Genomic DNA, 274,054 nt, shown 5'->3' on the forward strand with positions numbered 1-274,054 from the left:
GGGTAAGTCCAGCAGGTTGGAGCAGGCAAGGTTCAGGCTAGGAGCGTTTTACAAGCAGACAGATAAGGCACAGGTACTCTCTCTCGGCCACAGCTGAGAAACACGTTGCACTGGCAAAGGAAGGAAGGCTCTGGACCTTCCTAAATACTCAGTGCCGCGCTGTGACTGGCTGGAATGAGCACATGACCTACCAGGATTGGACAGCCGGAATCACATGGCCGCAGGCAAGATGGCGGCGCCCATGCCAATGGAACGGAAACACCACCAGACCTCACCAGGCCTAGAGACAATGTGCCCGCACAGAACCACTCGCAGCCATTGCCCCTCGCCAAACACCAGCACCGCTGCCAGAGACCCCCCGCCATAACGACCTCACAGGTAATACCCGGTGACTACCATGCCGAGAAACCCTGGCCGTGACACCCTCATTCAGAGTCGGTCGCAAGAAGCGATCGCTCTCTCTGAATGATGGCAGCCGCTTCTTTTTTTTTGTGCGGCCTCCTGGTCGCTAGCTAAGCTAGCAACCGACCACGGTGATGGTCGCGATGGTCAAGACCATTGCGACCATCGGGGCTTGCGACAAGACTCTAAGGTTGGGTCTCGGCAACCGCAAGTCCCAGGGACCTGATGTCAGTGCGGCTGCCCACAAAACGGCAAGCGTTCCGTTAGGAACGCCTCCGTTTGTGTAGCCACCCCCCCGCCCCGCCTACAAAACGGGCCAAGCTGTCAATCAACATCAACAGCCAGCCCTTTTGTAGTGAGCTCCGGAGCGAGTTTCTCTCTCGCTCCAGGGCTTGTGCACGCGCTGTGTGGCCGCTGCGCGTGCGCAGGACCAAACCACCGACCCGGTTGCGAGCGCGCTGCGCTTGTGAACGGGTCTGAATGAGGTCCAGAATCTGTTCCAAAGTGTGTCTCCTGAGCAAAAACTATAGGCCTGATTTACTACCGACGCCAACTGTGAATGCAATAGCGATGACGCACGCAGTTCAACTGTGATAGTATGCTAATCCATTGCGATCGCTATGCCACCGCAGCACAACATAAGGATGCCCACTTTACCTTACACACATCCGTAATGTTTAGCAAGACTGAGAAACCATCGGCACAAATCGAGTACCATCACAACCTCAGCGCGCACTATGAATCCTCAATCTGCCTAAGGCATCGCAGTGGATAATTTATGCACACCACTGCAACGGCATTCAAATGCACTGGCACACCTGCGTTTCGCCGACCACCCCCCGTCACCACCCACAAACGGCACTTCCTGTCAATCACTCTGCAATGGATCTGTGTAGTCACTGCAATCGCAGTCCCGATCGCAGTGGCTGGTTCGTGCATGTGCACTACAATGCATACGCATGCACAGTACGCAACAATCAGGCGATTTCATGCATATTAGCAGTTGCAATCCAAGCTGAATCAGGCTCTATAGCCGCTGGTTCAGAGCGAAAAACTCTCAGGAGAGTTCAACCCTTTCGCATTGATCGTAACAATTTGTATGATCTCACGCAGCTTAAATATGGGGCATAAAAAAGGGCATCAATAGGAGCAACCACAGCAAGGAGAGGATAGCCATAATACAGTAGTGAACCCCTATAGAGGAGGTCGACACCTAGGCACCACAGGAAATGATGGAAGAGAAAGGTGGGGTAACAAACTAAAGAAAATAAAAAAATAACATACAGTAAAACAGAATACAATCTAAAACTAGTGATGAAACTGATGAGCAGTTGCATAAACCATAAGCTTAAACCAAGTAGAACAAAACCCAAAGATAACTTTGGTGGCTTTATAAGCCCGCCGGAAGGTTGGCCCATTCACTGCACCACACCACCCATATTCCAATTAACTCATAACCAACTCAAAAACAGGCAAAAAAAAATACAAATATCATAACATAGTAATAACAAGAGTATCATCATCATCAAGTGTTATACATGTAAAGTATCACTAAAAACTGTAACATATGCATAACAGATATAAATATACCACAGAGCAAACAAGACTAAAAGACAAACAATGATGCTGAAAAAAAAGTCACGCAGTGTCATCTGCGCCCGAGCGAACAAATTGGGCCCGGGAATGTCTCCATGGTACACAAAAAAAGAAACAAGAAGGGATTCTTGTTAGGGCATTCTTAAGTCAAAATTAATAAAATATAAACTTTAATGGAAATTATTAAAATTCTACAGATCTCCTTGCTAAACCAGAATATATGGATATGGCGAAATAGTAAAAATTGTTTCGGGTAATAGGTCCCCTGCACACTTATAATGAGATTCTGAATGTCTTATTCATAACATATAGCAATCATGCAGGAGGATGATACCTATAGTGACCCTGAGATTGGCACAATATCAAGTGTTACCATATGAACAATCTGCTTTGTTATCACTCTGTCCCAATGCACCTCTTATACTACATTGAGGCAAAATGGAAATCCCTTCTGTGCTTAATATCCTTTTGCTAGAGTTCAGATAAGAGGGGTTTGAGAAAACGTCTCTGTTAGAGTGTGCCATGATTTTGAATATTTAAATCTTGCTGCCTTCAAATTCAATAGAATCTAACTGATGGATCTTTCGGAAAATATAATCTTTCACCATATAATAAAACAGTCAGCAGCTGATGTCTCTAGGGGCCTCAGAGGGTAAACCAGGGGTCTTCAACCTTGGCCCTCCAGGTGCTGTGGAACTACACATCCCAGCATGCACTGCTATAGTTTTAGCATGCTGTTATATCAAAAAGGTGGCAGTGCATGCTGGGATGTGTAGTTCCTCAGCAGCTGGAGGGCCAAGGTTGAAGACCCCTGGGGTAAACCATAGCGAAAGAACTGATGGATCTTAGAGGTAGTAGTTAGATCCCTTGGCTAAATCTTTCTTGGGAGATATCATAGACTGTAATTATGTCAAACTGCATAACAAATAACAATAGTAACAAGATATATGTGGGGATGCTCCATGTAACGCAGAATACTGGCCAGGACAGGATCAGGATATCCAGAGCACACACACTAGAAGCCCCCGTTACAGGCCCTAGAGGGAGGGCATATTAGAACAACAGAAGCATGCCAGTCAACATTACAGTAGCGCAGTGAAGGGGCACATACAAATTTTAAGTACAGTCAGTACCTAACTGAGACCTAAGTAAAAATAGAAAAACTCCCAGTGCTGTATGTACCCAAACCTAACTGAGACCTCCAGGAGGATAGAACAGAGCAGGATGACTCCTGTGTAGGATGAGCAATATGGTCGTAAAGGTCTGTAGACTGTAGAACCCCCGAACCAGGCTGCCTGTGATCTTCTCCCAGGAGAGGACGTGGACAAACCCAGGCTTCTGGCGGTTCTCCATGCTTTCCAAGACACTCCAGATCCTCAGGCACGGCGGCAAAAGGTGGTGTGCTGGCAGAAGAGAGAGAAGCATTGTCCACAGAGAGGGGCAGCCCGGAGACAGATGACAAGGCTCAATGGGATGCTACAACTCTCATCAGACCTGCAGGCAGGCAAAGGGACTCCCGTGTCAGTGTAGGCAGGCTGTGTGATAGGTGCTGATGCTCCAGCAACAACACAGAGCAGAGCTCCATCCCCTGGTGGGGTTGGGCTGTAGCCAAGTGGTGGAGCTCAACAGGGTGATACCATGCTCAGTGGCCCGCCAAATGGCAGCAGGTCTGGGTCTCCTGCAGGCTGGAACAGGGAACAGCAAGATGGTGCTGGCGGGCACATGTGGTGCACCAATCCTGTGGTTGGAACATAGTGGAGCCCAATGGAAGGGCTCAACGGGCAACAGCAACACTCTGAAAGCCATGGTTGACAGTCTGCAAACTCCTCGGATCCCCAGTGACACAGCATCGGCCCCGTAAGGTTAGTACCATGCGAGCTCTGGGAAAGAGCATCTGCCATCTTAGACATTTAGCAACTTCCCCTTTTGGTCTTCATTCTTACATGAGGAGGATGATATTACCAGACACATTAAGTTGACTTATGTGTTGCCACCTAATGTGTGTTAATATTGTCTTAACTGGTTTATAGATTGTGGGCCCTATTCAGAGATGTACACTATGCCAATATTTATGGATTGAGTGATTATCGGTAAACTGCGCATGCATCTAAGTCGCACTGCACAGGGGAGGTAACAGGAAGTGGTGGCATATATCGCAGCCATGTCGGGGCCATGTTCCAGCCTGCATCTGCGATCCTATATGCAAAAATAAAGGCTTGGTTGTCTCAGTGAGTTTATGGAGCTACAATTTCCTGTTCATGGGATAAAATCAAAAGTATACCTAACATGAAATATTTACCACCCTCCTACTGTTATGACAATCCAGTCTCTAGGCAGCTATTTTAGATATACCGAAGTACATTTTTATACATATAGAATATAAATAGGTATATTTTATTACATCAAACCAGAACAGCGAGGATTGGTGGAGAGAGAGTTACAGGAGAGTCTGTCAATTGGACAAAAGAAGCTTGGCATAATCAGACCCCTCACCAAAAGATAAAAAGGTAGAGGTGGAGTAGGGTAAACCTACTTTTATCTGCCATGAGATTATGACCCAGAACATGTCCACTCTACTTTGGAAAGTCAGGGGGGCACAAGTGTAATAGGGCCACAAAAGGAGATAGCAACAATTTAGGTTTTAAGACCTTAAAGTTCTGTTGCAAAAGATCTTTCCAAAGGCCTGCAATACCCAGGCAAACAGAATACATGAAATAGGTCCCAGAAAACAAGAGCAGTTTCAGCACATCTTGGTTTGGGTAGGCCACATTTGATGTAGCATGGCTGGCTTGAGATATAAGTGACTAATTAGTTTACCATAAATGGTTGTAGCGTGGGGATATATGGTGCATACAGTTGGAAGAAAAACAATTCCCATTGTTGGGCAGAAAGAGTAGTTGCAATATCAGATTTCCACTGCAATTAGGAGGCTGATTCTTCCTGAGAGGGTTATCTTAGCAAGTATGTACAGCAAAAGCCAATGCCACCTCTGCCACATCCCAAACCTTATGTACAGTGCCTTGAAAAAGTATTCACACCCTTTGAATTTTTCATGTTTAGTTGCCTCACAACCTGGAATTAAAATGGATTGTTTGAAGGTGTGCATCATTTTATTCACAGAACACGCCTACAACTGTGAAGTTGTGTTTTTTTATATTGTGAATCAAACAACATTTAGGACAACATAACAGAAAACTTCAGCATGCATAACTATTCACCCCCCTAAAGTCAGTACTTTGTCGAGCCACCTTTTGCGGCAATTATAGCTGCAAGTCACTTTGGATAAGTCTCTATGAGCTTGCTACATCTTGCCCCTGGGATTTTTGCCCATTCCTCAAGGCAACACTGCTCCAACTCCTTCATGTTGGATGGTTTCTGCTTGTGAACAGCAATCTTCAAGTCTGACCACGGATTCTCAATTGGATTGAGATCTGGGCTTTCACAAGGCCATTCCAACACCTTTAAATGTTTCCCCTTAAACCATTCGAGTGTTGCTTTAGCAGTATGCTTGAGGTCATTGTCCTGCTGGAAGGTGAACCTCCGTCCCAGTTTCAAATCACAGGCAGACTGAAACAGGTTTTGCTGAAGAATATCCCTGTATTTAGCACCATCCATCTTTCCCTCCTCTTGAATCAGTTTCCCAGTCCCTGCTGCTGAAAAACATCCCCACAGCATGATGCTGCCACCACCATGTTTCACTGTGGGGATGGTGTTCTTGGGGTGATGAGATGTGTTGGGTTTGCGCCAGACATAGCGTTTTCCTTGGTGGCCGAAAAGTTCAATTTTAGTATCATCTGACCAGAGCACCTTCCTCCATACATTTGGGGAGTCACCCACATGCCTTTTGGCAAACTCAAATCGTGTCTTCTTATTTTTATCACTATGTAATGGCTTTTTTCTGGCCACTCTTCCATAAAGCCCAGCTCTATGGAGTATACGGCTTATTGTGGTCACATGCACAGATACACCAGTCTCTGCTGTGGAACTCTGCAGCTCCTTCAGGGTTACCTTTGGTCTCTATGCTGCCTCTCTGGTTAATGCCTTCCTTGCCCGGTCTGTGAGTTTTGGTGGGTGGCCCTCTCTTCGCAGGTTTATTGTGGTACCATGTTCTTTCCATTTGATGATGATGGATTTGATGGAGCACCGGTGGATCATCAAAGATTTGGATATTTTTTTATAACCCAACCCAGAATTGTACTTCTCAACTCACAACTTTGTCCCTGACTTGTTTGGAGTGCTCCTTGGTCTTCATGGTGTGATGCCTCTTGCTTACTGGTGTTGCAGCCTCTGGGGCCTTTCAGACAAGGTGTGTTTATACTAACAGATCATGTGACATTTAGATTTCACACAGGTGGATTTCATTTCACTAATTATGTGACTTCTGAAGGTAATTGGTTGCACCAAAACTTTTGAGGATCTTCATAGCAAAGGGGGTGATTTGCACATGCCAATTTTCAGAATTTTATTTATAAACATTCTTTTTTATATTTATTTTTCTGATTTCACTTCACCAAATTAGACTATTTTGTGCAGATCAATCACATAAAATTCAGATAAAAAAAAATATATAAAGTACAGATTGTAATGTAACAAAAAGGTAAAAAACCAAGGGGGGTGAATACTTTTGCAACACACTGTATATCCCAAATGGGTCTAGGTGCAGTTGGAGATGGTGGGTGCAAATGTTTAGGTGTCCATATGAGGTGTACAAAGGGGGTACACCAGAAAGAGGTCTCCAGATCTACCCACGGATTAGTATGGGGAGGTAGTGACTAGACTCTAACCTGAGAAAGCATACAAGCTTCTTGATATAAAGGAAAAATTGGGAACACCTTCAAATTTGAAGACTAATCATGCATCTGTAAACCAAACAAGGTGGTTTGCATCTCCATCTTTATGCACCTGTTCCAAGCATTGTTTGGGAATGAGGAATGGAAATGTGTGGAAAAGATACATCCGTTTTGGTAGGATCATTATTTAGAAGGCCACTATTCGGCCCAACCAGGAAATGTCAAAGCCAAACCACACCTTTAGTAGATTGGCTAAATGTTAAAGCAAGGGATTCAAATTGATTTCAAATGACATCAGTCAGGCAGCTAGGACTAGGCATACCAAGGTACAAAAGGCTGTTTGACTGTGAAATTAATCTGTAAAATCTTTTTGAAAGTATAAGCAGGTCAGCAGCGGGTATACTACGAAAATGCACTTTAGTTTTAATTGCGTTTCACTGATACAGGAAGCTTTTGCTACAGTCATCCAATATTTCATGCACGGCAAGTAAGGAGGTTTTCAGGCTGGTTAAAAACAATAAATTGACAGCAAATAAGAAGAGATTGCGAACAGAGTATACACCAGGTAAACATAAAAAGATTTCCTAACATTTTTGCCAATATTTACATTGGGGCGGGGCAACCCTATCTCATGCCGTGGGAAATAATGAAAGTGTCCAACAAAAACCCATTGCAAAAAAGTTTCTTTGCCTGGTGGCAGTTTAGCAGGTTAAATGCCAATAAAATACCTGTTTTATTCCCCAGAGTATAACATTTCTGTTACAATTTGGTCAAGGCCCCATTCATACAGATTTGTAATTGCTTACTAATGCTGGGCATACACGGCCAGATAAAATGCCTGTCAGACCGACAGACATTTTATCTGGCAGCCTGCCAGCCGCAGATGTCGCCGGCATACACTGTGAGATTTCTCTCACAGTGTATTCGGCAGACATCCGCGCTCCGCCGCCAGGGGAGGAGACATTTCCCTGTGTTCCGTTCTGTGTTCCCTGTGTTCCGTAGGAAGGAACACAGGAAATGTCTGTCTGTCGGCCGCGGGTGAGCATACACTGCCCGATGCGGCCGACAGTTTACCGGGAAATATCTCATCGGACGGGCATGCTGGACAATCCGGCATGCCCGACCGAGCAATATTTAACCCTCGGTTGCCCCCCCACATGCTACAATTATCGGGGCGATCCGCCAATATCAGGCAGATCGCCCCAATAATTGTAGCGTGTATGGCCAGCATAAGGTAGACAAGTTCTTTTATTAAGGCTAGGGAAGGAGAGAGATTGATTTAAGCCTTCAGACCGCTTGAGTCATATTTCTAGACTAGCCTTTGTTTTTGTGTTTTTTATATATGTGACCCAGTTTGAATGATACACGCATTAAAACCGCATTAAGAGTGCGTATGTAGAGATCGAAGTGTATGCCGGAGTATTAGTAGCCTGGTAAAAAGTAGAAGTCATAGATTAAATCACAGATGCCTTGGGGAGGTCAGCAAATAACCGGGAAGTTTCCTAGGCCTGGGGTGTGTAGAATATTTGTGGCTGTACTAAATCTAAGTTACAGGAGCATGGTCAGACCACACAATAAGGAACAAGTGAGTCTGGCGAATATGCTGCAACGTCCATTTGCATAGCAATAATAAGTAGATGCAGGATTATTAATTGTGTGCACATAGGAGTAGAAAGCATACTCCCTTTCAGTATACAAGTCTGTCAGCACTTTTAAAAAATTCCCCAATGCAGCTCACAGGGTTTAGTTTAAGTGAAAAATTACTTCTAGCTGTATTTGCTTCTAACACTAACTACAGCCCAGAGTGTTTTTAAGTGCAATCAAACTGCATATCTTCCAACTGTCCTGATTTAAGGGCCCTCTCCTGAAATTACACCAAATGCACCTTTGCCCAATAGGTCTGTACCTGTTCACTGCTGCTCTGCATATGGCTATCTAGTAGCCCTGCTAAAGAACTATGGAACTAAGGGCCTGATTCAGCAAGGATAGCAGTTGCTAATACGCACGCAATCGGACGATTGTTGCGTTCTATCAGGCGTGTTCATGCAGTGCGCGAACGAGCTTATGGGATCGGGCTACGTAGACCCCTCGCAGAGTGATTGACAGGAAGCACCATTTGTGGGTGGTGATGGAGGGGGTGGTCCAGGAAACGCAGGCGTGCCAGTGCGTTCGCATGCCATTGCAGGGGCGTGCATAAATTAGCCACTGCGATGCCATACACAGTGTGAGGTCTCATACCGTGCATGGTTGTTATCAATTTCTGAGTAAGGTCAGGAATTATGCAAGTGTGCATGAGGCTGCGATGATACTCGATTGTACCGATGGTTTCGCTATTCTGCTGAACATTACGAATGTGTGGAAGGTAAAATTGGCGTCCTTATGTTGTGTGGAGTTTGCATTGCTATCACAATGGATTAGCTTGCTATGGCAGTTGAACTGCGTGCGTACACAATATTGCGGTACGTAGTGAAGCAGGCCATAAATTGACTATGACTCCACTTAGCCACTCAAACAATCACAGGTGCTTTCCCACACTATAATGATTGAGGACCCCCTACTTTGATTACTCATCAACAGATTAATTTAATATGTTTATGCGGGTAAAACAAATGAGTCCCATTCATGAAAATTTACCCATACTTTCTACATATAACTCATAATTCCATTGAAATGAATGGTCCATTTACATGAATGAGGAAAACATTGGTATTTTCTGCTTTTTTTCTAAAGACTAAAGGTCTGCATTTGTACTAAAGTTACCAAATTAACTAGTGCATAAAAACATGAGGGGAAATTTCAGCGGCATTTGGGGCAGGTCTTGGGAGCATGCGGCTGACATGTGAGGCGGTCTGGATGAAATGTAGTAAAATTCAATGGGCATCTGAGTTGTATGTAGGAGGTGTGTGTGGGATATGGAGAATATGGGGGTTAGCCTGAGTGGTATGCAGAGGGTAGGTGTTGAGGTTTAAATGTCATGTGAGGAAGTATGAGTGACACATTGGTGACATGTGCAGAGGTCTGAGGGGTACATGGGAGGTCTTTGTGGCCAAGGGGTATATAAGAGGTCTGTGTGGCAATCAAAGATGCATGTGGAGTATGTGGGAGGTCTATTTGGCATGTGGGGGGCATAGGAAAAATATGTGGCATGTGAGGGGTATATGGAAGGTCTGGGTGGCATGTGGGAGGTGTGATTGGCATGGGAGAAGCATGTATGGAAGTGTGAGTGGCATGTGCATAAGTCTGAGGGCCATGTGAGGGATGTGTAGGAGGTCTGTGTGGCCAGGGGATATATGGGCGGTTTGTGTGGCATGTGGTGAGCATGTGTGGGGGATTATCTGATGTCGGTGTGGCTTGTAGGCAGGTATAAAAGGAATGTAGGGAGCATTTGGGAATATGTGAGTGGCATGTGTTTGTACTCCTTCCTTTGTGGTCTCTGGACTATTATTAAAGTTTATTAAATTCATGTAGTGAGTGGTAAAGTGGAGAAATTTGAGTGGCATTTGCAACAGGTCTTGGGGTCATGTGTGGAGGTCTTAGTGGAAGTCAGAAAGTCTGAGCGGCATGTGATGGAGTATGTGCTAAGGTCTGAATGACGTGCAAAGCATGTAAGGAGGTATGAGTGGCATGTGCATAGGTCGGAGTGCCACGTGGGCAGTATGTGAGGGGTCTATACGGAATGTTTGTTAGAAGTCTGTATGGCATGTGGGGGAATGTGAGGAAGCGAGAGTGCATGTGGGTGGACTGCGCAGAGGTTTCAAATGTAATCTGAGAACAATGTGGCAGAGTATTTTTGTAATCTTTGAAATTAAGCGCAATGTGCACCCTTTCGAAGATTGGAGGGCCACACATTTGGCATTTGAGGTACAGATGTGACCTTATACACTGCGGCTTAAGTCATGCCAAACAACCCTTTTGGTGCATCAGGAGCTAGGCGACTCAGCCTCCCAGTGTCTTTTTCGTTCAAAATGTGCGTCTTATTTGCATAAATCAAACAACTGTGACAAAACTACTTTGCTAGATTGCACTGATCAATTTGCTGTGCAGCATTTGTATATCTGTGTGCAAATGAGTCTAAATCTGTATATGAAGTGCTATGATGCAGCGGCTGTGGCTTTTCTCACACCGTTCCGTTAATCTGCGACTATGTACGTACTAAAAACTCATTCCTGTGCGGTGAAAGTGACAGCCCAGCGTCTGTAGTACACTTTGAGCTGTGTTTTGCTGTGACTGCAAAGTAAATAGGATACAAAATTTAAAGAAAAAGATGCTACACTTCTCAGTCACAACGTACGTCTCGTGGCTAGGTGTATGAGGACACGTCCGTATTTCAGGTTGCCTATCACTGAAGTGGAAAAACTTAATGATTGGCTTTTGAAAGCCAGACTCCAGAGTCACTGTGACAATACCGCACAGATCTTATGGTCATTTGCACAGTGAGGGAGGGTGAGTGGAAGGGAAGGGCAGGGAAGGAACCTGTTGCAACTCCTAGTGATTTTGAAAGCAATAGAAAAACAACCTTTAACTGGTAAAAATATAGGAAAGGTCTTTTCATATATAAGTAACCTATGCCCTATACCTAAAATTACTTTTCAAGGATGGGCCATTTCTCATGGGCTAGTACTGTGCGCTTTCCTCCCCAATCTAAAATTTGCCATCCAGACCCTGGATGAGAGTTCATTTTCATCAAGTTAAAATGCAACTCACAAAAGTGATGATATGTAGGGCATTTGAGGGACATGTAAGGAGGTCTTAGGGGCATGTGGACATGTCTGGTGAGAGTATGGGGAGGTATGATGGTCATGTAATGGGTATGTGCCATGTGGTGAGGTCTGACGACATGTGGAGAGGTCTGATGGGCATGTAATGGATATTTGGGAAGGTCTGGTGACATATGGGAAGCCTAATGGGCATATAAGGTACACAAGGGATGTTTGATGGGCAAATAAAAGGCATGTAGGGAAGTATGTGGGGAGAGCTGATGGTCATGTAGTGAGGTCTGACAGGTATGTAACCGGCATGTGGATGATCTGGGGACATGTGGAGGTCTGATGTTATCTGGTGAGTTCTGATTGGCATGTATGAGGCAAGGGTGGTCTGAGGGCATAAGGTAGGTGTAAGTGGAATTTCAGGGGTATGTGAAAAGGGTCGAGGGGCATATGGGGACACCGTGGGATGTGGGAGAGTTTTGAAGTACATCTTGGACCTGAGTGCTGTGGGAGTCTTAGGATTACTTCACAAAAGTACGGTAATAATATATAATATAATCAAATATTTAATAAAATATAATATAATTTAATTCGATGCGGTTAAAATGCCTATCAGCAGGATTGCAAACATGTGAGTTCTAGCATATCAGAGAAGAAACTAACTCAAATGAAGGCAATTTATTGCTGTGACAGAAGGAAACCTATGATACTGTTTATCCCGTTTGATGCTGTGTTATAGCGCTGGGAACTCTAGCTTTCCTATGGGAAAAAAAGTTCATACTTTCTTTAGTGTAAAAGTTGAAATAGGGAGTTACTGTATCAGAACATCAAAACAATGACATTAATAATTCTGACAATATACAGTGTATCTATCCAAAATATAGCAAAAAAATTATATAATGATATCAGCTCTATATATTTTTACTATTTTGACTTCTGTGTAAAACTAAAAATACACCAACATTAAAACTGCTCAGAAAGAGGGAAAGCCATCATAGAGCCATTTAAGTGAAAAATGTAACAAAATGCTATTTTTGCCATTAGCCATCTCTCAGTTAATATGCTGTAAAAGGAAGAAAAGAAGAAAAAAAAAGAGTGCCGCTTTATTTGACCTTCAACTTTCTAAAGCCTCCCAGGTGCTATGAGCATTCTCCTATGCTCCACAGAGAAGATTATTACAAGTCTCTGGCTGTGGGAGTATCAGATGTGAGCCACGCATGGCAGTGTCAGTGACTTGTGTTCAGCGGATTCTGTAATAGCTCTCTTCAGTGACCAGAGATTGTTTCTATGGAAGATGCACCAGTCGCATTTCAAACTTTAGCCTCTGGCAAATCTGTCACATCAGGAGCATTCCCCCATTTCTTTGACAGATTGGCCTACGGCTGGAAGTTAATCTTATATGTCAGAAAAGAAGAGAGAAAGAAAGAACACAATTACTGCACCAGGGCAACGTTATTAAAACAATGTTCCAGTGAAAAGAAACACAAATGAGTTCCAACATATCTTATGGTGTCATGATACTGCAGCAGGGAATAATTACAGTTAGATAGCAGTTCTATGACCAAGGCGCAGAACTATTAGCTTCTTGGAAATTATTATGTTGGGGATATGCAAGCTTAGCAGACATCTGACATTTCAGCAGGTCTCTCTAACAAATAAAAGTAACTTCTCTAAACCCATAAGCTGTACACATTAGAGGTCATAAGGGCTCATAACATATATATAGAAAAGATGCACATAAAAATTATATTTCTGTGTATATTATTTATATATATATAGCATTTGATGCATCCTGCTCACAAAACAATTGCATTTACACCAGGCGTATGTCAGGCGTACAAATGTGTATACTTACTCCACAATATAATAATCCAATGAAGTGTCATACACACATGAGAGAATGGTATTTGGGGCCTGGACAGAGTTATTAATAAATATAAAAGATGCATTTTCAATATACTAATGAAAGTTAAAAATCCATTTTCCCTTCTAAAAATATAACTCTTCTTACCTTCAGCATGCCAAATTGACATACAGTATAATATAGCTGTTTAGGATTAGATACCAACAGCTGGAGGAGTCAATGTGCGATCAGCCAATCAAAAATGACTAGCTAGTACTGTTGCTACTCCTCATCATCCTGTATCACTGCACTAACTCCAAAGGGGATGTAGCTAAGACGCTGGAATCCCGACAAGATAGGTGTCAAAATACTGACACCTATCTTAATCCCGGCGCTGGAATCAAGGAGGATGCGTGCCCGAACGAAGGTAAGCCGGGGCCCCATAGTGTTAGCCGCGGGGGATGAGGAGGGTTAGGTTTAGGCCAGTCAATGGGGTTAGCGTTAGTTTTTTTTTTTGGGGGGGGGGGAGGAGGTTAGGGATAGGCACCCCTAGGGGGCAGGGTTAGCGTCAGACACCACTGGGGGGTGGGGTTAGGTTTAGGCACTAAGGAGGGAGGGTTTGGGTTAGGCACGAAGGGGGGAGGGTTAGGTTTAGGTAGTAACGGGGAGGGTTAGGGTGCGGGGTGGGGAGGATTAGGCTACAAGAAGGCAGGATTAGGGTTAGGGTGAGAAGGGTTGGAGGGTAAGTACATTTACCCGACCCCTATCGGGATACCAACCATCAGGATGCCGCTGTCGGTTTTGTGATAGGAGGCATCCCGACAGCCGGCATTACATACCCATTCCCTCCAAAGAGCCCGCAAGAGGTACGGCTTTTAATTGGCATATCTGCATCAATGTCCATTTGTGACAAAGTTGCCTGAACACTCCTGCCATTTACTTGTCTGCCTCTCTAGAGTTAATGATATGTAAAAAACTATAGACTATGCATACACATCTTTGTCATGCGCAATAGGGAAATCCATATTGTACAAAACATACACATGTCCCTTGCTTCAAGAGCTCCTAGATATTTTCTATACCTTCTCACTAAAACAGACCATCCCTTCACCTCTGAATAAGGAAAGACAATATAGCTTTATATGGACTAGATGTCCTGTGCTTGGGAGATGTACAGAATAAATGAAAAATATAAAATACATATACTCTTCTCCATCCATAAAGCATTCACTCCATCAACTGAAATAAACAGATGCTAAATTAAAATGTAACCACATATATTCTTTAAAAAAAAAAATGCTATTTAGAGTGTTTTTTGGTGGAAGTCATTCTGAAGCAATAGAAAGGTGGTGTTTCGTTTGCTTTCATCTGTGGCTTTGACTAATAGGGGCCCGACGGATCAATTCAATTGTTACTCCATTCAGGGGGCGAGCAGAAATGTACGATAAGTCTGTGGTTTGGGGAGCTCACCAGGACTTTAGATAGGTTTAGCCATTTTATGCGGCTAAACCCGGTCTATTTGGGAGCAGCATAAGCAATAATTCATGGGTGCCCAAAAACAATTGAATATCGCACCCTGATCTCTAGTCACTTTAGGCGGAAGATCAGGCCCGATAAAACAATTGAATCGCTCCCATAGAATGATATCACTATAATGGCCTACACATTCTGCTATAACATACAATTCCTTAAATAATCTCATACTGGGAGAGGTACACTGACAAATAGCAAAAATTAAAAGATGAACAATTCTAGAATTACAAAAGCGAAAATCTTGATTGTAGATTTAATACAAGAAATGTGTTTTCAAAAAATATATGTATTTTTTTTTCCCCATTCATAGTCATACACAGTCAGCTCAATTTCAGCTCTTGATTCAAGGTGTAGAATATGAAATAAAAACTGCCATTTGAAAGTATATCACTGGGCCATTATTACACATATTGATATTGTTTGTCTTCTTCGTTGACATTTCAAGATTTCGTTCTGCCAGAATTCACATTCACCTTTAAAGTGACTTCATTAATCGTTCTGCTAGCTCTACTCATTTAACAAAATGTACAGATCTAATCTAGAAAATATGACAGTGTTTTGTTTTCAAACGAGAGATGAACTCTCCGTGTATGTGGCTGCCACCTACAGTAATACTAATGGAACCTCGCTCGCTGCAAACCAAACGGAAAGTCGTCACAAGTTGATTGCACTGCCAGTGCAGAAATAGGTCTGTATGAAAATTACCTCCATATTAACCAGTTTCATTAAGTGGACCTGCCATCCTGAGTTTACCTTTTCTTATTCAGTTTTACGGTAAAACATGTCTATATTATACTATGGGGGAAACGCAATGCGCTGTAATTTGCAAAGCCAGGGGGGGTGCAATCAGTGTGATCGTGCACAGCGTGTGCTGGGCTGCTGTCAGGTAAGAGGGAGAGGGGGGGTGGCACCGGACCCAGGCCCCTCCAGCAAGCCCGAACCCGGGTAATTTGTACCCGCTCCTCCTCCTCTCGGCGCCCCTGGTTTTCTACACAGGTGTTACGGAACTGTCATGGCTAATATCGCTCTTGCTATACTTAAACCTGAATTTAATGTTGAAGAGCCACATTCAGAGGAAGATGCCGATTTCAACTTCAGAGGCAATACACAGTTATTCTTTAACCAGAAAATAGAAATAAGAGGTTGATTTATGAAGCCACAGTTTTTGTTGTAGGTTTCAAGTGCTGTGTGGTATGTTCTTGGTATCTCCTGGGGCTATGCTATACTTAATAATTCTTGGATTATGATTGCTCTTCGGTTCTTACACTTTCTGAACAGTTTTTCAAATTCGCAGCTATGTCACCCAGATACGGTCTCATTTATCAACTGCAGATGTGACCTGTCCATTAGATGCGGCTTTACGGCACAATTAATAGTTCCTCACACTACTTCTTTCATTTATATGCACACCAGATGCAGATTAGATATAAATAAGTTAGTTACTAAAATGGCTAAATGGAAGGATACCTTTCCTGAGGTAGACATACAGACCATTATTGGATCATGTGTAAGGTTAAATTGCCAATTGGTCTCCTTGTCCTATGCAGAGATGAATTTTAAATTATTACACAGATCTTATTAGACCCCAAAACTCAGATGTTTGATAGGGGCCTCATCACAGCCTGATGCGGATTTATTACATTGCATGTGCTCATGCCCCAGGGTACAGGAGTTCAGGGCAGCGGTACAGAGTTACATTGCTAGAGAGTTGGGCATTTCTTTTAATATTACTATGGCCTAGGCACTGTGGAAGCTCCGTTCATCATTAACCCCACGCCGCTGCTAAATTGGCACCACCTCTCTTTTAGCGTGCATTGCTGCAGCCTCTAAAAAGTAAGAATGTGCGCCGGACCATTTTTGCCGGATTTGGATTTGGTTCTAATTCGTCGTCCGGCTTTGGATTTGGATTTGCCAAACTGCGGTGACTGGCTTTGGATTTGGATTTTTTTTACAAAAATTGACAAAAAAAGCTAAAATCACATAAATTGGTCTTTTTTTTCTTCCTAGAGTATTATTAACCTCAATAACATTAATTTCCAGTCAATTTAGAACACCTCACAGCTTATAATATTGTTTTCAACATTATTTGCCAAAGGTTGCAGTGAGCTGACTGGTTACTAAGCAACAGAGCAGCAGCACAACGACACAGTGGGCCTGATTCAGACCCGCTCGCGAGCGAAGAGCGCTCGCAAGTGGGTCGATGGTGCCCAAGTGCGCATGCGCACAACGGAGGCGGCTCTGTCGTGCGCATGCGTGAGACCCAAATAACGATGGCCAAGCCATTGTTATGGGTCTCGCACCAAAGGGGACGTGCTGTCGATGTTGATTAACAGCACGCCCCCTTTGGTGGGTGTGCCTGGGGCGTGGCTGCCCAGACGGAGGCGTTTCCATGGGAACGCCTACCGTCTGGGTCCGGCCCCACTGACATCACTAGTGATGTCAGTGGGAGTGCTTTTGGCTCTGATAGAGCCAAAAGCACTCCTGGGCTTGCGGCAGCGAGACCCTACCACAAGGGTCTCATCGCAAGCCCGATGGTCACGATGTGGTCACCCACAGCTATACGAGCGGCCAGGAGGCCGCTCCAAAAAGGAGTAGGGACGGCCCTGATTCAGAGCGAGAGCTCTGTCAGAGCATCCAGCTCTGAATCAGGGCCAGACACCACAGTATAAAGCACATCTATGAAACATTGCCACACAGCAGTGGCAGAAATGAAAAGTAGTGCACCCACCAAGTGGGGTACGGCCAGCAGAATCAGAGTACTTGTTTACAAAGTAGGCTACTGCTCAAGGAGTCACAGCGCACAATCTTATTCACATTACACCACACATAGTGCGCCTGATTCACATTACACCATACAGTAGTGTCTCTTATTTACGTTATGACACACAGTAGTGCCCCTTTTACACAATGCCCACAGTAGTGCCCCTTTTACACAATGCCCACAGTAGTATGCCCCCCCAGTAGTATGCCACCCCAGTAGCAGGCCCCCCCAATAGTATGCCCCCCCAGTAGTATGGCCACCAGGAGTATGGCCCCCAGTAGTAGGCCCCCAAGTAGAGGCCCCCCAGGAGCAGGTCCCCCCAGTAGCAGGCCCCCAGTATTATGCCCCCCAGTAGTATGCCCCCCCAAGTAGCAGACCCACCCAGTAGCAGCCCCCCCCAGTAGTATGGCCCCCGCAGTAGTTTGCCCCCCCCAGTAGTATGGCCCCCCCAGTAGTCTGGCCCCCAGTATTATGCCCCCCAGTAGCAGGCCCCCCAGTAGTATGGCCCCCCAGTAGTATGCCCCCCCAGTAGCAGGCCCCCCAATAGAATGGCCCCCCCAGTAGTATGGACCCCAGGAGTATGGCCCCCAGTAGCAGGCCCCCCAGTAGAGGCCCCCCCAGTAGTATGCCCCCCCAAGTAGCAGGCCCCCCCAGTAGCCAGACTCCCAGTAGCAGCCCCCCCAGTAGTATGGCCCCCAGTAGTATGGCCCCCCAGTAGCAGGCCCCCCCAGTAGTATGGACCCCCAAGTAGCAGCCCCCCCAGTAGTATGGCCCCCCAGTAGTATGGTCTCCCCAGTAGTATGGCCCCCCAGTAGCAGGCCCCCCCAGTAGTATGGCCTCCAGTATTATGCCCCCCAGTAGCAGGCCCCCCCAGTAGTATGGCCCCCCCAGTAGCAGGCCCTCCAGTAGAATGGCCCCCCAGTAGTATGCCCCCCCATGTAGCAGACCCCCCAGTAGTTGTGCCCCCCAGTAGCTGTGCCCCCCAGTAGCGCCCCCGGCCCTTACACACATAAAAAAAATAAAAAACTTACCTGAATCCCCACTCCCGCGCCGTCCACTCTGCATCCACGCACTGAGGAGGGAGGCGGACGACGTAGCTCATGAGTGAGCTCCAGCCGGCTCCCTCCGTGCAGCAGCCAATGAGAGTCTGTGTGACTCTCATTGGCTGCTGTAACAAACACACGGCGGCTGTGTGTTTGTTCGGTGTAGGGCAGACCGCTATCACAGCGGTCTGCCCTACACAATAGGAGCCCTGATGTCGGATTCTCTAGCGAGAATCCGACATCAGGCAGCCGCCGTTCGGCCCCGAACGGGGATCCGAGTCGGGCGGGGAACACCCGAACAGCATTCGGGTGGACTCGGATCCCCTATGTTCGGAGCGATTCGGATTCCACAGAATCCGAACCGCTCATCTCTACTAAAAAGACAATATTGTCTCAATGGATCACTAGGGAACCGGTTCCCATTTCCTTATTGTTCCCACGGTTGGCACATTTTTACCAAATGGACTGGATTGAATGCTTATTAGATGCAGAAACTAGGGTTGAGAAGTTCGTCAGTATCTGGCTACCCTATTTTGTCACTTTACCATCCCATGTTTACTAGGCAAGCGGTTAAACTTATATCCTGGTATAAAACTTAGAAACTTTGGCTAAAGGGCCCCTCCTTTTTAGCTTTTAGTTTCAGCTCTGAGTTGTTTAGATGGAACGATTATCTCTATCGTTATGTATTTATGTTCTGGTGAGGTCGATATTATCAGTATTTGCCTATTTGGTTACTCTATTATTTGCAGTTCAGATTTATATGTGACCCTGTTTTTATTACAGCATCTCTCTTAATACCTGATATATAGTTAAAATAAAGACTGGAATGCTCTCGCATTTTATAACTGTTCTGTTTTTGAATTTATTGTAATACTATTTTGTGTGAACCTTTCAACATATTAAAAAAACGTCAGTGCTACTTGTAAATGTATGCTGTATGTGGATTGAGGAGGAAATACCTCTGCAGCATGACTACAGCTAGTAAGGACACACTCAGAGTCTGCTGGTGATTTTAACACAGACACTTTACATGGTGTCAGAAGTCTGGCTGTGATGGTACAAGGTCTCACATACGCATAGATCTGCTGGATTTTGACAACGCAGACGCATGGCTCAAGTTCAATAAGGAACTGTGCCGTGCTCTCAGACAAATCAAAAAAGGTACAGGATATACCCTTCTCGCCCTAGCTGGTGCTGAAGCTGCTGACAAAGCAGAGACATTTCTCTATCTAGAGGGGGAGGATCAGGAAGATCCAAACACACTAATAATAATAAAAATGTGTTTTATATATATATATATATATATATATATATATTAGGGGTGAGCGGGTTCGGATTTCTGAAATCCGAACCCCCCCGAGCCCCCCCGATCCGAGGCAGATCCGAGTCAGGCTCGACTTTTCCCGCCTGACTCGGATCTGAAATCGAGGCAAAACGTCATCATCCCGCCTTCCGAGTCTCGCGGGTTTTGGAACCTATATAAGGTACCCGTGTCTGCGCCATTTTCTCACTTGGCTGTGGACAGTGAAGAGGGAGGGTGGGAGTTAGGGCTGGCTGGGCTGTGTAGTGTAGTGTAGTGCAGAGTAGTGTTGTGCTGTGCTGTGCTGCGCTGTGCTGCTGTAGTCCACTACTTCAAAGTCCATAGGGGCTGGCTGTGTTGTGCTGTGCTGCTGTTGTCCATACTAGCTGTGTCCACTCCTCCAAAGTCCATAGGGGCTGGCTGGACTGTGTTGTGCAGTCAGTTGTCCATAGGGGCTGTGTCCACTCCAAAGTCCTGTGCAGAGTCCCAGTCCTAAAGGGGTGCTGTAGTGTTGTCCAGGGGATGCTCTGTCCATCAGGGGTGCTCCCCCCAAGTGCTAAAAAAATAATATTTTTTGTGTGTTTGTGAATTGTGTGCGCAGTAGCCGCACGTGCATCAACAAAGTAGTGCCAAGCGTGCGCCTGTGTCATAAGTAAAGGGCCGGCTGGCTTGACCGTTAAAGGGTGCTGTAACCCCCAAAGTACACTCCAGTCCAAACCAAAAAAAAAATTATTTTCTGTGTTTGTGAATTGTGTGCGCAGTAGCCGCACGTGCATCAACAAAGTAGTGCCAAGCGTGCGCCTGTGTCATAAGTAAAGGGCCGGCTGGCTTGACCGTTAAAGGGTGCTGTAACCCCCAAAGTACACTCCAGTCCAAACCAAAAAAAAAATTATTTTCTGTGTTTGTGAATTGTGTGCGCAGTAGCCGCACGTGCATCAACAAAGTAGTGCCAAGCGTGCACCTGTGTCATAAGTAAAGGGCCGGCTGGCTTGACCGTTAAAGGGTTCTGTAACCCCCAAAGTACACTCCAGTCCAAACCAAAAAAAAAATTATTTTCTGTGTTTGTGAATTGTGTGCACAGTAGCCGCCCGTGCATCAACAAAGTAGTGCCAAGCGTGCGCCTGTGTCATAAGTAAAGGGCCGGCTGGCTTGACCGTTAAAGGGTGCTGTAACCCCCAAAGTACACTCCAGTCCAAACCAAAAAAAAAATTATTTTCTGTGTTTGTGAATTGTGTGCGCAGTAGCTGCACGTGCATCAACAAAGTAGTGCCAAGCGTACGCCTGTGTCAAAAGTAAAGGGCCGGCTGGCTTGACTGTTAAAGGGTGCTGTAACCCCCAAAGTACACTCCAGTCCAAACCAAAAAAAAAAATATTTTCTGTGTTTGTGAATTGTGTGCGCAGTAGCCGCACGTGCATCAACAAAGTAGTGCCAAGCGTGCGCCTGTGTCATAAGTAAAGGGCCGGCTGGCTTGACCGTTAAAGGGTTCTGTAACCCCCAAAGTACACTCCAAACCAAAAAAATATATATTTTCTGTGTTTGTGACTTGTGTGCACTGTGGCTGCACGTGCATCAACAAAGGAGCAGCGCCAAGCGTGCGCCTGTGTCCCATAAGTAAAGAGCCAGCTGGCTCATTTCTTAAAGGGTGGTGTAACCCACAAAGTGCACTACTCTCCAGCAAAAATAAAAAAATATTTTCTGTGTTTGTGTGCGCTTTAGCCACACGTATATATCAATATAACATAAATGGAGGACCAAACTTTCTCCGATAAAAATAAAATAGGGAAAGATCAAGAACCACTTCCGCCTAGTGCTATTGCTGCTGCTGCTGGGAGTTGTTCATCATCCCAGAGAGGAAGTAGGAACATCACTACTTTTACTTAACAATTGACCCTCCAACAGTCCCTAGCGATGAGGATGAAGTACGACAGCAGTCATCCTGAAGCAAAACGTATAACTGAGGCCTTGACTGCTATGTTGGTGTTAGACGTGCGTCCGGTATCCGCCATTAGTGCAATGGGATTTAGACAATTGATGGAGGTAGTGTGTCCCCGGTTCCAAATCCCGTCTAGATTCCACCTGCATCCTCAAAGCAGCAGCGACAAGCGTGCGTCTGTCTGTTAAAGGGTGGTGACACCCTCAAAGTGTGCTACACAAACAATAAAAATATTGTTCTTTTTTTTTTGGTCTTTGTGAAATGTGTGGGCTGTAGCCGCACCTGCATCCTTAAAGCAGCAGCGACAAGCATGCGTCTGTCTGTTAAAGGGTGGTGACACCCTCAAAGTGTGCTACACAAACAATTAAAATATTGTTCTTTTTTTTCTGTCTTTGTGAAATGTATGGGCTGTAGCCGCACCTGCATCCTTAAAGCAGCAGCGACAAGCGTGCGTCTGTCTGTTAAAGGGTGGTGACATCCTCAAAGTGTGCTACACAAACAATTAAAATATTGTTCTTTTTTTTTCTGTCTTTGTGAAATGTGTGGGCTGTAGCCGCACTTGCATCCTCAAAGCAGCAGCGACAAGCGTGCGTCTGTCTGTTAAAGGGTGGTGTAACCCTCAAAGTGCTCCAAAAAATAAAAAAACATTTTTTTAATGTGTTTGTGACTTGTGTGCGATGTAGCTGCACTTGCATCCTCAAAGCAGCAGCGACAAGCGTGCGTCTGTCTGTTAAAGGGTGGTGACACCCTCAAAGTGTGCTACACAAACAATAAAAATATTCTTCTTCTTTTTTCTGTCTTTGTGAATTGTGTGGGCTGTAGCCGCACCTGCATCCTTAAAGCAGCAGCGACAAGCGTGCGTCTGTCTGTTAAAGGGTGGTGACACCCTCAAAGTGTGCTACACAAACAATAAAAATATTCTTCTTCTTTTTTCTGTCTTTGTGAATTGTGTGGGCTGTAGCCGCACCTGCATCCTTAAAGCAGCAGCGACAAGCGTGCGTCTGTCTGTTAAAGGGTGGTGACACCCTCAAAGTGTGCTACACAAACAATTAAAATATTGTTCTTTTTTTTTCTGTCTTTGTGAAATGTGTGGGCTGTAGCCGCACCTGCATCCTTAAAGCAGCAGCGACAAGCGTGCGTCTGTCTGTTAAAGGGTGGTGACATCCTCAAAGTGTGCTACACAAACAATTAAAATATTGTTCTTTTTTTTTCTGTCTTTGTGAAATGTGTGGGCTGTAGCCGCACCTGCATCCTTAAAGCAGCAGCGACAAGCGTGCGTCTGTCTGTTAAAGGGTGGTGACACCCTCAAAGTGTGCTACACAAACAATAAAAATATTCTTCTTCTTTTTTCTGTCTTTATGAATTGTGTGGGCTGTAGCCGCACCTGCATCCTTAAAGCAGCAGCGGCAAGCGTGCGTCTGTCTGTTAAAGGGTGGTGACACCCTCAAAGTGTGCTACACAAACAATTAAAATATTGTTCTTTTTTTTTCTGTCTTTGTGAAATGTGTGGGCTGTAGCTGCACCTGCATCCTTAAAGCAGCAGCGACAAGCGTGCGTCTGTCTGTTAAAGGGTGGTGACATCCTCAAAGTGTGCTACACAAACAATTAAAATATTGTTCTTTTTTTTTCTGTCTTTGTGAAATGTGTGGGCTGTAGCCGCACCTGCATCCTTAAAGCAGCAGCGACAAGCGTGCGTCTGTCTGTTAAAGGGTGGTGACACCCTCAAAGTGTGCTACACAAACAATAAAAATATTGTTCTTTTTTTTTCTGTCTTTGTGAATTGTGTGGGCTGTAGCCGCACTTGCGTCCTCAAAGCAGCAGCGACAAGCATGCGTCTGTCTGTTAAAGGGTGGTGTAACCCTCAAAGTGCTCCAAAAAATAAAAAACAATTTTTTTAATGTGTTTGTGACTTGTGTGCGATGTAGCCGCACTTGCATCCTCAAAGCAGCAGCGACAAGCGTGCGTCTGTCTGTTAAAGGGTGGTGACACCCTCAAAGTGTGCTACACAAACAATAAAAATATTCTTCTTCTTTTTTCTGTCTTTGTGAATTGTGTGGGCTGTAGCCGCACCTGCATCCTTAAAGCAGCAGCGACAAGCGTGCGTCTGTCTGTTAAAGGGTGGTGATACCCTCAAAGTGTGTTACACAAACAATTAAAATATTGTTCTTTTTTTTTCGGTCTTTGTGAAATGTGTGGGCTGTAGCCGCACCTGCATCCTTAAAGCAGCAGCGACAAGCGTGCGTCTGTCTGTTAAAGGGTGGTGACACCCTCAAAGTGTGCTACACAAACAATAAAAATATTCTTCTTCTTTTTTCTGTCTTTGTGAATTGTGTGGGCTGTAGCCGCACTTGCATCCTCAAAGCAGCAGCGACAAGCGTGCGTCTGTCTGTTAAAGGATTACATCGGTGACAGCATCCAAGTAGGCATGTCTGACAGTCCGTACCTGTACTGGCAGGAAAAAGAAGCAATTTGGAGGTCCCTGTACAAACTGGCTCTATTTTACCTGAGTTGCCCCCCCTCCAGTGTGTACTCCGAAAGAGTGTTTAGTGCAGCCGGGAACCTTGTCAGCGAAAGGCGTAGGAGGTTGTTTCCACAAAATGTGGAGAAGATGATGTTCATAAAATGAATTATCAACTCTTCCAGGGAGACCAGCCTCCAGAACGTACAGAGGGACCTGTGGTTCCAGCGGGGACGAATTAATACTCTGTGAGGATGAGGATGTACACACTGAAGAGGGTGAGGAATCGGTGGATGAGGAGGATGAGGATGACATCTTGCCTCTGTAGAGCCAGTTTGTGCAGGGCCAGATTAATTGCCAGCTTGTTTTGTGGGGGCCCAAACGAACCAATCATTTCAGCCACAGTTGTGTGGCAGACCCTGGCGCTGAAATGATTGGTTTGTTAAAGTGTGCATGTCCTGTTTATACAACATAAGGGTGGGTGGGAGGGCCCAAGGACAATTCCATCTTGCACCTCTTTTTTTTCTTTGCATTATGTACAGTTCGGGGCCTAGTTTTTCAAACTGCCATCCTGTCTGCCACTGCAGTTTCACGCCTAGATGGGTCACGTGTTTGTGCCGCCCACTCGTGTTGCTTAGCATAGTCATCCAGCTACCTCGGTGCAACCTTTTGGACATAAAAACACTATTGTGAGGTGAGAGGTGTTCAGAATAGACTGGAAATGAGTGGAAATTAAGGTTATTGAGGTTAATAATAGCATAGGAGCAGAAAAACCTACAAATTCTGTGATTTTAGCTGTTTTTATGCTTTTTTTAAAAAAAATACAGATCCAAAACACAAAACCCAGAACCCAAAACACGGAAGGGTGGTTTTGGCAAAACCAATCCAGATCCAAAACACGAAGAAAGATCCAGATCCAAAACCAAAACACAAAACACGAAAAGTAGCCGGTGCACACCCCTAATATATATAATTATGTGTGTGTATGTATGTATGTATATATATATATATATATATACACACATACATACGCACACACACACACATATATATGTATATATATATATATATATATATATATAGTATATAGTTTAGTTTTTATATAGTTTAGTTTTTAGTTTTTCTCATCGAATTCTTTTGATGTGATGGTTAGTTACCATCACTTCGAAAGTTTCAATGGTAGAAGCCCAGTCATCGTTTGATGGTGAGCTTCTGATGTCCATCCCTAGTAGAGTGCTTAAGAGGTGTGGCCAGTTTCCAGGGAGCGTGGTCAACCTTCAGAGGTGGGGGGGCTTGGCTAACGATTAGTCAGCCTGCAAAACACAGGGCCCCTTTATAAAGAAGGTAACAAGGGTGTGTCAGGGCTGCCCACTTTGATTGGCAGGAGGGCTCATTTTTATGTAGTTTCCATAAAAAAAGAACCAAGCACCAAATTTCTTACCCCTAGTAGAGTAACAATTTATAATGTATTCTAGAACCTGACCCAAAGAGGAAGAAGAGAGGGGCAGCCCTCAGGCGGTGGAGCCCACCAGGGATCTCCCCTGAATCCCAGAGGGCCAGTGCGACCCTGAATGCGATTATTGTGCATTAGGGACAGGATTGTGTGTGGGACTTTTAATGATGTAACTCGTGCACCTTTATTATGTGAGAAGGAATTAAGAAGACACTGCTATACACATATGCATGCTGTATGAGCAGTCCAATAAAAGTGCAATGGACTTCAAGAGAGTCTGATATATATATAAGCTGTTTTAGCGGGGCGCTGTGCCCTGCCCGATTTCAAAAGGGCAGAATGTGATCTGCCCCTTTTCACGGCGCCCTGCTAAAATAGCTTACGGGAGCTGTCCCCACCCACAGGCTGCATGTCCCGCGGGTGGGGAAAAACTGCAATGTAGCGATCACTGCCTGTGATAAGATGTCTATTCACAGAGAAATCTATTGATAGAAAAGGGAAGGCTGGGGGCAACCTGGCATTTTTTTAAGTGTCTGGCATACCCCTAAGAGTAATGAAAAGGGGGCGCACCTTAAAGACACGCCCCATTTTCTCATGGTCATGCCGCCGGACCTGGAGTGAACACTAAATATGCGACCTCAGGCAACACGTGCAGCAACAAATATACTATGTGAATTTTGGCTGTCACCATTCTCATGAATGCCACAATGTCCTGCTTTCAAATTCAATAAAAAAATGATATTGCACATTGATGCAGGTCTAAGCCTAAAGCTGATGACAGACAACCTTACACTGCACGTTCCAGCAGACCACCGTACCAAGGGTCTGATTCAGACCCGGACGGTATCTGCAGTCCGTTCGCAATTTCCGATGGTTGCTAATCTGCGCATGCATTACAGTGCACATACGCGAACTACACTGTGCGATCACAGATCCCTCGCTCGCCCAGCAAAACCAGCCCAGCAGAGTGAGTGACAGGAGAGGCCGTTTTTGGGTGGTGACAGGGGCAGTCCAGTAAAAACGAGGGGTTGGAGATGCGAACGCAGGCGTGTCCGAGTGTTTCAACGCCGTTTTAGAGGCATGCATAATTAACAGGCAGCGTCATAGTACATGTCACCAGCCATTTTATTCCTCTGTTTTCCTTGCAATGCTTGCGGTAGGGTAAAGCTACCACAAGCACTGCGTTCACATCCGATAGTGGTCGATGTACCAATGTTTTCATAAACTTCCAGGAGATGACGTGGGGTAGTAGGCGTCTCTGCATACGCTAAGGGGAGTGTGCATACTCAAAGTGAACGCTTGTACAGGTACGATGGGCGTGCTTATACCTTGGTGAGCGATCGCTCCCCACCGCATCACTTTCAAATATTTGCATACGCATCATGCGAGCGTACGCTTATAGCGACCGGGCCTGAATCAGGTCCCAAGTTTACACTGAAGACATTCCGCGAGAAAACAACTCATACGTTTGCCTAAACTGCAAGAGAATTGGCCTCAGGGCTGGCAATGGTGATTTTTTATCACCTTAATAGACAAGAAGACAAATAATGCCATCAAACTAAAAATTGATACTGCCACCAAGTGTACAGTCATGTATCGTTAACTCCTCCAGCACACAAATTCCGAAAAACGTATTGACTGTTCTAGCACTGCGAATCTAATAGCTTACAGTGGCCTGGGATCAAGACCATGGTCATGGCCACACTGCTAATTTCCCACTGTAGCTTCATATAATGGACATATAGTGTCAAACCACTCTAAGGGCCTGATTCAGACCCGTTCGCAAGCGCTTGAGCGCTCGCGAACGGGTCGATGGTGTGCTCTGCACACGCGCAGCAGCCGCACTGATTTGAAGCCACCCTCCCGCCACGCCTACAAAAGGGGCGGCTATCAATGTTGATCAACAGCTCGCCCCGTTTTGTAGGCATGGCGGGGGGGTGGTTTCACAAACAGAGGTGTTCCCAAGTGAACGCCTGCCATTTTTGGGCGGCCCCACTGACATCACCAGTGATGTCAGTGGGAGAGCTTCCGGCTCTATTAGAGCCAGAAGTTCTCTGGGACTTGCGGCCACGAGACCCTACCACAAGGGTCTCGTTGCAAGCCCGATGGTCACAATGGTCTTGACCATCGCGACCATCATCCTGGCCGCTCGCAATAGCTGTGGGTCGTCACCCACAGCTATGCGAGCGGCCAGGAGGCCGCACAAAAAAAATGCCCAAATTCAGAGGGAGCGCTCTTTCAGAGCGTCCGTCTCTGAATCAGGACCTAAGTTTGCAGGACATCATGAAAACTAAGTGATGATGTGCATGTAATTCAACAGGGTGTTCCAGAGTTGAAAGACTTTGCTGATCTGTTCAATTGTAATACCATTGGGAAACTCCCAGTCACCTATCACGTGTTTAGATGAGACACAGTATGTGCCCGCAAACGTGTGCCTCTGGGTTTAAAGGACAAAGTGGTAATGGAAGAAAATCGCATGACAGCATTGAGCAGCTCGAGTGGCAGAAGTCACCACTTAGGTGTCGGCTATGGTTGCTGCAGTAAAAAAAAGATGGCTCTGTATGCATCTGCATTAACCCTGTTCATGCTTATATGCCAAATGTGAAGATATTTACCACTCTAGATGCCAAATGTGGATTTTGACAGATCAATTTGTACAAGAAGTCATCCATCATCACCACGTTTAAGACACCTGTGAGCAGGTACGCCTTTCATCTCTTCAAAGGATACCCTTGTGAGATCACGGTGGATGACATCCTATTTTGAGGTCCCACCATGGAAGAACACAACATGCGCCCCCTGCAATGTAATTAAAAGAATCCGTAAAATCAACATGCAGTTAAACCCTGACAAGTGTTGTTTCAGAGTCACTGATGTCCCGTATGTTGGCGATCTCCTAACTTAAGAGGGGGTTAAGCTGGATCCTGCCAAGACACAGGCTATGCAACACATGCCTACCCACACAGATAAGTTGAGTCTGCAGCGCTTTTTGGGTATGACCATCTACCTTTCAAAAGTTCTGCCACACTACAGTGAGGTCAAAGCCCTGCTCTGCCAACTTTTGCACAATGATGTTGAATGGTATTGGTTGGACTGCCATGCTGGTGCCATTTCTGGCCTCAAAGGTATGCTCACTTCCAGCCCAGTGCTCCAATTTTTTGATGTACATGTTCTGGTTGCGATCTCTGCCTTATGCCTCCCAGCATGGTCTTGGTACTGTCTGTCTGCAAGTGTAACAAACCCGTCAGTCTTGCTTCTAGAGCCCTAATTAAAAATGCGTATCCATTAGGCGATTAAACAGGTCGACTGAACGATAACGACATCGTTATCATTTAATCACCTGTTAATCGCCCGCAAATGTTTTGCAAATCGGCCAGGTAAATGTCAAAATCGACCAGCGATGCGCGTGCCCGCTGGTCGTTTTTTGACATCTATCATCGCCAGTACATGCTGGTCAACCTGACGATCACGTCAGGTTCAGCATTTACGGGGATGATGGATGTGCCTGCAACTGAACGACTGAACGTTCAGTGTAGGCACATCACAGACATAGAAACGACAGCACGATTACAATGTCGTAATTGTGCTCTCGTTTCTATGTCTATTAGTGGATACGCACCTTTAGACTGAGTCACATTATGCTCAGATTAAAAAGGAACTGTTGGCTCTAGTCTTTGCTTACCAACCGTTTCAGGTGTTCACTATGGGCATCCAGGGGATCGGGCTTCTCATGACAGGAGAAGCCTGACAAGAGGAGATCCTGACGCTGGCTGGTAAGTACCCTAACCCTCCTCTCCCCCCCCCCTAACCCTCCCTTAGGGGTGCCTAACCCTAAAACTCCTGGGATGGTGTCTAACCCTAAGTCCCCTTTCCCGCACCCTAAACCTAACCCTACAGGGGGGGTGCCTATCCCTAACCTACCCCCAGGGGTGCCACACCCTCCCCCCTAGGGGTGCCTAACCCTCCACCCTAGGGGTGCCTAACCCTAACCTCTCCCCCCAAAACCTAACCCTAACCCCGCTACACTCCCTAAACCTAAGTCTCCCCCCTGCGGCTAGCGCTAAGAATACCCCGGACTTACCTCGTTCGGGCTGTCGTCCTTTGGCGTTCCAGCATCGGGATTAAGATAGGCGCCTATCTTAAGTCCCCCATCGGGCTTCTCCTGTCGGGATATAGACCGGCAGCATTTAGTCCACCAGTCTATAAACTGCACCCTGTCTCCAATGCTGGTTTAGACCACCAAGCCCTGATTACAATTCTCTGCTAATCCCTGTATACTGCCTCAGCACTATTTTAATATTTTATGCTCGAGATCCAAATGTTACCATCTGGAAGTGGTGTACAAATGTAGAAAGGACCTCCATGTCACTGACACCTTATGACATGCTTACCTCCAGGCACATGTAATGCCACACTCAGGAATGACCTCTGCCAACGGTTGTCTTGTGTTGTCTCTGCCTATGCCCCCTGCAATGATTTACGGGCTAATCATGCCAAGAAATTACTCAATCTCCATGCGGTTCCTTGCCTATCATTGCCGCAAATCTCTTTGAATGGAGGGGAAAAGAGCAACTTGTGTTAGTGGATTCATATTCCGTTGGATTCAAGATATATTATCTTCCTAAATTGGCAAGTGCCACAATCATCAACAACATGAAAAGACTCTTTCTGCACATGGCATACCATGCATGCTACTTACTGACAATACCATGCAGTTCCAGACTTTTACCAATGAATGGGACATCTCACCATCAGCCCTCGTTATCCACACGATCATTCCCACCACCAAGTTCGAGAGAACAATGTGCAAAATGCGCTGCAGAATTCCAGGTTGCAGCTCAAAGCCACTCATGATTAAATATTCCATAGCTTAGGACCGTTGACCCCTGGGATTTGGGACTGTGCTGGGATCTTCCAACAGGTCCAACAACTATGCAGTGCAATCTGCCAACACCTCCAGCTCACCTGACACTGACTGTCAGAACACCCATCATCATGGACAATTTGTGCTCAGGACAGTCCCATGCCCTTCCCCAATAGTGAGCCTATTCAAACATCTCTTTGTCACCACAGGTCTGGAAGAATTTCCAGGCCTAATCCAAAATCCTAGGACTATGTTACTTCTCCTCCTGTTTTTTTCAGTTTACATTTGTTCTTTGTTGCACAGTCTCCACATTCAACACCTGTCACACGGTCTTACACCGACACACCTACTTCTTGTTGTTCTTGGGGATGTAGTTATATGTTTGTTATACAGGAAGTGCCTCTGCAGCCATCGTTCAGCATGATTGCAGCTAGTAAAGACACATTTCGTGCATCTCTCCAGAATCCCTGTGTCAATTTGTACACAGACCGCTTCACACTATTCAGCAACAGGCCCAGTACTTGTATAGTGGTTTTAAAGGGGACAATTCAATTATTCATCACTCCCATAACTCCTGTTTAAAGCAGGGATGTGCAGGCTCGGATTAGTTCGGATTTTCCCGCCAAATTCAGATTTTTCCCACCAAAAATCGGGTCTCAGAAAGAGGCAAAACATCATCTTTCATGGACAAACATCATCTTTCATGGACTTTTGTCCAGGAATGATGATGTTTGTCCATGAAAGATGATGTTTTGCCTCTTTCTGAGACCCGATTTGTGGCGGGAAAAATCTGAATTTGGTGGGAAAATCCGAACTAATCCGAGCCTGCACATCCCTAGTTTAAAGTGACCTGGACCTATTTAATGGTTTGCGCAGCCAGCCCTGTTCTGGTCACGACAACCGCATTCTTATGCCCAGACTAGCCACATTAAGCGGCATCTGCTATGCTAAGTGCCAGGTGCGCTGCAGTTGAGGCGCTCCTGGCACGTGCAACCAACCCCAAAGCCCTGCTTTACGTAGATTTCTGCTCACATCCTCCTGATATGCAATAAATGCAGCCTCAGGGCTGGTCGCCCAAAATAATTGAATAGCTCCCGGTCACATTAGAAGGGATAGATTTACAATTGAATTGTCCCCCAAAAGTCCATGCGCAATGATAATTAGCACAGTGCTCCTTCTGGTACTCCTGGCTGATGCCATGGTAATTAAGCATACGTATCATCATTGGTAATAAATTAAATATTACTGCCCCAGTACAGGTTGAGTCTCCCATATCCAAAATGCTTCGGACCATGGGTATTTTGGATAACGGAATATTCCGTATTTTGGAATATTTCCATACCATAATGAAATATCTTGGGAATAAGACCCAAATCTAAACACAGAAAGCATTTATGTTTTATATACACCTTATACACACAGCCTGCAGGTAATTTTATACAATACTTTAATACATTTGGGCCTTAAACAAAGTTTGTGTACATTGAGCCATAAAAAAAATCAAAGGTTTCATTATCTCAGTCATGCTAAAAAAAATCTGTATTTCGGAATATTCCGTATTTTGGAATATTTGGATATGGGAGACTTAACCTGTATGTATAAAAGAGTCCTTCTGTGGAAAAAAATAAGTAGTGCCTAGTTATAAATCAAATAACTAGTGCCCCCATTATAAATAAAATTCTATGTAGTGACCCTTTTAGAAATAAAACTATAGGTAGTTTTTTAGCGTTTCTGTATTCTAATATGTAGATATAAGTAATGAATTTGTGAATTTAGGTTTACATATAGTTCTATATAACTAAATACTCGACCAACATTCGTTCTGAATTTGATATTTAACATAAAAGAGCAACCTGTTCTATATGGATCCAACTTTTGATTAATGTCCCAATCTCTAGATAAGAAGCTTAAGTATGGTCAGATTAATTAAACAGTAAAGTCCATCGATATGTAGCATTGTCATAGAGGGTAAGGATAGTAAGGCTAAGTATATATATATTAGGGGTGTGCACCAGACACTTTCGTGTTTTGTGTTTTGGTTTTGGATCTGGATTGGTTTTGCCAAAACCACCCTTCCGTGTTTTGGATCTGTATTTTTTTTTTTAAAAAAAAGCATAAAAACAACTAAAATCACAGATTTTTTTTGTTTGTTTGTTTCTACGCTATTTTTAACCTCAATAACATTAATTTCCACTCATTTCCAGTCTATTATGAAAACCTCACACCTCACAATATTGTTTTTAGGCCAAAGGGTTGCACCGAGGTAGCTGGATGACTATGCTAAGTGACACAAGTGGGCAGCACAAACACGTGGCCCATCTAGGAGTGGTAGTTTGAAAAACTAGGCCCCAAAAAGTACATAATGCAAAGAAAAAAAAGAGGTGCAAGATGAAATTGTCCTTGGGCCCTCCCACACACCCTTATGTTGTATAAACAGGACATGCACACTATAACAAACCACTCATTTCAGCGCCAGGGTCTGCCACATGACTGAAATGATTGGTTCGTTTGGGCCCCCACAAAACAAGCTGGCAATTAATCTGTCCCCGCACAAACTGGCTCTAGAGAGGCAAGATGTCGTCCTCATCCTCCTCATTCACCGATTCCTCACCCTCGTCAGTGTTGTGTACAGCCTCATCCTCACAGAGTATTAATTCGTCCCCACTGGAATCCACCACCACAGCTCCCTCTGTACTCTCTGGAGGCTGGTCTTCCCGGAAGAATTGATAATTCATTTTGAGCAACATCATATTCTCCACATTTTGTGGAAGCAATCTCCTACGCCTTCCGCTGACAATGTTCCCAGCTGCACTAAAAACTCTTTCGGAGTACACACTGGAGGGGGACAACTTAGATAAAATAGAGTCAGTTTGTACAGGGGCCTCCAAATTGCCTCTTTTTCCTCCCAGCACAGGTACGGACTGTCTGACATGCCTACTTGAATGCTGTCACCGATGTAATCCTCCACTATTCTTTCAATGGTGACAGTATAATATGCAGTGACAGTAGACATGTCAGAAATTGTTGGCAGGTCCTTCAATCCAGACCAGATGTCCAAACTTGGTCCTGCCTGCCCTGCATCACCGCCAGCGGGTTGGTTAGGATATCTAAGTTGTTTTCTGGCAGCCCCAGTTGCAGGAGAAAATGAAGGAGCTGTTGCCATGCCATGTTCTGCTTCAGCTGACAGTGTTTCCCCAGCAGGTCTTTGCACCTCTGCAGTCTTGTGTGCCCCAGAAAGAGAGACACCACCCTCGAATACTGGGTAAGCGAATGAAGGGCTTCATCCACAAGTCCCACATACTGAGCGGAATCGCTTCATCTTAACTCCTCCTTCGCTTTCTCCAGCTGCTTCTGCAAAAAACCTGATGAGGGGAGTGACCTGACTCAAGCTGGCAGTGTCTGAACTGACTTCACGTGTGGCAAGTTTGAAGGGCTGCAGAACCTTGCACAACCACAGAAATCATTCTCCACTGCGCTTGAGTCAGGTGCATACCCCCTCCTTTGTCTATGTCATAGGTGGATGTATAGGCTTGAATGGCCTTTTGCTGCTCCTCCATCCTGTGAAACATATAGAGGGTTGATTTCCACCGCGTTACAACCTCTTGCTTCAGGTGATGGCAGGGCGGGTTCAAGAGTGTTTGCTGGTGCTCCAGTCTTTGGCATGCTGTCGCTGCATGGCGAAAGTGGCCAGAAATTTATCGGACCACCCAAAGTGTCTCCTGCACGCCCCTGTCATTTTTCAGAAAATTCTGCACCACCAAATTTATTGTGTGAGCAAAACATGGGATGTGCTGGAATTTACCCAGATGTAATGCCTGCACAATATTGGTGACATTGTCAGATATCACAAATCCCCAGGAGAGTCTAAGTGGGGTAAGCCATTGGGTGATGATTTCCCTCAGTTTCTCTAAGAGGTTGTCGGCGGTGTGCCTCTTACTCAAACCGGTGATACACAGCGTAGCCTGCCTTGGAATGAGCTGGCATTTCTGAGATGCTGCTACTGGTGACGCTGCTGTTGTTGCTGCGTACGGCGATACATCTATCCAGTGGGCTGTCACAGTCATATAGTCCTTAGTCTGCCTGTTCCACTTGTCCGTGGTTAAGTGAACATTGGGTACAACCGCATTTTTTAGGATACTGAGGACACTTTTTCTGAGGTCTCTGTACATTCTCGGTATTGCCTGCCTAGTGAAATGGAATCTAGGTGGGATTTGGTACCGGGGACAGACTACCTCTATCAGTTGTCTAAATCCCACTGCACTAATGGCGGATACTGGACTCACGTCTAACACCAACATAGCTGTCAAGGCCTCAGTTATCCGCTTTGCAACAGGATGACTGATGTCGTACTTCATCCTCCTCGCTAAGGACTGTTGGAGGGTCAATTGCTTAGTAAAAGAAGTAGTTGTGTTCCAACTTCCTCTCTGGGATGATGAACGACTCCCAGCAGCAACAGCAGCAGCAGTAGGCATAGCAATGCAGGATCCTCCAGATGAATCCCGGATAGGAGAGGAGTCAGTCATGCCAGTGAAATGGCCTGCAGGACTCCTTCCGATCCTGACTGAGGAGGAAAGTGATGAGGAGGGAGTTGACTGTGTGGTTTGCAGACGCTTGGGTACAACAGGACAAAGGGAATTACGTGTCCTTGAACTGCTTATGGTCTTAGCCACAGTTTATGAACTTGGAAGTAACTTTTTATGAACGTGCTGCAGGCGACGTATAAGGGAGGATGTTCCTAAGTGGTTAACGTCCTTACCCCTACTTATTACACCTTTACATCCGCAACATTTGGCAAGACAGTTGTCCGGATGGATAGAAATATTTCTAGACCAAAGAGGTCTTCTGCCCAGGCATGACCGTGATGGGCTTTTTCATCCCACGGACAACAACTCTTTCCCCTGGTGCCTGATTTAAACAAGCCACATCACCATCAGAATCCTCCTTGTCAACTTCCTCCTCAGCGCCAGCTACACCTATATCCTCATCCTGTTGTACTTCAACAGTGACATCTTCAATTTGAATATCAGTAACTGGACTGTGGGTGCTCCATCCAGCACTTGCAGAGGGGGTGCAAATGGTGGAAGGAGCCACCTTTTCCCATCCAGTATTGGGAAGGTCAGGCATCGCAACCGCCGCCACACTTGGACTCTCCTTGGGGATTTGTGATATCTTCTTAGAACGCACACTTCTTTCCTGTGCTTTTGCCAGCTTAACTCGTTTCATTTTTCTAGCGGGAGGAGGAGGGCTTCCATCGTCATGTGAAGGTAAACCACTAGTCATGAACATAGGGAAGGACCTTAGCCGTTCCTTTCCACTTCGTGTCATAAATGGCATATTGGCAAGTTTACGTTTCTCCTCAGATGATTTAAATTTATTTTTTAAGGTCATTTTACTGAACTTTGGCTTTTTGGACTTTACATGCCCTCTACTATGACATTGGGCATCGGCCTTGGCAGACGACGTTGATGTCATTTTATCGTCTATGTCATGACTAATAACAGCAGCTTCAGCACTAGGCAGAAAATATTTTTTTTTCGGGGCAGCAGCCCTTGACAGACAGCAGCACAGCAGTGACAGCACCCTTGAGCAGCTACACCGATGACAGTGACAGGTGTTTTTTTTTTCTGCGCAGTTACGCCGATGACAGTGACAGCTACGCTGATGACAGTGACAGCTACACCGATGACAGTGACAGGTGTTTTTTTTTTCTGCACAGCTATGCCGATGACAGTGACAGCTACGCCGATGACAGTGACAGGTGTCTTTTTTTTCTGCGCAGCTACGCCGAAGACAGTGTCAGCTAGGCCGATGACAGTGACAGTCAGTGACAGCAATGTCGATGATAGTGACATGTGTTTTTTATATATATTTGACTCCGTGACAGACAGCAGCATAGGACCCCTGCGAAGCGACGCTGATGACAGTGACAGGTGTTTTTTTGTTTTTTTTTCGGGGCAGCAGCCCTTGACAGACAGCAGAACAGCACTGGACAACAGTAGCCAGCCCCTATGGTGAGCATCAGCAGCAACCAACAAATCCCAGCTCCCTCCCTGTGCACACAATACAGCAGCCCTTGACAGACAGCAGCACAGCACTGGACAACAGTAGCCAGCCAGCCCCTATGGTCAGCGTCAACAGCAACCAACAAATCCCAGAACACTCCCTGTGCACACTCCACAGCCAGAATGAAAGATTGCGGCGATCGCGGGACCTTTTATAGAATCCAAAACGCATGAGAATCCCACATCGGCATGATAACGTTTTGCCTCGATTTGAGATCCGAGCCAGGCGGGAAACCCCAAGCCGGCTCGGATCTGTACTCGGATCGGGGGGGGGCTCGGGGGGTTCGGATTTCGGAAATCTAAACCAGCTCATCCCTAATATATATTATATACACACCTTCATTTTAAACCTTCTTTTTAACTTTTACATCTTTAGGATTTACATTTTATCTATTTTGTTGGGTTAAGCAGCTCTACAACAGCTGACTGAAGTTAAGACGATCGATATTGCTGAACTGGATATAAACCTTTAATGCAGAATTATTATGAATGAACATTGATAAACAAGTCAGAATTCTCATTGATCAGGTTTTGCTTACATAAACCAATCGTCTGAGCCATTGAGCCATGCCTCTACTTTAACCAACTGATTACTTTTTAACATTTGTCTGCTGTGTTATATTCTACTGAGTGTTTTTCACATTTCTCTTTGTTATATAAATTATAAATATGGCTATTAGGGATGAGCGGTTCGGATTCTGTGGAATCCGAACCCGGGGATCCGGATGTTCTTGCCTGACTCGGAACCCACTGCGAAGCCGAACTTCATCCTCCTGACATCGGATTCTCGCGAGAGTTCGCCTCTACATAAGGCGCCGAGACCAGGACGACATTTAACTTCCACACTCCGCACTGCTCTGCTGAAAGTGGCTGTGTCCAGAGAGTCACAAGTGGCTGTGCTGGCAAAGTGACTGTGTAAGGGGCACACTGCACGCTAATGTATGCTGCGCTTTACTCTGCTGATTAAGTGGCTGTGTCCAGAGAGTCACAAATGGCTGTGCTGGCAAAGTGACTGTGTAAGGGGACACACTGCATGCTGATGTATGCTGCGCTATACTCTGTTGATTAAAGTGGCTGTGTCCAGACTCACAAGCGGCTGTGTGTGCAAAAAAAAAAAGTTTAAATAGTAAAAAAAAATGTAAACAACTTATTTTTTTTTCGGTGCTGTACCCCACTGTGTATACAGCTACTGTGACTCCTTGAGCTGTACCCCACTGCATATACAATACTGTGACTCTGTTGGCCGTAGCCCACTGTGTATATACTGTAAGCACCATAACTCCTTGGGCCTTAGACCTCTGGCCCTGATTCAGACCCGCTCGTGAGCGCTGAGCGCTCGAAATCGGGTTGATGTTGCCCAAGTGCACATGCGCATGACGGAAACGGCTCCGTCGTGCGCATGCGCGAGACCCGAATAACGACATTATGGGTCTCGTACCAAAGGGGGCGTGCTGTCGATGGTGATTGACACCAAGCCCCCTTTGGTGGGCGTGACGGGGCGTGGCTGCCCAGACGGAGGCGTTCCCATGTGAACGCCTACCGTCTGGGGCAGACCCCACTGACATCACTAGTGATGTCATTGGGAGTGCTTTTGGCTCTGATAGAGCCAAAAGCACTCCAGGGCTTGCGGCAGACGAGACCCTACCACAAGGATCTCGTCGCAAGCCCGATGGTCGCGATGGTCTTGACCATCGCGACCATCATTTTGGCCGCTCGCTATAGCTGTGGGTGGTCACCCACAGCTATGCGAGCAGCCAGGAGGCCGCTCCAAAAAGTAAGAGGGACGGCCCTGATTCAGAGCGGGCGCTCTGTCAGAGCGTCCGGCTCTGAATCACGGCCTCTGTATACAAGCACCGTGTCTCCTTGGGCCGTAGCCCTCTGTGTAACTGTATACAAGCACTGTGACTCATTCGGCCGTAGCCCTCTGTGTAACTGTATACAAGCACTGTGACTCCATTGGGCCTTAGCCCTCTGTGTGTCCATAACACACAAGTACTGTGACTCAGTAGTGAGTGGCAGTGAGTGGCAATGTTTCATAGATGTGCTTTAAAGTGCGGTGTCTGTGCCGCTGCTTTGTCGCTTAGTAACCAGCCAGCTCACTGCAGCCTTTGGTGAAAACAATATTGTGAGCTATGAGGTGGTCTAAAATAACTGTACATGACTGGAAATTAATGTTATTGAGGTTAATAAAACTCTAGGGAAAAATAAAGCCCAAATTATGTGATTTTAGCTTTATAGTAAATTTTTGTATAAAATCCAAATCCAAAACCAGTCACAGCGGTCTGGTAAATCCAAATCCGGACAATGAATCAGAGCCAAATCTAAATCCAGCAAACATGGTCTGGCGCACATCCTTAATGGCTATGTGTAAGTACCTATAACTTTATTATTACATTTAGTCGAAAAAGTACCGTAATAAAATAATAAATGGATATGCTATAGAGTACATGCAAAAAGTTAGATAATACATGCAACTAGGGGTGTGCACCGGCCACTTTTCGTGTTTTGTGTTTTGGTTTTGGATCTGGATCTTTCTTCGTGTTTTGGATCTGGATTGGTTTTGCCAAAACCACCCTTCGGTGTTTTGGGTTCTGGGTTTTGTGTTTTGGATCTGTAATTTTTTTTTAAAAAGCATAAAAACAGCTAAAATCACGGAATGTGTTGATTTTTCTGCTCCTATGCTATTATTAACCTCAAAAAACTTAATTTCCACTCATTTGCAGTCTATTCTGAACACCTCACACCTCACAATAGTGTTTTTATGTCCAAAAGGTTGCACCGAGGTAGATGGATGACTATGCTAAGCGACACGAGTGGGCGGCACAAACACGTGGCCCATCTAGGAGTGACACTGCAGTGGCAGACAGGATGGCAGTTTGAAAAACTAGGCCCCAAACAGTACATAATGCAAAGAAAAAAAAGAGGTGCAAGATGGAATTGTCTTTGGGCCCTCTCACCCACCCTTATGTTGTATAAACTGGACATGCACACTTTAACAAACCAATCATTTCAGCGCCAGGGTCTGCCACACGACTGTGGCTGAAATGATTGGTTCGTTTGGGCCCCCACAAAACAAGCTGGCAATTAATCTGGCCCTGCACAAACTGGCTCTACGGAGGCAAGATGTCGTCCTCATCCTCCTCATTCACCGATTCCTCACCCTCTTCAGTGTTGTGTACATCCTCATCCTCACAGAGTATTAATTCGTCCCCACTGGAATCCACCACCACAGGTCCCTCTGTATGTTCTGGAGGCTGGTCTCCCTGGAAGAGTTGATAATTCATTATTATGAACATCATCTTCTCCACATTTTGTGGAAGCAATCTCCTACGCCTTTTGCTGACAAGGTTCCCGGCTGCACTAAACACTCTTTTAGAGTACACACTGGAGGGGGGGCAACTCAGGTAAAATAGAGCCAGTTTGTACAGGGGCCTCCAAATTGCCTCTTTTTCCTGCCAGTACATGTACGGACTGTCTGACATGCCTACTTGGATGCTGTCACCGATGTAATCCTTTAACAGACAGACGCACGCTTGTCGCTGCTGCTTTGAGGATGCAGGTGTGGCTACAGCCCACACAATTCACAAAGACAGGAAAAAAAAGAATTTTTTATTTTTTGTGGAGCGCACTTTGAGGGTTACAACACCCTTTAACAGACAGACGCACGCTTGTCGCTACTGCTTTGAGGATGCAGGAGCGGCTACAGCCCACACAATTCACAAAGACAGAAAAAAAAAGAATAATTTTTTTATTGTTTGTGGAGCGCACTTTGAGGGTTACACCACCCTTTAACAGACAGACGCATGCTTGTCGCTGCTGCTTTGAGGATGCAGGTGCGGCTACAGCCCACACAATTCACAAAGACAGAAAAAAAAAGAAGAATTTTTTTATTGTTTGTGGAGCGCACTTTGAGGGTGTCACCGCCCTTTAACAGACAGACACAGTGGCAAACGCAGGATTTTTAAGGGGGGGTTTCCACACACACACACATATATATATATACACACACACCTTCTAAGCATACTCACGTACAGCATACACACACAAACATAAGCATGCTTACATACACACAAATATACTTACACACAAGATATATACATACTTACACACAGCATACAGCATATACACACACACTTATACTTATACATAGCATACGTACATACAGCATATATACACACACATAAGCTTACTTATACACAGCATACATACATCCATCCATACATACATAAGTACACTTACCGAGGGCTGATGAGGGAGAAGGAGGAGGGTCACCGCTGGAGCCCAAGTCAGCGGAGCTGCTGCTGCTCGGCATGCAAAGCAGCTCCCTCCCAGCTGAGGACTTGGAGCTGAGCCAGATCCGCCGGAGCACCTGCACCAGGACGACCGTGATGGCCCTTCACTGCCCGGGAGCATCCACACAGCATGACGGTAAACAGCGGGAGCCGGGAGCTGTGATGACTGGGAGACACGCGGCTGGTACACCCCCTACTGCCACCGAACTGAGACGCCCCCTCTGAGCCAACCATAGCGCAGCAGGGATTGTGACCCACAGCAGCGCCACCGGCCTTCTGCGGCTGCACATGCATCCTTTGTAGAGAACTCTGCCAATTAAAGCTCGTGGGTGGAACCGCGGCAGCTCCGTCACGCCAGCAGAGCAGTCCAGAGATGGAGACAGTGCTGTGTCCATCTCTCAAAAACAAATTTGGTCCATCAGGGGGGGTTTCTGGGTACTCAGAAACCCCCCCTGCGTGCGCTACTGAGAGGCACGCTTGTCGCTGCTGCTTTAAGGATGCAGGTGCGGCTACAGCCCACACATTTCACAAAGACAGAAAAAAAAAAAGAAGAATTTTTTTATTGTTTGTGGGGCGCACTTTGAGGGTTACACCACCCTTTAACAGACAGATGCACGCTTGTCGTTGCTGCTTTAAGGATGCAGGTGCGGCTACAGCCCACACATTTCACAAAGACAGAAAAAAAAGGATTTTTTTTATTGTTTGTGGAGCGCACTTTGAGGGTTACACCACCCTTTAACAGACAGACGCACGCTTGTCGCTGCTGCTTTAAGGATGCAGGTGCGGCTACAGCCCACACATTTCACAAAGACAGAAAAAAAAGGATTTTTTTTAGTTTGTGGAGCGCACTTTGAGGGTTACACCACCCTTTAACAGACAGACGCATGCTTGTCGCTGCTGATTTAAGGATGCAGGTGCGGCTACAGCCCACACATTTCACAAAGACAGAAAAAAAAGGATTTTTTTTATTGTTTGTGGAGCGCACTTTGAGGGTTACACCACCCTTTAACAGACAGACGCACGCTTGTCGCTGCTGCTTTAAGGATGCAGGTGCGGCTACAGCCCACACATTTCACAAAGACAGAAAAAAAAGGATTTTTTTTACTGTTTGTGGAGCGCACTTTGAGGGTTACACCACCCTTTAACAGACAGACGCACGCTTGTCGCTGCTGCTTTAAGGATGCAGGTGCGGCTACAGCCCACACATTTCACAAAGACAGAAAAAAAAGGATTTTTTTTATTGTTTGTGGAGCGCACTTTGAGGGTTACACCACCCTTTAACAGACAGGCACATGCTTGTCGCTGCTGATTTAAGGATGCAGGTGCGGCTACAGCCCACACATTTCACAAAGACAGAAAAAAAAGGATTTTTTTTATTGTTTGTGGAGCGCACTTTGAGGGTTACACCACCCTTTAACAGACAGACGCACGCTTGTCGCTGCTGCTTTAAGGATGCAGGTGCGGCTACAGCCCACACATTTCACAAAGACAGAAAAAAAAAGGATTTTTTTTATTGTTTGTGGAGCGCACTTTAAGAGTTACACCACCCTTTAACAGACAGACGCACGCTTGTCGCTGCTGCTTTGAGGACAGTATCATATGCAGTGACAGTAGACTTGTCAGAAATTGTTGGCACGTCCTTCAGTCCGGACCAGATGTCCAAACCGGCCCTTGACTTATGACACAGGCGCACGCTTGGCGCTGCTACTGTGTTGATGCACGTGCGGCTACATCGCACACAAGTCACAAACACATAAAAAAAATAGTTTTTTATTTTTTGGAGCACTTTGACGGTTACACCACCCTTTAACAGACAAACGCACGCTTGTTGCTGCTGCTTTGAGGATGCAGGTGCGGCTACAGCCCACACATTTCAAAAAGACAGAAAAGAAAGAAGAATTTTTTTTGTTTGTGGAACGCACTTTGAGGGTTACACCACCCTTTAACAGACAGACGCACGCTTGTCGCTGCTGCTTTAAGGATGCAGGTGGAATCTAGACGGGATTTGGAACTGGGGACACACTACCTCCATCAATTGTCTAAATCCCACTGCACTAATGGCGGATACCAGACACACGTCTAACACCAACATAGCAGTCAAGGCCTCAGTTATACGTTTTGCTTCAGGATGACTGCTGTCGTACTTCATCCTCCTCGCTAGGGACTGTTGGAGGGTCAATTGTTTAGTAAAAGTAGTGGTGTTCCTACTTCCTCTCTGGGATGATGAACAACTCCCAGCAGCAGCAACAGCACTAGGAGGAAGTGGTTCTTGATCTTTCCCTATTTTATTTTTATCGGAGAAAGTTTGGTCCTCCATTTATGTTATATTGATATATACGTGTGGCTAAGGCGCACACAAACACAGAAAATATTTTTTTATTTTTGCTGGATAGTGCACTTTGTGGGTTACACCACCCTTTAAGAAATGAGCCAGCCGGCCCTTTACTTATGGGACACAGGCGCACGCTTGGCGCTGCTCCTTTGTTGATGCACGTGCAGCCACAGTGCACACAATTCACAAACACAGAAAATATTTTTTTATTTTGTTTGTAGTGTACTTTGGGAGTTACAGCACCCTTTAATGGACAAGCCAGCCGGCCCTTTACTTATGGGACACAGGTGCACGCTTGGCGCTGCTCCTTTGTTGATGCACGTGCAGCCACAGTGCACACAATTCACAAACACAGAAAATATTTTTTTAATTTGTTTGTAGTGTACTTTGGGGGTTACAGCACCCTTTAATGGACAAGCCAGCCGGCCCTTTACTAATGGGACACAGGCGCATGCTTGGCGCTGCTCCTTTGTTGATGCACGTGCAGCCACAGTGCACAAAATTCACAAACACAGAAAATATTTTTTTATTTTGTTTGGAGTGTACTTTGGGGGTTACAGCACCCTTTAACGGACAAGCCAGCCGGACCTTTACTTATAGGACACAGGCGCACGCTTGGCGCTGCTCCTTTGTTGACGCACGTGCAGCCACAGAGCACACAATTCACAAACACAGAAAATATTTTTTTATTTTGTTTGGAGTGTACTTTGGGGGTTACAGCACCCTTTAACAGACAAGCCAGCCGGCCCTTTACTTATGGGACACAGGCGCACGCTTGGCGCTGCTCCTTTGTTGATGCACGTGCAGCCACAGTGCACACAATTCACAAACACAGAAAATATTTTTTTAATTTGTTTGTAGTGTACTTTGGGGGTTACAGCACCCTTTAACGGACAAGCCAGCCGGCCCTTTACTAATGGGACACAGGCGCACGCTTGGCGCTGCTCCTTTGTTGATGCACGTGCAGCCACAGTGCACACAATTCACAAACAGAAAATATTTTTTATTTTGTTTGGAGTGCACTTTGGGGGTTACAGCACCCTTTAACGGTCAAGCCAGCCGGCCCTTTACTTATGACACAGGCGCACGCTTGCCACTACTTTGTTGATGCACGTGCGGCTAATGTGCACACAATTCACAAACACAGAAAAACTATATATTTTTTTTGCACTTGGGGGGAGCACCCCTGATGGACAGAGCACCCCCTGGACAACACTACAGCACCCCTTTAGGACTGGGACACTGCACAGGACTTTGGAGTGGACACAGCCCCTATGGACAACTGACTGCACAACACAGTCCAGCCAGCCCCTATGGACTTTGGAGGAGTGGACACAGCCCCTATGGACAACAGCAGCACAGCGCAGCACAACACTACACTGCACTACACTACACTACACAGCTCAGCCAGCCCTAACTCACGCCCTCTTCACTGTCCACAGCCGAGTGAGAAAATGGCGCCAACGCGGGTACCTTATATAGAATCCAAAACCCGCGAGACCCGGAAGGCGGGATGATGAAGTTTTGCCTCGATTTCAGATCCGAGTCAGGCGGGAAAAGTCGAGCCTGACTCGGATCGGCCTCGGATCGGGGGGGGGTTCGGATTTCAGAAATCCGAACCCGCTCACCCCTACACGCAACATATTTAGTTATAAAAGCAGGATTTTTGTTTAATTCCCTGCAGAATTATACATATATATTTATATATATCGTTCACTGCAACTTTTCCCACCCGTGGGACACTGCGGTCCATGGGTGGGGAAGGCTCAGGGCAGGCTGTTTTAGCGAGGCGTCGCAAAAAGGGCAGGGTGCAGTGCCCCGCTAAAACAGCCTAGCGGGAACACACACACACACTCTCTCTCTCTATATATATATATATATATATATACACAGTATATACACACGCATATACATACATATCTAATATCAGTTAACTTCATACTTGCCTACCCTCCCAGAACAGCTGAGAGGCTCCCGAAAATCGGGTGGTGCTCCTGGCCACCTGGGAAGTTAGGCAAGTATCCCGGGTTTGAGGCACCTGGCCACAGCCGTCCACTTCCCCAGTGAAGTGGGCAGCACAGGGGGCCGATGATGAGATTTGCATTGAATCATGTCACCATGGCTCTGCCCCAGGCTCCACAATGCCTGTATTTTCAGCATCGCATAGTAGGGGGCGGGGCTATATTGATGCGATCTATCACAACCCCCCCAGACAGGCCTATCTCTGCACCTAGATCCGCTCACCTCATATAGCCCTCCCCACCTCAGGAAGCAGCTAAAAGGTCGGCAAGACTGGTTAACTTTCTTCCTTAGTCAACATATCAGTCCCTGCACCAGTTGAGCTTTACCTATCAGTATGTTTTTGGTCTGTAGGAGGAAACCAAGGTACCTGGGGAAAAGCAAGCCACACAAACATGATGAGCAGGGCCGTAACTAGGGTAGTGCGACCAGTGCCATGGCACAGGGCACCGCAGGGCAGGGGGCACTGTTTGGGCCTGTCAATTTTCCTGTTTATTATCATTCTCACTTGTAGCTTCCTCTTCTTTTATCCCCAGCATCTCCTGACCTACCCTATCTCTTCCCTGGCCCTTCCCCATGAGGCCATGGCCATTTTTCAGGTGCATTATGTCCCCATTTAAAAAATAGCAGAGGGGGGGCGCCAATGCTCTCTCTGGCACAGGGCACCAAAAAGTCTAGCTACGGCTCTAATGATGAGAGCATACAAATTCAACACAGAGAGGGCCATGATGAGAACTGCAATGCAAATCTTATGAATATATCAGAAAAAGATGCAGTTCTTCTGGTCTCTATTTTCTGTTTATTTGTAGAGAATCCAGGAATTCCCTTAGCAGCAGCTTTTCTTGTGCACCTGATATTTCTTAGCAGTAACTATACTTGATATTAGCGCGTACTTACCGACTTTTATTATCTGCTCCCCGGGAGATGCCAGGAGCGCAGACACAGTTGGCCACTTTGGGGGGCGGGGCCGTGTTACTATGTCATTAGGACCCACCCTCATCACAGAGTGAGGGGCGGGGCTAAATTACACGTTTCTGCATCATTTAGCCCCACCCCCTGCATACGAAGCCTCGATTCACGGAAAATATGTCGCAATTCCTAGCAATTATCTCCCCTTCTTGGCCACTTCACAAGGAAGTGGGCGGGATGCAGGAGATTCGGATACTCTTCCACGGGTGCGAGGGGCTCCCTGAAAATTCGGGAGCCTCCCGCAAGTTACGGGAGAGTAGGTAAGTTTGTATTAGAGTTACTGTCAAAAAACATTTACGGTTTATGCACCTGATTTTTCTTAATGTTTAAGTTTAGGTAAAGGCCTTTCAAATATTTTTATAAAGTCTGAGACATAAAAACATGTTTTATTTAATTTGCAAAATCAAGACAACAAAAGCTCTACCATGAACTGCCCAAACATGTCCACTTATGTCAAAGGTCCGCCTGCTTCAGTGCAAGCTTCATCCATTTCAAGATCTGCAAATTGTGCCAATTTTCTTTTTTTACTCTATCACACTTAAGCTGGGCATACACTATACAATTGTCTGTCAGATATCTGTCCAATCTGGCTGGTTGGAATGAAAATCTGGTAATGTATGGGAGCAAATGACAGTCGATCGTATGGCTTTAGTTTAAACACTAAAAAAAGGACAAAAAAATGTTCAAATTGGTGAAATTTGTGTGTTTTAACTAGGGGTGTGCACCGGCCACTTTTCGTGTTTTGTGTTTTGGTTTTGGATCTGGATCTTTCTTCGTGTTTTGGATCTGGATTGGTTTTGCCAAAACCACCCTTCCGTGTTTTGGGTTCTGGGTTTTGTGTTTTGGATCTGTATTTTTTTGAAAAAAAGCATAAAAACAGCTAAAATCACAGAATTTGTAGGTTTTTCTGCTCCTATGCTATTATTAACCTCAATAACCTTAATTTCCACTCATTTCCAGTCTATTCTGAATACCTCACACCTCACAATAGTGTTTTTATGTCCAAAAGGTTGCACCGAGGTAGCTGGATGACTATGCTAAGCGACACGAGTGGGCGGCACAAACACGTGACCCATCTAGGCGTGAAACTGCAGTGGCAGACAGGATGGCATTGAAAAACTAGGCCCCAAACTGTACATAATGCAAAGAAAAAAAAGAGGTGCAAGATGGAATTGTCCTTGGGCCCTCCCACCCACCCTTATGTTGTATAAACAGGACATGCACACTTTAACAAACCAATCATTTCAGCGCCAGGGTCTGCCACACAACTGTGGCTGAAATGATTGGTTCGTTTGGGCCCCCACAAAACAAGCTGGCAATTAATCTGTCCCTGCACAAACTGGCTCTACGGAGGCAAGAAGTCGTCCTCATCCTCCTCATCCACAGATTCCTCACCCTCTTCAGTGTTATGTACATCCTCATCCTCACAGAGTATTAATTCGTCCCTGCTGGAACCACAGGTCCCTCTGTACGTTCTGGAGGCTGGTCTCCCTGGAAGAGTTGATCATTCATTTTATGAACATCATCTTCTCCACATTTTGTGGAAGCAACCTCCTACGCCTTTCGCTAACAAGGTTCCCGGCTGCACTAAACACTCTTTCGGAGTACACACTGGAGGGGGGGCAACTCAGGTAAAATAGAGCCAGTTTGTACAGGGACCTCCAAATTGCTTCTTTTTCCTGCCAGTACAGGTACGGACTGTCTGACATGCCTACTTGGATGCTGTCACCGATGTAATCCTTTATAAGACAGACGCACGCTTGTCGCTGCTGCTTTGAGGATTCAAGTGCGGCTACAGCCCACACAATTCACAAAGACAGAAAAAAAAAAAAATAATATTTTTATTGTTTGTGGAGCACACTTTGAGGGTTACACCACCCTCTAACAGACAGACGCACGCTTGTCGCTGCTGCTTTGAGGATGCAAGTGCGGCTACAGCCCACACAATTCACAAAGACAGAAAAAAGAAGAAGAATATTTTTATTCTTTGTGTAGCACACTTTGAGGGTGTCACCACCCTTTAACAGACAGACGCACGCTTGTCGCTGCTGCTTTAAGGATGCAGGTGCGGCTACAGCCCACACATTTCACAAAGACCGAAAAAAGAAGAATATTTTTATTGTTTGTGTAGCACACTTTGAGGGTGTCACCACCCTTTAACAGACAGACGCAGCTTGTCGCTGCTGCTTTGAGGATGCAAGTGCGGCTACATCGCACACAAGTCACAAACACATAAAAAAAATAGTTTTTTATTTTTTGGAGCACTTTGAGAGTTACACCACCCTTTAACAGACAGACGCACGCTTGTCGCTGCTGCTTTAAGGATGCAGGTGCAGCTACAGCCCACACATTTCACAAAGACCGAAAAAAAAGAACAATATTTTAATTGTTTGTGTAGAACACTTTGAGGGTGTCACCACCCTTTAACAGACAGACGCACGCTTGTCGCTGCTGCTTTAAGGATGCAGGTGCGGCTACAGCCCACACATTTCACAAAGACCGAAAAAAAAGAACAATATTTTAATTGTTTGTGTAGAACACTTTGAGGGTGTCACCACCCTTTAACAGACAGACGCACGCTTGTCGCTGCTGCTTTAAGGATGCAGGTGCGGCTACAGCCCACACAATTCACATAGACAGATAAAAGAAGAAGAATATTTTTATTGTTTGTGTAGCACACTTTGAGGGTGTCACCACCCTTTAACAGACAGACGCACGCTTGTCGCTGCTGCTTTAAGGATGCAGGTGCGGCTACAGCCCACACATTTCACAAAGACCGAAAAAAAAAGAACAATATTTTAATTGTTTGTGTAGCACACTTTGAGGGTGTCACCACCCTTTAACAGACAGACGCACGCTTGTAGCAGCTGCTTTAAGGATGCAGGTGTGGCTACAGCCCACACAATTCACAAAGACAGAAAAAAGAACAATATTTTAATTGTTTGTGTAGCACACTTTGAGGGTGTCACCACCCTTTAACAGACAGACGCACGCTTGTCGCTGCTGCTTTAAGGATGCAGGTGCGGCTACAGCCCACACAATTCACAAAGACAGAAAAAAGAAGAATATTTTTATTGTTTGTGTAGCACACTTTGAGGGTGTCACCACCCTTTAACAGACAGACGCACGCTTGTCGCTGCTGCTTTGAGGATGCAAGTGCGGCTACATCGCACACAAGTCACAAACACATTAAAAAAATAGTTTTTTATTTTTTGGAGCACTTCGTGAGTTACACCACCCTTTAACAGACAGACGCACGCTTGTCGCTGCTGCTTTAAGGATGCAGGTGCGGCTACAGCCCACACAATTCACAAAGACAGAAAAAAGAAGAAGAATATTTTTATTGTTTGTGGAGCACACTTTGAGGGTGTCACCACCCTTTAACAGACAGACACACGCTTGTCGCTGCTGCTTTGAGGATGCAAGTGTGGCTACATCGCACACAAGTCACAAACACATTAAAAAAATAGTTTTTTATTTTGTGGAGCACTTTGAGAGTTACACCACCCTTTAACAGACAGACGCATGCTTGTTGCTGCTGCGTTAAGGATGCAGGTGCGGCTACAGCCCACACATTTCACAAAGACCGAAAAAAAAAGAACAATATTTTAATTGTTTGTGTAGCACACTGTGAGGGTGTCACCACCCTTTAACAGACAGACGCACGCTTGTCGCTGCTGCTTTAAGGATGCAGGTGCGGCTACAGCCCACACAATTCACAAAGACAGAAAAAAGAAGAATATTTTTATTGTTTGTGTAGCACACTTTGAGGGTGTCACCACCCTTTAACAGACAGACGCACGCTTGTCGCTGCTGCTTTGAGGATGCAAGTGTGGCTACATCGCACACAAGTCACAAACACATTAAAAAAATTTTTTTGAGTTTTTGGAGCACTTTGAGAGTTACAACACCCTTTAACAGACAGACGCACGCTTGTCGCTGCTGCTTTGAGGATGCAAGTGCGGCTACAGCCCACACAATTCACAAAGACGGAAAAAAAAAGAACAATATTTTAATTGTTTGTGTAGCACACTTTGAGGGTGTCACCACCCTTTAACAGACAGACGCACGCTTGTCGCTGCTGCTTTAAGGATGCAGGTGCGGCTACAGCCCACACATTTCACAAAGACAGAAAAAAAAAGAACAATATTTTAATTGTTTGTGTAGCACACTTTGAGGGTGTCACCACCCTTTAACAGACAGATGCACGCTTGTCGCTGCTGCTTTGAGGATGCAGGTGGAATCTAGATGGGATTTGGAACCGAGGACACACTACCTCCATCAATTGTCTAAATCCCACTGCACTAATGTCGGATACCGGACGCACGTCTAACACCAACATAGCAGTCAAGGCCTCAGTTATACGTTTTGCTTCAGGATGACTGCTGTCGTACTTCATCCTCATCGCTAGGGACTGTTGGAGGGTCAATTGTTTAGTAAAAGTAGTGATGTTCCTACTTCCTCTCTGGGATGATGAACAACTCCCAGCAGCAGCAACAGCACTAGTAGGAAGTGGTTCTTGATCTTTCCCTATTTTATTTTTATCAGAGAAAGTTTGGTCCTCCATTTATGTTATATTGATATATATACGTGCGGCTAAAGCGCACACAAACACAGAAAATATTTTTTTATTTTTGCTGGAGAGTAGTGCACTTTGTGGGTTACACCACCCTTTAAGAAATGAGCCAGCCGGCTCTTTACTTATGGGACACAGGCGCACGCTTGGCGCTGCTCCTTTGTTGATGCACGTGCAGCCACAGTGCACACAAGTCACAAACACAGAAAATATATATTTTTTTGGTTTGGAGTGTACTTTGGGGGTTACAGAACCCTTTAACGGTCAAGCCAGCCGGCCCTTTACTTATGACACAGGCGCACGCTTGGCACTACTTTGTTGATGCACGTGCGGCTACTGCGCACACAATTCACAAACACAGAAAATAATATTTTTTTTGGTTTGGACTGGAGTGTACTTTCGGGGGTTACAGCACCCTTTAACGGTCAAGCCAGCTGGCCCTTTACTTATGACACAGGCGCACACTTGGCACTACTTTGTTGATGCACGTGCGGCTACTGCGCACACAATTCACAAACACAGAAAATAATTTTTTTTCGGTTTGGACTGGAGTGTACTTTGGGGGTTACAGCACCCTTTAACGGTCAAGCCAGCCGGCCCTTTACTTATGACACAGGCGCACGCTTGGCACTACTTTGTTGATGAACGTGCGGCTACTGCGCACACAATTCACAAACACAGAAAATAATTTTTTTTTTGGTTTGGACTGGAGTGTACTTTCGGGGGATACAGCACCCTTTAACGGTCTAGCCAGCCGGCCCTTTACTTATGACACAGGCGCACGCTTGGCACTACTTTGTTGATGCACGTGCGGCTACTGCGCACACAATTCACAAACACAGAAAATAATTTTTTTTTTGGTTTGGACTGGAGTGGACTTTCGGGGGTTACAGCACCCTTAACGGTCAAGCCAGCCGGCCCTTTACTTATGACACAGGCGCACGCTTGGCACTACTTTGTTGATGCACGTGCGGCTACTGCGCACACAATTCACAAACACAGAAAATTTTTTTTTTTTTGGTTTGGACTGGAGTGTACTTTCGGGGGATACAGCACCCTTTAACGGTCTAGCCAGCCGGCCCTTTACTTATGACACAGGCGCACGCTTGGCACTACTTTGTTGATGCACGTGCGGCTACTGCGCACACAATTCACAAACACAGAAAATAATTTTTTTTTTGGTTTGGACTGGAGTGTACTTTGGGGGTTACAGCACCCTTTAATGGTCAAGCCAGCCGGCCCTTTACTTATGACACAGGCGCACGCTTGGCACTACTTTGTTGATGCATATGCGGCTACTGCGCACACAATTCACAAACACAGAAAATAATTTTTTTTTTGGTTTGGACTGGAGTGTACTTTCGGGGGTTACAGCACCCTTAACGGTCAAGCCAGCCGGCCCTTTACTTATGACACAGGCGCACGCTTGGCACTACTTTGTTGATGCACGTGCGGCTACTGCGCACACAATTCACAAACACAGAAAATAATTTTTTTTTTGGTTTGGACTGGAGTGTACTTTCGGGGGTTACAGCACCCTTAACGGTCAAGCCAGCCAGCCCTTTACTTATGACACAGGCGCACGCTTGGCACTACTTTGTTGATGCACATGCGGCTACTGCGCACACAATTCACAAACACAGAAAATAATTTTTTTTTTGGTTTGGACTGGAGTGTACTTTCGGGGGTTACAGCACCCTTAACGGTCAAGCCAGCCGGCCCTTTACTTATGACACAGGCGCACGCTTGGCACTACTTTGTTGATGAACGTGCGGCTACTGCGCACACAATTCACAAACACAGAAAATAATTTTTTTTTTTGTTTGGACTGGAGTGTACTTTGGGGGTTACAGCACCCTTTAATGGTCAAGCCAGCCGGCCCTTTACTTATGACACAGGCGCACGCTTGGCACTACTTTGTTGATGCATATGCGGCTACTGCGCACACAATTCACAAACACAGAAAATAATTTTTTTTTTGGTTTGGACTGGAGTGTACTTTCGGGGGTTACAGCACCCTTAACGGTCAAGCCAGCCGGCCCTTTACTTATGACACAGGCGCACGCTTGGCACTACTTTGTTGATGCACGTGCGGCTACTGCGCACACAATTCACAAACACAGAAAATAATTTTTTTTTTGGTTTGGACTGGAGTGTACTTTCGGGGGTTACAGCACCCTTAATGGTCAAGCCAGCCGGCCCTTTACTTATGACACAGGCGCACGCTTGGCACTACTTTGTTGATGCACGTGCGGCTACTGCGCACACAATTCACAAACACAGAAAATAATTTTTTTTTTGGTTTGGACTGGAGTGTACTTTCGGGGGTTACAGCACCCTTAACGGTCAAGCCAGCCGGCCCTTTACTTATGACACAGGCGCACGCTTGGCACTACTTTGTTGATGCACGTGCGGCTACTGCGCACACAATTCACAAACACAGAAAATAATTTTTTTTTTGGTTTGGACTGGAGTGTACTTTCGGGGGTTACAGCACCCTTAACGGTCAAGCCAGCCGGCCCTTTACTTATGACACAGGCGCACGCTTGGCACTACTTTGTTGATGCACGTGCGGCTACTGCGCACACAATTCACAAACACAGAAAATATATTATTTTTTTAGCACTTGGGGGGAGCACCCCTGATGGACAGAGCACCCCCTGGACAACACTTCAGCACCCCTTTAGGACTGGGACACTGCACAGGACTTTGGAGTGGACACAGCCCCTATGGAGAACTGACTGCACAACACAGTCCAGCCAGCCCCTATGGACTTTGAAGTAGTGGACACAGCCCCTATTAACAACAGCAGCACAGCACAACACAGCCAGCCCCTATGGACTTTGAAGTAGTGGACAACAGCAGCACTACACTACACTACACTACACAGCCCTAACTCCCACCCTCCCTCTTCACTGTCCACAGCCGAGTGAGAAAATGGCGCCGACGTGTGTACCTTATATAGGATCCAAAACCCGCGAGACTCGGAAGGCGGGAAGATGACGTTTTGCCTCGATTTCAGATCCGAGTCAGGCGGGAAAAGTCGAGCCTGACTCGGATCGGACTCGGATCGGGGGGGCTCGGGGGGGTTCGGATTTCAGAAATCCGAACCCGCTCACCCCTAGTTTTAACCAATTTGTTTGAACAACCATTTTTGGATATTTTCTAGTGTTTATGAGCAAATGGACGATTGTCATTTGCTCCAATACACTACCAGGCTTTCATTCCAACCAGCCAGATTGGACAGATATCTGACAGAAAACTGTATAGTGGATGGCCAGCTTTACTGATATTTAGAAACATAACATCATAATATACCTTCCAGGCAACCAGGAAATTGTCACAGCATCGCCCTTTCATTAATATACACCACCTATATCCTCAATGTTACTGACAGGAGGACACCTAGTGGTTAGTTTTGAGTACAGCAGCTTCATACAGAAGCTGAAGTCAGTATCATCCAATACTATTATTATTATTATTATTATTATTATTATTATTCATTATTTTTATTTTATATATGGTGCCACAAAGGGTCAGCAGCACCTTACATAGTACAGAAACAGTGAAAACTAGGGAAGCCAATCCCTGGATCCTGATCTTCAGGATCTCGGGATTTAACCTAAAAAAGTCTGGGATTTTAATTGAAGCTTCAATCCCCGGATTTTGCGATTACTTACCGCGGGTGCGGTGTCCTTCACAGTGGTGCAGTAACGGCAGTGCTACCTCATTGTCCTGGCCTGGGCAGCCTTAAGCTCCTCTGACAACTCATACGCAGCCCGGGCTGTGACATTTGAACAACAATGAGGTGCCGTGATGTCATAGGTCACGCAGCCACACGCCATCATTCCAATCAACACAGAGTTTCTGCACTCATCTGTACAGAAAGACTCTGCTTGTACTGCAGACTAGGGATGGCCACCGACATTTACGATTGATGGCAGAGATCCAATGATTCCATGCCATCGAAGGGACAGAGCCCCTCAATGTTTTTACCTGGCGCTGACATGGAAAATCGATTCGCCCCCTGGCGCTACCCATTAAGCCCCACCCTCAAATCTGATTGGCCTGCTGCCCAATAGACCAGGGCTGACTGTAAGAGTAGGGCTGACCACTGGAGCGCAAAATTATTCTTACAATTATTAGACACGGGCCTGATTCAGATGAATCAGCCCCATGGAGCGCAGAATTCCTGTCTAAGCATGGCCACCAGTGTCAAAAGACACAGTCACTGATTTAGACACGCCAGTGACACGCATGTGTCTGGTTGATACAATGTAATATAAATATTTGTTTGAAAACAAGACTTTACATTTTCAACTTCTCTTTAGCACAAAGGGGTAACTGTTCTGCAGAGAGTTCTTTAACTCTGAATGTATCAAACCTTCCACTGAGTGAAGAAGTTGTCCATAGCAACCAATCAGCTTCTATCTATTGTTTTATAGAATGTACTTGATAAATACTAGCTAGAAACGTATTGGTTGCTATGGGGAACATCCCCTCTCTGTAGGTTTGATACATGTCCCCATCAGTCCTGTGCATCCAGGCAGTGCTGCTGGCTGTGTCTATGAGGGGGTAGGGCCACACTGTATGTCAGTCTAGCAGTCACTGAGATCTCTGAGATGGGGGCGGGACCTCAGTGTATGTCAGTCTAGCAGTCACTGAGAGCTCTGGGGTGGGGGCGGAGCCTCACTGTATATCAGTTTAGCAGTCACTGAGGGCTCTGAGGTGGGGGCGGGCCTCACTGTATGTCAGTCTAACAGTCACTGAGAGCTCTCAGGTGGGGACAGGGCCTCACTGTATGTCAGTCTAACAGTCTCTGAGAGCTCTCAGGTGGGGGCGGGGCCATTATACTGTCTAATATATATATATATATATATATATATATATATATATATATACACACCACAGTAGCCCCATAAATTTCTATTAGATGGAGTTGGTTTGCTACTGAAGCCTACGGACTTCTATGAGCTTTCTTCAAAAAGGACAATATTCTCTCTCAAACGTTTCTATTATTTTTGGTAATTATGCTTAAATAAACACTAGTGTAAGTTTAAATCTGCTTATGGAATGCTGTAATACCTGGAGGGAGAGATGGATGGATGGATGGATGAATGGATGGGTATTAGTAACATCCCAAGCATCATGCATCCGGCCATTGTGACCCGCACAAGCATCATAAACCCAGCCATTGTGACACGTGCGCTGTGGCTTATATGCAAAGCACCTGCCAGTTACTGAGCCATCAGTTCTAGGCAAAGGAGGAAGATGGAGGCCGATGATGGACTGAATGCGCAGGATTACACTGAGGAGATTGATGGAGGTTATAGTGAGTCTATATCGATAGTGGATGAGGCTTGGGAGTCGATAGATCCCAACCCCAACATCCAGGAACTCTTTACCGAGTTCAATGACGCTTTCTTCGGAGGGAAGTTGGCTGATGTACCCGTGGCGTGGAGCTCTAGGCTGAAGCTGTGAGTGTGGATACTGTCAGATCAGTTTATTATAAGTTATTCCTATTTATTAACAGTTAGCAGTTATTTATATAGTCCCCTATAAATAATGGTTAATAATATATATATATATATATATATATATATATATATATATATATATATATGTAAGTGGCTGCCTGGTACACATTACACATATAGGGCAGTGATGGACATCTTTATACATGTATGTGCAGCCCTCCCACCTACATAATAACTGATCAGTGGGGGTTTCATGTAAGATAAATGTCACACACAATATACTCATGTTTTATGTGACTTCTGAGTGAGCAGATTTTTCTCCAGCCTGTGACAGTGAGGATGAGGCATGAAGAGGCACAGCGCAATTCTGCAGAGGTTTCCGGCTGTCAGTGTGTTGCGTTTATGTTATTAATGGGTCTAGGGGCCCCGGGCCCCATGACAACATGTTTCATATGGCAAAAACAAATTTTGCATTTTTAATTTTCAGGAGAACCAAAACAAGTGCTTCTGCTTTTCCCACCTTTGGGCTGCAGTCAGTCACATCCAGTGGCGGATTTTACCACAACTCCCCCAGTAAAATCCATTACCTCAGTGAGGCAGTTGCAGTGACTGCACTGGCTACATTGTGACTGGTAGTGGCTTCCAATTGGAAGAGCTATCTGCCAATCAAACACAGGACAGGCAGTCCCAGGGGGAGGTGTTTTTACCCCCCTGGGACTGCCAGTGGAGGCTGTGATTAGCAGAGCGTGTGCTTCCAGTGTGTGCCTTTCGGTCAGCCCAACACGGCTTCTAGGAGCTGCAGCCGATACAGTCCCTAGAAGCCATCATTTTGCACATGTGCCACTCCTGGCGCCTACCAGCTCCATTGTGCAGGCGTCGGGACCCAACTGGGCAGAACTACTGCCTTCTCCTCTCCTCCTGCAGTACAGTTAATGGGAGCACAGGAAGCAACAGTCCCCCTCATCCAAGAGGGTAGGAGTCACTGCTGGTCCCATCTATGTGGGGTGTGTATAACTATCATATTTATATAGCCACTAATGTTAGCATCTTCTCTCAATTGTCACCTCTCACCTCCTCATATGTAATTGCATCAGACCATGGATGTTATTCATGTGCGATTTGTGTTTTCTCCCCAGAATGGCCGGATACTGCCGCCAGGGAAAGGAGTTTGGAGGCATCTGCTTCATTAGGTTGAGCAAACCGATCCTGGAGCAGTTGCCCAGGAGGAAACTAGTAGAGGTACTATAGGTTGTGTTTTCAGAGGGCATAAATATTTAGGAATCCTATAATTTCATAGAAATTAGGATGTGATTACCCTGTGACCTCCCCATATGTCCCCCCATATCCCATCCACACCTCCCTCCATGCCTCCCACCCCCCTTACCATGCACAGGGGGTCAAAATAATTTACAACACTGAGACTAATAAAGTATTGGAATGAGATAATGGGGAGAAGAGGGGACATTTTTCAGAATATACAAAATTGTATGTTACAAATGAAAGTTTTCACCAATTATTTCTAGAAGATATTACAGTGTTTGTCTCTTTCGATCTGGTGTAACTCACATCTGGAAACATAAACCTCCATCGTTTTTTAACAAACAAAGAGTGTGTAATGTCTGTGTCATTCTTACTATAACAGGCCCATTATTTGGTGTATTGCAGAGCTTATTGCATGAGATGATCCATGCCTTCCTGTATGTGTCCCAAATAAGGGACACGTCTCATCATGGGGAGCAGTTTCTGAGAGAGATGGAGCGTATAAACAGCCTGACTGGTGCTAATATTACTGTAAGTACGTAGTCGGCCATTAAGGGTCAATTTTTTGGGAGGAGAGGGGAAGCTGTATACCAGCCATCTGTATGTGGGTAGGAGGGTGGCTAGCCATAGTAGGGACCGGCCCAGCGGGAACCAGCCTGGCATCAAGGCGGCCCAATCCGCCCCTGCCAGCAAGCTATATGTGGTGAGACATTGGCAGGATTCCTGTTGACTAGTGGGCATATATAGTCACATACGTTGCAGTCCCTTAGGCCTGGTACACACATTACCATAAGGTTACATACCAGCAAGCAGGGGCGGATTGGGAAGGAAAACCAGCCCGGGAAATTTCTGGAAGCAGCCCTAAAGGGGGCGGGTGTGTTGAGAAGGCGGATCTGTTGAAAGGGCAGAGTCTGTGGAGGAGGGCAGGATACTCCCTTGTCTTAGGGCCTGGAGCTGCTTTTGCAAGCCACTGAGGAGAGCAGGGCCGGCAACAGAAATCTGGGTGAATGATACCCTTTTATTTGGGGCCCCCCATCTCTCTGCACTAGGTACAGGCCAGTCAGTTTGAAAGTCTTTTCTTACCTATATGGTGGTTTCTCTGCAACAGGGAACCTCTGCAGAATTTCAGCCTCACTATGAAGCGTCTTCAGCCGGTATTCACTAAACATGTAGAAGATCACATTGTCTGGAAGATGCCTGTTTATGTAGAAATATAACTAATGTCATCATCATAACCTACAGTAGCAGAAGTTTTTATGCAGGGCAAAATTAATTTCCCTGATCAAACAATTTCTGTGTCTCCAGATGCCCGTACGTCTCTCCATCCCCAGGCTCCCCTGTGGTTCTCCAGGCTCCCTCTGTCTCTCCATTTCCAGGAGCCATTGTCTCTCTCCAGAATCCCCTATGCCTCTCCAGGACCCCATGTGTTTCTCCATCCCCAGGACCCCCATGTCTCTCCATCCCCAGGCCCACCTGTGGCTTTCATCCTCATTCCCCCAGCCCCAGTGTGTCTCAGCCTCATTCCCCCTGCACCAGTGTGTCTCTCAGGGTCTGATTCAGAGTCGGACACTATTTGCGGACGGTCGTTCTGAAAAAGGGGCCGGATATTTAAATTAAGCGCTCGCTCTTTGCGGTCTGTTGGCACCTCTTTGCCTGAACGAGCGAACAAAACATGCGCTCGCTATTTTGAAAAAATCGCCCCCTGGCCGCTCGCATCCTACATCATCTCCGCTATTTATTAGATTAATCGAGTACATCGAAAGGCATCTGAACTGCTTGCAGTGCTTGTGGTAGGATTTTCCTACAGCAATCATGTGAGCACTTCAGGCTAAAAGACAACAAAGTGACGTGGCCGATGACGCTGCTTTGTTAATTATGCACACCCTTAAAATGCCCGTTTTGACCTTTTGGCGTCCGGATCTCCACTCCCCGTTTTCAAGCACCTTCCCCTGTTACCACCCACAAACGCTTCATCCTGTCACTCAAATTAGCAGGCACTCGCTATTTTGCGAGCACGCGATTTCTGACCGCACTGACTGGTTCGCGCATGCGCATTACAACCCATATGCATGCGCAGATGTGCGAACATCGCTCGGAGCGAACGAGCGGCCGCTTACGAGCGGCTCTGAATCAGGCCCTCAGTCCTTTTCCCCCAGCCCCATTGTGTGAGAAAGGACCTCTGTGACGTTGCAGTCACATGACTGCTGCAGGGGGGCCAGAATGCTCCTGTGTTACCATCCACATGGGCATAGAGGGGGAATACATTTTTGTGGCGAGCGCAGCAAGCCACCGTGCCCGAAACATGGAGAGCGCAGTGAGGGGACACTTTTGGCCCCCCTTTATCATTCTGGCCCCTCCCCCTTTGATGACGGGTGACATCACAGGTCCCTTGGAAAACTGTATTATAGATCTAACCATTTCCCCAGTCCCAGTGTATCTCTCAGCCCCATTCCCCAGTGTGTATCTCTTTGCCCCATTCACTCAGCCCTAGTGTGTGTCAGCCTCATTCCCTTAGCCTCAGTGTCTCTCTCAGCCTTATTCTCCAGCACCAGTTTGTCTCTCAGCCTCATTTCCCCCCCCCCAGCCCTTGTGTATCTCATCCTCATTCCCAGAGCCCCTGTGTGTCTCAGCATTATTCCCCAGCCCCAGTGTCAGCACCAACCCCTCCAGCCCTACATCTTTAGCTCCCCCTCCCCCAGCCCTGCATCTTTAGCTCACCCCCCCTCAGCCCTGCATCTTTAGCTCAACCCCCCCGACCCCCCGCGATGTCAGCTGTGACTGACAAGCTCCGCAAAGGCTTATGGGAGGAGCTGCTGCCGGACATGCGCAGCAGCTCCTCCATCGGCCATTTTTTTTTTCAATTAGTAAGCTTCTGCGCATGCGCAGAAGCTAGACTACTGTAAAGCTGCCCGATCGGAGCTGAGCTCCGATCGTGGCAGCGGGTGGGTAGGAGGGTGGCCAGCCATAGTAGGGACCGGCCCAGCGGGAACCAGCCTGGCATCCCGGCGGCCCAATCCGCCCCTGCGAGCAAGCTATATGTGGTGAGACATTGGCAGGATTCCTGGTGACTAGTGAGCTTATATAGTCACATACGTTGCAGTCCCTTAGGCCTGGCACACGTTACCATAAAGTTACATACTCCAATCAGAGTTAATTTGCGCGTTCTTATGTTACACTGCATAATGTTATTCTGTATTATTCTGCGTATCCCTATCATATATGTAATTCTGTACAGAACAAGAGACTTTAGAGAGTTTTCATGCAATCAGTGAAATGCTGTCACCATTTGTATCTATAATTTTGTTTTATTTCTACTATGTGATTAGATCTACCATGACTTCTATGCAGAAGAAGAAGCACTGAAGAAACACTGGTGGCAGTGCATGCGATGTCGCCTATACTTAAAGCGGATGAATAACCGGCCGGCATCTACTAGGGCAAAATGGTGGTCAGTGCACGAACAGCTGTGCGGGGGAGAAATCCGCAAAGTGAGGGAGCCCCATCGCCAAGGTAAGAAACATAATAACTCTTCTGGGGCTCAGACCACTGAGTTCTCTCTCTGTACTCACCTAAGTGTGACTATATGCCGCCATGTCCTGATACATTGCCTGGGGGAAGGAAATCCAAATAATGCACATAGGCCCCAATCAGGACAGGAGCCACATTGCACAGATCATACCACTGAATTTGGGTGAGTGACAATTTGAGGGCAGGCGGCATACGCCCATCTCTCACAGCATAACGTCACATTATAACTTTACATATAGAAAATGCTTGGTGTGTGCAACCCTCACAGTCAGACACCAGTGGCCTGAATACATGATTATATGCTGAGCTGTGATAAAGTCCTGTGATGTACCCGATAACTGTCAGTAAACATAGGAAGATCACCTTGCACAATAAACTTGCTATGTCTCTAATTGATACTTGTGTATTATAGGAACAAGGAGGCCGAGAACACCTGGTGATGCACCTCGTGACGAGGCCTCTCACACACCAGCAAAGAGAGCAAGGAAGGGAGATGCCATATAAAACACTGGTGGCCGCCCTCATTGTGCCTGTCACGCGTCATGATCTTAACCCCCATTAGCGGGTCCAGGGGAAGCATATCATCACCATCCGTGTTCCTTCTGGTCGTGCTTTGTGTTCCTAAGATCCTGGCTGGTACATCTCCATGTGAGCCTAACAAAACCCATCTGGTAGTACCGGCGACAGCGGAGCATGTTCGCCGCCATCTTGGATTAATGTGACTACATCAGCCTACCAGATTCCAGCAGTCACGCTCACTTGACCTGTCTAACCAATAGGCTCTGGGAGCACCCTATTTAAACCTCCACTACTGGCATGTTCATTACCAGAACAACAAGCCTCCCTGAGATCAGTATCCTGGCTCCTGGCTGCAGCGGCTCCCAGCTCCTGTCACCTGCAATTACCAGTGTATTCTTTACCCATTATCTGCAGTTTTCAAGTGCTCTCGGCTAGTGCTTCTGCCTACACATCTCTGCATTCGGGTGCACTCTGCAGCTGGCTACCATCAGCATTCAGCATCTACATGTGAGCATCCTGTACTCACAGTGTATGCGTCCTGCATGGTACCAATCTCCAGCTGCTTTGTCAGTATTATCTGCATCTGCTACAGTCCACATTCTACCAACAGGGCTGCCCTGCATTTGCACCTATAGCTGGCATCCTACCTGCACCTGTGTCAACTATATGTTCCCGAGAACACGCAGCATTCTATGTGACTACGCCACCTACAGGCTGCCAACAGTACTACAGCCACCCTAAGGTCAGCCTTAATCAAAGACTGTATTCACACTGCTTCCGACACTTTATTCAGGCCACCTATAGACAGTGTGCCAGTCAGGGGCTTGCATTCATGATCAAACTGTGCCCACATCGTGTACAGAGGTGGGCTGCCAATCACCTTACACCTGTGGCACCTTTTCTAAAAAGGCGCCGGAATGACCTGTTTTCTACAGCATCAGCAGCTGCACCCGGATCCCTGCAATGTTGTGCACAAGATGTGTGCTGAGGAGACACTGGCTGTTCGAGACAGGGGCGGACTGGGAACTGTAAGTGGCCCAGGAAAAAAACACCATTAGCCTTAGCCCAGGAGTGGGCTATTAATTCAGCTGAAGGACCACATGTATCAGCTACAGTACCTGCCTATTATGCAAAATAAAGTCATAATGTGCTGTCTCTACACAAGTAATTTGTGATTGCATGAGTGTCATATCTCTGATACATCTTTACTACAAATACTCCTGACTCAGGGGCCATAGAATTATAGTGTGTGAGATTCCAGGGAGTAGTAGTGGGTGATGGGAATTACAGAGGGTGAGGTGCAGTGCCAGGGAGTGGTAGTGGGTGATGGGAATTATAGCGGGTGAGGTGCAGTGCCAGGAAGTGGTAGTGGGTGATGGGAATTATAGCGGGTGAGGTGCAGTGCCAGGGAGTGGTAGTGGGTGATGGGAATTATAGCGGGTGAGGTGTAGTACCAGGGAGTGGTAGTGGGTAATGGGAATTATAGCGGGTTAGGTGCAGTGCCAAGGAGTGGTAGTGGGTGATGGGAAATAGTGGGTGAGGTGCTGTGCCAGGGAGTGGCAGTGGGTGATGGGAATTATAGTGGGAGAGATGCAATGCCAGGGATGCAGCTGATACCGTGGAGACATACATGATACAGGGGATATACTATATACATGATACTATGGCAAGTACATCTGTCCTTTCACTTTCCAACTACTGGCGATAGACAGAGTGGAGGGAATTGTCCTGTTAGCAGCCGACCATCATCTCCTTTCATAAGGACAATGTAAATTTAGTCATTGGATGTCATCAAATAAAAACATTTATGATGAGCAGCAATATAAACTCCATTTACATCACTAGTATAAAAAGCCATTAAACTGAGAATATAACTGTATAAACTGAATGGTACAAAAGATGCCACATGAAAGCATCCCTGGGAAATCTGGGAACCGCACAGGATTTGTCATCATTGGATTGTTAATGTCGTCATTCTATTCAGCAATCAGATTATTGTGGCTTGTTATTTCCAGGTGTGATATGAATGATGTTAGTCCGGCGGTCAAAATCCCAACGCTGGAAGCCCGATGAGTGAAGATTCTGACAGTGCAGGTAAGTATACTATCCCCCCCCCTTCCCCCCCCCTTAGGGGTGCCTAAACCTAACCTCCCCCACTAGTGCCTAACCCTAACCTCCCCCCAGGGCTGCCTAATCCTAAACCTCCCGGGAGGTTGTCTAACCCTAACCTATGCTGGGGATGGACAGTCGGGAAGCCGGTGGTCGGTATTTCGACCATCGGTTTCCTGACTACATCCCGTTATTTCCATGTAATATAGTTGCAGAAAGGCTTTACGGGGAGGTGTGCCTACTTATAGATAGACCTTGTGTTTCCCTTTAAAGCCAAAACATAAAAGGAGCAAAACAAATTAGATGAAAAGACTCTTGGAATGTGCTGACAAAACGAGACTGAATATTGTCCAGCTTATTGGGTGTGAATATCACGGTCAGGGTGTTGTTCCAGCTTCACCCCTCTGCGCGCCTGGCTGGGCCGTGAGACCCAATTAGGTGATTTTGGTCCTATGATGCACAGCACTTTTCTCCTTTTTAGGCTTAATTTTAATAGATCTTACAGGCCTGTACAAATATAGCGCACACAGTAATTAAGTTTCTAAGGGATTGACCCAAGGTCTCTATATTCTATATAACTTGTACTGCGTTTCCAAACGTCAGCAGCCACCTGCTGTTGTGTACTTTGGTGATAAACGATCGGGGAGATGTACTAACGGGGAAAATGCGGTAAAACTGCATTTTCGGGGGTTATCCGCTTCTCCATATGTACTAAGCAGCAGAATGCGATGCATTCTGTTGCTTCGTGTTGCTAGGTAACACCACATTCAGGTGGCGTTACCCAATAGAGGGCTATGGGCTTCTTAACGTGACGCTCCTGGCTGGGAGGGATCCCTCCCACGAGCCCCCGCGGCCCGCGGCCTTCTGTGCATGCGCAGAGGGACTTCTGGGTGTTCAACCCAGAAGTCCCTCTGCCCGGCAGCATTGCAAAGGACAGCTCTTATCGGGAGAGCTATCCTTTGTGAAATCCTTAGTACATACCGCGGTAAAGAACCGCGGTATGTACGCGAAGTTAGGGGGGATGTACCGCATTGCAGAAACGATGCTTAGTACATCTCCCCCTAAATAAGCTAAACCAGTAATCAGACAAGTCTGTGGGTACACAGGTAACAATACATCAATTCCTTTAGCATCTGTAGATTTTGCTTATACCCCTTTTCCACCGACCTAAATTATCCCAGGTTGATGTGGATTGTGCTGCATGCCGTCCGATTGGCTGGCTTCAGTGGCGCTTGAAGATAACATCATCTCCAAGTGTCCACTGCAATGCTGGAGGAGCCGGGTCACTGCAGACCCGGCTCTGGTGTGAGCAGCGCCGACTCGGAAATATCCGGGTCGGGGCCGCAGTACGAAAGGGTCTAGTTCTGGGTCTGATCGGGATTGGAACCCTGTCCTGACCTCTGAGTTAGACCCGGAACTTATTCCAAAGACATCTCCCTCTGACAGTCTACCCACCATGCAACAGGTTTGTGGCGTGGTCGATGGGCATGAGATCAATTGGTTGATCCAATTAGGTGTGATCACCTCCCCAAGTTTGCTCCTAAATTGCATATTAATCCACAGACCCATAGGGGTGCGTATTATAATATGCAATTTAGGGGCTACTGTAAAGTATGGATGAGCACTGCATCGCGCATTATTAAATCAACCCCATAAGGTTGTTCATAGAATATGCAGAACAACAGCACAGAACCATGTCTGGTATACAGAGTAAAATAATTAAGTATTAAAGACAATTTGTGAGGTTAGATTTAAAATTATCCAATAGCCCTGGCATCTTAAATTATTTGGCCGGACGGGAGATTGGGCGCGATAAACAAATTGAATCGACATGTTTAACCAATGAATGTATCATTTGGTCCAACAGAGCCTGTTCTCCCCCTCTACAAATTTATACACCTCTGACTAAATTCTATTCCCATAGTTCTGTTGCCTGCTTACTGGAAAAACAAATTGCGCACCTCTCTAGTGAAGGTAATTAAGTCAATAAAATTTTCAGTGGTGTGCCGCCACACACATTACCACTTATATCAGTAAGCAATCTTCCCAGGTGTTCATTGCACACCTCTAATTACTGGGAGGAAAAATGAGCAAAGATATATATCACTGCAGTGTACCTCTACCAATGTTCCGGGGGCACATCATGGGGTCGGGAAGACGGGACAGAATTGCCCCTTAAAACTTAGCTGCATCTGCGTAATTAAAATAATTAATGTGAAGAAAAGATCCATGAGGCTTTAAATAGAAAAAAACATCTACGCCTTGTTTATTAACAAAAAAGCAAAACTTCTATTGTGTTCACGTAACCAGTCTGCTGCAGACAAACAGGACGTCTCCAGCTATGAAATTCTCCAGTCATGAATCAGTTCTCCACTGTGGCCACTAATCAGCTATGGAAAAGACTAACTGGACATCAGGTCTGACGGGCAAGAGGTTGTCGCCCAAACATCTTCCTGGTGGCACCAAGCTAACAAATAGTAATATGTGCCCCAAATGTCCGGCATGCCAGGCACTTTCTCTGGTTCAGTTCTCCACCTCCTCCTACTCTTCCACCGCTTCATCCTCATCCATCTTTTCTTATTCTTCCTCTACCTCTTCTTCCCGGCTCCTGTCCTGGTCGTCACCATCTGTTTTCTTGTCCTTGTCTTTCTTCCTCATCTCAGTGGCTTCTTTCTTTCCCTTCTGGTCCCATCTGTAATCTGAGGGACAGGAAATAAAAAGTCAAAATTCGTCTCTGCATGTCGCTAAACTAAAGCAACCAGATGGAGAGGTTACCACTTGGGAAAGGCACCCCACACCAGCCTTACTAACATATGGCGCTCTGTGACCATCTACCCAACATCAGCTACAATGAGCCACACAAGTAATGTTGGTAGGCCCCACGCGTTTCGTACTGAAAAACTGCAGGTCATATTTAAAGCTGTATTGAGGTAAGTTTGCTCAATGTTGCAGAACAGGAGTCATGAGCAACCACTAAGGTATCATGTTCAGCACCCCTATACCTCTGATGTTCTGAAAAGTTATCTTCAGATTTTCACAGAGACCTTCTAAAAAGGGATGTAAAATCATATATGCAGGAAAGTTAGAGTCTTCCAGACAAACTTTCCCTATACCACGCCCCACCTATTCTGCGTCCGGTTTGGTGGTTTCACTGACCGCAGTCCATCGCGTAACAGCGAGGAATGGTAAAACTATGGCGACAGCTGTCAAACACTGTATCTTGGGTTCGGGAGCGCTCACCCTCCAGGGACTCTTTCAGTGGAGTCAGGAACCGCTGAAACTCCATCTCCTCCACGGTCGCCAACACATCAGTCTCATTCAGCGTCTTCCTCTTCCCCTTCATTGCAAAGTTATTAGCACTAAAGAAATAATAGTATTGAAAAGCACAGAAATTATATGTTCCCATATAATGAATGGCAGACAGCAGCAAGTCAATGACTTAATACAGAGTCTGGGAAGGGTTTTATCATCAATACATAGAAATAAAATTATAACTTTACATATTTAATAGCATAGCCTTTACGACTCTATTTGGTATATGTCAGGGAACAAGACAGGCTACATACTCTATAATCGCAACCATACTCAAAGGTGATAATTAGTAAACAAAAAACGAATTGTGCACATAGAGGCACCAGAGCAGAGAGCAACACCTCAGGCAGGAGAGAGGAACTGCACGGATTGTGCAAGGTGCAGGGTGCTAGAATGATCACTAAAATGGCAAGTGGGGGTGGGGAGGGGGATACGATTATTTTTTTTGTAGCCTGCTAGAATAAAATTACTCTCAATATTGAGCACAACAGAGTGTCGGTCTCATAACATAGTACAGCATGAAAGCAAAACAAAACAAAAAAAAGGCTCTGATGCTATAAAGACATTGAAAAGCAGAGAACACATCCCAAAATACAATGGGCACAATTCAATTCAACGTGAATTGAATAGCAGCAGGAAGGAGCTCCGTTTAATTCTGTGCGTTGTTAGGCTGGGGAATGCCCGTTCTCCTGCCCCTCACGTCTTAAACACGATGTTTAGTCGCGAGAAATGGGCATTCTCCGACTAAACTTCCCTCCGTGATGCTGTTATATATATATATATATTTATATATTTGTATATATAAAAATGGTGATGCAGTCACACAAAAAAAGAATCTATACAGAAAAACCCCAAAACATACACCAGGAGGTAGCGTACAACACGAAGACACTGGCTGTCCGCGAGATTACACTGCGCGCTTCCTTTGAAATGTTAACGCCCTCTGCTGGTGAAAGAGAAACCGTAAGGATCAGATTGTTGTTTTTTTTAACCACTTCTTTCTTTATTGAAGCATCAAAAGACACAAATAGATTCAATTATAGTATATAATTGCAAACAAAACAGTTTAGAGTCAATTATAACATCACGTTTGTTTACAGTACAAAAAAACCCAAAAACAATATGGATGAAATCCGGAACCGGACCAAACGACCCCAGTATTTTAAAACTATATTGGTGGGTCCTGAAGGAGAATACGAGTCTCGTACCACAAAGTGTACCGGAAACAGTGATAGATAGTCTCTTTAGTGGAGGCAGGAGAACCTCAATATAACTCTCCCATGTTGCAAAAAATTGTTTAATATGTGTTTCTTTCTGGAGGGAAGTTTCCAACCAATCCATATAGAAAATAAAGAAAACCTTTTCTTTAAACATTGGTGGAGAACTCTGTATCCATAAAAGCAAAACGAGCAGCAGAAGTTGCCAATAACAACTTTTTAACATCTCTAGGAACACGAGTATCAACAGGTATAAAGCCAAATATAGCCCATACGGATGTTAGCGGGACAAGGATCAGATTGTTTATTAAAGTGCATTTACCGGCTACTTACAATGTATCATCCTTCGTGTAAGGCCCAGTGTCACGCTACAAGGGTTCCATATTCATTTTAAACACCCCCCAGATATGATGCTCCGCGTGTGGTACCTTTTACTATCTATAATTATATTTATCTAGATGATACATAGAGCAGTTTTCTCTATGAAGTTTCATTATGATGATGGTGATTTAGAGGTGCACAGCGCGACTGCGACTATCGGACGTATTCAATTATATTCAAAAAATGCCATTTGGCGAAAAGTTTCAGCGATTTGGATTTTTCGCCTGTTTTCAAAGTATCGCCGTATTCAATTCCAGGTCGTTTTTGCATACGCGGAAAGTCAATGCAATGTAATGCAATAATAAGGATGTTAAAAAACTTCAATACCCTAAATAGTTTTATTAGGGCTAGTGGAACACATCTACATTGATCCCCAATATTAGTGCATCTTTTGGGGGGCTTCAGGCTGATTTACCCGATTCTGACAGTATTTTCCGCCTGTTCTGCATTCGCCGCTTGCCGTTTCGCTTGGTTAGTAACTGAATAGGGCAAAAAGTGGGGACGTACACGATAAGTTTTTGCGTCCAAAACACGCGATGTAGGCAAGAAAGTTGGATAGGCTGAACTTTTTCACAGAGGCGAAACTAATTGAATAGGGTACTATATGCTAATGCAGCAGCCACTAAGACGCCCACTGGTTGCGCTAGTGCGCTAAGCCGTTTGTTGTGCGAAAAAAGATGCACCATTGGACATTGCACCAGCCCTGTGGAAGTGACAATTAGGAGTCAGAAAATGGCCGCCAGTGCCAGTGCGAATAGACAGTTGCTGGCGGCGCCATACCAGAATCTGGCCAGCCACCCCTGTTAGCTCCATGTAGCACCCCTGAAATTGTCTCTCACTGCATATGAATTTGTTCTGCGACTCCCAATGGCACCATTGGAATTTATGCACTGTGCGGCACGGACATGTATGCAGACTAAAAGCATCGGACGTTTGCGTCTGTCATCCAGATGGTATTACCCCATAGAAGCCTATGGGCTCCTATTCTCCTGGAGAGGGGTGCCCCGGATCCCTCTCTGTTGGTCCTTGAGAGCTGCTCATGCACAGTGTGTGCCGAGGACCCGAACCAGAAAGCAGTGTGATAGCGTTACACTATCACACAGCTTCCAGCTTTATTCCAGGGCAGGCTCTTATCAGAGCCCATCTCCTGGCAAGAAGATTTTAGTAAATTTGCATGAAAATATTAATTAACACATTGTGAATTTGGGTATAAAATATTTATCACAACTACATTAAAAATGTGGATTGTGATAAATGAGTCTCAGTAACAGACTTGCCATCCTTAGGTTCAGTTTTGTGGCGCTGAATGCGAAGAGTGGATGTGTATGGGGCAGGAGGGTAGATGTGTATGGGAGAGGAGGTGGATTTGTAGTGGGGAGAAGGGTAAAAGTGTAGTGGGGAGAAGGGAGCATGTGTGTGGTGGAGGAAGGGGATTTGTAGGGGGAGGTAGAAAATGTGTAAAGGAGGAGGGCGGTATGTAGTGGGGGGGAAAGATGTGGCAGGGAAGAGATATGATTGAAGGGAGAGGAGGAGGTAAGAAGGGGATAATAGAGGAGCAAGGAAAAGGAGGGACATTGACAGAAGGTGGGAGAGGAGAGTGGGGAAGACAATGGGTCAGATGGGACAAGAGTAGCGGATAGATCCTCCTCCGTAGATGTACCCCGAAGTCATCAGTTGCTGTCCAACGTCATTCCCCACTATCCACGTGGACATAGAGGGGGAATTTAATTCTGTGGTGAGCGAAGTGAGCCCACAAGGGGATAAGTATATATACACAATATATATATATATATATATAATATACACACACACAGTATGTATATATATATTTTTAGATATATATATATATATATATAAAGATGTATACATATATATATATATATATAATATATGCATGTGTGTATATATATATATATATATATATATGTCGATTGTGTATAAACAGGTAAAGGCAGTGGTGAATAAATAGGTCCCTAGGTGCAGTGAGCAGGGGGGTTAGGTGTGAGGCAGTCATGTGGGAGGTGAGCAGCAGTGTTGGGCAGCAATTACTCCTCCTCCCCCCTCCCAAAGAGAGCCACAGTTATTTACCGGCACTGAGGTCACTTCTCCGGATGGGGCGATATAGCAGCCACCAGTCCAACTACCGCCAGCACCCCCCGGCTGCCACTGCAGCTGTCCCCGGTGGCTCCTTCTGGCACCCGGAAGTGCCCGCTATTCGGAGCATACCACAGAAGTCCTGTCAGCTGATGTGAGCCGGCCAGACAGGCAGGCTGGCAGAGGACCAGCCGGCCCTAATGCTGCACAGTTGTACCGGCCTGGGAAGCAGGTGGCACCCTGCCCCCCGGCCCAGCCCGCCTCTGGTGTCTACATAAATATACCCCCAAGGTGGTTATGGTAATCGCTCGAGCAAATACTAGACATATAGGGGAGTTTTATCCATGCATCAGACCAATAGTAGGGACAATGTGTAAGAAAATAAAGACAAAGGGGGTTTACAGGCAGCAGGGGTGGGGATTCTATAGCTACAGTTAGCAAACAGCAGATTTTGGGGGAACAACAGGGCTCTGCCAGTCAGGGCATGCTGGGACTTGTAGTTCCACAGCAATAAAGCGCCACTCCATGTGCAGGCACTGGGGGCGGAGGGACGTAAGTCATCATACCCGCCAGGTGTCTCTGCTCTCCGATGCACCCACTAAGTTCCATCCGTCACGCTTTTCAGACACTGTCCTGACGTCCCACCCGTGGGCTGAATTTGGAAGGGGGGGGGCATTGGGAGATCCTCTCTCTCCTTCTGAATAGACGCTGTGTATATGTCCGTGGCACCCATTCAGTGAGGAGAAGGACTGTGTTCATAACAAGCAGCTCCCGGAGTGCTGGAGAAAAAAAAACACCAACCATGAACCAATAAATAGAAAGGGGGAAGGGAGTAACAAAGGCTACAGAGAATAGAATTAAGTAGAGAGATCAATTTGCAATTTGAAAGGGAGATAAATTTTCGATTTGGTAGGGGTGTGGGTGAGGAGAGACTGGATTGTGGAACGAAACACAAAAAGAATATAAGAAACATGGAGAGGGGCAAGTTCCTGTGACTTTTTTTTTCTCTGAGTGCAAGGATCTAAAACCTATCTTCAATGCACATGCAAATTCATTCTTAAATGAAGGCTGGACAAAACCTATAAATCAAGTTTAGATTGTAAGCTCTCAGGAGCAGGGCCCTATCTATCATGTGTTTTTCTTCCGTCACTTATACAATCATCTCCTCTTCACTGCCTACAACGTCATCAGACCCTTGGGTTCTGACACCCTGCTAATAATTTGGGTAGTATGTTGCAGCAACACTTATAAACCTTGTCCATGACCTGCAATGTTCTGTACTGTAAGCAGGCTTGCCTACCCTCCCGATTTGGTCGGGAGCCTCCCGAATATCGGGTGCCGCTCCCGACCCCCCGGAAAGGCAGGCAAGCCTCCCGGCTGCCGCCTACCCCCCCAGACTAATAGTAAAAACCCCCGCTGGCGGGGGGCCCGATGACGCGATTCGCACTGAATCGCGTCATCGTGGCTCCGCCCCCTGCTTCACAATGCCTTTTTTCCGGCATTGTGAAGAGGGGGCGGGGCCACGATGAAGCGATCGTGTGGCCCCGCCCCCAAAACGGCATCATAGCCCGGCCACACCCCCCACACAATGCAGGCATTCAGCTCCCTCCCGGAAGGAGGGAGCTGAATGTCGGCAAGTATGACTGTAAGTCACTTTGTTCATACTATTTCTGTAAGGTGCTGCGGACCCCTTGTGACACCATTTAAATAAAGGATAATAATAATTATAACTGTTTCCAAGATATCTTGAATTTTATTACTTACCTCAAAAACTTCTTCCTGTGATTGAAAAGAGTGCAATCAATTACCATCAACTGCCTGGATCAGTGATTCCCAGTACTTATGGCCCACCAACCAGGGCCGTAACTAGGGCCACACATTGCACAGTTCTCTGTCGGCGGCACTGTCTCCACCCCACGGCCCCTGCTTCTGGCTGCAGGGTGCCATCGCTGCGACAGTGCTGCCTGTAGCATCCATTGGATGCCATAATTACAGCTGCCCGGAGCGCCTTGAAATATGCTCTGGGCACTGCTGCAGCTTCAGGTAGCGGCGGCCCGTCCGATTATGCGCTACATCATACACAAAGGGGGCGTAGCCAGCACAGGGCGCTCAGAGCCCTAGTTATGGCTCTGCCACCAACAGTGCATGTTTTAAAAGATTTCCCAATTATCACATGTGAAATAATTAACACTACCTTTGAATCTTTTAACATGTATGTCAGTAATGAATACACCTGTACACATTCTAGATCTGCAAAACATGTACTGTTAGTGGGCCATGTGAACTCCCTCTACTACGGTTGCTAAGGAACCGCAGCTCAGAACAGGGCCTGAAAGGAGAGGACGTGGCCAAGCATCATCCAGGGAACAGGGCTACCAGGTCCTATCATAAAAAGAGACACTGGCACATCTGTAGAGTCAGAGTGGCGATTATGTAACATAAATTGCCAGCAGAGTGTAATGGAGCATACGATAACGATTTAAAATATCGTTCAATCGTTCGTATCTGAAAGAAAATCTGACATATCTGACATGCCTGAACGATGGACGATGAACGATGCGCGTTCCCGATGGTCAGATAACGATATCTGACATCTGATGTGTTTGCAGTCAGACTTCGACGACTCCATTAATTTTAATGCAGTCAGAAATCGTTCAATCGTTCAAATCTTTGGTAAAATCGTTCAATCGTTCATCTGACAGATCTGACAAATCTGACCGTGTGTATTTTCCATAACCACCAGTAAGGGGCATTGAATAACAGTTCATGAGTGAACTGGGGTTATGGCTGAGGTCACTCAAGAAAGTTGGCAGGGCTAGCACTGGGCAAAGGAAGCTATAAGGATAAAGAAGGAGATATATCAAGCCATGGAGAGAGATAAAGTACCAACCTAACAGCTCCTATCACTTGTGTTTAAAAAATTACAGGAGCTGATTAGTTGGATTTTAGTTCTCTCCACTTTATCACTCTCCAAGGCTTGATACATCTCCCTCAAAGTCATTAAAAAAACTGTGCTATATATGAAGAAATAATAAAAAGATAATAAAGATATGCTGTACATGAAAAGTATCGATTCCTACCTATCAATACACTCTAAAATTGTCGCTATTTAGCGTTATGAGTCGCACAAGAAATAATTGCTTTCAGACTTTGATTGTGGTTCCAAAGCACAAAAAGTTTTTATTCAACATAAAAGCAGATAGTTACACGCTGTGATCTAAATTACAATTAGCGCAAACAAATTATACAGTCACAAGATACAGTCATTACATACGCATGCGCTCTGGATCCAGATCCCGGCATTGAAGATGAAACCTCCGTCAACAGCAAAGCAAGATGACTGGCATCTAGTTTCAGAGAGCCTACATATATACTCCTACAGAGATAGGCAATACAATAGAACAGGTTGGCATGATTCCATTGGTTCTTCTTCCTGGTTCTTCTGTTACAGTACAGTTCATAGGTCAATTCGTATGGTCACAGTCCAGCCTCCAACAGCTCTTTGTGTCCATTTTCCCACTGCATAACAAATCTAAACTGGCTGGATTACAGGATACATTTTAATGTCTAACTCTCTATGATCCATAATTTGCAGACACATGTTGCGATCTCCTCACCGATGAAACCGGAAATCTGCAAAGACACAGTGGTTTAGAATGACACCAAACACAGTCTGCTTATCATATACTAAACCTTAGATATCAACTAACATGTGTTTCACAACATTACTGATAATGAATAAAACCTTAAATATTAACCTTAATGCCAGGGAACCTTTTTATGTAAGTGTGCAGTGTGTAAGTATTGGAGTATTGAGAAAAGACGCTAGTTAGCGTTGTGCGACTACGTGTTTTGTGGAGTACACCGTGGTATGTGTTTTGCAGGGTTGATCATATTATATGTTTTAGTGACTGTCTGTATTTATATAATGAGGACTTTTAACATCTTTCTATTGCGTGGGAATTGCACAACGCTAAATAATAGCATCGCCGTATGTACTTATGTGTGATATTCACAAAAATGGCGCTGGGCAGCCAGTCGCAAAATGGCGTCTTGTTGCCATTCGCAAAATGGCGTCGTGCAGATTTAATTTAAAACAGATTCTGTCTCAGCGAATTATCCGGCTTCGACAAAAGATAAGGGACAGAATAGGGTGAAAAAGAGAATAAAGAAAGAGCAAGGCAAGTCAAAAGACAGAAAACATGCCATGTCAGTAAAAAAAAATCAATTCATAATCATATCAATAACTATAATAGATTATGTATCTCAAACTATAGTGTTCATTTAGTCCATTTGGGCTGATGGTACCAAGTCTATTGATCCATTTTGCTTCTAAACAGGGTAAAAGGTTGGTACGATCACCTCCCTATGGAGGGATGGGTACATGGGGCCCGATTCAGAGCCGCTCGCAAGCGCTGTGCGCTCGAAAGTGGCTCGATGTTAATGCCCTGCGCATGCGCGAGCCCCACTGAGCGACTGAAGTTCAGTCACCACGGGGCTTGCAACAAGACAGGGTGGCTGTCGATGTTGATTGACAGCTCGCCCCGTTTTGTGGGCGGGTAGGGGGGATGGCCGGACAAACGCAGGCGTTCCCTTAGGAACGCCTGGCATTTGTTGGGAGGGGTTACTGACATCACTAGTGATGTCAGTAGTGGACTTCCTGCTCTATTAGAGCAGAAAGTCCACTCGGGCTTGCAGCAGCTAGACCCTACCCCAGGGTCTCGTCGCAAGCCTGAAGGTCGCGAAAGTCTCCTGGCCACTCACACAAGCTTTGCGAGCGGTTGGAAAAAAAAAAAAACGCCTACATTCAGAGCGAGCGCCAGCCAGCAGCGAGCCTAAGAATGAGATAATGTAGCCTAAGAATGAGACAATGTGCTTCAATAAATCTGGATGATGATGCATATCTCACGTTTCACTGCAAAATCACTGTTTTCAATATATACAAAACTGCATATGGAGTACTTAAGCTAAGGAATCTCAGCAACCCACAGCTGAAATTCAGATGTTTTCTAACAAATACAGATGCCACATTCAGGTTAATCCATTATATATTCATGAAAGTACTGCTGAGTCCATTCTTAGCGCTTTGACATGATTTTACCACAATAAATATCAGCAGAGATCTTACAGCTTTCAGCTGCTCATTCTTTATAAATTAAGGAGCGCCACATGTGATGCTAATGACTGAGGGGCATATGTATCAAGCACTTTCTGCATAATGTTATGTATTGTTGCTAGTACAGCCATGGCCAAAAGTTTTGAGAATGACACAAGTATTGGTTTTCACAAAGTTTGCTGTTTCGGTGTTTTTAGACCTTTTTGTCAGATGTTACTATGGTATACTGAAGTAGCATTACAAGCATGTCATAAGTGTCAAAGGCTTTCATTGACAATTACATTAAGTTTATACAAAGAGTCAATATTTGCAGTGTTGACCCTTCTTTTTCAAGACCTTTGCAATTCGCCCTGGCATGCTGTCAATCAACTTCAGGGCCACATACTGACTGATGGCCGCCCATTCTTGCCTAATCAATGCTTGGAGTTTGTCAGAATTTGTGGGTTTTTGTTTGTCCACCCGCCTCTTCAGGATTGACCACAAGTTCTCAATGGGATTAAGGTCTAGGGAGTTTCCTGGCTATGGACCCAAAATTTTCTTGTCCATTTTGATGTAGGCCAGATTTTTATGGTCCGTGAGACCCGTCACCATATGATTAGCCCCCTCTAACCAGTGCCTCCTGTCCTCAAATGCCCATTTAATGGCAAGAAGCTCCCGGTTGCCAACATCATAGTTCCTCTCAGCGGAGTCTAATTTCCGGGAAAAATATGCATACGGATAAAACTTGCCATCCTTCTGAGAGAGGATAGGCCCACTCCAATCTCAGACGCGTCCACCTCAATGACAAATGGCAATTCTGGGTAGGGATGCCAAAGAACATTAGCGGACACAAAGCTATTTTAAGTGCTTTGAAGGCTTGAATGGCAGTAGTCGACCAATTAGCAATATCAACTCCTTTTTTAGTTAATTCTATGATGGGCGAGACAACAGAGGAGAAGGCTTTAATGAATCTGCTATAGTAATTTGCGAAATCCAAAAAACGCTGGATGGCCTTCAACGTAATGGGTTGCTCCCAATCCAAGATGGCCTTAACTTTGCCAGGGTCCATGGAGAAACCTTGCAAAGAAATAATGTAGCCTAAGAATGAGACCTCCACGTCAAACTTTCATTGCTCCAGCTTGGCAAACAAGTTGTTATCCAATAATCTTTGCAAGACCTGCCTCACATGCCTACGATGTTCCTCCACGGACTTGTAATAGATGACGATATCATCTAAATAAACCACTGCAAAGACTCCCAGAAAATCCCATAACACCTCATTACTGCTGGGGAGTTGGAGAGGCCAAACGGCATAACTAGATACTCAAAATGTCCAGAATGGGTGTTAAATACCATCTTCCACTCATCTCCTTCTCTGATGCGAATGAGGTTATAGGCGCCTCTAAGATCAATCTTTGAAAAAATGGAAGCCTCACGCAGTTGGTCAAAGAGAACAGTGATGAGCAGCAAGGGATACGCATTCTTGACTGTGATCTTATTCAGTCCACGGAAGTCAATGCATGATCGGAGTGATCCATACTTCTTCTGGACAAAGAAAAAACCTGCTCCTACTGGTGATTTAGAAGGACAAATTAATCCCTTGTCCAGAGCCTCCTGAATATATTCCTGCATGGCTTTATCCTCCGGGATGGACAACGCATACAATCTGCCCTTTGGAAACCTGGGACCTGGTAACAGATCAATGGCACAATCAAATGATCGGTGAGGTGGAAATACATCTGCTTTTTTCTTCAAAAACACTTCGGCTAGGTCACGATAAGGAGCAGGAATGGATGAAAGTTCTGACGAGAAGGCAGCAGCAAGAATAATGGGGCGAGTAGGGCACTGAGAGAAACAAGCAGATCCCCACTTGCCATTGGATCACTGGGTTATGCTTTTTCAGCCAAGGTAATCCCAACACAACTGGAGCCAGTGGACATTAGAGTAGGAGGAAAGACAACTCTTCCAGATGCAGAGCCCCATTTGGTTAATTGTAATGGAGAAGTCCGAAAAGGCAACCGGAACTTTAGAAAGACTTTCGCCATCCAGACCAATAACTGACACATGACTGGATAAGGACTCAGCATTCAGGCCCAACGTTCTGAAAAAAGAAAGGTCCATAAAATTATCTGCAGCACTGCTATCCACGAATTTTAGGGACGGAAATTTGAGAATTGGCCAAATGAATCACTGTGGTGATAAGGACAGAATTTTCAGGGGAGATGGATGCAAGGCCTCGATGTACCTCTCCTAGTTCATCTAGAGCTTGCCTTTTCCCGACTTTACCGGGCAAAGTTGGACCAAATGTCCTTTACCACCACAGTAGAGGCAAAGACCTAATGAACGTCTTCTACATTTCTCTTCGGCCGGAAGATGAAAATCTCCCAGTTGCATTGGTTCTTCAGGCTCAGATGAAGCCATCCATACCGGAGATTGCGGAGGCAGAGAAGGCAGATACTTTTATACTCTGCGCTCCCGGAATCACTGTTCAATACGAATGGCCAAACTCATGAGGTCATCTAAGAAATCCGAAGAAGGATGTTGGACTAGGATATCTTTTATTTGATTGGACAGTCCCAAACGAAAATAGCTTTGTAAGGCCGGGTCATTCCAACCCACATCAACGGCCCATTTCCGGAATTCCGTAAAATAGTCCTCGGCTGCTCTGTTCTCCTGTTTCAAGGACTTGAGACTAGCCTCCGCCATAGCCACTTTATCAGGGTCATCATTAAGTAGACCCAATGCGGTGAAAAAAGAGTCCACAATATGTAATTGTGAAGGTCTGGGTTTGTTGTGGACCTGGGGTGGTGACAGGAGCAGACACAGAAGCAGATTTAAATAAAAAGGTGGAGTTTTTAATAGGTGATTTAGCAGACATGGGAATGGCAAAAGAAAAAGTCCAGGTTTAGCACTAAAGTGCACTTGATAACTGTTGTGAAGCAAATGGGAGAATCACCAGATAGTGACAGGCAGGAAATGTCCAGTATGCAGGTTTGGTGAGCTGTAACAAAGTGCAGGCAGAGGTAATGAAGTCCAGCTGGGAGTTAGAGTGTGAGGTAAGGTGCAGGGAAACAGCAGGTTCAGGTACTCAGGCAGGGGAAAGGTAAATTGAGGGTGCAGGGTGAGTCCAGCAGGTTTGGAGCAGGTAAGGTAACAGGCTTCCAGGCAGACAGTTAAGGTACAGGTACTCTCTCTCAGCCGCAGCTGAGAAACGTTGCACTGGCAATGAATGAAGGCTCTGGACCTTCCTAAATACCAGGTGCCGCGCTGTGACTGGCTGGAAAGAGCAGATGACCCACCAGGATTGGACAGCTTGAATCACATGACCTGAGGCAAGATGGCGGCACCCATGCCAAACGGAATGGAAACACCACCAGGCCTCAGTGACAATGTCCCCGCACAGAACCACACGCAGCCAATGCCCCTCGCCAAACACCAGCACCGCTGCCAGAGACCCCTCGCCACAATGACCTCACGGGTAATACCCGGTGACCACCATGCCGAGAAATCCTGGCGGTGACAGTAATGCCGTACTAGTGGAGGGAAGACCAAAGGCCCAAGTCTGAGGGTCTCCCTGTAATAGGGAAATTATGATTCCAACTTGATGGACCTGCGAGCCCAAGGACCTGGGCCGTAGCTTAAAATAGAGTTTGCAAATCTCCTTGAAATTCAAGAAATCCTTCCGATTCCCTGAAAACCGGTCAGGCAGATTAAGCTTAGGTTCAAGCACTGCAGGGGCTGAAGCACCTCGAGTCTCCTCAACATGATGAGAAAGCTCCTGCACTTTCTGAGTTAGTGCCTGAATCTGTGCGGCCAGAATTTGAGCAGGATTTTGTGAGGGATCCATGCTTTATGAATTAAAGAAGAATACCCTAATATGACAAAAAGTCTCGGTTTAGTGGCCGGTGATAATGTTTGGGTACGGGTATTATTTTTTGTTTACCTGCAACATCTTTGAGGGCTGGAACTCTTGGCTAGCTGCGGCCGTGGAGCAGCCTTGAGGGCTGGTAAGTCTTTGACTAGTCGGGGCCCGTGGGTAGTGAGGTAAGATGGCGGCCTTTAGGCCATAGAACAAGATGCCACCTTTGTGCTGTGTAACAGCCTTGGCAGGCGGTGACCTGTGAGCCGTATGAACAAGATGCGGCCTTTGGGCCGTGTAGCAGCCTTGGCAGGCTGTGGTGGCCTGAAGAAGGACCTGTGCCGCTGGGCTGACACAGTCGGAGGTACACTGGATTGCGTACTTTGGATGCTGGATTGCGGCCTATGCCGCCGGGTTGACACCATCACTTGGACATTGGAGTGCGGCCTGTGCCGACGGCGTGACACAAGCAGCTGGACGCATGAAGTGCGGTTGACACAAGCAGCTGGACACAGAACTGCGCACTCTGGACACTGAGGAAACTCCCTAGACCTTAATCCCATTGAGAACTTGTGGTCAATCATCAAGAGGCGGGTGGACAAATAAAAACCCACAAATTCTGACAAACTACAAGCATTGATTAGGCAGGAGTGGGCGGCCATCAGTCAGTATGTGGCCCTGAAGTTGATTGACAGCATGCCAGGGCGAATTGCAGACGTCTTGAATAAGAAGGGGTCAACACTGCAAATATTGACTCTTTGCATTAACTTAATGTAATTGTCAATAAAAGCCTTTGACACTTATGAAATGCTTGTAATTTTACTTCAGTATACCATAGCAATATCCAAAAAAAGGTCTAAAACACTGAAGCAGCAAACATCGTGCCAAATTCAATTCAGTGCAATGTTGAATAGCCATAGGAGGGAGCTCCTGCAAATATTCAATACATCGCAATGTTTGGGCGGCTAAAGGATTTCTTCTCGCACCCCACTGGGGATGCGAGGAGAAATCCGATAAAAGTGCCGGGCACGCAGCTGTTTGCCGACTAAGCGCAGCACCAACAGCCGCACTCTTTGGTCATGGCCGTACTAATAGCACAATGCAGGAGATTATTGATTGCCTCAGCACAGTTTTGAAAATTTATACTCAGTAAATTACCACTACTGCTATACTAAGAGCAATTTCTATAAAGGAAGTTAGGAATGTATTGTGAATCTGTGTTGGCCTCCCCCCTTCTCACAAATTGTTTATATTAGACTTTATTGCATCCCAATTTAGTATGTGTTTGAGCTTTCGGGGTGTTGTCCCAATCAGTGAGCACAGAGACACATGTTTGTAACTTTAGATACTAGAGCTCACTCAAGCTGCATAGCCGGTGGCTGCAATAGTCCGTGTTAAGATTCAAAGTGTTCAGATTATAAGTGTAATTACAATTTGATAACTAAGTCGGAGTTGCGCTGGAGTTAAACTGGAGGAAAACTAAGGGAAAAGAAACTCAAAACCAGAACACTTTCTGAACGACAACAAGCAACTTACTTATGTGAATTAACAAAATCAACATCTTCTGCTGTATGCATATCCAGGCAACTACTTACTGCACTCACTGCTTGGACACTGCAAATACTTCCATATCTGCGTACTGCTCTTGTTGATTGATCTTTGTTGATCATAACACTTCGGACTGGATCAGCTCAGGTATATTATAATTTTGTCCTCGTACTACATAAATTCAATTTTTATTGCCTTTTCCAATTGTGTCCCATCTATCCACTTTAATCATTTGTTTAATAACTAATTCCTGCACCCACTACTCACACACCTCTCTTTATATATCACTTTTGGAGCTGCACTCATACATTAGCAGCACTGTTCTTTTACATGTATTTTTGAACATTTAACAACTTTAATCCACACTGTCTCTATATCTCACAGCCTCCACTCCAGTTTTCATCTCACTTATTACCTTGTCCACAGCATGAACACCCTTACTTCAAACATCCCCCATATTCTATGTCCACATAATCCTCTACTTTATCCACCCCCATCCTCCCCCTCTTGTCTCCTCCACTTGTTGTTCCCCCTTTTTTCTCTCATCAGTTTGCTTTCCAACCCTCTGCTTCTTTCCCTCACCTTTCCTGGCCCTCCACTCTCAACCACCTCCCTCCCTCCATGGCCTTGTTACCCCACCACTATGTCCTCCTGGTTCTGCCTGTCACCTCCAGGGCTGCCAAGAGAAATTCTGGGCCCGAGTACTGCAACATCCTGTGGGACCACATCATGTATGGCTGCACCCAATTCTGAGTGGGTCTAGCATGTGAGATGTACCCACTAACAGGAGCATGGCATAGCACATAGCAGCTGGGACTAAAGTAGTCACTACTGTATTAGGATTGCGGGACAGTCCCATAATAGCTGCATTTTTATCAGGCTGTATATAGATGCTAAAATGTAACACACAATCATTAAAGTGCTACAACTTTATTTTGTACATCTCTCATGTAAATAACACATAAACAATCTATTTTCTGTCATAGAGATACAGTCAGGTGTATCTCTAAGCAACCAAAGAGTTTTTTAAGGCTACAAAGTGGAATGCTGTACAATGGCCAAGTCAATCCCCTGAACTGAATCCGATTGAGCATGCATTTCACTTGATGAAGACAAAACTGAAGGGAAAATGCCCCAAGAACAAGCAGGAATTGAAGACATTTGCAGTAGAGGCCTGGCAGAGCATCACCAGGGATGAAACCCAGCGTCTGGTGATGTCTATTTGTTCCAGACTTCAGGCTGTAATTGCCTGCAAAGGATTTGCAACAAAGTATTAAAAAGTGAAAGTCAGATTTAGGATTGTTTAGTTTGTCCCATTACTTTTGGCTCCTTAAAAAGTGGGAGGCACATATAGAAACCGTTGTCATTCCTACACCGTTCACCTGATTTGGATGTAATTACCCTCAAATTAAATCTGAAAGTCTGCAGTTAAAGCACATCTTGTTTGTTTCATTTCAAAGCCATTGTGGTGGTGAATAGATGCCAAAATATGAAAATTCTGTCAATGTCCTAATATTTATGCACCTGACTGTAGATGAAGGACTTAATTTTGACATAACATCAGGTCATCTTAAACACACACATTCCGCAGCACATATCCTAACCCACTGCTCCATGCTCCTTCCTCACTATCTACCCCATCTGTGTCGCCCCTGTCTGTCTGCCCTTCCCCTTTAGGATGTAAGCTCTCACGAGCAGGGCCCTCTTCCCTCACGTGCTTCTCCTCCCCCCTAAGTATAGTATCATTTACTCCTAACTCCCACAACAGCACCTAACACTTGGTTGCTCATGTCCTGCTGCTTATGTTATGCAGCTATGTTTATAACCATGCCCTTGTCCTGCATTGTTTTGTATTACTATTAATTGTTTTTCTTGTGTGCTCATTTATGTACTGTGTAAGGCGCTGTGAAACCTTTGTGGCACCATATAAATAAAGGATAATAATAATATTAATAATAATAAAGTATGAGGCTGAAGTTAGCCTCTTATTCGGCCAGCTTCTTATTCCCTTTTTATTCATCTTCCAGCTTCTTATTCAGAACATGTTATGTGAAAACAATTAAATAAAGTTAGAGCAGTAAGTCAACATTGTGTAAACAAAACATTGTGTCCCTTACACAAATTTCAATAGTATTTTACCTGGCACAAAATAGGTTTTGGGCATGAAATAGGGCAATAAAACGGGCACAGGCACCAGATGTAATTTTGAATAAGAAGCTGCAGTTGTGCAAGGGTTAAGTACCCTCGGTCAACAAATTTCACACTTGGAACCAACAGAGGGTGGTCACTTACATATGGCTCACTTGCAATTTGCCTTGACCAACAAGGTTTTGGGTATAAATAGGGTGGTAAAGCGGGCACAGGCACCAGATTTTGTCATTTTGAATAAGTAGCTGTAGTTGTGCAAGGATTAAATAGCATTGGTCAACAAAAGCCCCACACCTCTGAGCTCCGTAAGCTGACAATGTACACATGCGCAGCGTCAGCTTCCTCCAGAGAAGTCTTTCACTTCGCTGGGGATATAACTCTCAGGGACAGCGGTTACCACAACCGCTGTCCCACTGAGTCCCCCTTGGTACATAGCGGGAATATAATAGAGATGGATACATAATAATAGTGGAATTAGACCCCTAATTCATTACCTTATTATCACTTTTTATATATGGCCATCACAATGTTAAGCATTGCTAAACTAACCATAAAAAGAAAAAAACCCACACACCAAATTAAAATGATAAAAACTGCAATTTGCAAAAAATCTGTGCTGGAAACAAAGCAATGAAACCACAGAATCGGTATGTTACTTTATAATCATAATACAACATAGGAATTATTCAAAGATGAATTCAACACAAGTCAGCAACTAAAAATTTACAGAATAATTCCTCTGCAAGCTCAAACTTTTCACAGCAGAGCTAATAAACAATAGTACTGTAACCGTTCTGTTAAGACAGAGAATTATATAACTGACTTACCATTACCAGGGACTCAGGCACTGGTAGCTGTAAAACTGGTGAAGTGAATTGAGGCTCACATCATATGAGGCTGGCTGGGCAAGCCTAGACATTAACAGTGGAATGAGTGGATTAATCCTCACTGACCATAAGGAGGTTGATTACATTGCACAGTTGACTCCATTATCTATAGCAGTGGTTCTCAATAGGGATGGCCATCGGAAGCCCACCATCAAAAGATGTCTGGGCTTCCACCATCAAAACTTTTGATGCGATGGTAAGTAACCATCGCATCAAAAGTATTAGATTAAAAAAAACTATTAATTTGATGTTCGCATGCGCAAAAGATCCTTCTTGCACATGCGCAACAGCCTTATTTCAGGGCTGGCAGGGAACGAAACTGGGGGCAGGATGGCACTGGTGGCTGGGCAAGAGGCTCGATGCTGAGAGCTACAGGCAGGTACTGTGCAGCTCTCAGCATAAAAAAAAACAAACCCATCACAACAACATCGAACCATTACCATTCGATGGCGGCAAACATTGGAAATGCCTCCATCGAATGGTAAAAATACTGCCATCACAAGAAAAATAATGATGATCGGCAAACATTGACCGTCGATGTCCATCCCTAGTACTCAACCCCAGTCCTGAAGTACACCCAACATGTCATATTTTCAGGTTTTCTATAAGTGGAAACAGGTGGGATAATTACTGACCCAGCCAAATAGCTTCAGATTAAATCCAGAAGACATGCCCTGCTCGGGGTACTTGAGGACTGGAGTTGAGAACCACTGATCTATAATAATAATTAATAATAATTTTATTTATATATCGCTATTCTTCCATAGGACTCAAAGTTGCTTTACAGACATCAGAAAACATGGTACATTGTACAAGGATTTGGTATTGCAGAAAATAGAAAACCACACAGAGATAATTAAAAACAACTAAGGTCCGTAATTCAATTAGAGGCGAAAAGTCGGAAAGGTTTCGCCTGTCAGACTTTTCGCCTGTTTCGGAGGCAAAAACTTTCCGTGTGCGTTCCCACTTTTCGCCCTATTCAATTCGAAACCACACAAAAACGGCAAGCGCGAATAAGGAACAGGCGGAAAGTTCTGTTAGCAGTGGGGAAGTCAGTCTGTACCCCCAAAAAAAGATCACTAACATAGAGAATCAATGTAGATGTGTACGAATAGCCCTAATAAAAGTGTTTGGGGTACTTAAGCAGTTTAAATTGCTTCTTATTAGCGTCTATGCAAAAGTGGTGAAGAATGGCATAAAGCTGTATTTTTTATAGAAGATAAGTAGTCCTGTCAAATTTGGGATACTTGAAAATGGGTGCTAGAATATTTAAATGTTTCTATAGTGAACTATTAAAAAATGTCAAAAACGCACCTGCTACATACACCTGCAATCCCAGAAAACCTGACCCATCCTTGCAGACCCCCAAGAAGTCTATTTCGCTAGTTTTTATCCTTGTACCCCCACTTTTTAGGGGTTTTTTTCAAGATTCTTTGGGGGACTGTGCCAAGGGTTCTGGGTCGTTTCCCCACATTTGTACCCCAAAATAAAGAATTTGCGCTTCTTTTCGCCTGCTATTCATAGGCGAATCTTTTTCGCTTATTACATTGCATTGAGTTTCCGCGTAGGCGAATTTCGTCTGGAATTATATTTGGAGATAAGTTCCGACTAGGAGAAAAGCGGCAATAAGCAAAACTTTTTCGCCGATTACGGCTTTTCTCCTCTAATTGAATACGGCCCTAAATTGCAAGACCCAGCAGAGCCATGTTGTTTCTGTAATCTTTACAAATTATGTCCATCTTTACTTATGTGCCACATATTAGTTATAACTAGAAGCTATAAGGCAGGGGTGCTCAACATGGGGCCCTCCAGTTGTTGTGGAACTACATATCCCAGCATGCATGCCAAGCCACGGTTTTGCTATTAGGTAATGCTAAAACCATTACTCGATGTTACTGATTGTTTTGCTATGTTGGCAAAGTATACGGATATGAGTAAGGGGAAGTGGGCGTCCTCATGTTAGGCTGAGATCCCTTTGCAAATGCAAACATTTACATATCACCGCTAATATTAGCAACTGCATGGCATGCATATAAGCAGAATTGCAATCCTTGCTGAGTCAGGCCCTATGTCCGAGCAACAAACAAGTACCAAGTGCAAGTGATCATCGTCATCATTTGTTATTTGTTTTAGAACATCCCCAATTCTCCAGTTTTTACTGAAATGTAAGTAATTAGTGAATATTAACCTAAACTAATACAAAGGTAAGTGGTAAACTGTTAAGAGCACCCCCAATTCTCCAGTTTTTACTGAAATGTAAGCAATTAGTGAATATTAACCTAAACTAATACAAAGGTAAGTGGTAAACTGTTAAAAAAAAAAAGTTAGCTTAGCAAAAATTGGTAATTAATGTTTATTTCAGAGAATTATAAAAAAAAGTATTTTTCAGGGAACAATTAATGTGTTAAGAATTTACAGCTGCTCTGCAGCAATGAAAGAGAGACTTGCCTTGGCACGGCCAGAGCACTACTCATTACTGGAAGAAGATCTTATGGACCAATGAATCAATATTTTAAATCTTTGGATCCTCAAGCAGGGTTTTTGTATGCTGCTATGTAGGCAAAATGATGGTTCCTTAGTGTGTAGGGTTTAAGCCAATGCATCCCAGCATGTGTAAGTCCAAAATTTAAATAGCAAATTCCCTCATATTTTGTTATGAAAAACATTGCCAATTTAAAATTCAGGTTTAACCATGCCAGGAAGTAACTTGACCACTGTGCCACAAGGGGGTCAATTCTACTAAGTGTGTGTGTGGGGGGGGAGGGAGGTGGTGGAGTTGCTGTTGCAACGGCGTAGAAACACCATTAACTGCACTGCAACTAGCAGCCTGATCTCACCTAGGACATTGTGGATCTTTGTATGCAGCCCTATAGGTTAAGCATTGAATGTTGGAAGATGTGCGCTCCTGCACTGCCTTCCTCCAGCTTCTGACAGGTAGGGCTGAGCCGGCAGTCACTAGGACCTGCCAGAGCTCAGTCACACAGGCTTTACCTCTGACATTCACTACTGCGCATGTGCAGCGTCTGCATGCTTCTGCAACCCCTTCCATAAGGACTAACTGACTCAGGAGTCCCCACAGTATAGAGACGCCCAGAGCCACAAAGTTGGAGTGCAAATATACCATACCACCACCGTTATAGTACAGGGCATCACCACCAGTGCCTGTGACATCCCTGTGTCATTCGACACTTATTGTTTTACCTGATCGAATAAATCTATGAACTGGTTAAGCTGTATCAAATGTTGACCAAAGCTGGATATATTGGATGATGAGGCGAATCAAAATGACAAATCATCCACTTACATATATAGTGTGTATGCACTGTTGCGTGCTTCCATGTGTCGTATCTTCTTATCTGCTAGGCATGTACGGCAGATCAGAAGATCCAGCGGCCAACACCATGCTTCTGGATGCGGCGGAGGAATGATATACCGGGTGGTCGTATACACTAGATCATGCAATGTGTACTGACCACCCGACATATTGTGCCGTCACATCTGCCATCACTCGGTACACACATCGCCTAGTATGTAACCAGCTTAACCTCCACCAGCACCAACAACTGAGTCACATACCTAACACCATATGCATCACATTAAACCCTGGTTTAACCTAACTATTGTCTGGAGGACTACTGCTTCCAGCACAATCTGCTCACTCATAGTGACAGTCTACTCTACTATCAGGTCATACCCAGCCTGCTGTCACCCTGATACTCTACCTACCAACATTGGATGTGGTAATTTCGGACTGAGGACATGGCCATATCTCAGAGGCCATTGGAAGGATGTGACCACACCTCCAGCGACGTGCCTATTGATGAAAAGCACCATGCCTGCTGCAGTACACTTCTTGTAGCCCTTTAACTGCCAGGTGCATCAATGGCAGGAGCGCATGGCACAAATTCACATCTGTTTTGCTATGTAGAGCAGCAGTGGATGGACATACCGCCCCCTCTACTTATTACTCTTCCTCAGAATAATACTAAATGACATGCTATAGTAGGTTTGTCATGCAAGGTTATACGATAAGGTAAACAAAACCTTTTATTAATATGCATAAGTTTCTACTTTTTAATTTGCCTTTTCTGGAGAAGCCTATAGAGGAGATGCAAATGACCACATTGGGGCGTGCTCTTTACATTGCGGCAAAATACTGTGCATCCTGGCTCTTTGCAGAGTAGCTGGGGGCTAAAATATCACAATTTATGTAATTAAGCACCACCCCTCCCTACAGAGGCCTGATTCCCAGTATTATTTCCCCATCCTCCCCACTTCATTAGGAAGTGGTCTGTGTGTGGGAGATCTGCCCACTCTACAGGGGTGCGTGGGACTACCCAAAAAATCAGGAGTATCCCACACCTACCGAGAGAGTAGGTAAGTTATTATGGTCTTTTACAGTTTATTCTGTTACAGTAGTGTGAAAGCTTGGGATGTGAGAGAATTCCTGGAAAATGGAGCGGTATTGAAGCGATAATTAGAGGAGAAATTGTCCCATATTCCCACAAATCCTACTCGAGCAGCATGCAAAATATTACACATTACACATTGCACACTGAGCTACTCCAAGCATTCATCCGTCTAAGGGACTGATTCAGCATTGCACGTATGTTCAATGTTGAACGCAGATTCCTGATTATCGGGAATCTGCGTGTACGCATGTGCAGAATGGGTCCTGCGTGATTGCAGGCAGCCCCTAATATGTATTTACAGGGCGGGAGTGGGGACGGCCGGCATTCCTGGAAATGGGAGCGTGTTGTCCCTGTTTTCTGGGAGTGGCAAGGCCAGGATCTGCGTCCACGGATGCAGTTTCTTGGCCTCGCAAGTCGACCAGCCTGCATAAGCTGAGGCTTACTCAGCTGGCCAGCGCTGTCCACCATCGTGACTGATGGTCTCAAGGGTTATCAAAGCCTGCGACCATGGTCGCAGTGCTGGGATCGCACATTCAGCAGGGGACACATGCTGAATTTGCATGTTAGCAAGGACAGAATTGCGAAGCTGTTTGTGTGCGGTTTTGCAATTCCGTCCTATACAGAATCACCCCCTAAGGGCCTGATTTGAACAGCAATGCAATATATTACACATTGCAAGCTAAGCTACTCCAAGTATTCTACCGACTACAGGCCTGATGCCAATATTTTCACAGTTGAGTGATTATCTGTAAATCGTGCATGCGTCTGAGTCTCACTGAGGAAGCATCAAAGTCCATATCGTAGTCGCAGTCAGTTTTTATTCACAGAGTGATTAAGAGTAATTCTCATTTTGGGGAAAGTAAAGGCATGTTCTGGCAAAAACACAGTGGTGTTGCGACCTTTTTCAGGACATGTCGCTATCTGCGTCTGTGATTCCATATGTTCAAAACATGGCCCCAGCATCTCAGTTCAGGTGGCTATTCTTTGTTTTTAAACAATATTTTTTATTCAGACAAAGATAAAGGTACAAATGCGAAAGATACACAAAATACATGGTTTGACAGCAAATAAAGAGTGAACATATCAGTGCAAAGATTAAAGCCACGGACAATACAGAGTAACACTTAAATAAAATTGGTAAATTAAGCTTGAATGTCCCTTTAGTAATTGTTTCATAGTAATGTTCTGGAAGATAAAAGTCCATGTTCATTTTGAGCTCCCCTTGGTATAACTGACAGGAAGAATCAACCTCATATAATTGCGATATTATTTTTTTTTTATTTTAAAGACACTGCATACCAGTAGAAGATCCCACAACGAGACATAGCAATAACATGTAGTATATTTTTAAATTCTTGCAAAACTACTGAAAATCCAAATATATAACAACAATAAACAATTGTTAGTGAATTAGTTAAAAGAAAGGAAATAGTGGGAAGAGGAAGAAGAAAAGAAAGAGAGAAGTGCTGAGACACAACAAAAGTATCACAGAGGGGCTCCTGGCAGAGAAGAGGTGTGGAAAGTAAACCAAGGGTTCCATACTTGGTGGTATGTACTTGCAGGCACAGAGTTGTTTAAAAAGGAGGTAATATATTCCATAGAGGAAACTTACCATAGTCTGTTAACTAAAGCAGTTTTGGTGGGAGAGATTTCCAGTGTTTGGCTATTAAGAGTTTGGAGGCGTTACATATATTTATTCTCAAACTTTGACGCCAAACGCAAGGGCTCGTGAAGCAAAATTACAAGTGGATCCATGGGTACAACACGGGAGGTAATTGCTGACATTAAATTTACTGCCATAGGCCAAAACTGTTGGATCACAGGGCAGTCCCACCAAATGTGGAAAAAAGATCCTCCCATACCACAGTTGCGCCAACATTGATTAGATGAGTGTGGGTACATATGATGTAGCCTATCAGGAGTCAGGTACCATCAGGTGTATACTTTGAAAAAGGTTTCTCTGATGCTGACACTAAGGGAAGCTTTAGAAATCCGCTGTCGAATGCGGGACCATCCCTCGTCATCCAATTGTAAACCGAGGTCATGTTCCCAAGCTACTTCAAAAGTTTCTTTAGGAGGTTGTTCGGGAGCTATAAAAGAATGTTATAACATAGAGATAGCACCTTTACGTCCCACAGAATACAGGCATTGACATTCGAATGAAGTAGGCCGGCGGAAATTACTGGAATGGCATTGGGTCATGGGTAATCTGTAAATAGGGATAATGAATATGCAGGGGGAGGTTATATTGTTCCTGAAAGTCTGTAAATGTGGGGGGAGCAAACTCTCCCCCAAAAAATGCAAAAAACGTGTAATCCCAGATGAAAGCCAAGGCACAGCCCATCTAGTAGAGAAGCTCGGAGGGAATAAAGGGTATTTCCAAATAGGAGTTAGGGGAGATGGGTAGGATGCGAGTGAAAAACGTCCATTAATCTCATCCCATGTCGACAGTGTAAATTGGATATAAGGGTGAGTGTAGGCCAAGGCTGGTCTGTGAATACACGAGAGCCAGGGGAGGAAGGCTACTCCAAAATCTAGGAAAGAAGCATTTTCGATATCAACCCATTTCTTCGTACCAGGCGGAGAGTGCCAGGAAATTATATGACTCAACTGGGTGGCATAGTAATAATTCTGCAGCAAAGGAAGGCCTAAACCGCCAGTACCCATAGACTTGGACAAAGTCAAACGGCTCAATCGTGGTCTTTTGCCCCCCCAGGTGAACCTCCCAAACAAAGTTTGCAGTGATTGTAGTACATGCATAGGAACTTGTACAGGAAGTGTTTGGAATAGATATAACAGTCTAGGGAGGGCGTTCATTTTCACTGCATTTAGCCTACCTATCCAAAATATGTACAATACGTTCCAGGTCGATATGTCCTGCTGTAGACTCCGAATAAGGGGGGGATAGTTTGCGTGATATATAAACGGGTATATTGTTTGGTGATGTAGATTCCGAAATGTCGAATCTTTGCAGGACGCCATTGAAATTTATATGTGGATGCCAAGCCAACCCTAATATGATGTGGAACATGCAGAGAGAGCGCTTCAGACTTTTCTTCGTTAACCTTGTAACCTGAAAAGCACCAAATTGGTGTAGTTCCTGAAACAAAGATTGGAGCGAGACAGTCGGGTTGGACAGTGTAAGAAACACATTGTATTGGGATAGCAAAATGGCTACTGACAGCCATTTCTATTCATGGTTCTTATGTGTGTATCAGACATGAAGTGGTATCAGGCATGAAATGGTATAGGAATGTGGAAGCAGACAGGCCATAAATCCTTTAGGCGTTGTCTACTGCGATGTATGCTTGCGTTAAGTTTTAGAAGTCCTTATCAGTAGTTAACCAATAAAGTAGTTTGAAGTAGGTTATGCCCATATTAGTAAGAGTTAGATGGGTATGCAAGTAGGATACTATATACTTTAAATGAAGAACAAAGGAGATTCCAGTGGCCTGCCCTATGCCTGGACCAGAGACTGCAGCTGGTGGCAAGGATATTGTTCGTTCCAGCTCTATTCTGAGAGGAGGCTCCTGGATCGTGTAACCATCTTATATTCCGAAGCTAAGTAACTATTATTCTTCCATATCTTGTTATCTGTTGTAATAAATTAATGATATTAGGATTAGCTCTAATATGTGCAGCTAAAGGTTTGATACATAATGCAAAAAGCAGGGGCGAGAGAAGGCAGCCCTGTCTAGTCCCATTTCCCAACCTGAACACTTTTGAGCATATACCGTTAGATGTAACCATGGAAAATGGATTTTGATAGAGAGACTGGACAGCATGTAGAAAACGATCACAGAAGCTAAATGCTTCTAGAGTATAGAACAAGAACGGCCAGGAAACCCGGTCGAATGCTTTCTCTGCATCAATCGTCAGAATCACAGAGGGTAACTGGGAGAGATTGATACAGTGGATAAGATCGATAGTTCTACGAGTATTTTCCAGTCCCTGTCTGTGAGGTATAAAATCCACTTGATCCAAATCAATTGATACAGGTAAAATCTCATTGAGTCTATTTGCCAAAATCTTGGCAAACAATTTGACATCCGTGTTCAAGAGGGAAATGGGTCTAAAGTTAGAGCACAAGGTACGGTCCTTCTCAGGCTTAGGGATGACAATAATTTTGGATTCGAGTGAAAATAGGACCCCTCTAAAATAGTATTAAATAATTTTGTTAGATGAGGGATTAATGTGGTCCCAAAGAATTTGTAATAAATCATCGGGAAGCCATCTGGGCCTGGGGCCTTTAAGGCTTTTGGGTTTTAAGAGCCTTAGTGACTTTTTCTATTGAAATATCCTGACAAAGACTAAGGCCCTCATTCAGAGCCGCACGTTAACAACAGTACGGTCGTTGCGTTCCGATGTTGACCAACCGCGCATGCGTCGGTGTTACACTGCGCATGTGCGTACGGCAGATTGCAAGCTTTTTTTCTCTCGTTCCTAAAATAGCGTACAGGAAGTGACATGTCAAATGTGATTGACAGAACAGGGCATTTTTGGGTGTTCACGGGGGTGGAGATGGAAAAACGCAGGCGTGGTGAGGCGTTTTTGGGGCGTACATACATTAGCAGATGCGAACGTCAAATGTGTTCGGACTGTCTCATACGTCACTGGAACATCCTCTTTCCCTTCAAAATGCTCGCACAGCTTAGGGTCTGGATTACTCGACCACATTGGCGATGGCCTTCTCCTCCGTCCCGGGACTCCACGATGTTGCAGCGATTAATCGCGGGTGGTCACAAAAGCAATTAGTGTTGTATTGAAAACCGGCTTGGTATGTGTTTGGAAAGCAGTTTATTGGGATAGCACAAAAGCGTACGCAGGTGGAAATCATACCTGCTCATGTCAGGATTACACAATCAATTTGCGTACATTTTTTGGGTTTTATTTTGGCCTCAATTTGTTGTTTATGGCCTATTGTGACAATAATGTCATCATGTTTTAATTAGCTCCCCTTTTTTTTTTTACTGTGGAATTTGCATCGTTAGGTGAATTTTTAAACGTTCCTTCAAGAGGCCTTTTTTTAAAATAAATGAAATTGTTTTCTTGGTCAGTTTTTGCCTTTAGGGCCAGGATTAAATGTAACCCATTTGTACAATAATGTCACAATACAATGTCAGATTTGTATCATAAATTTATTGTTTAAACACAAACCAATTGGCATAATATTTTGTTGCCTTTTTTTCTGGCAAAGATACTTTTTCACAAAAATAAATAATCAATAACTGCTAACATAAACGTACAAAAATAAATTAAAAACATTTCACAAGAAAGGAGAGGGAAGTTTTGACCAGAAAGGAAAGCACAGAAGGAGTGTGGGAAAAGTCGCCATTGCTGTCACCGTTTTTTCGCCCGTTTGGATGGGGGAGGGTGGGCGCCAGACCGGGTCCGGGATGCCATCGGGCTGGCCTCTCCAGAGGCAGATGTTGTGGCCTCTGGACTAGGCACAGGGCTAGGCACATTTGGAGGATTGGCTGATGTTGTGCCAGAGGTGGAGGATCCTGATGTTCCGGCAGGAAGGGAGGTCGGCTCCACCATGTGCTGGCGAACGAGCTGCTCCAGGGCATCGGCGATGCGGATGTTGGCCCTGGTATTTTCCGCCAGGGCCTGACCAATGGTCACGTTGGCCGCAGCATTTTGCTCCAGGGCCTCAGCCACCCGTATCAGACTGGCGTCCATCCTCTGCAGAATCTCCGTATGGAAATCCGATTTTAAATTGAGTTCTGTGAGGAGGCCCACTGCCTGCGAGGGGGCACGCCCTGGACTGGCTTCTGCAGGGTCCTCAGCCGGATGTACTGGTTCCTCCCCTGCAGAGCCAGCAGAAATTCTGCGGCCAAGGCTCCCCTCTGGAGCAGACTCATCCGCCTGTGTCTCTGTTGGAAAAATGAGAAAAGAGTCACATTAGAATCTACATATTGGCACAATAGCATTTCAGAGTTGGTGACATCACAAGACTTACCTGGGCCAACATGAGGAGCCGCAAAGTCTGGCATGTCCGTATCCATGTTGGACACGCCAAACACCTCCACAGGCTGCACACACCCCTGTGCCAGCTCTTCTAAGTCTGTCAACTCCAATGACACAGGGGTGGGACCCCCACCTGTCCCCCTTGCATGCCTAGCCCTGTCGGCAAGTTTTTGCTTGAGACGATATTTGAAGTCGCCCCATCTGTGGAATGAAATTGGAACCATTATCCTTTTGTTTAAAATGGGGCTTGTTTATAGGGTGGGAAAGTGTTTACTTACCGCCTTTTTACATCCCGGGCTAGACGGACATAATCACCCACCCTAATGACAGCAACGGCGACCTCCTCCCACATTCTCCACTTCTGGCTTTGGCTCATATTCCTGTCTGCCTGGGGCAGGATGTCCACACACTTCTGGATCAAAACCTCCATCTCATTTCTTGTGAATTGTGGCTGCCTTTTTTTTTTGGCAGCTTTGGCGGGTTGACTGGGGCCAGCAGTCTCTTCCATGTCATCGTCCTCACCTATTTGGGTAAATATGCTGATTTAGCCACTTCACAACTTGCACAATATTATGTTTGAAAATAATCATTGAGACAAAATGCATGAAGGCCTTACCGCCGGAATTTTGCCCATTGTTTCCCTGGTTTGAAGCCATGTCTCTGCTTCCAGCATGAAATCATCCAGAAATTCTATGTGATTTCGTGACGTATTTATACATGCGTCCTTAGTTTGCGGCCGCATCATTGATTGTGCGTCCCTATGATTCATCCTTAATTTGTGCGGGAAAATAAACACTATTTCTGGCTTGGTGTGTGTGGATTCGAGGTTGCGTTGTTGGATTATTGGCGGTTAAGTTGGTTGGAGTTTGTGGTTTACGGTTGGAGGATTTGGCGGATTTTGGCATTTTTTGGGTTTGCTACAGTTTATTTTTTTATCCGTTCGCATTTTTGTTGTTTTTTTTGGGCCTCGTTTCCTGATTTGGTAAGTTTGGTGAAGTCTAACTTGTGGCCAATTGGTGTCTACTTCTTGTTTTTAATTTAATATTTTCAGCTTAACACTAATTTCATCTCTTTTAGATTTTTTTGGCTTGCGGACCCAAAGACCTTTTTGAGGGAAATCTTTTATATTAGCTCTTGGTAAGTCCATTATTTTTCTTGCATTTGCGAACTAATTAGCGCATTTTTCACTGTTGGTCTAGTGACTTGCATTTGCAAACTAATTTGCGCATTTTGGGATGCTTATTCATCATGTAAACCAGTTTTTGTTTTCCCTTTTCCATTTTTGGCTTACATTTGACCCCTATTTGACGTACGGTGTGCAATGTCGTTTTGATCGATGCCCAAATGTGTGTTTCGCCTATTTTATGTTTTGGCTTGCACCAATTTGACAAACATAAATTCACCCTGTAAATTTTTGATGTATAATTTTTGGCTTGTTTACAGTTTTGACGTATCATGACAATACCCCGGCATGTAAGCAGCTATGGATGGTATCATAAAGCTAAGTTGTTTTATGTTACTTTTGGGGTGGCTCAAAAGCCTTACATTGTAAACTTTGAATTTCAGGTAGATCTGGGTCGAATTGTTCTGGCCCTGCTCCCGGAAGCCGACCAACCTCAATCTCGTCCCAGGCGTAGGCATCGTAGGCATGCAAGGCCCCAGATATTTCGAACACGTGTCACCCTTTTTAGAATGCCCGATGAGGTTTTAAGACGCTACAGTCTACCTCCCAAAATCATCATAGACACTCTCTCATTAATAGAAAGTGATCTTGAGCGGCAAATTGACAGTCCAACAGCAATACCACCACTGACGCAATTTATGGCGGTGTTACATTTCTGTGCCTCAGGATCATTTCAAACAACGGTGGGAATAGTGGCGGGCATCTCCCAATCCTCCTTTTCCCGGATCCTGAGGGCAGTGATGGAGGCACTTTTCAAGCACCTCCATCATTTTATTAAAATGCCTTTGGATATGGGTGCCCTTAGTGTGGCCAAGGCCAATTTTTACCAAATAGCTGGCTTCCCACACATCATAGGGGTTGTGGATGGTACTCACATACCACTTCAGCCTCCAGCACGGCTGGAGGCAATATTTAGAAACAGGAAACACTATCACTCCCTGAATGTAATGGTGGTATGTGATGCCTCCCTCCAGATCCTGTCCCTGAATGCTAAATTACCAGGAAGTGCACATGACTCCTTCGTCATCCGGCAATCAGGGATATGGCAGAAATTAACCAACCTACAAGCTGGTGATGCGTGGCTTCTGGGTAAGTGGAGACCTTTAGTACATAACAATGTTAAGCTTGATACACAGTGTTCCTGATGTTGTCTCTTATTTTTCACAGGAGACAGTGGATACCCTTGCATGTCCTGGCTGCTCACTCTTTATTTGGCTCCCACACCAGGCCCACAAAGTGAGTATAATTCCGCACTTACAGCCACCAGGCAAGTGGTGGAGCACTGTATCGGCCTTTTAAAAGGCCGATTCAGATGCCTCCACCGCTCTGGTGGCGAGCTCATGTATTTGCCGGATATGGTGTCGAAAATTGTGGTCCTGTGTGGGATATTTCATAACATCGCCATAAGGAGTGGTGTCCCAATGCAGCCAGAGGATGCCTTACCTGAGGATGGCCCCCCGAGGTTGGTCGGAGGTCAGTATGTGGGGGGGCCATACGCGATGATGTGGTGGCCAGATTTTTTAGGTAAGTTTTACCAAAACTACAGTGTTTATACCTAATGTGTTTGTGTTTGTTTGCGAACATCTAATTTATTTTTATTTTTTTCACCATCTTCTGTTTGTTCACATAATCTTTGGCACTCCAACGCTCACTACTTCCTGCTACCCTTACCAAACCTGGATCTGGTGATTTTGGGCATATATTCTGGAACCCATATCGCAACGCCATGTTTGTGGAATCATGTTGGCATGGTCCTTCGTCAACCAGTTCTTGATTGTTTTTTTTATTTAAATATTTTATTTGTATGTGTTGTATTTGAGATTATCACTGTTTTTTTTTTTTGGGAGTGACCACTTTGATTTCTCATTTAGGTTGTGAATAAATGTTTGGAGAGTGAAATGGTCTTCCTTTTTTTGGACGTTAACAGCAAGTGTAACCAGGTTAACACACCTTACATTTGACTAAGGGGTAATCCAGTACTGACACCAGTTGATGTAAACTGAAATATGTTTTCAGGTTCCCAACCCACACCAAAAGGAAGCCTGTCCAAACCTTTGGATTTGGAAGATTGGCCTAAGCAGCTTGCACACCAACTAGGAACCTGTAAAATGTAGAAATATCTAATTGACACTACACCCAAAAAGGGAAATGACATTGTTACTGTTATGTGTTTCTTGTGGCTGTTTAACATACAAATACAAAACACAATCTTACTTTTAAAAAAGGGAAATCCTTGCAGGAACAGTCTACTTATGTCAGGGAAAACTCTTTTTGTTTTGGAAAAAAAGAATGAGCCAGAACGTATATTAGAACTAAAAAATTTATTTAGAAAACGAAAATAAACAAAAAAAACTACTGGCGAAGGATGCCAGACAGCCGGTCAAGGCCCACAAGAACGCCAATGACATGTTGGCGCATCTGGGCAACACATTCGTCCACCTCTTGCCGACGCCTATGTTCCTCTGTGGGTGCGAAAAGTGTGTGGATTAATAAAACAATAGGGAATCCACATTAAAAAAACAAAAACACAACGAAATCACTCCTAAACCTAAAAAAAAGAAACCAAAACAAAAAGGGGGTGCTGCCAAAAATACAAGGCCTATGTACAAATTCCCACAGGTGTGATATGTGTATGTTGAAATCAGCAGGAAGAGGTAAAGGCAAACTGCTAAATCACCAAAAGTAAACCAAAAAAGCACGAATAAAGGCACGACACATGATTACATACAAACAGTTTGTGCTTAAAAAAAATGAGAAAGAAAAACATACCGGGAGCCAAAACGGGAGCTCCGGAAGTCCCTCCATGTTCTTCCTCGGAGGAGCCTTCATTCCCCAAAGAACGGGGAGGGGTAATGACGGACTCCGGGGAGGGGGTAATTGGAAGAGGGGTGGGTAGAGAAGTGGGACGGAGGGGAAGGAGGCCCGACAGTTCCGGGAGAGGGTCTTGGAAGGCTGGGGAGGAGTGGGGTATAGGGGAAATATTTGGGGTGGAGTGTTGGCTGGGGGTTGGGGATAGTGGGCGGGAACGCCGTCTGGCCGGACGGTGACGGCGTAGTCTTGGCTGTCCACCTAAAATATGTCAAACAAATTGAGGTTAGTTTCTGGCCAAATCCGGGGCCCAAAAAAAAAAAAAAAAACCCACCAACAAAAAACATGCAAATAGGAGTAGAATGAAAAATACAGAAATAGAGGGAAAACATGGCCATGCAGATATGAGGACAAATAATAAATAGGACAGACAGGAAAACATGCACACGCAGATATGTGGACAAATAATAAATAGGACAGACAGGAAAACATGCACACGCAGATATGAGGACAAATAATAAATAGGACAGACAGGAAAACATGCACACGCAGATATGAGGACAAATAATAAATAGGACAAACAGGAAAACATGCACACGCAGATATGAGGACAAATAATAAATAGGACAGACAGGAAAACATGCACACGCAGTTTGCCCCACTAACACAAACATGAAAACCACAATACATAACACTTACTTTCCTGTATCTGCATGCGAAAGCATGCCAGCAAGCGGGGCGTTCGCCGTTGCAGGTCTGACCACCTGCGCTCCAGCTGCCCGATGTTGCGGCGTGAACCGAAGGACCGCAGGCGGGACCGTGCCTCCGCATACGCGGAGCGCTTCTGCCGGTTGGTGATGGGTGGAGGCTGGCTGGTGATACGGCGATCCATCACCTCCGTAAGCACCAGCAGCTCGCGCCTGGTGAATGCGGAGGCTCTCATGATGGCAATGGTGTTTTTCATACAAATCATTTTTGATAAAGTGTGCAAAAAATTTCTGATTGGCTAATGTATTTTGGAAATTAACAGGAGCAATTTTATTGGTTAGTGTATGAGTCATGTGTTCAACAGGGCTAGAAATCTCTGGAGAGTTATGATAGGCTTGATGCAGTGACATGCGTAAGCAAATTTAAATAAAGAAATGAACCCCGGGAAATATGCGGGGATCCACAGCAATAGAACAATTGTTTAATTGTGGTTCACATGTTTTTGGAACAATAAAAGCGAATGTTCCATCCGTACGTATTCTGCGGGTAAACACAAACACGGACAAGAGTAAAGTTTCTTGCATTGTGTTGAAAAAAAAACAACAATTAAGCTAATTGATACATTGATTGGCATGATACGATTGATGGAGGTAGGCAGAATAAAGGAGCAGGTAATCGACATCTGACAAGGCCACTTCCGGTTTATACTTGTGCGTGCGTTCCCTTCAAGCCATTTCGGGGATGTACGCTCGCTATTTCGCACGCTCGTTAGTTAGAGGAGGGGTCGTCTGAGTTTAGGGAGGAATTTTAGATGCGAACGAAAATACGAGCGAGCCATTGAATTTAAATAATTTTGTACGTATGCCTAACGTACGTGCGCCCGCTTGCGAGTGGGTCTGAATGAGGGCCTAAGTGCTATGTGGGAGCTAATGGAGGGGAGATTACATGAGGCAAGATACTCCTTACAATGCCATGCGGATGTAGATGGATCAGAGGGAGTGGGCAGATTATATAATGCTTCATAGTAGTCTTTGAATGTCTGATTAATAAGTCAAATCTCCCAGAGTTATCTTTCAGAGAGACTATTGCTTGAGTAGCATGTTTAGCGCTCAGTTTTTTAGCTAATAGGGTGTCTACTTTATTGCCTTTTTCGTAGAATTTTTGCCCGAGCCAGCGAAGATTTTTTAGTTTTTTCAGCTAGAATATTATGCAACTCACCCCTGGCTCTATCAAGTTGTCTCAGCATCGAAGCAAAATGAGTGCGTTTATGTGCTGCCTCCAACTGTCGAATTTGCCCAGACAGGATCGACATTGCGGCAAGTTGAGTTTTCTTACGGTGAGAGGCATATCTAATAATTTCCCCTCTAATAACTGCTTTATGTGCCTCCCACACCATCCCCGCAGAAACATCAGGGGAAGTACTGGGCTCAAAGTATTCCTTCAGTTTCATAGTTAATAATGTCTGAAAATCTGGGAGCTTCAGAAGTAACTCATTAAGTCTGCAGAAGAGCTCTCTCAAACATGGTGACGTCAAGTCTAGTCGAACCATCAAAGCAGAGTGGTCAGACCAAGGATTGCTATAAATGATCGAATCCACAAGTGAGTTAGTCAAAGAGATACAACAAAGGAGCATATCGATCCTAGAGTAGGAGTTATGGGGTTGGGAATAAAAGGTATAGTGGGGTAAAGAGCTCTCCAGGAATCAAACAGACCAGCCTCTGCCATTTGCTGTCCCAAAGTCTTGGAGCTAGTGGTGCAGGAAGTGTAAGGGGAGCTTCAAGTGGTTATTCTGCACAACCATAGGGTTACTTAGGAGACAGGATCTGCATATACAGCTGCTTATTAGTACGGCGTTGCTTGGATTTGCATGGCGCCTGTGGGCGTCTCAATACAAATGCTGCTGTGTGCGACATAACCATATTTTCTCATATCCTCTGCGTAAAAATTTGCAGCAGTGACAGCAATCGTGTATTTCTCTGAATCAGGCCCTAAATTACACCCCAAACAGCTGATCTAGGCAAAGTACTGTAACAAAATATATAAATCATCAAATTAGTGCTTTATTAAACCTCTCCAATATTCTTACTCTCATAGATAATACAGGTAAATCTAATCAATAAAATGGTGCTTTATTAAACCTCTCCAATATTCTTACTCTCATAGATAATACAGGTAAATCTAATCAATAAAATCTGAGATATAACGTGAAAAAATGAGTGTGTTACCAGGCGCCTATGTGTATATATTATGCTGCACTCCTATCCGCAAAAAAAGTTATACCCTATTATAACTCAAACAACTGGAACAAAAACTAAAAAAAATTTTGCAGACTAGAATGCGCTGATATAAACAAAAAAGTGAGTATCATATGTCATCAAAATACTTCCCTTAATAATATGGTCTGGATCATTCACGTCTCTGAATCCTTCTTCCTCCCTTATAAGTCCAGTGCCATAAAAAACATAATCAAAGGGATAGGGACCATAGTGTAGTATGTTTTAAACACGAGCCTGCATGCAAGGGGAAACCCGGTAATTACCCACCTTATAAACCTGCACTTTTATGATATAGATGAACTGGAGTTCATATATTTTTTAAAGAATATTTTTTCAGTTTGATGTTTAGATTCTGTTACGAACCATTGTTGTATGTTCTTATTAAAATTGTCGTGTTTAAAACACATATTACTTTCCAGCAAGCTGAGTTTATGGGGCCTCTTCATCAACACTAAAATAACGGTTTTAAAGGACATTTTCCTTAATTACCATTTTTTAGTATTCATTCACACCCTTAACACAGGAGACATAACTGATATCTCCTGCTTAAGTCAATCTGCGTTAATTTCCACACTCCCCATACTTTAGTATGGGGATGTAGATATTAGGCTATTCATCAAATTCCGAAAATGATGTATTTTCGGAATTTGATGATGTTACTATACGCCACTCTCAGGTGGCGTATGGAGGGTTATACTTACATGCTTTCAGCTGGGCAGGTCCTCCTCGGCTCCCTCGGTCACTCCCTGGCCCCTCCTCTGGCTCCGGCTGCTGCCACGGCAGAACACAGTAAAGTAAAAAGGAAACAATAAAGTTTAAAAAAAGAAACCTTCAGCCGGAGGTCGGGGTCCGCGGCTGCAGGCTGTGACAGGTGGCAAGGTAGGTGGGAGAGGGGAGCGGAGAGGGGAGAGGGGAGTGGGTTGGGGGACACACAGAATTACCGCAGATGTAATCAGTGCTGCGCATGCACCACTTTTGGGAATATAATGGCCCATGTGCAGCACTGATTACAGCTGCGGTATGTTAGAGCAGGCAGGGAAAATGATCTAATTTCTGAAAAGCTGTGATCGCAAAAATGACAGCTTTTCGGAATAGATACTTATGGAGAGGAGGAATGATGAATTCCTCCGGTAATTAGGTAGAACTCCATGCGAGTTCTAAACCTAATTACCCCCATCGATATTTAAGTAATGATGAATAGGCCCCTATGTCTGCAAATATTACCACACAAACGGTTCTAAATGTTATCAAATGACTTAAGCTTGTGATATCCCCTGGGTAAGATGCATGTCCAGGGGTGTTTAGAATTAGGTTTGGCTGTACAATCATGGGGCATGGCCTCATGGGCACGAGGTTGCATTCACCATTGTTTAACTTTTAATATAACTAAAGTGCCGACAGCAGGGTGCGAGCAAAAATTAGGGATAGAAAGCCCTAAACCAGGCGCAATGCTTATTTTGGGACTATATAATTGAATTTGTGTTGGCACATTAATATCGGTAAGATGATGTGCCAGGCATCTATCACTTAATTTAATCTTGCCCTGCCTTCAGAGGAAGTGTCAGTGTCGTAACAGAACCGTAACAGGGCTTTAATGTGTCGGCCTCACCCCCTTTGCGCATAACCTTGCGCATAGGGGTAGGGCTGGCATGTGGAAGCACAGCAGTGGACAGAGCGTCTAGAAGATGCTCCGTGCAGCTGTATACACAGCAGGGTGCCGGCCTGTAGCGTCCAAAGGAACCATTATTGGCTGCAGGGTGCTGTTCCAGGAAGCGCAGCATTATTGGCTGCAGAGTGACGTTCCAGGCACCCTGCTAGCCAACAGCAAGCACCATGGAGCAGCCATGGTGCTGATCATAGAGCCCTGCACTCTGTGTGGCAACACCGGCCGCAAACCCGTAGTTATGGTCCTGGGCTGTGTTGGCATAGTACTGTGTCTGGAAGAAAGCAAATGGAAAGGGAGCTACAACAGTATACTGCTCACATGCAGAGGTTTCTTATTAGCAAACTGAAAAATTTTCCTACACGACCTGCCTAATCACATAAAGTGAAGGAATAGGCCGACTCGCCATCTCGGAAAAGGGGGATGTCCCAAAGCAGTTGTTCAAGGGCGCGAATGCTCCTGAGCTGACAGGAGAACCCTACGCCCAAAAGAAGCATCCTGAGAGGCAAATGTATCAGAGGCATAAAACCTAAGAAAAGGTGCGGCCAGAAGATCAGCTGTTCAGCTGAGGCACCACAGCGGGCTGCCCACGAGGGACCCACAGAGCGAGTAGAATGAGCAGATACTGAAGCTGGCACAGGAAGGCCAGTCTGTAAAACCTGTGAGATCATGCAATTCCATCTGACCAGAGTCTGTTTGTTAGCTGGCCATCCCTTCTTGTGGAATCCATATAGGACAAAGAGGGAGTCCGATTTCCTGATGGAAGTAGTGCGGTTCACATAGATCTACAGAGCTCGGACCACCTCCAACGAGGCCTCACCTGCCAAGAGGTCTGGTGAATTAAATGCTGGAGTTACAATTTCCTCATTCAGGTGGAAGCAACAAACACCTTGAGAAGGAAACCTGGACATGTACGAAGAACAGCGTTGTCCTAATGAAATATTAAAAATGGGCAGCGATATGAAAGTGCCCCTAAATCCAAAACCCTACAGGCAGATGCTATAGCCAGAAGAAATAGAGTCTTTGCGTGAACCACTTGACATACACTGATTCCATGGGTTCAAATGGAGGCTCCTGAAGTGCTTGGAGCACAACTGATAAATCCCATGGAGCACCACTGATAAATCCCATGGAGCCACAGGAGGGACAAAGGGAGGTTGTATACGTAGAACACCTTGAATGAAGGTGTGAACATCCGGTATAGTAGCAATTCTGTGCTGAAACCAGATAGACAAAGCAGAGACCTGCACTTTCAGAGATGCTAGGCGGAGGCCTACATCCAGTCCAGTCTGATGAAAAGCAAGAATTTGCTAAACCTCAAAGACTTGCAGGTCATAGTTTCTTGGAGTACACCACTGGAAATATGTATGCCATATTCTGTGGTAAATATTGTCTGAGGCCGGTTTACGTGCTCTGAGCATGGTCATGGAGAAACCGTTACCAGTTAGGAGGGATGTCTCAAGAGCCAAGCCGTTAAAGACAGGCGGACTAGGCACGGATGTAGACATGGAGCCTGAGACAACAGGTCTACTCGTAGGGAAAGTTGCAGAGGAACATCTATGGAGCCTTTGAAGATCGGAGTACCAATAACGTCTGGGCCAAGCTAGAGCTATGAACAGGACTGTGCCACCCTCCTGTTTGAACTTTTGAAGCACTCGAGGAAGTAGGGATATTGGAGGGAAGTGATATGCCAAATGGAAGTTCCATTTCACCGACAATGTGTCTATGAAGGCCACGTCGGGGTCCTGTGTTCTGGCTTCATAAATTGGAAGTTTGTTGTTGTGTCTTGAGGCCATGCGATCCACTTCTGGAAGACCCCATTTGAGCACTAGAAGCTGAAAGACTTCTGGTTGTAGAGACCATTCTCCTGCATGCACGCCGTGACAGCTGAAAAAATCCATTTCCCAATTGAGAATCCCCGGAATGAACACTGTGGAGATGGCTGGGAGATTGCGTTCGGCCCATGTGAGAATGCGGGACACTTCTGTTATTGCTGACTGACTTTGAGTGCCCCCTTGGTGATTGAGGTAGGCCACAGCCTTGGCATCGTCGGACTGTACTTGTACTGGCCTGTTTTTCAGAATATTCTGAGCCAGAGTGAGAGCTCTGTAGATGGCTCGAAGTTCCGGGATGTTGATTTGTAACACTGCCTCAACTTTGGATCATCAACCCTGGAAGGAGTGCTGGCCGGTTAATGCGGTTCACCCTCGGAGGCTTGCGTCCATGGTGAGGAGAGCCCAGTCCGGGATCCAAAGGGACGACCTTTGTATAAACAGGAAGTTTGAAGCCACCAGGGGGGTGACTCATCATCTGGGATTTGAGCAGATGGAGTAGCCCATTCCACCTGGACAGTATCAGGTGTTGTAGGGGTCTGGAATGAAACTGGGCAAAATCCACCATGTTGAAGGTGAACACCATTGATCCCAAGGCCTGATTTGAATTGACACTGCGATTGTGGAGCAGTCTGCATAGTCTGTGCTGGATTGCTGAAATCGTGTCCGCCGTTAGGAAGAATCTCTGAACTCGAGAGTTCAGGAGGGCTCCCAAATGTACCATCCATTGAGAGGGTGTTAGGGAAGATTTTTTCCAGTTGATCAGCAATGGTTATCTGTAGATGGCGGTGAAGAGTCTCTGAGGAGCTGGCCAACAGCAAGAGATCATCCAAGTATGGGAGCAAATTGATCCATTGATGACAAAGAGAGGCCGACATGATCTTGGTAAAGACCCGGGGGGCCGTTGTAAGGTTGAACGGCAAAGCCTGAAATTGGTAATGTTGCTGTAGTATAGCAAACCGGAGATATTGTTGATGAGAAGGCGCTATAGGTACATGTAGGTAAGTGTCCTGAATGTCTAGAGATACCATCAAATCTCCAGGCTCCATAGCTAGGATATGGAACGTAGGTTTCCATAAAAAACCTGGGCACCCTGATAAACTTGTTCACAGATTTGAGGTTGAGGATAGGCCAATGAGAATATTGGGCTTCTGAACTAAGAAAAGGGTAGAATAATAGCCCTTGACCCATTGTGAGGAGGGGACCCAAATTATTACTCCTGAATTCAGTAAAGACTGAATCTTTTTTTGGAGCAGCAGGGCCTTGGTTAGGTCCGATGGAGGTCCTGTGCAAAAGAACTGTTGGGGGTGTAGTCTCAGGAATGAGAGGATGTATCTGTGGGAAACCACTTCCTTCACCCAGGCATCTGATGTGGTTTGATGCCAAACCTGGGCGAATGTAAGAAGTCGGCCTCCCACCCAGGGAGCCCCCAAGGAGAGGCATGCCCCGTCAGGCTGTAGGGTTGTCCTCAGACTTGGCAGGTGGACGTCTAGAAGCCCAGGCCTGTTTGGCCCTAGGCTTGGAGGCCTTGGTTGATGTCTGCTGTCATGGAAAGGACTGTGTTAGTCACAATTTTGCCTAATTCTTCACAAAATAGGATGTCTCCAGAAGAAGGCAGAGACTCCAGAGCCCGTTTTGAGTCTGAACCTGCTTTCCAGGAATGTAGCCAAACAATATGGCGTGCCACTACCTAAGTGACAGATATCCTGGAGACCAGGAAAGCCGTATCCATAGCTGCTTCACCTAAGTAGGAGGCTGCATCTCTAATGTCAGAGATATAGGACAGCTGCTTCCTCGAAGCATCAGGGGGAAATGTCTTTTCTAGGGCCTCTGCCCAACTCTCAATGGCTTTTGCCACCCAGGCTGTAGCTCTAGAGTAATAGCTCCTGTAAGAGAGTATATGGATTTATGACAAGCTTCTATATGTCTATCTGTAGTCTCCTTCAAGGAGGTTGCAGTATGAATGGGTAAGGTGGCATTTTTAACCAGACGTGTTACATGAGAATCCACTGCTGGGGGAACTTCCCATTTAGTACAATCAGTAGCTGGAAGAGGGTAAAAGGAACTGAACCGTTTTGGAATTTGAAACCTTTTACTGAGCATTTTCCAAACTTCACTCATGTGATCAGATAGCTGGTCAGAGTGAGGAAACTCTGGTAAAACTACAGATGTGCCCACATACATCTATCCTCCGTGCGCTACAAGTCGCGCCACACATAAAGCGGGAGCTTAGTATAACTTGGTAGCTGCTTGTGCGTTCTATTCGCATAGCTGTGCAAATAAGATGCATTTAAATGTAAAACGATGCCCGAAAAAATGATTGGCATTACAGAGTCATGCCACGGCATTGCGCGACTAGAAGGGCTTTTTAACGCGCCAGGAGGCTAGATGTATGTGGATCCATCTGTACCTTTTGTCATTTAAAAAGTGCATGTTTTTTGTTAGGAGCGGGTTCATCCTCTTCTATTTGTTCTCACAAGAGCAGGTATATTTAGTTTAGATAGTGGCTCCTTTTCTCCTGAGACGGAGTCAGTGAGAGAGGTCTGCGTCTTCTGCCTCCCCAGATGATATATGAGAATCAGATAACTGTGTGGACTGGGAAGATAACACAGCACGTTTAGTAGGCAAAGGCCTTTCTTTTTGCAGCATTTGCTGATGTATTAGCCAAACTCTGTATTGAGGTAGACAGTACGTCTACCCATGGGGGAGGCAAAGCATTTGCAGGGAGTACCTGCTGTGGCCATCCCACAGGGGAAGCTACCACGGGGACCGCTACGTGGTCTGCAAGTTTTGCCAGCATCTGTGAAAAGGGCACCCAGGGTGGGTCCTGAGGGAGAGACATCAGGGCTGAGGGGCCTGGGGCTGTGTAACAATTAGTACAAAGACCCTCCTGATTGAGGTCCTCTGTGGCTAAGCCCGCTGAGCAGGACTTACAAGATACCAGAGTAGGAGCAGCAGTATCATCAGTTTGCTTGTTATTCTTTCCTCTGCCAAACATAGCCACAAGAATAATAATACACAGCATGATACAGTGCAGTGAACACCCTGCAGTATGTATAATATGGCAATGGGGGAGGGGCTGCAGGGAGAGCACCTTCTCCTCTTGCTGACATTAACCACTGGGCCCCCTGGCCTCTACATATGCCCTGCGCCAGTGTATTATATACCTCGGTGGTCTAGTGGAGTTGTGGGCACACCAGTGTCCACATCAGCGCCTCTGGTCTGTCTCACGAGACCGGAGGTACGACTGCGCAAAAATGCAGGTCCCCGCGAACGGGGTTCCGCCTTACCTGTCCCCTGAATTCCGGGCTGCAGTCTGGGGTCCGGGGAGCCTGCTAGCTAGTCCCCCTCGGAGCCCCACTAGGAGTACCTAGCACAGGCTTGGTGTCACGGCGCCGCAGAGGTGTGTCACGGCAGCAGCACAGACGTCTGGAGGACAGTCTGGTGCTGCTCACCCGTTATAGTAAAAATGGAAAATACATTAAATCATAAAATAAAAGTTTGGGAATGGTGGTCCAGCTCCTGCCGGACCAACGAAACAGTGCCCTCAGACTGTGGGCGGGGTATTTGGGGAAGAACCAGAGCATCCTGGGATTGAAAAGCTTTGCTGTTCTTCACCGGTCCTCCAGGTCCCACCTACACCCCAGGGTTGCCCTATGGTCCCTGAAGAAGAAAACTAAATTACCCACCAAGGGAAGATGAATGGAATAATTAGGATTGCATTTTGCTTGTGTCTCAATATGTGCCATACCCTCCACACAGAAGTCAGCCCACAATCGTTGAAATGAAGAAATGCAATTAACTGTATATCTTGCAAAAAGGCCTGTTCCAAAGATATATTTACATATAATTCAGTATTTTTTAACCTCTTGGAGATATCAAAATGTGCCGCCTGCTTTTATAAAGTTATATTTTTTAAATTAACATCACTATGGGATTTAAACTGCTGTAATTTAATTAGACCCAGCCTAGGTTTTATATGGCCCTACAGAAATGTATGGAATATTGTATCTACAGAGGAGAGCAGTGTATGAAGGGAATAAATTAGTATTTTAAATATAATTTTTGGCTTTATACAAGTACATCAAGAACAGACAACCCCAATCTGAAACTTCCCAATCAATGTATGGAATGGAATGAGAGCCCTGTGAAATGGAAGTCATCCCAGGCTAATCAGGATGAGCAGAGTCTGGCTACAGCCAGAGTGCAATTAACCTGAAATCCAGACAGTGCACCAATAGAATCAATTAAAGACATAAGGGGGTCAGAGAGGTTTCAGGAATAGATATGTACACAAAAATATCCTCTGCATAAACCGTTAACAGCACCTCTTTGGTCCCAACATTAATGCCCTGAAGCACCGGCCAAGTGTGGAGAAAACGGAGCAAAAGGTCAGGAATCAAATTAAAACCAGTGGGCACAGCAAGCACCCCTGATGAGTGCCACATGACAGAACACATTCAGCAGCAAGGCCACTGACCAACAAAAAAGCACCAGGATTAGTTTATAATGGTAGGCCCTACCTGCACGATGGGGCAAGGCTGTCGGTCACAATCCCGGCAGCTGAATGCCGGTTAGGGATCTATGATAGGCGTTGAGATACCGACACCTATCATAATCCCGACGATGGAACGCCGAGGACGACATCCCGAATGAAGGCAAGTCCGGGGCGCCCTTAGGATTAGCCGCAGGGAGGGAGGGTTAGGATTAGGGAGTCTAGCTGGGTTAGGGTTAGTTTTTTTTGGGGGGGAGATTACGGTTCGGCACCCCTAGGGGGGAGGGTTAGGCACCCCCCCCTGGTAGGGTTAGGTTTAGGGAGCGGTAAGGGAGGGTTAGGCACCCCTGGGGGGTAGGTTAGGCACTAGGGGGGGAGGTTAGGGTTAGGCACCACTAAGGGATGTTTAGGGTTAATGGGGGGAGGGGGGGGGCAATTACCTGCCTCTAGCAAGTGGGCAGTATCTGGGTCATTTTAAGAGAATTTTCTATTCTAAAACTAATTAAAACCTGTTTAAGGAATCGCATTAAAAAGCAGAGCACACTAAATAATCTGATGCTGACTTCACTAGAAGGACCAGTTCCTACACACTTTCATTATGAAAAAGCTGCAGCCAACTGGACCTCTAAGAAGAAGAGAAGAATAAATATATAAAATGTTAATCTTGAGTATATATCAATATAGAGTAAGGTCAGGATTTCAACATTTCATTATTGCGAAGGCCCCCACCCAGCTACTACTTGATGCCACCTGGCTGGCAAAATTTTCTACAAAGAACACTGCTATTTTTATGCCCTCACAATACCAAAAAAATTATTAACCCCTCTCTCTTGCCAATCTGTCCTTAAAAGTCTTTGGCACATATATAACATATATGGGAAGCTTATGCCACACACTTTCACATAATATTCAATGTAACATTAGCTGTTCTTTGCCCAACCAATGGCTACTTTTTCAGGTGTCCTCCTGGTTGTTGAATTTGCATTAAATGTTTTTTGCATATAATGGTTGATGGTTAACAGGTCATGCATGGAACTCCCAATATGTCTGGTCTCATTAATTTATTTATTGTGCGTAACCTTTTGGCTTAAATTGCATCCACCTTACTGGATGGATGGCATGTTAGTAGGCTTGGGTGCAGGAGTGCTCTTTGGTGGGTTTCTTGACTGATCCACTGTGCTGGCAATATCTGGCTATAGGAACTGGCACTGACCGTATTCTGCGCATTAAGGCTGACACTGCAGAGGTTCAGTGTCAGTGGGAACATGTTCTGGTATTTTCATCAGATATCAATCCATGTAGTACTCTATAGGAGAGTGGTGCACAGTGAAGACCGAGGCCATGGTGGCAACATTTGTGGTTCCGTGTAGTCGAGGTGCTATGCATCATCCCCTGATATGTTTCAAGGATGTCCCTCTGTAAAGGTTGGATAGTGTGCACCTTAGTAAGGCAGAATTGGGCTCTTTTTAAAGCAGATGTTTTTCCTTTTGTGATTGGTGGTTGAAGATCAGTTTGGTGGCGGGCTACGGTTCTATATATGTAGTTAATAAACTACAGTACCCGGCGCTCCAAAGAAGATATCAAAAATAATAATATTAATCGTCCTCCTGCTAGCTAATAGCAATCTTTGGGCCTGATTCAGACCCACTCGCAAGCGGCTGTCCGCTCGCAAGTGGGTCGATGGTCTGCACTGAGCATGCGCACGACGGAGGGAGCTCCGTCGTGCGCATGCGCCAGACGCGACGAGCGAAGGAAAGTCCTTCGCTCGTTGTGTCTGATCAAAGGGGGCGTGCTGTCGATGTTGATTGACAGCACGCCCCCTTTGGTGGGCGTGCCTCCCTGACGGGGGCGTTCCCACGGGAACGCCTACCATCAGAAGCCGGCCCACTAACATCACTAGTGATGTCAGTGGGAGTGATTTTGGCTCTGATAGAGCCAAAATCACTCCGGGGCTTGCGGTTGTAAACCTCAACCGCAGGCTCCGGCTCGCAGTTTCGATGGTCGCGATGGTCACGACCATCGCGGCCATCAAACTGCACGCTCGTATAGGCTGTGGGTGGTGACCCACAGCTATACGAGCGTCCAGGAGGACGCTCCATTTTTATGGAGGGTGGCCCTCATTCAGAGCGTGCGCTCTGCTCAGAGCGTACGGCTCTGAATGAGGGCCTTTGATCTAGTTGGGACCAAAAAAATTGTATAAACCTGAAAGTAACAAAACTGTGTAGCTACTGCGCAAGGTGGTTAATGATACTTTATGTCTATACAAAAAATGAAATGAATCGCATTTGTGCTCTCTGTAGAAATGGATGGGAGACTGGATGAATAAAATCTCTATTTAATATCCACTGAATACACATATATAAACAAACAAGATCACAAGCCAATATGTAATAATTCCTCTAAATGACACTGTATAATGAAATGCCAATAACTGTTCAAGTGGCAGGTCTGATAATAATGGTGTCAACTAAATAGAAATCACAATTATGAACACATGAATTACATAAAATAATGCTGATAAAAAGGTGCTGGCATCCCAGCTACAATGTATAAAATATATTAAGAAATATAATATGAATTTAGCTTAATCTCTATGTAACCAACAGTAATTACTTGAAGCGTGGCCACGCTAAAGATGTACAAACAGTCCCATGGAGATAATCATAGTCATATCAAGAAATCAAATGGGTATGGGGTGAAACTCACGGGATGCGGTGATATCCGCTGATGATATAAATCAAGTGCACTGGTAAAAATGCTCTTCTAATCCTCCAGATAATAATGCAGACACAAATGGCAAATACCGCTATGTGTGGAAATGGGAGGGCTTGCTGGGCGATATGTCCTCCAGTGACTCATGACCCGACTGTAGATGATAGTGCAGCGGCTCCAGCCACTGAATGAATAGCATGTGAGGTGTGCGCTGTAAATCAGCTCTTACTGAAACTGGCTGTTGGGAAGAAAACACTGCTCTTCATTGGCCACTGGTTGTGTAAGAGGTGCTTTTGGAGTACTTACCCTTGAAGGGGCGGGTTGTCGCTGTCTGTGAGGGGGACCTGGGCACTGGGCACATTCAATGTGGTAGTGACAGTAGTAACATACCAGTTATGGTTGCATTGGGGGTGTACAGCCACCCAGAGTTGGTTACGTAGTGTGTTGACAGGAGCTAATTGTCTGCAATGCTTTCTTGGATACCCATATTATATTATTATAATTCATAATTATTATAATTATAATACCTTACAGTACAGCCAATCATGTGTCTATGTTTTAGTTAGATTAAGTTGCTTGGGGGAGGGGTTCATATAGTGTTATTATTATGCCTAATTCAACCCATTAAGTGTTAGATGGTGTACGACCTAAAGTACCAATACATAGTGCTTAATATGACAAGATTTGTGCTTGTATACTACAGGTAGTAGCCCAAGTTTCAGCGGAATAGTACGAATAGCCAATGTGTGCTTACAGTCTATACTATTAGCAAGGAACTGGTATTAGCAGAAATACATGTACTGCAATGCATTAAATACCAGTCAGGAGTTATTTTACACTATTCCATGGGGCATATTCAGTTAGGTGTGAGTTTACCCAGAAAATATCACACCTGCAAAGTTTTTCCAGAAGGTGCGAGATTATGGGTATTCAATTGGGTGCAAGGTTTTCTTTTTTTTTTTTTTTGAGTGCTCAAGTTTTTTTTTAGTGCCTCCAGAGCAGGTTTAATTTTTCCTTAAATCCTTATTTTAAGGAAAATGTCGGCACTTGCTGCTGGACCCCTGCGGCACCTCTCCACAATGACTAATTAAACTATATGAATTTTCCAATTAGCTTAATTACTCACCTTGGAGCGCTGACCTCCTCCGGTTCTCTTCTCCAGCTTTCAGTATTGCAGATAGCTTATAATGGACCGGCTGGGCAGAGGGCAGGTACTACCCCTAACCCTGCACCAGCTCCCCACACACACTACCTAGTACACTACATTACACTACCGTCGCTAACCCTGCACCCGCTCACTGTACACACTACCTAAACTACACTACGGCCACTAATCCTGAACCTGCTTCCCCCACACACTACCTACACTACTGCCACTAACCTTGCACCCGTTACATACACTACAGTACACTACTGCCATTAACCCTGCACCCCCTCACCACACACACTACACTACTCTGCACCCACTCACCACACACACTACCTACACTACTGCCACTAATCCTGCACTCGCTCACCGCACACACTACCTACACTAAATACATTACTGCCGATAACCCTGCACCCGCTACACTACACTAAACTGCACCTGCTCCCTGCACACAGCCTCAGCAGCCATCTGCAGGCAGAGAAGAAAAAAAAATTCCCCTCCTGCCCACAAAAAACCTTCAACCAATTTTTTTAATTGGATACTGTAGGTATCGGGAGCTCGCATACCCGCAGTAATCCAAATTTAGTAGAAGGGTCAGTCTAAATTTTTTTTGCGGGCAAAACCTCACGGAAAATTGGATATGCCTCCATGGATCATAAGGTGTAGCTATTATTGGCTTTTATGATAGGCAATTTATAAAAAGGTTGCTGTGTTTAGATTTATCCTGTGTACATTGAATACAACTGAGTTCTAGTTTGCCAGGTGTGTTCACCTGTACAGTGGGCCTGATTCAGAGCCGGACGCTCTGACAGAGCGCTCGATCTGAATCAGGGCCGTCCTTCCCGTTTTTCAGAGCGGCCTCCTGGCCGCTCGCATAGCTGTGGGTGACCACCCACAGCTATAGCGAGCGGCCAGGAAGATGGTCGCGATGGTCAAGACCATCGCGACCATCGGGCTTGCGACAAGACCCTTGTGGTAGGGTCTCGTTGCCACAAGTCCTAGAGTGCTTTCGCCTCTACCAGAGCTGAAAGCACTCCCACTGACATCACTTGTGATGTCAGTGGGGCCGGCCCCAGATGTTAGGCGTTCCCATGGGAACGCCTCCGTCTGGGCAGCCATGCCCCCGGCACGCCCACCAAAGGGGGCGTGCTGTCACTCAACATCGACAGCACGCCCCCTTTGGTACGAGACCCGGAGCGACGGTTTGCCCGTCGCTATCTGGGTCTTGCGCATGCGCACGACGGAGCTGGCTCAGTCGTGCGCATGCGCACTGGGCCACCATCGAACTGCTTGCGAACGCATAGCGCTCGCAAGCGGGTCTGAATCAGGCCCAGTATGTTGAAAGTATTGCAGATACTGCATTAAAGTTCAAATGTAATGAGTAAGCCATACCTGCTACAGAAATTATGCAGCATGAGACACCAAAAGCATCAACAAAAGCATTTATATGCTCTGTAGACTTTTCAAAGCTGTTGAGAGATGCAATAAATGAACTGCTGAACACAAACATGACTTATGATTTAGCAAGCAGCCAGTTTCATCAATAACGGTGCATAAGAACTCATTATAGTTGGGCTGCAGTTCATAAAAGCCTGGCACGCTTATGGCAAGAAGTATGTTAATGGGGATAAACTTTCCAAACAAATTCTGGGGAGACACTAAACACCATGATTTGCCTAAAACACATCGAAACTAAAGGAGCATAACACAGCAATAGGAAAACATGGTGTCACAGGTAAGCTTACAATGTCACACAAACATTTTCATTCCTGTAGTAATCAGTTGTGTGTAATGTCGAAGCCGGATGGTTGGCTGACACCTAAATTGTAAAATAAAAATCTGCACAACGCCATTTTATGTTGCCCCTGACGACGTCATCTTGCGTCGTCAGCCTGAAACCATTGTGTGCGATGCTAATATGCTATTATTAGCATTGCGCGATTACATTGCTACCGCATATTATTAAAAGTCCTACCATACCCAATGCGCACATTAAATCATACATATAATATACAAGACGCACAGCTGCGTTGTTTATTAAAGCACACTGCACATAAAACGCACCACGCATAGTAGCGACTGTACGATACCCCGTGTACAGCGCTGTTATGATTATTAGCGTCGTGCGTCTGTCACTGCCCCAGGTTAAAAGTCCTCATTATACAAATACGTACATTTATTACTACATATAATATGAACAACCCCACAAAGCACGTACCATGGTCTACTCCACAAACACGTAGACGCACAACGCATACTAGCGTCTTTTCTTAATATCCCCACACCGACACACTGCATACTTACACATATCCCTAGCATTAAGATTAATATTAGAGGTTTTACTTATTAACAAGTCTATTGTGAAATACATATATTTGTTATTTAGGGTTTAGTACATGATAAGCAGACCATGTTTGGTGCCATTCTAAACCACTGTTTATTTACAGATCTCCGGTTCCATCGGCAAGGAGATCGCAACATGCATCTGCGAATTATGGATCATAGAGATAGGAATTGAAATGTACTCTGTAATGTAATGTTTATTAGCCAGTTTAGACTTGTTCTTCGGTGGGAAAACGGACACAAAGAGCTGTTGGAGGCTGAACTATTACAATACAAACTGACCAATGAACTGCATCGTAACAGAAGAACCAGGAGGAAGAACCAATGGGATTATGCCAACTTGTTCTATTGTATTGCCTATCTCTGCAAGGGTTTATATGCAAGCACCCTGGATCTGGTAGTTAGTCATCTTTCTTTCTATTGGCGGAGGTTTCATAGTTGATGCCGGGAAATCTGTCTCCAGAGCGCATGCGTATGTATCGACTGTACCTTGTACTTTGTATAACCCTTGCGCTAATTGTATTATAGATGAAGGCGTGTAACTATATGCTTTTTATGTGAATAATAACTTTTGTGCTTTGGAACCACACTCAAAGTCTGGAAAGCGATTATTTCATATGCGTATGCAACGCTAAACAGCAACTTTAGAGTATAGAGGTCAAAATAGGAATTCATAGTAACTATTAACACTTTAGGTGCTGTGTAATATCTGGGCCTGTTGTAACTCTAGCAGTACTTCTGTGCAAGGAATTGTGGAGTTGATTCAGACCCGCGCGCTAGCAGGCCGATATTTGGAATCTTCGCATGCATCGCAATGCGGGTGCGCGAACCATTGCGAATGATCGGGAAGCGCTCGATCGCCCAGCATAGACAGCCCAGTTGAATGAGTGACAGGAGAGGCCGTTTGTGGGTGGTAACAGGGGCAGGCCACTAGAAACGGGGGAGTGGAGGTACGAACACAGGCATTCCTGAGTGTTTCAACACCATTTCAGAAGCGTGCATAATTAACAGGCAGTGTCATAGTACACGTCACCTGGATGTATTTCACACTGAAGTGATCGCAGTGCTTGCGGCAAGGTATAGTCAACCTCAAGCGCTGCGATCGCATCCGGTGGTGCTCGATGTACCAATGTTTTCATGCACTTCCAGGACAAGTGGGCGTCTTATGAATGTCTGGTGGGTGTCTGCATACACAAAGTGATCGCACGCCAATACATAGTGGGCGTGCTAATGCCTTGCGATCGCCTGCCTTGCTGGGCGTGCGCTGGATTTGCATATGCTGTGAGTGAGCGAACGCATCTAGAGAGTGGGTCTGAATGAGTTCCTGTGTCTGCAATATCGCTTGTGAAACCAAAAAGTAACGCTTGTGCCCAGGGGAAGAATCTAAATCTGTAGTCAATGAGATGGAGGGTCTCCCTACTTGACCCAAGTACAAAAAGATTGCAAAGAAAATGGTTCTCCGGCGCTAACAGAGATACTATTGTAATAAACCTTTGAAATTAGGGTTTAAAACTATAGTGTAAACTTGAGTGACAGGCCAAATTCTTACTCACTCAGGGGTATATTTACTAAAGTGCAGGTTTTTAGAAGTGGAGATGTTGCGAATAGCAACCAAACAGATTCTAACTATTATCATTTTGTATAAGGTTGCTATTAATAAAGATTGATGATAGGTATAAACAAATATAAAACACTATACAATATGTTCCAAATTATTGGCAGGTAGAAGTCTCATATGTATGTTGAATTAATGCCCGAGACACTTTTTCATAGGAATCTTTTCTCTCTTTTGCTCATCAGCAAGCAGACAATGAGGAAACAAACACAAAAAGAATAACTAATGTGTAGTATGTTCCATTCATAAAAAGATAGCAAGTGTTGTAATGACTCACTTTAGTCATGCGAGAGTACATGTATCAAAGTTTCTTTATGATAATACATAGAATCCTTCTATTCAGAAACAAATAAGTAAGCGTACCCCACTCACTCTTTAGCATAGACATTTCAAACACATAAGGTATCTTTTGGCAGTAGGGAAGACAAGCGTACCCCAAACTCACAGCATGCATATGGATGAAATACACATAAAGATTTCTTTAACCGGTTGACTGGGGATAGATGCGTACCAGTCACTCACAGGGTTAGGATGAATGTGTCTCCTATCAAGGTTACTTTGTGTATGTTCCAGGCTGTCTTTGCTTTCCAACAAAGGCCCATGTTTAAACCATAAATTCAAGTATGCATTATAAATTTATAATTTAATAAGACTCTGCCCAATGTTTTAAAGTAGCAATCCTTTAAAAGGCAAAACCATGTTGATTTTGCCTTTTAAATAACTGCTACTTTAAAACATCAGGAAGACTTGCTGGAAACCCACCAACTGCCTGCAGTGGGCAGGCTATTACATTTACCCCCAAAATTTCCTATAGTGTCAGTCTAGTACAGGCTCAGTAAAGAGCTCCAAAGAGGACCCGTCCTCTCCCTCCCTTCACTTGCTGCTTGACTCCCTGCTTTCCAAGCTGTTCTTTTGGCAGTAACCAGAACTGGTGCCAACAAACCTGGTGCCCTAGGTAAAGCTTCTCCCTACCACCTCTCGTACCCCCAATACACAATTCCCAGCCCTTCACACACGTTTGTAAAATAAAAACAACTCTTAGCTCCTTGTAGCATGTTGGCAAGACTGCAGTCACAAATACTACTGTCTGATGCAGAACGATGCTGGTGCGGTTCATGGGAAATTAATTACACTAAAGACCAAAGCAAAAAAAATTGTCACAATAATCCAGGAACAGACACTTTTACAATGATTTGTTTGGGACTGTAGCAGATTTTCAAAATCTTCAGTTTGCTGTGTTTTCATCAGCGATTACAAGGGAGTGGTTTAATAAACCACTGGTTTGTAATTCATAGGAAAAGAATTGCAGCGAAGATGGTGATTTTGAAAATTCGCTACTTAACAAATCTGGCCCTTTGTCTATGTATTATGCCTGTATACCTGCTCTTTACATAAAGTTTCTATTTTAAACATGTCCTCTGACCACCAGCTTTTCCCTCATATGCCTCTCTTCCCACCAGCTATTCTCTCACATGCCCTCCTGCCTACCAGCTTTCCTCTCACATGCCCCCATCTGCCCACTAGATTTTCTCCCAGATGCCCTCTACTGCCCAGCAGTTTTTATCACACATTGCACATGCCCCTCTGTCCCAAAATTTTTCATCAGATGCTCCTTGCCCACCAGCCAATTTCTCACATCAGGTGCGATCCCAGCAGGGGCAGAATAATGGGAGACAATGAAGGACCCTGCCGTCGAGTGCCAGAACTAACGGGGCACCTCCTCCATTGCCCACAATATATTCACCCCATATAGGGCTGTAAATATGTACCTGGAGTGTACCGCTACGGCCGCCCAATACATGGCACCTCTTCCCGACAGCTGAGAAGCTACCATAACCATATACTAGTGTAGGGCGGGCTCCATATCAGACCATCAGTCTAGTTATAGCCTGTCCCCGCTTATTGATGTCGCTGCTTCTCATGCCAGTGTGACGCCCCCCCCTCACAGACAACTCCCCATCCCACTCCTTCCTGGTGGCAGCTCTAGCCGCGGACCTGTGCTGTGGGCCCAAGCATAAGTGTGGCTGCAGATCTTCCAGGAGCTGGATGTCAACAAGGATGCACCATATGGAGCTGCGGGTAAAAGCGCATGGGAGGCGGGGGCTTGCGCTTTGATGGAGCAACTTCCTGGCAAGTGAAGCAGTCGGCAGTAGTCTGGGCATTTTGTGATTTGTAGTTCCACCACAATAGTAGTCTTACAGTATCTTGAGTCAAACTCAGGGCCTGATTCAGAGTTGGATGCTCTGACAAGAGCGCTCGCTCTGAATCAGGGCCCTCCTACCTAAAATTGGAGCGGCCTCCTGGCCGCACGCATAGCTGTGGGTGATCGATTATGCAAGCGGCCAAAAAGATGGTCGCGATGGTCAAGACCATCGGGCTTGCGACGAGACCCTGCAGTAGGGTCTCGCTGCCGCAAGCCCAGGAGTGCTTTTGGCTCTATCAGAGCCAAAAGCACCCCCACTGACATCACTAGTGATGTCAGTGGGGCCGGACCCAGATGGTAGGCGTTCCCATGGGAACGCCTCCGCCTGGGCAGCAACGCCCCCGGCACGCCCACCAAAGGGGGCGTGCTGTCACTCACCATCGACAGCACGCCCCCTTTGGTGCGAGACCCATAGCGACGGCTGGCCGTCGCTGTGCAGGCCTCGCGCATGCGCACGACGGAGCTCCCTCCGTCGTGCGCATGCGCACTAGGGCACCATCGACCCGCTTGCGAGCGCAAGGGTCTGAATCAGGCCCTCAGTCCTCAAACCCATCACATCAGTTTGTTTTCCCCTCTGAGGTATCAGGAGGTCTCCCCACCCCACATCAGGTGGCTTTCGACTCCATCAAGAGGACTCTGAGCCTCATGCTAATTGCACTGTACAGGTCATTATCTTATCTGTGACTAGCATAGCTGTATATACCCGAAGAGGGTGTTTTGGGGGAGATATCCTGCAAATTGACTTTAGTAATTAGGTCTAATAGAAACAAATTCACATACTCTATATTAGTATTTTTGTGCGTATGGATAGATAAATAGATAGATATGCACCATATTTATTTTCCCCCTTTTTTTTTTATAGGGGGGGGGGTGGGACACCAAATTATAACTTGCCTCCGGGCATCTGGGATGAATTTACGCCACTGAATCCCAGGTCTGTGTGTGAGAACTTTTGGAGTGCTCCCCAATCCACCATGTACATAATATATACTATGAACTGAAGAAAATATGCCCCCCACAGTAAACAAATTTTGCATAGGCCCCTGTAGCGGGTAAGTTCAGATGACCAATGGGAGACTGAGATGATGCAAACAGGTAAGCTTTTTATTCCAGGGTTGAAAAGGCAGAGCCAGTGTAAGGACTTCTTACATAAGGCAAACACAGTTCAAGAACAATAATACAGCTTACATGAGACAGTGGTTCAACTTCAAACAAGCAGAGTATTCCCAGCACAGTCATGGTTCAGATTGTCCAGCATAGGGAAAGCTGCTAAAAGATCAGGCTCAGTCAGACTCTGACTCTGACTGAGCCGCTGCCAACGTCATAAGAGCCTCTTTTATCAAGGTTTTCCTGATCTTTTGGAGAACCATACCTACCCCACCATATGGAATCCCAGTAAAAGAATCACAGATAAGCCTTAAAGATTTATTATCTGGTACGCACATTATATTTTGAACACATACATTATTGTTTTAAGTACTACACTATTAGGTGCATGCCTTTTCCCAATTCCACTTCCAGATCCTATTTATCCTGATTGCAGTTCAGGAACCTGGGAAGACTGCTGCCACCTCCACCAGAGGGATCAAAGTGTCACACGTGCTAGCACTATATGGATTCCACTTTCTATTGAAACACATATATTGTACTAACAGTGCAATACGTTTCTAAGGACTTTAACCAGTGCGCCGGTCTATACACCCTCTACAAACATTGACATGAACATTAGCATTTACAGGCACATTGCAAGCAGTAGCATTATGGGTAAAGACCTTTTGTCCCAACAAAACATCATGAGCAAGCCAGTCTGTGATCTCTTCTCCTATGTTTCTTAGATTTAGGAGCCTTTACCCGAGACAGAAACAAATCAAGGGAGAAGGGAAATGTCTCTCCATGGGCTACTGCAGGCACCAGTTCCTCTGGCAGAACAAGAGCCCAGAAGTGAGGCCAGTCATGACCTATTAACACAGGGGCTGGTAACCGAGGACACACACCCACTTGAAGTTTGACAGTCTTTCCCCTGATTATCAAAGGGACCATGGCAACAGGAAAGGCACGATCATCTCCATGCACACAACAGATGCGGACTAGTTCGTGGGGCAACAACAACTCAGGGGACAACAAATCCCTTTGTATCAGGGCAGTAGCAGATTCAGAGTCCACCAAGCCCTCGACCAGTCTATTACCAACTTCCACACGTACCTGTATTCTAGGCGAAAGACGGCAGGTCTCTATAGCTGTAAAGACCCCGGAAAAAGAGCAATCCATCTGTGGACATGCCATCTTGATGCCCACCTTGGCCACATGAGGAACACACTTGAGCTGGAGTTATTGGGGAAGTCCTCAACTCTGGACCTCCATCTTCTGGAAAACGGGTGGCTATCATCTTCCCCATACAATGACTTCTGGGCCGAAAAACCTCTTTACGTGAAGAGAAGGGCGAAGCTGTGGGCCTCAATTTCCCTGGACCCATCGTCTGTGAGGGATACTGATGCCTATCTGAATCTATACGTGGTGGCACCTTATCCAAAGACAACGCCCACTGTTTAGACTCTGGCGTAATTAAAGAAGAAACGTTCTCCATATCATCCTGTGCCAGCAAGGCATTTTCCACTAGCCGGACAGCGGATTCCAAATTCTCAACTCAATGCAGCTGCACCCAGCAGGCAACTTTGGCAGGGAGAAGTGCAACAAACTGTTCGATAGTGACCAACTCTACCAGCCGGGCGGAATTATGTAGGTCCGGCTGCAGTCATTTAACTGCAAGGTCAGCCAGTTCCTGGGCCAGGACACATGGTACTCCATCAGGATCATAGGACACAGACCTAATTTTCCAATGGTAAGCTTCTGGATAGAGGCCAAACTGATCCACTATGGCAGCCTTCTCTCGGTCATATATTTTTGCATCTTCCAGGGAGAAGGCGGTGTATGCAGCTTGGGCCTCCCCTGTTAGCAGAGGGGCAATCCATATGGCCCAGGAATCTTTGGGCCATGCTTGCAAGGTAGCAAACCTTTCAAAAGTAGTAAGAAAGGCATCCACATCATCTGAGGCCTGTATTTTGGGAAGTACTGGAGCAGTTACCACTCTGCTGTTTAAAGAAGTCCAACAGTTGTTGCAAAACAGCTTCCATGGTGGTCTCTTTAGGATCCTTGGCACAGGACCCACTTTATCCCACTTCTGACACCACAATGTAGCAGGTAAGTTCAGACGACCAATGGGAGACTAAGATGATGCAAACAGGTAAGCTTTTTATTCCAGGCTTGAAAAGGCAGAGCCAGTGTAATGACATCTTACATAAGGCAAACACAGTTCAGGAACAATAATACAGCTTACACGAGGCAGCAGTTCAAACAAGCAGAGTATTCCCAGCACAGCCATGATTCAGATTGTCCAGCATAGGGAGAGCTGCTAAAGGTGCAATGTCTCCCTCAAATTTTCACTGACTAAACTTACCATATTTTTATACCTTAGCTGGTCTTAATTGAGGTAATGGTGTGGCTCCTCCCTAGCTACAGGGAGGTTAACCCTTTCCTCAGGAGTGACCCACTTTGTCACAGCCCCCTCACAGAAAAAAAACACACACACAATGGTCCCCATAGGAAAAAGAATCACGAATATACTGGCCCCCTCAAGACAATTAAAATACACACATTTACCCTACCCCCCACCCCCACACACACACAGGAAATACAAACACACATTGACCCCCACAGTACACTTATATACCTACTTCATATGAGTTGAAGATACAGGCAGCACCAGAGACATGGCTGCTTCCCACAGAGCTGCCTCAGACTTACTGATCTAATATAGCGGCAGGGGGCCATCTGATTATGAAGACTGCAGCTGCTTAAAACGTTCTCTTGGTGAGGGGTACATAGGGGAGGAACAGAAGTTTATTCAGAGAAGCAGACGTCAGCAACTGGCTGCATGGATTGTGAGTGCTGCTCACAGTACCCAGTGGGCCCCAAGTGGTTCATGGCAAGGCGGCCTCCCTGAAATTCATCCCTAAAGAGAAGCTGCTGCGCTGTATATTGAGCTGCTGCTGGCACCAGCCAGGGAGAGGACGCACACACAGGTAGTCTGGTAGCAGCAACCAGAACCAAGTCTGGTAGCAGCAAGGAGAGGAGGGGGTGTAGTTGCAGGCAGGGTACGAGAGAGCGCCGGTGCGTCATTTGTTACTACTGTCACTTACTTGGACCCTACCTTCTCCCTGCACTTTCAGGAGGCTTGGTACTGCTCCGTAATACGACGTGACATCATCACATCACATCGCAATTACACTGACTGGGGGGCAGAGGAAGAGCCACTCAAGGAACATAGGCGCCGGCACAGGGCGGGGGGGGGGAGCAAGGGGGTGACTTGCCCGCCCCGAAACATTAAAGAGGCGCCAGACTCACGGACAATCAGGGGCTGTGCATTATAGTAATAGGCTTTGTGGCCCCTGCACTGCACGAAGGAGGTTAATGTGTGGTCTTTTAACTTAAAATACCACACATCACACCTCCTCCGTGCATTGCAGGGTCAGTGCAGCCTATTCAAATAATTCACAGCACCTGCCTCCTGCTCCACTGTAGTGCTGCCTGCTCCTCCCTGCTGGTCTCGCCCTCATCTTCTGTGGTACCACATCTGCCTCCCCGGCGGTCCCGTCCTCCTCCATGGCGCCCAGTACCATACTCAGCTGACTAAATAATAAAGCTGAATAGTGGCCCTAGCTGTAACTATTTTACAGCAGAGAAGATATATAAATTAAGGCTGCGTGGTAATGTTATCCTGTCCAGGATCCTGGCTATGATCACCCGAAGCTCCCCACTAACCGCACATATTTATTATGGATACAGATTTTTCTATATTTATTATTGATCTGGGTTTTACCCTCTTTCACACCTCTGGCATTTGAGATGTGCATTTAAATCCCACATATAAAGTTTTTTTCGTCTGCATACTTTACATTTTAGAAGCTGTTTTGAAAACATAAATATTTAACAAATCTGTTATAGGAACCATCTCTTCTCTGTATAGTCAATTACCTAAAGGATCAGGAATTGCATTTCCCTGTTTTTGAAAAAGTAAAAAAAGAAAATACTGAAGGAAATATTAAAGTCCTGCATTGGAAAGCAAAGCCCCAAATCTATTTAGCTTTATGCTTAAATAAATACACTTTACCAGATGGTAACAACCCCGGTAGTTAAGTTACTTAACTGATATTTCATGTAATGGCTGAAGTCAGTGCATGTCAGGCTTGGGAAGCAATATTACATATTACAGACGTACTTGCAGGACAGATGTGTCTTGTCTCTGGCTTCATTATAAGCCCCTGGTAAAATAGTTGCTGTCAGTTTAGAAAGAGTTCCGCACCCCTCGTGATTGGGCATCATCTGAGTTTAACTGTTGATTGCTTTGTTCTCATGGTCTCCCTAAGGGACTCATTTATGTATAACTTTGAGCTGAGTTTAGCTGGAAGTTTCCCCCAGGGAGGGTTAATTAGTACATGTGGACAGGACACCCTGGCCCTGCCTCACATGATGGGGATTATAACGTGGCCTCTCCCATAGTACATGGTACTGAGCGCTGGGAGAGTGCAGGAGGTATTGGGGTCACACCATGGAGACAGCAGCTGCAGCACTCAGAGGAGGACGCAGCATGGAGGGGAGAGGACGCCGGCCCCGCACCACCGCGCTGGCCACATTCATCTTCCTCCTGCTGCTGTGGGGAGCGGTGCAGCTGGTGCACCGGGCAGCGTCCTCCTATGGTAAACCTGCTGCGAGGCACCGGCTCCGGAGAGACGCGGGTGAGTGACAGCTGGGAGGGAGCTGTACCTTGGGGAAATTACTCTCACTACTCTGTGTGTACCAAGCTGCAGTCCTGCATAAAGAGGGGCCTGGAGCAACTTTATTTGAATATTTATTTTTTTAAAACTTATATAATTTGCTGTAATTGTTTTGCTTCAAGGGTACTGTTGGAAGATGTACTAGCCTGCACTTAATCCTGCAGTGATGAAATTAAGGAGTCAATTCATTTAGGTGCAAGTTGGGTCATGAGAGCCGTTCTCACAGCGAACTTGCACTGTGAGTCCTATTTGCAGTTCAATTCCAAACCTTGCAGTTTTCTGGTGTGCACCCCCCTGAGCAGGGGAAAAGGGAGGGGAAAATATTTTTTTTAAATTTTTAAGTAAAAATGTTTGCACACAGTGCAGAACCTCTGGTACACCCCTCCCAATAAATAATCATGCACTTGAAGGGGTTTAAATACCATAATTTGGCCAATAAAGATCTCAGTTATCTGGTGATTTTTCTCTAAAAAAAGCTTATCAATGGGTTAAATGAGATGGGACAGCTACGTGGAGGTGTATTGATTTATAGGAGAGGGGTCTTGGAATTTGCAGATGAAAGGTGTTTATTTCAACTTTTTGCAAACTTGTATAAAAACACAAAAAACGGAAGAGGGTAAAAGTCGGAAACATAGTAAATGTTAAGAAGTTTTCTATAAAGGGACCCCACAAAAATGGGCAGGGTCACGCAATAGTACCCCCAATTCAAATGATGCCAAACAGTAGCACAATCTTATTCACATAGTGCCCCGATTCACATTACACCAAATAGTGTCCCTTATTCATGTTATGACGCACAGTGGTGCCACTTATACAGATAATACCCACAGCAGTAGTGCCCCTTACATATTATGCACACAGTAATGGTGCCCCTTATACGCAATACTGACAGTAGCAGTGCCTCTTATGCAGTGCCTACAGTAGTGCCCCTTTATACAATGTTGACAGTAGTAGTGCCTCTTATACAATGCCCACAAGTGTAGATGAGAGAGTAGATCAGGGTTCTGGCAGCTCCCTGTGACAGGAATGGGTGTATTTTGCCAATAAACTTGAATATAAAGTGTAGCATTAATAAATACTACCAATATAAGACTTTATGGCAACAAGAGGATTTCTTAGACAAGAAATTAAATGCAACTCACATGGCTCATGTTATATTCAGTCTTTGGCAGCACTCTGGTCCTGATTCAGAGCCGGACGCTCTGACAGAGCGCTCGCTCCGGATCAGGGCCGTCCTTCTTGATTTTTAGAGCGGCCCCCTGGCTGCTCGTACAGCTGTGGGTGACCACCCACAGCTATAGCGAGCGGCCAGGAAGATGGTCGCGATGGTCAAGACGATACCCTTGTGGTAGGGTCTCGTTGCCGCAAGCCCTAGAGGCTCAAACAGAGCCGAAAGCACTCCCACTGACATCACTTGTGATGGGAACGCCTCCGTCTGGGCAGTCACGCCCCCGGCACGCCCACCAAAGGGGGCATGCTGTCACTCAATATTGACAGCACGCCCCCTTTGGTACGAGACCCGGAGCAACGGTTTGCCCATCGCTATCCTGGTCTCGTGCACGCACACTGGGCCACCATCGACCCACTTGCGAGCGGGTCTGAATGAGGCCCTCTGTGCGAGCACACTTTACTGCAGCAGTTTTTTTTTACTATCCACCAATCAGTGGGGTTCCGGACTATAGACACTGTAATTAGTTAGACCGTTTCTAGATAGACACCAGATGTTGGACAGTTAATAGTTAGACAAGGATAAAAGTTTGACTCAGACACACTAAGTTAGACATGTACAAAAGTTCGACGTGAAAAACATCGACACAAAAATGGTCGACACATTTTTATTTTTTTGTTTAGGGTTAGGCTCTTACTGGAGAGTTAGGGTTAGGCACTTACCCTGACGGTTAGGTTTAGGCACCAAGGGGAGGGTTAGGGTGAAGATTAGGGCTAAAAAACAATTGTCGAACTTTTGACCCTGTTGACCTTTTGTACCTGTCGAACTTTTTACATGTCTAACTTTAGTGTGTCTGTCTTTTGTTTGTGTCTAACTTTTTCCCCTGTCTAACTATTGACTGTCTAACATCTGGTGTCTATCTTGACATTGTCTAACTAATTACTGTCTGTCTCTTATAACACACCCCAATCAGTGTTAGATACTCTGACAACTGTGATTGGTGGATGACCAGCACCATCCACCAATCAACACTTCTAGCACCCAGCAGAGACCATCAGTGAAGGGGTCGGACATAGCGAGCGGCGGCTGCCTCCTGGCTTGTGCGGCAGCGGCAGCCCTAAATCCCTAATGGTATACCAGCCTGGGAGGCAGATGGCTCCCTGCCCCCTGGCTCAGCCCGCCTCTGACATCCAGTTAGGCGCTGCGTGGTGGGGCTGGAGGAAGGGGAGGACCCGGGACCCAGCCAGAAGGGGGGAATGGCAAAGGGTGGGACTGTGTTCAGAGCTGCTCGGGCTCTGCAGCGCTTCTCCATTTTAGGCTGCTGCTGCCTGTCATACAGTGTGACAGGCGCAACTGGCACTAGCAACATCAACTCGGCAGAATCTGCAGGGAAAGCGCCTCTCCAGCCTGGCGCCTCCCTGCAGTGCAGGATCTGCTGAGTGGGTTGCGCTGGCCCTGCTGTTAAATACTATACAGACCCTTTATATACTATATACGTTAAATACTATGGAAACACTTTAATTTTTTTTTCCAAGCATTAAAAAACTGCACAAATCAGCCATTTGATATTTTTAAGAATCTTTAGTATCTTCCTTATGGCCACTAAGAGGAGAAGGGATGGGCTGCTCTGATGCACGGCTTCATTGGATCTAGCCACGGTTTCGTGGAAATAGCAGAATTTTTGATGTTAGACCATAGGGGACGGGAAAGGGGGGGAGGGATTGGCTTTGGTGTATAGGGAGTGACTTGCTACTCTCAAAGAGAGGCACCAGTAAATGTAGGAATGGAGAATGCGATGGCCCAGTGGTACCTGTTTCCGGATACAGAGTGCAGGAGCTCCTGTTAGTGCCGGAAGCGGAGTGCCAGTGACTTAATTTAAGGGAGTTGCTGCCTGCACCTACAGCAATATGTCTGTCATCAAAAGATTAGAGCTTGTCACAACAGAGGTAAGCCTAATTAGGCTCTGTGTGGCATTAAAATGAGACTCTGTGGCATAAACATGTGGCTCAGTGTGGCATAAAAAATGGAGCACTGTGGGGATCAATGTGTGACTGGGGGGCATTCCAAAAATTCTCACAGGGTGGTAGTAGACCTGGGACTGGCCCTGATTATTAAGCTGCTTTTCATTGATTTGTCCAGTTTGATAAAGTTAGAAAAGCATCCGGCTTTGCATTGCATGATGGTCTCTGTAGTCCTAGAACGAGGCTCAGTCCACTGTAGCAAAAAGCTCCTACGCCAAACTACAACTCCCGTCAGCACATGGGTAATCGTCGTCGTCCTCTTCCGGTGCCGGTTGGATAGCTAGTCTGTATAGGGACGCGCTATTGCCTGCATTCGTTTTTGGATCTGTGTGGTAGCACTGTATCAGTGTTGTGTCTTAAATGCACACATACATAGGAAAAAAGGAGGGATGGGCTGCACATCCTAATTACAACATAAGAGGTGCTACCATGCTGAGACCTGTAGATCTACTGCAGAAAAAGGGGGGAAGCTGATCCACACTCTAAGTACTAAGTTTATTATAATCTATATCAATTAACATGGTTTTCTATAGAGGTTCTTAGTACATGTTTGGCCAAAGATGTTTGCCCACCTGCGACGTCATGGTAACCTCATCAGGTGGGTCCCTAATACCAGGGGTGGATCTAGACTGTTCTTTTAGGGGGGGGGGCGATTAATGACTAATTATGATTCCTCCTCTTCCTGTATTGGCACCTCCCCTTTCTGTTCCCAATTCCTCCCCTTTACAGGTGTTTTTTTTTGTGGCCACATTTATTATTACAATGTATATATTTATGTATTCACTGTGTGAATACACAGTTTGAGAACCAGCAGCCATCTCTCTGCTCCCCCCCCCTCCCCACACCAATTCCCTGCTCCCCCCTTCCCCAGCCATCTCTCTGCGCCCCTCTTCCCCATGCCCCTGTAGTAGTGCCCATATAGTAATGTCCCCATAGTAATGCACCTATGCCCATATGGTAACGCCCCTGTAGTAGTCCCCATATGGAAATAACCCCATAGTAATGCCCCTGCAGTGCCCATATGGTAATGCCTCATTAGTAATGTTCCCGTAGTGCTCATATGGTAATACCCTTATAGTAATGCCCCCTGTAGTGCCCTTATAGTAATGCCCCCTGTAGTACCCTTATAGTAATGCCCCCTACAGTGCCCTTATAGTAATGCCCCCTGTAGTGCATTATATATATATATATATATATATATATATATATCTATAAGGGCACTACAGGGGGCATTTATTAGTACTGCCTCCTGTAGTCCCTTATAGCCGCTGACACGCACACACAAAAGAAAAACTTGCCTTAATCCCGCTCCTGTGTCCTCCGCCCTCTGGTTCGGAAGTCGGAACTATGGGAGAGTGCCCGCGGGGAGAGCCGGAAGCTGGAGTTCAGGGGAGAACTCCAGCCTCCGGCTACCGCACACTCCGCATCGTGCACTGAGCTGAGCAGTCTGTGTTCAGTCAGTGCTGTGATCGGAGCCTATGTAATGCGCTCTCCGCGCATTACACAGGCTCCTATCACAGCACAGGCTGAACACAGGCTGCTCAGCTCACATGATGCTCCAATCGCCCCCCTCCAGATCCGCCACTACCTAATACTGACGCAACGTATACATTTATCTAGGACTTACTTAGATATGTGTGTGTATTTAAGGTACATTTTCTCCTGGGCTAGCACTCCTCCTACCTGCCCCATGTGATTTTAATTAGTATTGGTCCTGTGCATTGCAGTACACACATGTAATGGGAACTATTACTGGTAAGTCCTAGATAAATGTATACATTGTGTCAGTATTAGGGATGTTAGGGACCAGGTCACTGTGACGTGGTAGGCGGGCAAACCTACATGTCCCGCATGATACATCCAGCCGTTATGATCGCATTCTGCAATGCGATCATGGGCGGTACTGACCTGCCCTGATCGCATTGCTAATGCAATCATTACTAAATGAGACACCACAGCCACTCTGAGGAGAACTGGAACTACATTTACAGATTGGACAGATGTGATTTTCAGGAAGTATTTGGGTTCCATTTTCCCTTGATCGTTAATGTGCATTGCTGTTCATAAAGACAGCCGTAGTTATTCACTTTTTTTTTTTGTTTGTTTGGAAAAAAAAAAACAATTTAAAATCCCATGTAAATTTGTTACCTGCAAATTATACATGAATCTTGATTTCATAATATTATTCAAATCTATCATACTGGTATAGTTCCTATTACCCAGTGTTTTATTTTTTTATTAAATTATAGTTGTGATTTCCTCTCAGTTTATGTTCATAACAAAATAACTGCATTCATTTTTTATAAAACCAACCCGTCCACACGCCGAGATAACACACACTGCAGAATCACTGCTTGATGAAAGATATCACCACAACATCTTTATAGAAAATGTTACTTATGCACAATTACCTTTTACATTTATCTATCTAAAGATTGTTAAGAATAACGGTACTGGATATTGCACTTCATTCTGGAAGGAAAGACCCTGTTATGTAGATCGTTTTACAAATGTCTCTATTACAATCTTATTAAGCATGGTCATAAAAATACAGAGGCTAGTATTAAAAATAGAATTGGAAATGTAAAGTGCATGCTTGCACTGCATGGTAAGGGAGGTACAATCTGACATTTCCAGGTATGGCATATCGGGATAGTTTAAAAAAGGGTAGATGGTAGATTACAGCTGCTGCTTGGTGATGGACACAAACATCACCAAGTGCATCCTCCTATAGTCGCTGCAATTTACAAATGATGCTCATAATGATAGGCATTAAGCATGTTGGATAATATATCAAATACCTGCATATGCAAAAAATATTGGGCTTGTATGAATAAACTTGTCTCATATAAGGGTTTTATTATAAGAGAAGTCATCTTCCTTAGCACACAACCACATTGCAGTTATTTGGGGTAAACACTTGAAAGAGAGAGCGTTAGATTGACCGACCAATCTAACTATCTTCTGCATACACACTTACCAAGTAAAGCAGTCTGGATACTGACCAGCGCTATCCCGACCGCCGATATCCCGACACTGCAAGCCTGACATAAGACTAAAGATAGGCGGCGAAATCCCGAAGCCTGTCATTAGCCCCTCTACAAAATCCCGACACCCGGAATACCGAACAAAAGTAAGCCGGATATCTTAGCTTCTAGCCGCGTGGGGGGAAGAGTTAGGTTTAGGGACCCCCGGGGGGACTTGGGGAACCCTCCCCCGGGAGGGTTAGGTTTAGGGTGCAGGGAGGGGGGGGTTAGGCACTAATGGGGGGAAGGTTAGGATTAGGCACCACTAAGGGAGGGTGGTGTTAGGGTACTTGCCACCCTGTCAGGATTTCCCTCCTTTGGTGTTCTGGTGTCTGTATATGATCCGGCAGCTATTCAGCCGCCATCATTACATACCGATTTCCTTACCAATGTCTGGCCAGAAGAACCAGTTATGATGTCATTATCGCTGGTTCCTGTGACCAGCATGTGTGTCGGTCGTGTGTACACCCAAGCAGATGCGAAATATATCTTTCAGATATATTGCATCTGATATATATAATCTCGTCCCCTGACGAAGTCCTTGGTTGTGATGAAACATGTTGGGCCTGGCCTATCGGATGGTGGACGTGTTTGTTATAGGTCCACTCCAGGAAGTAACAAATCAGTGAATCAGCCCTAATCTACATGCTGCTGAGAGCCAGGAACATTTGTCTGCCAGCTGCAATCTGGAAACAAGTGGATATCCTGAGTTATTTGATACTGTTTACTGCTTTCGAATTTATGTGACTATTGATATAAGTAAATGTTATTTTGATTCTAAGACTCACTTGCGTGCCCTCCATTTGTGTGTGTATATGTTTATATATATATATATATATATATATATATATATATATACATACACACACACTACTGTGCAAATGTTTTAGGCAGGTGTGGAAAAAATGCTGCAAAGTGAGAATTCTTTAAAAAATAAAAGTATTAATGGTTTGCATTTTTTAATTGATAAAAATAAAGTTAATTAATAGAAATCTAAATCCAATCAATATATGGTGTGCCCACCCTTTGCCTTCAAAACAGCATTAATTCTTCTAGGAACAGTACACTTGCACAAAGTCAGGGATTTTGTAGGATTATAGTCAGATGTATGATTAACATACACCTGATTTTCATATGTAGATTGAAACATCGTCATAAACAGAAACCGCTGTGTAGGAGGCTTAAAACTGGGTGAGGTCGTGGAAAACCGTTTAATGTCGCAGACACAAGGTCTCCCAGGCAAAGATTTCAAACTGCAGACTGGGGTTTCAAGATGTGCTGTTCAAGTTCTTTTGAAGAAGCACAAAGAAAAGCACAGTCGCCACCAAAGGGGCATGGAGCATTCTGCCCTTTTGAAATCGGACAGGGCGCGGCGCCCTGCTAAAACAGCCTAGTGGGAATGCTAACAAAGTTGGAAAAATTATTACTTGGCATTTTTTATGTCTGTGGGATTTCCCCACATAGAAAGTACACGAGTAGGCATACCAAGATTGTATTCTAACATTTTCAGTGATCGCAAAATACGCGCTATAGCAGTGCTGCCAGTGTGTGGTGGGATCCTTTGGTGAAATGCCAGTAAAAGCTCCTTACCCCTCAGTGCTTCCAGCTATCTACCCTTGCCTCCTCCCTATCCCCAGCACTGCCTGTCCCTAGCCCCCTCCTTGCACACAAGCACCGTCGCAATTGCTGTCTGCAATTACCCCTTTACTACCCTGAGCACTGCCTGCCCTTACCCTCTATTCCCAGCTCTACCCCAACTGCTACTTGCCCTTAACCCCCTCTAACCCAATTGCTACCTGCACCAGCACTGTCCCAACTGCTGCCTGTCCTCACCCCTCATAATATGTGATTGGAGAGATTATGCGGGGACCAGTGCTGGGAAGGGAACCTGTAGGTGGTTGGCAGGGAGGGAGTTTGCGGGGACCAGTGCTGGGAAGGGAACCTGTAGGTGGTTGGCAGGGAGGGAGTTTGCGGGGACCAGTGCTGGGAAGGGAACCTGTAGGTGGTTGGCAGGGAGGGAGTTTAATATGAGGGAGGGGGGGGGGGGGTGGCATGGAGAGAAGGTTTGGAGGAGGGATTATCAGTGGGGTAGCAGGACATAGGAGGGGTAGAAGAGAATGAAAGTGTAGTAGTGGGAGAGGAGAGGGAGGACGGCAGACAGAGGAGGGGAGATAAAGGAAGAAGGAAGTGGAGGAGACAAGGGGGAAATGATATAGGTGGAAAAGGTGGTAGAGCAGAGGATTAGGTAGACAATGAGTGGAGGGGGAGGTACACATGATAATGGAGTGGATGAGCTGAGTAGGGGGAGGAAAACTAGATGTAGGAATAAAGTATGTGTGCAGAGAAGCAAGTAATAGTACAATGGAGGAAAATGTGCCTGCAAAATTTCCAAACTATTATTGAGCAGAGGAGAAATTGAATATTAAAGTAACTGAATTAGAAGACAGATGACAGGCTAGGGAAAGAAAAGAGGTGGGAAGACATTATTTCAAAGACATGAACTGAAAATGGCACTGAATACAGTAAGCTATGAAATGTTTGTGAAACGAGCGAGTCAGTACAAATATTAGCAAGTGTAAGTTCTTATAGTGAGCAAACAGAGGCCAGTGAAGATTGTCCAGGTTGTGCAGAGAGCAGTTGCTTGTAGTGTAGATATTGTGAACTTGCATTTCTTGATTATACTTTGTCCATATGTTCTTGTTAAAGAATAGTTTAAGGTTAGAGTGGTCTCCTTCAGTTTAACTTCGGTTTAATGCCGAATTTGGTAGGAAATGCACTTTTACAAATTATGCACTTCTAATAATTATGCCCTACTCAGCCCAGGGACCTTCAACCTTCCTATGAACTTAAATAGTCAGTGCTTGCATGTGTATGCAATGAATCCAGTCATCTCCCAATACCCTCCCACTAATATGGCTAGCAGTAAATGTCCTAACATAAACAAACAGGGAATGCCACAAAGCTTAGAAGAACTAGGTCTAGTGATCTATACACTTTGCAAATAATAAAAAATTAGATGATCTGCAGCAATGATGATGCGTATCAGTGTAAAAGCGGCATCATCGATTCTGTATAAACCAAATCTAATAATATGAGATCTGTTTGTGACCTTATGTTAAGCTGTCAGGAACTAAAGTAAGCTATTCCCAGCAATAGTTCTGGACTTTAGATTAACTGAGGTAGATGTCTGAGAGATATATATAATATGCACTACAGGGGGCATTACTATAAGGGCACTACAGGGGGCATATATTAGTACTGCCTCCTGTAGTCCCTTATAGCCGCTGACACACACACACAAGAAAAACTTACCTTAAACCCGCTCCTGTGTCCTCCACCCTCTGGTCCGCCAGGCTGCTCATTGGAAGTCGGAACTATGGGAGAGTGTCCGCGCGGAATATATATATATATATTTATATTTTCTATATTTTTTTTTTTATTCTCATTACATGCTCTGTAGAATGTTTTGTTTCTAGAAAAGAACCCAATTTCTATGCATGTTTACGTATTTATCTTTTAACATGTATAGTAACCATGAGCAATCGAACTCAAAATTTGATTCCAGCCAAGTACTGATGTACTAAACGATCCTTCAAATAGGACTACGGTTTGTTTTATACAGACGGATAAGTATGGGTTCTATAATCAACATAAGTGCTGTTTAAGCTCACCATGCTTCAATAGCACTTCAGTACAATATTATACCGCATATACTATAGACATTGCTCAAAGTGAATGCTGGATATGTAGTCCTTTATACATATCAATGATCCCTGTTGAGAGCGATCTTAAAGTTGCAGTTGGCATGTCATTAATGCCACTACCTGCAAAAGAAAACTCAAGAATGAATAAAGATACGTTAAAACGAAGAACAACATTTTCTTATATTATGCATCGGTTTGATGTCACATGACTACCTTTCCAATTAAAGAATTAGTTGCATCCAAAATGGCCGACTTCAAGATGGCCACCATACTGGTGAGCTATCCTAGAAAGTTTCCCCTCACTCCCATATCATGTGTAGACACTGGATTAATATTTCCTTACTAATTTCCTTTTTATAAGGGTGTTTCCACACTTATGGACCACTCTGAATTTGGTTTGCCTTCCAATTTTCTTCGTTACATAGAAGTTGATGGATGGACATGCATGTTGTTATATTCAGATGGAAATGTTAGGATTACAGGGTAATTATTTCACATCTGATTTTTATCTTTACTTTCTCATTACATCTGTTCCTTGGTAATTTTAGTATGTTTAATGTGGAACAAAGCACCCATGTAAGTGACATTATTCACAGATGTTAAATGGATAAATTGACATGTTATAAAGCTCTAATATTGAATAGAAAACCATTTAGCCATGTAGAAGGTATAATTTATAGGAAATCGCAGCAGTAAGACAATGTATATACCTTAATTACCCCCCAGGACTTTTTCATTAAACCACATGACAAAATGTCACTGAATACATCTCATGGACCACATCTAACATTACATATTAAATGTCTAATATCCCAAAATCCATGCTATCCACAAATCTTCATGTATATTTCTTCTAGTGCTACACTACTCTGTAGACGAAAATTTAAAATTTCCTTTATCCTGTGCTGATAACAATACTGTAAAGTGTAGTCATTACCAGAGTGGCACTTAGCGTGAATTTGTAAGAAAACTAAGAAAAAGAAACCATTATACACAGTGTATATTGTTCACGAATATATTGTGAGGAAAATAGTTTAAAATCGTAATTGGTCAGTGTCACATTTTTTTTACCCTTATTCTGGCTAATCTCAGAGATAGAGGATTCCTCCTAGATGCCTTATAATTTGTGGCTATGTTACTTCTGTTCATGTGAGTTCTGACATCACTGGGTGGATTTTTCTCCGGGATGCGCTAAACGGAAAATGCGGTAAAATCCCTGTTTGCCGCATTTTCCGTATGCATCATTCTCCTGGCCGCCGGGCTTCGATGCGGAGGGTAACACCAGCTTTTGCTGGCGTTACCCTATAGAAGCCCATAGGCTTCTACCGCATTGCGCTGCTCTGAGGGATCTGATCGGATTCCTCCCAGCATGCCCCGCGGCCGTCGCGTCACACTGCACATGTGCAGGTGGACTCCTGGGTCATAAACCCGGAAGTCTACGACGCAGGGCAGATCGCAAAAGGACAGCTGTTATCGGAAGAGCTGTCCTTTGTGCTACTGATCGCATATGCGATCAGCAGGGAGGCGGTGTCCAGCGGTAAGTTCTGCGAGATGTTGTTGTTAGATATTCTGGTATTTTAAACTCCTCTCTGTGCAGTGAAAGTATAGGTCTCTTACCTCCTAGCTTCTTTCATGATGTTTCCTGCTCATGAAAACTTCCTGGTGATTATTTGGCTAAGTTCCTTACGATTTGTTATCACTCTTCTATATATCGAACCTTAGCTATCTACCTGATTTATGATAGTGTTTACCAGTGTCGGACTGGGGCATAAAGGGCCCACCGGGGGAATGCAGTGATAGGGGCCCATACTTATGGGTGTGGCCAGCTTCCAGAGTGGGTCTGGGCCCCTTTTTAAGTATATGCATACTAATATATATATATTTATAAAATACCGCTAGTGAATGTATGATAATGTACCAGATTAATAACAGTAGTGCATTGAAAATACACAATAGTCCTGTGCAGTATAATTCAAGTGCACAGTCTGGAACCTGATTCCTAGAGGAAGGGGTGGGTCCCACCGGGGGTTTCCCCTGTGGGCCAGTCCGACCCTGGTGTTTACTGATTCTGCTACCTCCATTGACCTCCGGGTTTTGACAATGTCCATATTGACACTTTTCAGTTCTCCTATCATTACGCCAAGGGCTGACACTTTTAGTCACTACTTGGTCGTCACACGCAGCAAAGACCATCCCTCCTTGCAGGGGGGTTCTGGTGAATACTGGTGGTGACTTAGGTTCTGCCCAACTGGTCAGTTGTGCCAGCCTTGGTTGGTGGCGAATTTGCTACCTCTCTGCAAAGCCTGATAATCGGCATAGCTTTTGGTGTACATTTGCAGTATGTTCAGTGTGACTAGAATGGAGTTGGTGGGTAGTATGATATAGTGTGACACTGTGACAGCAAGTAAGGCTATCACCTGTACTCTAGGTGACTAACAACCAACATTTGTAACCAAGTAAATATCACTCCAACATTGGTCTATGTCACAGGTTCTCAAACTCTGTCCTCAGGACCCCAAACAGTGCATGTTTTGCAGGTGTCCTCACAGAATCACAAGTGAAATAATTAGCTCCACCTGTGGATCTTTTAAAATGTGTCAGTGAGTAATGAGTACACCTGTGCACCTGCTGGGTGACCTGGAAAATGTGACTTGTGTGGGGTCCTGAGGACCGAGTTTGAGAACCTCTGGTCTATGTGAAGACTTTCTACTTCAGGGCTCTACAAATTTTTGTAAAATCTAGGAGCCATCTTCAAAGTTTAGGAGCCAGACCATGGTCCATTACCAAAATATGAAAGCTTGTATAGACCACCACACATGCCCTTTCAGTGCCCCTCAACCTCCCCACATCCAAGCAAATCGCCACACATGCCTCTTTAATGGTCATCCGATTCTGCAACATGCCCATACCAGCCCCTGTAGTGTGCCCCTTGTAATAGTGCCTCCAGTAGTAAGCCTATTGTAATAGTGCCTCCAGTAGTAAGCTCCCTGTAATAATGCCCCCAGTAGTAAGCGCCTTGTAATAGAGAAACGCGAACACACAAAAAAACACTTACCTAAGCCCCGATCCTGCGTCTGCTGCCGTCCGCCGCTCTTCGGAACTATGGGAGAGACGTCATGACGTCTCTCCTATAGTGCCCTTGGGAGGAGCCAGACGCTGGAGCTCAGAAGTGAGTTCCGGCTGCTGCTGTGGGGAGTCGGGCGCCCGCTGGTAAAATTTCAGGGGGTGCCCGGTAAATGGAGTCTCCCTGCGGCGGGGGGAGAGGCTTGGAAAACTCTGTCACCAGGACTAAAATCTTAGTCGCCCTGGCAACCGGGATTTGTCGAGCCCTGTTCTACTTGAAACTTGTCTAAAAATGGATATGCCCACAGGGTGTGAGTTACTGTATGCTCAGAAATGTTGAGGAGAATTGGCCCCACTTTAGCTCGTTTGAATAGATTACAGAGGTTAACTTGGGTGTCCTCCAAATTTCCCCCTCTCACCCCACTACTTAATAATCTTGATGTTTTCCCGGTTGTTGTTTGCTCTGCCTTTTCCTCATGGATGCAAAAAGGGGTGTGGTGTGCTGGCCAGCTGTTGGACGACAGGGGTGTGTCTTCCTTCCCTATTTTACAGACTAAGGGCCGCATTCAATTTGAGGCGTTAAGTCCGGGTTCGCGGAAATTTACCGCCTATGACGTCATCACCTATTTTCGTTTTACCCGTATTCAGTTTGAAAGACTTTCCGCCTCAATGCAATGAATGGCAGGCGGTAAAAAGTGCAGAATTGGGGTTTTGGGGTGCAACGTTTCGGGAACCCCCGTGCAGCCTTCAGACAGTCCCCCAAAGGTAATCTGTGTCAAAAAAAATTTAAAATAAATATTAAGGACACCCCAAAAATTTAGTTTGAAAAAGGGGGTGAAAAAAAAAAGTTGGGGTACAAACTTAAACAGCGAACTTGACTCTGGGGGCCTCCCCAAGTATGCCCCAAGTGTGTGTTTTTTGTTTTTCTTTATTGCAGGTGTTTGCGGCAGGTGGGTTTTTCACGATTTTTTTTAAGTGACTTTAGCAACTTTAAAATATGCTTAACTCCATTTTCAAGTACCCCAAATTTGATGGGCATAGTTATTTTTGCACTAAAAAAAACTTCTAAATGCTCTTCTGCATCACCTTATTCCAAGCCGCATTTATGCACCTGCTGCGGCTATTAGAAACCCCTGACTTCCTTCAGGAGTTAAAAATGGGGGTACCCTTTGTACTCCCCTATTTAGGGGGGTCCCTAGAATATTTCCCAAAAATTCCTGTTTTGTTTAACCTGTAAAAAAATGGGGTAAAAATTTACAAAAAAAATGACATAAGGTCCCCCCCAAAAGCCAAACCAGGCTTGCCAGCCAGTGGTGGTTTCTAAAAATATGGGGAACAAAAAGAGTAGGGTTCCACCGTATTTTAGAAACCAACCCAAGGCTGCAGGGACTAGTTTGGGTTTTAAATATAGGGGTAAAAAAAAAGTGGTGATCCCCCTATATTTAAGACCAGCACCAGACCCAACCGACCGGGGTGTAATGCCACAGACTGGAGACCCAATCACCGGGGCTCCAGGTCCAAAGCATTAGGACCCCAAATCGGTCAGCGCAAATGGGGGGGGGCCTTATGGTGTGTGTGTGTGTTGTGTGTTTTTTTTTTTTTTTTTTTTTTTTAACAGGTACAACACAATGGGAATTTTCTGGAAATCTTCTAGGGACCCCCCCCTAAAGATGTGTAGACATGGGGGATCACTATGGGTACCCCCAGTTTTAACTCCTGAAGGAAGTCGGGGTTTCTAATAGCCGTGCCAGGTGCATTTTTGCAGAAATTTAAGAAAATACGTTTTGGGACTTAAAAATATGCTAGTACCCATTTTCATGTACCCCAAATTTGATTGGACCAATATTAAAAACGAAAAAAATAAGCTAAATGCTCTTCTGCAAAGTCGGGGAAAAAAAAAACACCTGCCACAGCTATTTTAAAAACGCGGCTTTCTTTTGCAGCCAAAAATGGGGGTACCCCATGTCTGGCCATCTTTGTGGGGTGTCCTATGATTATTTCCTGAAAATTCCCGTTTTTTTTAACGGCGATCCAGGTATCGCTGGGTCTTGTTTTCGCCTACTTTCAAATTGAATACGGGGATATGCGGGCATGCGCGTGATGCTTTAATGCCTACAAAACAGGCGAAGGAGGCGATAAGTTCGGGCCGCTTTAAATTATCACGGCTTGGCTCAAATTGAATGCGGGCCTAAGTGGGAGCTACCTCCTGAGATTTGGTGCTACTTACAACTGAAGCACTTTGTACAAGGAGGAGAGTTTCACACAGCCTGTACCAGACCCTTGACTCCCTTTGTGAACATGTGTTTGGCCCCTTCATGCCCAGCAATTCTCTCTCAATTTAAGGTTTTGTAATGTTGGTATAGATGCCCCCTTATCCTTGCTAAGATGTTTCCTGGTGTCCCGGACAGATGTTGGCATTGTTCCCTGACAGTAGGCTCCCTGTTATGTATTTTGTGGGAATGCAGTCTTGTTTCACCCTTCTGCGATTAGGTGATATCTCCAAGTCAGTAGTGGGTGGAGAGATCTTCATAGTTCTGTGAAAGCTGTGATCCCTCTTTGTTGGCGGACACACACACACACACAAGCGCGCGCGTTCGCGAGGACCTCCGGACAGGGCCCAGAGGGGAATTGGGAGTTTTCCTTCATCTGGTATCCATGGTTGAAATTATAAACCCTCAAGGTCTTACTCTACAATCTTTTGTTGAGCCCCGGCCCCTCAGGAATCTCGGGAGCCAAGTTCATGTGTTCTCCTTGCCTCTGCTGTATTCAGCAGGTCACCCGGCACAGAGACAGTCGGAGGGAGACCGGCAGCCCAGAACAAAGTTTTTTGTTTTTTGTTTTTTTTTTTAGGTGCCAGCACAGCAAGCATGACATCATGATGTCACGCCGCTGGGTCAGAGGATCCCAGCCTGAGCCCCCAGAGAAGTGGAGCAGCAGGTAAGTGGTGGTTGCGGTGGGGAGACACAGTCCGGCAAGTGTTGAAGTGTATGGAGATGAAGACACAGGGCTGGGGAGATTCTAGGGCTGTGAGACATGGGCTGGGCCTGTGAAACGCAGGGGTTGGGGTTGTGGGATACAGGGTTTGAAGATGTGACATGGGATTGGCAATGATGCTGAGAGAGACACAGGAGAAGAGTGAATGGCTGGAGATGGAGATAGGGTAAAGAGGCTGGAGAGACGAGGGTTGAGACTGGAGCAACACAGGCAAGGATGAGGCTGGAGAGACACGGGAGGGATAAGATTGAGAGACACATTTGGAGATGAGGCTGGAGACACAGTTGGGGATGAGCCAATGGCCAACCTGCATATACCTACTGGGAGGGGATAGGGGGCCCCAAAAGCATGAGTGTTCTGGGCCCCAATATTTCTGTTGCTGGCCCTGGGTACAGATGGTGAAGAGCCTGTGCTGTCAGGACTTAACTATTTTTTTCCAACAGCTGCTATACCCTACAGTCTCCAGTGCCCCCCATGGAATCAGAGAAAATGATTTAACCGGTAAGTAGAAAAATCCTGTTTGTATAGCTGAGTGATACCCAGTTCTGAATATGCTGGTATTGTTATTCTTTTTATCTCTGTAAGGTTGACTCTGGAATATTTTTAATTGAAATCACTGTCCTATTTGCTTTTTTAATGGAGAAGTTGTTGGCTTTATTTATAGAGTGTTTTGAAAGTGATTAACCAGCTTCTATGGGATTTTTTTTTTTATTGTTTGTTTTTTTTTATTTTTAACCTGTAGTCCCATGTATGGCGGTATCCTAATAGCCGCAACCGATGAAGCTATCAAATGCCGGCATTAGGACTAATTGAATGGGGGTTTTGTTTTGCCTGCCTCAGGCATGTGAAACAGAATCCCCGATAACTAAGGGGTTCTTTTTGGCGATCGCTGCCGCGAAAGTACATAGGTCATAGCTTTTCACTGATTCTGTGTGTTTTCGGGAGAGAAACTGTAATTTTCTGCACAAAAAAAAGGGCTATAAATGAATAGCCCAATAATGACAGTCGTGGTTTTATCGCGATATAGGCTAGTTTTTAATTTTTTCCATGCGGAAAACACTGGTAACAGTTGAGATTGTTGAATGAAATAGAAATGAAATTGTATACATATAGATATATTTATATAGCTTTCTGTTTTGAAAGCATTATGTATCCTACTCTTCAAAATGCCTATTTGGAACTACATTTCCCAGGATGCCGGGCAGTGAGGGACGGCTATTAAAAACCTATAGATTTATGTTATGTGAGCAAAACTCTATATAGCTTTTGGCTCTGAATGCAAAATAGCAATACATCGTTTCTATTTTATAAATAACGAAAAATCTAGATAAACTCATACACGTGCTTGTGATAATTCCTCCCACTTTCTATATCCAGATTGAACTACATTTCCCAGGATGCTAGATTCTATGAGAACTGCGATCGTGGTGGTCGCCCGGTCACACGATCATAAAATTGATCACGTGGCCGGATGAGAACCACGTGATACATATCGAGTGTCACGCTGGGAGGCGGGTTTTCGAAAGCCGAGGTCTGAGGCTGTGGGAGGAGGCGAAGGCGAGGGGCCTGGACGTATGATCTCCGCATCCACAAGTCTAGTCAATGGTGCGGAGTCTAACTCACAAGGAGGTGTTCGCTAGTGACCCCTCCAAGCGGGATATGGGCTTGTGCGGCTCCCTGTAAGCAGGTCGCGGTCCTTTGACTTGGTGACCAAGGCCTGCAGGGAAAAGAGAATCAAAACACCCGTGGCCCAAGGGTAATGCCTGGAATAGGCACGTGGGGAGTGGGATAGAACTCCTGGCTGGAGAAAGGCACTTGAGGTGCTGGCTAGAGAGGTGTGGAGATTTATTGGTAGGCTGAGTTAACAGCTGGATATCCCACGAAGTATATACCGGATTGCCGGCCGGAGCTCATGCACTAGGGTGCAATGAGACGAAGGGTTAACCTGCACACAGGCTGTGATGGTAAAAGCACTGTGATGAGATGAAGGGTTAACTTGCACACAGGCTGTGATGGTAAAGCACTGTGGTGAGATGGAGGGTTTACTTGCACACAGGCTGTTGATTAGTAAAGGCACTGTGGAGAGATGGAGGTTAAACTTGCACACAGGCTGTTGATTAGTAAAGGCACTGTGGAGAGATGGAGGCTAGCTGCCACACAGTCGATTGATAGTAAAGGCACTGTGGTGAGATAGCTCAGAAGCTCTGGAAGAAACACACTGGAAGCATGGGAACAATGATTGTTCAGGCAACTACTTGGAGCACAGGAGCTGGATATATACCCCTGGAAGCCTGCTGATAGGCCCACAGCGTCAGCTGACCAGCCGGGCCACTCAGGGAAGGAAGTACTGACATAGGGAAAGTGTCATGGCAGCGCCCATGACTGAAACTGCGATCCCCACTCACCGGGTCGCCTGACACCACAGCTACAGGGTGAATGCTCAGCTCCTCCCACGTCGCCGCGCCAGCCGCCCAACTGCCCGGGAAGTCAGAGGAAGCCGGCGGGACGGTAAGGGACGGCCGATCCCTGGCTGAACTCTGACAGTACCCCCCCTTTCAGGGTGGACACCGGACAAATGGGGAGCAGATGGCAGACCTACTAATGGTGGATCATTTCTCAAAAATGGCGCATTTTATACCACTACCCATATGGTGTTATGTCCTTTGGAGCGTGGAGGCTCAGAGATAAATTCCATGGATATATGGGTCCAAGGAATAGTAGGAACGGGTAACGGGCGTAGAAGACCTGCACTTTTTTGCGAGAAACTTTATGCTGTGAGCATTTTACACATGAAAAAATAAATTCTTGAACATCTTTTCTCATCGAGGGCCACCAAAAAGAACGCTGAAGAAACTTGTATGTTTTGAAAATACCAGAATGCCCAGCAAATAGAGAACTATGAGCCCAGGTTAACAACTTTTTCCGTAATTCGGGAGTCACAAAAATTTTCCCCGGAGGCGGAGTCAATATTTGAGTTGAAGCGAAGACCATAGGATCCAGGATTGGGCGAGATCTCAGATCTTCCTGTGTGTCGAGTAGAAAAGACCGGGAGAGAGGATCCGCTTTTTTTGTTCAAATTACCGGGGCAAAATTGAAGCTTAATGTTAAACCTTGAGAAACACAACGACCAGCGGGCCTGCCTGGCGTTTAAGCGATGAGCCGTCTGAAGGTAAATTAAGTTTTTATGGTCTGTAATAATGGTAACTGGAAATTTGGCCCCCTCCAAAAGATGACGCCAGACGCATAGCTAGGAGTTCTTGATCTCCTATCGCATCGTTTTTCTCTGCAGAGGAAAATTTACGAGAGAAGTATCCACATGGATGATTCTTCCCGTCACTGGAAATTTGGGATAATACAGCCCCTACACCCACCGAAGAGGCATCCACTTCCACAAAAAATAGTTTATCCAGTTGGGGTTGGCAAAGGATAGGGGCAGTAGAGAATGCCTCTTTCAATCTCTGGAAGGCCTGTATGGCTGAGTCCGGCCACTGGGCTGGGTTAGCGCCCTTCCGTGTGAGACTAGTAATGTAACAATATTAGAAATGAACCTCTATATACCCCTGCCTATACCTTCTGAAAACCTTCCTATAAACCTCTAAACACAACGCTAATTGCGTACGCAGTATTACCGCAAATAAAGACAGGAGTGGAATCTGTGGTTCCAACGCACAAGTATTCAGGTAAAAGTACAGTCAGTTACACGCTATGATCTGTTTACAATAAGCGCAAATAAATACAATGAGAGAGACAGAGAGAGAGACAGAGAGACACAGAGAGAGAGAGAGACAAAGAGAGAGACACACTTTAGGCGCAAAAGGAAATTATACAGACCCCAAGTAACAGTATACATACGCTGCGCCTCTGGACCCAGAGATAGACCTCAGACTAGAGACCCTCATACAACCTTCAGCATGGACTCCTAAACCAGTATATGGGCACATGTATTTATTCCCCCCAGACTAAAGCAGGACAAAGGGAAATTTCCTGCTGATATCATTGGTTCCCAGAAGAGAAGCATATGTTACGGCACATTTAACAGGTTGTTTCAAATAGACTTTCCCTGCCTCTAACAGCCGGAGTCTTTCTGGTAACGCCTCCTGTAACATTTCATCAGCTAAACATTTTGGTGCTTGTAAGTTCTGCGATCCGTAACTTGAGTTTGCATGATGCGATCTCTCCACCGATAACACCGGGATGCTGTAAAAAGCGTATGCATCAGAACGAGACCAAACACATCTTGCTTATCATGTATAATACCTTAGTTATCAAAAACCTTTATTTCTTAGCATTTAAACTAACTTAACCAACTTGAATTATACATTTTGATGCTTATGGAACCTTATGTGTGAATATGAAATGTGTGAGTATTCGGGGTTTGATATAAAGACATATTTAATGTGTGTGTGAGGATAAGTGCCTTGTCTCTAACGTTTTAGTATGCTGGGCCAGATAGTTCTACATCTCCTGTCAGCAGGCCCTCCCACCTTTCCTGTGTCATTGCAGGAAGCTTGCTTATTTATTCTAGCCACACCACCCGTAGTGAACAAACACTATGCAGGAAACTTATCTACCCAAGCCAGTTGTCACCTGGCCACTTGCTTCATATGATAATGGTCACAGATGCCTTTGCATGATGCTAATGGTATTATCACCACATGTACTAAAATGTGAGTTTATCTAAAATGGCGCTTAGGCGGCCATTCGCAAAATGGCGTCTTGCGATCGCATTTCTAAAATGGAGTCTTGCGGCCGGTCGCAAGATGGCGTCGCTGTGATTGAATTTTAAACTGAACTTGTCTTACTCAATTATTCAGCTTCGACAAATGGGAGACACCAGAGTGGAAAAATTCGGTATGAACCGCCTATAATAGTTTGAAAATCCCAAAAAATGTTGGGTAGCTTTTAAAGATTTTGGTAATGGCCATTCAGAGATCGCTTTCAGTTTCTCTGGATCCATCTGAATGGTTTCCCCAGAAATTATATGTCCTAGGAAAGGAACTGTGGTTTGTTCAATGAGACACTTGGATAACTTTCCATAAAGGTGGTGTTTTCGAAGGCGGACTAGAACTTCTCGAACATGTTGGCGATGAGTTTGGAGATCCTTAGAAAAGATTAGAATATCATCTAAATAGACGATGACAAAGCTGTAGAGAATGTCCCGAAATATTTCATTTACATAGCCGGCGCATTGCAGAGTCCAAAAGGCATTACCAGATATTCAAAATGACTATCTCTGGTATTGAAGGCGGTCTTCCACTCATCCCCAGCTTTGATTCGTATCAAATTGTATGCCCCACGAAGGTCTAGTTTAGAGAACAATTTAGCTCCACGAACCTTGTCGAAAAGCTCAGGAATTAAAGGTAATGGATGTGTATGTGTATATATATATATATATATATATATATATATATATAATTTTTTTTTTTACAGTAATTTGGTTGAGGCCACGGTAGTCTATACAGGGCTGGAGGCCTCCATCCTTCTTGCTCACAAAAAAGAAGGGGAGGAGGAAGGCCGTATGAACCCTTTGACTAGATTTTCCTAGTTGCCATGGCGGCTGTTTCTGGAACTGATAAAGGATAGGTCCGGCCCCGAGGGGGAATCTTCCTCGGGAGAAGTTCTATTCCACAATCCCACGACCGATGAGGAGGGAGTTGATCAGCAGCCTGCTCGCAGAAGACATCGGCAAAATCTTGATATGCTTGTGGTAGACTGGAGACAGAGGGATCTTTTGGCTTGTCGGTCGGGGGGAACTTTGCACCTGTACTGGGGTGCACAGAGTGGATACGTACAGGCAGTACTTGGGTTAGGCACCGATGGAAACAGTTTGCATATTGGACCAATCAAAAGTAGGACTATGCTTCCTTAACCACGGTAAACCCAGAACCAGCTTGTAAGCAGAGTTAGGAAAGATGAGGAATTCAATGGTCTCTTGGTGCAGGCAACCAACCCTAAGGGTCACGGGCTGGGATTTCAAGGATATGGATTCACCTAACACGGTTTTACCATCTACACCGGAGAGCAGTAATTTGTCAGGTAAAGGTACCACCGAAATACCAAGGGACTGGATTAAAGATTTGGAAATAAAATTTCCCGCAGCACCGGAATCTATAAGGGCTTTAACATCCCTTGTCCTGAACTGGTGGGAAAGAGATACAGGCAATAAACTGTCAGTTAATTGGGAGTGCTTAAAAATGACCCCTAATTGAATGCTCCCGACATCAACTAGGGTCTCGCATTTCCCGCCAGCAGGGGACAATTCTTTAAAATGTGCTATGGGGCAGCGCAATAAAGACACAATTTAGTTTGAAAGCGCCGATTGCATTCGGCCGTGGTTAGCCTGGTTCTGTTGATCTGCATAGGATCCTCACCCCTGGAGGTGGGGGAATAGGATTGACTTCATGAGGCCGGACGATCTCGAGGGCGATCCCCATGACCTCTATTACCCAACCGCTCCCTATGGCATAAATCAATCCTTATGCAGAGGGAAATAGTATCAGAAAAAGACGTAGGTAAATCCCTGGATGCTAATTCGTCTTTCATCCTTTCGGACAACCCATGGAGGAAGGCTGCTTTGAGTGCTTCTTCGTTCCATCGAAGTTCCGATGCAAGGGTCTGAAACTGCACCACGTACTGTCCCACCAAGCGAGTACCTTGGCGGACACGGAGTAAGTCGGAGGAAGCAGAAACCGATCTGCCGGACTCATCAAAAATCCATTTGAAGGCTGTCACAAAGTCTTCGTATCTAGAAGACTTTGTGACAGCCTTCAGCCCGTTCCCAAAGAGGGGAAACCCAGTCCAATGCAGCCCCAGTCAGTAATGAAATTACATAGGCGACCTTAGACCGGGAGGTAGGGAAATTCTGGGGGAGGCACTCAAACTGGATTTCACATTGGTTTATGAAACCACGACAACGTTGGGGAGTACCGTCAAACCTTTCAGGGGTGGCCAAGTGGAGACGAGACTTCTGTGGCGTAGCCCCTTGAGGTAACCCTGGAGAACCAGCAGGAACGACAGGTGGCGAGGCCGTGGACATAGATGCCAGTGTATTTTGTATGGTCATTAACTGTCCAGACAATTCTTGCAGGTACTGAGCCACATGTCGCTGTGCCGCCTCTTGGTTATCCATACGGCTTGTTAACTCTTGAAGAGTCCCAGTACCTTGGGCACCTGCGGTTTCCATTTGGCCTGAACAAACTGTCACGCTGGGAGGCGGGTTTTCGAAAGCCGAGGTCTGAGGCTGTGGGAGGAGGCGAAGGCGAGGGGCCTGGACGTATGATCTCCGCATCCACAAGTCTAGTCAATGGTGCGGAGTCTAACTCACAAGGAGGTGTTCGCTAGTGACCCCTCCAAGCGGGATATGGGCTTGTGCGGCTCCCTGTAAGCAGGTCGCGGTCCTTTGACTTGGTGACCAAGGCCTGCAGGGAAAAGAGAATCAAAACACCCGTGGCCCAAGGGTAATGCCTGGAATAGGCACGTGGGGAGTGGGATAGAACTCCTGGCTGGAGAAAGGCACTTGAGGTGCTGGCTAGAGAGGTGTGGAGATTTATTGGTAGGCTGAGTTAACAGCTGGATATCCCACGAAGTATATACCGGATTGCCGGCCGGAGCTCATGCACTAGGGTGCAATGAGACGAAGGGTTAACCTGCACACAGGCTGTGATGGTGAAAGCACTGCGATGAGATGAAGGGTTAACTTGCACACAGGCTGTGATGGTAAAAGCACTGTGATGAGATGAAGGGTTAACTTGCACACAGGCTGTTGATTAGTAAAGGCACTGTGGAGAGATAGCTCAGAAGCTCTGGAAGAAACACACTGGAAGCACGGGAACCTGGAACGAGACTCCTCTAGTTACACTAGCGGCGACAATGATTGTTCAGGCAACTACCTGGAGCACAGGAGCTGGATATATACCCCTGGAAGCCTGCTGATAGGCCCACAGCATCAGCTGACCAGCCGGGCCACTCAGGGAAGGAAGGACTGACATAGGGAAAGTGTCATGGCGGCGCCCATGACGGAAACTGCGATCCCCACTCACCGGGTCGCCTGACACCACAGCTACAGGGTGAATGCTCAGCTCCTCCCATGTTGCCGCGCCAGCCGCCCGGGATGCCAGAGGAAGTCGGCGGGATGGTAAGGGACGGCCGATCCCCAACTGAACTCTGACATCGAGAATACGGAGCCCAACAGCTAGGGACTAAGGTACGTCATTATGACATGGACAAAGAAACATCTAAACATGTGATTTTAGTCAGATCACATGACCGGGACATACCCCGAATACAGAACTCTCCCTATAGTCACGTGATGATGGTATTTGGATCACGTGACCGGGATTGAGATACAGGAAGTAATAAAATCATGTACTACATCTCAAATATAAGACTATCTATATATTATAAATTTATTTTTTATATATATATGTGGATAACATGTTTTAAATAGGTCTGCCTCCATTATATATGTTTAATGTTTGTGTTATTGAATTAATAAATAAACGAGCTGTTAATTGTAATCAGGTGCTAATTAGCACTAGGATCAGGTAAGGGGTATAAAAAGGCCCCACTGACCACATGAGTTTATACCTTTTGAAAAAGATGTTAGCTGATACAGCGAAACGCGTTGGGAGACCACCAAGGAGACTACTGGAGTATCTCCTTATTTGCCAAGTGTCCACACACACAGAGATTGGATATTAACCAACTTGGATCCATCTTCCTGGACTATATCGTTTGCTTGGGGACATTTCTTGCATCCTTGTTCATCTTCAAAGATCTGGATCACCTATGTTATAACTTAATTAAACCTTGTACAATCCTGCCTATACCTTCTAAACCTTTATACACTCCTGCCTATACCTTCTAAGTTGATGCTATTTGCGTACGTAGTCTTACAGTAAAATAAAAGCCTTCAGACATGGAAATGTGTTTCCAATGCACACAGTATATTATTCAACATAAAAACAGTAGGTTACACGCTGTGATCTAAAGACAATTTAGCGCAAAGAAATTATACAGACCCAAGATACAGTTACACATACGCACGTGTACTGGAACCAGTTACCGGCATCAGCAAGAAACCTCCATCAACAGCATCAGCAAGAAGACTACAGATTGGAGTCGGTACGCACATTTATACTCTTACAGGGATAAGCAACACAATAGAAGAGTGTGGCATGGTTCCATTGGTTCCCAGTACGCGTGCATCTGTTACAGGACATTTAACAGGTTGATTCAAATGGACACAGATCAACCTCTGACAGCCTTTTGTCTCCTTTTTCCCACCGCATGCAAATCTAAGCTGTTAATATTACAAAGTACATTTTAGTGTTTTAACTCTCTACAGTCCATAAGTTGAGAATGCATGTTGCGATCTTCTCACCGATGTTACCGGAAATAATGTTGAGAAAGAGTAGATCAGTACAACACCAAACACTGTTTGCTTATCATGTACTAAACCTTAGTTGCAGAAAACAGTCATTTCTTTACTTGCTGGCATTGTGATTGAATTGAATAATAACCCTTTTGCGCTATGGAACTATTGCTTTAAGTGTATGTATGCAAGGGAGAACGACACTAAATAGCGTTGTGCGTCTGGGGGTCTGTGGGGTACTTACCTTCCCAGCTTAGTGCTGCTCGCTATCTCTGAGTGTATGGGACTAAGTCGGTATTGGTTGTGTAGGGATCGTTAAGCTGAACGTGCTAATAATTAGCTATTTTGCATTGTGCACTGTTTAACATCGCGTGTATGTGTTAATGTGAATGCAGGGAAAACACCACTAATTTGCTACTTTTTAGTGCTGTTCATATTTAAGTCAGTGGTGATTTTAATGTGTTGGAAAGTAATTTTTATGTATGTCAGACACCGTCAGGATGTGTTTGGGGAAGATTGTTAAAAAGCTGGTCGTGCTACTTATTAGCAATTTTGTGTTTTGTGTACTATGTGGTTTTGACAAAATGGCGCTGTGTGACCTATTTCTAAGATGGAGTCTTGTCACCATTCGCAAGATGGCGTTGCTCCGATCTAATTTTAAAACTAATTCTCTCAGCGCCAATTATCCAGCTTCGACACCTATAAAGACCCATACCGTATAATTTGGAGGACTGCAAGTGCAGCATACCCATTGTATGTCAATAGGCGCATCCCCCTATCTGTACAAGGATCTGGTAATTATATTCTGGACATTTGAATCACACACTAAAGTTAGTGTGTCACAATCTCATCCAGTGTCCTTGCTTTTGGAGTTTATACTTCTCCAACCACCTAAGTGATATTATTGTGCATCTTCTCTCCCCAATATTCGGCATCTTTATAATAACAGGAAGTGTGTTGATGTTGTCTGTACCTAATGTATACATTGGCTTTCTTAACCATATGGTTTTATTTGATCTCAGTGCTAAATATTTTTTATTAAAGTGACCCATGTGGTCTATACAATTTTATCAACATTATTTCTGAACAGTGTTTGTGAATAATTCATCAAAAGCGACACTTTATTTTTGTATACTGTTAGTTTATTATATTGGGCCTGACAGCTAGAAAAAAACACTCATTACAGCGCCTGTATCCAGTTTCTTAATATTTCTTTTTGCAGGAAAACACGGGTAACCCTTCCCCTTGGTGGTGCCTGAGCCTAACACTAACCCTCTACACCCCCCCCATTCCCCCGCTGCTAATACTTTCCTTACCTCGGACTCCTGACGATCTAGCTGCCAGGATTTCGACATCAGCATCCCCAGTCATGTCAGGATACCGGCATCGGTGATTTCTCGGAGATCGGGATTCCGGCGCCGGGATTTCAGAAATTGGCATCCCGATCATAGGGATATTGACTACATCTCTCTGTATGTATATGTTCTTGCCCTTTGTCTAACAGGTGGACTGGCCTGATCTCTCTCTATGGAGAGAATGGGCCCCTCAGACTGCCCCACATCTCCAACCTCTTGCCTATTTGTGATTTATTCTGGCTGCAAACCAGTGTCTCTTAGGGCGGAATTCAATTGATACCTGCCCTGATCGCGCCCGACGGAGCTATTCTATTCTTGCTCCTGTCAGGCACGATCAGCTGCCAGCGCTACATTTCAGCTCGCAGCCCCTGGGGGTTGAGAGCTGAAATGTGCGAAAAGTGACATGTTTGGGCGCCCAAACATCACTTTTCGCGAACGCGCCCAGCACTTTGGTCGGATTTAGCTGCTTTACGCGGCTAAACCCGACCACTTTGGGCGCGATCAGCACGAACAATTACATAGCGGCCCGCGATCTCCTGTCACTTTAGACGGGCGATGCGGGCTGCGAAAACAATTGAATTCCGCCCTTAGAAATCTAAGGATTCATTAATAGCGGTAGAGCCTAAGTGTAGAAGGGAAGATGTGATAGTTCTAAATATGCCACAGGAAGTCCTGCTATTCATGTACTTTCACACAGCCTGTTAGGCTGATGGCAGGACCTAGTCCGCAGTATGGCTAATTTCACAACTAGCTCTTTTTCAAGTGGTAAGCAGCATCTCTGCATTGCTCTATACAGTACTTTTTTGTTTTAACACTTTAGAGCAGAGGTTCCCAAATGTGGTCCTCAAGGCACCCTAACAATCCAGGTTTTAAAGATAACCAGGTCTGGGCACAGGTGACTTAATTAGTACCTCAGTTCGCAGCCATGGATAGCCTTAAAACTTGGACTATTAGGGTGCCTTGACCCCTGAGTTTGGGCATCTCTGCTTTACAGCATTGAAGGGTTAAGGGAGAACCCCAATACTAAGGGATATTAAAATCTCTGACCCAAAAATTAGACTCCTGTTTCACAGCGCAAAGCCATGACCCTAAATGTGTTGGTTTTATATGGAGTAAGAACAGATACTGAGGATCCCCATACTATAGCTGCTGAATATTCCCGCATTTAGAAATGAAGTACAGATCTTTCTTTTTCTCTTTTTTGCATTAATAACTAATTCTTGCAGCAACATTTGGAATAATTTTGTGAGTATGAGATGGGAAGCAGGGGGACAAGATGAATATTATACAATAGTCAATAAGGTGCTTGTATTTGTGATAGTAATAAAGGTAGTGTATCTACAGTACAGGTACAACTTGTTGATCATCTATAATAATATACAGTGTATGTATGTGTGTGTGTACAGTCAGGTCCATAAATATTGGGACATTGACAGAATTTTCAGATTTTGGCCTCTATTCACCACCACAATGGCTTTGAAATGAAACAAACAAGATGTGATTTAACTGCAGACTTTCAGATTTAATTTGAGGTTAACTACATCCAAATCAGGTGAACGGTGTAGGAATTACAACGGTTTCTATATGTGCCTACCACTTTTTAAGGGGTCAAAAGTAATGGGACAAACTAAACAATCATAAATCTAACTTTCACTTTTTAATACTTTGTTGCAAATCCTTTGCAGGCAATGACAGCCTTAAGTCTGGAACGCATAGACATCACCAGACGCTGGGTTTCATCCCTGGTGATGCTCTGCCAGGCCTCTACTGCAAATGTCTTCAGTTCCTGCTTGTTCTTGGGGCATTTTCCCTTCAGTTTTGTCTTCATCAAGTGAAATGCATGCTCAATCGGATTCAGGTCAGGGGATTGACTTGGCCATTGCATAACATTCCACTTTTTAGCCTTAAAAAACTCTTTGGTTGCTTTTGCAGTATGTTTCGGGTCATTGTCCATCTGCACTGTGAAGCGCTATCCAATGAGTTCTTAAGCATTTGACTGAATATGAGCATATAATATTGCCAGAAACACTTCATAATTCATTCTGCTGCTTTTGTCAGCAGTCACATCATCAATAAATACAAGGGAACCAGTTCCATTGGCAGCCATACATGCCCACGCCATGACACTACCACCACCATGTTTCACTGATGAGGTGGTATGTTTTGGATCATGAGCAGTTCCTTTCTCTTCTCTTCCCATCACTCTGGTACAAGTTGATCTTTGTTTCATCTGTCAATAGGATGTTGTTCCAGAACTGTAATGGCTTTTTTAGATGTTGTTTGGCAAACTCTAATCTGGTCTTCCTGTGTTTGTGGCTCACCAATGGTTTTTTTATTTTGTGGTGAACCCTCTATATTCACTCTTGTGAAGTCTTCTCTTGATTGTTGACTTTGACACATATACATCTACCTCCTGGAGAGTGTTCTTGATTTGGCCAACTGTTGTGAAGGGGTTTTTCTTCACCAGGGAAATAATTATTTTGTCATCCACCACAGTTTGTTTTCTGTGGTCTTCCAGGTCTTTTGGTGTTGCTGAGCTCTCCGGTGCGTTCTTTCTTTTTAAGAATGTTCCAAACAGTTGATTTGGCCACACCTAATGTTTTTGCTATCTCTCTGATGGGTTTATTTTGATTTTTCAGCCTAATGATGGCTTGCTTCTCTGATAGTGACCGCTCTTTGGATCTCATATTGAGAGTTGACAGCAACTGATTCCAAATGCAAATGTCACACCTAGAATCAACTCCAGACCTTTTACCTGCTTAATTGATAATGAAATAACGAGGGAATAGCCCACACCTGTCCATGAAATAGCTTTTGAGTTGATAGTCCCATTACTTTTGGCCCCTTAAAAAGTGGGAGGCACATATTGAAACTGTTGTAATTCCTACACCGTTCACCCGATTTTGGATGTAATTACCCTCAAATTAAATCTGAGTCTGAAGTTAAATCACATCTTGTTTGTTTCATTTCAAAACCATTGTGGTGGTGAATAGAGGCCAAAATATGAAAATTCTGTCAATGTCCCAATATTTATGCACCTGACTGTATATGTGTGTGTGTGTGTGTATATATTCTACGTTGCAATCAATCTGGAAATCCTAATTGTAAACCGTGCCATTGTGCTTCCTGTAGAAGTGATAGCTGAAGTAGGCATTTAAGTGCTTTTGATCACCAAATGTTTTATCTGTCGGGGGGGACGAGACCATACAACAAAAACAAGTGTAGCTGGATCCTGGGTCTTGGTTATATCTGCAATTAGTAGCAACCACAAAAGTGGAAAGAAATTTGCCTTATGGGCACTTTGGTACTAAGTGTGCTTATTAGAGGGTACAGATATTTTGTATGCAGTCCGGTCCTTGCAATGCTGTCAGTTGCAATGAGAGGGGTGGCAAAGTATGCACAGTAGGTTGCATATAACAATTCATGACTAGTAATCCATGAAAAACGCTAGAGGTTTTATAAACTTGCTTGAAACCTCCATTTTTATTCTAAGAATATACAAAAAGGCTCTCTGAAAGTGTTTATACTGCATTAAAACTGGCATATATCTGCCATAAAGCCATGCTGCTGTTTATAAATGCTGACTAAGTCCTGCTTGTCTCTTCCAGACAATGAAACCCTATGCATCTTTTCACCATCATCCGAGTTTCCCAAAGGATTTTTCACAGATCAGGAGAGAAGAGAAGGAGGGATCATCATTCATTTCATAGTCATTCTGTACATGTTTCTAGCTGTGTCCATTATCTGTGATGACTATTTCATCCCTTCCCTGGAAGTCATTAGTGAACGTAAGTGCGGAGACTGCATAAAGACATTGTGATATAGAGGCAACAAACCTGAGGAAATACGTTTCAATTGCAGCTTTTCATTACTGTACGAAATGTATTCATTAGGAGTAACTGCTGTATACTGACAGAAATAAGGCATTTTCTCCAAGAAAATACAAATCCTCGTGTAAATGGTGTTTGGTATATATCGCTGTACTTGGGATGACAGAAAAATGTTTACTAGTACCCCCTTAGTCATATTTTACAACTACCCCGATTTGAGGGGATTGTGGAGCACCTCGCCAATTTGTCACCACAGTGAAAGGATAATTCACACTACTTGGCACTTCGGAACGTGCACACCATGCCCCTGGGGAAAATGTTAGGAGGTATTTCTTGGTAACAAGAAGAGGTTATTTTGAAACCTTTGCTGCATCTGAATGTACCTTTTCAAGACTGCGGAGGCCAAGTCCCACTTGTTATCTGCAGAGATGGTGGAAGCACAAAATATAATTTCACATTATTCCTGTGATGGTTGGAGACTCTGTGCAGGTTATTCCGCATGTGACACCGGTGGGTGCATGCACGTCAATGCCAGTTTTGTACATAACAAAAAATATGGTAGGATGAGGGACTTCAAGTCCCTTTTATTTCCACTAGACATTCACTTAGATCTTTAGGGAAAGCTCTTTATTGAAAAGGCTGCGGCTTGTTATATTTGAAGCGCCAATAGTTTCTCCTACCTTTCCCCTTGTTTTAGACCTTTATTTCCTCCGCCGTACAACACAAACAGAAGGAGTTCCCTCTTTCAAACTACATGCCCCAGGATAATTTACTGTCTGGTGGTCAATGTGACCAGGGGCTAAGAGAGGTAATTGAAGATCCTCCTGCACTAGAATGCATATACCCTCTATCTAGGAATCCCATTTGTCCCAGTTTTTTCATAAAATGAAAAATGCCAGTGATGCCACGTGAGATTGGGTGGTAACCAGCGATGGACTGTGGCCAAGAATTTGCCCGGGCATTGTTAATGTGCCCAGAAAAGGGATGTGACCATGCCTCATGGGGTGTTCCATGAACCACTGGGCGTAGCCTCACGACACACCCCGTCTCTCTGCATGCTGCTCGGATGGGCTTTCAGGCGGCCAGAAGTGCCAGATTACCAATCCAGCCCTGGTGCTAACCAATGTAACCAGCACTTAAATTATGGCTGGGGAATGTACTTTATTTGCCCAAATTGATTCCTTATCAACAAAGGTAAGTATATAGAGTAGACTGTGTATGAAAAAAACTCCACCATATCGAAATGCTGCAAACGACAAGCACAAGTGGGAATGGGTTCATACTTTTTCTATGTTTGTCGCCATTGAGAATGAGGCCCGTCTCTCTCATTGCTTTCTGCTCCTTCAGACTCCTGATGTGCCTTATGTAACTTAGTAACTGGGGATATTTCCTATAACAGTTTCCCTCATTAGGTGTCCCTGTCCCACATAGAGAAAGAAGGCAGTGCTTCTGTAGTTTCTTATCAGACAGTGCTTATTTCTAGTTCCTGCAGCACTTTTACTTCCCTAGTTAGTCTACTTATTTAATAAGCATAAAACAGCAATTGTACTTACACACTACAGTGTGCTTTTTTTTTTTATGCTTAAATTGGGGCGTGGGGCTCGGTTTCACAAAATGAAGGTGTCCCGTAGGATGTGCTTGTCAGACACCAAGGCACTGTGTACGTTGGCGCAACAATAGAGAAGACAACTCAGTTATAGAGCCTCACGCCAATGGGCAAAGCCCAAAACTAGCCAAAGAAGCAATACCTGAGCGACTGTGAGTAACGCTTTGGGTCCTGTCTGGTTGAGTTCCGGACTGCAAAGGTAGCAATGGGTTTAAAATCAGAGCTGTTCTAGTAACACTGAGACTCGTTAGTTTAGAATCTCTTTAAATGATTGACCTAACAGCATTTAAAGTAAGATTTTATGCTTGTGTCACAGTACCTTTTTTGCTGAAGCAATCTGCTTTGCGCACTGTCCTTTTACGAACTTATTTATAGAGACCACTGTCATGTTTTAACTCCCACTTGACAAATATCAAATCCATTTCCAGGGAAACACTGCTGCTGGGAAGATGCACCTTGGTACAGTACAATTCCAATCATGACATCTGTACAGAATTTAACTTTTTAGCATTTCAAATACTACTAATCACTCTGTGATTCTCTGGGCTTGATAAGTGAATGTAAAGGAAATTATTATTATTAATATATTTTGCACATTATCCATTTAAAAACTTGTAATGCAATACACAGCTTTATTGTGGCCTGAGTGTCATTAGTGCAATTGTCCTGCATGGAATTCCTTAAGACACAGACACACACAGACACACACAGACACACACAGACACACACAGACACACACACACACGATTTTGTTACCATCGATTTTCTGAATGATTGATTATCTGTCAGATTTTTTTACAGCGTAATGAATGATTTTTTTGAACTACCAAATGATTTTTGCATTAACTTAATGAAAATCGTTGAGTTGGACAGTCTGACTGAACTACAAACGTGAACGCGCATGAACGATAATCGTTCGTTGTTTTCACTCAGAAAGTAAATGATTTTTTACAACAATTGAATGATATCGTTAACGATAATCGTTCAAAAAATCGTTGTGTGTGTATGCACCATTACATACAACTGCTGCATCAACTTGGTGCATGGCTGATCAGGCTGATTACACACTCCTGCCACGCTTGTAGGCTGCACATGGCAAGCACCTAGTGTGTATCTGCTCTTGCTTTGTTCACACTGGTCAACTATTCTATAAATCATCATAACATATATAGATGTGGTATGTTCATACAGTACATAAACACAAGCCCTTTTTCATTTTATTACTTTATTCTATTTCTCAACATTTTCTAAAAACAATATATTTTGTGGGGAGGTTTATGCGTGTGTCAATAAGCTATATTTGCAAAAATATTGCCAGAAAAATAACTCTTGCACAGAAGCTAACAAAGACGCTGGCGCTGTGCTAGTCCTTACGATCTTCTGTGCATGTGCTGGTGTCATATTTGTGGTTGGAGGAGGCCCACAGAAATTTGCACACTTCCCCCCTTTTATCTTAATTGCCCCTGACTATCTCCTTAGTCAAATAACCACCTGTGGTTTCTTTTGTGCAGACTTTACGCAAATGCAACAAAGGGTAGGATATGAATACAAATGTCTATTACTGCTCATTGAACATTTTTCTTATGTCTGTTTCACATTTCAAGGTCTCGGTCTTTCCCAGGATATTGCTGGAGCTACTTTCATGGCAGTAGGGAGTTCAGCACCAGAACTTGTCACCACATTTTTAGGTAAAGTAAAAAAAAAAATCTATATTACATTTAGCAGTGTCTGGACATGTTTAGCTTTTAATAAACCTAAATATAAGGGGAGAAATATGTTATTTGATCTGGTTTGATAGAATAACCTTGCTGGTCGTTGTAGACATTTTTTAAACAATCTGCAAATGATTTTCAAACTATTTAACGATTATCGTTATCAATCAATTGCTCAATTTTTAATAGTCTAGTGGATGTGTGCCTTTAGAAGCTGATTGGTTGGTAGGGGCAACTTCTCCAATCTATCTTTCCCGAAGGTTTGATACATCTCCCCATAAAGCCGCAAACACCCTACTCGATATGTGTATGTGGCAATAACGTCATCGGCGAGGGTGCCAGCACACTTCCTGATGTCGACCAGTGACCGGTGGGGGGGAGGGGGGGAGAGCGGAGCCATGCTGTATTCAGCAGCATGGCAACACTCACGGTATCCCCAGATTGGGCTACTTGTACAGCTGACTGGGGATATCGTAAACGACCAGCGGGAGCGTGCATCGCTGGTTGTTTTTCGCATACACACTGGCCGATAGTGTTAACTATATCGTTCACGTTCAATCGTTCCAAATATCGGCAAGTGTGTATGTGGCTTAACTGTCCTCAAATTGTTCCCATTTCCTAATATTATCAGTGTGCTAACTGACCATCAGAGGCGTAACTAGGGTTGATGGCGCCCAGGGTAAAGAAATATGACACCCCTTCAAAAATATTGTGAGAATTATTTTTTTTTTACTTTTGCGGCCCCTTTAAAATAATTTGCTTATACATCTAAAATATATACAACTTACTATTATGGCAGACCTTGCAGCAGAGTTAAAACTCCTTATGCATACAGCAGTGTTTGAACTGCCACAAAGCAGCGATGCGCTAGGAAGGAGAGACTGGCACAGGCAAGGGAAGGAGAGAGGCTGGCATAGAGAGGACAACGGCAGAGTGGCTGGCGCAGAAAGGAGAATAACCGAAGCCAGAGCAGACGGCAAAATGGGAGAAAGACTGGCACTGTGTCCCCCCTTCCCTTCCAGGAATCTAGTTGATAATGTAATGAGGTAGTGACCCTGAAGTATTCCTTCCAGGTATAAAAGGTTCAAATCTGCATTCAACTGTCTGTGCTGTAGGGGGCTAAGTGTATGTACAAATGTCTAGATAGGATGTGTCATGTTGTATAATGTTACAAATGGGTGTATGATATGGTTTTAGAGATATATATGTAATTCCCACTATAGTCCTCCCCTGGCCATGGTGATATGTACCGTATTTCCCCGATCATAAGACCTACCCCGAAAATAAGCCCTACCCTTACTTTTGAAAGACGGTCCAAAATAAGCCCTAATAAAATCACCATTTTGCCCGGTCCCTTCGCTACACTAAAATGACCCCAGCTCCGCCCTCCGCATGAAATGGATGCCGCTGTTAAAGATTTAAGTGGCATCCAATCACAGCTGAAGCGTCTTACTCTCTCACAGTGAGCGCGCGGCAGCTGGCGTGCGTGGCAGCGTCATTTACAGCAGCGCTGCGATGGAGAGTTGAGACCATTTTTTGAATAAAGGTAGATTTTATTTTTTTTTGTTCACACTTACCTGTTTATTGAAATTGCTGTCAAAGTTATTTAAAATAAGCCCTACCACGAAAATAGGCCCTATGGAGATTTTTTGACCAAAAAAACCCCAAAAAAACTGTCTTATTATCGGGGAAACACTGTATATTGTCACAAATTTATATATGAGCTTAAAGTATCGATGAAAGAGTTAAAAAACAATGCAACAATATTAAATGTCAGTATCTCCATATAAATCCAAATGTCGTACCGCTGCACCGAGAAAGTTATATTCAATGTACTAATGAAATTTTAGGTAATTGGGATCGCTAGAACATGGATTATGACAAATACCCATTAGAATGGTTTCCCAATATACTAAAGGAAACCTTTCACAGTCATTTTTCAGGTCCATTGTTTTAGAAAAATCTCTATGTGCAAATGACATTCCTTAGATAATCTCCAAGAGTATGGAAAGGCAAGAATGTATAGAATACTGATGTCCTGAGTGGGTAAATTTAGGTGGCAGATAACAGGACCTATGTGATAACAGTAGGGATTAGGCTTTGTTTGCCTTCATAATACAATACAGAATATACACAGGGTACAAGTCAGAAAACACGGGATGCACACAAATGGTGAGGTAGAGTAGGAAATTTCCAATACGCAGTTAATGAAAAGTCTCTCCTGATGATAATCCAATATAAATGTACAGTTCAGGTACGTACAAAAAATATGACTAAGCTTGTAGATGACGATAAATCCTTAAATGTTCACTGGGGCACCCTTGTGGTTCTAGCCACGGGAACCATTGCTTTCAGTTGTGTGCACAGAAGATGCAAGTTGGCTAGATGAGAATCAGTAGAACTAAATGACGTGCAACTTGTTAGGGAGTCAGGCCTCTATTTAGTACAGTGGTGTGTAAAATACTGGCACATCTCAACAATTTGTGCACCACTCTTTGCATTTCATTTAGTGACAAAACATCAGTCAGAGGTCCTGTGTAACCCAACCTCTCCAGCAAGTAAGTTTTCACAGCCCGACATCACAATAATGCTGATGCGAAGGGGATTTCGGGGTCTATGTACTAATAGTTGCGGAACTGCTGCGATTATTAAGGTTCCATACTTCAGAGGATATTTTCATTTTAATGAAAATATCCCTGCTATGTACAAAGGGGAACCCGCAAGGACAGCGGTTGCTGTCCCTGCGAGTTTATATCCCTGGCAAATTGTAGAAGTCTTTAATGTTTGTGAAAGACTTCTCCTGTGGAAACTGACACACTGTGCTTCCTGAGGAGATCGAGAGAGAGAGAGAGAGAGAGAGATCGAGAATATATATATATATATATATATATATATATATATATATATAGTTGAGTCTCCCATATCCAAAATGCTTGGGACCAGAGGCATTTTGGATAACGGAATATTCCATATTTTGGAGTAATTGCATCTCATAATGAAATATCTTGAGAATGGGACCCCAATATACACACAGAATGCATTTATGTTTTATATACACCTTATACACACAGCCTGCAGGTAATTTTATACAATATTTTCAATAATTTTGTAGCTCAAGCAAAGTTTGTGTACAGAAATGAAATAAAAATATTGTATAAAATTACCTTCAGGCTGTGTGTATAGGGTGTATATGAAACAAAAATTTAATAACTTGTGCCTTAGACAAAGTTTGTGTACATTGAACTATCAAAAATCAAAGGTTTTCACTTTCTCAGTCATGCCAAAATTATTCCATATTTCGGAATATTCCGTATTTCGGAATATTTGGATATGGGAGACTCAACCTGTATATATGAAATTTTTTATATATATATATAGATATATATATATATATATATAATTTATTTATATTACAGGTTGAGTCTCCCATATCCAAATATTCAGAAATACGGAATAATTTTGGCATGACTGAGATAATGAAACCTATGATTTTTGATGGTTCAATGTACACAAACTTTGTCTAAGCCACAAATTATTAAAAATACAGGTTGAGTATCCCATATCCATATATTCCGAAATACGGAATATTTTTAGCATGACTGAGATAGTGAAAACTTTGATTTTTGATGGTTTTATGAACACAAACTTTGTTTAAGGCACAAAATTATTAAAAATAAAGTATAAATCGTATAAATTGACCTATAGGCTGTGTGTATAAGGTCTATATGACACACAAATAAATTTCATGTATGTACACAAACTTTGTTAGAGCCACAAAATTATTAAAAATATTGTATAAAATTACCTTCAGGCTGTGTGTATAAGGTGTATATAACACATAAATGCATTCAGTGTTTAGATTTGGGCCCTATACCTAAGACATTTTAATATGGTATGCAATTATTCCAAAATACGGAATATTCCGATATCCAAAATACCCCTGGTCCCAAGCATTTTGGATACGGGAGACTCAACCTGTATTGTATAACATTTCCTTCAGGCTGTGTGTATAAGGCGTATATGAAACATAAATGAATTTCATGTATGTACACAAACTTTGCTTGAGCCACAAAATTATTGAAAATATTGTATAAAATTACCTGCAGGCTGTGTGTATAAGGTGTATATAACACATAAATGCATTGTGTGTGTATATTGGGGCCCTATTCCCAAGATATTTCATTATGATATGCAATTATTCCAAAATATGGAATATTCCGTTATCCAAAATACCCCTGGACCCGAGCATTTTGGATATGGGAGACTCAACCTGTATATATATATATTTATTATATTCATTCATTCTCATGCACCGGGAACCTCCTTAGACTTAAAGCAGTTTACACCATCTTAAGATGGTGTAAACAACCTGGCCCAAACTCCGAAAAGCTTTGCTTTTTGTCAGATTGTAGTCCCCATTGATGATAATGGGGACTGCAATCTGCAGTGCTAATTAGCACTTTGCCGGAGATTTCTGTGAAACCTCCTGCATTGTGCCATTAGTACATAGTTACAATTTCTATATAATTTTATGTAAAAAGAAATGGCTTTATACAATAGGCCCCTTCATCCTGCTACTGCACATAGAGCATGCATGAGCCGGTAAGGACACGCATGTGTACAAGACAGTATAGGCGGACAGCGCATGCATGGTCTTTCCTGCTCATACATGCACAAAAGCCAATTCCGTTCATTCCTGACTGCGCATGTGTAAGCCATAAGGCTGCGCATACTCAGTAACTGACCTCATTAGTGCAAAGTGCAGGGAGAAGCTGGTAAGGCACAGATAACTTCATCCAGAGATGGCATTACGTTTTGAACAAAATATGAGCAAAACTTGCTTCACTCATCTTTATAAACCTAGATCCTGCACCCATTGCTACCTATGTGGGCTACAGCACTTTTCAGGTTACTAGATAGCAAGATTTTTTATTTCTCCCCATCTCCAGTTAAATTGCTGGATAAAAGCCGTTTTATAATTTACTAAATAGAGCTCTGTCACCAAACCACAGATGCAGCAGGGGTACTGCTGCTCTTGAACAAGGCACACAGGTCACTGACTTGTATAGTCTGAGATCTCCCACAGAAGTGCTGGCAGGCCTCCCTGGATGTATCTGGTGACACTACAGCAGCAGCGGGACTCGGGAGCCCCTCTGTCTGTGTAACTCGCAGCTGATGGAGAGTCATTCTCCACTGCAACAGCGGCAGATGCACCGCCACTCACTGAAGAAGTTGGTCCAAATGCCTTCTCATTTTTAGGCAGCCGGACGCCTGGAGAAGGTGACATGTATCTGGTCTATATCAGACGGCCATGGCACCGCTCCTGAGTCTCTGCAAGCGCCGCTGTGCATATTGCGGAACAGTGTTGCGATCACACGTGGATTGCATTTGCGAAAATATGCTAATGACTCCCCCTGCCGTCCAGTGCATAGAGACACCTACTGAAAGCATCTTGTATCCGCCGCTCACGCACTTAATCGGAAACCTTGAACGCAGATCAGACAAGGCTACTGCTGAGTAGGTCTAACCTGTCACAGACACAGCGGGTCTCCAGATACGCAGAGAGCTCTCCTGCCGCGAGCAATTACACAGTGGGTAATTTATACACACCCTCAAGACAGTGTGGAAAGGGTCCTGACCACCTGCATTTCACTAAATACCCCCCGCCCCCCGTTACCTCCCCCAAACGCTGGCTACTTGTCACTCACTTTGCAAATTAATCCTCTGTGCGAACGTAATCGCAATACAATTGCTGTGTGTGCGGCTTATACCCATGTGCAATGGCTAATAGTTCAGTCTTCGTAAACATTGGCATTTGTGTACAAACATAAATCAGGCCCACTGTGCGAGGTAAAAAGGATTTGTGTTTAGTAAACTGGATTTAAGCAAGTTCGTCTGAGTTGTGTCCATCATCTAAAGCTGTTTCCATGTTATACATTCCTGAGTTAAAGCGCTGAAGCATATTGCGACTTGGTTTAATATCCTTGCAACAAATACCCAAGCTTCTTAAAACATACCTGACATAAAGAATGCCACCAATTCTTTTGACTCATGCGGCTCCTCCACTTCCTCAAAAATAAGCCCCAAAACAAGCAACCTGCAACTATAATAAGCCCAAAAACAAGCAACTTGGGGAAAAAAAGGCCTTTCAAAGGCTGGGCATGGTGCTCTGGTAGATGGCATTTCGTGCCCAAGCCTAACAGGAGCACTAATACATTTACCAGCGTCACGCCCTGACACCACACACACACACACACACACACACACACACCCTCTGTCTAGGCACCCAGGGCATGTGCCCCACTCGGCCCACCCTTGTTACTCCACTGCTAATCATTGATCCCTAAGTGTTAAATTTTCCAGCTATGTTGATTCAAAACCTTATTCGATTTGCCCCCTCCACCTCCCACCCTCCCTTTTGCTGGCGATATGTATTTTGAGCTATTTGTCATTGTCTTGCAGGTGTGTTTGTCACCAAGGGGGACATTGGTCTGAGCACTATTGTTGGATCTGCTGTATACAATCTCCTTGGAATATGTGCTGCTTGTTGCCTATTATCATCTGTGGTAAAGAACCATATACAACTTTCTACATATTTTTAATTATAGAGATCATTTAAAGTATTCCTTAAACACAAGTGCAATGTTTGCATAGTTATAAGCAAAGTACTAACTATAACAAATTTAAAAATAAATAACTGCTTGCTGTTCACAGTGCAGTCTAGTTGGAGTTTGCAACTTTTTCCTTAGTTTGTCATTCTTTTAGTAATGCAAATTGACATTTTGTTTTTATTTTGTTGAACCATGTCATAGATTGTATAATAACATTGGTCTCTGTTCCAGCATTTTGAATTGCTCCTTGTGTATGGAAATTAAAGCTGCCCACACACATAGCGATATTTTACCAGTTTTGGATGATTTTGCCGAATCATGACGACAAATTGTGTAAAATATAGCCAAATCGTAAGTGTCCACTCACGATCACTATGCTGATGCACGTCCCCGCTTGTCGTGCATCGCATCTTCAGATCTGTCGTGCTGTACGGTAGATTTGCAAATCTGGGACACGGTGCACGATAGATCTTAAATCAGACTGGACATTTTTTACTCCAAATCGTGAGTAGGACTGCCGGGGAGCTGCCTGCGGAGAGTTCAGGGGAAATCGCACACATCGTGGGATCGTGTGCAGATCACTATGTGTGTGGGCACCTTTAGAGTATGTATGAAAGGAAAAATTGGAATACACTTTTCAAAGTGATGAGTTTGTTTCTGTTAGTGACACTAGTTTACCATTTCCTTAGTAATGCTGTATACATTGGAAACTAATTACCGTATATATTCGAGTATAAGTCGACCCGAATATAAGCCGAGGTACCTAATTTTACCACAAAAAACTGGGAAAACTTATTGACTCGAGTATAAGCCTAGGGTGGGAAATGCAGCAGCTGGTAGTGCCCCCCAGAAGTAATCCCCCCTGGTAGTGAAACTTGTTATTACGGTCTACTGCTATCACCGCAATAACTCAGTGTTTACCGCTTTACTAATAAACTATCATACTGGTTAAGGACATCTGTGTGGACAAACATCCATTTCACGTTCCGCTGACACCTACAGCAACCAGATAGGTTACCAATCGGTTATGGGCCCAGCACCACGAGTGTCAAGAACACAGAAAAGTCCTTTTATTTGGATCAAGGTACAAAAATGTAAAGTCCAGGGGCCAGCATGAGCATTATAACACTGAGCGGCTCAGAAAATTTTGCCCCATGGAAATTAACAAAGGAAATGCAACTAAAGTGGGAAAAGTTGTGGAAGATCACAAATGATCCAGAGGTCCATTCAAATCCTGATGAAGTAGATAGAACAATGAGAACCATTGGCCTAGCTGAGGTACAGCATGTGTATTTCGTGATTCACAGGAATACGACATGTAGATTGCCTTGCGGTCAGCGTATGAAGATAAAGGTGTGATCAAAAGGATAAACCTGAGGTGTACACTGTATGGTACCAAACTGAGTGCATGCCGAGATGTGAACAAGTACATTCACAAGATGTTGACCTTAGCTCCGTAATTGATATCTGTAGGGGTCCGGGTGGATGATGAGGAGGTTGCAGTAGTGATGCTGCTAATTCTGACGCCTGAGTTTGGTTTCTTAGTGGTGACTTTGGAGTCCTCTGCTGTCCAAAGGAGGTTGTAAGGACCAAGCTGCTGTAGTTTTAAGAACGCATTCCGGTTGAGACAAATGCTGAGAGCTCTGCTTTGCTCACAAAGGATACTAAGCTGGAAAAGCCTAAGTACAAGTGTTTCATATCTCACAAAATGGACATTAAGGGGTAAATTTACTAAAGTGAGCATTTTTAGAAGTGAAAGATGTTGCCCATAGCAACCATAGGGCCTGCACATCACCTGTTAGGCTTGAGGATTTTACAAAACTTGAATGCAGAAACTCACAATCGATCAACAAAGCTATATCGAAGCAATAACAGATGCAAAACTAGTTAGTACTTCCATTGGCAAAGGCACAAAAATCACAAAAGCCATGTCACCAATAAGAGAGGCAGTTTATGATATGCCTAATTTCAAAGCCTATCGTTCTTTCATAAGTCCTATACTATTTACTATATGTGAATAAATGTAAGTTGCAATAAAACAATATAGTGTTATCTTTCATAACTATATCAATAAACTTTTATAAATACAAAAACACTAGTACGGTCAACTTTTTTATTATTTTAATACAAACAAGATTCATAACAGTGCATGTTTTCCAGATTTCCTCCTCTATCACAATTGAAGAAAAAATCACCTGGACACAGAGCCGGCCCTAACCAATTAGGTGCCTTAGGCAAGATTTTGGCTGGTGCCCCCAGCAGATAATCCCAGGCTCTCCCCTCACAGCACACTGCTATAACCAAAGAAAAAGGGACAGGTGTTAGGGGAAATTTCCTTATACCCCCACCTCAGAAGGCATTCTATAGGGCACATTCTCCCCTCACTGCACAGCACCCCTCTCCTCACAGCACAGATTACAGCAAGCACCCATCACAACACCTGTCACCCAGCACAGTACCCCTCACAATAGATTACAGCACCCCTCACCCATCACCCAGCATAGTACCCCTCACAGTATATATCACAGCACCCCTCATACAACACCTCTCTCTCAGCACAGCTCCACTCACAGCAGAGATTACAGCACAGCACCCCTCACCCAGTATAGCACCACTCTCCCAGCACAGCACAGATCACAACACCCATCACCCCTCAGCCAATACCCCTCTCTCAGCAGAGCAACCCTCTCCCAGTACAACACGCCTCACCCAGCACAGTACAGATCACAGCACATCATCCATCAACCCTCACCCAACACCGTACCCATCACAGTACAGATTACAGAATAGCACCCATCACCCCTCAGCCAGCACAGCACCCTCCACACAGCACAGTCAGCACCCATCATTCATTATACAGGCTGACCCCCACACCACATCGCTGCATATCATTTTGCAGGGAACCCATGTAGGCTGTTGGCTACCATTTTACATATGTGTTACGATGATTGCAGCTTGTTGTTACCCCCTACCTCTTTCTATCTTGGTGACCATCACCATACACACTGGGTTCCTTCTTAGCAATGTGGATGATGGGTGTCCACCCATGCCCCCTGGGCCCTAACTTCCAAAATGTCTCCCCCCTCCCCCCATAGAAGTGTCATAAATACGCTGAGCCCCCACTCGCCATATGTCTTTGCCTGCTACCCTTCCCCAATAGCAGGGTCATCAGCCCTGAGCTCCCACACTGCCTTGTCTCTGCCTCCCCTCCCCCCACATAAGTGTTATCAGTTCCCTGAGCCCCCACTCCCATATATATCTGCCGCCCCCCCATAGCAGTATCATTAGCTCCCTAAGCCCCCACTCCCCATGTCTTTCTCCCCCCCTCCCACAGCAGTGTCATCAGCCCCCACTGCCCATATGTATCTACCTCCCCTCATCCAGCTCTTACCTTTAGGGTCCTGCAGCTCCACGCGTGTTGTATGGCTTCCTCTGCAGGTGCTCAGCCTCGGCTCAGGCAGAAAGTGAAAGTAAACACACTTCCTGCCTGTCTGAGACTGATACCCGGCTCTGTATTCAGCTGCGGCAGCGGCAGCCTCCTGACCTCTCCTTCTGGCTGACTTGGATCGCTGCGAAAGCAATCAGCACCCAAGCCAGCTCAAAGAAGAGGAATTCTACCGCTGTACAGTGGCAGAAGTCAAAGGTTAGATGCCGAAGGTATTAAAAGCACATTGGGGAAGTGGGCCCTGCTCGTGAGAGCTTACATTATATAGGGTAGGGGTAGACAGACAGGGGTGACACAGATGTGGTAGATAGTGAGCATGGGACAGTTTGAGGTCAATCCAATTGCAACGGCACCACATCTCGCACCGCTCACTGCCGTCTCCCAGGGCCGGCTCTAGGAGTGTTCGACCAGTGCGGTCGCACAGGGGCGCCACCTGTAGAGGGCACACTCCTCCCCAACATCCCGATTTCAGCGGGACAGTAATGTCCCGCTGTTCCACCCGTGGGCCGAAGTGGCCCGCGGGTGGTCAGATTGGGAGGTTGGGGAGCCCCACCGCTGCAACTGCGCCAGACCCCCGGATTGTGAATGGATGTTGTGCGCATGCGCGCGGCATCCATTCACTTACGGGAAAGAGCTGGGGGAAGCCCAGCCAGTGACTGAGGTCTGGGCTTTACCCCCAGCCTGAAATTATTTGGAGGCATGCCTCCAAATAATGTCATGTGGGGGCTTGGCTTATGGGAATTGGGCCACGCCCCCAATTTTGGTCGCGCGCGATGTAAGGGCGCCTACTTAAGCACAAGGTGCTCCAACCCCTGGAGCCGGCCCTGCCGTCTCCGAGCCCGAATTGGCATAATTTTTGCTCAGAGCCGTATGGATTAACCCCATACAATGACATGGAATGTTTTGATGAAGAAGTAGGTCCTGAGAACCAGTTTCAAGTTTAGCAGAGAGGTGGAGAGTCAGACAGGGAGAGGTCGAGAATTTCAGAGGTAGAGAGCAGCACGTGCAAAATCTTGGAAGCGGTCGTGGGAAGAAGTATTTGCTAGTATCGTATGCATTGCTTCAGGGCCGGATTTCCCGCTAGGCATCCCTTTGCCCTTAGAAATTAAAGGATCACAGCGCTCCCAGAGGAGCACTGCATGACGTCATGACGTCACGCAGCGTCACGTGGTCCTGCCTCCTCTCCCGCGCTGCAGGCTCTCTGTTTATATGAGAGACTGTACGCGGCGCGGCCGCCTGCCTGGCCTGCACATGAAGAAAGAAGAAGCCTAGAGACAAAGACTGACCGGGTCTGGGCCCCGCCCCCTGCCCTGTCCGCAGCCAGCCTCAGCAGCCTCTCTGCCAGCCTTCCAGGCCCGCCGCCCACCAACAGCTCCTAGCAAGGCTAGGCAGGTAGGGCCCCTGATTATATGTGTGTGTGTGTGTGTGTGTGTGTATATATATATGTGTATATATGTGTGTATATATATATATATATATATATATATATATATATATATATATGTGTATATATATATATATATATATATATATATATATATATATAAAATTTATATTTTTATCTTATTTTCTGTTCCCTCATCTTCTCCTGCCTCCCTCTGTTCTTCCCCCTTTCCTCCCGTTTTCCTCCCGTCTCCCTCCGTTCTCCCCCCCCCCCCCCCCTTTCCTCCAGTTCCCTCTGTTCTTCCTCCTGTCTTCCTCTTTTCATTTGACCCCCCCTTTCATCCTGCCTTGCCTATCACACTATGTATGTATGTATGTATGTATGTATGTATGTATGTATACACATACAAGCACACTCCTTTCATGTATATATTTGTTACAGGATGATAGGTAGATAGATATATCTCTATATACACAGTGTGTAAAATATATATACAGTGTATGTGTGTGTGTGTGTGTGTGTGTGTGTGTGTGTGTATATATATATATATATAATATATATATATATATATATATATATATATACTGTGTGTATGTATATATATATATATATAATCTAGGAAGACTAGTAACTGTGCATATAGTACAGTAGGTATCACTGGAGCAAGATAAGGAAAACCTGGCCCTCCCCGTGTGGGAAACAATAGGTGGCATTCTTTTGTCTCCAAAAAAACGTGTATTGATCACCGATGGATTAAATACATAGGCAATGTTTCAAGGTCCTAAGACATTTTCATCAGGATTTAAGAGTGCCGCCTATTCCTTTCCACAGATCGGACAGAAATAAAAGAAATAAAACTATGTATACAGTGTGTGTGTGTGTGTGTATGTATATATATATATATATTATATGTGTGTGTGTGTGTGTGTATATATATATATTTATATATAATAATGTGTGTGTGTGTGTGTATATATATATATATATATATATTAATGTGTGTGTATACGTGTGTGTGTATATATATATATATATATATATATATATATATATATATATATATATATATATATATATATATATTATAATATGTGCATGTGTGTGTGTGTGTGTGTCTTGCTCCAGTGACACCTACTGTAATATATGCACAGGATTGTTTGAGGGAGGGGGCCCCTAACCAATATCTGCCTAGGGCCCCGTGAGGTCTAAATCCGGCTCTGCATTGCTTTAAATGTTAGAAGGTTGCAGTAACATGAACTACATGATCACTTTATATGATAAAGATAAAATGACAACAAACTGACCATAACATTTAAAATTTAGTCCAAGGCCTATACTGTACGTCTGGGAGTTTATTTTTTTGGTTGCGATTAAATACAAACATTTAGTGACTTTCATTATTATCAGAAGCTAGCAGTGCCAAACCGTTGTTGCCGAGTGATTAATTTTATTCAATGATGCATTTTTTTCTTTGTAATTTTTATAGTTCACTCGTCTGTCTATCTTCTGGAGTAAAAAATAATTTTCATTTCCTGTGGTGTATGTGTGTGGCCAATTTAACATGATGTCGAGATTATTGAGTAAGAAGAGTAGCAGGAGTAAGCAGAAGCGGATCTTCTGGGTCATTAGAAACTAAAGTCAAAGGTCTGGCATTGACAATAGCTGAGAATTCAGCCATGAAAGTTGTTAAACTCTCGAGAGTAAGTCTTGCAGTACCTACTTGTAGGAATATGGAATCAAGGATTCTGCGTATTATGCCAATCATCCTTTCCCATGTACCTCCCATATGAGAAGCATGAGGCGGGTTGAAAGTCCATGTACAACTTTACTCACGGAGGTATCTCTCTACACCTTTAGTGTTGATGTTTGAGTGAATTTGTAGTTCTTTGGTTGCGTAAATATTTTAACAGTGATGCCGACCTTTACATTCAGTCACTCTTAGAAATGTGGCACGTTTAAATGACTGGGCTATATGACTTAGGCAGGTAATTGGTCTGAGAAGTGATTTCCAAGTAGAGAATCTTTGGAATCTGTGTGGCTCAAGTTGACAATGTGAGATCATGGTATGGATCGTTGTCACAGCTAGCACTGCAGCACAAAGTTCTAGCCTGGGTATGATATGCTCTGGAAGTGGTGCTAACTTCGCTTTGCCCATGACAAACCCAATATGACACTGGCCTCTAATATCCACAGTTTTAAGATATGCAACAGCGGCAATTGCTTGGATTGAAGCATCAGAAAATACACACAGTCTCTGGTTTTGTACTTCTGTAGAAGGCACAGGGGCATATGAACGTGTAATATAAAGGTTGGTTAAGGTGGACAGAGAACTTTTCCACTCCTCCCACAAATCTCTTTTCTGAGGAGACAGTGGCGCGTCCCAATCAGATGATTTGCAGGTTAGGTCTCTGAGCAAGGCTTTACCTTTGGATAGTGACAAGAGCAACAAATCCTAAAGGGTCATACAAGCTGTTTATAACAGAGAAGACACCTCTGTGGTCTAGGGTCTTTCCTCACTGTTCACTTGGAAGGTAAAGGAGTCAGATTTTAAGTCCCATAAGAGTCCAAGGCTACGTTGAGCTGGTGGAGAATCAGTTCCTAAATCTAAATCCCTTAAGTCACTGGTATGATCTGGAGAAGGGAAGGCTTCCATCACTCTTTTTTGCTGTTGGAAGCTATTTTGTGAGGCCTGAGATTAGAGCAGGCAAGCATTTCCTGAGCTCTCTTGAGGAGGCTGATTGTTTAAAATCTATGCCAATGGATGAGACAGCAGTCATCTACATAGACAACTTGTGGAAAAAGATTTCTAACATCAGAACCATACTCTAGCTCGTCCTCTTCAGCTGAACATCTGAGTCCGTAGATGGCAACTGCAGGGGAAAGGCTGTTACCAAAGATGTGTACCCTCATGTGGTACTCTGCAATATCTTTAGAGGGGTCGTTGTCTCTGAACCAAAGGAATCTTAGGAATTTCCTGTCACTTTCCCTCACGAGGAAGCAATGAAACATTTGTTGAATGTCAGCTGTGAAGGCGATAGTCCTTGCAGAAACGTATGAGTACTCCAAGGAGTTTGTTGTTAAGGTCTGTCCTGTCAGGAGAACATCATTTAAGAAGATGCCTTCGAACTTTGCACTGGAATCATGCACGACTCTGATCTAACCTGGTTTCTTTGGGTGGTATACTCCAAACATTGGTAAGAACCAGCATTCATCTGGGAGCTATCTCAGCATGACCATTCTCAAATATTTTGTCCATGAAAGAGAAGTGATCTTTCATTTCTGGCTTCCTGTGGAAGTTGCGTTTTAGTGAAGAGAAGCGTTTAAGTACTTGTTCTCTGTTGTTAGGTAGGCGCCGTCTATGTTTTTTAAAGGGTAGAGGTGCAACCCAACTGTTGGCATCATCTTTTGACTAGTCCCTTTTTCATTATTTCCAGGAATAGATTGTCCTCTATGGACATTGCGACTTGATCATCCCTTTTTGTTCATTGGAAGACTGTGCACCCCAAATGTTCTTGGTAGCTGTCACAGATGTGGTTGTCACTAGGAGAGTCTATGACAGTGCAGTGTAGTAGTTCCTTTATGAGGAAGTGATTGTGACATGGTTGAAATAGAGAAGGGCGTCCGTTTTCTAAAGTACAGGTAAGCATGCTGTTGACGGTAGCTGGTTTATGCACATTTCCAAGACATACTTCTCCTATTATGACCCATCCTAGGTCTAATCTTTGAGCATTAGGAGCATTGTGTGGACCGTTAATCTGACTTCTGACTTTGTGGACTCGTAAGATATCTCTTCCAATGAGTAGGATTATCTGGGCTAGTGGGTCCAATTCTGGTTTCAGATGTGCTATACGTTTCAAATGTGCATGATGGATAGCTACGTCTGGTGTAGGGATTTCAGACCTATTATCGGGGATCTCATTGCATTCAGCGATAGTGGGTAAGGGAAGGCATGTCTTTCCGTCTAAGGACTCTACTTGATAGCCGATTGCTCTTCTCCCCATTGTCTTAAAACTCCCTGCACAAGTCCTTAAGGAGTATGGAGTGCTGGGTCCTTTGATATTAAAGGTCTCAAAGAATGTTGATCTAGCTAGAGACTTATTACTTTGATCATCTAGGATTGCATAAAGTTTGACGGCTTTCTCTGGTTGGCCGTAAGGGTAGACTCTGACTAAACAGATTTTGGAGCAAGATCTGCCACAAATAGTGTCTTTGCAGACTTCAGTACATTGTGAAGTTATCTCTGGTATGACTGCAGTAGTGTCTCTTTGCTCCACACTGAGCTCCCCGCCATGCTCTGTGTCACCATAACTGTGTTGTAAAGTTAATGGGGAAGGTCCAGGGTGTAGAGCTGTTGTGTTCTGTGCTGTGACATTCTATGCATTTAACACTAACCTTACAATCCTTGGCAAGTGGGTTGTAGAAGAGCAGCACTTGTAGCAGATGCCGTTTTCTCTTAGGAATGCTTTGCGGTTCTCCAGGGACTTTTCTCTGAAGGCTCTGCATTTCAGGAGAGGATGCGGTTTGTTATGCATGGGACACTGCTTGGCAGGATCTTTATCATTGTTCTCTTGATGAGTAGAATAGGTAGACCTGTGGGAAGAATCTGTATAATGCAAATTAGTCTTGTGAACTGCAACTGACATTTTGCGGGGGTTAGGTAGAATAGGGGTTGAGCTAGTCAGTGTAAAGGCAAAACTAGGATCATTCCTGGTCTTAGCTTGTTCGTGCACGAAGTCCACAAAAACAGAGAATGGTGGAATTATGTTTTGCCGTTGCTTATATTTGGAACCATGGATGAGCCACTGCTCCTGCAGATTGTAAGGTAGCTTTTGCACTATAGGGTTAATGTCTCTGGCTGTGTCGAGGAAGGCAAGTCCTGGTAAGTCTGCCTCACACTTGGCTACTTGAAGCTCCATTAGTAAGTCACTTAATTCTCTCAGTCTCTGATGGCTTTTGTTAGGTAACCTAGGGAAATCATCAATTCTTTTGAATAGTGCACTTTCTATTATCTCTTGTGAGCCGTAGCACTCATTTAATCTATCCCAGATCTTTTTAAGGCCATTCTCAGGGTGGTTTATATTGAAAAGCCTAACCCTCTGATTACATTTTGGAAAGAGGATTGCCAGGCTCTGAAGCTCTCAGGGCGATCATTGAACTTTGAGAGTCGGTTTGTGACCAGCTCACGGCGAGCAAGAAACTTTGCAAAGTCTAATGTGTCTTGATTGGCTCTAGGAGATGCTGTTTGTGCATTAGCATGGTGAGTAAATGGTGCGTGGTCATACCTGTTAGGATTGTATAGTTCCTGTTGGCTTGTATCATACAACTTTTGTGTGCTGGTAGTTGTGCCTTTGTTGTAGTTTGCAGATTCAGACACCTGGTGTGGGGGAAGGTTGTCCCTCATGGGTTCCCTGTGTCTAGAATTCTCTTGTTTGCAAGTTTGCAGTTCACTGTTGACTAGTGGGGGCACTGCATTGTGTGTTTGGCTTGTTTCAATGGTGAAATCTGAATGCATGCTTTGTATTGATTGAGGTTTAGTGTCCATTTTGGATGCTTGATTTACATATTCTGATGTGCGTTGCAATGAATTCTGCGAACCAAGCTCTGCGTCAAACACATTCATCCTCCATATATTAAGACGTTCTACATATTGATTATCGACATATAGTCCATCTCAACATTTTTGTTGTCTACATAATGTACCTATCGACATTATGGTGCAGCAGCGTCACTTACTTTGGTGACACCCGGTTCGGCTGGAGTGAATCTTCTAGTGTGTCAGTGGGCGTGGCCTAGTTCTGTGAAGCCATGCCCCCTTACGAGTGGCAATCTTGAGGACGTGGCCGCATGTCACGCCCCCTGATCTTGGCACATTCAGTGGGCTTGCCTTACCCAGCGCTTCGGCAGCTACCTGCAGTGTGGCTTTTTGTGACACCATCCAACGGGTAGACACCAAAATAGCAAAGCAGCTTGCCATTTTGGTGTCACCTGGTGCGGCCTGCACCCCTCTAGTGACACTAGTGTTATGGTGTCCTATATTTTGATTGTCTAAATTTTGCCTGTGAATAATGTACTCGCACCCACCAATATCTTACTGATGGCAAGGCAAGTGACAGCCAAATGTAACAAAAAGGGTTGGTGAGGGTCAATCTCTGGTGTGCATATGGCACCTGGCAAATTTTTGGTGGTGAATCTGCCTGTCTTGAACTACACAGGAAACAGTGTAGCATATGGTATACCAATTATATAGTGCAATATCCGTGCACATCATTCACATACCAACATTTCCCATTACTATACATTTCTATTCCGGCAAAACTATTCATGATGGTGAAATAACTATTCCATTTGCTGACTGGCTGTGGTGTCAGTTACTCTGCCAGCCTCTTCAGATACTTATAATAAATTTCTGTATCTGGCCATACAACCCTTTGTTGACACAATCATGGCACTGCATAAAAATTTCAAACAGTGTTGTTCCTGATACAGTCTGTTGTGTCTAGCACTTGCTGCTAATCATTTACTAGAACCACAGGTCTTGTATATTCTCTTGAAATTTGGTAGCAGTTACTGGATCTACACATAAGGGTGTGCAATAAGTTTCCAGATGCAAAAAAATATTATATTTACAAACAGAGTGAACATTACATTTTTTCAAAGTGTGCACTGGAGGAGGCTATGCAAAGTTGCAATCACTCAAACCACTTGGTGAAGCAGCTAGACCAGTGCGAAACAGGTATGTCTTCTACATGCTGGATGAAGGTCTCAAGTGCAGCGTCTGGTGATTCAAAACAAATCCCACACACATTGTGCACGAAGAAGTGGCGGGGGGGGGTCAGGTCTGGACTGAGTGGCGGATGACCAACTCCTGGATTCGTCTACTGTCCTGGACTTGTTGGCAGGTGCATTGTCGTGATAAAGGACACCATGAGTGCAGGTTGTTGGAGGGTGTCTGGAAATGGGTTCCAGTACTTGCGGAAGACATTGGTTGGCGTATCAGTTCCAGTGACTGTGAGCGAGTGGTACAGTAGCTACATGACTAGTCAGTGCTACAAAAACTGCCACCATCTGCTTGGCCACACTGCTCGCTTCAGAACTTCTGTGGTTTCCTACCTCCATCTGGGGTCCACTGGGCTGACTGTTGTTTGGTTTTGGGGTTGAAACTGTAAATTCAGGATTCATCGGCACTGGTGATCTCCTGGACAGAGTTTGAGAAGCCCGCCATCAAACTTGGCTAGCGTGTGGCTGAACCAAGTCACCCGAGCCTCCTTCTGCTCGCGAGTCAGCTGATGGGGCACTCGGCGTTCATAAACGTTGTTCAGGACATGCTTTTCGTGGAGAATCGAGCAGATGGATCATGATGAGATGCTTATTTCCATCTCTTACTGGGCCACAGACACCCTGGTGTCCACCTCACTGCAACATAATCCACGGTGATGGAGGACACAGATCGGCCGCACTGAAATTCTGCAAACCAAACAGTGATTCGAGATGGTACTTCCTCCCCAAAGCAGCTCGCAGTCGGTCAAAACTCTCCAGTGGCCTCTGTTGAGCCTCATAACAAGTTTGTGGAGGAAGTGAATAAGCTGAGCTCTTCGGTGTGCAGTGCTGCTTGTATACGGATCTATGCCCTGAAATTTCGCAAGAACTTTAGTCAGAGATTGCAGTTCACAACGAGACAGATTGTGTCTATTCTACTTATGCACATACGGAAACTTATTGCACACTCCACTCCTGTCATAGTTCCAGAAATTAATTACCTGGGAGATGAAGTCTGGCTCTCAGTTTTATGAGGTGCTGCATCTTTGTCTATACAAACTATGGATTATTTTTTTTTCCTTGATTTTTGTCTTTGTTTTATTTTGTCTCTCTTTTTTTTTTTTTTCTGTATAGGTATCGAGGCTGTCTTGTTGGCCTTTGTTTCGTGATTGTGTTGCTTATACAGTCAGTGTAGCAGCAGTAATTGCCATAACATTTGACAATAAAATTTACTGGTGAGTAACTTTTTTTTTTCTTTCTGTTCTTTACTAGAATATAATTATTTATGTCTTGTTCAGCAACCTTCCTGTGAAATTTTGAGACCCTGGTATATATTAAAAGGACCAATACATACTGAAATACCACTTCATGTACAAAGGTGTTTCTGTTTAGAGGAATATCTTTGTATGATTCAAAAACTAGTGAAGAGTTCCTAAAGCAACAGCAAAGTCTACTTAAACCCATTTTAAGGCTACTGGTGGTACAGTGTGGTCTTTTAGACTGAATGAACATATATATGTGGCTGATTTGGCCATGTATGGTGCCCAAAGTGTTCATATTTGCTTATTTGGTGGTTGGACTGAACGGTCATCTCCAGGATTGCCATCAGAAATTGTGGGGCCTAATACAAATGGAAAAGGCAGCCCTCCCCAAAGGTCTGGCGGACTCAGGTGTGTGGCATTGAGCCTTGGTATGCAGAGCAGGTGCATGCTTTGAAGATCACTCCCTTCAGACCTCTCCATATATCCCCAAGATCTCCTCTCTTCCCCTCAGACCTCCCACATTTTAAATTAAATAAACCGCTGGAAGAGTAGATGGAAAAATTGTTTAAAAAAAGTATATATTATAACCTGTTAAAGGTTAAAATAAAACTATAACATTTAAAAAGGAATAAAGTGTTTTTAAAAGTGAGAAAAGGCTCTAATGGTTTTGTAACGAAAAATTGTGCAGAGGCTCATGAAACACTTAACCCGCAAACACACTATAAGATATATCATATGATATATCGTTCCGACGGGGATTGGAACAATGTATATTACAGATCTAAAAATGTGTGCACGTCCAATTGTGCATGCCAGGCGTTCATCGCATCGTTCCATCTGCTCTGCTGCACAGCAGATTGGACGATGCAATTAACGACACCATGCTACTACATGCAGCACGTAATTATATATATCGCACCATCGTACACCGGATTGTGTAGTGTCTATGGCGCGTGCGATATATTGTTACATTGCATCGTTCTGTCGCTGGGTACACATACTGTATAGTGCATTTTTGTTTGGGTGACCTGCCTGAGAGAGGGGTCCCCAGGGTGGGTACCTACATCAAAATCTGTACCCTGCTGCAGGCACCAGTGAACTACTTCTTATCCACAAAATTCAAAGCAGTGTTTTGATTGGGATCACTGAAGCCATTGGGCCCCTCCTGTCTGCCCGCACCCGATACAGGTTTACCACCAGTACCCTTCTGATGGCAACTCTGGTCATATCCCCACTGGGAAATATTCTAGCTGTCTGACGGCACCATAGAACCTGTATTCATTAATGCCCAGATTCCTCCTAGACTGAAATGTTACTGTATGTTATTTACAGTATACAAATTTTATTTTATTTTTTCCTCTGCTGCAGGTATGAATCTGCTTCCTTGATTTTGATATATGGGCTCTACATTGCAATGTTGTGCTTTGACATAAAAATTAACCAGTACATGGTGAGGAAACTAAGCCCTTGCTGTACGTGTCTTGCCGATGTGTTGGAAGAAAACACGGAACAGCAGCTTTTGCTTGGATGGAAGGAAGAGAGCATGCGAGCTGTTCGCCAACACTCCCGATCAGATAGTGGCATATTTCAGGAAGACTCTGACTATTCTCAGCTATCAATGAGCTTGCATGGGCTAAATGAAATTTGTGAAGGTCTGTAATGGCTCTTAAAGAATAAGTATTTTATCTGCTTAAAGATTGCAGTGATAGGGTCCAAACAATTGTAACATTTAACAGTTAGACATTTCCAATACAAGCATTTTCACGTTGTACAGCCACCTCTCTAGTTGTAGCACTCACTAGAGTAGTGTTCCCAGTGATCAGACTTTCCTGAACCTTGTCATTCCATGATCATTTATGTGGTGTGTAGGTGAAGGCTGATGTATTTATGGGCCCAATTACAGGAAAAAAAAAAAAAAAAAGCAAGGACACAATAAAAAAAACACAACGGACTCTTAAAAAATTAATAATTGTTTAAATTGTGCTAGAGCGAAGTCCTGGGATTCATTAATTTTGCAATAGTAAAGAACTATTATATATAATTATGACCAGGGTTTTCCGGCATACGGGACGATTGGTATTACCTGTCAGGGTGCTGTGGCGTGGTCCTTCCAGCAGAGGGGCTGGTGTCTGGCGGCAGTTGTTGGCTGTGCGAAGTGTTCCGCGGGCACTGTGTCATTCTGGCTGGGGTAAGTCTCTGGTGGTAGTTTCATTCTGCTCTGGTATGGGCGCCGCCATCTTGCTTCTAGTCATGTGACTTAGTTGCTCCCATCCTGGCGTCTCACATGCTCTCTCTGACCTTTCAAGATCTTGCACTGAGTACTTAAGGGAGTTCAGAGCTTCCCATAGTTGCCAGTGCAATGTGTTTCACAGCGCATGCTGTGAGAGAGTTCCTGTGCTCCTGAGACCTGCTTGTTCCAGTGCTCACCTGTGCTCTTGCTGGATCCCAGCTTCCTAGCTGCCTTCACCACTCTGCTTGCTCCCAGCCTCCTGCTGGAACCATTCTGCACCTTCTATCAACCCTTTCCCTGCCAAAAGACCTGAGTGTGCAGTTAACCCTGTACCTACACTGCCTCCGCTTACCTAGTTCTCTGTTGGCTCATATTGCAGCTAATACAGTTTCTACATTAACCCATCTCAGTACAACTCTCCAGTTAACCCAGCATCTACTGCTATTCAAATTACTCCATAACCTCTCTGGATTTCATCTCACCTGTATCAATTTGTAACCTGATTTCCTGTCTGCAGCCTTGCAGTGACCATTTGGATTACAAAGACTTATTAGTTCTGCCACTACCTGGACATTACCCATTTATACTTCACTACAGTTTCTAGTCATCACTTCCCTATATATATTCTGGACTTTATATTATCTGTGTACATGTCTACAAGTTCACCATTAAAGAAAACACTTTTCAGTTTAAATTTGTTCAGGTGTCTGCTCCTGTTACCACTCCGGGTCCCCAACAAACCCAGCTCCTAAATAAATAAAAATATATATATATATAGATAGATATACTCTCATTTCAGAACCTTAATAAAATGGTCAGTTATTTGATGTTAGTATTCTGGACCTGATTTCAAGTGAGAAGCAAAAGCGGACACAGGGCCTGATTCAGCAGTGCACGCTAGTGCAGATTCCCGATGTTTGGGAATTTGCGCAGTGGTTGACAGTCTGCTGCCGTTTGTGGGCGGGGAGGGGGCGGCGATGCCCTCCATTTCCTGAAATGGTGACGTGTCGCCACCGTTGCGCGAGAGGGAAGAAGCCAGGATCTCCATTGGCTGACTGAGATTTCCTGACCTCTTCCTCTAAACTGCGGGGGACGACTGTGGGACCCCATGGGTCACCGCAGCCGGCCGATGGTACTCAGATTATCTGATGCTGCGTTAGACAACGCAGCTCAGATAAGTAATGCACAGGAGGCGTGATGGCTCTTGCTGCATTACCATATCTGCAAGGATCGCAATTGCAAAGCTGCCTGCGTGCACTACACACTACAGTATGTGCCTCCGTGCAGCCTTGCAATTACGGTCCATGCAGAATCAGGCCCACTTCTCACAATTTTCCACAGACTGTGCATGTGTTGAAAATGGCAAACATCTATGCGTGACATGGAGCGCCTCACCATTAAGAACGCTTCATAAGAGTCAGATCTTGGATTTGGCCTTCCATGAAATGGGAGGCAATTGGGTGGCTACTGTGCGGACGCATGGAACAGATGCATCTCATTCACTGTCATGGGTGTGTAGCCTGACTTCCTTGATGTTTTTAGGCATGCAGACTGAGATGGGACACCGGTTTCAGGCAGACCTTTGCAGTGCCGATACCAATGATGACTTCTGTGGCCAAAAAAACAGTGGGCGGTGCAATGCATACGCCTGAAGTCGCACAGATACTTGCATAGAATGCTGGATACCTGCTTTAACATAATAGTCAATCTGTCTGCTGCTGACTTGTGACCGCTTTGTGTCTGACTCCATATAGGGCCCTCTGTCATTTTATTATATCGGCACTGCCCATTTTTTTCCAGGTGATCTGCATATTCCTATACTACTTGTGAATATTGTCCTCATCTTGTATGTTCCTTTACTCTGCATTACACAGAACTTATTCAACATATTTGTCGTACAGCAGGTAGGGAATGTTTTCTGGAGACTAATGCACAGCTGCGTGTTACCCTGTTGGTAGCCTCTTTCTGCTGAGCTGCAGTGAGGATGCCATTGTAGTATACAACAGTGAAGAGTCACAGGCTGATAATGATCCAATTCCAGCAGAGCAGCGTTTTCCAAAATCCACAGAACTCCTAAATTCCTTATTTTGTACAATGCTGCCAGCAACCTTGGCATCCTGACTTTTTGATTTGAAATCAGAATTGCTAATGGACTAACCTATTACAAGTGGTTTCAGAGTTCTAAAGTCTGTAACATTAACCTGAATGTCGGACAGTTTTAATTTTATCCAAACTGAATAGAAATAGTTTTTTAAAGTGTTATTGTCTGATAATTTAAATAAGAGAGAACTGAAATTTCCAGTCAGAACCATGACTGCATTCTGCATGTTTTCAGCATAATGTCCTATTAAATGGAGCTGTCCGGAAATGGATGGATATATTTATTTGAATCAGCAGGCAAAACTGTAAAACATGTACTGAATAGTAACACTAACCATGTACTCTGACCAAAGTAAGCTGTTATATTTGTATATAAAATGCTAGAATACACAGCTATAATATACCTTCTCTGGGACGTTCTATGCTCAGCGCTGTCCTCTGTACACCAGGGCCAGTCTCTGTAATCATCTGAGTGTTGGTGAATCAGTTGCGTGTTCTTTCTGCACCTAAGATGCTTGTATGCTGTGTTTCTTCTTCAGGGTCCCAGGATGCACTGGGTCCTCCTTCATGTATACACCACCCCTAGCCACAGGCCTTCAGTTGTTCGTTTGGTGCAGCAGGATCAAGATGCACCTTTTTGTAACGGGACTGCTCATGCAATCCTTAGCTTTTATTTTGTTTTATTTTATTTCTTATGGTCGAGTCGGCAGTACTCGGCGTCTGTATTAAGACGCAGATAATGCGACTCCATCTACCTCCGCTGGGCAAAATATCCGTAATTGTGCTGGTGATTTCGGCGGGTCTCTGATTAGCTTGCTAGCAGCGACGCTGGGACCTGGACTGCAACTGGACACACGGAGATGACTGGTAAGGCGATTCCTTGCTTACGGGGAATCTCGTGTGGCAGTCCTTGCTTCTGGTGTCAGACGCACCAGAAGCTGCTGCAGTCAGGACCCGGGATTGTCAGCGTCCTCACTAGACCATCAAGGCCTTATTGTCCGACGCCGGGATTGGCCGCACACTCATCTGCTGTCATGAGGCCAGCGTACCCGGCTGGTTGATGCAGCTTAGGGGAGGTAGGCGCTCCTCACCAGGAGGACGCAGTCCTTCAATAAGATTTTGTGCATCTGGGTTGCTCCGCCTACCCTCCACGTGTATATGAGATGCTCACAGCCCGCTATCAGTGTGCTACTGTTTGTCTCAGGAGGGTTTGAGTCGGTCTCCATGTATACCTCTCACGTGTTTTAAGGTATACAGTGCTCTATATCCTACTATGCCTCATTTTTGAGTAGATGATTTAGAGTATATTGCGATTATTTACATGTACATTGTATGTGACTATTTGCTAGCTGCTGTATTGATACTGTCCTTTTATTGCTGACTATCAATTATAGCTATCACTGTGTTTTCTCTCCATCCTTCTGGGGTGGCGACAAACTAGGAGGTAGGGGCTGACTAAACGTTGAAAATTTCTAAACAGGGCGACAAACCTTTGGCCTGACAGGGCGGGCCTCCTCCTGGGGGATCCCAGGGTGGGAGACGAACTTCTTCAATTTGGCGTCAAACAACAGATGCCTGGGTCCGAGAAGTGGTCTCTCGTGTGTGCCCTCACTTTCAGGAGGCATCCTCCCCAGAAGGGTTTTTGCACAGATTCCCCCATCATATGCGGTCAAGGCCTTGGCCCTTAAGGAGGCTATTCAATCTCTACTGCAAGCAATCCTGGTTCCTGTGTCACAACAGGGAAGGGGTTATTATTCCAATCTGTTTTTGGATTAGAAACCAAATGGGGCTTTTCACCCTATCCTGAACCTCAAAACCCTCAACAGGTTTATCCATATTCCCAAGTTTCATATAGAAACTCTCTGGTCAATTATTTTGGCAATCGAACCTGGGGATTTTATGGCTTCCTTGGACATTCAGGATGCGTATCTACATGTTCCCATTACGTCATCACACCAAAGATTTCTACGGTTTGCTGTCCTGCAATTTCAGGCACTGCCTTTTGGTCTGTCGACGGCCCCTTGCCAAAATTATGTCATGATGGCTTACCTAAGGTGTCAGGGTATCGGAATACTTCCATATCTGGACAACCTTCTTATATTGGCACAGACTCCAGTTGTTTTGCAACACCATCTTCAATTGACAATAGTCTGTCTACAAAGGCACTCCTGGATCATCAATTGGAAAAAAATAATCTCCTCTTCCAACACAGCAGATGGTACATCTGGGAGCATTTGTGGATTCTCAGGCACAAAGAGTTTCTGCCAGAGGACAGGGTCATTGCGGATACGCAAGCTATTACGCAAGCAAAGGGTATGCATTCTATCAGCAATGCAGGTCCTGGGATCAGTGGTATCCACCTTCGACAATGTGGGGGTATGCTCTGTTCCATTCCAGGCCTCTGCAAAGATTAATGCTCTCAAGGTGGAACGGACAGTATCCTCTAATAAGGTCTCAGAGGATCCATCTCACTCCGGAGGTTCGCCTCTCTTTCTTGTGGTGGCTGAAAAAGGACCATCTGAAAAAGGGCGTCCATTCTGGATTCCAAATTGGGTGTTTCTCACCATGTACGCCAGCCTTCGCGAATGGGGGACAGTGACAGATCATCACGCCTTTCAGGGAAGATGGACAAATCAGATAAGTCATCTGCCAATAAACATTCTGGAACTGCAAGCAGTATACAGAGCACTGATTATGGCACAGGGCCTGCTCCAGGGCCGGCCGATCCAGATCCAGTCTGGCAACGTGGCTACAGTAGCCTATCTCAATCATCAAGGAGGCACGTGAAATCTTGCAGCAATGAAGGAAGTGACAAGAATTCTGATTTGGGCAGAACGTCATCTTCTTGCCATCTCAACAATATTCATACCAGGAGTTCTCAATTGGGAAGCAGACTTCCTAAGTCGTCAGGATATACATGGCGGAGAGTGGTTTCTCCATCTGGGAGTGTTTCAGCTCCTGGCAAACAAGAACGGTCTACCAGAAGTAGAGCTCATGGCGTCACAACCACAAGGTATGGGTCTAGAGACCCATCGGCAGCATTCGTGGATGCACTGGCAGTAAGATGGGACTTAAGCTGGCTTATCTCTTTCCCCCAATTTCCCTCAACCCAAGAGTTCTCAGGAAATTCAAGCAGGAAGGCGGTACAGTAATACTGGTGGCTCCGGCTTGGCCCAGACATCATTGGTTCACCGACATACAGAATCTGTCCATAGACAGTCCGTATCTTCTACCTTTGCAGCAGGATCTGCTAATGCAGGGTCCCTGCCGACATGTGAACTTACCTCGTCTGGTGTTGACAGCGTGGCTCTTGAATCTTCCATCTAAAGAGCCAAGGGTTTTTCCAGCTCTGTGATTCATACAATGCTTAGGGCATGAAAGCCTTCCTCTGCTCGCATCTATTACAGAGTTTGGAATTCCTTTTGATTAGTGGTGTTCCTGTAGGAAGTATGACCCTAAAGTGTAGGGTTTCCTGGGTTCTGGCTTTTCTCCAGGTTGGATTAGACCTTTGTCTCCACCTGGTTACTGTACATTGAGAGTACAGGTTTCTGCACTCTCAGTCTGGTTCCAAAGAAAGATTGCTTCTTTGCCAGATATCAGAATTTTTTTTTTTCAGAGTTCTGCGAATTCAGCTTCTTTTTGTCCCAATGGTTGCACCGTGGGATCGGTCTCTTTGGTTCTTAAGGGGCTACAGGTTTCCCCATTTGAACCTCTGGATTCTGTAGACTTGAAATGGTAGACAGCGAAGACATTTTTTTTCTCCTCGCTATCTCTTCTGCACGCAGAGTCTCTGATTTGGCAGCACTTTCTTGTCGCTCCCCCATTTTTTATTTTTCACCAGGATAGAGCTGTTCTTCATACAAGGGAGGGTTACCTTCCTAAGGTAGTGTCCCGTTTTAATGTGAAGAATTTAGAAATTGTTGTTCCAGCTTTTCAGGATCCAGACCTTTCTGAAGGTGAAGCCTCCCTGGATGTAGTTTGCGCTCTCCGTATCTATGTGGAGTGTACAAACTCTATTAGAAAATCAGATGCTCTTTTTGTATAATATGGTTTTCACAAAAGAGGATGACCAGCTAACAAGCAGACCCTGGCTCAATTGTTACATATGACTATCTCCCAGGTGTACACACAGGCTGATCTCCCTGTCCCAAACACGGTGATAGCACATTCTACTCGATCTGTAGGGCCATCGTGGGCATTTAATCATGGTGCCTCTGCTGAACCATTGTGCAAGGCAGCCACCTGGTCTTCTGTCCACACCTTTCTGAGGTTTTATGCCTTTGATACTTTTGCCTCTCAGGATGCTTTCTTTGAGCAACGAGTTCTCCTTGCTGCTCAGGAGCGTCCCAAACCCTAGGGGAACTGCTTTAGGACATCCCCATGGTATCCCTGTGGATCCCTATGGACCCTGAAGAAGAAATAGAGTTATGGTAGACTTAACTTGATAAGTCTTTTTCTTCGAGGTCCACAGGGCACCCTCACTGACTCAACTGGCTTCAATGGGTTATTTTTCTTTCGGCATGGATTCCCTCATCTTGTGTGAGTGTTTCTGGTGTATGATTGTTCTTCCTTCTCCTCTTTCCTTCTCCTGCCTTAGGCTTGGTTTCGCAACTAAAGGCCTGTGGCTAGGGATGGGGTATATATGGAGGAGGATCCAGTGCATCCTGGGAGCTGAAAGCTTTAACTGTATGGTGCCTGGATCTCTCCAACCACATTACCCCCCGCCCCCCAAGGTATCCCTGTGGACCCTATGGACCTAGAAGAAAGAGTTATCACAAGGTAAGTCTACCATTCATGTTTTGACAAATGTGGCTTATGTCTTCAAATATTTTCTTCATCTAGTTCTATGTAATTCTTATGTTTTTTGTTTTTTTTCTATCAGATCCACCAAGTGTTTTCACAATGCCTGATAATGATTTGAAACGAATTCTGTGGGTTCTGTCTCTGCCAATCATTACTCTGCTCTTCTTGACCGTACCTGACTGCCGAAGACAGTTTTGGAAGAAGTGGTACATGTTGACCTTTCTGATGTCAGCTGTTTGGATTTCTGCAGTTACCTATGTTCTTGTTTGGATGGTGATAATAGTAGGTAAGTGAATTCATTTCACATTCTCCGTGTCACTACCACTATGAGAGCTGTAAATAGGAGACGTAAGAAATGAATCGGGAATCCACACATACAGTAATTACTACTTGCTCCTGTAACCGCATTTTCTGATGGACCTGATTCTCTGCCTTAAGGGGCACATCCACTAGCAGATAGTGGAACGACAGTACGATTATAACATTGTAATCGTACAGTCGTTCCTCCTCACCTGCGGTGCCTCCACTGAACGATATGTCATTCATTGTAGGCACCCTCCCTCATCCCTGAAAATGGTCAGTCTGTCGTTATTGGCAGATTGACCAGCATGTTCAGGTGATGATTGATGTCGGAAACGACCAGTGGGAGCGCGCATCGCTGGTCGTTTCCAACATTTTAGTGCCCGATTCATGCACGATTAATGGACGACTGAACGATAACTGTCGTTATAGTTCACTCGTCCATTAATATCTGCAAGTGGATTGCGCCATTACCATTCCCTTCTCCACTATCTCCCTCCTCTCATTGTTGCTATTAATACAGTTTAAGTGTATGTTAGAAGAATACCAATTGAATGTTTTTGTTTTAATGCTTGTGAGTACATGCTGAGATCTGTAGTCCCACGGACCAAGTTCTATTTGTTATTCATCAGGAAACCATTTTAGTTTTGAAATTGCATGACATACTTGTGTTTTCATATTTTGTTTATTTCTTTTTATTGAGCGAACAAGCTATTTTAGCTATGGATCATCTAATTTTATCTGAGAATTGACCCGCCCAGCATAGAAGCTAACATACTAGTGAACATTTTCCAGGTCTCCTCACAGAATTGCAAGTGAAATAATTGGCTCCACCTGTGGATCTTTTAAACTGTCAGTGAGTAATGAATACACCTGTGCATCTGCCAGTGACCTGGAAAATGTGGCCTGGGTGGGGTCCTGAGGACCGAGTTTGAGAACCACTGTACTAGTGTATTTATTATGCATTTAGAATTCACTCATGAGTGTGTGCAGCAAATGGTAAGACATTTGGATTCACTCCATTACTATTTAGATGCATCAATATTGTAACGGGACCAGCTTGACAGAATGTTACATTATTTGTTATTCCTGTGTGTACAATATGACTAAGGGTTCTTTGGAAATTCAGCATATATGTACAGGTGATAAAAAAATATGACCTCTACTTCCCAAAGGAACACTAACAGAGAAACGGCAGAATATATTCTTTTCTGTCAGAATAGTGATTCTTATTTAAGAGTATGATCACAGCAGACATACATCAGAGGATACTGCAGTCTGTTTGAGTGCCCTGGTAAGACACACATGGCATATTAATGTTTCAGGGGAGGAATATAAAACATGGGAGTCTTTAAATTCAGACTTCTGTTTTATCGTTTTATTGTTCGTGCAACAACTGATGTTTGTTTTTGTGGGTGTGTTTTGTTTTGTTTTTTGTTTGTTTTTGCTTTTTTGGATGGAGGAGTTCTCCAGGTGAGGTGAATTGGGGGGGATATAGGAGATAAGCCCTCATCTAATGTAGACAGCTATTAAAATTAACACTGCAATATCCTGTCTTACATTCTTGGCCAGGGATTAGTCACAAGCCCTTACATTACAAAGTGCATGATCAAGAGAGGGCTGTCACATGACTCAGAAGTTCAAATAGTCACCCTAGGGCTAGAATATGATGATTATATTCCTGTCATAGAAAATAATCACACGGGCACCACCAGTTCTGATGTTATAAAACAACCTAATCAACTGGCATTGAAATTAATTAAAGATGAATGTGACATTCCCACTATTCTTGAATTTTATTGTGATGTTTCTAATTTTCAAGGGCCACTTATGAGATCTGTAGGGTCTTTGTATTGTAGATAAAAAGTATATGTATGTGTGTATATGTATGTATATACATGTATATGTGTATATATATATATATAATATACATACACACACACACACACACACACACACACAGGTTGAGTCTCCCATATCCAAATATTCCGAAATACGGAATATTTTTGTCATGACTGAGATTGTGAAAACTTTGATTTTTGATGTTTTAATGTACACAAACTTTGTTTAAGGCACAAAATTATTGAAAATATTGCATAAAATTACCTGCAGGATGTGCGTATAAGGTATATATAAATCATAAATGTATTCTGTGTTTAGATTTGGGCCCCTTTCCTAAGACATTTCAATATGGTATGCAATTATTCCAAAATACGGAATATTCCGATATCCAAAATACCCCTGGTCCCAAGCATTTTGGATATGGGAGACTCAACCTGTGTATATATATATATATATATATATATATATATATATATATATATATATATATATATATATATATATATATATATATATATATATATATGTGTGTGTGTGTGTGTGCAGCGATACTATTGATGAATAATTTAGCTCTTCTCTTGCCAGGTGTACCAGATCAGAGCGTGCACAGTAGAAATTAAAGTCCAAATTTAAAAAAAAACAAAAAAACACAACATTTAAGCAAATGAAACAATGCAATGAACATTTAATTAAAACAAATATGTTGATCAACGAATAAAGAAGGATTTTTTTTTTTATCTGAAGTTGTTATCCTGAGATTGCAAAAATAGAGCAGTTATTGTGGTGGTAGTACCGTCTCTACACTTGTTGAATGGTAAAGGCTGGCATATATGATTGCCATCAGTAACTGGGCAAAGTGGAAACTCCAGTTTTTCACCCTCTGATTAATATAGCATAGATACTGTTTATAAAAACAAAAAACATCATCATGAATGTGGCCCCTTGCTGCAAGACAGCCTTCCCAGAATCTGGCATGTTTACCAAATGGAATTTATGTTGGGCATTATTCACAATACATGGCAATCCTTTTATAAAATGTGGGATCCATGGACTAGTTTTTGCATGTCACTCTGCGATTCTTCCCATCTGGGTCCCTTACCACCCCCCACCTGTTTCCTTCTTTCCTTGTGGATTGCCAATCTGACCTTTTAGTATCTCTATATTAAGACTTGGTACATCATTGTATTACTTACTGTATATTGGCCTACAATTGGAACCCTGTTTTTTTTTTCCAACTCTTTTCAGTTCTGGTTTCCAGTTGTTCTTAGTATTCCTATGTATGACTGACCTATTCCTTTTTTATTATAGTATTCTATTGATTTAATTGAAGCTTGTACCACTTCCTAAAAAAGAAATTTTGAATTTGGTAAATATTTTTCTAAAATCTTTCTTTCTTCTATAATATCTACACTCCATCTTTATTACATATATTACTGGTTTTAATTTTTACTCCAGCCCTTAGTGCCACTGTACCTTAATGTATGTGGCTGACATGTATTTTTACACCTACTGGGAAAGCAGTATTTAAAATAGTGCAATATTATGTCAAATATATCTATTGTAATAACACACATTTACAGGGTGCATCTTTTTTACATGTCTTAATGCCAGATGTTAGTGTGTATATGCAATGTAAACTCCCAACTATACATTGTCTAATTGATGATCCATGGCTGGTTTAGGCTTGATCAACATTGTATTAGATTTACTTTACTTGTCCGTTCAATACTTAAAAAATAAATCTCCCCTTGGTTTAGATACTTCCTAGCGCTGCTTCATTTTTGTCTTATGGGTTTGCCCCTTCTCCTTAACATCCTATTCGTTTAAGAAGCCCATCTCCTTCAATTTATAGTGAAAGGAACACTAACTGATCCTATTCAATGCACATAAGCATTGTAGCCAAACCGAAGACAACCTATGTGGAGTAAAGCAGCGCTTCCAATGTCCTCAGTTCAGTCCCATATATCTGGACATAAAAGACCACTTAACATCAAAATTTGCATTTTCAAATATGAACCATGGTGTTAAAATATTAACCTGTCCTAACAATACAGCGGTTTCAAAAGTAAAATTAAAGTCCCATACAATTAGATAGCTGACAATCATCCCATATCTTTAGGGTGGTATCTTTACTGGAAACTTATGTAAAGTGAAGACATTTCAGTTGCTGTGACTTTACTACCACTACCCCTGTGTATAAATACATCTCAGGTTCTATTTATGAGGCCTATATCCATTCATGACGGTTTCAACATGGTTTAATCAGTTTTGAGGATTGGGGCAATTTAACAAATGCTTAATGCAGGGGATATCGGAGACCCCAATCTTAGCTACTGTGAGCTTGGCCCTAGCTGTTCTAACCCTATGGGGAGGACACAGACCGAGACAGATCTTCCCATTTCTCAGTTATGTTTGATGCTACAACTGTTTCATCTATCACAAAACATTTTCTGTGTATGTACAGTGTCAGAATCTAGCATTAAAGTGATAGTAATCACATACTTTATTGCTGACTCTTCACCAGGATACTGAGCAGTTGTACTAGCAAAAAAAGCTGCTACATAAAGTAGTTACAACAGATGAATCAATTTGGACAAAACTGCATTTGGTCTTTTAAAGTCCCCATAGTTTTCAGTAATCCTATGTATCCTGTTATAGAAGCACACCCCTTTCATTACAGCAATTTTGTTATAAAGTAGTGAAGTAAACATGGTGCATTATTAATAGTGGCATTATTTGTTCTTCCCAGGTCTATCTTTATAGAATTAAATGATTTCTATATGCAAGGCTCCATTATTATTAATCCAGATGCAGTTTGGACAGAAGTTAGTGTGTTCTTAATCATGGAGTATAGGTAATACAGATATTTCCCATAGGTGGTGGGTGGGGGGAAAGAGCGCACAGGTGAGCGATCTCTTAGCTACTGCATTATATCTGATGAACCAGGAGATCGGGGGAGAGCACTAAATCTCAGGAGCACTGTTGTTTGAATAAGGGTCACCTTTCAATGTGACCACATGGAAATTTATTTTCTTGTGTCCATTACAGAAGTATTAAGTCCAGGAGTGGAGATGGAGGACACCCGATCTTCCCCATTTTGGTCTCAACAACAAACCCAGGGGTACCCTGATTTAACAAAGGGCAGTCACATATTTCAAATGATGTGACTCCTTAGTAATTATTATGTTGGCAATCGCCAAACAAGAACACCCTGCATTATAGAGAAGAGGTGAGGTGTTCAAATGCCCAGATGTCCCAGAAACTGATGGAACCCCTCAATTGAAAGAAGATGTTCCTCTTCAAATTATATCCTCTACTAGTTATTCCCCACCACTTTGCACTACTGAAATCATTAACCTCTGCAGGAGTAGGGAAGGATAAAATTCACTAATCTTCTCCATCTCGGCTTCTATAGACTCTGGAGTACACACACATTTCATTGTCTAGTTTGTAAAATGATATGTCTTGCTAGGATACCCATATTAGTCCTACATATTTTATACATTTCATTCAAGATCCTGAAAGCTAGAAAACAAATGCCTAATTTTTAAGTGCAGATTTTATCGGGCATAGAACTCTGGGAACGGTAGATTAATATAAAAAACCCACAAACGGCAAGCAGCGTAATTATTAATTCAATTTCTTTCCATCTTAATGAAAACAATTTGTCCATTTTGGGTAGATTTTTGTTTGTTGTGTTGGAGGCATTCACTAACTAATGATGATTTCTAAAAATCAAAGTCTTTTTGATTAGAAAAAGTTATGATTTGTGTGGACAGTTCATAAATAAGTGACTGATGTTGTTGGAATGTGACCAGCCGAATAGGCTCAGCACAGGAGTCTAAAAATCTCAATGGTGACTGGGTTATAAAGGCTCTAAATACTTTGCGCACAATGAATGGTTTAGGACATTACACTCATAAGAACAGTCTATTGAATTGAACAAAAAAAAAATGTATTACACCTGCGATCCAAATATAATAAGGTGCAGCTCAACAAGATTTTTGTGACCTACACACATCACACAATAATGCACAAATAGATATATAAAACAAACTGAGCGCTCCTCCTCTGAGGCATATATAATAGTCACTCCAAAAACCCGAAAAATCTTCTCAACAAAATTCCAGACTTCCTCCGATGAAAACAGTCTCTTTAGAATTTTCCTTCAGGATATACTGTATATGGATATTATTTTGTATCATCACACTCCAAATGCACCCCTTCAGTGTCAGACAGCACCTCAAAGAATCACAGTAAGGGATCTCCCATCGTGAATACTGTCACATTTATTTTTCTTTCAGCAAAATGCACATCACATACAATTGTCACAAATAAAAACAAGATGGTAGCGTACCAGAAAAAAACCTTTTCAGAAAGGCACAGTGATAGGCATTAGGGGTGATAATGCTACCCCAAAGCAATTCACCTTCCCTGCAGAATGACAGGTTCCTTTCAGGTTACAAATGCTGGCAGCTCCCACAGATCACCAACGCGTTTCGGCTTAACATCCTTTATCAAGGTATATCTGTGTACATCAATACTCAGTGTGTGTGTGTATATATATATATATATATATATATATATATATAGGGGTGTTTAGATGGTTCTGCCCCTCCCCTCAATTAAGGGTGTGGTTCGGGATCTGTGTATATTATTCTATTCTTAAATTGAATTGTTTGCCTAGAGAGTGTGGCTCCTTGATGGTATATTCCATTGCTCGCTTCTAGGAAGTTAAACTACAAGGTACATACCTTTTTTAAAGATCTTGATACTCTCGGCTGTGCGTTCCATCTGTTAGAATGCACGCCGCTTCCGCCGGAAGTGTGGCTGCTTCAGTGATCGTGGTTGTGCGTACCACCTGCTGGATCGCACACAGGGCCTGATTCAGAGCCGGACGCAATTAGCGCTCGCTCGTCCAGAAAATAGGGGTGGCTATTCAAATGAAACGTTCGCTCTTTGCGGTCTATTCACGCCTCTAGGTCCGAACGAGCGAACAAAACTTGCGGTCGTTTTCTGGAAAACTACGCCCCCTGGCCGCTCGCATCCTACGTCATGTCCGCTATTTATTAGATTAATCGAGTACATCGACCAGCGTATGAACTGCTCGCTATTCTTGGGGTTGGTTTTTCCTACCACAATCTTGTGAGTTCTGGTTATAAAATAACCCAGTGACGTGGTCAATGACGCTGCTGTTTTAATTATGCACACCCATAAAACGCCCGTTTTGACCTTTAAGCACGCCTGCGTTCGGATCTCCACTCCCCGTTTTCAAGCACCTTCCCCTGTTACCACCCACATACGCCTCTTTCTGTCACTCAAATTTTCAGGCATTCGCTATTTTGCGAGTACATGAATTTCGACCGCACTGACTGGTTTGCGCATGCGTATAACGATCTGTACGCATGCGCAGTTGGGCAAACATCGCTCGGAGCGAACGAGCGTCCGCTTAGGAGCGGCTCTGAATCAGGCCCACAGCTGCTTCCGGGATGACTAAAGCTGCTATGTCTGTTTAGCTAACTGCACATGCTCCCCATTCGAGATGGAACGCATTCCCGTTACTTTCGCAATGACCACCAGCTGATACGATCAACTGTTAAATGGTGAGCATGCAAAATAGCTGATTTCTTTTACTTAAGTTGAAGGTGCAGTTCTAAAGAAGGTCCAGTGACATCCTAAAAGAATGTATTAATACTTCCTAATTGAAAGTCTTTACATTTTTATTGCTGTATATATTGAAATTATTGACACAATGTATTAAAGTTTGGGCATTTCCATCTATTACAGGAAGCCATACAATTATTTATCTGGTGTTTTAAAACTATTTGTAGACTAGTACAACTACAGCACAATAATAACTTCAGTTTTTATTTTTGCATCATTTCTTCACTAAATTATAAAGTAAATAGTATTACAATACATTAGTTTATACATGGATATAAAGTTATGGTTAATGTAATAATTAGTCTTCAAACTTTGAATAAGTAAATCATCATGACTTTGTATTGAAATACTGAGAAAACATTGTACATGATCACATAAAAGCCAGTGGAGATTGTGACATGAGGCATGTAGGATGGACGAGTGGGGAAGAAGAGGATAAGTATAGAGTGCCGGTGCAGCATATGCCAGCTCATATACAATAGTATAAGTGGTAATAGCCCTACATACAGTATATCATTTCAATCTTGAATCTTTGCCATCACCTCAAGGTTCTGACCTTTTTTGGGATGGCTGTGGATTGTTAAGTTGAAGCCGTGAGTCCCTTAAGTTAATTAGATCTTTACAACAGTCTTGTTGATTAAGTGATTTAATAAGCTTTATTAGTGATTTGTCGACTCTATAAAGAAAATAAAAATGCAAACATGGCTTATGAGGTGTGTGTTTGGGGGGGATGGGGGTTATAAGAATGTCTTCCTTTATGCTAATGTAATATTTCTCTCTTTTTCGTCCTGAAAACTGTCACGCAATAATTAATTGATTGCAGGTGAAACCTTGAACATCCCAGACACAGTGATGGGTCTAACGTTACTAGCTGCGGGAACAAGCATACCAGACACTGTTGCCAGTGTGCTTGTGGCAAGAGAAGGTAAGGAACAGTATGTTATACTTTTATCTACAAGCATAATCTACGGTTACATGTAACAGCGTCTATAAAGGCTCGCTGGATGTGACTAGTGTAATCTTTCTTGCTATGACTGGCATGTTACATTGTTATTAATAAGAACTGAATTTCGCCTTCCTGCAGTGCAGTTCATCATCTTTGTATTTGCAATTTTCCCATTGTTTCACCATATAAAACAATGATAATGCAACATTAAATAGTTACATTCGAGTGACGGTTCTTAGGTAAAAACACAGCCATGAATAAAGAATGGTACCAAAACATTCTCCAAGAGCAACTTCTCCCAACCATCCAAGAACAGTTTGGTGATGAACAATGCCTTTTCCAGCATGATGGAGCACCTTGCCATAAGGCAAAAGTGATAACTAAGTGGCTCGGGGAACAAAACATCGAAATTTTGAGTCCATGGCCAGGAAACTCCCCAGACCTTAATCCCATTGAAAACTTGTGGTCAATCCTTTAAGAGGCGGGTGGACAAACAAAAACCCACAAATTCTGACAAACTCCAAGCATTGATTAGGCAATGAGGCCATCAGTCAGTATGTGGCACAGAAGTTAATTGACAGCATGCCAGGACGAATTGCAGAGGTCTTGAAAAAGAAGGGTGAACACTGAAAATATTGACTCTTTGCATAAACTTAATGTAATTGTCAATAAAAGCCTTTGACACTTATGAAATGCTTGTAATGTTACATCAGTATACCATAGTAACATCTGATAATAAGGTCAATTAACACTGAAGCAGCAAACTTTGTGAAAACCAATACTTGTGTCATTCTCAAAACTGTTAGCCATGGCAGTACAGTATAACTTAATCATTCCCAGTATAATCCCAAAATAGTATATGAGGTGATCCACAGCCTGTACTCAACTTCCCCAGCATTTCTTGATCAGTCTGTGGTCACTTTCATAGTAAAGAATAAGAAGCAACTGTTTAGCACTCCGTACAGCTGCGTTCTACTGCTTGCCATGACGCTCCAATAGCTGCAAATTCAGAACAGCAAGAAGGAGGCAAATGAGGCAAGGACTAAAGAATGTAGCTCTCATGACTATTCCAGGGTTTACCATATAGATATTAACCATAGCTTTAGTACTCTATTAGGCTGCAGTTTAGTGTTTGCCCTGGGGAAGCTGAGAGGTGGGAGGTGGGCTTGCTTGGGGAGCAAGCAATTATGCCTCTAAAGATATGCAGGCCCCCTTCAGCAACATGCCAGTGTGAATGGGGCCCTGAATGGGCCACGTATTTGTACCAGGTCTCACATTTCTAATGTCAAATAAGCTTACACATGGACATGCAAGGGATGGGGAAGGTGGAATGGTTTGTAATTGGCTTATCACCTCTTCCAAACCCCCCCCAAAACATAAGACTTGTTTGGCAGCTGAATGAAGATTTTGTTCACCTAATATTCACCTATTTTGTTTCTTGGCAGTACATAAAACTGCAGTGCTCAAATGCAATTGAAAATAATAGAGCTTACAGCTTATGCTGGGCATACCTTTATACAATTATTATGCTGATCCGCCAGTGTATTTGCGCGACCGACCACAAATTATCGGTCTGCCGTACATGTCGAATCGTCTGGCAGATTTGAACAATCCGATAATTTATGAACTGCTATATTGGCTGCATTGGGCTGTGTATGTGCAAGCGTCCTACATTTCCCCTGTTCCAGAGAAACCAGATAGTGTTGCCATATACACTGTGAAATATTTCTGTGTAGGACCACGATATCTGTGATGGAGGTCGCAGTGCTGGGATTACCATCGTGACCTCAGCTTACTCAGGCGGGCCAGCTTGCCAGCCCAGCAGACTGCGCATGTCCACGCAGTCTCTGGGCTGGCCACTCCTGGAAAACTGGGCGGACACACCCCTACACTGCCCCTTAAATGCCTCTGCCTGTCAATCAGGTAGAGGCATTCAAGGGCTAGCGTGCGTGTTAGCAGGACCCATTCTGCGCACATGTAGAATGGGTCCTGAGGATGCGCAGATTCCCAATAATCGAGAATCTGTGATTTAGCAGTGCATTGCTAGATTAGCCCCATAGTCCAGGAACCCAGAACAAATCTCTTGAGCTTGGATCAGATCCTCTCTTGCTCAGAGAACTGTGCCTTTCTAGTTGTGCTTACTGAAAAGGAGGCATGGCATGTCCCCCATTTTTGTCACTCTGGAGGTGTGCTCAGCGCTACCAGGTCTCATCCCTGCACTGCTTAGGTGTTGAGCGCATGGTATCTATTTAGTGTTCACCTACTGCTCAAATGTTCCCCCCCAAACTTCCCCCAGCACGTTGGATAGTGTCAGAAAAGTAGGTATATGATGAGGTAAGCTATACCTCCCAACAATCCTATCAATGCTTACAACACTTCTTATTTCTTCTTCAGGGTCCATAGGGCTCCACAGGGGAGGCAATGGGGTATAGGTGGTGGTTAGGAGAACTGGACACCAACAGTTAAAGCTTTTCTGTCCCAGGATGCTCCAGTCCTTCCCCCACCCCCTCCCCCAACAGCCTGAGACAATTCAGTTTTTTTGGCAGGAGCTGGTTCACAGTTTACACAGTGGGGCTGCTTTTAAGCGTTACTGCTCCATAACCCATCCGTGGCGCTGCAACTCTAGCCCCAGGCTTGGTACTTACGGTGGGGCAGCGGGGGGCCTGGCTAGTATGGCTCCACGGGAAGACCCCAGACTGCAGCCGGGGGACAGATAAGGTGGGTTCCCGCTCGCAGGAATTCCGCATCTATGCGCAGTCTTATCTGCGGTCTCAAGAGATAGAGCGGGGATGCTGATGTGGACACCGGTTTGTCCGGTGTCCCCTAGCTCAGGGCGCCATTCCAGTCTTGCCGCCCCTGAGCTGCTCCTTCACCCTCAGAGACCCTCGGCGGCCATTTTCTTCAGAGCAGCCACAGGTCTCTGAGAACACTGGGTCCAGTCTCCCTGTATACCTCTCCTTGGAGCCAGGTTATACAGAGTGATTTCCTACCAACCACTGCGGTCTGTGTAGTTGAATTTTGTGCCCACCGCAGTTATATTTTACACACAGCAATGTATGTGACTTGTGCTAGTGCTGTTGTCTGTCTTTTTTTGTTTTTTTTTCTACTGTCAGCTTATACCTTTTTCCTTTCTTTCACAATAACCCTGGGATACTGGTGTATAGGGGGTTCACTGTGTACTTCACATCTACTTGTATTTGTGAAGGCTGTCACATACTGTGTGTTGCTCACTGCTCAGTTCCATATTGTGTTATAATCTCCTTGCACCTATGTCTAGCAAAGGCAAGGGTAACAAGCAGGCTGCTGCTCCTATACTGTTCTCTTGCAGGTCTTGTTCAGCAGGAGGAGCTTCAATCTAAATTGAATATACCTGCACTAGTGAGAGCAGTCAAATCAATTCTTCAAATAGATACAGAGCCCATTCCTAAGGCAAAAGAGACACTCTTTAAGAGACAGAGTAGTTTTGGCGGAATTCCCTCACTCTGTCCTTGCTGTATTCCATGCCTCGCTTAGGAGTTCAGAAAGCTGATCAAAGTTCAAGCTGCCAAAATGCCTGGTTTCTCTTTGCCCATTTAGTGCAATCAGCTGCTGGAATAGGATAGTTTCCCCAGTGGTGGATTCCCATGTGACACGTCTAGTTAAAACCTCTACTTTACCTATCCCTACAGCATCCTCCTTTAAAGGAGTCGACTGCTAGAAAGATTGAAGCTTGCCTCAAATCTGTGTATTCTCTCACAGGAGTCATTACTCGTCTAGACATGGCTACTACCTGGGTGGTCAAAGCCATTGAGAGCTGGGCAGATGCTCTAGAGAACACATTTCTCTCTGATGCTTCTCGGACAGCTGTCCTACATATCTCACATCAGGGATGCAGCCTCCTATTTAGGAGAAACCGCTTTGGATACTGGTCTCCTAGCTTCCAAGGCATCTGCTATTCGGTGATAGCCCGCTTTATCATTTGGCTTCGTTCATGGAAGGCTGACACGGACTCTAAGAAGGCCTTGGAATCACTGCCTGGGGAGATCCTGCTTGGCCTGGAGTTTGCTCCTAAGATTAAGCTGACAGCGAAACGCGCATCAGGACTGAGGGACATGCAATGTTGGCATATCCCATGTGTTTTTAAGTGTTGTGTCTCCACAAACCTAGCTATTAAGCAGATTTATGTGACAGTTTGTTTGCAGTAAATACAGACCTGTCATTGATCCCTCCCCTGCATAAGGAATACTCTGTATATGTTATGAAATGTGGGTGATTTATGGGGAACTATGACTCCCTACCTAATTTGACAGAGATTATCTGAAAAACTGTTACGTAGCTGAATCACTGAGGATTAAACCATTAATGATTAAAGCAAACATCAGTCTCTAACACAATATACAATGTGTTTACACTGCACACGTACTTTTGAACAACTGAATAAAACGGATGAACCTCTAGATACAAATCCAGCAAATGATACTCTGAGAACATAACATTGTATCATCTGAGTTATGACAATGTTTTTTTATATTAATAGCTGAATACTTTAATCTGAGGATTGTGGCCATTAATTACATCTGAGGTCTATGATATATTTAAAATTATAGATAAATATCTGTAATATAGTGGATTTTTCCTGTATTTTTACTGCTAGTGTTGGATCTGTTGAGCAGATACTTTACACCTTATCGCAGGTGTGGCGTTGAGTCCTCATAAAAACAAGAGTATCTTCTAAACACCAAATTCAATTTCAGGGTCCATAGGGTATCCACAGGATACCTTGGGGTATAGGTGTGACGTCAGTCGCTGGGCACCATAGAGTTAAGCTTTTCAGCCTCCCAGGATGCACTAGGGTCCCCCTCCTATACCCCGCCCCCGAGCCAAGGCACCTCAGTTTAGTTTGGTGCCCGGCCGGCGTCGGGTGAACCTGTCGGAGTGGGGGCTAGAAGAGCCCCTGAAGCTTTCTTCAGTGCAGCTGTGGCTGCACATCTGGATGTACAGCATGGACAGTCAGTCCTGACGTCCATGCTGTCTTCCCTACACCCCCGCCGGTACCAGAACGCCGGTACCGATCCGGGGATGCTGGTGAGCATCTGGGGTCACAGCTAGCGGTGACCCCAGATGTTCCGGACCATGGCCGGATCCAAGGGGGACAAAGGTAAGCAGCGGGGTCCCGCGGTGGGTCCCTGCTGGTCACATGGTCCTAAGTCCCCAGGCAGGGGGCTCCCTGGGGACTGGCTGCAGCGTGGAGCCAGGCGACCAACCTGCGCTTTCCACTACCCCCTGGGACAGCGGACCGCAGCAGAGCGGTAGCGCTGCGGCGTCCCAGGGGTTAAATGCATGCCAGGGGAGCGCGCCTTCCCTGTCTCACAGCCGGCGCCTCCCCCGCTGCACACAGCCCTCTCTGCATGCTGCCGACTGGTCCTGTGGCAGCGCTCCTCCCCCAGGCCAGCCTCCTCTCTGCTCCTCGGCGGCCATCTTCTCAGAACGCATGGTGAACGCTGCTGGAAGCGCTGGACGGAAGCATTGTGGTCTGGGTCCCCCCGCATACCTCTCCTCCGCTGTGGCTCAGGTCTGTGTATGCAGCGCTGTGTCCTACCAGGCCCTGTGTCTGTGTAGTTGAGTGATCAGCGCTGTTAGTGCAGGAATTGTTATTTCTCTGCATTGTATGTGACTGTGCTAGCGCTGCCTGTAACTTTTCTTCTCTAAACTGTCAGCTTTATTACTGTCCCTGTTCTTTCTGCTAAAGCCCTTGCGGTGCGGTGCTGCAGGGTGGTCTCTCGCCTATTTAATACTTAATTGGTGAGAGAGGTCACATACGTGGTGCCATCATGTCTGAAAGTGATTTTCCCCTCCGGCTACAGTGTACCACGTGCAAAGTACCATTAGCGGAGGGGGAGGGTAGCACGGAGGGCCTTTGCCGGCAGTGTTTGTCCATGGCGCGGCCTATTACGGTTACAGCACCGGTACAGGAGCCGCCCTGGGCTTGTTTCGCTCAGGCGTTCACAGCTTTAGTGGGTCAGTTAGCTCCGCAGCCCGCGTTTACTCCGATGGGTTTGTCCCAGCAGTCTGTGGTGTCGTCACCCATGCAGGGGTTCCCACGACAATTGGTGGTACCCCACAGTCTCCCTATATCCCCGCTCCCGGGTTCTCAGGAGCCAGCGTGGGTTAACTCCCTGACGAGTTCTGTACAGCACTTGTTGGATGTGTTGCAAGGGGAGTCTGTGATGCGGCCTCATAAAAGGCCGGTGGCGTCTCTGTCCGCTCCTTATGAGGATGACGAAGGGACGTCTGATGATGGGGAGATTCTGGATCCTTACGATCAGGAACCTCTCCATACTAAGGACGCTGATGCTAAGTCCAAAGTATATATTCCTAGACTTATTCGGGCGGTCCGCACAGCCTTGGTGATTGAGGACGAAGTTCCCCCAGCGGCTAAATCTAAGTATGCCTTTTTCAAAGATGTGAAGGGCGATGCCACAGTCTTTCCTCTTTCGGGTCAGTTGGTGGACCATTTAGAGGAGGCGTGGAAACAACCTGGCAAAAGATACCAGCCGCAGAGACGCCTGGCGGTGGCTTATCCGTTCGCGGATAATTATTTTGCTAAGTGGGAATCTCCTCCACAGGTGGATTCTCACGTGACCCGTCTTGTCCGTAGTGCCACATTGCCGATGCCATCCATGTCCTCCCTTAAGGATGCTACTGACCGCAAGGTAGAAATCTGCCTGAAGTCCGCTTATTCCCTTGCAGGGGGGGCAGCACGGCCGGCTATGGCCATTTGCTGGGTTGCCAGAGCGATGGAGCGCTGGGCGGATTCATTAGAGGCTTCTTTTGAATCTGACTGTCCGGCCGAACAGGCGGAGTTGATTGGCAATCTCCGTGATTCGGCCACCTACATCAACGAGGCGGCTCTAGACATTAGTACTCTGGTGTCTAGAATTTCTTCAGCAGCGGTAGCTGCTCGTCGCACCTTGTGGCTGCGATCCTGGAAGGCGGACGCAGATTCCAAGAAAGGTCTGGAAGCGTTGCCGTTTACCGGAGAAGTTCTCTTCGGTCCGGATCTGGATAAGATTGTGGCCACGCTGGCGGCAGCCAAATCTGCTTGTCTCCCGTCGGCCGCTGCTCCTTCTGGTTCTGGACCATCGTCCTTTCGGTCATCTAGGGCCCAGGGCAGGCCCAAACCACAGTCGTTTCCTCGACAGGCTGGCCCTAAGAAATCGGTCAAGCCCCGGAAGCAGGCATGGAGTACCAGACGTCCGGCCCCCAAGCCAGATGACAAGCCTGCGGCCTGACGGTCCGGGCCTCCCTTTGGGGGATCCCAGGGTGGGAGGCCGCCTGCTACAGTTCGCCCAGTGTTGGTCGACCACTACGACAGACACTTGGGTTCTGGAGGTGGTTTCCCACGGATACGCCCTCTCCTTCCGGCACAGACCCCCGGCTCGATTCTTCACCACGGGTCTACCATCAGACCGGAACAAGGCTACGGAGCTGCGGAAGGTATTGCACACTATGCTCCAGGCTGGAGTTATAGTGCCTGTTCCATTCTCCCAGAGGGGCCAGGGTTTCTATTCAAATCTATTTTTGGTACAGAAACCCAATGGGTCATATCGTCCGATTCTCAACCTCAAAGCACTCAACAAGTCTTTGCGGGTCCCGAAGTTTCGGATGGAGACCCTACGGTCCATCATTCTAGCGCTGGAACCTGGGGACTACATGGTGTCATTGGACATACAGGACGCTTACCTGCATGTCCCTATTCTTTTGCGCCATCAACAGTTCCTCAGGTTTGCAATCCGCAGCGACCACTTCCAGTTTCGGGCGTTACCTTTTGGCCTGGCAACAGCACCACGTGTTTTCACCAAGGTGATGGCGGTCATGGCGGCTTCTCTGCGGCTGCAGGGAGTCCGCATGTTGCCGTATTTGGACGACCTGTTATTGGTGGCAGGATCTCCAGAGCTCCTGTTACGCCACTTGGACCTGACCATTGCCCTGCTGCAACGGCACGGCTGGCTAATCAACTGGCAGAAGTCCACTCTAATCCCGTCTCGGAGGATTCTGCATCTTTGAGCCTTATTGGACTCGGGACAGCAAAGGATCTTCGTGACGGAGGACAAGATCTCCGTCACGATTGTGCTCACCCCGGAGGTTCGCCTGTCCCTTGCGTGGTGGTTACAGACGACCCACCTCAACAAGGGACGTCCGTTCTGGGTTCCAAATTGGGTCCTGTTGACAACGGACGCCAATCTTCGGGGCTGGGGAGCAGTTTCGGGTCCACACTTGTTCCAGGGCAGGTGGACGCCGACAGAAGCGGAGCTTCCAATAAATATCTTGGAACTCCGTGCGGTCTTCAATGCTCTCCAGCAGGCACAGCGGTTTCTCCAGGGTCGCCCGGTGCAGGTCCAGTCGGACAACGCTACCACCGTGGCCTACATAAACAGGCAAGGAGGAACTCGCAGTCGGGCGGCTTTCGTAGAGGTCTCTCGGATCCTGGTTTGGGCGGAGCGCAATCTTCCGGCCATATCAGCGGTCTTCATCCCGGGAGTGCTAAATTGGGAGGCGGACTTTCTAAGTCGCCAGGACGTTCATCCGGGGGAATGGTCCCTGCACCCGGACGTTTTTCAACTACTGGTGGACAGGTGGGGTCTTCCAGAAATCGACCTCATGGCGTCCCGGCACAACAACAAGTTGCCGGTGTACGGGTCTCGCACAAGAGACGAAGGGGCGTCTCTGGTGGATGCTCTGTCCGTCCGGTGGACGTTCCGGTTCGCATACCTGTTCCCTCCGGTCTCCCTTCTTCCACGGGTAATCCGGAAATTCAAACAGGAAGGAGGGACGCTCCTGTTGATAGCTCCCGCGTGGCCCAGACGGCACTGGTTCTCAGACCTTCAGGGTCTGTCCGTGGACAGTCCTCTGCGGTTGCCGCTACGACCGGACCTTCTGTCTCAGGGTCCTTGCCTTCACCCAGACCTGACTCGGCTGTCTTTGACGGCGTGGCTGTTGAGACGGCCATGCTGAGGTCCCGGGGGTTTTCCAGCTCTGTGGTGCGTACCATGTTACGAGCTCAGAAACCGTCTTCCGCGAGGATATACCATCGCGTGTGGCATACGTTCTTCCAGTGGTGTCGACCGAGAGGTTATGCACCGCGGGAGTTTCGTCTGTCTCGGATTCTCGCCTTCCTGCAAGCGGGACTAGATCATGGGCTTCGCCTTGCTTCTTTGAAGGTACAGGTTTCGGCCCTATCTGTCTGGTTTCACCGTAGGATTGCTACAATCCCGGATGTGCGCACCTTTATGCAGGGTGTTCTCCGCATTCAGCCGCCCTTTGTTCCACCTGTGGCGCCTTGGGATTTGGCTGTGGTCCTGAGGGCTCTCCAAGGACCACCGTTTGAACCACTGGGCTCAGTGGATCTTAAATGGCTAACGGCTAAGACTGTTTTCCTTCTGGCCATTGCTTCGGCCAGACGTGTATCTGAGTTAGGGGCTCTTTCTTGTAGACCCCCTTTCTTGGTTTTTCATGGGAACAGGGCAGTGCTCCGCACTCGGCCCGAGTTTCTTCCCAAAGTTGTTTCCCAGTTTCATGTTAACGAGGAAATAGTTGTTCCGGCCTTAAACTCACCGGGTCTTTCCGTGGGTGAGGCCTCTTTGGATGTTGTGCGGGCCTTAAGGACTTATGTGGACCGCACTTCTTCGTTTAGGAAGTCGGACGCTTTGTTTGTCCTCTATGGCTTCCGTAAAAAGGGTTGGCCTGCTTCAAAGCAAACTTTGGCAGCCTGGATCCGTATGGCTATTTCTGAAGCTTATCTTCATGAAGGCCTACCGGTCCCTCCTTCTCTGAAGGCTCATTCCACTAGGTCTGTGGGTCCTTCGTGGGCAGCTCGACGTGGTGCCTCGGCAGTTCAGATCTGCAAGGCTGCTACGTGGTCCTCTGTCCATACCTTCGTGAGGTATTACAGGTTTGACACCTTCGCCTCTCAGGATGCTTCCTTCGGGCGGCGGATTCTCCTTTCTGCACAGGAGCGTCCCCACCCTTAAAGGATACTGCTTTGGGACATCCCCAAGGTATCCTGTGGATACCCTATAGACCCTGAAGTAGAAAATATGAGATATGGTAAGAACTTACCCTTGTTATCTCTATTTCTACGAAGTCCATAGGGTTCCACAGGACTCCCGCCCTGTCGCACCTGTGCTGCAGATGGGCTTTGCTCTGGTCACCGGTTTTCCGTCTCCCTCTGGTGAGAATGTGATTCTTGTATGTGTCCAGATCTTTTTTCTCTCTCTTCCTTCTCCTCCTCCGGCCTATGGCTTGATAACTAACTGAGGTGCCTTGGCTCGGGGGCGGGGTATAGGAGGGGGACCCTAGTGCATCCTGGGAGGCTGAAAAGCTTAACTCTATGGTGCCCAGCGACTGACGTCACACCTATACCCCAAGGTATCCTGTGGAACCCTATGGACTTCGTAGAAATAGAGATAACAAGGGTAAGTTCTTACCATATCTCATATTATTGAATTTGCTGACAGACAATGTCTGTAGAGCAGTATTTAACATAATATCAGTCAGTCCGGAGTGAATTAGAGAACATCACGAATTTAATTGGACTGTATCCAGAATTGTGTGGAATGCGGGTCTATGGAAATTGAATGAATCCTTATTTGTGGAGACTCCAATTTTGAATTCACGAACACACACTTTATTCAAATAACAAACATACATAAATAATAATGAATTTAATATTCTCAATAAATTAATAACATGCATTGGTTTAAAAGTTATGAGTTTAAGTATTTTGCTGACCTTATTTTAAGGATTTATTAACCGTTTTATATTTTAACAATGAATATGGGTCACTTATGTTATATCTCTTAGCTTTATTAATCCCTGAGTGCCCCATTATAGGAATACTTGGTCTTCTTTTTTGAACTGGCCTGGAGTTGGAGAAGATGTGACTATCTTAGCAGCTTCTAAGATGGCTTTTCTGCCCTCAGCATCTACACCAAGGCCTCGGATGTCCTCCCTTTAGGTCCTTTCGTCCCCAGGGAAATGCTAAAGGTCGGTCCTTTCTTTGGAAGTCTGCTTTCACAGAGGCCTCCAAGCCCCAGGACCAGGCAGGACTGGGCTACTAGATGTCCAGCTGCCAAATCTGGGGACAAGCCTGCATCTTAACTAAGCAGGCCTCCTGCAGGGGGGGTGGGGTTCCCAGGGGGAGATGACAACTTTTTCAGTTTGCCCAGTTCTGGTGACCGATCACCACAGATGCCTGGGTTCAAGAAGTATGTCTCATGGGTATACCCTCTTAATTCCCCCACCCAGCAGTTCTTTTACACAGGCCCTCCATCAGACCCAAGCAAATCTCTGTTCCTCCAGATGGCCATTAAGTCCCTGCTGCACTCGGGAGTGATAACTCCGGTCCTGTTGTCACAGTGAGGGACTGGTTATTACTCTACCCTTTTCTTGGTTTAGATCCCAATGGGGTCTCATCACCCTATCCTCAATCTCAAGTCTCTGAAAAGTTTATCAGAGTGCTCAGATTTCATATGGAAAACCTCCGGTCTATTACCATAAAGTCACCAGGTTCCATAGCTAGGGCGTCTCTGGACATTCAGGACTCTTACCTACATTTACCTATAGCGCCATCTCATCCGCAATATCTCTGGTTTGCTGTCCTACAGCAACATTTCCAATTTAAAGCACTGCCTTTTGGGCTTTCTACAGCTCCGCGGGTCTTTACCAAGATTACTCCCATACTTGGATGATCTCTTGCTGTTAACACACTCTCCAGAGTTCCTTTACTGCCATCTTCAGATAACCATGGCCTTTCTACAACACAGCTGGTTGTTTAACTTGACCCCTTCTTAAAAGGATGGTACATCTGGGAGCCCTTCTGGATTCTCAAGTTCAGAAAATCTTCCTGACAGCAGATAAAATCCCCGCACTACAGCAACGAGTTCGCAGGTTACTCCACAGGTGCAGAGTGTCATTTTACTCAGCAATGCAGACCTTGGGGTACATGGTATCCACCTTCGACAAAGTGGAGTTTGCTCAGTTCCACTCCAGGCCCCTACAACACCTAATCCTCTCCAGGTGGAATGGGCTGCCTAGCTGATCAGATCCCAGACGATAGACAAACTTACGAAGAGTGGACGCTCTCCATGTGGGTACAGACGTCCCACTTAAACCAGGATCGCCCCTCCTGGATCCCAGATTGGGTGCACCTCACCACGGACACAAGCCGTGGGGGTGGGGCACAGTGACTGGCCAGCACTCCTCCTAGGATCGTTGGACTCCTACCGAGGGGTTACTACCAATCCAACGTCCTGGAGCTCCGAGCCATCTACAGAGCCCTCACTCTGACTCAGGACATTCTTGAGGGGCAGACCAGTACAGGTACAGTCCAACAACCTCAATCACCAGGGAGGCACTTGCAGTCAGGCGGCAATGGAAGAAGTGGCACGCATTCTCATACGGGCCGAACGTCCTCTCCCGGCCATCTCTGCGGTGTTCATCCCAGGGATTCTCAATTGGGAAGTGGATTTCCTCAGCCGTCACAGCGGTCTTTCAGCTCCTGGTGGACAAATGGGATCTACCGGACGTGGACCTCATGGCTTTACAACACAACCACAAACTTTCAGTGTACGAGTCCAGGACAAGGGACACTGAAGCAGCCTTCGTCGATGCCTTGTCAGTGAAGTGGTCCTTCCATTTGGTGTACCTCTTCCCTCCAGTCTCCCTTCTTCCTCGGGTATTTTGGAAATTCAAGCAAGGGGGCACGGTTCTGTTGGTGGCTCTAGCTTGGCCCAGACGCCATTGGGTTTCTGATCTTCAAAGTTCTCCATAGATGCTCCTCTCCAATGTCCGGACCTGTTGTCTCAGGTCCCTGTCTACATCTGGACCTGGCCCGTCTGTCTTTGACGGGGTGGCTCTTGAGACATCCCTCCTAAGGCCTAAAAGGGGCTTTCTCTCTGTGCTGCAGACCATGCCCAGAGTGTGTAGGCCAGCCTCCGCCTGGATCTATCACCGGGTGTGACACACATAGCTTCTGGTAGCACACCATTGGAAGTATGACCTTCAGGTTTTTCGGGTTTCTTTGATCCTTGCCTGCCTTCCAACTGGATTGGCCTGGCCTCTCTGAAAGTGCACATCTCTGCTCTGTCCATCTGGTTGCAGTGCAGAATTGGTTCACTGCTGGATGTTCACACCTTCCTTCAGGGTGTCCTCCTTATACACTCCCTTTGTTCCTCCTGTGGCTCCCTGGGTTTTGTCAGTGGTTCTCCATGCACTTCAGAGGACTCAGTTTGAACCTCTGAACTCCGTAGATGTCAGATGGCTCACTGCAAAGACTTTCTTTTGGCTATCATGTCTGCCCGTATGGTGTCAGATTTGGGGATGCTCTCCATTCCTGATCTTTCATCAGGACAGGGCAGTTCGAACTCACCCTAGCTTCCTTCCAAAGGTGGTCTCTCATTTTCACATTAATTAGGAAATTGTAGTTCTAGCCTTCCAATTACCAGACCTCGCGGAAGGCGACGGCCCCTTCAATGTGGACCGTACTGGTTCCATCAGGAAAACTGAATCCCTCTTTGTTAGTTGACCAGCCCTTGTGGAATCAGTGTAGGACAGCCTCTGGCCAGATGGCTTCGCCTGACTATTTCACAGGCTTACACGCAGGTTGGCCTTCCGAATACAGTCTCTGCTCATTCTACTCGCTGTGAGAGTCCCTTGTGGCACGTCTGCTGAACAACTATGCAATGCGGCCACGTGGTCTTCTGCCCACATTTCTTAGGTTCTATGCCTTTTGATACCTTTTGCCTCAGGATGCTTCCTTTTGAATGTCTGATTCTCCTCTCGGCTCAGGAGCGTCCCTGCCCTTGAACAACTGCTTTGGGACATCCCCATAGTCCTCCTGCTGGAGCCCTATGGCCCCTGAAGGAAAGGAGTTTTCGTAGACTTACCTTTGGTCACTCTCTCTCTTCGAAGTCCACAGGGTGCCTGCCCTGAGACACCTGGCTATTGGTTTCTTCTCTTGGTAACCGGTTTCCTTTATTGTGATTCTTAAGTGTATACCAGTCTACCTTCTCTCCTATTTTGGGCTTGTTGACAAACTGAATTGCCTCAGGCTGTGGGCACGGTATTCATGATCAACATCACCCAACTACTGTAGGCTCAGTCTAGAATACACTGAAATACAGCTATTGCTAGTGACTTTAGATTCAATTTCCCACCTGTTGTGTTTTTGATTTGTATTCATTTGTCAAGGGTAGATTTGAAAGTGATACCAAATTAGCTGTGTTTTCCTCTGTGCCAAAGGGAATGAACAGAGAACTGAAACAACTTTTATGCACTTACCTTCAAGATTATGTCTGCGCTCCACATCCATTCTGGGGTAAATGTAGTGGGGTCTGATTTTTATTTCATTTTTTTCATTGTAAAACCTATGACACAATAGCCATGTTTGCAAACTGAACCATATTACATTCCTCCTCTGTCATTTAGCTATACAACTTTAATTCTGCTAACATCGTCCTGTAACAAACTATAATCCAATTGCAGGAGGCAAACTTTCCTGTTGTGTATACCTATTACTATGGTAGTTTCGATCTAATTTCTGGCTTACTGTTTTTATATTTTACATGGCAAATTCTACAAAAAAAAAACTACAAAGCTGGCTTCTATTATAGCAGTAGGGATAAATACTTTTAACTCAGGGATAGGGAACCTTTTTTTGGCTGAGGGCCATTTTAATTAAATAAAAAAATATATATATATACACACACACACGTCCATAAATATTGGGACGTTGCTAGAATTGTCATATTTTGGCCTCTATTCACCACCACAATGGCTTTGAAATGAAACAAACTAGATGTGCTTTAACTGCAGACTTTCAGATTTAATTTGAGGGTAATTACATCCAAATCAGGTGAACGGTGTAGGAATTACAATGGTTTCTATATGTGCTTCCCACTTTTTAAGGGGCCAAAAGTAATGGGACTATCAACTCAAAAGCTATTTCATGGACAGTTGTGGGCTATTCCCTAGTTATTTCATTATCAATTAAGCAGGTAAAAGGTCTGGAGTTGATTCTAGGTGTGACATTTGCATTTGGAATCAGTTGCTGTCGACTCTCAATCTGAGAACCAAAGAGCTGTCACTATCAGTGAAGCAAGCCATCATTAGGCTGAAAAATCAAAACAAATCTATCAGGGAGATAGCAAAAACATAGGCGTGGCCAAATCAACTGTTTGGTACGTTCTTTCTTTTTAAGAATGTTCCAGAGAGCTCAGCAACACCAAAAGACCCGGAAGACCATGGAAAACAACTGTGGTGGATGACAGAAAAATTATTTCCCTGGTGAAGAAAAACCCCTTCACAACAGTTGGCCAAATCAAGAACACTCTCCAGGAAGTAGGTGTATGTGTGTCAAAGTCAACAATCAAGAGAAGACTTCACAAGAGTGAATATAGAGGGTTCACCACAAGATGTAAACCATTGGTGAGCAACAAAAACAGGAAGACCAGATTAGAGTTTGCCAAACAACATCTAAAAAAATGCCATTACAGTTCTGGAATAACATCCTATGGACAGATGAGACAAAGGTCAACTTGTACCAGAGTGATGGGAAGAGAAGAGTATGGAGAAGGAAAGGAACTGCTCATGATCCCAAACATACCACTTCATCAGTGAAGCATGGTGGTGGTAGTGTCATGGTGTGGGCATGTATGGCTGCCAATGGAACTGGTTCCCTTGTATTTATTGATGATGTGACTGCTGACAAAAGCAGCAGAATGAATTCTTTAGTGTTTCGGGCAATATTATATGCTCATATTCAGTCAAATGCTTCCGAACTCATTGGACGGCGCTTCACAGTGCAGATGGACAATGACCCAAAGCATACTGCAAAAGCAACCAAAGACTTTTTTTAAGGCTAAAAAGTGGAATGTTATGCAATGGCCAAGTCAATCCCCTGAACTGAATCCGAGTGAGCATGCATTTCACTTGATGAAGACAAAACTGATGGGAAAATGCCCCAAGAACAAGCAGGAACTGAAGACATTTGCAGTAGAGGCCTGGCAGAGCATCACCAGGGATGAAACCCAGCGTCTGGTGTTGTCTATGTGTTCCAGACTTCAGGCTGTAATTGCCTGCAAAGGATTTGCAACAAAGTATTCAAAAGTGAGAGTTAGATTTAGGATTGTTTAGTTTGTCCCATTACTTTTGGCCCCTTAAAAAGTGGGAGGTACATATAGAAACTGTTGTAATTCCTACACCGTTCATCTGATTTCGATGTAATTATCCTCAAATGTAATCTGAAAGTCCGCAGTTAAAGCACATCTTGTTTGTTTCATTTCAAAGCCATTGTCGTGGTGAATAGAGGCCAAAATATGAAAATTCTATCGACGTCCCAATATTTATGGACCTGACTGTATATACACACACACACACGTATGTCGTGGGCCAAGTGCAGGCCATGCCCCTCCATGTGATGTCACAGGGGGTGGGACCACAATCGCTAGTGATTACAGCAAAGCCTGGAGCATCCTGAGGATGCGCTGGGGAGCAGTAAGGGCAAGTTTGTGACCGTCTGAAGCATCCTAAGGATGCTCCAGCCAGCACTGCTACATAGAGGCTAGCTGCAGGGTGCCAATCTAGGCACCCTGCTAGCAGAAAAAAAAAAAAATAAGTGTAATAACAATGAGCATCAAAAAATAATTTATTAATAAACTCCAGTTCAACAAAAAATTTAAGTCCATGCATAAAAAACAGACTTGTGTAAATTTGGCAGTATGATCTCTCAATGTTATTTTAAAGGGGAAATGAGGACACAAGATGATTATCCGCCAGTATTTTTAACATTTGACTGTGCCTGAAGAATTTGTGATCGGCAGTCTCATTGCAAAGCCAGCTCACTGTGACTGCGGCACTCAGCAACGTCAGATTATGAGCAGAGAGTAAGAGCGGAATTATTCACACCTTCCATCACTCCAGCTAGCAGTGGCTCAGAAAACAGGAGGTTGAGCATTGCGTTGGGACTTTTAAGTGTGTGGCCCACTGTCTTCCCTCCCTACATTAATTAACAAGTTATAGTGACTAACAATGGCTCAGAGAATAGGAGGTCAAGTACAACACCAGGACCTCTAAGTTTGTGACCACCACACTCCCTCCCTTCAACCTTTATGGACATCTTATTTAATGAAGCATAGCGCTAAAAACGAAGAAATAAACACAGCTAAGTGCTCTCCCTCTTATGCTTAATTGCTGCTGGATACAAAATTACCTGCGTGAACCTACTAAATATCTACACCACTCATTTGCGACTGTGTAAATTTGGCAGAGATATCTCTTTGTTATTTTTAAGGGTAAATGAGGGCACAAGTGTCTGTTTTTTACGCATGGACTTTTTTCTCTCTTTTTTAATTTTCAGTTGAACTGGAGTTTATTAAAAAATATATTTAATGCTCATTGTATATGTTATTTGTTTATTTTTGTTTTAATAAAATGATATACTAATTGCACTCCCTTGGTGGAACTTCTCGACTTGATATTTATATTTTTTGGCAATAACAGTTTTGCCAAAGCTGGGAGCTGCATTATTATAATTTATGTGGATATATAATCTTTATTATGATGGTATAGGGTTTAATTTATTTTTTTTAGCAAAAAAAAAAAAAAAAGCTCAGGGGGCCGCAGGTTCCCCATCCCTGTCTTAACTGAACATTCCGACTTGGCAATACAAGACATATCATTAATGCATAAAGTTTGAGACATGTTAATATTGAACTTTTTTCTTATCAAAAGGTAAACAGTCCAAGCAATGAATTTTCAATATAAGGCAGGGGGTGACTATGAATGGGGTAGGGAGAATACTTATCAGAACCTACACTGTGGTTTGTATAGGTGCTAGTTCTGTTATCTGTGTAAATGTTAATTTAAGTATCATTTGTCTTTGCAGGTAAAGGAGACATGGCTATGTCAAACATTGTTGGATCAAATGTATTTGATATGCTTTGTTTGGGAATTCCTTGGTTCATAAAGACAGTATTTGTAGACCGGTCATCACCAGTGGCTGTGAACAGCACTGGCCTAACCTATACCACCATATCTCTTCTGTTCTCCATCATCTTCATATTTATAGCAGTTCATATAAATGGTTGGAAACTTGATAAGAAACTGGGCATAATATGTCTAATAATGTATCTTGTTTTTGCTACCCTGTCCATTTTGTATGAGCTGGGAATTATAGGAAATATGACCACACAGTCCTGTGGAGACTAATAAACTGACTGAACCAGCAATTCTTACAGTTTAGTGTATTTCACTTCACAGATGCAAGAGCTTGGTGACCTGTCCCAATGGAAAAAAAAAATCACTATTCTTCTGTACATAAAGATACATACCTGGAACAGGATTATTTGACATACAGTATCTGCAGTGTTACACTAGGTGCACACTACATAATGGCATATTGCCCAATAATTGCATAGGCATGAGCTCTTCAGTGATAAAATGGTAATGCCAAAAACTCCTTTGATTATTGAATCAGACTTACTAGAAGATAACCAAAATATCATGTGTGTGGGTATTTACAAGAATATGAATTTTCCTGATTCCCTTATCTTCCTTGTGGGCAGACATACGCAAATTATCAATTTGAGCCAGATTTCAGCCTTTTCATTTAGATCGTATAGCATGTAACACATTATTGGGACCTTCTAGTTGCTGCTGAATGTCGGGTCAGAAAAAGACAAACTTATATTATCTTTTGAAGTCTAGCAAAAAAATAAAATAACTTGTCTTTTAAAATGGACATAGCCTACATTGACTTTTGGGAAATGTATTGCATGCGAATTACATTAGAAAACCCAAACGGCTAAACTCAGAAGCCACTTCATGTTTGCTCTGGAGATGGTCCAAGTCCTCTGCCAACTGAGCTTTCAGTAGCACAAACAAACTACACACATTTGTAATGCAGTGCTGTGCAGTGAAGTGTTTAGATGTATATTTAGCATAATTACATTTAACGCAAATAATTTCAAGCATAGGTTTTTGGGTTATGCTAATAAAATGTGGTATACATAGTAAGCCATCCTCAGTATGTATAGGACAATCTTCCCCAATTGCATGCACCTCAGTATTTAAAAAAAATAAATAAATCCACATGAAGGACGGTTTGCTTGCATGCTGCAACTTATGGTGCATACACACGGTAAACAGTTCATCTGATAGATTCCATTAATTTTAATGCAGGCAAAAATTGTTCAATCGTCCAAATCTGACTGCAAACACATCAGATGTCATATCGTTATCTGACAAACGGGAACGCACATCTTTCATCAAACAGGTCAGATTTTCCTTCAGATATGAATGATTAGACGATTTTTAAAATAGTTATTGTACAGATCTGAAGGAAAATCTGACTGTGTGTATGCACCATTAAACTAAAAAGGTAGGGAATACAGACCACACATTTCCTTTGAATATCTGTAGTTTTTGTTTAGTTCATGCCAAATGCATTTTGTTGTATTTAATGGTTCAGCCACTGAATGAAACAAGACTTGACATAATTGATCTTAGGCAGTCCCCTCCCTATTCCCAGAGTAGAACAGCTCATGCTGTCCATTATACAGCGACTGCAGATGAATACTATGGGGCAGATTCAATTGGCCACAGTACTTACAACACTGCTACAGCTCCCAGGTTTATTGCCCAGAACTATTCAATTTGGCATTTCCACAAACTGCTAATGCTCACTGGGAAGGAGAATTTAAAGTTTTTCTCGCGCCCACCGATTGCATTGCTGCCAGTGAGTACAGTTCTGCCATTTGGGCACCCATAGCTGTGGCTGCATGAATTTCTGCTCACAGCCTCCTAGAGTGGCAAGCAGAAATGTGCAGTGAGGCCATGGCTTGGGCACCCTAACACAGATTTTAGACGGTTTAGTCACTTTTTGCAGCTAAACCCAGTGCTTTTGGGTGTATCAAAGTAATGGACACCTGATCAGAGAAACAATTGAATTGCTCTGACAGGCACACAAAAAACCAAATTCCCCCCATTTACACATAGCTCTCGGTACTTAACCAGGGAGCTATGTAATTACCCTGCATGTTAAACCCACGACGGTGCACTCAGATTTTGAATAATCCACATTAAGTGTATCCTTGTGTCTTACCCTGCAGGTAGCAGCAGTAATTTATTAGTTTTGGGCAGAGCTGCCGTCCTGGGGTAATTGAATCTGCACCAGAGTCACACCATGTAGTTTTACCCCATAGTCCAATGTAGTAGCATGAAACAGTTGCAACTCTCTCTCTCTCCAGACACACAATCAATTGTGGCCAACATCTAAAAGCTTCTGTATGGCTGTAGGTTTAATCTCTAACCACTGTACTGCAAATTACAAAACTTAATTATCAAATCTTAAAATGCTGCAATAGCTTTGGAAGTATAAGCCAGACTAGTGTTAGTGTATAGGGCACCATACATCTGTGATGGATTGCAGAAATCCAACATGTTTGATTTCACAGAAATGACAATCACCATCAAAAAGTGATCATGATTGTCAAATTGGAGAAATTTAACATGTGAAATTTCAGCGATCCTGCGACAGATCGCTGAACATCGATGGTCCCTGGTCGAAAATGCGGATCATAATTTCCGCTTCCATCGAGACGATCCGTCGCAGATGAATCGGCACCTTGACAGCCATAAACCTCCTTAATACAAATTAATATTTTAAGCCACCATATGAGAGTTGAAGAACACTGCTTTAAGAGGAGCCAGGACCTAATCATTTACAATAAGCTTTTTAGGGATATTTCCTGGAAAATGGATGGTACAGATTTATACAGTATGGTCAATATAAAAACAAACGAAAGACCAGCAGTTACCAGTTTCACGCAACCGTTTAGACCAGTTTATTTTGTTACTTTGGGGATTTGAACTGTATAAGTCAAAAAGAATATATTCCAGAACAAAGATACAGCATTAAAACCCCACAATGCAGACTTTCAAAGTAGCTGTGAGAAATTGGTTTTATTAAAAACAGTATGTCGATTCATTTAAACTGAATGACTAAAGACATGGTGTTTAAAAACCAAACTTAATATATAACCGAAAAGGAATAATAAAAAAAAAAAAAATACATTAAACACCACACTATTAAAGGCTTGCAACTAAAAGCTAGCCTTTAGAACAATTCACTGTTACTAAAATGTATTTACCAAAAGACTCAACAAATGTGGGAATGTCACAGGACAAAAAGGAATTACGCATTGCGATCTAAACGGACATCAATTTCTCTGCCATTGATTTTTATTCCATTCATTAATCTGCATGCCTTCTCTGCAGTCTCTGGGGAGTCAAATCTTACAGTTCCACAGCCTTTAGATTTGCCATTCTCCATCTTTATCTCAGCAAACATTACACGACCTGCAGAAAAATTAAAGTGTAAGATATGTCAGTACCAATGACTGTCAAAACAGATTTCAGGGGATTAAGGCAATACATTTAAAGTAAAAACCTACGAGGCAGTATTTACTTAAATACTACACCTAAAAATATGGGAGCTTAGGGAGGAGGCTGCAAAGACTGAAGAATTTAGTAGAAATAGTACAATCTCTCTGATATATGCAGCTGCTCTGTGAGAAGAGATTTTATACTAGCCACATGCAGGACAATGAAATAGATGCAGTGCAACAAAAATATCAACTGTAGTAAAAAAAAACATTTGAGCCTTCCAATTAAAAAGATTAGCTATAAGTATATAAGCTGCCACATGAGACTTGTACAGTTGAGAAATTGACCAGTAATTTTGGAAGGATTCAACTTGTATAGTAAAGATCCAAAAAGCTATTTATCAAACTCATTTAAGACCTAATCAATGCGAGAATGGTACTTGTCCTGTGGGGGACACGAAAACGAAGGGATATAGGTGCAGGCTGGAGCTTTCACACAAGGGGAGGGGTGTCGTAAAATTTAAAGCTTATCAAATATTTTAGCACACTCCTCTCAGAGCAACCTAGCCAATTTCCACCCCATAGAAGTGCGCAGAAAATGTAAGGCAAACAGACGTTCACAGCTCAACACTGGCACTGAACATCCTCTGAAGTCTGAGCTCTTTCCCCTCAATTTTCCCAGTCTATAGAACATGAGTTACTTTTCAAGCACACAGAAAAATACAGAAGCCTTAAAAAAACAAAAAACACACTAAAGGAAAAATTCACAATATTATAGATAGATGTACAGTGTCCCCCAAAGAATGACACGTGAACATTTGAACTTTTAAAACTTTATAAAAAGTATGGACAGGTGACCAAGGCCGGTTCTGACAACTCCTTAGCAGAGACACTTGTCTGGTAGAACATGAATCTTTTCAGAAAGAAAATTACAGTAAGACAAATGCCTATCTATTGATATATGGAATACATAAAGAAATTAGCCAGCTTAGTTGCATGCCAACATCTCTTTTGCAAGTCTATTTCAGAAACACTGAAGAGCAATTTGGGTATAGCCCTCAGGGCACTGACAACATGCACTGAAAATAATTAATCACCTCCCTTCAGAGACAATACCTAATTGAAGTGGAAATTAGATCTATCTGCAACATTGAAGACTTCTACTCCCATGTTGAACTCTAAAGGTGCATACACACACTATTTAGTAAATGAACGATTTTAGTAGACTATTTTCGTTCATTTTACAAGGGAAAAATTAACGAAAATGGGTTTACTAAAATCGTTCATTTACTAATTTATTTTTTTTTTTAACTTGAAACAATTTTTGCATATTCCTTTACTGAAAATCGTTGAGTTGGTCAGTGACTTGTCATTCGTGTGTTCACGTTTGTAGTTCAATCGTTCATAGTTTTAACTCAGAAAGTGAGCGATTTTTTTCAACGATTGAACGATAAATATAGTTATCTATAACTGTTCAAAAAATCGGTGTGTATGCACCTTAAGGATTTCTTGTATGTCAATTAACTCTTGTATTGTCCAAGTCTACAGTCACATCTTCCCACTGAGTGGAAGGGTTAGAGTCCCTTCCCTCCCATGACTTGTCCCACTGCAGGGCCAAGCACTTAACCAATTTTGCTGTTGAGGTAGATCTTAAGGTCAGTACACACTAAACGATATCCTCACGGAGCAATATCATTTTTCCCAGCAGTGGTGTGCTCGATGTCTTTAACAACATTGAGAGCACACACACACACTGAACTATATCGTTCATTGCCGACACCCTCCATCCCAAAACCTGCACAACCTGATATAGTTAGGTTGGACTGCAGGTTCGGGCAATGAACAATGTCAATGATCAGTGGGAGAGCACAATATTTGCCAGTGTGTATGCAATCAATGCGAACGATTGTAGATTATAGTTCTTGTTCAATCGCTTATCGGCTAGTGTATACGCGGCTTAAGATCTTCTCCGATGACAAGCAAAGTCTCAAAAGACTTATAGGCAGAATTCAATTAGAGGCAAAAAGTCGCTGCTGGCAAATACATTTGTCATTGCAATCTTCTCGCCTCCCTCGCATGCTTGGACAAAGTTTTTTGCATACTTTCACAATGCTCCTGCTTTTCACCCTATTCAATTTCAAAACAGGCAAAAATGCATATGTGCCATATCCTGACTGATAGGAAAAAAAAAAAAAAAAAAAGAGGCATCGCTAGCACAAGTCACATACAATGCAGGAATTACTGCAAATTGGCACTACACTCAACTATACAGACTCAGTGTCTGGTAGGAAATGGTGCTACATATGCTGACCCTGGGTGAGGTATGTAGAGGGACCGGACCACGCGATGTCCTGGGATGGCTGCAACTGCACCATGAAGAAAATGGCCACCAGAGACCTCAGGGGGGCGTGGTCAGAGAACAGCTCAGAAAAAGAAGCCAGACCTTAGAAGAAAGGCGCCCTGAGCTGAGGGGAGAAGCTGCTTAAACAGGGAAGCAGTCTCCCCTGGCTGCTTATTGATCCCTGGGATGCTGGTATCCAGCACCAAAATGTCCCAGGTGGTCTAATGGATCACGGTGGCTGGAGCACTGTCCAAGACCAGAGGTATCTACTGCCTTAACACGCGGTGACCCGCCTCACCTGTCCCCTAAAGTCTGGTTGCAGTCTGGGTCCTCTCCGGGGGCCCTGGCTAGCACTGACCCCAGGAATGCCCGCAGAGATCACCAGATCGGTACTGGCATTGCGGCACTGGAGGGGTGACTGAGCTGCAGCGCAGACGTCGTTTGGACAGTCTGCTGCTGCGCACTCTAGTTGAAGAGAAAAATCAAATCATAAAAATAGATAAAGGGCTGCCTGAGCAGCCCCCCTGCCTAATTGTGACCCAACTCTGACCTGGCACCAACAAAACCCGAGGTGGCTCGGGGGTGGGGTATAGGGAGAGTGGACCAATGCATCTTGGGAGCTAAAAGCTTTTAACTGCGTGGGGCCTGGATTCAGTTCTATCATCTACCCCCCAATGTCTCCCGGTGGAGCCTATGGACCCTGAAGAAGAAATGCATATGTGTGAATGGCATAGCTAGTGGAAAAGGACAGCTTTTTGGGGGGAAATCAGTCTGTACCCCATGAAAAGCCTAACTGACCCTGGAAATCAATATAGAAGCCCTTATAAAAGAATTTAGGGTTCTTAAATTGAGTCAAAGGGTTGTTATTCAAATATGCATATAAGTGTGGAAAAATTATCTAAAGCAACTTCTGTGAAAAATTGCTGTAGGTAAATTGGGAGTACATTTAAATGGATACTAGTAGATTTTTGGGAAGAAAAAAAAAAACAAAAAAAAAAAACCACAAAACAAAAAAACCCAGCACTTTAAAAACACCTGCTGTAGCCACCTGCAATCCTAAGAAACACCTGTCCTGTCCCACACAGCACCCCAAAATACCAGAACTTTAACTTTTCACCCCAATAATGACATGACTTAAGGGGAATTAAGACATTTTAAAAAATGTAACACGAATGTGACTGTGTACTCCCTCTGGGGATATGTGTATATATAACAATTGGGAGAGCAGTGGTATGAGGTGCTCACTACCAATACCTCCATGGTCCAAGCAGACAAATGTAGCAGCCAGTGTAAGAGCACTCAGGGGTAGCAGCTAAAGTAATTGAACAGAAATAAAAATAAAGCCTAAACCTAGTTTAATACTATAGAAAAATACAGTAACAAAACAAAAGACCCATCAAATCCTGCTTTCATTTGCATTTTAGAGAAAAAAAAAACCAAAACACACTAATGCGCTACATCTCTGGATTTCTATGATGTAGTATTCAAAACTCATTGCTGGTCTATTTCAGTGTTCTGGGGGACATATTTTCTCTCTAGTCTAGAATAACCCCCTGCCCTTTCATGCACCCGAGCAAGACTTAAGTGGATCTTAGCAACCACCATTTTATTTAGCTAAATAAAGCAAAATGTAAAAAAAACCTATTAACAGTTTAAACGCTAGTCAGGAAACTTTACCTTTTACCCCAAAATATATTTAGATAAGCAGATGTTACCCCCTTGATTTGAAAGGAAGGAAATCATATAGTAGTGCCCCCATATAATGCCCCTGTAGTAGTGCCGCTTGTACAAAAAAAAAAAACACTTACCTTAATGCATCCGCCGCCGTTTTGTCCGCCTGGCTGCTCCTCCCATAGTGCGCATGGAGAGAGCCGGAAGCTGGAGCTCAGAAGAGAACTTCAGCCTCCAGCTATAACAGCGCTGCAGGAGCCGGGCACCCCGCTGGTAATAACATCTCAGAGGGCGTCCGGCTTAGAGCCTCCCTGCGGCACAGCCGGGCATGAATATGAATCATTTTATGTTATAGAATGATTCATATGCATGCCCGGCTGTCAGTCCATTACCCCCATGAATTTCATTTTTACCCCATGTGGGGTAATTTACCCGTTCCCCGACCACTGTTCTAAAGTAGTACAGTACAAAGAACAAATCCTGCTTTCATTAGCATTTTAGAAGGAAAAAATAAAGAAATGCACTACAGATATATAGAAACGGATTTTAAACATCCATAATATGAGAAATTTAAAAATAGCTAGTTTTAATATTAAGTGAATGGTTTTAATTTTTAAAAAGACCTCCCATATATAGAGCTACTAAAAATGGAGGGGGGAAAGAAAAAAAAAAAAAGTTGCACTAAATGTAACATTCATGTACAGATTGATCAATTAAGGAATATGGGGAAGATTTACAGTGCATCCGGAAAGTATTCACGGTGCTCCATTTTTTCCACATTTTATGTTACAGCCTTATTCCAAAATGGAATAATTCATTTTTGTCCAAAAAACTCTACACATTACCCCATAATGACAAATTTGCAAAAATCTCAAACAAACATACATGTACATAAGTATTCACAGCCTTTGCTCAATACTTTGTTTATGCACCTTTGGCAGCAATTTCAGCTTCAAGTCTTTTTGAATATGATGTCACAAGCTTGGCACACCTATCTTTGGGCAGTTTCGCCCATTCCTCTTTGCAGCGCCTCTCAAGCTCCATCAGGTTGGATGGGAAGCATCGGTGTACAGCCATTTTCAGACCTCTCCAGAGATGTTCAATCGTATTCAAGTCTGGGCTCTGGCTGGGCCACTCAAGGACATTCACAGAGTTGTCCTGAAGCCACTCCTTCGATATCTTGGCTGTGTGCTTAGGGTTGTTGCCCTGCTGAAAGATGAACAGTTGCCCCAGTCTGAGGTAAAGAGCGCTCTGGAGCAGGTTTTCATCCAGGATGTGTCTGTACATTGCTGCATTAATCTTTCCCTCTATCCTGACTGTCTCCCAGTTCCTGCCACTGAAAAACATCCCCACAGCATGATGCTGCCTTCACCAAGCTTCACTGTAGGGATGGTATTGGCCTGGTGATTAGCAGTGCCTGGTTTCCTACAAACATAACGCCTGGCATTCACGCCAAAGAGTTCAATCTGTGCCTCATCAGACCAGACTCCTTCAGGTGCATTTTGGCAAACTACTTTTTACTAAGGAATGGCTTCCTTCTGGCCACTCTAATATACAGGCCTGATTGCTGCGGAGATTGTTGTCCTTCTGGAAGGTTATCCTCTCTCCGCAGAGGAGTGCTGTAAGCTCTGACAGAGTAGCCATCGGGTTCTTGATCACCTCCCTGACTAGGGCCCTTCTCCCCCGATCGCTCAGTTTAGACGGTCGGCCAACTCTAGAAAGAGTCCTGGTGGTTCTGAACGGATGATGGGAGGCCACTGTGCTCACTGGGACCTTCGAAGCAGCAGATAATTTTTCTGTATCCTTCCCCAGATTTGTGCCTTGAGACAATTGTTCAGGGAGTTGAGGTTGAGAATAGGTCGATATGAAGAGTTTGGTTTTTGAACCAGAAAGATTGGAACAACCCCCCATTCCCCTTTGGGGTAAAGGGACAGACACTATGACCCCTGAAAAAGTCAGCCCCCCACCTTGGAGTCCCCCAAGGGGAGGCCTGTCCCGTCAGGCTGAGAGCTTATTGTCAGACTTGGCAGCCGGGTGTATTGTACTCCAAAGCTTGTTTCTTGGGCTTGGTAAGCTTTTTGGCTCCTGATGGCCTAGGAAAGGACTGAGTCTTAGGTTTTCCTTGAGGGTGAGAGGGCCGAAAGGACTAGGTCCCAGACCCCGAGGGAGCTGAGGCAGGGGGGAGACCAGCAGATTTTGCAGCTGCTAAAGTGTCCACAATTTTATCCAAATCCAGACCAAAACAAGACCTGCCCATTGTAGGGTAAACACTCCAACTCCTAGATTCAGCATCTGTTCTCCAAGAGCGCAACCAGCTGAAATGGCCGCAGCTGAAATTCTGTATGTTAAGAGGCTAACTTCTAAAGCAGTCTCAATATATGTAGCGGAATCCCTGAGATTGCCCACGAGCTCTATTTGCTCACTGGTAGCATCTTGCGGGAATGATGCCTCCAGAGAATCCGCCCAGCGCTCCATTGCTCTGGCAACCCAGCAGATGGCCAAGGCTGGTCTGGAGGCTCCACCTGAAAGGGAATAAACTTGTAAGCACACTTCCACTTTCCTGTCCGTAACATCCTTCAAAGATGACATGCATGGCATGGGCAGAGTCGCACTTTTAACCAGGCGTGTCACATGAGTCCACTTGAGGAGAAGTTTCCCATTTAGATCAATTTCCGCAAAGTGATAAGCGCAAGCCAGACGTCTGAGGTTGGAAACCCTTCCCAGGAGATTTCCAAGCCTCCTCTAAATGATCCACTAGCTGATCAGACAGAGGAAAAATTGCAGCGGTACCTTGGACATCCTTGAAATAGGCATATTTGGACTTGGGTGCCAGAGTTTCCTAGTCAATCACCACACATACCGCCCGTATGTGTTGACTGAGGTGACATTAGTTGTCTTTTAGCAGGCCGAAGCGGTGATTCACCCTGTAACATCTGTCAGTTTTTGCACCGTGGTAGAAAGTTAACCCAAATAGGTTCCAGAGACACCAGAGTAGGTGCTGGCTGCGGAGGGAGGCACTGCGCCACAATCATCTGCCGGGGGACACCCTGTATGGGAGATGGGACCGGTACCTGCTGCGTGAACCCCAGCTGGGGAAACGCAGGGGGAGCTGCCAACAGTTCTACAATGGTATTTAAAGCTTGTGCAAAACAAGCCCAGGGAGGCTCCTGCACAGATTTAGGTGTACATGAAAGGGCAGAACATGTTGCACATAACCCTCCAGCAATTACATCCCCAATTCCTGCATTACATTTGGTGCAGGAAAGGGGCACCATTCTGCCCAGAGTCATCACTCCCAGACATAGTAGGAGAGTATTGGTGCTGTATGACTAACCACAGAAAAAAAATAAAAAAAATTAGTAACAGAGGTAAAATTCCCACCCTGACAGCACTGGCACCGTGAGGGCTGGTGAGAAGTATAGGGAAAGCAAAATGGCTGACAGATGAAAAGAAAGTGCAGTCAGACTGCGCTAGCATTAGTCACATACAATGCAGAATATCCACCTGCACTAATGGCACTACAATCAATTACACAGACTCAGTCTGGTAGGAATAGTGCTACATACGCTGACCTTACTAGAGAAGAAGAGGTATGCAGGGGGACCCTGGCTCCGCACCGCCGATGAGACCATCGCTATAAAAGAAAAAAATGGCCATCGAAAGACCCAGAGGAGGAGGGCTGTCGCAGCCCGCCAGACCGCAGTGGAAAGGCGCTTATGCAGCTGGGGAAAAGCCGGCTGAGAGGGAAGGCGTCGTCCTCTGGCCTGCTATTAACCCCGGGACGTTGGAGTGTGCCGAAAACTCCAGCCCAGACGTCCCAGGTGGTCTAGTGGAAGAGCAGGCTCAGTGCGCTGCCATCCCCATTTTTAGGCTCAAGATATTTTCTTATGTTAAAATTGGCAAATTGATCAACACAATCAGCTTACATACGTAAGACATACAAATGGATGAAACATTAATTCACCCATACTATATATCCATGTAATATATTATACGGCTGTACATTAAACAGCCATGAGTTTCATCAAAATGTGGAGAAAAAAAAACCCTTGAAAACAAAAAGGGGCTAGGCCAAAGATGGTATATCAAATCCTGACATTTACAACACTAGAGGATTTCAACTTACCACACTGACTAAATTTCTCCTTTAGTTTTTGCCAGGTTAAGTCGAATGGAAGCTAAGGGAAAAATAAAAAAAATATATATAATTAGAAACCATTTAAAACATTTTTACCATGTCAAATTATGAAAAATAATGCTTACATTTCTAGCAAATATTTGACATCCTTTATTTCCCCGATCTCTTAAGCCGCTTCCTAATTGGGAGGAACCAAACCCTCCAAATCCTCTGTCCATGTCCATTGATCTGTCCAAACCACCTCCAATGCGATCAAAGCTGGAGCTCATTCTGTCCATACCAAGGCCCATACTCATGCTATTTACAGCACTCATTCCTGTGCCTAAGGAGGGGGTCAGGAAAGGAAAAGAAAAAACAACCACTTTAGGACTGAAGCTTGGTCACTACATTACTTAATTAATCAAAGCTCACAATAACTTACTCATGCCAGATCCTAAAGGACCAAGTGAAGAAGAGCCCATGCCACCAAAACTTCCAACCATGGCACTACCTAGAGTAAAAATAGAGAGTTTACAACATGAGCAGTCACTCAAACAGTAACTAGCAACCATAATCAATTCACTAATTAGTAGAGTCTAATCCATGTAGAAGCACTCTCAAGGAAAGGGCAGATACTGCTCAAAGAAGAGTGTCCATTAGGGCTTTAACACATTTATAAAATTAAGGGGAGCAATTTGAAATGATTATAAGAGTTACTCTTAAATAAGTGATCAGTTAGGATCATTGATGATTACCAAAGAGGGTAGGGCATTCCCCAGCACAATAGCCTGGCTATAGCAAATATCTTGGAAACCCCTGCAGTTAACAGAAGCCACATCCAATAAGGTGGAAGGATACTCAATGATCTCCTTGCCAAGTTTACTGTGTAGCATGCCAGCAAATAGTCAAGCCACAGAGGTAAGATTAAAGGCCCCTACATACTAGATCTTTTGAATGGTTTGGCAGCTTCCGACCCATGGGAACGACAGTCAATTGTGTACGCACTTGCGTGCTTCTGCTGCGTCATTTGTCGCATCTTCAGATCTTTTGTATATGCAGGAAGATCTGTTAATCTAGTTAACGATTCCCCTCAGATCGTGCAGTGTGTATACACTACCGGACGACCAGGTGATATGGGTACATTAGTCAACAATCTAAGCAGACGATGCAAGATATATATTTTGGTCATTTGTTAGATTACACAGTGTGTATGCACTATATAGTTTGCCCGGGAGTTCAAGGGAAATATTTGACGACATTGCACCATTTGCAAGTCGTCTAGTGTGTACCTAGCATTACTTTCAATGAGAATAATTCACTTTATTTTATTTATACTATTCATATCACATTTGCAAAAACTTCCCAATGACAAAAACATACATATTTAGTCTCAAGATACAGCATTAGTTGGCTTCTACTACACAATTTACTTAATAAATAAATGGGGGAGGTTAACTAGCCTCTGACTAAGCTGGCCATAGTGTGCCGAGTGCCTGCAGTGCTGCATTTCATTATAAAGGAAAATATACAATATAGGGAGGATCTTTATCCAAAACAATGTACCAACTTACTCATTCCTCCAAATGAATCTCCAAAGCCACGACTTAAGCCAATGTCACTGCGAGTAAAGTCTCTGTCCATGCTGCTCCCCATTCCCCCTCTGTACATGTCTAAATAGAAGGACAGTCTGCATTAGAGGATAGGGGGTGTGAGCGCACAGCTACTTGTAGTCCAGAGCTCTTGCCAGCTTACCTCCCATGCTGCTTGCCATGCTTCCCATGCCTGCCATGCTGCTTGACATGCCTCCACTCATGCCAGAGCCTAAACTGCCTCTGAAGTCATCCACACCACCCATTCCTACATAAAGGGAAACATTTAGCAAAGGTGGGAGGGGAAAAACAAAACAAAATAAAAAACAAAGAAATGTGGGGTCTATGTATGAAGTTACACCCGCACTGATAAATGCAAGTTTTTCATTACCAAGCATATATAGTAGTTTGCATTCTCAAAAAGGAAGCTACTTGTACACAATGCACAGCAACTACAAATCATTGTTTAGCTTGCACATAATGAATCTTTTTAACCAAGCTTCACAGTTCTGGATTCTCAAAATATAGTGGCACTCTGAGATCATCTGAAAGTCACATTACAGCTTTATACATAGACCCCGTCATACCTGTCATTCGGCTCACTCCACTAAATCCTGACATGTTACTTATGCCATCCATGCCACCAAATCCACTTGCTGCTGTGCAAGATAAAAACACAATGTTATTGTACTTTCATTTCCAACCACAGATCACTTCAAGAAGTTACATTACAGAATTGACGTACCTCCCATTCTACTCATTCCACCAAAGCCAGGGCCATCCATACCTGGAGAGGAATCACAGGTTTTATTAATAACCATTCCATTTTCACTTGTAAAATGAACCTTAAGGTTTGTGGTGCATAACTGTCAGATCAGTACTTACCTGATGGACCCATGTTGCCCATTCCACTACCCATTCCTATTTGAGTTGCATTGATTGGCTGTCCTCCTGGTCCAAGTCCCATTCCAATACCACCAAGGCCACCTAGATTTATAAAGACCCATACAGCCATAATTAAAAGGGATACTTGTACATCCATCAACAATTCCCCAAACTCTGAGCACTCAGACAGATAACACATTTTCACATTCGCACACATTTACCAAGTTCACAGATTTAAGTGGCTGTTCACACCAGCAGCAAAATAAGTTACACTTCAGAGTGTCCAGCACTCTGCCACATGGCTTTTAGATTCAATCTTGTATGTAAAGCAGAGACAGAGATTAAGGATACTGATGTTTGAATGATTCAGATATTTGCTGCCATTTTCCACCTGAACACAGCATTCAATGTTCAGCAAAGGACTACGCTAAGCAAGTCTCAGCTAATTATCTTGCAGCTAATGGCACTTGAAGTGTTCAACTTTTTGCTTCCTACAAATGAGCATATGTCAGTGTACAATTGTTATGACAAAAATATACATTTATTCATTGTTTATCTTGATATGGTCAGTGAGTGCCAGGGCTCACATTTGTTAAATTAAGTGTATGTATACGGAATAAATGCCTCAATCTATGTTGAACATTAAAACTTGCGGGGTGGGGTGGGGGGGGCGTTGTTTTAGCGATGACATTTATACAAGGCAGGATGGCAGCAGTATTGGAAACAGTACTAAAAAAAAAAAAAAATCATTTAATTAGAATGTGAAATTGAATTCTAGAAAGTCACACTAATGCCGCATATCCACTAGCATATATTAATGAGCGATTGCACGATTAAGACATCGTAATCGTTCACTATAATATTGGAAACGACCAGCAATGCGCGCTCCCGTTGGCAGTTTCCAACATCAATCATCGGCTGAACATGCCGGTCAATCTGCCGATAACGACAGATTGGCCATGTTCAGGGATGATGGAGGTTGCCTACACTGAACGGCTAATTATTCAGTGTAGGCACTGCAGGGGATGGGAACGACGGCACGATTACGATGTCGTAATCGTAATGTCGATACCTCATCTGTTAGTGGATGTGCGCCTTAAACCTATTTAAGCAGTAGTTGGGCTTATCATTTTGATAAGATAATATTTATGAAATCTATAAAAAAAAAAAAAAAATTAAAACTGCAAACACGTGCCTGACCCTCAACATTTTTAATGAAACCCTCTGTGTTGTGCGCCCCCTATTATGTGAACACTTTGCGTTGTCAATATTGATTTTTTACTCTAAACATGATTCATTAGAACTCAGATATCCCATATATGACTAACTTGACCAAAGAATAATGAGACTACCTCCTAAATGATTGCATTAACAAATGATAAAGCCTTTAGCCTTGCCAAAAGGTAAAAATTATGCTGCAACCAGAGAACAAGCCCCAAATTATGAAGCAAACAAACCCATGTACTAGTCCCCATATCCAATACATTGCTTCCAGATTTGCACTGTACTTACGCGGTAGCTGAGGTGCCTTTTCTATGGCATGGAAGTCATCAGGGGGGATAGATTTATCGTCCTGGTTAAAAATAAACACGCTATAACTAAATATCTTATGGTCAACCAGGGACAAGTACTAAAAACAGTTAAGAACCAGTCTTTTCCCCATTTTTAATCCATGTTCACTTACCATTTTGACATGCATCGGCCGATCAAACAAAAATTGCCCATTAAACATAGCTAGCAGAACAGTCAAGGAAAAAAAAACTTTGTCCCTATGACACTAGCTTAATTCATATTTCAAAGGGAGTTTGAATAGATTGTCTATGTACATTCAAGGCAAGTCGCAACTAAATGTAAGCTACACAAGTTGACATATTAAATCTAAATTACATGCATACCTCCAGAGGTATTTTCTATTCTTGAGGGGGGGGGGGGGCACATCTAGATGGGAAAAATGTTAGGGGTAGTTACAAGCCGAACATATATGGCAAAACTTAGAACTAACATGCCCGGCTTTAATTTAGAATGTAGCTTGGTGAGAACAGAATTTCTATTTGAAATTTCTTTAAAAAAAAAAAAAAAAGTGGTCACATCGCTCTTGCATCATAGATTGGTAGAGTGCAGGGCAAGCGTGTGTGGTATAAGGGGTGTGGAACTATCTAAGAAAGAACCCTGTCGGATGTCCATGGGATGGTCATTGTATGCCAACAAGTAGACTTGTTTAAGTGGTACAGAGTAGAAAGCTACTAAAGAGCCCAACAATTTAAGATCTGGTACTTCGGGTATGTTTTAGCCTTTAATCTGATTTTTACATTGAAGTAGTGTGGGAAAAACAGCAGCTTTCTTCTCCTACAAGACAAGCGAAATGGAATTGTACCCAATTAAAATGTGCACTCTCCAAAATGAACTTGAAGCATCAAGAAGAAATTTGGCACAGTAGAATAGCTGCACATCATACATGCAAAACCACCCACACCATAACGTATTCACTCCCTAAAGCAATGTATGCACCAAGAGTTTACAGTTAGCCTTTCATTGCCCACTTCCACACCTAAACACTTGTAATTCTCACACAAAACTTCCACATAAGGATACAAATTGCTTGCACAGCTTCAATAGCTTGTTCAAATGTGACAGTCCCCATTCCACGACTTTTGCCATCTTTGTCTTCCTTAATATCCGCTCTCTTCACATTTCCAGCAATGCTAAAAACTTCCTTCAGTTTTTTCCATCCGACTTTGAAGTCCAGCTGTAAGATGAGACGTTTCCAGGTATATTAATACAGCTGCTTTATGGCCAAAAAGATTTGAGATCTCAGCTTACTGAAATGTAAAGCCATCTTCACTAATGTAGACTGGGTTTCATAGTTTGCCCCACATTTATGGCCAATGCAGTCTACTGCAACCAAATGAGCCATCCACTTGCTGCATGAACTGGCAGCATTAGATCATCATCTTAAATTTCAGTTCTGTGTTTAGCTATACAGACATAATTGGACATTATAAAAACTATGTGGGAATGGCTCATGGGCATCCTACATTCAACAATCCCAATAATGGTCAGCTGACACCTAAAGTAACAATGCCTAGGAAGTAGCAACTAAGTGGGGGCACAATGAAAACATTTAAATTTGATGCCTTAAATCCATTTAAAAGCATAATAAAAAAAGTTGAATAGCACAATAAGTTAGGCGCTACAATATGCACTGCCAACTTAGTAATATACAGCTTAAATGTTTAAACCTACATTGGCAACAAAGACTGTTGTTCCAAGTCGCCCAGCTCTTAATGCACTGATTATATCAGGAGGGATGTTAGGATTGTTAACTATTGAAGGTGGGAGATTCATTATTCCAGGACCCATTTCAGTATTATGACCCCCAGGAAACGGGCCTCCGGCACGCTGCAGTACTCTTCGTGCATGCTCTCCATCCGGATCCTGCAAAGTAAAAAGCAAATCTGAAACTCATTTCTATTAGAGAATAGGTTAGACATTACAAATAGAATGTTAGTGACTTTGAAGACTTGTATTCCAAACAAGTGGATACATTTTGTCTAGATTTTAGCTTAGCCCTAGTTTTCCTGCACACTAAGTTGAGCAGGGTCTCTGATCCTCACACCATATAACTATTTGCCTCCATTTCCATCATGAAACTATAACAGAGCCCTGTCCTCACTTGCACAATCACACAAGTGGGAATAAGTCACAGCCTTCTACAAGATCAGTGCTCATCACCTGTGCTCCTATGAGCATTATAATGTTCTAAATGGCTACAGGGTATATACCCATTTCCCTCAAAACAGGAAACATCCTGATGAGCAGAAGTTGAACACTCAAACCTTAGTCAAATGTTACTGAAATCCCGTTCATACATACAGAGATTGCCGGGAATTTGGCCTGGCTCGGCCAAATTCCCGGGATGTCGTGCATGTCTGAAAGGTGCCGCCAACCCTCCAATCGACCAGGGAATTTCCCAAGACTTAAGTCCCGGGAAATTACCCTGCTAATGTCTGAATGGTGCTACCCGGGAATTTACTCCCGGGCTTCACCAAACAGCTCCTAATTGGCTGGCCACGGCTGCCTGCTGCATGGTGATGACAATCATCAGCAGCCGGAGAGAGACGCCGGACATATTGCAACAGAACCGCCATCTGGAATTGGTGAGGAGAAAGGGGACAGGAGAGGAGTGGCAATAAAGGCCATTATTAAATAAAACTGTTTTAAAACACAAAAATGTTGCGCCATTTTTTTTTTTTTTTTTAAGTTACATCGTTGAATTAATGTTGCATAACCTCATTAATGTGTGCCAGAAAGCGTCCGCTTTAAATGAGAAAACTGATTTTCTGTGTAGAAAAACAGAAAAACCCTGCTTGTGTCTGAAAGGGGTCTACCAGGGAATTTCCCATGTAGAAGCTGTAATGTGAAGGGTGGGTCTTGACCAATTACCCAGGAATTTGCACCGGAGAAATTACCGGGTCTGAGCAGGAAATTTCCCAGGTCGTATGTCTGAAAGGGGTATTATTAAAAAAAAAAAAAAAAAAAAAAAAAGTGTAAGATAGAAAGATCACATTTTAAATGAATAACTTTCTGAATTAAGATTTATATTACATAAGAAAATGGTTACAAAAGCAAAAACAGATCAGTGCATCCTGAGGTTTGCCAGGCCATGTATTCACACGATATAGTATGAATATACAATCTGCCCACATTCTGAATGCAGAACGTTTAATTTTTAAGTCCATCACTACAACACAGAAATCCAAAAAGACTTTGAAGCCTTTTAAAATCCACTTCCTGATCATGATGACCAATATACCACAAACCAATATGCTAATAAATGTACCCAGACATCACGGAATATTTTCTAATACAGTTAGGCTTAACTCTTTCAGTTAAAAAGAATTGAGAATAGTTACCGCTTTGATGTTGAGGGGTCTTCCACTTAAATCATGCTTATTCATAACTTCTAATGCCTTTGATACAAATTCCATATCTTTAAACTCCACAACACTGTAAGAGGTAAATGTTACATATCAAAACATGAAAATAAGATCCAGAGGGCAAAAAAAATAATAAATAAAATAAATGAATTATATAAAGACACTTACCCACAGCCCTACATTCATGAAGTCACATGGAAAAATATAAAATAAAAAAATGAAATAAGACAATTAGTACACGATCAAGCTGAACCATGACAGTTAGAATTAAATTTGAAATGAACAATTAATTACGACATCTGCATCTTACTGCATGTTTGAATATAAATGTACTCTTAAAATTATTTTTGGCCATTAACAAATTTAAACATTTTAGATTTATGCAAACATTAAATAAAATTACGTACATTTTTTTATCATCCGAATTAGAAATCCAGACAAAAAAAAACAACTTACATTTACCACCACAAATACGTGGTTGAAGTTTATAAAGTTTAAAAAAAAAAAAAAAAAAAAGAAACCTGGGATACAGATAAGTCTTCCTTCACCATACCGAATGACTTATTTTTCACATAAGAAAAATGAGCCTTAACCAGATTATTCAGTTTCAATTTTAAAAGTCTAGCTCAATGATTGGAAACGGTCACAGCACTGACAGTGAAGCAGCCCTTCAAGCCACAACAGTGATTACAAAAATAATATTCTATACAAATTCAGTACAATCCCAGTAATACTGTCAGATTTGCCATTGAAATTTAGCGAAGAACAAGTTAAAAAGGACCAGTATTCAGAACCTTAGACGTCTGCATTGAGCTTTTAGCTGCAAACTTTCAAGAATTGAGCAAGCAAATGTTTTGAAACAATGGAAATGCAGTTAGTCACTTTCAACCTGTAATTTGGATGAAGAGTAGCGGACTGAGCCTTGGAACATTCATACTGCAGTACAGTATAAGAAAATGAAACTTACTTTCCAAAATACTTGTACAGTTTTACGAAAAACTGCTGAGGGACTTTACACCTCAAGCAGCTGGTTGCCCACGGCACTTACCCTTGATTTTCCTTCAGCATCCTTAAAGAGCTCCACGTATGTAACCTCACCAACTACATAAGACATACAAAGGGAAAATACCAAGAGACAAAGCATTTAACACCGGTAACTTTCTTAACTGTGCCCTGTGCACAGCTCTACAAAACAAATGGCCTATTATTCACCAACAATCAAACACAGAACCAACATACCAATGGCTACATCATTTAGCTAGTGTTCAGAGTTGGTAAAAACAGCAAGAGATACAAACTACCAGATTTTAGACCTCATTACAGGATGTAATATTTTGGTATGATATAGTTGGTGAACAAATTCAGATGTGGAACTAGTCCCTTAAACAACTAGTTAAAATAAATATATAAAAATCAACATTATAACTTTACAATTAAGTGTCATCCAACTCACAACAGCTGTTTTAAGGTGACTTTCTACCTGAATGTCTTCAATGGTAAAATTGTCTTAAAATACAAATTAACAAAATCAATGGTTTCACAGCAAGCTACAAGCAAGGAAATACAGTAAATAAAACCAATCAAATAGTCATGTCACCTTACAACAGAGACACCAAAGACAATTACAAATATTAAAATGTTTAACAAGCTACCATGAAGCCACGTTTTACATTTTAGGACTTTAGCAATTTCCAGAGAAAACCTTGTATTGCCAAATAAATTCCCCAACCCAATTTTGTAGTATTGGATATTAAGCCAATTTCACAACTGCAACAGGCACTACACAAAAACTGCAAGACAACAGTCTTTGGCATTAGAAACCATATCACCAAAATTACCAGTTGCAATATCACTGTAGTGCAAAGAGAGCAGTGCTATTTTGCTTTAAAATAGCAGTTATGTATCCATTCATTTCACTGTTATTAGCCTGTTCTCTCAATGTAACTGCAATACATAACTAGTTAGCATTCTAATACCGGTTTTTTTATTTTTTATTTTTTAGAATTGGCAATTTCACTAATGAGAGGGCACCAAGGGACATACTTTACCTGTATGCAACCTACAAATACTGCATGAAGACATTGGAAGCAGTAAAGAACATGATAGCTGGGGAATGTGCATTTATAATGGTGCCAATGTTTACCTTTCTCTCTCATGAGGTCTTTGATGGCTTGCCACTTCATATCATATGGAATATTGCTGATGAACACCCTATTCCGACTTTGACCCTTCTTGTCACCAGAGCCAGATTTATCTTTTCCATATGGATGGAATCTGTTTCCCTTTCTGTTCCCAGCAGATTTTTCTTTAAGCGAGGACTTGTCATCTTTATTGGACTCATCATTTTCTCTGTAAAAGAAATTAGAAGCTAGCATTTTACAAATTTGCCTCGTACACACCTCTAGGAATATATCTCAGTTCCGGGCTTATTATTCAGCGATATTTGGATTGATGAAAGCAGTCAGATATACTGACAGAATAAATAGTATCACGTAGGCTCACTGAGATAGCCTGAAGGAGGACAATGGACAATGTAAAGGAGGCAATGTTATTCCCTGGAAATCACTTCACTGGCACAAATTCATGGGAAAAGCTGTGAAGCACCCCCCCCCCCCCCCCTCCCCACACCCATGATCATGAGGCAATCAATTGGTCCCAAAGAGGGTCTGTTTACCATCAACAAATCTTTATACCACAGGCTGCCTGGCACATTGATGTGTCAAAATATCTGTACTTTCAGGTGAGGAACACCAGTTATCAAAGCGCTGGTGCCAATCCTAAATGAATCCATTTTATAAATATCTGTCGATTGTCCTGCCCACCAATACTTCCGTCACACTCATTGCATAGCAATTTAGATACTGTATTGGAGAAAGGGGCTGTTGGGAAAAAGACAAAGTAGTTTAGAAGTGATTAACCCCTGGTGGTGCATTGATAGTTATTGAAGCAACCTGTGCTGTGACCATTACACTAAAAGTACTATGATTAGCAACACACAAGTGACCAGCTTGCAGGACAGAGGGGTTGGACACAGTGGGGGAAATGCAATTGTTTTTACCCACAGCTGTTAGTAACGAGCGCCCGACAATTGTTGCTCCAAATGGGCGTGAATGTTGTAGGCACACAGATTTCTGCTCGTACCCTCCAGAGGTGGTGAGCAGAAATCGGCTAAAGTCTCGGTTTTGGGCATGCTAACCAGGTTGCTCTATTTGTTTGCGTGACATGTGCAAAAAGGCATGGGCGCCCAAAACAATTAAATAATGCCCGCGATCTACAGTACTTTAGACAGAAGATTGGGCGCAAACAAAAAAAAACAAAAAACAAAAACAATTGAATTCCCTCCACAGTAAGCACTCCAGGAATTGTGAAACATTAGATCAGTAGTTCCTACTGTGATGGAATCCTGTTCAAACACAGATTTATTTTAGCTATAATTGGCTCGATTAATTTGACCGCAAATTATATAGCGCCGGGAGGGAGCTCCTGGAGCTATCCAATTCAGCACGCTGTCAAGGATTTCTTCTCGCACCCCTCCAGGGTTGCGAGCAGAAATCCGACAAAAGTACAGGAGACTGTGGTTTTCTGCCCTTAGTCCCGGAAAGTTTAGTCAGAGAATGCCCGTTCTCGCGACTAAACACCCTGGGAGGACAGGCATTCCCCGACCTATCTGCGCGCAGAATTGTATAGCCCTGGGAGCTCCCTCCCAGCACTATTTAATTTGTGGTCAATTGAATCGAGCCCAATGTATAGTCATGGAAGAACAACATGTAACAGTTCATGTGTGAATCTATAACCAGCCAATACTATTCATTAGCTTCTTCTTTATTCTACTGACCTAGCACCCTATCTGGAAGTTAAAAAAAAAAAAAATACAATTATATTTTTAAAACTTCCTCCAAAAGTTTCTAAAGTACTACCTTCATGTATTTGGATATTATCACTGTCCCTTCTCATCTCTACGCTAAACATGGCCAGGCCCAAGTCTTTACCGATAAGATTTGCTATGAAGTCAGTGCAGAGTTTAGTAACACTGCCCAGAATTATTTCTATTTTATTAATGACTTCTGGAGATGGGACCCTCAAAATTGTACACCTAGAACTAAGGGCTTACCAGCTATCTATAAAGTAACATCCAATATGCTACTGGATTTTCTCATTGCTTATCTAGTGTTCATTCTGGCACCCTGCACATAATCATTGAGGGCATACATTACCATAATGATGCGCTATATAAAATTTTGCCCTCCTCACTGATTATGTGCATGGTGATAGAATGAAGGGCAGCACAGACGGTGTAATGGTTAGCATTATTTCCTCACAGCCCTGAGGTAGGTTCATTTCCCACAACAGCCCTTACTGTATGGAGTTTGTATATTCTCCCAGGGCTTGCGTGGGTTTCCTCCAGGGTACTCCCGTTTCCACCCACACTCCAAAAATATACTAGTAGGTTAATTGGCTCCCAACAAAAATGAACCCTGTATGTGTGTGAGCATGTGATAGGGAATATAGATTGTAAGCTCCACTGGGACAGGGACTGATGTGAGTGGCCAAAATATTCACTGTAAAGCACAGCGGAATATGTGTGCGCTATATCTGAAACAATTAATCTTGTTATTACATTAACATTTAATCTGTTTATTAATTTCCAATATGGTGCATTAAGTTCAGTTTAATCCATTTAAGCTTGTTTTATTAAATTATCAACAATGTCAGAAATCTTTGTATCATCTCTAAAAAAATCATATACTCCTTGTAGACCACACATCACTTTTAAATACATTAAAAACTCCATTGTCTGGAGCCAATTGTTAAAATGTTGTGCTACTTGCCACTTTTTAAAGACATTAAATATCTCCAACATTTGTTACTGCTGTCCAAAGTAGTATCTCTTTATGGGGCCCATTTCCCAGTGTATATTTGCAGCTAACCGCAAATATTAAGTTTCCTCCAGATGTATGAAAGAGGGACGGCAGCAGATATCTTGGTGATCCCTTCATTCCCGCTGGCAGCCGTTTCCCCATATGTTTCTATGGGGGATTTGATGCTGCAAAGTTTACCAACTTCCAGACCAGAATTTGGCTAATGCCATCTGAAGATGGAGTTAGCCCATTGTAGCCAATGGGATACACAGTGCAAAACTTACAGGGAGAGGGTTTCATAGGAACCTTCCCCCGACAATGGCGGCCACACTTCTGCCATCCGCGGTGTGCATGCTTAGTAGCCCCGACAGCACTCTGGGCACATCACAGAGCCTGTCCCTGCGTGTGCCAGGTGATACATCCTGACGCCAGGATCACATTTTGCAATGTGATTGTCGGTAATGTCATGCCCAGATTGCATTGCAATAATTCAGAAATGGGCCCCCTATATCCTTTAGGAAAGGACAATTTCACATGCTGCAATCACCCACTAGACTGAAATAGTTACTCCATGTTGCCACACTTTAAAATGCAATAGTTACCCAAAGCTGCTGCCACATGTTACATGTAATCTTATAACACTACAATTAAAACCTCAGAGAAATCTTATTTTGCACCAATTTTAACGCTTCTATTAAATCCTCCACTACCAAATACTGCACAATATTAATCCTTTTAGTCTACCCTGTGCCAACATGAGACACTGGACACTTCCTTCCTCTAGCAGCTTCAGTTGCACACAATAGTCTCTTGCATTGTACTCGTATGTTTGCTTGATTGCCTCCATAACAACCTTAGGTTTTTTCTTACTTGCCAGTTTTGTACAAAAAAAAAAAAAAAAAAAAAACTCAGTTCTCTAAACACAGAACAACCTTTGCACTGTTAGTTTTGGCTTTTGGGTCCTGTTTAAAGTTTATTTTTTTTACAAGTTGATCTCAGGTTCATGCAATCAATGGCATGAGTAGTGTTCCTTCTAGCTCCGGCGGGAGGCAGGAGCTAGAGAGGGCATGCCTTCGGGGCGCGTGCGTCCGAGAAGGGGGCGCGGTCATCGGAAAAGGGGGCGTGTCTATAAGACGCGTCCCCTTTTCGTCACTCTTGGGGGCGTGCCCGGCACTTACGGACACGCCGGGCAGCCCCCAAGCCCTGCAGACAGGGAGAATAGATGCCGGGCGCATGCGCCCGGCGTCTATTCTCTGGCGGTGACCGGGTCACCGCATGTTTCTCCACCCGCGGGACACTGCGTCCCGCGGGTGAGAACGGCTCCCGCAGGCTGTGAGGGCAGGGCGCTTTTTGCCCTCCTCCTGGAGGGCAGGGTGCCTCTAAAACAGCCTAGCGGGAACGCTACATGAGAATGGTCTGGATGGGATGCAGTAATTTGGGCGGCATTCAATTGTTTCCAGCCCACTTTGAACCTGACTGAGCTATTCAATTGTTGCTCCTGTCGGGCGCGATCAGCTGCCAGCGCTCCATTCCATCTCACAGCCCCAGGGGGGTTCGAGCTGAAATGGGCAAAAAGTGAGCTGTTTGGGCGCCCAAACTGCACTTTTCACAATCGCTCCCAGCACTTTGGTCGGAGGAAGCAGATTTACGTGGCTAAAACCAACCACTTTGGTCGCGATCAGCGCAAAAAGCAGTAACAAATGAATAGCGCCCCGCGATCTCCCGTCACTTTAGATGGGAGATCCGGACCACGAAAACAATTGAATACCACCCATAATGTTGATATTGACTATCCAATCCCCACCCCACTAACACCTACATTTCCAGCATTGCCATTTTCTTCTAAAGCCCACCACTGCAAGGTCCCATAAGCAGAGCTTTTGATTTTTGTGTTACATCTGCACCTCTCTCATCAACTTAGTTCATACTTATATACTTTTTAGGTACAATTTCATGTCATAGGATTTGTAACAGATTGCCTAGCAGTAGAGCTTTGTGGTGCCTTGAGGTCAATGGAGTGCCTCCAATGACCCAAGTGCAAGTACATACACTAGTTAAGAATCACATAACAAGGCCCTTAATAGTTTCTACCAGAGGATTCAGCTTACCTGTGGTGCTAATACTGAACACAAAAGGAAACTGTTCGATGAATCTCTACAGAATAGTAATGGACAGCTTATGGTGCTTTTGGTAACTCAGCAATATAACCAGATAAGAGTGATTAACCTCCCAGCTTCATGTAAAAGCTGTACTTACTGTACATGAGGAGGAAGTTTAAAAATAAAAACCTAAGAAAGGTGGAGCCATAATTTGAAGAGATTTTGCAAATAAAGCAAAGGATAGCCATCTAGATATCAGCAAGCAGAACAACAGCACACACGCTCTGATGTAGCACTTTATTTGCAAGGCACCAAACTACTGTATGTGGTGCCCATTGCAAAGAACTAAATAAAAAAAAATATATATGACCATGTTATTTTCAGTTCCCCTTTAAGAAAAACAGAATACAAATGTTTATTCTCTGGTCCTTGAACTAGACTCTACAATATGACCAACTTCAATGTATGGATCTGTCCCAGCTTCAGCAGATACCTAGTTTCTTATAACCTAAAAGGCAAGAAGATAGATGGTCCAATAATCAGGGGCGTATCTACCCATTGGCCAGGATGGCACTCACCAGGGGCACCGGCCAATGGGGGGGCACCATCCGGGGGTGCCATCCGTGGCCAGTGGGTAGAATCAAGACAGGGCCGCCTGTGGCTCGCCGGCTCCTAAGTGCAGCAGCAGAGATGAGGCACACATGACGTAATGACGTCACACGCACCTTGTTCAGAAAAAATAAAAAAGGTTTATTTATTCTATGTACCTACCAGGCAGCCGCTGGCAAGCGATGGCAGCTGCTTGGACCTTGACATCTAGGAACTTCCTAGATGTCCAAGGTCCAGGCTGCCGCCATCGCTTGCCAGCGGCTGCCTGGTAGGTACATAGAATAAATAAAGCTTTTTTTTTTTTTTGAACAAGGTGCGTGTGACATCATTACGTCATGTGCGCCTCATCTCTGCTGCTGCACTGAGGAGTCGCTGAGCCACAGGCTGAAGAAGTCGGTAAGAATTTGTGGGCTGCGGGGGACTGGTGGCTGGATGGTTGGGGCCAGGGACTGGAGCAGGGGCCTGGATCCGGGGGGCCAGGGACTGGAGCCCAGCATTACAAGCAGGCTAATGGCTGGGGAGACAGAAGTGGGATGGTGGGACTGGGGAGACAAAAAGGGGGCTGCCTGAAGTAACAGAATGGGGTGCTGGCTGATAAAACATGGGGGTTGGCTAGGGATACAGAAGGAGGGCTGGCTGTAGAGACGTTATAAGTACAGAGTAATTACTCTGAAAATATGGGGGTGGGGGGCGCCAGTCCATTACTTTGCCAGGGGCGCTCGGACCCCTAGCTACATCCCTGACCATAATGTATTAGTGAATCTAAAGCTGGCCATACACCATATCAACTTTCCTCCAACTTTTGCTCCCAAACACCGGAAAACGGACAAAAGCTGCTTTTCAGATGAGTTGTTTAAATCAAACAGATGTAATCAACCTACCTGACAACATTTTCCCTGCTTGGTAGCAAATTCCGGAATGTAATTTGCTTTCATGCATTACCGGATTTTCATTCCAACCAACTAGTTGGATGGTTGGAGTAAAGTTGGTCTGGTGTATGGCCAACTTAAGACTATTGTCAGATACACCAAGATTAAGGGGTCTATTTACTAAGCTGTTAGGAAATAAAGTGAACGGTGATAAGGTACCAGCCAATCAGCTCCTAACTGCCATGTCACAGGCTGTGTTTGAAAAGTAGCAGTTAGGAGCAGATTGGCTGGTACCTTATCACGTTCACTTTATCTCCTAACACAGTTTAGTAAAAAGACCCTTAAGAGAGCCCGGGGGTTAAGTGCCTCAGCATACACCCTAATTTACCAAATAAAATACACGTGTAATTAGTAACCAAGGTGACCAGGCAGTGCAGTTATATGAATGGACATATGCAGGACCTGCGGCCAATATACAGGTGTAATATGTGGAGGCCTAAAGCCGATATACCAGAGGTAGAATATGCACACGATGCAGAGTCTATAACTCAGGTGTAATATGTGGAAGGTGTAACATGCGCAGCAGGACCCAGATCGGATAGAACACACGTGCAATGCGGGGCCTTAGCGCTATATAACGCGGGCAGAACAGGAGCAGCCAATCAGCGAGGTACACCGAAGGCTAATGGCGCCTGTAGGCCAGGCCTATGTGACGGCCGCGGCTCTGGCAGTCACAGAAACCACGTTACCGCCGGCAAGATGATGATGAGTGAGGCCCACACAACACGCATTCTACGCCCGCACAGCACGGTCACCTCACCCCAACCCTCCCCCTCCTCTCCCGCCGGCGGCCATTTCCTGCGCCGCCACCATCACCTACTTCTTCACGCCATTAGAGTTGCTCTCCTCCGCCATGCTGGCGTCGCACTGGTCGTCGCACACGCTGTCGTTATCGCTGCCGTTGTTCAGGGCGTCCTGGGAATCCTGCTGGTCGATGTCCGCCATCTTCGCTGCCTCGGAGCTTCCTCACACCACGACCGTCCACGGAGAAAGGTTGCAAAAGGCCGCAACGTCTCTGCTTCTCCTCCGAGTGCGTAATTAGGGGGGAGATCTCGCGTGACTAGCGCCCATCTACCCCGCCCACGCTGCTGCTGCTGTCTCCTCACGCAACTTTATTGTCCACCGACAACAAGGGAGCGCACGCTGTGTGTAAGGGACCATAGGGAGGGCTTTGTTCTCTGCATGCCCAGCACTGCAGCCAGCGGCACACCTTGTATTGTATGGGACTCGGGAACAGCCGGCCTCACACCCACAGGGGGTCGGGGAGGGGACTGCAGTCCCGTCTGTGCACAATAACCACTGGTGACCACGCTATGTAATGGTCTAAAAATGACGAGGGATGGGCCCACCTGAACCAACACAACTCTTAACATGTGGTGTCACCTATACAAAGTGTTTATGTGTTAATAGTTTATCTGCTACAAAGCTGAAGGTGCCATGTAATCTCATCTACAGGAGGACAATGGAGCTTGGTTTCTATATAGCCTATATCAGGACTTTTGCCCATTAAAATACTCAAAGGGGTCATTGCTATAGCTTGCATGGTAAGATTGCATGTTCTGACACAAGGTATGGGTTATATATGTTTAAATTGCCGGCGGACGGAATCCCGGACGTCGATATACCGTCGCTGGAATCCCGTCAAAATGCAGATGCCGCTATTCCAAATGACATCAGGATACTGGCATCCGCATCCCGAACATAAGCAGCTAGGTAAGTATTGGAATTTCTCTGGGGATGGGGGGGGTTAGGTTTAAGGACCCCAGGGGTGAGATTAGGGTTAGTCTATGGGGAGGGGGGGTTAGGGACCCCTGTGGAGAGATTAAGGTTAGGCACCCCCCTGGGGAGGGTGTGGGAAGGGGGATTTAGGCACCACCAAGGGAGGGTACGGCTATTCAGCTGTCGTCATATACCGTTTCCGGTATGGGCGATGTGCATTTCATATTGTGACTTAACATGCATTTTGTCGTACACTCCTATGGTGGTGAAGTAAAATACATAATGTAGGGTACAGCGGCCAACATTTTCACATGCCTTTCCAGCAGTATGCATCACATTTAATTGAATGGCCCCCAATGTGCTTTTATTTTGTGGTCAGGGCCGGAGCTACCATTAGGCAGCTGCCTATAGCGCTGGGACCTTGAAGCACAACTATAATAGTGAATCTCCCTGGTACGCAAAGTAAACTGCGGCCTATAGAAAGGGAACCTTGAATGTGAAACCCCACACCTCTAAATCACATGTACAGAAAAAACTAAAATGAAGGCGCTGAAAATGAATGGAGCAGCATGTAAAGTGCAGACACATCACTTTTATTACCAATAATAAAAGTAAGAATTTATGTATTTTAAATAAAAGTAATAATAAAATAATGTAAACTTCTATTTGTAAATTTTTATTGAATCTGCATCTAGAAGATCAACACAAGGTTGTGCATTTGCCAAAGAGTTCAAAACTGACTGGCAAAGTAATTTTGTTGTTAGGGTGGCAATAGCAGGGTAACTTTTAAGTTATTCAGGGGCCTATTCATCAACACTAAAATAACGGTTTTAAGGACATTTTCCTCAATTACCATTTTTTTAGTATTCATTAACGCAGTGAACGCATGAGATATCACTGTCGCTGATATCTCTTGGTTAAGTCCGCCTGAGTTAATTTCCACACTCCCCTTACATTAGTATAGGGATGTAAAAATTAGGCTATTCATCAAATTCCGAAAATTATGTATTTTCGGAATTTGGTGTTACTATACGCCACTCTCAGGTGGCGTATAGCGGGTGATACCTGCTTTCAGCGTAAGCAGGTCCTCCTTCGTCTCGTTCCGTCGCTCTGGTCCCCCTTCTCAGGCTCCGCTGTGTGTTCTCCGTGCTGCAATGCTGCTGCTAAATTTTTTTATATCCAGTTACTGCAGCTGTAATCAGTGCTGCGTATGTGCCGCTTCTGTGAACTGAATGGCGCATGCGCAGCACTGATTACAGCTGCGGTAAGGTAGGACTAGGCAGGGAAAAGGATCTATTTTCCGTTACATGAATGATGAATGGGTCTGACACTTAAATTATACAAAATTATAAATGTTATTTTTCCCCTGCTTTTGTATAACTTAAATGATGAGGAATAGACCCCTCAGTCCCCTTGGTTCCTGCTTTCTCCTTACCCCACCCTCCTTTATGTTGTTGTGCTGTACCAACACCTTCCCTGCCCTCATCACACACCTATATAGATGAGTCAGGTTTGGTTCTCTGTTTCAATTAGGGATCTTTTGTTCTCTTATAGAATATTTTGCTGAGTGTATTGAGCACACCCAGGGCAAGTGCAAGGTTTCTCGGCACCCTAGGCATACCTCCTGCCTACTCCCTCCCCCACCCCCTCACAAACGCATATATACAGTATATGTATGTGTGTGTATATATATATATATATATATACATACATATACACCATAAGAAATAGGGCTAGTAAGGCAGCAAATAGCCGGTGCTTTACTTCAACGTTTCGGGGTCAAACCCCCGTCATCAGGACACCCGAAACGTTGTAGAAAAGCCTTACTAGTCTTGGTGTGCCGCCTATTTCTTATGGTTTGTGTGGAGGGGCCATGTCCTTCAGGGTGAGCACCCTTACAAGTTAATTTGAGCTTGATTCTTTTTGAGTGCCGGTAATTTGGAATTATATAGTATATATATATATATATATATATATATATCATGAGCATATACTCCTATCGGACCCTGCTAATTTGTTTAAAAATGAACTTATCAATTTTCTTCAAAATGCAGTGGATCAAATTCTTATCCCAGAGAAATTATACCAAGCATTATTACCTAAATTTCCAGTGGTGCCGATCATGTATACAGTCCCTAAAATACACAAGTCGATGGTTAATCCTCCAGGCCGTCCCATCATTAGTGCACGTGGTTCACTTTACCAACCTACTGCAATTTATTTGGACTCACTTTTTCAGCCCTGTATTAGAAAACATCCACATTATTTGATGGACACTACAATGTTGCTGAATAAACTACAATCATTACCACCATTGAGGGCGAGATTTGCCTGGCGAGCCTGGATGTTAATAGTCTTTACACCATCATCCCTCATGGTGTTGGTTTAAATTCTGTTAAAAAAATGTTGTTACATCATCCGCAATTTGAGGGTCCCAATCTTCAATTGATTATGGAATTACTTGAGTTAATCCTCACCAAAATTTATTTCTTGCATGATAATAAATATTATCTACAGTTAACTGGTTGTGCGATGGGGTCCAGTGTGGCCCTATTGTATGTGAACATATTTATGTTTGATATTGAGGATATGATTTTTTTCAGTGACCCATCAATAGCTGATAGAATTGCATTTTATATGCGCTATATCCTGTTTTGGGGAGGTCCTAAAAAGGATCTGATTAACCTTGTTGACAATCACAATGCTAGTTATAGCCCTGTTAAATTGTTTTACAATATCAATGGTATTGATTTCTTTAGAACATGGTAGGATTAGTACCAGTTTGTATTCCAAGTAGACTGATAGGAACAGCTTGCGTTCTTTTGATAGCTGTCATCCTAAACCCTTGATCCATGGTCTTCCTTACTCCCAACTCCTTAGAGTTAGACGAATCACTTCTGACCCAACATTATTGGACAGTCAGATGAATGAAATGATAACTAAGTTTGTGGAAAGAGGCTATGATCTTGCTCATCTACAGGAGGTTAAACAGGTTCTGAGTATTAATAGGGACCAGCTATTATCCAGTCAATTCAATAAGGTGAAACCTAAATTTATACCTTTGATCAATAAATTCTCACCAGTCAGTAGATATATTAATAGGGTTTCTAAAAAAACTTTGGCCTATTATTCAAACTGACCCTCATCTTATATTGAATGATACTAACATTATGTATTGCTACACAAGGGGGTCGGAATCTTGGAGACATCCTGGTAAAGATGGATATCTCCGGTCTTGGGGCCTGATTCAGACCCGTTCGCTATCTGCGTACGCTCGCTGGATGCGTATGCAAATTTGTCAAAGCGACGCCACGGGAAGCGAATGCTCGCCAAGGCATAAGCACGCCCACCATGTCTTAGCAAGCAGCCACTTTGTGTATGCGTACGCCCAATTGCACAGGCAGAGCCGCCCACCAGCACCACGTCATCTCCAGGAAGTGTATTAAAACATTGGTACATCGAGCAACATCAGATGCGAACGCAGTGCTTGAGGTAGCTTTACCCTACTGCAAGCATTGCGAGGAAATCAGTGTATAAAAAAGGCAAGTGACGTGTTCTATGACGCTGCCTGTTAATTATGCACGCCTCTAAAACGGTGTTGAAACACTCAGGCATGCCTGCATTCGCATCTCCAACCCCCCGTTATTAGTGTCCTGTCCCTGTAACCACCCACAAACGGCCTCTCCTGTTACTCATTACCCTGGGCTGCCTTTGCTGGGCGAGCGAGAGGGATGCGATCGCATTGTGTAGTTCGGTCATGCGCAGAACGAAGCATACGCAGAACATCAGGCCGCTTGCGAACGTACAGCGCGAGCGAACGGCTCTGAATCAGGCCCTTGGTCCCAAGACGGAATCCCAAAGTAACCGAAAAAATGGATGTTTCAAATGCACATGTATGACTTGCCGTTTTCTTATGCCTGGCAACATTTTCTGCCACCCCCATTCTGGTAAATCATATACAATTAGACATAGATTTACTTGTGTCACGACCAGGGTCTCTTGGCATGGTAGTCGACGGGTAATACCTGTGAGGACGCTATGGCGAGGGGCGTCTGGCAGTGGCGGTGGTGCCTGGCGAAGAGCATTGGCTGTGCGTGGTTCTGTGGGGGCATACTGTCACTCTGGTCTGGTTAGGCCTGGTGGTGCTTCTGTTCCGTTCTGGCATGGGCGCCGCCATCTTGCCTCCGGACATGTGACCTAGTTGCCCTATCCTGGTGTGTCACATGCTCCTCTCTGACCAGTCACGGCTGAGCACTGGGGATTTAAGGGAGTTCAGAGCTCCCTTGCATTGCCAGCATGGTTGCCTACACTCCCGAATCCTGCGGGAGACTCCCGGTTCAATGTGGAGTCTCCAGGCGCTGCGGAAAGTTAAATAAAAACCTCGGATTCCCCACTGATTCCCCAGACGTGATGAGGCGGAGCCTGAATAATTCATTGTCATGATGAAGCCCGGCACAATCGGAGTCATCACCAGGTCCCCCCGGCCTGTACAGGGATGCTTGCAGTCTGTCCTGCCAGTAAGTGCACTGCTTTGTTGGTGGTGATTGCAGGAGGGAGGTGTGCGCTGCGCTTCACAACAACAGCGCATCATCATATCCAATCCGGGGCTTCCACTAGGGGCTGGAGGGGTGTGCCTGCACAGGCTTACGGAGCTTCCGTCTACCCCCACAGACACAGGGCAGAAGACAATTTCCCCAGCAGATCGGCGGGTAGTACCTGAAAGGGACCGCGGCACAAGCGCCTCTCCACCCTGGGGCCAAGCTGGTGGAGCGGCACGTCAGGCAGCAGCTCAGCAGCTTTACGGAATGGTAGATCTGCTGCCCCGGCAGTGGAGAGCAGCGCTGGCAGAAAGAGTGATGGCGAGGAAGGGAGCTCGGAGGAGAGGGCAGAGGAGGATTGCCTGTTGTTTCCCGGGGTTAGTGTCTAAGGCTTTACCTGCAGCAGCTCCATATGCTGGAACTGCCCCGTGTGTGAGTGTGTATGCTGGCACTGGTGTGTGTGTATGCTGGCACTGCCCTGTGTGTGTGTGTGTATGCTGGCACTGGTGTGTGTGTATGCTGGCACTTGTGTGTGTGTGTATGCTGGCACTGCCCCGTGTGTGTGCTGGCACTTGTGTGTGTGTGTATGCTGGCACTGCCCCGTGTGTGTGTGTGTATGCTGGCACTTGTGTGTGTGTGTATGCTGGCACTGGTTTGTGTGTGTGTATGCTGGCACTGGTGTGCGTATGCTGGCACTTGTGTGTGTGTGTATGCTGGCACTTGTGTGTGTGTGTGTGTGTGTGTATGCTGGCACTTGTGTGTGTGTATGCTGGCACTAGTGTGTGTGTATGCTGGCACTTGTGTGTGTGTATGCTGGCACTGCCCCGTCTGTGAGTGTGTATGCTGGCACTTGTGTGTGTGTTTTTTTCATGGCACTAGTGTGTGTGTGTATGCTGGCACTGCTCCGTGTGTGAGTGTGTATGCTGGCACGTGTGTGTGTGTATGCTGGCACTGGTGTGTGTGTATGCTGGCACTGCCCCGTGTGTGAGTGTGTATGCTGGCACTGCCCCGTGTGTGAGTGTGTATGCTGGCACTTTGTGTGTGTGTGTATGCTGGCACTTGTGTGTGTATGCTGGCACTTGTGTGTGTATGCTGGCACTTGTGTGTGTGTGTGCGTATGCTGGCACTGGTGTGTGTGTATGCTGGCACTTGTGTGTGTGTGCGTATGCTGGCACTGGTGTGTGTATGCTGGCACTGATGTGTGTGTGTGCTGGCACTGCTGTGTGTGTGTGTGTATTTGTGTGTGTGAACTGGCACTGGTGTGTGCGTCTCTAGGCTGGCTCTGAACCCTGTGTGTGTTTGTCAGTAGGGTGTGTGTTTGTCTATACGATGGCACTGACCCCTATGTTTTCACTGGCACAACTTAGAAATATAATTTTATATTAAACAGGCAGGTCAGAATATTCCACAAATATGCTTATGGAACGTTAAAATATTAGCTGCATCATATGTTTCTAATCCTAGAAACATATGGTTTAGACGGTAGATAAGAAACTATTTGCCAATCTAGTTTGCCACTTTTGCCCAAAAGTGGAGGCTTAAAAAATAATTTGTTAGAGGACTCATATTGGTTAAGTCAACCAGAGTCATATACTGGGGCTGATTCTGGCACGGATGCAATGCCAGTTATCATGTAAGTGAGTGATATTTTCTGTCTGCACATGTCACCCATTCACAAACCCCACCTGGCAGCCTGCTGCACTTAGTACTTTTATTTTACCGGCCACTGTAGGACACACCGCTGAGCGGCATTCGATATGCTCATAGGTGTAGCTAGACATGCCTTTTGGGCAGAGCATGACACGCCCCCTAGGACCCACGTCGCACTTAGCGCAGCGCATTTTAATATCGTTTATAGTCTCCCTGAAACTGTTTTTCTAAAGTAGGCAAGTATGATTGCCAGTGCAACGTGTTTCTCTGCGAGAGCTGAGAGAGAGTGTTCCTGTGCTTAAACCTGTCTATTTCATTCATTGCCTAAGCCTGCTTTTCCTAACCTGCTACAAACCCTGCTGGATTCCCCTACCTCCTCCATATACCTTTCTACCTGCCTGAGGGCCTGATTCATAGCCGCTCGTTCGCTCCGAGCGATGTTTGCCCAACTGCGCATGCGTACGGATCGTTATACGCATGCGCGAACCAGTCAGTGCGGTCGAAATTCATGTGCTCGCAAAATAGCGAATGCCTGATAATTTGAGTGACAGGAGTAGGCGTATGTGGGTGGTAATGGGGGAAGGTGCTTGAAAACGGGGAGTGGAGATCCGAACGCAGGCGTGCTTAAAGGTCAAAACGGGTGTTTTATGGGTGTGCATAATTAAAACAGCAACGTCATTGACCACGTCACTGGGTTATTTTATAGTCAGAACTGCTCGCAAAATTGTGGTAGGAAAAACCAACCCCAAGAATAGCGAGCAGTTCATACCCTGGTCGATGTACTCGATTAATCTAATAAATAGCGGACATGACATAGGATGCGAGCGGCCAGGGGGCGTATTTTTTCAAAAAACAACCACAAGTTTTGTTCGCTCGTTCAGACCTAGAGGAGTGAACAGACCGCAAATAGCGAACGGTTGATTTGAATAGCCACCCCTATTTTCTGGACGAGCGATCGCTAATTGCGTCCAGCTCTAAATCAGGCCCTGAGTACCTGAACCTGCTGTTTCCCTGCACCTTGTTTCATTTCATTCCCAGCTGGACTTCACTACCTCTGTCTGCATCAGCTACAGCTCACCAAACCTGCATTCTCTTACAGCTCATCAAACCTGCATTCTGTTTTAGCTCACCATACCTATACTGGACTGTTCTGCCTGTCACTACCTGGACATTTGTTCATTAACCCTCACAACAGTTATCAAGTGCACTTTAGTGCTATACCGGGACATTTTGTTTGCCATTCCCATGTCTTCTCAGTCCCTTATTAAAAACCCCACTTTTTCATTTAAGTCTGCTCCTGTGTCTGCTTCTATCACCACCCCAGGTCCACAACAAATTCAGAACCTAACAGTTTGCACTGGCCCCATGGATCCGGCCACGGAACAGGAGTCTGGAGCTGATTTTCTCCGAAGTATTGCTGGCCGTTTGGAAAACCTGGAAGCTATGCAGCACCAAGTGGCTCGGTTCCTGCAAGAAATAACTAAACAAGAGGATTTAATTCAGAGCATAGCAACTCGCTTGGAGAGTGTGGAGACTATACAGCGACAGATGGCACAGTTTGTGCAAGACATTGCTCGTCGTCTGGATACTGTACAAGCTACTTCAACGGCTCCTAGTGTGCTTGCAGGTACTCCTGTCCCCACTCCTGTGATTTCTTCATCTGTATCTACTCGTTTGCATCTTCCCACACCTGATAAGTTTGATGGTACTCCAAAACTGTGTCGTGGATTTCTCAATCAGTGCGATGTGCACTTTACTTTGCAACCCTCTAACTTTCCTGCTCCTAGAACCAAAGTGGCTTACATTGTGTCCTTGTTATCCGGCTCCACCCTAGAATGGGTTTCTCCGCTCTGGGAGCGTTCAGATCCGCTTCTGGACAATTACCCAGAGTTCCTAGCAACATCCAGGACGATTTTCGACGAGCCTGGAAGAACTTCCTCTGCTTCCTCCAGTATTATGAAGTTAAAACAAGGGACCCGTCCTGTCAGCCAGTATGTCATTCAGTTTCAGACTTTGGCATCTGAACTCAAGTGGAATGAAGAAGCCTTGACATTGGCCTTTTGGCAAGGTCTATCAGATCGTTTAAAGGTTGATCTAGTGACTCGCGAATTACCCTCTAGTCTTAGTGATCTCATTTCCCTTTGTAATAAAGTTTATATACGCTTTAGAGAGCGCCAAGATGAACAACACAGAGCTAAGCGTTTCCCTTCCCCTACCCGTCCCACTCCCTCCCTTTCCGAGGAAGAACCCATGCAGGTAAATCATACCCGTCTCTCTAACGAAGAACGACAGACGCTTTAAAGAGAACCTTTGTCTATACTGTGGAGACTCTGGTCACCTGGTGGCTTCCTGTACCCGCAAGCCGGGGAGCGTTCCGTTTCTAGCTAATTCTGGGTGCACTCAGCTAGGAGCAATTCTTCCGTCCTCTAAACATATTGACTCTGTGTTGTTCATAGCCTTAGACATTAATTCTAGCCCTGTGTTTGTGTCTGCCCTTTTGGACTCCGGGGCAGTGGGGAATTTCATGTCGTCTCGGTTGGCAGATAAATTACAAATTTCCTGCAGCACCTTGGATCATTCTGTCTCCTGGACCTCTGTTGATGGTAAATCTCTTTGTAATGGAACTGTGTCTAAGAGAACTCAACCTGTTTTAGTTCGTGTTGGAACCCTCCATGTTGAACATATCAGTTTTTTCATTATACCCAAGACTTCCCATGAAGTTATACTCGGATACCTGTGGCTGTGTAAGCACAACCCCAGAATTGATTGGAACACTATGCAGGTTCAGTCATGGAGTGTGGAATGTCAAGTGTCTTGCCTTCCGAAGACCGACGCCTTGTCACGGTCATCATCCCCTGATAGTGGTCTAGAAACACTACGGAATACACCCATGCTTGGGGCAAAAGTTTTGACAGCTAGACAACTACAACCACCTGTTGGGAAGTCCTTTGTAGCCCCAGGAGGGGTGCCTCCAAAGCCTCAACCCCAGAGGATGTCTCTAAGGTCTCAACATCAAAGGAGGTCTCCAGAGCCTCAGCCCCTTAAGGGATTTCTGAGTGTCCAGCCCCAGGATGGGGTTTTCAGCCCCATACCTCGAGAGGATGTTTCAAGTTTTGTTCCCCAGGAGGGGATTTCAGATCTAGCACCCCAGGAAGGGGCCTCAAGTCTCGTACCCCAGGAGGGGTTTTCAGTTTCTAGTTCCTGTTTCTGTCGGGTCAAAGCTGAGGATATCCACGTTTCCAGTCCTGTCAACAAAGTCCACTTGGCTCATCCTGAAAAGCCTAGAAGGTGTCCCGAGGCCACCCATAAAGGGGGGGTACTGTCACGACCAGGGTCTCGGCATGGTAGTCGATGGGTAATACCTGTGAGGACGCTATGGCGAGGGGTGTCTGGCAGTGGCGGTGGTGCCTGGCGAAGAGCATTGGCTGTGCGTGGTTCTGTGGGGGCATACTGTCACTCTGGTCTGGTTAGGCCTGGTGGTACTTCCGTTCCGTTCTGGCATGGGCGCCGCCATCTTGCCTCCGGACATGTGACCTAGTTGCCCTATCCTGGTGTGTCACATGCTCCTCTCTGACCAGTCACGGCTGAGCACTGGGGATTTAAGGGAGTTCAGAGCTCCCTTGCATTGCCAGTGCAACGTGTTTCTCTGCGAGAGCTGAGAGAGAGTGTTCCTGTGCTTAAACCTGTCTATTGGATTCATTGTCTAAGCCTGCTTTTCCTAACCTGCTCCAAACCCTGCTGGATTCCCCTACCTCCTCCATATACCTTTCTACCTGCCTGAGTACCTGAACCTGCTGTTTCCCTGCACCTTGTTTCATTTCATTCCCAGCTGGACTTCACTACCTCTGTCTGCATCAGCTACAGCTCACCAAACCTGCATTCACTTACAGCTCATCAAGCCTGCATTCTGTTTTAGCTCACCATACCTATACTGGACTGTTCTGCCTGTCACTACCTGGACATTTGTTCATTAACCCTCAAAACAGTTATCAAGTGCACTTTAGTGCTATACCTGGACTTTTGTTTGCCACTCCCATGTCTTCTCAGTCCCTTATTAAAAACCCCACTTTTTCATTTAAGTCTGCTCCTGTGTCTGCTTCTATCACCACCCCGGGTCCACAACAAATTCAGAACCTAACAACTTGTAATTCCAAATTCGTAGTGTATCAGATAATCTGTCCTTGTGGCCTATCATATATAGGCAAAACCGAGAGAACATTCAAAGATCATATGGCTGCACATAGATCATCTATCAGATTAGCACATAATTCTGGTCACAGTGACCAACTGGTAGCATGCCATTTCCTAAAAGCGCCACATTCTTTGGCGAGCTCAGGGAGGACAGAAACCTCCCGTGGAGCAGAAGGGTATGCCTTAGATACTGCATGACAGATCATATCCCGCTGTCTATGATAATAGACCTTTACAGGTTTTTAGGTGTGAGTCCAGGTGGATATACCGCCTAGGTACCTTAGCCTCTAAAGGGCTAAATGAACAGATTGGTTTGGGAATTTTTAATAACATATTTCTGTAAGATGATTCTGCCTTCTATTTTTATGTTTTATATTTTCCTCTATGTTGGTTCTCTGCTATTTTGATCTCTTAGATTATGCCTTTGATTGTCAAAACCTAATTTTCTCCTTGAGATGTTTTGCTATAATAAGTTGGTAGAGTATTGCAATGTCAAGTAAAAAATATATATGAGGTAACCCTGCATTGCATAGTTATGCATGGTGTATTTTTTTACCCCACGGTGCGGCACTCCTGGATAACGAATCTCACTCAAACTGCGGCATGTGCGGCAACGTTTCATTGCCCTTTATTCGTGTGGCACTTTCATCAGGATAGCAATGTGTCCTACCTTAATATAGACAAACACCATGTGAACGCCATTTCTAGTTCTGGGACCTCACACCCGGTCAGTGGCGCGTGGTATCATGACGTCATCATAGCCCGACCCGTGTATGAGCTGGGATGTCATCCCTCTGCTCCCCCTCTCCATAGCAACAGTTAGTAAGCTATCATCATGTAGCTGTAAACAGAACAGTAGTCATATTAGTATAATTATCATCAGACTGTATTATCAAAATATAACATATTCTATATATATGGATATACTTGATGCATATATAATGTACATAACCAATTACAGTCTTAGACATGAATCATACTCTAACTTCAATATGCAAAATAGGCTAAGATACATTATGATAAAATCTTCAATAACTGATATATTATATAGAAACAGATAGTAAAAGCCTGGTAACCAGCTAATTAGGTGCTAACATCCATATAATGTACGAACCCTCCTACCAGGTAATGAACTGACATCTAATCACTAACATGGTGTCATGGGACCTTGGCTAACCATAATGTAAAAATGTCTGAGAATGTCTTATAAACAGTTGTTAATGCCCAATTGGTCATTGAGTCCCTTAGGACTCAATGTGTTGAGCCTATAGATCCACTCAGTCTCCTGCTGTAATAACTTGAGTGGGCGATTACCTCCCCTAATAGAGAGGGGGATATATTCGATCATTCGATAGCGAAGTGAGGCTAACGGGTGAGGTGTCCTACCAAAATCCTGGCTACAGGCTGTTCACTATCTCCATTATGGATCGCTGCTCGAATGGCAGAGCGATGCGCTGCCATTCTCTCCTTAAAGGCCCGCTCAGTTTTGCCTATATAAGACAATCTGCACGGGCATATTATCTGGTGAATCTCGTATTTGGAGTTACATGTGTCTAATTTTGAAAGCTTTAAATGTATGCGGGTGATAAGACGTCCCCTGAAATGAGGTATCCAACACTTGATGCAACCTTTCTTATCGTTCAGAAAATTAGTTTTGGGGTTACGTATTATACCCACGTCTGTTTTGACCAGTAATGAATTTATTACATCTGCTAGTGATTCCAATAGACCAGATTCCAACCAAAACCCTAAAAATAGAATGTACCTTTTAGGGGTGACAACCTGTGCAAAAGATCCAGGCATAGAACCAGGCATTATACCAGACGCGGCAGGCAGTGGCAGAGAAAGGGGACGTGGAACAAGACCACCCCGGCAGCGCAAGATATAGTAATTAATTTATCATCTTATGAACTCTCCAAAGTTGAAAGAGATGTTTTAAGTCGAGAATTATCTTTTGTGCCCTATACTCCGTTTAACCAATTCAAATGGCAGATTGAACAGCATTGATTGTCACGGCAACTGAAACTAAAGGAATATTACGGAAAACAAACAGTGGAACATATACCAACTCTCCCTCTACCAGAAGCTTTGAGAAAAGTTTTGCCTAAATCTAACTTTGAGCCACATTCAGCAAATGTCTCAATCCGTACTTTCTCAGGTATGTTAAATCAAGAAATAGCCAATGAGACCAAAACATTACCAGTTCAGAGACATAATCGCAATATAGAGAAATGTCAGGCCCTTAAAAAGCTTGCTGACAATGACAAACTTATATTTTGTCCAGCAGATAAGGGAGGAGCATTAGTAATACAAGATTTGTATACATATAAAGATGAAATAAGGAACCATCAGATATAGGGGTCTATTTACTAAGCAGTGTTAAGGTGCCAGCCAATCAGCTCCTAACTGTCATCTCACAGGCTGTGTTTGAAAAATGACAGTTGGGAGCTGATCGGCTGGCACCTTTGTCTTCTAACACTGCTTAGTAAATAGACCCCATAATCACATGCCAACCATTAGATAAAGATCCAACTCCACCATTTAGGATTAATTGTATCTTATTGAAGTTAGAGTATGATTCATGTCTATGACTGTAATTGGTTATGTCCATTATATATGCATCAAGCATATCCATATATATAGAATATGTTATATTTTGATAATTCAGTCTGATGATAATTATGATACTAATATGACCACTGTTCTGTTTACAGCTACATGATGATAGCTTACTAACTGTTGGGTAGCATATATATATATACACACACACACACACATATATTCTATATATACTGTATATAGCAGGCTGTAGTATAGGGGGGCACAGGCAGGGGATATACAGATGTACTGTATATGGAGTTTGGAGTGTATAATATATATATATATATATATATATATATACAGTCAGGTGCATAAATATTGGGACATTGACAGAATTTTCATATTATGGCCTCTATTCACCACCACAATGGCTTTGAAATGAAACAAACAAGATGTGCTTTAACTGCAGACTTTCAGATTTAATTTGAGGGTAATTACATCCAAATCAGGTGAACGGTGTAGGAATTACAATGGTTTCTATATGTGCCTCCCACTTTTTAAGGGGCCAAAAGTAATGGGACAAACTAAATCCTAAATCTAACTTTCACTTTTTAATACTTTGTTGCAAATCCTTTGCAGGCAATTACAGCCTGAAGTCTGGAACGCATAGATTTCATCCCTGATGATGCTCTGCCAGGCCTCTACTGGAAATGTCTTCAGTTCCTGCTTGTTCTTGGGGCATTTTCCCTTCACTTTTGTCTTCATCAAGTGAAATGCATGCTCAATCGGATTCAGGTCAGGGGATTGACTTGGCCATTGTATAACATTCCACTTTTTAGCCTTAAAAAACTCTTTGGTTGCTTTTGCAGTATGCTTCGGGTTATTGTCCATCTGCACTGTGAAGTGCCGTCCAATGAGTTCTGAAGCATTTCAGTGAATAAGAGCATATAATATTGCCCGAAACACTTCAGAATTCATTCTGCTGCTTTTGTCAGCTGTCACATCATCAATAAATACAAGGGAACCAGTTCCATTGGCAGCCATACATGCCCACGCCATAACACTACCACCACCATGCTTCACTGATGAGGTGGTATGAGCAGTTCTTTTCCTTCTCCATACTATTCTCTTCCCATCACTCTGGTACAAGTTGATCTTTGTCTCATCTGTCCATAGGACATTGTTCCAGAACTGTAATGGCTGTTTTAGATGTTGTCTGGCAAACTCTAATCTGGTCTTCCTGTTTTTGTGGCTCACCAATGGTTTACATCTTGTGGTGAACCCTCTATATTCACTCTTGTGAAGTCTTCTCTTGATTGTTGACTTTGACACATATACACCTACCTTCTGGAGAGTGTTCTTGATTTGGCCAACTGTTGTGAAGGGGTTTTTCTTCACCAGGGAAATAATTCTTCTGTCATCCACCACAGTTGTTTTCCATGGTCTTCTGGGTCTTTTGGTGTTGCTGAGCTCTCCGATGTGTTCTTTCTTTTTAAGAATGTTCCAAACAGTTGATTTGGCCACACCTAATGTTTTTGCTATCTCTCTGATGGGTTTGTTTTGATTTTTCAGCCTAATGATGGTTTGCTTCACTGATAGTGACAGCTCTTTGGATCTCATATTGAGAGTGAACAGCAACTGATTCCAAAAGCAAATGTCACACCTAGAATCAACTCCAGACCTTTTACCTGCTTCACTGATAATGAAATAACAAGGGAATAGCCCACACCTGTCCATGAAATAGCTTTTGAGTTGATAGTCCCATTACTTTTGGCCCCTTAAGAAGTGGGAGGCACATATAGAAACCGTTGTAATTCCTACACCGTTCACCTGATTTGGATATAATTACCCTCAAATTAAATCTGAAAGTCTGCAGTTAAAGCACATCTTGTTTGTTTCATTTCAAAGCCATTGTGGTGGTGAATAGAGGCCAAAATATGACAATTCTGTCAATGTCCCAATATTTATGCACCTGACTGTATATATCTATAATTATATAGATAGAAAGATAAAGAGATGGGGGTATATAGAGAGTGGGCCTGATTCAGCTGCTCGCAAGCGCTATGAATAAATAGTATTCACAGTGCTGCAAAGTGGCAGTGCATGCTGAACAGGGGGCACCATGCGTCCCTCAGCTAGGCGGTTAGTGCAGCTGCAGTAGCCTCCATGAACCCACCACAGCCCTGCACACAGCAAAGAGACTGCTGCCACTGACAGGTAAGAAGGGAGGCGGCGGACCCTAACCCCCGCCGGGACCCTACAACAAGCCCGGGTAAATAGTACCTGCCACCTCCTCCTCAGCGCTCCTGGGAACATGTGGGCAGGCAGAGGCACATATGGGGAGTGAGCAGGGGCAAACATGGGGAGGGGGTTAGGGAGCTGCAAACATGTATATACAGAGTGATAGAATGAAGCTAGGTGGCATTGATGAGCCACTAGCATCTGTGCTGTGATGGTGGCATCCACCCAAACAAGTTTCAAAGGGGTATGACCACACCAATTGGATGCCCAGAGGATACATCCTAGGTGGTGCTGTAGCGCCCAGAGGATACATCCTAGGTGGTGCTGTAGCTGTCAAGCCAAGCCAGTTGGTGCACATATTATGATCACATCTGCAATCGCATAAAGTGCGTGAAAATAGATGTTGAAATCAGTATGTGCTCTGCTCCGCCCCCTGACTTCTGCCGACTGTAACGTCTTCACCACTGTCGGCACAGGCATACACCAGCCCATGCAGATCTTTGCGTATGTACAATGCAGAATTGGCCACAATTCTACACGCACACAACATGCCTACTTCAAGACTATAATATGTATGATGATATACCCCACTGGCGAGCAAGACGTATGAGCGTAATCTGGCCTATTATGTCTGCTGCCACCTGTCTAACCCCAGCTTCCTGGAAACAGCCTCTTCAGGGGCATATCTATAATGGGTGCAGGGTGTGCGCATCTATAATGGGTCCAGGGGAACCCCACACCGCACACCTTGCACCCATAGTATTGCTTACCTCTCCAGAATCCCACGTCGGGTCCGGCGCTGTAAAAACAACGGGAAAATGGCCGCCGCGGCAGGCTATGGCAGACTATCACATGCACTATCACAGCAGGCTATGGCAGACGTATCAAATAGAATACATGACGAGTATCATTCACATCTCCTCTAAATCCTTCAGGAAGGTTTGGGAACGATCAGCCTCATGTCATGTCATTATTCTGCTTATGGTTGTCTGGCTCTCAGGGGCCTATTCATCATGGCATAATTATCACTAGTGATAATTTTGTTTTAAACTCACTGCGAGTTTAAAAAAATCTCTTGGAGGCATTCATCATGCCTCACTAACAAAAGTATCACTTCTGCAAAGCTGCTCTTTATGCAGAGTCAAGGGCCTATTCATCAACACTAAAATAATGGTTTTAAGGCATTTTCCTCAATTATCGTTATTTTAGTATTCATTAACACGCTTAACGCAGGAGATATCACTGATAGAGCCAAAAGCACTCCAGGGCTTGCGGCAGATGAGACCCTACCACAAGGGTCTCGCCGCAAGCCCGATGGTCGCGATGGTCTTGACCATCGCGACCATCTTTTTGGCCGCTAGCTATAGCTGTGGGCGGTCACCCACAGCTATGCGAGCGGCCAGGAGGCCGCTCTAAAATCAGGAAGGACAGTCCTGATTCAGAGCGAGCGCTCTGTCAGAGCATCTGGCTCTGAATCAGGGCCTCCATGCGAGTTCTAAACCTAATTACCTCCAGCAATATTTTAGTATAATGAATAGGCCCCTCAGTGAGTTTTTTTTTTTCCATTTAAATGACCTGTACAGTTGACTATACACTTTTTTTCTATTTTTTTTAAAACATTTTACTTTTGTAAAGTCTTTTACTTCTTTTGCAAACGTGGACCTGAAATCCCAAGTCCCGATTTAAATTCCACTGCGCATGTGTGATCCAGCAAAGACAGGTCACGCATGCGTAAATGCATTCTTGCTAATAAATGTAATAATATTTTAAAAAGTCAAGTGAGTGTCTGAGGGGCTAGGAAGAGGATATTGGAGGAGCAGGGGCAGAAGGCTGAATCTTTGCCTAGGGCGCCTAAAAACTTCACTGGCCCTGAATAGTATCCCATCGATAAAATATTTTTCTGTAGCACTCTTTTCATAGTTAGTTAAATGTAATTAACATTTCATATAGTTTCCTGACTTTTCTTTCACTCACTTTTGTCTGTCTCTTTTCTCCCCAATCAGATCTGTGCTTACCCTCCCTCCCTCCCTCCCTCCCTCCTTCCTTCCTATTGTTTTCATTATAAAATATTTTTTTTTATTATTTATCTTTCCTCCAGTTATATCCTTTTCATCTTTTGCCTCAAACCTTAAGACATCACCCTTTCTCTCACCCCCTTTTCCTGTCCTCCAATCCCTTTTGCCCGACACTAGTATATTCTGCCTGGCAACACTTTCCCATTGGCTATCTGGGACTAATGGCGCACATTACCAACCCTCCCGCTATGTCAATAGTTGATGCGCCATCATAAATATTGAATCATATATGAAGAAAAAAGGGCATAATCTCATAGGGGTATATTTACTAAAGTGCGGATTTTTAGAAGTGGAGATGTTTCCCATAGCAACCAACCAGATTCTAGCTATTATCTTCTAGAAGGTGTTAGATAAATGTTAAGCAGAATCTGATTGGTTGTTATGGGTAACATCTCCACTTCTAAAAACCCACACTTTAGTAAATATACCCCATAGTGTAGTATAAATAATGAAAATTAAAAGTATGACGTAAGGTAACTGCTTACCTTATTATAAAAGGGCATAATCTCATAGTGTAGTATAAATAATGAAAATTAAAAGTATGAATTAAGGTAACTACTTACCTTATTTTAACATCAATCATCGCCCGAACATGATGGTCAACCTGACGACCGCCGTCAGGTTGCCATGTTTGGAGATGATTGATCTGCATACACTGAACGTCTGAACGTTCAGTGTATGTACTTCACCCCGCGGGAGATGACGGCGTCAAGATTGTGTCGTCATCATTGTGTCGTCATCCCCCGCGTCGCCTAGTGGATGGGCAGCTTAACAAACCCTCCGTCTGTGTGCTTGAGTCTGATTCGGCTTCTACAATAAACTATCGATATTATCAACTGAAAGTGTCTGTTAATAATAATAACAAAAAATAATTGCCTATAAAAAATACTAATAATCCCTGTAGAACAGTGAGTTACTGGCTGATAACACCACATATTTAGTGGATTATTATTTAATTATATTCAATTACATCAGTATTATGGATTAAATATTAATTTGAGGGTGAGAGGGGAATCCATGTGATTAGCTTCATACCAATCAATAGTTTTTAATTAGTCATATCTGTTCTTCTCTATGGGCCTGATTCAGAGCCGCTCGTAAGCGGCCGCTCGTTCTCTCCGAGTGATGTTTGCCCAACTGCGCATGCGTACGGATCGTTATACGCATGCGCGAACCAGTCAGTGCGGTCGAAATTCATGTGCTCGCAAAATAGCGAATGCCTGATAATTTGAGTGACAGGAGTAGGCGTATGTGGGTGGTAATGGGGGAAGGTGCTTGAAAACGGGGAGTGGAGATCCGAACGCAGGCGTACTTAAAGGTCAAAACGGGCGTTTTATGGGTGTGCATAATTAAAACAGCAGCGTCATTGACCACGTCACTGGGTTATTTTATTGTCAGAACTGCTCGCAAAATTGTGGTAGGAAAAACCAACCCCAAGAATAGCGAGCAGTTCATACCCTGGTCGATGTACTCGATTAATCTAATAAATAGCGGACATGACGTAGGATGCGAGCGGCCAGGGGGCGTATTTTTTCAAAAAACGACCGCAAGTTTGGTTCGCTCGTTCAGACCTAGAGGCGTGAACAGACCGCAAAGAGCGAACGGTTGATTTGAATAGCCACCCCTATTTTCTGGACGACCGAGCGCTAATTGCGTCCGGCTCTGAATCAGGCCCAATGTTATTACTAGTGAGTCACTTAGTACATGCACAATTGCGACACAGAACAACATAAATTACACACTAGAAAGATCCATACTGATACCCCTTTTACACCAGAGCTAAAACCCTGGTTATTGCAGGGTTAACCCGGGTAGCTCCTTGGTGTAAAAGGGGCCAGGGTTGAATTCCCGGGTCGGATGACCCGACAATCCAACCCAGGTAACTTGCAGGGTTTTACATGGGAACAACCCGTGAAACCCTGTCGTGTAAACGGATTCCACGGATCATTAGACCCGGCTCCCGTTTACAGCATGGTTACTTCCAGGTTTCTCGGCGCTTGGAGATGATGTCATCTCCAAATGCCCGGAGAAGTGATCCACTGCACCCGTGTGCAGCGTGAACGGTGCCGATCCGGGAATAATCCTGATCGGTGCCGCAGTAGAAAAGGTCTGACCCGTTTTGGAACTGTGGGCCTGATTCAGACCCGGTCGCAAGTGCTGGTCGATGGGGGCCCAGAGCGCATGCGCACGACGGAGCCGGCTCTGTCGTGTGCATGAGCAAGACCCGGATAGCGACTGGCAATCCGTCGCTCCGGGTCTCGTTCCAAAGGGGGCGTGCTGTCGATGTTGAGTGACAGCACGCCCCCTTTGGTGGGCGGACTGGGCGAGTGGCTGCCCGAATGCCAGAAGGGCCAATGGCCAAATGGGCTGCTTTGGCTGAGCACAGGCTCACCCGGCAGTACAACCTCCCGGGCGGCGCCTTGCTTAGTAAACAGATTGCACGAATGCGCGGCCGCGTCATGACGCAGCCGCGCATTCCTGAAATCTTCTTGCTGAGCAGGGCCGTTTCTAGGGGCGGGCGCGCTCCGCCCTTACACCGGGTCCGACTCAGCGCTGTCTCCCAGCCTCAACCAATCGGGCGGCTTTGCATGTGCACGGCGCGCAAACCATTAGCGGCCTTCCCTCCTGTCCTCCTGGGTGCACATGACAGAAAGGGGGCGGCGTGCCACGCACACAGCCGCACTGAAGAGTCCGGACGCCGGCTGAGACTGGCCTCCGCGTCCTGCTGCTTGCTGCACTTGTCAGTCTGTCCGGGCTGTCCTCTCTCTGGACGGTGGTTGTCCACTCCCATCTGCCGCGCCCGCCCTCCGAACTGGGCACTGACTGGGCAGGATCATGAGGCAAGCACACAGCAGGGAGATGTGGTGCGCTGCGCATGTGCTTGTTGCAGCTTCACCAGGTAACTACACCTCCACGGGGGAAGCAGGGGGGGGGGGTGCAAGCAGCATGTGTATATAATGTCAGTTGTGCGGGGTGCAGTGCAGCCTGCAGCAGGATGTTGGGGCCTGAGGGTGCACGCGCAGCATGTGCTATGTCATTTGGGGAGGGGTGCAGCATGTGCTATGTCATTTGGGGGGGTGCAGCATGTGCTATGTCATTTGGGGGGTGTGCAGCATGTGCTATGTCAGTTGGGGGTGTGCTATGTCAGTTGGGGGGGTGTATAGCATGTGCTATGTCAGTTGGGTGTGTGTGTGTAGCATGTTCTATGTCATTTGGGGAGGGGTGCAGCATTTGCTATGTCATTTTGGGAGGGGTGCAGCATGTGCTATGTCATTTGGGGGGGTGTGCAGCATGTGCTATGTCATTTGGGGGGTGTGCAGCATGTGCTATGTCATTTGGAGGGTGTACAGCGGCTGACATTCTGTCTTCTTTCGAGACCATGCTCCCTTACTTTGATACCACACTCCCTCACAATGAGGCCACGCCCACTCCACAATATTACTGCTCTTGGGGGGGGCATATTTTGACTGCTCGCACTGGGAGCCTCAGACCCTAGAAACTGCCCTGGCCGCGACCAAGCCCCATGGGATTGGGGTCAGTGGGAAGGAATCTGGGGCAGTGCTATGTAGACAGTCTGCTGCCCGGGAAGCGGAGCCGCACGAGGAGTACATGCCATTCAGAGGAGCCGCACTTCCGGGTTCCGGGCATCAGCTACAGTACAGCAGGACGCTGCTTCACAGGGGACTGCATATGGTGAGTAGGTAAAACCTCTGCACACCAAAACTACATCAGGTATCTCTGCCATCTCCGCCATTAATTGCCTTCTGTCTCTCTCTCATCTCACCTTATTCCTCCTCCTCTTATTCTCTCTTCTATCTTCCCTGATTTCTTCTCTCTTTTTTCTGTTTCCCCCTATTCCCTTCGCATCTCCCCCTATTCCTAAACTCTGCTGCCTGCCCTTATTCCTCCTGTCTCCATTCTCCCCCTATTACTACCCTCTATCTCCCATCTCCCCCTATTCCTCCTCTCTCGCCCTCTTTCTCCAATGGGCTCAATTCAATTCTGCATGTTGTTAGGTTGGAGAATGCCCTTCTCCTGTGCCTCGCGCCTTAAATAAGGTGTTTAGACGCGAGAACGGGCATTCTCTGACTAAACTTCCCGGCGCGATGCTGTTTCTGCCGCGCAAAGGGCAGAAAACAGCATTGCGCCTGGACTTTTGTTGGATTTTTGCTTTCATCCCAGGAGGGATGCGAGAAGAAATCCTTAGTCGGGCTTAGTGGCGCAATGGATTAAATAGCTCCAGGAGCTCATTTCCGGTGCTATTGAATTTGCGTTGAATTGAATCGAGCCCAATGTCTCTCCTGTCTCCCCTCTATTCCTTCTCTCTCTTTCCCAGGTTCCCCTCTTTCTCCTCTGTATGCCCCTCCCGTCTCCCTCTCTCGTCTCCCTCTCCCCCTCCCCCTCTCCTATCTATGTACCCCTCTCCTATCTGTCTCCCTCTCCCCTCCCCCTCACTCTCCCCCTCTAGTATCTCTGTCTCCCTCTCCCCCTTCCATCTCCCTCTCCGCCTCTCCCCCCTTCCTGTCTCTGTCTCCCCTTCTCCCGTCTCTGTCTCCCCTTCTCCCGTCTCTGTCTCCCCATCTCCCGTCTCTGTCTCCCCATCTCCCGTCTCCCCCATCTCCCCCTCTTCCGTCTCCCGTCTCACTCTCCCCCTCCCGTCTCTCTCTCTCTCTCCCCCCCTCTCCCGTCTCTCTCTCTCTCCCCCTCTCCCGTCTGTCTCCCTCTCCTCCCCCTTCCTCTCCCCCCCTTCCTCTTCCCCCCCTTCCTCTCTCTCCTCCCCCTTCCTCTCCCCCCCCTTCCTCTTCCCCCCCTTCCTCTCCCCCCCTTCCTCTCCCCCCCGTTCCCCCCCTTCCTCTCCCCCTCTACCCCCCTTCCTCTCTCCCTCTACCCCCTCTCTCTCCCCCTCTCCCATCTCTCTTCCCCTCTCCCTCTCTCCCTCTTCCCCCTCTCCCATCTGTCTCCCTCTCCATCTCTCCCATCTCCCCCTCTCCCCCTCCATCTCTTCCGTCTCCCCCTCTCCTATGTCTCCCCCTATTCCTCTTCTCTCTCCCAGCTTCACCTTTCTTCTATGTCTCTCTCATCTCCCACTATTCCTCTTCTCTCTCCCAGCTTCACCTTTCTTCTATGTCTCTCTCGTCTCCCACTATTCCTCTTCTCTCTCCCAGCTTCCCCTTCTATGTCTCTCTCGTCTCCCCCTATTCCTCTTCTCTCTCCCAGCTTCCCCTTTCTTCTATGTCTCTCACGTCTCCCCCTATTCCTCTTCTCTCTCCCAGCTTCCCCTTTCTTCTATGTCTCTCTCGTCTCCCCCTATTCCTCTTCTCTCTCCCAGCTTCCCCTTTCTTCTATGTCTCTCCTGTCTCCCCCTATTCCTCTTCTCTCTCCCAGCTTCCCCTTCTATGTCTCTCCTGTCTCCCCCTATTCCTCCTCGCTCTCTCGTCTTTCCCTATTCCTTCCTACTCTCACCCAGCTCCCTTCTCCTATGTCTTTCCCGGCCTCCCTAATTCCTTCTCTCTCTCTCCCAGCTTCCCCTATTCCTTCTCTCTCTCCCAGCTCACCCTATTTCTCCTATGTCTCTCTAGCTTCCCCAGTTCCTCTTCCCTTTCTCTCGGCTCAACCTCTTCCTTCACTCTCTTGCGGCTCTCAATATTTCTTCTCTCTCTTCCTACTCCCCATATTTCTCCTATGTCTCTCCTGTCTCCCCATATTATCTCTCTCTACCCCAGTTCCTCCTATTCCTCCTCTCTCTCATGGCTCTCCCTAATTCTCCTATGTTGGGTCCCCTTTTTCCTTCTCTCTCCCCAGCTGCCCAAATTCCTCCTCTCTTTTTCTCCTGGCTCCTCCCTTTCCTCCTCTCTTTTTTCCTGTCTCTCTATTCCTTTTAGTATGTTGCTATTTCAAACCTGCAGATCCATGTAGTATTAATATTAATTGTATACAATATATTGTTTATTATATTTCTATTTTATAATATTTATGTGCAAATATTCATATATGTGTATGTGAATAAGGGACACTATTGTGTGACATAACGGGAAAAAGGGACACTACTGAGTGACGTAACGTGACTATGGGGCACTACCGTGAGACGTAATGTGAAAAAGGGACACTACTGTGTGACGTAACGTGAAATAGGTGGCTACGCCCCTTCCCAGCAAAATTGCGCCTGATTTTTTTTGCGCATGCCTACGGCACGCGCTCTCCCTGCTTCCCCTATGGTTGGCGGCACAAACGCTCTTTTGTTAAAATGTGTAGTTGTGGTTCTGCTTTGGTGTGCACAGAGGTGTACTCTGCGTTTAGGACCCCTGCCCTAAAAAAGTCCTACAGTGAACACTATCTAATCTTCTACAACTGCTAAACTAGGGCTTGGGAAAATGCCTTCCCCTTTCTTGTGTATGACCTACACCAGTGAAGTGCCAGCTTTACCTATAGATAGCTGTCCAATCTGTCTGGTGGGAAAGAAAATCTGGTCCATTTTCCAGCATCTGGGAGCAAATTTCTATTGTTATTTGCTCCCACACATTCCCAGATTTTCTCTCCCACTATACGAATTGGACAGATATATCTATAGGTGTCTGCACAACTTAACAGAACCAACACAATACCAAATGTTTGACTCCCATGCAGGATGTGCTCTGTTGTATGTATTTTAATAGATAATTATGTGTACTTGTCTGTTGTTCTAATATTAATTACATTTGTAAGAGCATAGACTAAGAAGTGGGAGGGGTCAGGAATAGTTAGGGGAGGAGTCTATGCCAGGAGACAGATGCTGATGCGAGGTGGGCCTGTGTGCTCTTTAAATGCCAGGGCCTATTTTTAGTCCCAGTCTGGCCCTGGCCCTGATTCAGAGCAAGCGCTCTTGTCAGAGCGTCCGGCTCTGAATCAGGGCCACTGGGCCTGATTCAGAGCCGGACGCTCTGACAGAGCGCTCGCTCTGAATCAGGGCCGGCCTTCTGTTTTTTTAGAGCGGCCTCCTGGCCGCTCGCATAGCTGTGGGTGACCACCCACTGCTATAGCGAGCAGCCAGGAAGATGGTCGCGATGGTCAAGACCATCGCGACCATCGGGCTTGCGACGAGACCCTTGTGGTAGGGTCTTGTTGCCGAAAGCACTCCCACTGACATCACTTGTGATGTCAGTGGGGCCGGCCCCAGACGGTATGCGTTCCCATGGGAACGCCTCCGTCTGGGCAGCCATGCCCCCGGCCCGCCCACCAAAGGGGGCGAGCTGTCACTCAACATCGACAGCAAGCCCCCTTTGGTACGAGACCCTGAGCGACTGTTTGCCCGTCGCTATCCTGGTCTCGCGCATGCGCACGACGGAGCCTCTAATTTAAGGTATGGCATATATTTGTTATGCAATTTTTTGCTACTGCACATGTGTGAAAATTCCTAAAAACTCCTATGGCACATGCGCTACACAGAGTGTACACACAAATGCTCTGTTACGATCGTGACACACGGTATCAGAAATGTGTAAAAGTTGTGGGTGTTCCTGGGAGGTGGCAATAAATGCACACAATAATGGTTCGATCAGTGAGTGTTATTGGAGTGTTGTGGGCGTGTCAATGAAAGTGGCTGCGTGTATAGATGCACAGTGCAGGCATAAGAGGCCATGGTCAGATGGAGAAACTGCACCTGCCATAGGGCTGCTGCAAGTTTCAATGGTGAGACTTATGGTGGTGTCTATGGACTCACCAGGCTGTATTACAGCATATGCGGAAGCTGAAAGTGGGCGCCTCAGTCCTTGTACATTCAGTCGCATAGATGTACACAAGGGAAGTGTCAGATCTTGGTCCCGGCGCCGCTCTTACCTCTCTGGGGATGCTGGAGGGGGGTGCACGGCCGCTCGGGGAGGACCTGCATGTGCTCCCCACTGCTTCCTCCATGGGCGCCGCCATATTGGACTTAATAACATGACCTAAACCACCCAGCCACAGAGCCTGGCTTCAAGCCCCCACCAATCCTAAGCCAGCAAGGGGGATAAAAGTGGCATGAGTGCAGACACTCATTGCCTGAACAATAGTTACTTCCTGCGGTGTAACAGGTTATGCTGTTGCATTCTCCCAGCGTGCAAGTTACTATTCTAGGCTCCTGTCAGTCCCAGTCCGGCTCTGCAAGTTATTCCTGCCGGTCTCAGTCCGGTTCTGCAAGTTATTCCTGCCAGTCCCATTCTGGTACTGCAAGATCATCTGCCAGTCCGAGTCCGGTTCTTCAAGTTATTCCCGCTGGTCCCAGTCCGGTTCTGCTAGTTCTCCTGCCAGTTCCAGTTCGGTTCTGCAAGTACTCCCACCGTTTCCAGTCCCGTTCTACAAGTTACTCTAGTCGGACGAGCCGGTCCCTTCTGGCTGAGTCTCAGCTATCCATTGCTGTCATTTATCACCAAAGGCAGTTCTCACTGCTACCCAAATCTTTATGAGAAAGCTATATATTGCCTCCACGGTTCCTGCTGCGATCATCTGATGCTGATCCTACCCCGACGGCTGAGACAGGAAACTCTGTGACACCAGCAGTGTCAGGAAGGACATTTTAGTGGCATAAATGCTGCTGCATGCGCTTCTGCGTCCGACTCAGAATCCGGCTCTGCGTTACTATGTCTGTTTTGATTTTTTTTGTCCACTTATAGTTTTTGTAGCTCCTGCATTGATTTGATTGCATTTATGTTCCCTACAATTATCTGTTATGCATGGATATTTGCCCATTTATCCTTGCTTAGCTTTGAGCCTATAATGCTTTTGCCTTCGGGTACATAGAGTAGCTGTTGAATAATTGTGTACTTGAATGATTTATTGAACCAATAACATAAACACTTGACCATGATTTTGTCTATTTGTTTTGGATAGTATAATATTGCACTCTGGGCCTGATTTAGTAGCGAATGCAACTACGTATGCAGATTGAGCATTTGTCTGGCATTGCGCATGCCTATAGGCAATGATTGCACTGCAATTATGGACGCACAGAGGAATAAATCGCAAAGTGAGTGACAGGCTGTCAGCTTGTGGGAGTGGTGACAGGGTAGTGGTTGGAAAAATGCAGGCATGTCTTTCCGTTTGAACGCCGTTGCTTTGGCGTGCATAAAGTAGCCACTGCAATTGCAAACGCAGCTTGAGAGCCCACTGCATAGGAAGAGTCTTGCAGTGTCTGCAGCTGGTCAAACCTGCTGTAAATGCTGCATGAGTGGACGATGTGCATCGATGGTACCGATGTTTATGTAGAATAGCGACAGTGGGCGTCTTTATGCCAGCTGAGCTTTGGCAGGTATTAGCATATTTTCGCAGCTGCAGTTTCAATCGCACTTGCGTTTGCTACTGAATCAGGCCCTCTGTATAAACAGCAAAACTGAATCAGATTTCCTAACTCTAATTTACTTGAGAATGGAAGCATTATTATTATTATTATTATTTTTTTACATATTGGTCCGGGTTGGGTATGAAATCCCGGCTGTCGGGATGCCGCTGGTCAGAATACCGACAGCGGCATCCCAACAGCTAGAATCCCGACACCCATAGGAACGCATGGTAAGTATTTTCCCTACCCCTATCCTGACCCCTACCCTAACCCTCCATCCCCAGTGTCTAATGCTAACCTCCCCCCTAGTGCCTAAGAATAACCTCCCCCTCCCCCCCTAGTGCCCAAACCTAACCTCCCCATCCCCGCACCCTAATCCTAACACTTCCCTCTTAGTGCCTAACTCTAACCCTCCCCCTAGTGCCTAAGCCTAACCTCTCCCTCCCCGGTGCCTAAATCTAACCTCCCCCCCCTAGTGCCTAAACCTATCATCCCCCTCCCCGCACCCTAATCCTAACACTCCCTCCCCGGTGCCAAACCCTAACCCTCTCCCTAGTGACTAACCCTAACTACGCTACCTAACCCTAACCTTCCCCTAACACACCGATACTTACCTTCGGGATGCCGAAAATCAGGATACTCATGCCGGGGTCCCAACCTGTTGGGATTTCGGCGCCGGTATTTAGACCATTGGTATCTCGCACGCCAGGATCCCGACTGCTTCCCTATTGGTCCAACTAGTTTTTAGAACATGATAGTTTTATTTTCTTTAAATTACAAAAAGGACCCAACCATGTATGAATGACTTGGATATCAGCGATCATTTTGCAGCTAACACACACTGGGGGCTCTATTTTTACTAAAATAAAGTGAAAAAGGGTGTTTTCACACCCTTTTCACATTATTTTAGTATCACCTACAGTTACTAAAGGGCAATTGGAGTAGAATTCGTAAAATTCTACTCCAACCCCTAAGTATCACTTATTTTTAGTAAGCAGATCGCATTTCCCATAATTGTAATGGGAAATGTGATCTGGCCAAAGTCACTAAAAATAAATTGTGAAAAAATACCGGGGAAAGCCCTGTGTTAATAACGCCTGGAGGTGGCGTTATCCAGGATCTCCCCCGGTTACCAGACTACTGCTCCGCTCTGATGGGGAAAGCAGAGCCCGGAGCCGGCCCCAGTGATCTTCTGTGTGGTCTAAACAGACCACACGCTAATTCACTGTAAAAAAAAGTTAAAATAAAAAGTAAAAAACCCCCAAACTTACCTGACTCCAGGGACCGGAGTTCGGGGCTCCGGTGATGTCCTCTCTCCGGTCAGCTGGTCTCCCATGCTGCACTGTGGCCTGGTCGTCACCTGACAGTCCCAGTGCAGTATTGGATGTCAGCTGACCGGAGGACATCACCGGAGCCCGGATCATGCAGGTAAGTGTAATTAAGGGAGCAGGGGGTCATAGGTGGGGGAGGTTGGGCGCGGGGGGGGCCGCGATCACGGAGGGTGGGTCTTGGTGACGGGAGCGGGGCTTAGCGCCGGGGGGTAGCAGCGGCAGCCAGTTGGCGCATGCGCGGGGCACTTGTCACCGTATTTTTTTCCGAAAATACCGTGACTAGTGTGCGGAGGGGATTCGCAGGGACAGAGCTTTATCGCAAGCTTTGTCCCTGCAAAGGATTTGTAGTAAATCCCTGTGATATTGCCTGAATTCGCAATGCGAATTCACTCGGTAATATCACACTACAATCTGCATTACCAATGCGGATTGTAGTATATAGAGCCCTGGGTGAGACCAGTCTTCACACAGAGCGTTGTTTTTCTGTTTACATAAACAATGCAATTGGTAATTCTCTTCTGTAGCATTCACTAAAAATTCTTTATTACTATTTTGCAATTGAACACTTTCATCATTATCTTTACTATAAGGCAGCTTCTGTTCACTACATTATCAAGTCACTTTCTTGCTGCGATATTTCAATAGAGCCAGTACGCATATTCTTTTTCTTTTTACAATAATGCTAATTTACCTTTTTTCTATGACTTTGTGAACAGGAAAAAACTCTAAAACAGTGTGCCGTGTATAAAATAAGTGGCAAACATTTACACTAACAGCAAGTTAAACCCTATAAGAACAGTTACATGACAATGACACAACTAATAAATAGATTACCTTAATTTGCTTGCTGTCCTAGCATAATGAACTAAGGGCCTGATTCATAGTGAACTAAGGGCCTGATTCAGAGACAGACGCAAAGGTGATTACGCACGCAATTGAGCGATTGTCTGCCATCGCACATGCGTATAAGCCGCAATGTACGCGCGCAGCGATCACGGCTGCACTTCCATCGCAGAGTGAGTGACAGGTTGTCAGCGTTTGGGGGTGGTCAGAGAAATGCAGACATGTTTGTCCGTTTACTTGTACATAAATTGGCCACTGCGAGTGCACACGCAGCTCTGCATGTCCCAAGGCTGCGGCAGGTCAGACTTGCTGCAAGGCCAAGATGGCCACTGATGTTGCAGCAATGTTACCGATATTTACGCAGGTATGCGTCATCGCACGCAGGTAAGAAGGCAGCAGTGGGCATCCTTATGCTCGGGTCATCTTTGCAAAGATTAGATTTTGCTGCTGCGTTGCGTGCGTAATTACAGCTGCGATCCCATTAGCGTCCATCTCTGAATCAGGCCCTATATGCCTCAGCAGGGGTGTATGCAGGCAATTTAATGTACTGGCGCCCCCTACCCCCCTTATGCAGTGCCCCCAGTAGTAATCCCCCCTATGCTGCATTGCCCCCAGTAGTAGTTCCCCCTATTCAGTGCCCCCAGTAATAGTACCCAGTTGTAGTCCCCCCTATACAATGCCCCCAGTAATAGTACCCAGTAGTAGTCCCCACTATACAGTGCCCCCAGTAATAGTACCAAGTAGTAGTCCCCCCCTATACATTGCCCCAGTAGTAGCCCCCTATACAGTACCCCCAGTAGTAGTCACCTATACAGTGCCCCCAGTTGTAGACCCCCCTATACAGTGCCCCCTTTAGTGGCCACCCCCCCTAAATTGCCCCCAGTAGTGGCCACCCCTATACAGTGCTCCCAGTAGTGGCCACCACCATAAATTGCTCCCAGTAGTGGCCACCCCAATACAGTAGCGGGCACCCCCCCATAAAGTGCCCCCAGTAACAGACACTCCCTATTTCAGTGATCCCCCCCCCGTGCTAGGCTTACACACACACACACACACAAAGAACAAAAAAAAAATCAACTTACCTGGTCCCTGCTCCTGACGCGACCGCCACTGTCCGAGTCCCGGCCCGCTCTTCTCCTGCATGGGAGAGACGTCATGACGTATGACGTCTCTCCCATCACATGCTGCAGGGGGAGCCGGAACATGAGTGAGCTCCAGCCGTCTCCCTCAGCGGACGACGCTGGCTGCTATTACAAACACACAGCCGCCGCTGGTGGCTGTCTGTTTGCAAACTGTGTAGGGCAGACCGCTCTCACTGCAGTCTGCCCTACACTTGTTGGGCCTGGGGGACTTGTCCACTCCTTGGCTACTGGTGGCACTGCCGGGGGCGCCCCCCCTTTGGTCGGCGCCCCTGG

At 44.7% G+C, this 274,054-nt stretch overlaps 4 protein-coding genes across 6 annotated transcripts; 2 read left to right on the top strand and 2 right to left on the bottom strand.

Moving 5' to 3' along the window:
• The first annotated feature begins 56,204 nt into the window (after positions 1 to 56,204).
• Positions 56,205 to 61,702, top strand: LOC148523593 (DNA-dependent metalloprotease SPRTN-like). Its single transcript, XM_088473006.1, has 5 exons — positions 56,205 to 56,410; positions 57,547 to 57,649; positions 58,076 to 58,201; positions 60,997 to 61,180; positions 61,611 to 61,702. The coding sequence occupies exons 1-5, from the start codon at positions 56,205 to 56,207 to the stop codon at positions 61,700 to 61,702; spliced, it is 711 nt and encodes a 236-aa protein (XP_088329132.1).
• A 4,484-nt stretch (positions 61,703 to 66,186) lies between these two features.
• LOC148523594 (DNA polymerase epsilon subunit 3-like) lies at positions 66,187 to 84,384 on the bottom strand. Its single transcript, XM_088472971.1, has 3 exons — positions 84,308 to 84,384; positions 67,067 to 67,185; positions 66,187 to 66,525 (listed from the first exon to the last, which is right to left on the bottom strand). Exons 2-3 carry the CDS (start codon positions 67,167 to 67,169, stop codon positions 66,404 to 66,406), a joined length of 225 nt encoding a protein of 74 aa, XP_088329097.1. The 5' UTR covers positions 67,170 to 67,185; positions 84,308 to 84,384; the 3' UTR covers positions 66,187 to 66,403.
• A 40,859-nt stretch (positions 84,385 to 125,243) lies between these two features.
• On the top strand, positions 125,244 to 215,629 carry SLC24A5 (solute carrier family 24 member 5). Of its 2 annotated transcripts, none has more exons than XM_088472972.1 (9): positions 125,244 to 125,529; positions 155,881 to 156,060; positions 159,313 to 159,396; positions 165,883 to 165,986; positions 178,751 to 178,851; positions 180,247 to 180,530; positions 188,091 to 188,297; positions 196,641 to 196,742; positions 214,687 to 215,629. In XM_088472972.1, exons 1-9 carry the CDS (start codon positions 125,343 to 125,345, stop codon positions 215,007 to 215,009), a joined length of 1,572 nt encoding a protein of 523 aa, XP_088329098.1. In that variant the 5' UTR covers positions 125,244 to 125,342; the 3' UTR covers positions 215,010 to 215,629. The 2 variants fall into 2 exon arrangements, with proteins under 2 accessions (XP_088329098.1, XP_088329099.1); XM_088472973.1 differs by lacking the exon at positions 214,687 to 215,629 and adding an exon at positions 197,003 to 197,352.
• Positions 215,630 to 217,614: 1,985 nt separating this feature from the next.
• MYEF2 (myelin expression factor 2) lies at positions 217,615 to 243,310 on the bottom strand. 2 transcript variants are annotated; one of them, XM_088472789.1, is made up of 18 exons: positions 243,042 to 243,310; positions 235,869 to 236,074; positions 234,774 to 234,826; positions 233,894 to 233,901; positions 233,702 to 233,795; positions 232,032 to 232,223; positions 231,381 to 231,534; positions 230,473 to 230,522; positions 230,301 to 230,361; positions 228,789 to 228,890; positions 228,649 to 228,690; positions 228,491 to 228,562; positions 228,067 to 228,171; positions 227,886 to 227,984; positions 226,757 to 226,825; positions 226,461 to 226,657; positions 226,324 to 226,375; positions 217,615 to 218,159 (listed from the first exon to the last, which is right to left on the bottom strand). In XM_088472789.1, exons 1-18 carry the CDS (start codon positions 243,164 to 243,166, stop codon positions 217,996 to 217,998), a joined length of 1,845 nt encoding a protein of 614 aa, XP_088328915.1. In that variant the 5' UTR covers positions 243,167 to 243,310; the 3' UTR covers positions 217,615 to 217,995. The 2 variants fall into 2 exon arrangements, with proteins under 2 accessions (XP_088328915.1, XP_088328914.1); XM_088472788.1 differs by lacking the exons at positions 234,774 to 234,826; positions 235,869 to 236,074; positions 243,042 to 243,310 and having other exon boundaries at positions 228,491 to 228,559; positions 233,894 to 234,709.
• Positions 243,311 to 274,054: the final 30,744 nt, after the last annotated feature.

This window comes from Taudactylus pleione, unplaced genomic scaffold (assembly GCF_031769625.1).
Source record: "Taudactylus pleione unplaced genomic scaffold, aTauple2 ptg000129l, whole genome shotgun sequence".
Classification (NCBI taxonomy): Eukaryota; Metazoa; Chordata; class Amphibia; order Anura; family Myobatrachidae; genus Taudactylus; species Taudactylus pleione.

Coding starts and splice junctions, on each gene's coding strand:
- LOC148523594 (XM_088472971.1), bottom strand. CDS start 67,169: ATGAAGGGGAAGAGGAAGACGCTGAATGAGACTGATGTGTTGGCGACC. Junction 66,526..67,066: donor ACTGAAAGAGTCCCTGGAGG/GTGAGCGCTCCC, acceptor CCTGTCCCTCAG/ATTACAGATGGGACCAGAAG.
- MYEF2 (XM_088472789.1), bottom strand. CDS start 243,166: ATGGCGGACATCGACCAGCAGGATTCCCAGGACGCCCTGAACAACGGC. Junction 236,075..243,041: donor AACTCTAATGGCGTGAAGAA/GTAGGTGATGGT, acceptor TTTCTTTTACAG/AGAAAATGATGAGTCCAATA. Junction 218,160..226,323: donor GGAGAAATTTAGTCAGTGTG/GTAAGTTGAAAT, acceptor ATTTTTCTGCAG/GTCGTGTAATGTTTGCTGAG.
- SLC24A5 (XM_088472972.1), top strand. CDS start 125,343: ATGGAGACAGCAGCTGCAGCACTCAGAGGAGGACGCAGCATGGAGGGG. Junction 125,530..155,880: donor CCGGCTCCGGAGAGACGCGG/GTGAGTGACAGC, acceptor TGTCTCTTCCAG/ACAATGAAACCCTATGCATC. Junction 159,397..165,882: donor ACTTGTCACCACATTTTTAG/GTAAAGTAAAAA, acceptor ATTGTCTTGCAG/GTGTGTTTGTCACCAAGGGG.
- LOC148523593 (XM_088473006.1), top strand. CDS start 56,205: ATGGAGGCCGATGATGGACTGAATGCGCAGGATTACACTGAGGAGATT. Junction 56,411..57,546: donor TGGAGCTCTAGGCTGAAGCT/GTGAGTGTGGAT, acceptor TTTTCTCCCCAG/AATGGCCGGATACTGCCGCC. Junction 61,181..61,610: donor GAGGGAGCCCCATCGCCAAG/GTAAGAAACATA, acceptor TGTGTATTATAG/GAACAAGGAGGCCGAGAACA.